This window comes from Oryctolagus cuniculus, chromosome 13 (genome assembly GCF_964237555.1).
Source record: "Oryctolagus cuniculus chromosome 13, mOryCun1.1, whole genome shotgun sequence".
Taxonomy (NCBI): domain Eukaryota; kingdom Metazoa; phylum Chordata; class Mammalia; order Lagomorpha; family Leporidae; genus Oryctolagus; species Oryctolagus cuniculus.
In genome coordinates, this window is record NC_091444.1 from 50,639,885 (window position 1) to 50,880,178 (window position 240,294).

Below are 240,294 nucleotides of genomic sequence, written 5' to 3' on the forward strand. Positions count from 1 at the left end.
GACAGAATCTGATGCCCCAACCGGGATTAGAATCTGGGGTGCCGGTGCCGCAGGCAGAGGATTAGCCTAGTGAGCTGTGGTGCTGGCCAGGTTTCTGATTCAACACTCTAGCACGGTCTTTTTTTTTTTTTATATTTATTTATTTATTTATTAGAAAGCCAGAGTTAGAGAGAGAAGGAGAGAGAGAGAGAGAGAGAGAGAGAGGTCTTCTATCCACTGGCTGACTCCCCAGGTGGTCGCAATGGCCAGAGCTCTAGCATGGTCTTTATGTCAGAAGGAGCCAAAGTCAAAAGAATTGTAAACATTTTCCCTGAGTATTATGTGCTAAATTTTATCCCTCCAAAATTCCTGTTGAAATCCTAACCTCTAGCACTTGGAGATAGGGTCTTTTAAGAAGTAATTGAGGGAGCCAGCACTGTGGTGTAGGGAGGAAAGCTGCCAATGGGAGTGCCAGCATCCCCTGTGGGTACCGGTTTGAGTCCCAGCTGCTCCACTTCCAATCCAGCTCTCTGCTATAGCCTGGGAAAGCAGTGGAAGGTGGCCCCAGTCCTTGGGCCCCTGCACTCATTTGGGAGACCCAGAAGAGGCTCCTGGCTCCGGACTGGCCCAGCTCCAGCTGTTGCGGCCATTTGGGCAGTGAACCAGGGAATGGAAGACCTCTCTCTGCCTCTGCCTCTCTATAACTCTGCTTTTCAAACAAATAAATAAATCTTTAAAAAGCTGAATGAAAATGAGCTCATTAAAGGGCCCTAATTCAGTATGACAAGTGTCCTTCTAAGAGGAGTAGATTCAGACATAGAGAGTTACAAAAGGAAGATCATTAAGACAGAGAGAAGGCAGGACCATCTGCAAACCCAAGACAGAGGAGTCTGGAGAAACCAACCCTTCTGACCCTTTGATCTCCACTTCCAGCTGCCAGAACTCTGCGCTGATTCTCACCATCTGTGTCTGCTGGTTAAGCCACCCCATCTGTGGTACTTTGTTAGGGAAGCCTTGGCAAGCCAATAACTGAATAACCAGGATTCTGTGTCTCTGCATGACTACCGACCAACAAATGGCTGGGTATGAGTGGAGAATTCTAGCCTGCAGTGTTTTCATGGTGTGAGCTGTAAAAGTGGATCCCACTTTAGAAATGGCTACCTTCCATCCTTGTGTGATTACAATAAAGGTAATGCTTCAGTCCAGGATAGAGACAAAGTTGCTTTCAAGGGAAGAAAGGAAGCAGTCACGTGACACTCCATCTGTGCAAAGGCCACAAAGAAAAGCACATGTGTTTGCAGTACACCTTGCCTTCTGCCTGGATCTTTTTTGTTTTTGTTTTTTTTTTTTTTTTGGTCTAAACTTGATAACCTGGCACCTTCCATCTCAGTGTGCCATTGGCAAGCAGTTGCTGGCAGGGAAAGGTGAGTAGGAGTAGGGAGGCAGGAAGATGAATAAGGACCCAAGATACTCACTACCAGCCCTATCCACAGGCCTCTCAAAATAAAAACCTTCTCTCAGCAGTGTTTGCTGAAAGAGAACTCTCTCTTTTGCCATAGTGAATTAAGGCCCTTTCAGAAGTAAGCAGGAAGAAATTTAATTAATTTTCCTTCTCGTTTGAACTCGTTTCCTATGGAATATTCAGTGAGTTGGTTTTATAAAAGATGCATACACTTCTGGCTCTCTGGGTTTGTCATTTTGGACTGCTTCCTTATTCTCATTTTCCTGCTCTTGTCCTTTCTAACTTCCTTCCTCTCTCCCTCCCTTCCTTCTTCTTCTTCTTTTTTTTAAAGCATTTATTTATTTATTTAACAGACAAGAGTTACAGAGAGGCAGAAGCAGAGAGAGAGAGAGAGAGAGAGATCTTCCATCAGCTGGTTCACTCCCCAGATGGCTGCAGCTAGAGCTGGACCGATCCAAAGTCAGGAGCCAGGAGCTTCTTCAGGGTTTCCCATGTGGGTGCAGGGGCCCAAGCACTTGGGCCATTCCCTACTGCCTTCCCAGGCCATAGCAGAGAGCTGGATAGGAAGTGGAGCAGCCGGGTCTCCAAAGGCTTCCATATGGGATGCCAGCACTGTAGGCAACAGCTTTTTCTGCTACCCCACAGCACACAGCCCCGCTTTCTTCTTTCTGATGGGCAATAGCCAGCTAGTAAGTTTAGGTCTGCTGAGCTAGAGGTCACAAGCCCGCATGAAATCTTATCCTACATCTCAATCAAAACACCCCCTTTCCTAGGATGCACCTGCTTCATCCAGGACCTAAAGGGTGGAAGCCAGGAAAATATGGACATTGAGTTCCATGTACAGGTGCCATATAATCCCCAGGTGGCTTCACACCTGGAGAGGGTACTGCCCCATCTCATAAAAATTGTTACTACTTTTGTATTTTATACATGTCTGCACTTAGAATGCTTGTCTAAGTGCAAGGCAAGAGTCTGGAGTGAAAATTAGTTCACCCGTTCTCACGTCACTTTCTCCCTCTCTCCTGCTTCTTGCTCTCTCCCTCCCTTCTTTCTTTCCCCATGTTAGGTAGTAAGGTACACATTAGCTTATGTGTGTGTAGAACCAAAATGAGAGTTTCTGTGTATTTGAATGAGGGAAGAAATGGAGAAGCACCCTTGGAAGCAGACCAGAACTTACTTGGCAAAATTCTTGTTAGGTGGGTCCAGCTCTCCCCTGGGGTCAGCTTCCCCAGGGCTATTAGGTTCAACTGTGCTGATAAAGTCCTGGGAAGAATTTTAGGAATCTCAGGGCCAGAAAGCCCTCTACCCACTAAAATCCCAGACAGGGAAGGGGGAGGAGAAACAGACTACACACACTCATATCTATAAAAACTCCGGCCTGAAGGCAGACTGGGCTCAAAGCTCTTCCTGAAATGCTGGCCTGTGATGTCAGGTGTATTCTCTTCAATTAAACTTTGTCTCCTCACTCACTGCTACTATTCTGTCTCAGGTCTGAAATTTGTTTCTTTGCACCAAGACAAGACCCTCTGGAACAGTATCTCATTCACATTCACACTCCCTCTTGCCCTCCTTCCTTCCTTTGTTGTCAAACAGGGGCTATATTTAACATCCCCATTCAAAAAATGCAAGATAATCCACCCTGCTAAGCATCCAGCTGCATTAGCTGTTAACCCCAATCTTGCCATAGATTGTATCCAGAAGCATGTCCCCTAAAGCAGGGTGGGAGCAAGGCGAGGCCCACCACAGCCACAGAAATCCCTCATCCATGAACTAGGGAAGAGCAGGGGACTCCATAGAGGAAGCTGCCAAGGAATACCTTAAAAATTGTTTAATGCATTTTAATTTTAGTTTATTTAAATATTTATTTGTTTGAAAGGCAAAGTGATACAGAGAGGGAGAGAGAAAGATAAAGATATCTTCCATCTGTTAGTTCACTCCCCAGATGTCTGAAATGGCCTGGGCTGATCCAGGCCAAAGCCACGATCTCATGGCTCCTCTGGGTCTCCTGAGTGATACTCATGTAGTAGGGGTCCAAGTGAAGTAGGCAGGCACACAGGTTAAAATTGATTAGGTTTGTGAGCTGGAAGACCACGCCTTCACCACGCCCCTGTGGGACCTCATGCCCCTACCTGGCCACACCTGGGTGCCCACTGGCCAATCAGGTTAATTAACCACTCCCCTTTGAGAGTGGATTAAAGGCCTGGGACCAGTGTGTCTGCCCTTTCCTCCTTCCTCTTCGCCCTGGCCTCTTGCCAGGAGGGGGCTGGCTGTAGCCCTGCGCTTTCAGGGCACGTGGCCTTTGGGCCACCCACCCTAGGCTTCCTGGCCTAGATGCTCCTCCATGTGGCTGGTTCCTGGTGCTTGGTATGAACCCAGATTTACTCTTCTCTCTTATTTAAAGCTCTCACTCTCCTATGTATCTTTCACACTAAATAAAAGCTTAAAATGTACCATGCTGCCTTGTTCATTTATGCCGGTATTTAGAATTCTCTAAGTATTAGGCAAGAACCTACTTGGGCTTATTAATATTGGGGATTCATTAATAAGCATATGGTGATATCGTATGGCACCCCAAATTCCGATAACATATGTGGCTCCCTAGATGGGACTTTTGGAGAACTTTAAGGGGCCACAGTCTGATACATCTTTAAGGGGTCAAATTCCGATATCACAAGGACGTGGGCCATCGTGCACTGCTTTCTCAGGCACTTTACCAGGGAGCTGGATCAGAAGCAGAGCAGCTGGGACTAGAATAGGGTAAGGCAGAAGCTACATTAGGGCCAGGAGCTGGAAGCCACAGCTCCCTGCCCTGTGTAATCCTATCCACCTACCTGTCAGACTGTTACAGGTAAACCAGAGGAGGAGAAAAGATCACCTTGGTCTTTTGTCTCATGTGGAAGAATTTCCAAGTGGACAATGTTAGTTAGGAAAGTGGCTCAGTTTTATCTATGGCGTGATCTACACCCTGATTTACATACTATGCCCCAGCCCCCGGCTGCCATTGCTGGAAGCCAGGTGGCCACAGGGCCCAACTGAAGTTGTCAAGCTCCACCCCCATCCTAAGGGGATTCGTTGCTCCAGCTTCCCTGCCCGCCCTCGGGCAAAGTTTTAAAAGGACCTGTTCCTGCACACGTGCTCTCTTGGCTCTTCTCTCCTGTTCTCTTGGCCCCTCTTTTCTGCTCTCCTCTCCCTCTCTCGTCTCTCTTCTCTCCTCACTATCTCCTCTCTGTTTCTCTCTTATCCTCTCTTTCTCTCTCTTATCCTTCTTCGTCCCTCCCCTCCAGTCTGCTGGGTTTTCCCCAATAAGCCCTTTCCTTTACTCCGGTGTTTGGTGTGCTTTGTGACGGCTAACAGACAAGGCAGAGAAAAAAGCAAGATTTATTTAAGTCAGAAACCTCCAGCCAGAATGCCTGGAGAGAGGCTCCAAGAGAGACAAAACCCGAAGGGGCTGATGGTATTGGGCTTTTTCCTTTTCTTTTTTTAAGATATATTGTATGTGAAAGGCAGAGTTACAGACAGGTAGAAGCAGAGAGAGAGAGATCTTCCAGCCCTTTCATCCACTGGTTCACTCCCCATATGGTTGCAATGGCCAGAGCTGGGCCAATCTTAAGCCGGGAGCTTCTTCCAGGTTTCCTATGTGGGTACAGGGGCCCAAGCACTTGGATCTTCTTCCACTGCTTTCCCAGGCACATTAGCGGGGATTTGGATCAGAACTGGAGCAGCCGTGACTTGGACTGGCACCCATATGAGATGCTGATGCTGCAGGTGGTGGCTTACCCCACTATGCCCCTGGTAGTGGGGGTTTTAAGCACAATTTAAAAAGAAAAAAAAAAAAAAAACTGACAATCAGCTAAGATCAGTTACAAGGCCAGGACAAAACCCATCAAAAGGCCTGATTTGTAATCTTATTTGCCCTGTCTGGCTTGCTCCTGATAAAACAAAAGAGCCATTCGGGAAGAGGTGGGATAGGTAACTTGTTTTCACAATAAACTGGGAACTCGGAATGGTGGAATCCATTCCCTTGCTATTCTCCTGATAAGACTGGAAGGAGTAGGGCAAGCACTTTTGTTTTGCTAAAAGCAGCTTTTGGAAAGAAATATGCAGTGGGATATGGCACCTTGCTGAAGATAACTTTTGGAGGAAGCAAGCATTTTGCACCCTCTCTTTCTTTCTTTCTTTCTTTCTTCCTTCCTTCCTTCCTTCCTTCCTTTCTTCCTTTCTTCCTTCCTTCCTTCCTTCCTTCCTTCCTTCCTTCCTTCCTTTCTTCCTTCCTTCCTTCCTTCCTTTCTTTCTTCCTTCCTTCCTTCCTTTCTTCCTTTCTTCCTTTCTTTCTTTTCTTTCCTTTCTTTTCTTTCTTCCTTCCTTTCTTTTCTTTCTTTCTTTCTTTCTTTCTTTCTTTCTTTCTTTCTTTCTTTCTTTCTTTCTTTCGACAGGCAGAGTGGACAGTGAGAGAGAGAGAGACAGAGAGAAAGGTCTTCCTTTGCCGTTGGTTCACCCTCCAATGGCCGCCGCGGCCGGTGCGCTATGGCCAGCGCATCATGCTGATCCGAAGGCAGGAGCCAGGTGCTTCTCCTGGTCTCCCATGGGGTGCAGGGCCCAAACACTTGAGCCATCCTCCACTGCACTCCTGGGCCACAGCAGAGAGCTGGCCTGGAAGAAGGGCAACCGGGATAGAATCTGGCACCCCGAAGGGGACTAGAACCCGGTGTGCCGGCGCCGCAAGGTGGAGGATTAGCCTATTGAGCCACGGCGCCGACCTGTACCCTCACTTTCCACTGGGACTCCTCACAAAATAACCCCTATCCTATCTCCCTTCACCTGGGACTTGGGGAGGTACCACATATGCTCCATATAAGTCCCTGTACTTAGAATGTTTATCTAGGTAGAAGGCAAGGACCTAGAATAGGAACCCAGATCCCAGCTCTCCCATGAAAGGACAGAAATGGTGGTGGTCGATAGCGGCTCGGCTCACTGCGCCACCATGCCAGCTCCCACAGTTAAGTTTAATACGTATGCTAATGACACATCGTAATTGTACATGTTTCTGAGGTACAGGAAATACTTGCCAAGTACCTCTTTTCTCCTGCTCTGACCATTTTGTCCAGCTAACATCCTGGGCCATGTTCAGCTCTAACCTAAGCGTTATAACTGTCCTAATTGACTTCTGAGGCGGAATCCTTCTGTTTGGGCGCAGGCCAGCCTTTCCCAGTCTTCCCTGAGCAGGGTCTCTGTTCCTCTGATATTCTGTCCCGTACTAACTAGGCAAAGGGCCAGAGGTGGAGAAAATGCCCCCCAGGGATTGCCCCACCCCAAGCTCCCTGAGGAGTGAAGCTGTTATCGAAGAGAATCCCACCGGAGGTGGAGGGGGGGGCGGGGTGGGAGGAAAGGGCGAGGACCAGTTATTGTGTCTAAGAACAAAGAAAACAGCTGGAGGTGTCGTCACTCCTGCCCTAGGAACAGATTTTTCCCAGAGAAGCTGGTGTGAACAGCGAGTCCTGACAATCAGACCCATCTGGGTCGAGTCCTTGTTCAGCCGCTTGCTGTCAGTGGGGTCCGCGTGGAACGAGCCACAGAGCTGCCAGCTCTCCAGAGCAGACTTTCCTGGGACAAGCAGGGGACTGCAGTGTGGCATCAGGGTCCTCTGCTGGACCACCCACACATCCAAGGGGTTGAGACTCAGTGTGAAACTGTTTTGCTTCTCGATATTTCCAAAATTAATAAATCGTGTGGGTTCTTGCCGTGTATTCAGAAAAAAATTCTGAATACTGGCTCAAATATACCAGGCAGCATGGTAAGTTTTTTAAGCTTTTTATTTAGTGAGAGAAATGCATTGGAGAGTGAGGGCTTAATCTAAGGGACAAAGAGAAGTCTAGAGACTAAGTTGGGATCCATAATGAGCAGAGAGCAGGCCAGGAGCCACGCACAATGAGCATTTGGTTATGAACAGCCACAGCAGCTTAGCAGTGTTACCGGAGAAACAAGGGTTCTTGTCTTTGCCCAAGAAAGAATTCAGGCGTGAGACAGAGAGCAGTGGAAAGCAAAATAGCAAGGTTTATCAGGGTAGGGACATCTGTAAGAATGGATGGGCACCTCTCCAGATAGGACCTGAGAGAGAGCGCCCAGTCGCTAAGACTAGGGGAGAGTGGGGTTGCATGGTTGAGTGGAGAAAATACACCTGGGCAGGCCAGGCGGGCGGCTCAGCAGAGTGGCGGAGGGCTGAGTGCACAGTCTGGTTGAGGCTGGGGGTTTTTTAAGAGGATGGGCCTTGCCTTCCCACCTCTTCTCCTGGAACAAAGGACTTTTTGGATGTAAATACAAAAAATTCCTTTCTGAGTTTTCTCCCTGAAGTTATCAGACAGGGGGAAGCCTGGCTGGCAAAGCCCCAGTTAGAGGAAGGCTGGGCAGGACGTTTGAAGTGCAGATACGGGGCTGCACCTGGAAGGTTATCGGGGTGACTTTGAGATGCGGATGCTGGACCTAGATGTCGATTCCTTAGGCCTTTGTCACACACACATAAGCTCATTTCTGACTTCCTACCTAACAGGAGGACAGCGAAGCAAAGGCGGAGATGCAGGGCAACAAGGGGATCCAGGGCATTGAGGGAAAATAAGGGGCAGGCCCACCATGCTCCAGGCCTTTTATCTACTTCCAAAGGGGCGTGGTTAATTAGTCTGATTGGCAGGTGAGCATACAGGTGTGGTCAGGTAGGGAGGGGAGATCACAAAAAAGTGTATAAGCCCAGAGTACTTTTCAACATCAGCAACCAATTTTCTTATTTTTGTTTATTTACTTGAATGGCAGAGAGACGAGATAAAGAGGGAAGAGGGACAGGCAGAGAGAGAGAGAGAGAGAGAGAGAGAGAGGTCTCCCATCTATTGGTTCACTCTCCAAATGCTCACAAAGGCTGAGACTGGGCCAGGCCAGAGCCAGAAGCCAGGAGCTCTACCTGAGTCTCTCACGTGGTGGCAGGGACCCAGCTGCTTCAGCTACCACCTGCTGCCTCCCAGGATGTACATTAGCAAGGAAAAATTGAAAGCAGACAGGAACTCAAACCCAGGCACTCTGATGTGAGATGCGGGCATTTCAAGTGGCCTCTTAACTGCTGTATCAAATGCCTGCCCTAATTTTCTGATGGTCTGGGCAGTAATTGGGTGTGCTAAAATTGAATTCAATCCTGCCACCAACTGCCCAGAGTTAGCCCAGACCTCACAGCTTAAGGGTCCCGTCCCATAAGACCACTCTCCATCTCAGAGCCATTTCCAAGTCCTAGGCCTTCATCCTTTGACTGGGCAGCTGTATATTAGGGTCTCCCATGATGCATTCTTTGTGTTTGATGATTTGCTAGAATAGCTCATAGAACCCAGGAAGGCATTTACTATTTCTAGTTCATTTTATATTTATCTATTTATTTATTTATTTATTTAATTTATTATTTGAAAGGCAGAGATAGAGACAGAAAGAGATCTTCCATCTACTGGTTCTCTCCCCAAACACCTATAGCAAGCAGGGTTGGGCAAGGCTGAAGCTGGGAGCCCAGAACTCAATCTGAGTGTCCCATGTGCGTGGCAGGGACCCAAGTACTTGAGCCACTACCTGCTGTCTCCCAGGGTGCACATTAGCAGGAAGCTGGAACAGAAGCAGAGGAGCTGGTATTTGAAACAGGCACTCTGATACTGGATGTGAGTATCCTAAGCAGTGTCTTATAACACTGTGTTAAAAGCCCCGCCCTTGGGGCCAACACTGTGGCACAGAGGGTTATGCACCCATCTGCATCACCAGCATCCCATATAGGCACCAGCTTGAGTCCTGGCTGCTCTGCTTCCAATCCAGCTCTCTGCTAATGTGCCTGGGAAAGCAGCGGAAGATGGCCCAAGTGCTTGGGCCCCTGCACCCATGTAGGAGACCCAGAAAAAGCTCCTGGCTCTTGGCTTCAGCCTGGCCCAGCCCCGGCTGCTGCAGTCATTTGGGGAGTGAACCAGTAGATGGAAGATCTCTCTCTCTCTCTCTCTCTAACTCTGAATTTTCAAATAAGTAAATATATTTAAAAAAAAAGACTGCCCTTCTACTTTATTTTAAAGGGTACAATTTAGGAGTAGTGAAATGGGAGAGGTGCGTGGGTCTGGGTGTGTTTGTGTGTGTGTATGTGTGTGCAGAAATCCTCTGTCCTCTCCAGCTGGGCCACACACCCAGCACCTTGTTGTGTTTCCCAATGCAGAGCTTATCAAGACCTGTTTCACTATGATGTAAAAATTGGGTCTTTTCGTTTTTTTAAAAAAAGGATTTATTGGGGCTGGCACCGTGGCGCAGTAGGTTAATCCTCCGCCTGTGACGCCAGCATCCCACATGGGGGCCAGTTCAAGTTCTGACTGTTCCTCTTCCTATCCAGCTCTCTGCTATGGCCTGGGAAAGCAGAAGATGGCCCTTGAACCTGCATGGGAGACCAGGAAGAAGCTCCTGGCTCCTGGCTTCGGATCGGCGTAGCTCCAGCCATTGTGGCCATTTGGGGAGTGAACCAGCGGATGGAAGACCTCTCTGTCTCTCCCTCTCACTGTCTGTAACTCTACTTTTCAAATAAATAAATAAAATCTTTTATTTGAAAGTCAGAGAGAGTTACAGATAGAGAGGGGGATAGAGAGAGAAATGTTCTGTCTACTGGTTCCTTCCCCAGATGGTCACAACAGCCAGGACTGAGCCAGGCCAAAGCTAAGAGCCAGGAGCTTCATCTGGGTCTCCCACATGGGTGCAGGGGCCCCAACACTTGGGCCATCCTCCACTGCCTTCCCAGGCCATTAGCACGGAACTGGATCAGAAGGGGAGCAGCCAGGACACAAAGTAGCGCCCATATGGGATGCCGGCACTGCAGGCAGCAGCTTTACCCTCTATGCCACAGCACTGACCCCCTTGTACATTTTCATAGTTAACTTTATGTTAAATTGTGGGGAGCAATTCGGACTGGACTGAGTTACTGGAATTAAGACTTATTCTATGCATCTGCTCTCCCACAATATGGCGCTGGGAGAGAAGTAAACAGCTTCCGCACAGCTGCCTCCAGTTCAACCAATAAACTGTAGGACTTGCTCCTGATTGGAGAGCAGTGTACTCGGTGTGTGGGCAGCCGAGTTGGGATTGGCGGAGGAGGACTATAAAGGAGGAGAGAGACGGCATGCACCAGGAACGTCTATGGGGAACATCTAAGGGGAACACCTGTGCAGCCCCCGAGAAGAGCCGGCCGGCGGTGTGCTGCTCCCCTGCGGAAGTGGGGAATGCGGCCAGGGGGAACTGCCCTTCCACGGAGGTGGAAGGGATAGTAGCCAACCCGGGAAGAACCAGCAGCAAACCCGGGGAGGGCCGAGCAGAAGAAAGAACAGCGCAGGGTCCTGTGTCATTCCTCCACGAAGAGGGGGAGCGACATAATGGTGCCGTGCCTCGGATAGGAAACCTGACTCGGATAGGAAACTTAGGAGGGAAGAAACGGGAAGAACTGGGAAAATACCGGAGAGAGAGATTAGCAAACAGCCTAGGGAAAAGCCGGACGAAAAGGGTGCTGGAAGAAGCTATTGAAAGCCTAGGCATAGACTCAGATACGGACTACAGGGGGAAGCTGGGAGAAATCTCTAAGGTCGAAAGCGAAAGTGAAAGCTAGAACAAACAGACTCGGATGCGGACTGTGGGGAGAGGCCAGGAGAAATGAGGGAGGAATATTGTTGGAAGAAAGCTTGGGGAAACATACCGGGTAGAGAAAAATGTTAGGGAAATTGAAGCCGCGGGGGGCAGGCCAAGGCTGAAACGAAAGCCACTTTGGGATTCTCAAGTTAGCCCGGGAATGGGGGGCGAAAAGTTGAAACCAGAAGCTGAAACGTAAGCCAGATTGGGATCCGTCTGATTAGCCCGGGGAGCAAAGGACGGGAAGCCAAATCGTGGGGCGGAGACGTATGCTGGGTTGAATTCGCCAGGCTAGCCCGGGGAACTTAGATTGAATGCTAGTGGCGGACACGTAAGCTACGCTGTGTTACTCGCGGAAGCCGCCGCGTGCAGAGAGAGCACGAGGCGTGAATAGATAGGGAACGGGGCTGGCGCGAGGCCGTGGTGCAGATGCGAAGGGCGTGGAGACCGCGGAGCGCGCGAAGCCAAGCCGCGCAAAGCCGGGAAGCTGCGCAGATGAAAGAGGCGCGGGCTGAAGCGGCTCAGCCGGGAAGCCGCCGAGAAGTAGCCTCGGGGCGGGCAGCGGGAAGCTGCGGGGATAAGAGAAACAGAAGTTTGGAAGTGGAGTGAGAGAAATGGGAATGTTGGCAGACAGAAGTAAAATGGGAGAAATAGGAATGCCCGGAGATAGAGAAATAGAGAAATAGAAAGGCCTCCCTACAATACAACAATTAGAAGGCTTGGATTCGGTCTGCCCGATTAGTGAGGCGATGAGCACCTGGGCGGCTAGCAGCTTATGCGCCGCAGGTCACCGAAGACAGGCACGAATTAACATCAGTAAGGCCTCCCCACAAAAAGGCAATGAGAAGGCTTGGATTCGGTTTGCCTGATAGGGCTTGTAAGCCCCTGCAGGCTCGACCAGAGCATGCGCTGCAGGGCACCGAACACAGGCACGCATCAGCGCCTAAAAACCTCCTCACAACATGGCGAAGAGAGGACCCGGATTCGGTTTGCCTAATTGATAGGACGTGTAAGAGCCTGTGGCAACTCTAGCAAGTAGAGCAGAGTGTGTGCCGCGGGACACCGAAGACAGGCGCGTATCAACGCCAAAAATAAAAAGAAAGGGGGATCTGTGGGGAGCAATTCGGACTGGACTGAGTTACTGGAATTAAGACTTATTCTATGCATCTGCTCTCCCACAATATGGCGCTGGGAGAGAAGTAAACAGCTTCCGCACAGCTGCCTCCAGTTCAGCCAATAAACTGTAGGACTTGCTCCTGATTGGAGAGCAGCGTACTCGGCGTGTGGGCAGCCGAGTTGGGATTGGCGGAGGAGGACTATAAAGGAGGAGAGAGACGGCATGCACCAGGAACATCTATGGGGAACATCTAAGGGGAACACCTGTGCAGCCCCCGAGAAGAGCCGGCCGGCGGTGTGCTGCTCCCCTGCGGAAGTGGGGAATGCGGCCAGGGGGAACTGCCCTTCCACGGAGGTGGAAGGGATAGTAGCCAACCCGGGAAGAACCAGCAGCAAACCCGGGGAGGGCCGAGCAGAAGAAAGAACAGCGCAGGGTCCTGTGTCGTTCCTCCACGAAGAGGGGGAGCGACATAATGGTGCCGTGACTCGGATATGAAGCCTAGGCAGGGTTTAGTGTCGTTCCTCCACGAAGAGGGGGAGCGACATTAAATAAACTTTTGTGATAGTCAAAAAGAGAGGGATAGAAGAGGAGAGGGGAGGGGAGGAAGGAGGACAGGAGGGGAGAGGAGAGGAGGGGAGGCAGGAACTCAGGTGTGACCAAAAGGAACTCCTCCAAGTATTAAGAGACACTGCCATCACTCAGGAAATTCCAAGGATTTTAGGAGCTGCAGCCAGGAACTGTGAACAAAGACCATGCATATTTCACACTGTGCCGCAGCGGGCCTCCCATGGCCACAGATGTGGCTGAGGAAGCAGGTGTGCTGCAATCAGGTCGCCCAGAAGTCCTGGCAGGAAGTGTTCTCGGTCTGCGCTGCCGCACCTAAAGAACTCGGGCCTTGCCTCCACCACATCGCTCCACTCCAGAGTCTGGAGCCAGACTGCACACTGCAGAGGGGCCGCCAGGTTACAGGACCCCCTTCAGAGGCTGCTGGGGCACAAAATCTGGGTGTCAAAAATAACAGGTGGGCCGGCACCGCGGCTCAATAGGCTAATCCTCTGCCTGCGGTGCCGGCACACCAGGTTCTAGTCCTTGGCCGGGGCGCCGGATTCTGTCCTGGTTGCCCCTCTTCCAGGCCAGCTCTCTGCTGTGGCCAGGGAGTGCAGTGGAGGATGGCCCAAGTGCTTGGGCCCTGCACCCCATGGGAGACCAGGAAAAGCACCTGGCTCCTGCCTTGGGATCAGCGCGGTGCGCCGGCCACAGTGCACTGGCCACAGCGGCCATTGGAGGGTGAACCAACGGCAAAAGGAAGACCTTTGTCTCTGTCTCTCTCTCTCTCACTGTCCACTCTGCCTGTTAAAAAAAAAAAAAAGTAACAGGTGCCCATCACAAATATTTTGGAAATCACATTGTACTCTCATCCTTACAACTACGAGAGAAAGGTAAAAAAGCAGCCACCTCTCCACTCCTCTGACCCCTTCGAGATGTGGTTGGACAGCTGGCACTGCTGCTGCTTCCTGGTGTTCTAGGGGCCCATGCTAAACCGGACACCCGGACTGACTCTCCCTGGGCTCTTCTAGGCACTTGCTGGAGGGATCCACTGGTTATTTCTGCCATTCCTACTCTGCTTGCACAGACTTCACCTAACCCACTCCCATGCCACGCATTAACACTTGCGAATCTTTCCTGATGCAAGACCAGAGGGAAATGGCCTGGGGCACAGAGAAGACAGTGAGGGGACAGTTACTGCCTGTTGCACAACGAGTCTTTAGGCTATTTCTGCACCTGGAAGTGTGTGCTTCTGGCTCCACTGGAAGTGTATCAACACCTGACGGGGCCAAAAGGACCAGCATTGTGGCACAGAGAGTTAAGCCACTGCTTGAGATGCCAGTGTCTCATAGTGGAGCTCTGGTTCAAGTCCCAGCTGCTCTGCCTTCTACCCAGCTCCCTGCTAGGCAAGGCAGCATATAATGCAATGGCCTAAGTGCCATTGATCAGTGCCACTGATGCAGGAGACCTGGATAGAGTTTGTGGCTCCTGGTTTCAGCCTGACTTCACAGAGCCTGTTTGGGGAGTAAACCAATGGATGGAAGATCTCTCTCTCTCTCTCCCCCACGCCAACTCTCTTTCACTCTACCTTTCAAATAAATAATAAATTGTATTTTTTTTTTCAAAAAGACTCACATTTCTGTTAATACTTCTTGGTAAGTTGTACTGTCTTTATGTCATTTTGTACTGGACTAATATTTTCCCAGCTTACTACTTGAGATTTCAGTAAATATGAAATCTATTTTATGTATACTGCTTGAGGTCACCAGCAGCCTAGTAATAGCAGAACTGACAAAATTCATAGGAGAGGCCGGCGCCATGGCTCACTAGGCTAACCCTCCGCCTTGCGGCGCCGGCACACCGGGTTCGAGTCCCGGTCGGGGCGCTGGATTCTGTCCTTGTTGCCCCTCTTCCAGGCCAGCTCTCTGCTGTGGCCCGGGAGTGCAGTGGAGGATGGCCCAAGTGCTTGGGCCCTGCACCCCATGGGAGACCAGGAAAAGCACCTGGCTCCTGGCTTCGGATCAGAGCGATGCACGGGCCACAGGGCGCCAGCCACAGCGGCCATTGGAGGGTGAACCAACGGCAAAGGAAGACCTTTCTCTCTGTCTCTCTCTCTCTCTTACTGTCCACTCTGCCTGTCAAAAAATAAAAGATTAAAAAAATAAAAAAAATTCATAGGAAAAGTTAGGGATGCATTGATGTCTTTTCTATAGAAAAGCCTTTATTTCAACAATGTTTTGCCTTCTACTGGATAACAAGGATCTGGCATGAAAATTAAAATTTCAAAAAGGGAAGAAGAAATAACTGAGCTAATCTACACTTTATATTTCTTTTTTTTTTTAAAAGACTTAATTATTTGTTTGAAAGGCAGAGTTACAGAGAGGCAGAAGCAGAGAGAGAGAGAGATCCTCTGTCCGCTGGCCCATTCCCCAGATGACCACAATGGCCAGACCTGCTCAGATCCAAAGCCAGGAGCCAGGAGCCTCCTCCGGGTCTCCCACGTGGGTGCAGGTGAAGTAGGCAGGCATACAGGTTAAAATTGATTAGGTTTGTGAGCTGGAAGACCAGCCTTCGCCACACCCCTGTGTGACCTCATCCCCCTACCTGGCCACACCTGGGTGCCAACCAGCCAATCAGGGTAATTAACCACTCCCCTTTGGAAGTGGGTTAAAAGCCTAGGACACAGTGTGTCCGGCCCTTCTCTTTTCCCTGGCCTCTTGCCAGGAGGGCCTTGCTGTAGCCCAGCACTTCCAGGCCTGGATGCTCTGCCATGAGGCTGGTTCCTGGTGCTTGGTATGAACCCCTATTCACCTCTCTCTCTTAAAGCTCTCACTCTCTTATGCATCTCTCTCACGAAATAAAAGCTTAAAACGTACTATGCTGCCTCGTTTATCTGTGCCGGTATTTAGAATTCTCTAAATATTAGGCAAGAACCCTCTCGGGCTTATTAATATTGGGGATTTATTAATAAGCTCATGGCAAAATTGTAAAGCACCCCAAATTCTGGTAGCATATGTGGCACCCCAGATAGCACATCTGGGAAACTTAAGGGGCCACATCTGTGTGTAAATTCTAGGGGGTCTTCTCCAATTTCACAGGGGCCCAAGGACTTAAGCCATCCTCCACTGCTTTCTCAGGCCATAGCAGAGAGCTGGATGGGAAGTGGAGCAGCCGGGACTCCAGCAAGTGCCCATATGGGATGCCGGCACTGCAGGGAAGCTGCTTTACCCACTACGCCAAAGCACCGGCTCCCCGTTTATATTTCTACCAGGAGATGTTGGTAATAGAATGTTTCTTTAGCTTAACCGTGAAAACAGATCATTCAATAAATGTTTCTCTGTATAGAAAAAAAAATAAGACCCAGAACACTGTCCAGAGAAAGCAAGCATTGCAGAAATGCCTGGGACACCAAGGGTGCAGGTGAAGCATGCTCATTGCAAGCCTGAATAGGATGAAGGACTCTCAAACCAAATCCAGAGAAAAGCAAGTGTTTAGGTGACCAGGCTTGTAAGCCTCTCAGCAAAATTTGCCTCATTTGAATGAAATACTAATTTTAATGAAATTATGATAATTTTACGTAAAATAATGAGGAAGACCCAGCATTACCAGCAACCTCTTTATTGTAACTACAATCTCCTTTTCCTTGACTCATAAGTCAAGCTTTACTGAGCCGAACTTCTCAGTAGAAGCCCAGTTACTGACCAGGAGACAGGACTCCTTCGGGAATATGGGGCATGGTCTTGCAGTTCCACTTCGGGTGCTCCCTCATTGGTAGATGCACATAGGCCTCTTGATGGCCCTTTCAGATCCAGGCACATGCGCGCACACACACACACACACACAGAAATAACTCATCCTAGAAGTGGGCCCCAGAAACCAGAACTTAGGCTTGCTGTGGTCTGAATGTTGTGTTCTGCGTGCATATGTGCGTCTGTGTGAGTGCATGTGTCTCCCCAAAACTCATAATGCTGTAATCCTAGCCCCCAAGGTTACAGTGTTAGGAGGTGAGGGTTTGGGGAGGTGATTAGGCTGTGAGGATGGATCCCTTATGACTGGGGTTTAGTGCACTTATTAATGAACCCCTGGAGGCCGGCGCCGCGGCTCACTAGGCTAATCCTCCGCCTTGCGGCGCCGGCACTCCGGGTTCTAGTCCTGGTCGGGGCGCCGGATTCTGTCCCGGTTGCCCCTCTTCCAGGCCAGCTCTCTGCTGTGGCCAGGGAGTGCAGTGGAGGATGGCCCAAGTGCTTGGGCCCTGCACCCCATGGGAGACCAGGAAAAGCACCTGGCTCCTGGCTTCAGATCAGCGCAGTGCACCGGCCGCAGCGCGCCAGCTGTGGCGGCCATTGGAGGGTGAACCAACGGCAAAAGGAAGACCTTTCTCTCTGTCTCTATCTCTCTCACTGTCCACTCTGCCTGTCAAAAAAATAAAAATAAAAAAATAATGAACCCCTGGGCAGCTCCCTCACCCCTTCCACCAAGTGAGGACACAGCCAGAAGATGCCATCTGTGAACCAGGAAGGAGGCCCATAGGGATCTGCTGGTGCTTTGAATTTGGAGTTGACAACTTGAAGAACTGCGAGGAATACATTTCTCTTGTTTATGAGATTTTTTAAAAAATAATTGTGTTTATTATTTAAGGTGGTCCTTTTTTTTCTTTAAGATTTGTTTAAAAGTCAGAGTTACAGACAAAGGGAGACACACACACACACAGAGAAAAGTCTTCCATCTGCTAGTTCACTTCCCAGATGGCCAAAAGAGCTGCAGTTGGGTCAGGCTGAAGCCGGGAGCCAGGAACTTCATCTGGGTCTTCCATGTGGATACGGGGGCCCAAGTATTTGGGCTATCTTCTGCTGCTTTCCCAGGTGTATTAGCAGGAAGTTGGATCAGAAGTGGAGCAGCCAGGACTCTAAGAGATGCCCACATACAGTGCCAGCACTGCAGGTTGCAGCTTAACCTACTGTGCTACAATACCCCCTTATGGAATTTTCAGTGGGAGAATACATCTCTCACAGTGAATGCTTTGGCTTCCTGAGTGATTAGGACATCAGAGGGGAGGCAGGGTCATAACTGATTTGTGCTCTACACTCAAAGATCTGTGGAAGCAAGGCTTGAGCCTGCTGCTCCCCAGCACACCTAGCACAGAGCCAGCACACGACCGGTGCTCACAGAACACCCAAGGAATGGACTCAGAATCACAGTGTTGTATATTCCACACGTGCTGGTCTCATCTCCAGATTTCAGTTTGACTCCCCTGGCCTTAGAAACTGAAAAAGTTCTCCTAAGGGTCATTTGAGTCTATCTGCCTGTAAACCCACCTGATAAAGAACAAGATAGACGGGGTTTAATTGTTTGATTTTCCCAATGAGGCCTTCCTTAAAAGCTTTTTGGAACCTGAAACAAGTCGAACATGTAGGTGCACCTTATGCTCCACAGAGGCACATCAGCTGTAGCTGCTGATAGAGAAGGTTTAAGTACAAAGATGTTATCAAATGGAGGCAAAGCCACTTATTAAACCCCATCTATCAGTGTTACCCAGGAGCCTGTCCTTGTCCAAAGGAGCCTACGTGACATGGGACAGCCTACCCAGATGACTAATCGAAACAGACTAGGAATAGTTCAACTGTTTATCTAGCAGATTCTTGAATTTTCACTAGCTCAAGTTTCACCCAGTTCCAGGAAAGTTTTTTTTTTTTTTTTTTTTTTTGATAGGCAGAGTGGACAGTGAGAGAGAGAGAGATTAGCGAGAGAGGCTGGAAACAGGAGCAGAGCCAGGACTGGAACCCAGGCAGTGTGTTAACTGCTGTGTCAAATACCCACTCCTGTGAACCACTCTGAGGTCCTAGGATCCTGAGAGGCTCCACAATAGTAAACAAATGTGTCTTGTTTGGCTGCTCACCTCAGATCTTCCTTTTCTGCTAGTTCACTCCCCCAATGGCCGCTGCGGCCGGTGCACCGCCCTGATCCGAAGCCAGGAGCCAGGTGCTTCTCCTGGTCTCCCATGGGGTGCAGGGCCCAAGCACTTGGGCCATCCTCCACTGCACTCCCGGGCCACAGCAGAGAGCTGGACAGGAAGAGGAGTGACAGGGACAGAATCTGGCGCCCTGACTGGGACTAGAACCCGGTGTGCTGGTGCCGCAGGTGGAGGATTAGCCTAGTGAGCTGCGGCACCGGCCCAGAAAAGTTTTAAAGCAATGACTGAGAACTAGGAATTGGATTGTAGGGGAAATAATCCTCAGCTGAAATTTGGGACCCTGATTACAGCCCTGTCTGCCATCATTCATCTACTCCATGGCCTTCTGATGCCTCGCCAATGCTGAATTTGCATTTCTTGCTTCAACATGCAGTGATCTGAGGTGAGCAGCCAAACAAGAGGTAGAGTTCAGCTATAATCAGACACATTTGTTTACTATTGTGGAGCCTCTTAGAATCCTAGGCCCTCAGCCGGAGCCACAGCTCACTAGGCTAATCTTCCGCCTTGCGGCGCCGGCACACTGGGTTCTAGTCCGGGTCGGGGCGCCGGATTCTGTCCCGGTTGCCCCTCTTCCAGGCCAGCTCTCTGCTGTGGCCAGGGAGTGCAGTGGAGGATGGCCCAAGTGCTTGGGCCCTGCATCCCATGGGAGACCAGGAGAAGCACCTGGCTCCTGGCTTCGGATCAGCGTGGTGCGCCAGCCGCAGCACACCAGCCGCGGCGGCCATTGGAGGGTGAACCAACGGCAAAAGGAAGACCTTTCTCTCTCTCTCTCTCTCTCTCTCTCTCACTGTCCACTCTGCCTGTCAAAAAAAAAAAAAAAAAAGAGAGAGAGAGAGAATCCTAGGACCTCAGAGTGGTTCACAGGAGTGGGTATTTGACACAGCAGTTAACACACTGCCTGGGTTCCGGTCCTGGCCCTGCTCCTGTTTCCAGCCTCTCACTAATGTGCATTCTGGGAAGCACCACGTGATGGTGCAAGTTCTTGAGTCTCCGGCATCCAGGTGGGAGGCCCATAATGAGTTTCTGGCTCCAGGGTTTGGCCTGATCCAACTCTGGTTGTTGTGGGCATTTGAGGAGTAAATGAGAAATTAGAAGATCTCTATCTCTGTCTCTCTGCCTTTCAAATAGGAAGGGGGGGGTGGAGAAAAAGGAAGTAAGGGAGGGAGGGAGGGACAGTCCATCTTCTGGCTTACTTTCCAAGTGGCTGTGATGGTTGGCGCTGGACCAAGCCAAAGCCAGGAGCCCAGGAACTCCATCTGGGTCTCCCATGTGGCTGGCAGGGGCCCAAGCACTTGGGCCATCTTCTGTTGCTTTCCCAGGTGCATCAGCAGGGAGCTGGATCAGAAGTCAAGCAGCTGGGACTAGAATCGTGCCTATATGGAATGCAGTGTTGCAGGCTGTGGCTTAGATCACTGTGCCACAACGCTGAGCCCCTAGGGTTTCCTCTTGACACTCCAGACATAAACATAAAACCTCATGTTGTGCTTCTTCATTCTTTTTCTGAAAGTTTTTCCATTTTATGTATTAACAATGATCTGGGGACAGGTGTTGTGGCATAATGGGCACAGCCATTACTTGTGATGCTGGGATCCCATATCAGTGCCAATTTGAGTCTCAGCCACTCCAGTTCTGATCCAGCTCTATACTAATGCTCCTGAGAAGGCAGTGGATGATGGCCCAACTAGTTGAGTGCTTGCCACCCATGTGGTAGACCTAGATGGAGTTCTGGGTTCCTGGCTTTGGCCTGACCCAGCACTGGCCATTGCAGCCATCTGGGGACTGACCAGCATATAGATTTATCTGTCTCTCTTTGTTAGTCATTCTGCCTTTCAAATAATTAAACAAATCATTTAAAAATTTTTCATGTAAAATATGTATTATGAAAACATATGCATGGATTTTAAAACTTTTTTGCATCAAAATAAATTTACCTTTTAATTCCAATTTCCATGAACTTTGTGAACTGCCTTCATATACCATCTTTAGGAGTGATGCAATCAGAAGATTTTTTGTGATTCATTTTGTCCCAGCAAACATTTTGAAAACAGCTGCTCCTTTAGAAAGAGTATTTTATGCAAATCACTTTTAATAAATAAAATTTTAAACATTCAGAAGGCATCCAAGTGTTTGCTATTCTAATATTTGCCTCTGTCTAACTCAAATAAGGCTGTGTGACAAGGCTGTGAGAGCCAGAGGGAACTGTCGACCAATGGGCCCCAAGCTACGTCTCCACTCCCAAGTGTGTGCAGCACTCCCCAGTGCTTCTCCATCATCCACTGGATTAACATGAGACTGCGCCAAGATCATGGAGCTCGAAGAAGACCTAAAGTACTTCTGCCCTGCAGGATGCCGCAGTCTAGCCCAGTGAGGGAGCCAAGATGTGAACTAATAATAATGTGTTGCAGCATGGTCTTATGGGCTGAATTGTTCCCCCCACATGTACATGTTGAAGTCCTACACCCTAGTACCTTGGAGAGTGAACATATTTGGAGATAGATGACCATTTAATAGGTGACCGTTAAAGAGACAGTGAAGGCAAAAGGAAATCTGCAGAGTGGCCCCCAATAGAATCTGAGTGGTGTCCTTGTGAGAAGAGAACTCTTGGACAGAGGCACACACAGAGAGAAGACCACGTGAGGACTCAGGAGAAGACAACTGCCAGGCTCTGCTTTCAGACTTCTAGTTTCCAGAACTGCAAGAAACCACCTTTGTCTGTAACAATCTGTCTTAGCAGCTGTAGCAAGCAAGTACAGAGGGTGATGGTGGGGTTTAGTATTTCTGAGTAGGGGGCAATTCAAGGTCTGGGAGGGATCCAGGAGTTGCTTTGTAAACTTCCATTGAAGCCACATTTGTGTGTCTATGTGACTGAAAGACCAAAGTGAGGGTTCTTAACTTCAGCCTCCGTGGAAGCCTTAATCCCCAGATACCCAGACCTCACCCCAAACCCATCAGGTCAGAATCTCTGTGGCTGGGCTCCGGGTACCCACAGAGGCTAGGGGATGAGGTGGGGGCACCTCTGCTGCAGACTGCACAAGGGAAACAGGCTGTGGGGACCACAGCAGGTGGTGGCTTGTTTTTAGAACTCAGTTTGAGATTTTGAGACTTGGGTAGAAAATGAGCAGTGTCTCACTGCAGGAAGATTAGCTGGCATCAGTAAACATGTCATTGCTATTTGCATTCGTTGTCCCCACACCAGCGTGAGCTAATTCTTCTGTAAACATCTCAGCAAGGCAGGAGTATAAAGGGAAACAGAGCATTCACTTTGAATGACAGGGACCTGTGTTAGGATTAGGAAGCTGTGGAAACACGGGGTCTGTTTCGTTGTCTGAGAGCCTTCCTTTTCTAAGCTTTACAGTCTGGGACAACTCCCTCAAAATTTATACCATATGCACATCTGTTTGCCTCAGACCCAATAATTTCTCTCACCATGATACAGAGGATTAATTCTCTAAAGCAGAGTCAGCAACAGAAAACATCTTCCTTTGGTTGTCAAATTGTTCAGTGTCTTTTCTTCTTGGTAGCTCAATATCCTCAACACTTCATTCACTTTAATTACCTATTCCCTTGTCACTCTGGATGAAATGGGTATATCTATTTTTAAAAAGGACAGTCTTTGTCCACCAAAAGCCCATTGGAATGTAAACTCCATTTGGATAGGGTCTGTCTTGCCTCTTGGTCTTAGCTTTGGGCCTTCCAGACATTTTTGCTGCATGAATAACTCAGACCCATACTTTCCTGTGAAGCATATGCTGTCTGGATCGTTTGGCCCAGGACCTTACAAGAGGTTAGATATGACTTCTCTTTGGACTTTATGCCTAATGGAGGGACCTACTCAAGACAAAATTTTGTGTTCATAAGTTTTCACATTAAAAAAACATTAATAATTTTGTGGTTATAAAAGTTAGTACATGGGGCCAATGTTGTGGCATGGCATCCCATATTGGAGTTCCTATTCAAGTCCTGGCTGCTCCCCTCCTGATCTAGCTTCTTGCTAATGTGCCTGGGAAAGCAGTGGATCATAGCCCAAGTATTTGGGCCGCTAGTACCCATGTGGAAGCTTGAATGGAGTTCCTGGATCCCATCTTCATACTGGCCCAGCCCTGGCTGTTGCAGCTATTTGGGGAGTGAACCAGTGGATGGAAGATCTCTCTTTCTCTACTTCTCTCTCTGTCACTGCTTTCCAAATAACTATAACAAAAAGTTAACACATATAAATGACAAAAATATTTTTAAAGGTTTATTTATTTGAAAGGCAGAGTGAGAGAGAGAGGGATGGGGAGAGAGAAAAAGAAAGTGAGAGAGAGAAAGGATATCTTCCATCTGCTGGTTTACTCTCCATATGGCCAAAACTGCCAGAGCTGGGCTGCTCTGAAGCCAGGAGCCAGGAGCTTCTTCCAGGTCTTGCATGTGGGTGCAGGGGCCCAAGCACTTGGGCCATCTTCCATGGCTTTTTCATGTGATTAGCAGGGAGTTGGATTGGACACAGAGCAGCTGGGACTCGAACTGGTACTCATATGGGATGTCAGTGTTTCTGGTGGCTTTACCTGCTTGCCACAACAATGACCTCCAAAAATATTTTTTATAAAAGGTAATTAAATCTATTGTACTCTCACAATCCAGAAGTAACTACTGACATGTTAGTGTATTTTGTTCCAGTCTTTTTTAGAAGTCATGCTGATAATATGAATTTGTGAGCATGCATGCTTACACATATATACATACATATACATGGTGTTTACATAAATGCAAACACCTATTTTTAACCTTGAATAAGAATTGTATCCTATATATAGTGTTTGCTTAATATATTCTTCAAAAAACATCTTTTTTAATGGCTATGTAATATTTAGTTATAAGATGATTCTTTTTTTTTTAAGATTTATTTATTTATTTGAAAGTCAGAGTTACAAAGGGAGAGAAGGAGAGGCAGAGAGAGAGAGAGAGAGAGAGAGAAGTCTTCCATCCACTGGTTCACTCCCCAGATGACCAGAATAGCCAAAGCTGCACTGATCCAAAGCCAGGAGCCAGGAGCTTCTTCTAGGTCTCCCATGCAGGTGCAGGGGCCCAAGGACTTGGGCCATCTTCTACTGCTTTCCCAGGCCATAGCAGAGAGCTGGATAAGAAGTGGAGCAGCTGGGACTCAAACCCGCACCCATATAGGATGCCAGCACTGCAGGTGGCGGCTTTAACCACTATGCCACAGCGCCAGCCCCAAGATGATTAATCTTAATATTTTCTAAGTTTGACTTCTTGGACTAGGACTGAGTATAATACTAAGTCAAGCTCTACGACTTTTGTTTTATTTTATTTATTTGACAGAGTTAGACAGTGAGAGAGACAGAGAGAAAGGTCTTTCTTCCGTTGGTTCACCCCCCAAATGGCCACCATGGCTGGAGCTATGCTGATCTGAAGCCAGGAGCCAGGTGCTTCCTCCTGGTCTCCCATGCGGGTGCAGGGGCCCAAGCACTTGGGCCATCCTCCACTGCATTCCCGGGCCACAGCAGAGAGCTGGACTGGAAGAGGAGCAACTGGGACTAGAACCTGGTGCCCACATGGGATGCTGGCGCTGCAGGTGGAGGATTAACCAAGTGAGCTGCGGCACCGGCCCCAAGCTCTATGAATTTTAATATTTATCTTGAATTAGTACCAGTTTTTAAAATTTTATTTATTTGAAATGCAGAGAGAGAGAGAGAAATAGAAACATATCTCCCATCTGATGGTTCACTCTCCAAATGCTTGCAATCATCTAGGACAAAATTAGGAGCTGGGAACTCAATCAAGGTATTCTCTGTGGGTGGCAGGAGCCCAACTGCTTGAGCCTCTCTGCTGCCTCCCGGGTCTACACTAACAGGAAGCTGGGACTGGGAGCAGAGCCGGGCATCAAACCCAGGTACTCTGACACGGGGCATAGACATCTTAACCACTAGGTTAAATGGCCACCCTCAAGTACCAGTTTTTACCAAATCTGCGTTTCAACTGATGGCAGCACACTGGGCAGGAGAGTGTTCTGCACCTGAGACCTTTGGGTCCTGTCCGTTCCCACGCTCTCAAGAACCTTTCAGTATAACTTCTCCCAGCCCTCTTATATTATTCATTTCCCCCTTTCTTTGGGATCCCTGCCATTTGCCCTTAAACATCTTCAAAGTTGTCCCATCTGACAAACTAATCTTTCTCCACTTTACTTCCTCTGGAAGCTACTGTCCTATTCCGTTTTCCTCTCTCCTTCCCAGCCCAACTTTTTAACAGCTCTGTGTACAACTGACATCTCTCTTTCCTCCCTGCTTGTATGTTCCTCACTCATTCCAACCTGGTTCCTATCCTGCCATGAGTCAACAGGTTTCCCAAGGCTGCCAACGAACTCCACCCACAAAAAGGATATTTGTTCCTTATCTCTGTAGACCACCTGTAGTGACTTCTTCCTTAAGTACTTTCTTCTTTGAGACTACAAGACATCCCACCCTCCGGATTTTCTGTTTTTATGATTGCTGTTTCTTAGCTTGCTAGGTTGCTCTCATTTAATAAATTCAGCATTGCATTTTGAATTCCTTAAGCCTTGACTCTGAGCCTTAATTCCAGTCCCCTCTGTCCTTCTCATTGGGTTTTCCCATCATTCCCACAGCTCACGGTTACACAGAATATCCTGGAGTCTGTGTCTTCCACCCTATCTTTGCTCTGAGGTCCAGATTCACTTACTCCACCACCCACCAGATATCTCTACGTGTGTTTATTAAGGTGCATCAGATCCCAAACCTGGTCCTCCTGGGCTCTTCTTATCTCAGTGAGTAACAGCATTATCAGCTGAGGCTAGATAACAAAGGCAGCTCTAGAACCAAGGTATTATCTTTGGTTGCCTTTTTAAAAAACACATATTTTTTCAGCACCTCCATGTCCCAGTATTCAAATAAATAAAAAATAATAAATAAGGGCAGGCATCTGGCACAGCAGTCAAGTTGCCACTTGGGATGCCTGCATCTTATATCAAAGTGCATAGTTTGAGTCCCAGGTTTTTCCTCTTCTGATCCTGCTTCTGCTAATGTGCACCCTGGGAGGCAGCAGGTGATGGCTCAAGTAAGTGGGTCCCTGCCACCCACATGGAAGACCTGGATGGAGCTATGGTCTCCTGGCTTCAGGGTGGCCCAGCCCCAGCTGTTGCAGACATTCAGGGAGTGAACCAGTAGATGGAAACTCTCTCTCTGTCAGTCTCTTGTCTCTCTGCCTTTCAAATAAAGTGAAAACAAGTAAATGGAAATTTTTAAAATAAATAAAATAAAGACATTTCTATACATCAGTCATAACTGAAAAATGTTTAAAGATTTATTTACTTATTTGAAAGACAGAATTACACAGGGTCAGATGCAGAGAGAAAGAGGGAATCTTCTATCCTCTGGCCCACTTCCCAAATGGCCACAACGGATGGAACTGGGCTGATTCAAAGTCAGGTGCCAGGAGCTTTTTCTGGGTGTCCCATGTGGGTGCAGGGGTCCAAGGACTTGGACCATCTTCTGCTGCTTCCCCAGGTGCATTAGCAAGGAGCTGGATTGGAAGTGGAGCAGCAGGGACTCGAACTGGTACCCATATGGGATGCTGGCACTGCTGGCAGTGGCTTTACCCTCTATGCCACAGCACTGGCCCCCATAATTGAGATTTTAAAAACAGAACTGAACAATAATAAACATAACATATAATCATCTTTGCAATGGAAAAAAAAGCAAACCAGGACTTTTTTTTAGAGACTTATTTATTTATTTGAAAATTATAACTACAGAGCAGGAGAGAGAGACAGAGACAGAGACAGAGAGAGAGAGAGAGAGCAAGCTTCATTCCCCAGATAGCTGCAATGGCCAGGGCTGAGCCAAGCCTAAGCCAGAAGCCAGGAACTTCTTCCAGGTCTCCCACAAGGGTGGCAGGGGCCAAGCATTTGGGCCATCTGCCACTGCTTTTCCCAGGCTATTATCAGAAGTGGAACAGCCGGGACTCCTGTACAGGATGCTGGCTTTGCAGTTAGTGGCTTTACCTGCTACTCCATAACACCAGCTCCAAACCTAGCACTTTAATGGAAATTTACAGTGTTAAATGTTTACCTAAGAAAAGAAAAAAAGCTCAAAATTCATGAACTAAATGTCCAAATTAAAAGTTAAACAAAGAGGCTGGCGCCGTGACTCACTTGGCTAATCCTCCGCCTGCGGTGCCAGCACACCGGGTTCTAGTCCTGGTTGGGGTACTGTATTCTGTCCTGGTTGCTCCTCTTCCAGTCCAGCTCTCTACTGTGGCCCGGGAAGGCAGTGGAGGATGACCTAAGTGCTTGGGCCCTGCACCCACATGGGGAGACCAGGAAGAAGCACCTGGCTCCTGCCTTTGGATCGGCGCAGCAGGCCGGCTGTAGCGGCCATTTGAGGGCTGAACCAACAGAAGGAAGACCTTTCTCTCTGTCTCTCTCTCTCACTGTCTAACTCTGCCTGTCAAAAAAAAAAAAAAAAAAAGATAAATTTGACTCTTTAAAATACTATTAAAAGAGACCAAACTCTGGCAAGACTAATGAAGGAATAAGGAAGTAAGTACAAAGAAATAACACTTGTAATAAAAAGAGGCTATAATTATAAATGCAACAGAGATTTTAAATGCCATGTGAGTAGTTTCATGCTAATAAATTTGAAAGCCAATGAAATGGATACATACCAAGAAAAATACAGCTTATCAAAAGCACCTCAAAAGGGAACAGAAAACCTTAATTATCCTATAATCACTAGGAAATAAAATCTATGGTTAAAAAATCAATCATAGACCCAGATGCCTTATAAGCAAATTTTAATAAGCATTTAAGGGACAGATCATTTCAATCTTACACAGAAAGGGATGGAACACTCCTCAAATCATTTATTTAAATATTTATTTTATTTAGCAAGGGCTGGGCTGGGCGAAAGCCAGGAGCCAGGAGTTTCCTCCAAGTCTCCAGTGTGAGTTCAGGGGCCCACGCACTTGGACCATCTTCCACTGTTTTCCCAGGCCATTAGCAGGGAGCTGGATCAGAAGTGGTGCAGCTGGGACAAAAACCAGCACCCATATCAGATGCTGGCATCAGAGTTGGCAGCTTAACCCACTACACCACAGCAGTAGCCCAAAGAAAATACTATTCAAATGTTCCCCACTCATGAAACTAGCTGCAAAAATAAATAAAAACAAGATTTAGCAATGAATTAAATACATATATTTTCCCAAATAATGCAAAATTATTTTCAAGTTTTGATAAGCCAGTTCCTCACACTGGTAATAATTATTTGACATTGCTTTCTGATAAAGTGGAACTATGCCTCTCTCCTCCAGTTGCTCCCCTCTACCAGCTGAGAAGGGTTCCTTGGAACTGGCATGGCGGAAAATACCAGGGAGATGAGTGAGAACGGTTTCAAAGGTGCATGGGGAGGCCGGGCGGAAATAAGACCTCAGTGGGTGAAAGAGAAGTAGGAGCTGAGGGCTGCTTATGAGGCTGTCAGGAGGCTGAGGCAGTGCAGCCAAGAGGTAGAGCTCCTGTTCCCAGCTTGCTAGGCCCCTGCTGTAACCCCTTCAAGGTTCCCGTGGCAGTTTGTAGTTTTATCTGAGCCAATTCAAATCAATTTCAGCTCTAGTAATATTTGCCTAAGGTAATCACCTTTTTTGCCTAGGAGTTCTCACTGTCTTTAAGACAAAGCTCAAATTCCAGCTTCTGTGACATGTTCCTCAACTCACCCAGACAGATTCATTTGCCGCCTTCTTTGTGATCCTGTAGCACTTTGTATGCCATCTGCCTCTATTCTCTTGTTCCAAATCCATGTGCAATGCAGCACGGATCACATAGTATTATTTGTAAATATGCCGACCCCTTCCAATGCCCTGCACACCGCCCAGTAGACCTGAGGCAGGCATTTGGCACAGCAGTTAAGTTGCCACATCCCATATCAGAGTCCTGGCTGCTCTTCCAGTTCCAGCTTCCTGCTAGTGCCCCTCCTTGGAGGCAGCAGATGATGGCTCAAGTGCTTGGTTCCTGCCAGGAACTCCTGGCTCCTGGCTTTGGCTTGGCCCAGCTCTGGCTGTTCCCAGCATTTGGGGTATGAACTAGCTGATGGAACATTTCTCCTCTCTCTCTCTCTTTCATATTTTATTTTATTTTATTGACAGGCAGAGTTAGTGAGAGAGAGAGACAGAGAGAAAGGTCTTCCTTCTGTTGGTTCACTCCCCAAATGGCTACAATGGCCGGAGCTGTGCTGATTCAAAAGCAAGGAGCCAGGTGCTTCTTCCCAGTCTCCCATGTGGGTGCAGAGGCCCAAGGACTTAGGCCATCTTCCACAGCTTTCCTAGGCCATAGCAAAGAGCTGGACCGGAAGTGGAGCAGCCAGGACTAGAACTGGTGCCCATATGGGATGCCGGTGCCACAGGCAGAGGATTAACCTACTGTGCCACAGCACTGCCCCCCCCCCAATAAATTTGACAAACAGTGGAATCTCAACAACTGTTTGTTGAATAAATCATATCAAGCACTTTTTACCAGGCATTGTGTTTGTTGGTTGGGAACATCATCTCATCCAACCTTTGTAACTGCGAGACAGATACTTTGCTTACCGGTTCAGTAGGTCAGACAGTGAGGAACACAGAGGCTAGGTACTTGCCCCTGGGTCACATAGGTCCGTAAGTAGGACAGCAGCGTTCAAGCAGTCTGCGTCCTGAACCCTAGCTCTTAAGACGCCTCCACTATTGGAGGGGATAAGAACTGCTCGCTAAGGCACATGCTGTCAGTCGTGAGGCTGCAGATGCCCATTTCTTCCTCCCTCTAGGGTGTTTTAATGGTCGCTAGCTACAGAGCACTCACTGATTTCCAGGCGCTGGAAGGTGGGCGTTGCCTGGGAGGAAGGCAGATGCCGCACAAGCAGCGGGAGGTGGAGCCAGGGTCTGACCGTCGGGGCACACTCTGCACAGCCGTCCTCCTTAGCTACAAGCCGCCTGGCAGAGGGGTCCCGGAGTGGGCCTTGGCTGCGCGTCTCTTTTTTTTCCTTTTGCGGATTCACTGGTCTTTGTGTTCCCTGCCTGAAATAGCCAGGCTCAAACGCGCACGCAGACGGTGCTCGTGGCCGCCCCCTGCCGGGACCTCAGAAAACCAGGGAAGGTGCGTGCATCCCTGGGGGTTCCCACCTCGCGGGCAGTTCTGCCGTCACAACACCCAGATCCACGCGGATTCCTCTTCCTGGACAACGAAGGCCAGCCTGCTTTAGGAGTGCTGGAGAGCTGGGTCGGCTGGTCTTTATGTGGGATGATGACAGAGGGAGTTAGGTATGCAGGAAGCCAGATAGGGCCGAAGGACCTTGAGGATTTAGTGGAGGGAGCAGGCCTGGGAGAGGAGGGGGAAATGCCAGGTCGAATCCTGGCTCCATCTTTTCAAGCTCTGTAAGCTGATAAGTTATTAACTTTCTCCTTGTTTCCCCATCTGTAAACGGGACCAGTGATGCTTAGTGCGCGGTTCTGAGAATTAGCTGGAGAGGGGCAGCCGCCGCTGCTCAGCTGTGACTGAGATCACTATCAGGCCATCGAAGGGCGATTTAGAGCCAGATCCACCCAGCTGATTGAGTCCACATGTAGCTCCCAAAACAAGGAAACAACTGAGGGAAAATCGTTTCTCTTTGGTCCGTGTATTTTAAAAAAGAAAAAAAAAAGCGAATTTGAATCACAATGTGTGGATTAAAGCTGAGTGTATCTGAAGCACTGGAAGTATCCGGTCATCTGGTCACCTTGAAAATAAAGACAGTTCCGTGCCCTTCCCCAGGGAGACATTGCTGAGCACTGCCCTGCCCCAGAGAACCTGGGCTGGGGGTGGGTCCACGGCCACGTTCCACGTTCTCACTCCTCAGCTGTCTTGTTCTCTAAGCAGTGCCGTGTAAATACAATCATCAAAAGCATCACATGACTTCCTTTACTCTGTCTCCTGAAATCCTCCTAAGGGGGTCGCTGGACTTAACAGATGGAGGAGAAGGCAACTCAGGGCAGTCATGGGGGCGCACATTTTCTACAGGAGCAGCAGATACCATCACCAGCCTCCTGAGCAACTCTGAAGGTGAGACCAAGGAATGGGACTCATTCTTGAAAAACCAAAAGAAACAAAAACAAAATCCAGGACCTGGCATGGTGGTGCAGTGGGTTAAGCTGCTGCAGCTGGCATCCCAAACCCGCGCACCCAGTGGAGTTTCAGCTGCTCTGCTTCAGCTCCAGCTCGCTGCTAATGAACCTGGGAAAGCACCAGAAGATGGCTCAAGTGCACCCACATGGGAGACCTGGATGGAGTTCCAGGCTCCTGGCTTTGGCCTCAACCAGCCATTGTACCCATTTGGGGAGTGATCCAGTGGATGGAAGTGCCCCCCCCACATTGACTTATGTATTTGAAAGGCAGAGTTACAGAGAGAGGAGAGGCAGAAAAATTAGCAGCGAGCTGGACCAGAAGGGACCTGAACAGATGCCCATGTGGGATGCCAGCGCTGCAGGTGGCGACTAGGCCTCCTATTCCACAGCACTTCCTCAATCAATCTTTCTTTAAAGAAATCCTAGCCCTCACCAAGGACTGCTGGCCTCACAAACCCACACTCCGCTGCTGCCTCCTTCTTTTACAGGCTGCACACACTCCCCAGGCTGCTCCCTCCAGGGGCCCCCCAGGCTGCCACCCTCTGCCCTGGGCCCCCATTCAGGCAGAAACGCCTATCAGACGCCCTGCCCAGAAGACTCCAGGACCCCATTGGCAGGCATTGTGCTGGGCTAAATCGGCCCAGCTGCCCTGTGGCATTTTGATTGATAGAAGTCCGGATGCGACCTTTTAAAGCCCAGTTTCCTCTGAAAAGGCAGCTCAGAAGATCGGGCTGGCTGCATGTGTGCGTTTGTGTAGCCTACACACTCTAAATGATTCTTCAGATACACTGTGGGTTTTTTCTTTTTTCTGTTGAATTTAATTCGGAAGTCTACAAAGGTGAGAAGCGAAACAAATTCCACATCCACGGACTTTTAACAGAAGAAAGATCCAGGCTTTCCAAATCTGAAACACACTGAATCAAGTGAATCAAGCGCTTCTTCCTAATAGCAGCTGGCACAAGTTTCCGCGATGTCCAGGCTGATTCCTACTCCAGAACCTTCCTGCCATGCCCTGGCCTTCCAGATGAGCACAGGAAGTTCAGCTCAGGGCGGCACTGTGGCGTAGCCGGTAAAGCTGCAGCCTGCGATACCAGCATCCCATATGGGCGCCAGTTTGAGTCCCAGCTGCTCCACTTCTGATCCAGTTCCCTACTTATGTGTCTGGGAAAGCAGTGGAAGATGGCCCAAGTGCTTGGGCCCCTGCACCCACATGGGAGACCCAGAAGAAACTCCTGGCTCCTGGCTTTAGATCAGCTCAGCTCTGGCCATTGAGGCCATTTGGGGAGTGAACCAGTGGTTGGAAGATCTCTCTGTCTCTCCCTCTGTGTAACTATGCTTTTCAAATAAATAAAAATAAATCTTAAAAAGTACAGCTCTACCTTACAGGACATCAGATAAAAAAAAAATAAATCCAGTCATGCATTTACCTCTAGCTATGCCAGAAAACACGGTCTGATAATTCTGGAATTCCATGGTCTGAACAACAGTCCGGGTGACAAGGGTCTATGCAAACTGCATATGTGTAATCCAGTTAATATTCAAATCAGTCATCAACCACACATCCACTGGAAATCAGGGCATTGGTTCAGGTGTTTGCCTATTCTATAAAGGGAATCGTCCTGAGCAGGTTTTTTTTTTTTTTTTTTGCACTCAGTTTCGGCATTTCTTTTGGAGTAAGAAAGACATGAGGGGGATGGCAGATGTTTGGCCTAGCAATCAAGATACCTGCATTCCATATTGGAATGTTTGGGTTTAATACCTGCTCCACTCCTGGCTCCAGCTTCCTCCTACTGCAAACCCTGGGAGACAGCCGTGATGGCTCAGGTAACTGGGTTTCTGTCACCCACAGAGGAGATCCAGATTGAGGTCCTGGCTCCTGGCTTTGGCTTGGCCCAACCCTGGTCTTTGCAGGCATTTGGGGAATGAACCAGCATGTGAGAGCTGTCTGTCTCTCTGCCTCTAAAAAAAGTAGAAGGAAAGAAGTAAAAAAGGAAGGAACGTAGAATACAAAGCAAAATTTTCCCAGTGCCTGGCACCTGCAGACTGTAAGTTAACTTTGCTCATCTTTCTCATTGCATTTTTCATAGTTGAGAATATTCATCTAAACTACACAGTTCCTACTCAGTGCGAGATTTCAAAAGACATTCACGGCGAGGGACTGAAGGAAGGGGCACCATTTGAAAAATAAATAAGTGAAAAACTAGCACATCAGTGATGATAAGAGACACCAGCATCCCAACAGGGGTTTTCTTAAAAAATGTTACCTAAGATATTGCATTTAATGCACCCAACTTTACACCACATCCTAGCCTAGCCAACATTAAACATGCTCAGAACACTTAATTAGCCTACATTGGGGTAAAACCATATAACACAAAGCCTACTTTATAATAAAATGTTAAGTATATAAATTATATATGTGCTGAAAGAGAAAAATAGGACAGTTGTATAGGTATGTTTTTGCACCATCCTAATGTGGAAAAAATTTTTTATTTTTATTTATTTATTAATTTTTGCCATGCAGAGTTAGACAGTGGGAGAGAGACAGAGAGAAAGGTCTTCCTTCTGTTGGTCACTCCCCTAATGGCCGCCACGGCCGGCACTACGCCGATCTGAAGCCAGGAGCCAGGTGCTTCCTCCTGGTCTCCCATGGGGTGCAGGGCCCAAGCACTTGGGCCATCCTCCACTGCACTCCTGGGCTACAGCAGAGAGCTAGACTGAAAGAGGAGCAACCAGGACTAGAACCCGGGGTGCCGGCGCTGCAGGCGGAATATTAGCCAAGTGAGCCACGGCGCCGGCCAAGTGGAAAAATTTTAAGTCAAACCCTCCAAAACTGGGGACTGCATTGCATTTCTGGACTTTCAAACCTGCAGCCCAGACTCTGAATCATGGAGTCTGTATAAGGTACTGCTTACCTGAGAGATGCTGTCCAAAGCACCTGTAAGTCATCACGAAACTTAGCCCCTTTGTGAGTTCGAATAATATTGACTTGGTTGGAAGCCATCAATTCAACCTCTACCCAGTTTTACATAGAGATTTTGGTGAATTCAGATTTTACTCTTTTGGCTATTTTTGCGTGGTTGGTTGGTTGGAGAGATAAGATTATGAGCACCTCATTGCATGCCAGCATTTGCTCCAATGGTTATGATTAAAGTGAGTTCAGATAGCCTGAGTTCTACCAGCATTATTCATAGCTGGTGTCACTCCCCGGGGGTCTCAGCTTGGGTTTTCTGAAGGCAGACTCTGGGACAAGAACTTGGAGCCAAGTGGCTCATTTGAATACTGATTCTAGGAAGCACAAGTGAGAATGTGGGGACATGAGGCTGGGGAGGGAGGAAAAGTCAGTGAAGTGTGTGCTGGGTCCCCCAGGGGTCAGTTCTACTTGGAAGAGAAACACTGCAAAGTTGTCCACCCAACGGACAGGGAACAACCTACCAATGCCACCTGCTTTGGCTGAAGTTTGCCCCTGGGAGCACAAAGCCCTTAGCATCATCTTGGCTGCACTGTGCACAGGTTGAGCAAGCTTCAATGTCAAGAAAGCCAGCCCCCGGGGAGTAGAGAAATGAAGCCCTAAGTGGAAGCCATCTGCCATCAGGAACCACTCACCAAAGTTACCAACTAACACAGAGGAGGCCAAGGGAATCAGCAGCAGCTGCTGCAGGGGTCCACAGCTCTGTCAGTGAAATGAGTTGAATTAGAGCATGCTGGCTCCTGCCATCGCTAATAACCACTGCACTGGTCCTTCCCATCACAGACTTGCTCACAAGGTAGGCAAGGCTCTGCTGACCACCTGGGCATTGCTCCCATCTCCATGGGATGCAAAGCTTGCATGTGCTGTGGTCACCTGCTGTGACCACAGGAGCTGTGAGTGGTGGGCACATCTATACATCAACACGCGGCCAGAGGAAGCACTGGAAGAGATTTGAGTTTCCACATACTTAAAAGGTTGCAGGGGAGGCCGGCGCTGCGGCTCACTAGGCTAGTCCTCCGCCTGTGGCGCCAGCACACCGGGTTCTAGTCCCAGTCAGGGTGCTGGATTCTGTCCTGGTTGCCCCTCTTCCAGGCCAGCTCTCTGCTGTGGCCAGGGAGTGCAGTGGAGGATGGCCCAGGTGCTTGGGCCCTGCACCCCATGGGAGACCAGGAGAAGCACCTGGCTCCTGCCGGTGCGTTGGCTGCAGTGCGCCAGCCGCGGCGGCCATTGGAGATGAACCAACGGCAAAGGAAGACCTTTCTCTCTCTCTCTCTCACTGTCCACTCTGCCTGTCAAAAAAAAAAAAAAAAAAAAGAAAGAAAGAAAGAAAGAAAGAAAGAAAGAAAGAAAGAAAGAAAGAAAGAAAGAAAGAAAAGATTGCAGGGGAAATTATTTTGGTTACTGAAAGCTGGAGAAAGCTATTCAATGAAGCAGGTCTCATTTCCATTTTCATTTTAAAGATTTATTTATTTATTTGAAAGGCAGAGTTACAGAGAGAGGGAGAGACAGAAAGAAGTCTTCCATCTGTTGGTTCACTTCCCAAATGACCGCAGCTGGAGCTGGGCCAATCCGAAGCCAGGAGCCAGGAGCTTCTTATGGGTCTCTGACACAGACGCAGGGGCCCAAGCACTTGGGCCATCTTCCACTGCTTTAGCAGAGAGCTGAATTGGAAGAGGAGCAACTGGGACTGGAACTGGTACCCATATTGGATGCCTGCACCTCAAGCGGAGGCTTAGCCTACTACGCCACAGTGTTGACCCCCTCATTTCCATCTTAAAACTAGATTCGGAGGATTCTTTTTCCTTAATGTCCACCCAAAAAGTGAAAAAAATGTGCTATGAAATCAATAATAAATGCCACAATTCAAAGTGCCTTCACACCCATTATTTCATTTAACCCTCCTCCCCCCATAACCTTTGTAAGATAGGCAGGCAATATTTTTCCATTTTAAAGGTAAGGAAATGGAGTCTTCAGAAAGCTAAAAATGACCATGAGTAGTAAGTCATGTAGCCCTTTATCCTACACTGAAGCCACTCTTTGCCTGCATCTTTTCCATCATTCTGATGTTGATCAGTTCCTGACCACAGGGGTGGACAGGCAGCTCCGTCATGGTAGCCCATGGAAGTGGGCACAGGACACACTGGCAGGTGCAGGAGCAAGTCAGCTAGGAATTGTTTTTTCCTTGCTGGAGCTGATGAAGAGAGTCTCTCTATGTCCAGATCCCATTCTTGGAGTGAGATTCTGTGTCCTAACACAGGAATTAAAGGAGAAAATGAATCCAAGTATTGGGAAGCAGAGAGTTCAAGGGAGAGAATTGAGAGAAAGTCCCCACAAATGGCAGGGCCTCGTTTCTAGTCCCTGAGATCTCAGTGTGGTCCTGGGTCTTCTCTGCTCCTCTCGAGCCACCCTGTGTGCCCCCACAAAGTTTCCTCTTGAATTGAGCTTCCATATGTTGGTCGGAGCCTCTTGTCTAAGCGTATACTTTCCAGGCAGCCAGGGCTCCCTGCATCAATTCTGCAGCTGTCAAGTTCACCCGGCAACGTTAGAGACAAACTCCCTATTGTGGCTTAAATATGTTTAGGTGATTAGTTTTAAGAGATGAAAGTTGCAAGGTGATTTTTCACCTCAATTTGAGTTGCTTCTGGATTTAAATTTAATATGGTGAATTTACTCTGATAACAAAGCCAATACGTATTTACAGCAGAAGATGTAAAATTTAGGAGAGTACCAGGAAGCAGTTAATGTTTACTTATAATTCCACCACTAAGATTCCTTCTTTCTTAAAGTTTCCTTCTAGTCATTTTTATGTCACCCTTTTTTATATAACCCATATGCTCACTTCACTGCTAACTTGAGAGGCCAGCAGTGTCACTGCATCACTGTCACACCAATCGACAACTTGAATCTTGCATTTCCTGTTAACAGAAGGGGGCTTCAAAAAATTTTTAGTAGGATATAAATTTGGCCTTATGGTTAAGACACTCCTTGGGATGGCTGTGACCCATAATGACTCCTGGCTCTGCTCCCAGTTCCAGCTTGCTGCTGATGCACACCTTGGGAGGCAGCAGGTGATGGCTCCTGTAGTTGGATCCCTGCTACCCACCTGGGAGACCTGGATGGAATCCCCGCCTCCTGGCTTCCGTCTGGCCCAGCCCTGGCCACCGAGAGCATTTGTAGAGTGAACCAGCAGATGGACTATCTCTGTCTGTCTCTGTCTCTGTTAAAAGAAATGAAAAACAGTCATTATTTCTGTGGCTCAGGAATTCGAAGGTAGCTTAGATGAGTGTGTCTGGCTCAGCCTGTCAAGAGGCTGCAGCCAAGAAAGTTGGGAGGGGCTGCAGTCTTTTGAAGGCTTGACTGAGCCTGCAGGATCTGCTTCCAAAATGACTCGCTCATATGGTTAGCGAGGCTTACTTGGCAGGAGGCCTCCGTTCCTCTCGTAAATCCCCTCCACTGCGGTGCTTGAGTGTCTTGATAGCACGGTAGCTGGCTTCCTCCAATAGAGTAGATCTAAGAGAGACAGCAGTACAGATGCCACTGTCTTGTGATCTATCCTCTGAAGTCACACTCTGCTGTTTCCATAATATCCTTTTGGCTAATATAACCCTATTCAGTGTGGAAGGAAGCTACGCAAGAGTGTGACACTCAAGAGACAGGAATCAATAATACATATACTCACATATGGCTGAACAATTCCAACTTTATAACCAAGCTTATAGTGAAAACTAGAGTTGCCCGCATATGCTGTTAACTTCTTCATTTTATTCTCCCTTCACTAACCTTTGTGTCTAAATAACAATTCAATAACATAAATATCTATTTCTCAGCGTTACTCACTTTCACTATGATTTTCCACCACATGAAGTCAGACCCCTATGTTGTTCTAACCTTAGCCTTTATCATACACTTCCTTCATCTTCCCAGTAGTCTCAGATAACTCTCCTTAAAACAATCCACATGGAAGTTTTAAGATTATTATTTATAGTGACACTGCATATTATGATACATTTCCTCATGTTGTTTATTTTTCCTTGAGTTAGTCGTTGCCTCATATTTTATTTGATTCCATCAGGAAATCCTAAGAATGAGTTCCCCTTCCTCCTGCAGGATTATCTATCTTCTGAGTACCCCATTTGCCTCTTTCTTTATTGACTTGCTTTGATTAATATCATCATCCAGTAGCTTTCTGGGGAGGATCTATAAAATTTAATTTTTTTGAGACCTTATAATACTGGAAAATGCTTTTGGGGTTGATATTGTGGTATAGCAGGTAAAGCTGCTGCCTGCAGTGATGGCATCCCATATGGGCGCTGGTTTGAGTCGCAGTTACTGCACTTCCAATCTAGCTTTTTGCTAATGCACCTGAGATGGTCCAAGTGCTTGGGCCCCTGCATAAAAGTGAGAGACCTGGTCGAAGCTCCTGGCTTCAGCCTGGCCCAGCCCTGGCCATTGCAGCCATTTGGGGAGTGAACCAGCAAATTGAAGACCTCTCTCTCTCTCTCTTTTTCTGTAACTCTTTCAAATAAATAAATATTTTGAAAAAACCTTTATTCTATCTACAGTTTTAATTATGATGTACACATTCCAGTTTGCAGATAATAATGTCTTTAGTATTCAAAAACATCTCTCCATTATCTTTGATCTTGTGGGATTGCTCTTGGGCAGGCCAGTGCCTCCGTCTATCAAGTCATAGGCATTTCTGTGATGTTTGACAGTTCTCAATTGTTTGAGAACCTACAATCTTTGTTTGGAAGCCTTTTGTGTAGATGAGAATTTTTTACTTTTTAGCTTCCCAGTGGAGTGATCAGATGGGAAGCGCTTTATTGGAAAACTCCCAAAGGCCATTAGCTATAGTTCATTTCTTCTGGGCTCATTAGTTTCTCCAGGGAAAAATCCTCCAACCTCCTGCCCAGCTATTAACATTCCCAACACAGGGTGGGGAGAAAATAGGGGGAGGGTGTCGCCATTCTGTAGAGGGACACTTACACCCCCGTGCTCAGTGCCCCACGTTCCAGGGAGAGTCTGCCTCCAGCTTTCTGCTGGGCAGGCTAGGAGGAGCTGCTTAGTTGTGCAATAGAGGAGAGAAGATCCTGAGTATGACCAACCTTGTAATCAGTCCAAAGAATTCTCCCATTTGATTTGGGAGGCAAAGAGACAGAGTTCCCATCTGCTGGTTCACTCCCCAAATGCCCACACAAGCAAAGGTCAGGACGGATCTGAAGCTGGGAACCAGGAAAACAATCCAAATCTCCCACACAGATAGCAGGAACCAGATGACTTGAGTCATTGTTGCTTCCACATTAGCAGGAAGCTGGAGCCTGAAGCTGGAGCCAGGACTCAAACCCAGGTACCCAGAGGTATGATGTAGTGTCTCAACTGCAAGGTGAATGCCTCCTTGTGGGTTCTCCCATTTTTGTTCTTCACCTTACATCTCTCTCCCACTCCCTCTCCCTCCCCCCCCCCCGACCTTTCCCCCCTGAGGTATCTGGAAGTGTTAGCAGACACAACGCACCTGTCATTTGTGGTGTTACCAAGTCATCAGTCTCAAGTGTAAGTTGCTTAGCGGAAGGCTTTACTTACTGGATACAAATAAAGGAGAGAGCGGGAAGGTATAACTTCTGAGAAGAAACTGCCTCCTGCGTTTGCTAAAGCTTCTATAGCAAGGGTCAGGGGAGTGTCCAAGACGCAGGAAAAGAGGAAGGGGAGGGGGCCTCCCCGCTCATGCAGTGTGAGTACGAACATCTTCATATGTGGTATGTTTTGAAACTGATGGCGCTCTCCTCCCCTGGGCAGAGAATTCAGTATGGTAATTTAAGAAGTTCAGCTTAGGGCACAAGATCCGGCTCAGGCTGTTTCCTAACTGGTCCTGGCAGTCTGTGGTCGGATTCTGGGTGAAATGTTACAAGATGAACCTTCTGGAACATTCTCTGCAAAACAAGCTCAGCAGAACATGACTAACAAACTGTTTTAGATTCTTTGCCTGAGTCCCCTTTTTACCTGAATCTTACATTTATGGTTACAAAATCTCCAATAGGTTGCAGTAAGAGTTAGTTTGCTTCTTCTGATTGTGTGTCCATTCTCACTCCCCTCTCTTGTGGTCCCGTGTTCTGCTCTGACTGCTTCCTGGCTTCTAAACTGACATCCACGTTTCTCACCTGCTGTCTTTCCTCTCCTGTTCTGAAGCTGTGACTTTTTCTTCCTTTCTACAACTTTGGTGGGGTGGGGGCAGGGACACAGACAAATATCTATGTTCCATTTGCCTTACTTAAAAGACTTCCCATGTTCATTTGCCATTTTAAAATTTCATTTTTTGGTGACTTATTCATATTCTCATAAGATTACTCATCTTTCTTTACTAACATCTAAAAGCTCCATATATATAAAGGAATACGATTGCTTTAAATATGTTTTCATTCCAATGATAATTTTTTTTTAAAAAAAGTATATTCTAGATTGTCTAGTGAAGTTTAAAAATGAAGACTGGCAAGAATTTTTAGTGCCTGCATTTGCATTTGTGGAGTTTGTGAACAAAAGCCCAAAGGATATCATGGCACACTGTACAAACGGCGGGTTTGTAACAGCTTGAATAAAGTGCTAGAAGATGGAGTCAGCCGCAGCATATGACCGTATAAGCATGCAGAACTCTAAAGAGCCTGCCCTGGCAGTCAGTACCATATTCATATTTAAGAGTGATTGTGGGCCTGGTTGAGCTGTCACTTGAGAGGCTTGCATCCTCTATCAGACTGCTGGTGCAATCCTGGCTCCTCCTCTTCCGACCCAGCTTCCTGCCAATGCATCCTGGGGGCAGCAGATGAAGGGGTAAGAGCTTGGGGCCTGCCACCCATGTGGGAGACCATATGGAGTTCTGGTTTTGGCCTGGTTCAACCCTGGCTGTTGTAGGCATGGGGAGTGAACCATTGGATAGATGAGTCTCTCTCTCTCTCTCCTTTTTAAATAAAAATATATTTTTTAGAAAAACATCTTATTTTAAATAAATAAATATTTTAAAAGAGTGATTGTGTTGAGTGTCCTGTATTTGTGTGCTCCAACTGAAACAGTCTATTAGCAGCGAAGAATGTTTTCTTCCTCATTTCAGCAATAAACAAGTTAGATAATATTTATGTAGTTTTCAGCAATGCTACAATGCTAATTTTATCCTCCAATGAGTAAAAAAGCTTTGTAGAATTATTATTTAAAGACTGCTTATTGGCAAACTTTTAATTAAGTACGTTATAATTTTCCAGGACTTGCAAAAAGAGATTTAAATTATTTATAATATTGTATACAATGCATTTATCCAAACACATTTTTTTGGCATTGAGGTTAAAACATTGAAAATCCCAAGATACCACCTCTCTACTGTGAATCCCAACGTCAGCCACTCTGTAAAACTAACAATATCAACCACATTGCAATAGAATTGTTCATTTCTATTTTACTGGTTTAGCAGTTTTATATATTTAATTTGTAGATTTGTATGTTAGCCAAAGATTTGCAGAGATACCAACCCATAGTGTGTGTGTGTATGCATGTGTGTGTGTGTGAATAAAGAAAGAGACAGGTTTATGTTTTATATTAAGGAATCAGTACACAGGATTATGGAGGTTGGCAAGTCCACAACCCGCAGGGCGGGCTGGCAGGCCGGAGCCCCAGGCAGGAGTGGACGCTGCAGGTAGAGTCTAGAGGTTCCTGCTGGCAGAGCGCCTCTTTCTTGGGGGAAGCAGTTTGTCTTTCCCTTAGAGTCTTCAGCTGATTAGATGAGGCCCACCACATTACGCGGGTATCTACTTTCCTGAAATTATACTGATTTAAGTGCTAATCTTATCTAAAAAACACTCTCACAGAGATAGCCAGGCAGGTGCTTAGCCAGATATCTGGGTGCCATGGCCCAGCTAAGTTGACAGAGAAAAATAAACATTGCTGGGCAGGTGTGTGTTGTGGCACAGCAGCTTAAGCTCCTGCTTAGCATGACTGTGTGCCGTATCAGAGCGCTGGTTCAGGCCCTGGCTGCTCCACTTCCCTCCAGCTTCCTGCTGTGCCTGGCCATGCAGTGGAAGATGGTCCAAGTACCTGGGTCCCTGTCGCCCGCAAGGGGAACCCAGATGAAGTTCCTGGATCCTGACTTTGGCCTCTCCCAGTCCTGGCTGTTGCGGCCATGTGGGGAGTAAACCAGCAGACAGAAGATTCTCTCTCCCTCTCTCTCTGTCTGTGTGTGTGTGTGTGTGTGTGTGTGTGTGTCTCCCTCTCTGTCGCTCCTCCATTCGCGGAGGAACGACACAGGACCCTGCGCTGTTCTTTTGTCTGCTCGGCCCTTCCCAGGTTTGCTGCTGGTCCTTCCCCCGGTTGACTGTCGACCCCTCCACCTTCTGCGGAGGAGCGGCACCCCCTGCCACTTTCCCCACTTCCGCAGAGGAGCGGCACACCGCCGGCCGGCTCTCTCGGGGGCTGCACAGGTGTTCCTTCAGATGTTCCTGGTGCATGTTGTCTCTCTCCTCCTTTATAGTCCTCTTCCACCAATCCCAACTCTGCTACCCACATGCCGAGTACGCTGCTCTCCTCCAATCAGGAGCAGGATCAGCTCCTGCAGGTCATCACTCAAGTTGGCGAGAGGCAGCTGCGTAGAAGTTTACTCCTCCCCAGCACCATATTGTGGGAGAGCAGATGCATAGAATAAGTCTTAATTCCAGTAACTTAGTCTAGTCTCAGTTGCTCCCCACACCTCTCTATATATAAACAAACTTTTAAAAACAAGGCATCTGAACTGTCCTCAAGGTGAATGTCTTTTACTTAACTGAAAGTCTTGTCAAGCACCCCCTCCCCAACTGAGAATCAATCTTCCTTGATGGTTGAACTCTGTGTCTGACCCTGAAGGAGGGAGGGAACTTGCTGACATCTCTGTCCAGGTCCGGGACACCAGGGTTTCAGAAATGTGGGTCTGCTTACTTCCACAATGTACATTTGCTTTTTTCTCTTAACGTTTGATGTAAGCCTCTGCATCTTTTTTATCGAAAGATACATTTTTTTTTCTTATTTGGTTTCTGTGATGCTTTCAATGAAATGTAACAGAGTTATTTCTGAAGATCTCTGAAAACAGCAGCTACACCGTGGCCTGAGAAAGCAGCGTTGTGAATGAGCAGTGGGATATACTGAGCACAGCGGTGTCTCATGCAGTCCATATGTATTTAGCCAAATATTTTCTAATAAGAGATCCTTTTACTTCCCTTTCCCCGGTCTCTGAGTACCAAATAGTCCTGTCAGTGTCATCTCATGCAGCAAAGAAAACTGAACGAACACCTCCATTAAATAGAGAAATCATGTGAATAACCATACCCAGCGCAGAGATGATTTATTAAGCAACCCCATACCCACTGCCTTAAAATCCTAGGTTTGCTGTAATTTCTGTTTCCTGTCAGGGATGCTCATATTTCAGCTATAAATAGAACATGGCAGTGGATAGGGTAAGCTTTGTAATTAGGTCATTCCCGAGCCTGCATGATTCATTTTCTTTTAGTCTTTGCCATTTCATTCTTCAGATTTGGCCTCCTTGTGATACTGATGCAACATGACAGAATCATACCAGACTTTGAAAGAGCCGATTCTCTCTCTCTCTCTCTCTCCCTGCTCCTCTCTGCTTCTCTCAGTCATCATTTTTGTACTTGCTTTATCAAAGTCTCTTGCACAGGGAGGCAGTGAGGGGCTGTCATTACATGTTTAGACCACAGATAGAATTTCATCTCTGGTCACACTCCCATTTAGGACTCAATGTCCCAGCTGGAGCATGGCCTGTGTCTGCCTCTCCCAGAGATATTTACCTTCTTTTCTGCACTTTGTGATGGATCACAGGGAGTGAGGGAGTGTAATAGAAGAACGGAGACAGATGGGAGACCATGCAAGTCAGCCCTCCATATCTTCAGCTTCCCCTGCAAGTCAGCCAAATGTGTATCTAAAATATTCCAAGAAGAAGCTGTGTGCACACTGAGCGTATACAGACTTTCATTGGATCATATTCCCTGAACAATACAGTGTAACAACATACACATAGTGTTTATGTTGCCTTAGTATCATGAGTAACCTAGAGATGATTTAACACATCTGGGAGAATTTATGTAGGTTGTGTGCAAATACTACATCATTTCACATAAAGAATTGTGTGCCTGGTCATTGTGGGGTCTGCAGGGGATCCTGGGATGAACCCTTGCGGACACCACAGGACAGCTGTGAAAAGCAGTCAGGGTGGGTGCTGTGGTGCAGCGAGTCACGCTGCCACCTGTGATGCTGGCGTCCGGCATTGGAGTGCTGGCTCACATCCTGGTTGCCCTCCTGCTGATCCAGCGTCTCGCTGTTGTTCCCGCAAAGGCAGTAGATGATGATGCATGTACTAGGGCCCTTGCCACCCATGAGTGAGACCAGGATGGAGCTCCTGGCTTCTGGCTTCAGCCTAGTCCACACCTTGCTTGTTGTGTCCATTTAGGGAGTGAACTAGGGGATGGAAGATCCCTTTCTCTCTGTCTCCACTGCCCCGACTCTGTTTTTCAAATAAATAAATCAATGTTTAAAAAAAGCAATTGAGTGGAATGAAAGTTTTCCCATCTTCCTTATTAAACCTGACCCTTTAACAGCTCCTGTTAGCTTCCCAGAGAATAATAAAAATGGAAAAGACGCTCTGTAGTCGATATCCTTTCTTTCTTTCTTTCTTTCTTTCTTTCTTTCTTTCTTTCTTTTTTTTTTTTTTCAGGCAGAGTGGACAGTGAGAGAGACAGACAGAGAGAAAGGTCTTCCTTTTGCCATTGGTTCACCCTCCAATGGCCACCACGGCCGGCCGCAGCGCGCTGATCCGAAGGCAGGAGCCAGGTGCTTATCCTGGTCTCCCATGGGGTGCAGGGCCCAAGCACTTGGGCCATCCTCCACTGAACTCCCTGGCCACAGCAGAGAGCTGGCCTGGAAGAGGGGCAACTGGGACAGAATCCGGTGCCCCAACCAGGACTAGAACCCAGTGTGCTGGCGCCGTAAGGCGGAGGATTAGCCTAGTGAGCCACGGCGCCGGCATCAATATCCTTTCACTTGATATGATTTCTGAGATGCTGGCAGGGTTCTCTATCTCCCAATTCCCCATCCTCCTGCCCCTGTCACAGGTGTGTAACAGTCGGGTAGGGGACACCTGACTTCACTCTCAGTGGCTCTGAGGGCTTTACTGTTCTCTGATTCCATCAATACCACTCTGAAGGACACACCAGAAGTCTTTCCATGTCTTCATGTGATCTAAGTTAGAGCTTGGAGAAAACACGGCCTCCCAAGGTCCACTTCTGCACAAGCCCTTGGTTGGCCACTAGCCAGCCCACCTTCTGCCTTCATCCCAGGATCATCTGGCTCCTATTGGCAGCTCTGGGTGTGGGGGCACCACAGGTGTCAAGACCTGCTTCCTGGCCTGGGAGCATGGCTGCTATTTTCACAACTCACTGGGTAGGAGCACCTGATCTGAACCTGAGTCCCCTGGAGAGAAACCTGACCTGGTGTGATGAGAGGTCTTTCAGCTGGGTTTATGGACTGCTGTCTGGTTGGCAGCACCATCTTCCAGGCTGGGAGCTGCTGGAGGAGCCCCAGGATGGCACTCCTTTATTTTTGTGTCTCTAATGCTTAGACAGGACTGGCAAGAAGTACTTTATAAACATCTGACAAGGTTGATTGACTTGATGTCTGAACTCTTAGGAAATAAGCAAGTGATACCATGTTGAACTGTCCTTCAACATAAAAATCATGGATCACTCATGCATTCATTTAATCAATCCTTCATTTAATTAACAAGTATGTATTGAAGGCCAACTAAACCGATGTTTCAGGATTTCTGCCATGTGTCAGGGTTATGAAGATGAGTCAAAGGCAGTCCCTGTCCTTGTTTAGCTCACAGCCCTGTGGAGGAGACAAATATACCAGGACATGCAGTGATAAGAATGCTGATAAAGGTGTCTATACCACCAGGCACAGAAGTTGAGAATCTAACCCCACTATCCAAAAAAGACTGAGGCAGAGAGAATGATGCATTTGTTGTCAAGAACATGCAAGAGGCATGGTGTTTTGTGGACCTGAAAACAGTTTAGAGAGGCTTGAGTGTGGCCACCACTGAGGTTGGTCTTAAGAGAGACATGGAGGAAGCAAGACAGAAATTAATGAGGCCCGATCAACAAGGACATTGTCTACATACTGAGGAGTTTGGGCTCTGTATCAAAGGCACAGGAATTTTTAAATAAAGATATTGAAAAGATCAGAAAGTCCACTTTGAACATGATCTCCATTGCATACTCAAAGGAAATGGTCAGGCATAAGTGACCATTGAAGATGGTCAGTGAAATAGAGAGCAGGCTTGTAGGATCTTTTTCATGGGGTCCTTGGTTCAGAGTAATGGCAATGGCTGAAGGAGACAGCCTTTGGTAGAGAAAACTAGAGCTAAAAGTAACCCGAGTGACAATCAAAGGTGTTATTCTATGGCTATACATTGCTCCCATCTACTGCTACTGAATGGCATCCAGTTCCTAAGGAAGCCCCCAGGACAGCAGATGCCATGTCGCTTCTTTCTATGGGGTGAGAGGCTCTGGTCCATAAGTGCACTTTTCCTCCAGTTCCCTAGGAGGAATTCCACCCCTCTTCTCCATCAAGTGCCAGTAGGAGGAGTTGGGACTCTCATGCTGGTGTTCAACAGTGGCTTACAGGGCTAGTAATGGGTGTCTGAACACTTGGAGGCACAGCTCAAAAAAAAAAAAAAAAAAAAGTGGGAATCAGGATGTGTTTTGCCAGCCCCAGCAGAGATTTTTCACCTCCAGACAAGTTTCCCTTTTCTGTACTCTATACCATTCTAGCACTCTGTACCATTCTAGCACATTCTAGTATTTTTTTAAATATTTATTTATTTATTTGAAAGGCAGAGTCACAGAGAGGCAGAGAGAGAGGGAGAGAGATTGAGAGATTTTCTATCCACTTGTTTACTCCAAAATGGCTGCAATGGCTGGAGCTGGGCTGATCTGAAGCCAGGAGCCACGAGCTTCTTCTGGGTCTCCCACATGAGTGCAGGGGCCCTAGCACTTGGGCCATCTTCTACCGCTTTCCCAGGCCATAGCAGAGAGCTGGATCAGAAGTGGAGCAGCCGGGTCTCAATCCGGCGCTCATGTGGGATGCTGGCACTGCAGATGTCGACTTCACCTGCTACGCCACAGCGCCAGTCCCCTAGCGCAGGCATTATGACAAGGGAGCAATCAGGTGGCTGAAGGACTGTGAGGAAATGGGAGGTGTTGGAGTAGTTCCTGCATAAGGAATGATGTTTTCACTTTTAAAATCCATGATTCTGCTGGCAGTAGCTCAGAGACTCAAAGAAGCCTGTAACAATGACGAATGTGCTTCCCTTAATGTTCCCGCTAACTACAAGTCAAGTCATTTGGTCACAGATCCTGATGCATCACTAGCCAGTTACATGGCCAGCATAAAAAGCAGTTTGTTTTCAGGGGATAAATTCTCCCAGCTGTATCTGAGGAATTGCAGGCATGCGTATAGGAGTCTGCAGCCTCCGGATGGGGGTGAGGGGAGTGCACACATTCCATCAGCCATCAGAGCTGCCACTGGGATGAGCATCCAGTGTCTGCTGATCTCAGCTTCACGGGCACAAGGGCCACCTGGGCTGTGGGAGGCTCGAGGTCTGAGGTCAGTCTGGTCAATACAGCAGGATGTCTGCCACTAAAACAGGTGTAACTGCATGGCCTTGGTACAGAGCCCTACCTTTTTGCCAAGGCAGCAAGTGTGGCACCGGCTAAAAAGTGGCCTCCTCTCTCTTCAGAAAAAAAGTTGGGGGCCGGCCATGTGGCATAGTAAGCTAAGCTTCCGCCTCTGGCACCAGCATCCCATATGGGTGCCTGTTTGAGTCTCAGCTGCTCCTCTCCCATCCAGTTCTCTGCTGTGGCCTGGGAAAGCGGGAGAAGATGGCCCAAGTGCTTGGGAGACTCAGAAGCTCCTGGCTCCTGATCTGGATCAGCCCAGCTGGGGAGTGAACCAGCAGGTGGAAGACCTTTCTCTGTCTCTTCCTCTCTCTCTTTTGCCTCTGCCTCTCTCCATCTCTCTCTCTCTCTGACTCTGCCTTTCAAATAAATAAATAAATCTTTAAAAAAAAAACATACTTTAGAAAAAATTGGAAACCCCAGAACTGAAAAGCACTTCAACTGAAACAAAAACTTTTACTAAACAGGCTCAACAGCAGATTGGAGATGGCACAATAAAAATCAATAAATTTGAAGGAAGGTGAATATAAATGATTAAATTGAAGAGTAGAAAGAAAAACAGGCCGGCACCGCGGCTCACTAGGCTAATCCTCCACCTTGCGGCGCTGGCACACCAGGTTCTAGTCCCGGTCGGGGCACCGGATTCTGTCCCGGTTGCCCCTCTTCTAGGCCAGCTCTCTGATGTGGCCAGGGAGTGCAGTGGAGGATGGCCCAAGTGCTTGGGCCCTGCACCCCATGGGAGACCAGGATAAGTACCTGGCTCCTGCCATCAGATCAGTGCGGTGCACCGGCCGCAGCACGCACTGCACTCTCTGTCCACTCTGCCTGTCCAAAAAAAAAAAAAAAAAAAGAAAGAAAGAAAGAAAGAAAAAAAGAAAAACAAGTGGAAAAACCATAGAACAATGTTAAACAATTTAACATTATGCTTAATTTGAATGTGGGAGGGCAGGAAGATGATTGGTGAAGAAAAAAATGACTGGGGCCAGCATTTGACTTGGCACAGCACTTAAGAGGTCCATATCTCATATGAGAATACTCGGGTTCAAGTCCTGCCAACTGCTTTCGATCCAGCTTCTTGCTGATGCACAACCTGGGAGGCAGCAGGCGACGCCTCAGGTGATTGGGTCTCTGTCCCCCATGAGGGAGACCTGGATTGAGTTCCAGCTTCCTGGCTTTGGCCTGGCCCAGCCATGGATGTTGTGAGCATTTGGGAAGTAAAACCAGTAAGTGGAGGATCTCTCTGTTTCTCTCTTTGTGTCTGTCTTTCAAGTAAAATGAAAGTAAATCATTTTAAAAATAATTTAAAAATCTTTTTTTTTTTTTTTTTTTTTTTTTTTTTTTTTACAGGCGGAGTGGACAGTGAGAGAGACAGGGAGAAAGGTCTTCCTTTGCTGTTGATTCACCCTCCAATGGCCACCGCGGCTGGCGCACTGCGCTGATCCGATGGCAGGAGCCAGGTACTTATCCTGGTCTCCCATGGGGTGCAGGGCCCAAGCACTTGGGCCATCCTCCACTGCCCTCCTGGGCCACAGCAGAGAGCTGGCCTGGAAGAGGGGCAACCGGGACAGAATCCGGCGCCCCGACCGGGACTAGAACCCGGTGTGCCGGCGCCGCAAGGTGGAGGATTAGCCTAGTGAGCCACGGCGCCAGCTAAAAAAATCTTTTAAATGACTGAAAATTCCCCATAATTTCCAAAAACCCCATGTTGGAAAAATGAAAAAAAAAAAGAAAGAAAGAAAGTCACACTGCAAAAAGCCAATGATGAAGAGAAAAATCTTAAAAGCAGCAGAATAAAAGATATTATATACTGCGTAAACAACTTATAGTTCCAGCTCTGACAAGTAAAGAGCTTGGAAGTTAACACTGCCAATGTTACAAGAAGAAAAAGCTAAGCAAACCGAAAATGAATGGCTTTGCTTGCCCCTCCCCCACCCCGGAGACTGAGGCTTCGGAGTGAATGGCCACCCTGAAACCTGGAGAGACCACAGAGTAGAGGGTCACTGTGAGAGCCACCCACCTGCAGCAGAAGCCTGGCAGGCTTTGTCACATGGCACTTTTGAGAAATTGCTGAGTGTGGACTAGGGTGAGAATGAGAAACTCCTGGAGGCTACACTTTAATGGGGTGCATCTCCAGAGTCCCCACCTGGCTCTCAAGATGAAAAGTGAAGAAAGGTCCCCTCACATCTCTAGTAGGGACAGGGAAAGAGCAAACATTGCAAAACATACCCAAGTTTTCCAATAGCCCAAACATGTACTACATAGCAAAAGCAGCTGCCCTGGAGTTTGCAATTTACATTTTTAACAAATCCAAATCTTTCAAACAGCACTATTTTGCATTTGTGTAGTACAGGTGCCTTATGCTAGAGATTACTTTTTTTTTAACTCTGTGCAAATAAATCTTTATTCCTAGATGAAGTGAATTGTTTTCCAGGAAAATGGAAAATGAGAAACTGACTTCAGGCTTGAAAGAAAATCAAAACAGAGACATTACCATAGAATAAACAGAAGAATTTGGCCAAGAGCTACTCATTAACCATCTTTGATGCTTCACCATAGCCCCAGAATAACCAGGGTCAACATTTTACAGGTGAAGTTCACCAAACCTCTATGGAGCAGATGACTCCAGTGCAGTTTCAAATGTCCCAGTGCATACACAAAAAGAGGAAATCTTTTAACTTCTTTATATGATGCTAGCAAATCAAATCTAACAATGGTAGCATAAAAAGAAAACTAGAGATCAAATTTACTCCAACATAGTGACACAAACATCCTAAATAAAATATTAACAAACAGGATCCAGCAAATATTAAAAGAGTAATCTTTTAATCAAGTGGAGTTTAACGTGGGAATATAAAAATATTTGCACGGGGCTGGCGCCGTGGAGTAGCAGGTAAAGCCGCCGCCTGCAGTGCTGCATCCCATTTAGGTGCCAGTTCCAGTCTCAGCCGCTCCACTTCCAATCGAGCTCTCTGCTATGGTCCAGGAAAGTAGTAGAAGATGGCCCAAGTCCTTGGGCCCCTGTACCCATGTGGGAGACCCCAAAGAAACTCCTGGCTCCAGTCTTTGGATCGGCCCAGCTCTGGCTGTTGTGCCCATTTGGGGAGTAAACCAGCAGATGGAAGATTTCTCTCTCTCTGCTTCTGCCTCTCTGTAACTCTGCCTTTCAAATAAATAAATAGGGGCTGGCGCCATGGCTTACTTGGTTAATCCTCCACCTGCAGTGCCGGCATCTCATATGGGCACCAGGTTCTAGTCCAGCTCTCTGCTGTGGCCCAGGAAGGCAGTGGAGGATGGCCCAAGTGTTGGGGCCCCAGCACTTGCATGGGAGACCAGGAGGAAGTACCTGGCTCCTTGTCGCTCCCCCTCTTCATGGAGGAACGACACTAAACCCTGCCTAGCCTTCATATCCGAGTCACGGCACCATTATGTCGCTCCCTGTCTTCGTGGAGGAACGACACAGGACCCTGCGCTGTTCTTTTGTCTGCTCGGCCCTCCCCGGGTTTGCTGCTGGTTCTTCCCGGGTTGGCTACCGACCCTTCCACCTCCGTGGAAGGGTGGTTCCCCCTGCCACTTTCCCCACTTCCTCGGGGGAGCGGCACACCGCCGGCCGGCTCTCTCGGGGGTTGCTCAGGTGTTCCCCTTAGATGTTCCTGGTGCATGTTGTCTCTCTCCTCCTTTATAGTCCTCTTCCACCAATCCCAACTCTGCTACCCACATGCCGAGTACGCTGCTCTCCTCCAATCAGGAGCAGGATCAGCTCCTGCAGGTCATCACTCAAGTTGGCGAGAGGCAGCTGCGTAGAAGTTGTTACTCCCTTCTCAGCGCCATATTGTGGGAGAGTAGATGCGTAGAATAAGTCTTAATTCCAGTAACAGTCTAGTCCGAGTTGCTCCCCACAGCTCCTGGCTTCGGATCAGCGCAACGCGCCGGCTCTAGCAGCCATTTGAACCGTAGAGTTAGACAGTGAGAGAGAGAAAGACAGAGAGAAAGGTCTTCCTTCCGTTGGTTCACCCCCCTAAATGGCTGCTATGGCCAGCAGGCTGCACTGATCCGAAGCCAGGAGCCAGGCGCTTCCTCCTGGTCTCCCATGCGGGTGCAGGGCCCAAGGACCTGGGCCATCCTCCACTGCACTCCTGGGCCACAGCAGAGAGCTGGAATGGAAGAGGAGCAACCGGGACAGAATCCAGTGCCCGATCCGGGACTAGAACCCAGGGCGCAGGTGGAGGATTAGCCAAGTGAGCCATGGCGCCGGCCTCTCTGTCTCTGTCTCTCTGTCTCTCTCTCTCTCACTGTCTATAACTCTACCTGTCAAATAAAAAATAATAAATAAATAAATAAATCTTTAAAAAAATTTTTCAGGGCTTGCACCATGGCATAGAAGATAAAGCTACCACCTGTAGTGCCAGCATCCCATATGGGAGTTGGTTCGAGGCCTGGCTGCTCTACTTCCAATCCAGCTCTCTGCTGTGGCCTGAGAAAACAGTGGAGGATGGCCCAAGTCTTTGGGCCCCTGCACCCATGTGGGAGACCAGGAAGAACTCCTGGCTCCTGGCTTCGGATTGGCACAGCTCTGACCATTGCAGCTAACTGTGGAGTGAACCAGCAGATGGAAAACCTCTCTCTCTTTGCCTCTCCTTCACTCTTTGTGTAACTGACTTTCAAATAAATGAATAAATCTTTAAAAAAAATTTCCACAAGTATACTCAGTATTACAGCAATTCCCCAAAAAGAAAAAACACAATAGTATAATTATTTTCACAGATCATCCATTTGATAAGCATCATCTTTGATAATAATTTTTAATTTATTAATAATTGGCAAGCAATACCTTAGTGTGACACAAAAAATATCTATTTCATTTAACCTATCACAATGGTTATGAAAAGCCCTAAAACAATTCCATGAAAGGCAAGAACACTGTCACTATTATTTGTTTTTTTAAGATTTTATTTATTTGAGAGGTAGAGTTACAGACAGTGAGAAGGAGAGTCAGAGAGAAAGGTCTTCCTTCCATTGGTTCACTCTCCCGATGGCCGCAACAGCTGAGCTGCACTGATCTAAAGCCAGGAGCCAGTTGCTTCTTCCAGGTCTCCCACATGAGTGCAGGGGCCCAAGGACTTGGGCCATCTTCTACTGCTTTCCCAGGCCACAGCAGAGAGTTGGATTGGAAGAGAAGCAGCTGGGATTAGGACCAGCACCCTTATGGGATGCCAGCTCCGCAGGTGGAGAATTAACCTACTGAGCCATTGCACCAGCCCCCACTCTCACTATTATTTAGCAATGTTTGGCAGTACTAGGCAAAACAAAGAGTTGGCAGGAATGAGGTATAAAAGTTAGAGATGAGAAAGTAATAGTATTATTGTGTACCTAATGTAAGAGAAAAGGGATCACAGAACAGAGAGGAGACAGGGTATGAGTTTGCAGCCAGTCGAATTTATTCAGAGAAAATTAACTCACAGAGGTCAACCAACTGCCAGCGTGGACACAGATTGAATACCTGGCAGAGGGCCCAGATCAGGGGCTGGGCTTTTTATATCTTAGGTGGGCTAGGGGTAGGAGTGGGGTAGGGGGCGGCAGGTGGAGTGAATTCCTCCACACAGGTCTTTCAAGTTTGGCCTGCTGGGTTTCCAAACCTGGGGAAGAATGGGGTAGGGTGGGGTGTAAAGACAATAGGATATGAGACTGAATTCAGATTCAGGGGCAAGGGATAAATTCCAATTTTATCTCTCTTTTGGGCATTGAGCTAGAATGGCTGAGGCTTATGTTCTTGTTCCATCACCTAGGAAATCTCAAAAATCATCTAAACATTTGGTACAATTGAAGAAATTAGTAGGGCAAAAACAAAATTATAAAAATAAGTCAACAAACTTCAAATGTAAAAACAATATCCAATTAGAAGATGCAACAGAAGAAGACATTCCATTTACAACAGCAATAAAAAGTCAACTGACTAGAAATAAGCTTAATAGGAAATGAACAAAAATTACAAAAAGCTTGAAAATATCATTGAGTTTCCCTCAAAGGAGACTGGAACATATAGAAGGGTATCCTACATTTTTTTAAGATGTATGTATTTATTTATTTGACTGGCAAAACTAGAAAAAGAGAGAGAGATCTTCCATCTACTGGTTCACTCCCCAAATGGCACAATAGCTGGCATGGGGCCAGGCCAAAGCCAAGAGCTAGAAGCTAGGAACTCCATCTGGGTCTCCTACATGGGTGGGAGGGTCCAAGCACTTGGACCATTTTCTGCTGCTTTCCCAGGTGCATCAGCAGGGACCTGGCTCAGAAGTGGAGCAGCTGGGACTCAAACTGGCACCGACATGGATGCCAACATGACAGACGATGGATTAACTCACTGCACTACAATGCTGGCCCCTGTACCCCATGTTCTTGAAGAGGAAGTCATAAAGATGTTAATTATCCCAAGTTAATTTACCTGTATACTGTGATCCCAGTAAAGATGTCAACGTGATTTTTTAAAAACTGCATAAGCTAAGTGTAATCATATGGAAAAATAGGCAGATGTGGAAAGGCAGGTAAAATCTGAAAAAAAAAAAAAGGTGAAGTTGAAGTAACTTGTCCCATAGATACCAAATGCAAATAAAAGCCACGGATTTAGGACAGTGTGATCTTGGTGATGAACAAGCCCACCTTGATGTCATCGCCAGCTACACTTCTCTTCCATCCTTCCCCACTTCCTTAAAGCATCTCTATCCATCTAGTTGCTCATTCCAGAGACACTGAAGCCATATTTGTTCCTTTCCTCTTCTTCATCCTTTACCTTACATTGTAGTACTAAATTGTACAAATTCTACCTGCAAACAGTGTTGTGTATCCTCAGCAGCCATCACCATCTGGTCAGCATCCTTGCTCCCCTGGACCTCAGCTGGAGTTTCTTCGCTTCCACTCTTGCCCACTTCCACGTCATTCTCCACAGGGTCAAGGAGAGACCGGATCACATTGCTGTCCTGCATTTGCCCTGGGGGCCTGTGGGAGAAAGATGAGGAGGAGACGAGACGTGTGTCCTGGCCTCTTGTTCTGGGCTGACTCCGAGAGTGGGGAAGCATGTCTCCTAGAATGAAGGCAAGCAGCCAGCAGAGGGAAATTGGTCCTGTTTCCCACTCAGGACTCTGAAAGGAGATCTCCTGATGAACCTGGAGCAGAGAAGCAGAGAGAGGGAGCCACTGAGGAGCCAGGTGCTTGGTAACAGGCTCTGAAGTCCCTGCTGTCTCCTGCAACAGGGCTGTGGTGGGTTTTCAGACTATACAGGGAGCTGGTCAGAAAGCAGAACAACACGGAGCCTGCAGCAGAGTGCTTCAGGGGCCAGGGGAGATTGACAGGGCATCGCCGGGCCAACAGGCAGCACTTTCTATGTCATCCTAGCTCAGCCTGCAGCAGCAGCTGCATCAACACCGCCACCAGCCTCACTAGTGACACGGCAGCCAGCAATACTGGACTGGTGCCTGCCTGCCCCCTTCCCTGCATGCTACATGGTCATCCAACCAGACGCCATTTTGGGAAGAAATCAGTAGAAGATGAAGAAGTCTGACGATTGGATTCTTTCAAAGGGAACTGAATTTAAAGTGCTGAGTTGGACCAAGGTTAATAGATTGGAATGAATTTTCACATTTATTCAAGAGGCACAGAAATAGAGAGAGACAGGCAGACAAAGCTGTCATCTGCTAGTTTACTCCTCAAATGCCCACAATAGCCAGGACTGGACTGTTGATGTACAATTTAATACTTTATCCCTTTTAGTATTTTTTTTTTGTTCTAGTTAATACTATTGGTTGAACTCTGTAATTAACACACAATTATTCTTAGGTGTTGAAATTTAACTGAAAAGTGATTCCTGTTAAGTATAAGAGTGGAAATAAGAGAGGGAGGAGATGTACAATTTGGGACATGCTCAATCAGACTTGCCCCAAATGGTGGAGTTAGAAATGTGCCAGGGGATTCCAATACAATCCCATCAAGGTTGCATGTACCAATGCCATCTCACTAGTCCAAGTGATCAATTTCAGTTCACAATTGATCACACTGATAGGTCTAATAGTCAAAGGGATCACACAACCATGACTAGTGTCTATGAATACTAACTGATAGAATAAAAAAGGGAGAGAACAATTCAACATGGGAAGTGGGATTCACAGCAGACTCATAGAATGGCAGATGTCCTAAGCAGCACTCTGGCCTCAGAATCAGCCCTTAAGGCATTTGGATCTTATTGAAGAGCCCATGAAAGTATCTTAGGCATGGAAAGCCAAGACATTCTGACAAAAAAAAAAAAAAAAAAAAAAAAAAAAAACCTAAATGAAAGATCTCCACGAGTGAGATCCCAGTAGAAAGAATGGGGCCATCAGAGAAGGAGGTAACTTTCTCTGAAGGGAGGAGAGAACTTCCACTTTGACTATGACCTTGTCTGAATAAGATCAAAGTCAGTGAACTCAAAAGGCTTCCATAGCCTTGGCAACTCATGACTAGAGCCTAGGGAGATTACTGACGCCATAAACAAGAGTGTCAAATTGTTAAGTCAACAACAGCAGTCACTGTGTACTTATTCCTCATGTGGGATCTCTGTCTTTAATGTGTTGTCCAATGTAAACTAATGCTATAACTAGTACTGAAACAGTATTTTACACTTTATGTTCTGTGTGGGTGCAAACTGATGAAATCTTTACTTAATATAAACTAAATCGATCTTCTGTATATAAAGATAATTGAAAATGAATCTTGATGTGAATGGAATGGGAGAGGGAGCGGGAGATGGGAGGGGTGCGAGTGGGAGGGAAGTTATGGGGGGGAAGCCATTGTAATCCATAAACTGTACTTTGGAAATTTATATTTACTAGATAAAAGTTAAAAAAAAATAGCCAGGACTGGATCAGGCCAAAGTCAGATGCCAGGAACTCAGTCCAGATATCCCACAAGAGTAACAAGGTGACTAGTGTTGTGATGCAGTGGATTAAACCACTGCCTACAAAGCCGGCATCCCTGTGAGGATCGGTTTGCATCCTGGCTGCTTCACTTCTGATCCAGCTCCCTGCTAATGCTCTGGGAAAGCAGCAGAAGATGGCCTATGCTGGGCCCCTGCCATTTTTGTAGGAGACCCAGATAGAGTTCCAGGCTCCTGGCTTTGGCGGCCATTTGGGGAATGAGACTGCGGATGAAAGATCTCTTCTCTTTCTCCCTCTCCCTCTCTCTCTGTAACTCTGCCTTTTTTAAAAGATTTATTTATTTATTTGAAAGTCAGAGTTACACAGAGAGAGAAAGAGGCAGAGAGAGAGAGAGAGAGAGAGAGAGAGAGAGAGAGAAAGAGAGGTCTTCCATCCACTGGTTCACTCCCCAAATGGCCACAATGGCCAGAGCTGTGCCAATCTGAAGCCAGGAGCCAGGAGCTTCTTTCAGGTCTCCCACACAGGTGCAGGGGCCCAAGGACTTGGACCATCCTTCACTGCTTTCACAGACCATAGCAGAGAGCTGGATTGGAAGAGGAGCAGCTGGGACTAGAACCAGCGCCCATATGGGATGCCAGCACTTCAGGCCAGGGATTTAACCCGCTGTGCCACAGTGCGGCCCCTGGAGGCTTTTTTTTTTCTTTCCACATCTGAGCATAGCGTGGGTAAATTCACAATCCTGCCACATAGGTATTTGTTGGTGTGATTATTTGTTTGAAATTTGCCTTTGTCACTAAATTATCAGTTCCACAAGGAGAGGAAATGTTTTGTTGTTTCCCTTGTGAATCTGCAATGCCCAGCATGTGGTAGGCACACAAACATTATTTATTAGCTCTACATTTTATTAACGATCCATCCATATAGCTAAGCAGGTCTGTCACTTAAAGTTCATTGCATATATTCTAGATACTTTAAGTGCCCTGCAAGATAAAAGATTTCAAGGGCAGTACTTGTTATTGTGCTACCCATAAAACGTAAATGGCTATTGACTTTCCCCTAGAGTGGATGACTCTGCCACTCATTCCTTGTATAATATGAATAAGTAATTTAACTTCCTTGGTGGAGGAGGGAGAGGGGGAGGGTCTTATTTTTTTTCCCTTCTCCATAGGGAGAACGAAGGATGACCACTCCCAGCTTCACTGGTAAATGAGGAATAGCTAATAAATATGGTTATGAAACGTGCTTACCATGGAGCATGCCCACCAAACACACACCCTCAAAAGCAAAATGCAGTTACTACTCAGATTGTTCCTACTGCGGAGAGATGTGCTTTCCAAGGTTGCATTGGGATGTCCTGAGCCTGATCTTCTACTGACTTCGGTAAGTCATGCATTGCGTGGGAGAGGCAACTCACAGAGTTTGCGAAGAGGTGTCACCTCACCAGGACAGCTCTGGAGGAACTCAGCAGTGAGAGCGGGTTTGCTTCTTAGCAGGAGCCATATGGACTACAAACTGGCAACTGTGTCAAGCAGCCCTCTCTGCTCCACAGGAAAAATCGCAAACCACCCCCGGGCAATGGAGCTTAGTTACAGAGCCAGGCAAGGCACAGACATTATTTACTACAAGTGTGAAGGTTCCCATCCAAGTTACTGCTGCCCACGCCTCTTGCTCGGTTCCTGTAAATGTGGAGCTGTGCCACGCAGTGGAAGACTTTTATTTTTTGAGTTTGGCAATATGTGTGCTCCCTTGCTGACTACTTCTTCAAGATAAATGATTTCAGTAGCTGTGCTCTATCCAGAAATAAAGGGAGTTTAGATTTTAATTTAATAATCGATCAATTTTTTTAGGTTTTTAAAAATTTATTTATTTGAGAGGTAGAGTTACAGAGAGAAGGAGAGACAGAGAGAAAGGTTTTCCATCCACTGTTTCACTCCGCAGGTGGCTGCAATGGCAGGAGCTAAGCTAATCCAAAGCCAGGAGCCAGGAAGTGCTTCCTGGTCTCCCACACGGGTGCAGGGGTCCAAGCACTTGGGCCATCTTCAGTTGCTTTCCCAGGCCATAAACAGAGAGCTGGATTGGAAGAGGGGCAGCCAGGACTTGAACCAGCACCCATATGGGATTCTGGCACTGCAGGTGGAGGCTTAGCCCACTACGCCACAGCACCAGCCCCAATCAATATATTTTTAAAGCATTTGTAAGCCAGGGACTGTGTCAGTCCATAATCAAAATGAATACTCTTGACTCGCCTCTAGTTTAGTCAGGTAAGGGAAACTCACTCAAATTAACTTAAACAAGAACAAAGGAGCGAAGTGGAATAAGGCTGGAATATCCATGGCACCAAGTACAAGGAGCTGGGCTTCCTGTGGGACTGGAACAAGGCCCTGGAAAGCCAGAGAAAATTCCCATGTCTTTTTGGGAGTGTTTGGTTCCCCATCTCTGCTTCTCTGTGAGCATCTACCGAATTTGTTCTCGCCACAGTCTCAGTTTCTTTGCTTCTAGAAGAAAACGGCCCTTTCAGCCCTCTTAGTGTTCTCTCACTCCCACCAATCACAAGGAAACCCTTTGTACAAATTGCAAATTCCCTGGGGAAGAAAACTGTACTTGGCTCAGCCTCGTTGGTCCATGTGGAATAGGCCAGCTGTCAGTTGGGATTGGATCAGGGAGACAGAAGCCGTTCCGTGTACACAAGGGTGGAGGTCTTTATTAAATGCAACAAGAAGATGGCACATTGGTTGTAAAGAATTACAGAGGGATGGTGGGGCAAGCAATTGTCAATTGTCTCAGCCCACATTGCCAAGCAGGTTATTTGCAACAACTCACCCCAAACCCATTGTGGATTTCAAGGACTTTGGGATTACTCTCCCCACCTATAGCAGCTTACAACAAGGTGACTCTCAAGAAGTTCACCAAGGAGTTGCCGCCAGGATCAAGAACCTCCTGGAAGCTCTCACCTATATTAGCCCACACCCAGAGTTGAGTGATTCTCAGAGTGGCTGCAGCTCTCTCAGCTGCTGCCCGCATCCTTAAAAGGGGTTATTCATAGCAGCTTGCTTAGAAAGAGCTTGATGTCCGCCTGCGGATGCCTCCAGACAGAGATCATGCCTAGTCTGGACTCTCTGCTAAGTCTCTAGAGTGCTTCTTATTGGAAAACTCTAACTTGAAACCTATGTGGAAGGCCATTCTGGGAAATGTTTGAGCTTCTCTTGTATGATATAGAAGGGATGGTAGAAGTCCATCGTAGTGCGCTGAGCTGAAAACATGATCAGCACAGCCATGGAGCCCTAGAAATGCAGGACCAGTGGTTCACATGTGACTACAGGGCCCATGTAAGTGTGTGCACATGTGTGTGTGTGTGTAGTGAGCACAGATGGGTCTCAGGGACTGACACATGATCTGGGCATCACTTAGTACATGAAGAAGGAAGATTTTTCACTTCCTTCCCTCTTTCTGACACAATCTGAGCTGTCCCAGAGGGCTAGTCTGAAGGAAACATTTCCCCCTCTCTCCTCCTGAGCTTTCCTCCTCCTCCACTTCCTCCCCCTCCTTCTTCCTTTTTTTTTCTCAAAAAATATTTATTTATATTTATTTAAATATTTATTTAAAATATTATTTTGTTTATTTAGAAGACAGAGTTACAGAGAGAGGCAGAGAGAGAGGGAGGTCTTCCATCCGCTAGTTCACTTCCTAGATGGCCACAACGGCCAGAGCTGAGCCAATCTGAATGGAGAAGCCAGGAGCTTCTTCTGGTTCTCTCACAAGGATGCAGGGGCCTAACAACTTGGTCCATCCTTTGCTGTTTTCCCAGGCGCATTAGCAGGGAGCTGGATCAGAAGTGGGGTAGCCGGGACTGGAACTAGATCCCATATAGGATGCCAGTGCTGCACGCCGGGGCTTTAACTCACTGTGCCACAGCACCAGCCCCCGACTTCTTCTTCTTGCAGTCATGTGAGGAATTTTCTCAAGTGGGAATGACTTAAGCACTCCTTCTGCATGCATGTGGGTTAGGACCAACCAGCCCACCTGATGGCCCTAGCCTAGCATCTCAGTGAGAGATGGGACCGAGCTCAGCCAGAGTCCTCCCTAATTCTGCATTGTTGGAACACTGCAAAATTAGTGGAATGTGAAGCCTGGATTTATTATCGCTCATAGAGAAGGCCTTTCTCAGAGACGGAGAGAGACACAGAGCCCTGGTGGTCTCTTTTGTGTCCCTAGATTCAGTGATAACTGGAGCCATCTACTTCTGGTCTTTTGAATCAATACAGTTCCTATTTTGCTTAGGTAGATGTGAGTTGCATGTTTTGAGCAAACATTCCAAAGAAGCCTGCTTCTCCACCACCATCTCTGTCTGCTGAAATCTCACTCAACATTTAACACATTTCTCACGTGGTGCAGCCCTCACACCACCTCCCTCCAGAGCTCATTTCATCTTGTAAAACCGAAACTCTGTCCCTGGAAACACTAACTCCCCATTCCTCTCTGCCCCTGTCCCGGCAACCACTATTCTCTTTTTTGTCCCTATGCATTTGACTACTCTAGGTATATGTGACTGGCCTATTTCACTTAACAAGGTTCATTCTTGCTGTGGCATGTGTCAGAATTTCCTGTCTTTTTAAGGCTGAATAATATTTCATGGCCTGCACGCACCACATTATTTTTATCCATTCATCTGCCAGTGGGTAATTGGGTTGTTTTCGCCTTTGGGCTATTATGAATGGTGCTATGAACACTGGTCTGTAAGTATCTGTTGGAGTTCCTGACCTCAATTATTTTGGGGAATATACTCAGCAACAGCATTTCTGGGTCATATGGAAATTCTGTTTAATTTTTTGAGAGACTGCCATTCTGCTCCTTTAGTGGATGCACCATTTTACATTTCCGCAGATAGTGCACCAGAGTTCCAGTTTCTCCACATCCTCATGAAAACTTGTTGTTTTCTGGCGTTTTGTTTTACAGTAGCCATTCTCATATATGCGAGATGGTATTTCATTATAGTTTTGATTTGCATCTCCCTGGTGACTAATGATACAAGCATCTTTTCATGTGCTTACTGCCATTTGTATATCTTCTTTGGAGAAATGTCTATTCAAGTTCATTGCTCAATTTTAAATTGGATTTTTTTTGTTGAGTTGGAGGAGGGCTTTATAGATCCTGGATATTAGCTCCTTATCAGGTATATGAATTGCAAATACTGTCTCCCATTAACATGGTGGCCTTTTCACTATGCTGATTCTGTCCTGTGATGCACAAATGCTTTGCAACGTGATATAATTAATGTTTTGTTGTCTTTGCTCTGGCATCATATCCAAGAAATCATTGACCAATCCAATGTCATTACACTTTTCCCTATATTCTCTTCTTTTATAGTTTTAAGCATATATGTAAGTCTTTAATCCATTTTTAGTTGATCTTTGTGAAAGCAGTAAAGTAAGGATCCAACTTCATTCTTTTACATCCACTTTTTCCGGAACCATTTCTTGAAAAGACTGTCTTTTTCCTTTGTATGTTCTTGGCATCCTTGTTGAAAATCATATGACCACATATGTGAGGGTTTATTCCTAGACTTTAGTCTATTTCATACATCTTTCTTTATGTTGATGCTACTCTGTTAAGACAAATGTAATATTGTTTGTAAAAGTTGTAAAAAAAAAAACTTGTAAAAATTTTGAAATTAGAAAACGTGAGACCTCCAACTTCATACTTTAGATTGTTTTGACTATTTGGGTACCTTCAGATTCCATATACATTTTATCATGAGTTCTTATATATTTTTGCAAAAAATCCTAAGAATTTTATTCTTTTGAATATTTTAAGTTGAGTTATTTTCTTGAATCTTTTTATTTTTATTGAGGAGACAGAGACAGAGACAGAGAGATCTAGAGATCTAGAGAGAGAGAGAGCTCTTCTATCCACTGCTTCACTCCTTAAGTAGACACAAAAACAGATGTGGGCCAGGCCAAGGCCAGGAACCCAGGATTACATCTGGGTTTCCCATGTGAGTGGCAAAGACCCAAGTCATTTGACCATCATCCGCTGCCTTCCCAAGAGCACTAGTGGAAAACTGGATTGGATGAGGTAATATAAGATGGATACATCCCAAGTGACAGCTTCCCCCACTGGGCCACAATGTCTGTCTCTTAAATTGTTTTATTTCTTTCTAAAATATTTACTTATTTATTTGAAATGCAGAGTTTGGGGGGGAAGGAGGGAGAGAGTGAGAGCGAAAGTGAAAGAGAGCGAGCTTCTGTCTGCTGGTTCACTCCCCAAATGGCTGTTACAACCAGGGCTGGGCCAGGACAAAGCCAAGAGCAAGGAACTTCATCTGGGTCTCCCTGGTGGGTGTAGGGGCCCACGCACTTGGGCCATTCTCTACTGTTGTCCCATGCACATTAGCAGGGAGCTGGATCAGAAGTGGAGCAACTGGGACTCGAACTCGTGCCCATATGGGATGCGGGTATCACAGGAAGTGGCTGAGCCAGCTGCACCACAACACTGGCTCCACAACTTATTTTTGTGTGTTGATTTTGTGTCTTGTAACTTTGCTGATTTTATTTATTACTTCTAGTGGGATATTTGATGGAATCTTAAGGGTTTTCTACATAAATGATCATGGACACAATTTTACTTTTTCCTTTCCAATTTTGATGCCTTGTATTTTTTTTCCCTCATTAATTTTTTGGGCTAGGACTTCCAGAATTATGCTAAATGGAAGTGGGAAAAGTGGACATCCTTGTCTTGTTTCTGATCTTTCACATTTGAGTCTGATGGTAGTTTGGGTGTGTCCTAATTGGTGCTGTTCAGTTGATGTGGTTTCTTTTTTCACCTAGCCTGTTGAGTGTGTTTATCATGAGAAGCTGTTCAATTTTGTCAAATACATTTTCTGCATCGTTTAAAACAATCATGTGATTTTTTCCCCCTACCACCTTCTATTTCTGGGAATAAATTCCACTTGGTCATAGTACATACATATTTTAATGTATTGTTGAATTCCCATTTGCTAGTTGTTTTTTTTTTTTTTTAAGATTTATTTATTTGTTTGAAAGGTAGAGTTACAAACAGGCAGAGGCAGAGGCAGGGAGAGGGAGGGATAAGTCTTCCAACCGCTGGTTTACTCCCCATATGGCCACCAATCCTAAGCCAATCTGAAGCCAAGAGCAAGGAGCTTCTTCCAGATCTTCCACATGGATGCAGGGGCCCAAGGACTTGGGCCATCTTCTACTGCTTTCCCAGATCATAGCAGAGAGCTGGATCTGAAGTGGAGCAACTGGGACTAGAACCGGCACCCACGTGGGATGCCAGCACTTGCAGGTGGTGGCTTTACCTTCTACACTACAGTGCTAGCCCCTTTCCTAGGTATTTTTCTCCCTTAAACCCATTCCATTTCATTTTTAAAAAAGATTTTATTTATTTATTTGAGGGTTGAGTACAGACAGAAAGAGGGAGAGACAGAAAGAAAGGTCTTTCATCTTCTGGTTCATCCCCCAAATGGGCGCAACAGCTGGAGCTGGGCCAATCCAAAGCCAGGAGCCAGGAGCTTCTTGTGGGTCTCCCACGTGGATGCAGGGGCCCAAGCACTTGGACCATCTTGTACTGCTTTTCAAGGCCATAGCAGAGAGCTGGATCGGAAGAGGAGCAGCTGGGATATCAACTGGCGCCCATATGGGATTCCAGTGCCGCTGGCGGAGGCTTAGCCCACTATGCCACAGCGCCGGCCCCATAATCCTAGATTTTATAGATGAGCCAAGTGAATCCCAAAGAGGTGAGGCAAATTTCCTAACAGGTGGTTGGAGTGGAGTTTAAATTTAAGCCTATCTGATTTTAGAATCCATGCCATTTTCGATATGTCAGGCTGCCCTCTCCAACCCCACATTAGGATAAGGGACAGGGGTGGAGCTACCAGATACTGGCTCTGACTTTAGAAGAAAAGAAAAATCTAACAATTTTCGAACTTCTGCTTGCTCGTGTGTAAAATAGGGATCACAATGCGAAACACGTTTCCAGAGCTGTTATGAAGTTTGGAGAAGATAAAGAATGCAGCACCTCTGGGACAGCATGTGCTCTCAGTAAATAGTAGCACATGTGCTTTCAGCCCCATGCTGGGCCTCCCAACCTCAAGCTCACTTGCACTGTGACCTTGGCCAGAGGCTTCATTCGCAGCCTTTTGGCCAAATGAGTGGTTCCTTTCCTTTGCTATAAATACTCCTGAACATTAAAGGCTTCAACAAGTCGTCCTGTGAATTTATTTTCCGGCCAACAAGGAGGTTTTCATTTCCTCTATGACTCATCTGTTTCGTTTTGCAGCTCCCTACTAAATATCTCCAGCCATGGGCATATCGAATATCCTTGTCTTCTGGCCCCCGTTCAGTAGCCTCAACCCCACATCTTGAATTCTTTATCTTCCTTTTCTTCTTTTTTTTTTTTTGGGGGGGGGGTGAGTAAATTTATGACAAGAGCTTTGCTGGGGGAGACACGAAGCATTTTTAGGAGCGCCCCAATATTCATCCTAACAACTCCATGCAGATTATTTTTGATCCCACTGTCTGGAGAGGGTCACTGGGATTCACAGTGGTAATGAGGTTTCCCAAAACATCGTAGTAGGTAGGGGAGGAAGCAGCGAATGGCAAATTCACGAATCCTACCCTGGGTTTTGTGGGCTACACAGTCTTCCACTTTGTAAGAACATGTCCCTTCCCTCAGAAGTGAGAAGCACAAAGCAAGAATCCCAAGCAAACCTTCCCAGAGTTGCTGGGGGGAGGAGCTGTACTGGCCACAGGAAGTGAGCTCTCAGCGGCTCTAGAGGGGCTGCTGTCAGAACTGCTAAGCGAACTGCGCTTTGTGTTTATGTACAGAATGTCATAGAGAACTGTGTTCCAAGAGCTGAAGCTGACATACTGTTTCTCACCTAAAAGGCCCAAAGCCCTCACCAAAGCTATAAATACCAGGATCGCTTCATCTTTGAAGGGCAGCCAGTTAGAGGCCTTGCTTAAATAGCCTGGAGCTGGTACATACAATGCATGTGTGTGTGGTGAAAGGAGCCTTTATGAGTTTGCTGCTACTAGAGGCCAAGGAGAAGGGTGAATAGCGTGTACTGGAATGTCTGGCACACAGCACAGGCACATTCTGGGGGCTGAACGTGCAGTAGGCCCTGCGGGGCTGAGTTTTAATCTCTGCCACATGTGTGACTTCACGCTACCTGCTCAACCAGCTTCCGTACCCGTCTCCACAGCCAGAAAAAGTTGGCATGAAAGAGAGAGCTCTCTTTGGCTGGCTGCTGGTCTGACAGAACATTAGAAGGCACATTCTCTGATCCCCTGAAGTTTTAAGCATCCGCAGCACTGGCGCTTGCCCTGACGCCCTCCTGAAGTCGGAGGCTTCTCTTTCTCCCAGAGTTTGTCTCCAGCCTCCCCCTTGTGTTCAATAATGCAAATAGTGTGCATCAGGCCTGATGCTTCAACTTGCTTGTTTATCTATCGCTGATTCCTGCACTCATTCCGTCCGCAACAAATGGTGTTGAGGACCTACTCTGTGACACATACACTCCGCTAGGTTCTGCAGATGGAATCCTGACCAAGACCAACCTGGTCTTTGCCCTCACAACTATACTTGCTGGTGAGCAGAAAAGGAAATAAGCAGAAAGCAAGACAATTGTAGGTTGTGAAAGTTTCTTTCAAGAAGAAAAGCCCGAGGCCAGCTCCATGGTGCAATGGGTTGAGCCACCACTTGATTCTGGCATCCCATCTGGACACTGGTTCAAGTTCCAGCTCCTCTACTTCTGATCCAGCTCCATGCTAATGTGCCTGGGAAAGCAGCAGAAGAAGGCTCAAGTGTTTGGGCCCTTGCCACCCATGTGAGAGACCCAGGTGAAGTTCCATGCTCTTGGCTTCAGCCACCAGTCCCAGTTTACAGATGTGAGACCCAGTCATACGGTTTGCCTAGGGGCCCAAAGCTGGTATGTGGTGGAACCAGGACAGGATCCCAGGTTTTTCTCCCTGGGAACTCTTACCTTCTCCACCATAGCGCCTCACTTTGGTGGAGCTTAGCTCAGGACCAGGCTGAGCTCCTGTGGAGGCTGAGGTACTGGTGCCACTGCTGTGAGTCTTGGGGACAGTGGAGCAGGCAGCAGCAGCACAGCAGGCTTTGTCCAGTTCCTTCTTCTGGGGTGTGCAGCAGTCGGGGAGGATGTCAGTGGCCCTTAGTCCTCCAACTCCTGAAACCCAAGGCGTTCTATGGCTGCATCCTTCTGCGAGACAGAACAGACCCCTACCCCTGAGCCTTTCCTTGGGAGGCATGATTCTGTTCTGCCAGGGACCTGTGTGTTCTTTCCCACTTCTGCAGGCATCTTGATAGCATAATATATATACACATATGTATATATGCTATATATATATATAAGAATATATATATATATCTTTAAATGACATTGGTAGAAGCAGCAGGGACAGACAAAAGAGGCTGGTTCAGTGACACTCTGGGCTGAAAACTCTACCCTACATACCTACATGGCGACCACTTATGGATTCAACACTATCATCTCCCATTTTTTGGTTGGCTTATTCTCCACTTTGCTAAGGACGTAATGCCAGCACGACTCAGCTCTGCATCCTGACAAATACACCTCCAATTCTGCACATTGGAAATCATGTCTAGTCTTCCTTCCCTCTCTACTCCAACCCTCTGCCATTTCCTTTGAATTGCGGGTGCTCTGATGCTTTATATATGTAAAATGTCTAGCATGTGTCTGACACATGGTTGGCATTCAAAACATGCTGGCCGGGTCTCCCTCTGTCCTATCCTAACATATGCAGCAAGGAAATAACTAGATCATATGGCAGCAACATAGCCAGCCCAGATTGTCTGGGACAGTCCCAAAATTAAGTAATTTACTCCTTTGCAAAAGGGCAACATTTTAAATGTACAATTATATGAAGCTTAATTTTTAAAGAAAGATTTATTCAGATACTATGGCAGACAGAATTTAAGGTGGCCCCCAAGAATTCCTGCACCCCAGCCCTGCATATATTCTGCATAATTCCTGGGATTGTATATAGGAGGAAATTGACTCCTAGTTAAGTTTTGTCATATGGCACAGTTAACTTAAAATGGGGGATTCTCAGGATGGGCCTGATCTTATCAGATGAGCCCTTGCAAGCCAGGAGGTTTCTTTGGCTGGTCACAGAAATGTCCGAGAGCTGACACCCAGTGAAGATTCCATGTGCCATTGCTGACTTGAAGCTGGAAGAGAGGAGGCAAAGAAGTACAGGGAGCCTGGGAACTGAGAGCTGACCCCAGCTGACAGCCAGTGGGGTAGCAGGACCTCAGTGCTGCAGCTGCAAGGAACCAAATCCTGTCAACAAGGAGGGGGTTGGAAGCTGCGTCTTCTCCAGAGCATCCAGCCAAACACTCAACCTGGCCCACGCCTTAGCTTCACCTTTGTGATGCCCTGAACCTGGTACCCCAGCACAGCCTACTGGGCTCCCGTTTGGTACAACCATGAGCTCAGTGGGTGCATTAGTCCATTCTTTGTTGCTGTAGTGAAATACTTGAGGCAGGCTAACTTTATAAAGAAGGGGTCAGTGTTGTGGCAGGTTAAGCTGCTAACCCGTGGTGCTGGCATCTCATCTTCTGATCCAGCTCCTGGCAAATGTGCCTGAGAGGCAGCAGAAGATGACCCCAGGACTTAGGTCCCTCCCAACTATGTGGGAAACCTGGATGGAGTTCCTCCCTCCTGGCTTTGGCTTCACCCTGCCTTGGCTGTTGTCATTTGGGGAGTAAACCAGCAGGTAGACGATTTCTCTCTCTCTCTCTCTTGCTCTCTCTCTGTGTTGCTCTGCTTTTCAAATAAATATAAATAAATAAATAAATATTTTTAGAAAGCATCTTAAAAACTTCATAAAGAAAAGAGGGTTATTTAGCTCACAGTTCTGGAGGTCCAAAGGCATGGCCCCCAGCATCGGCCCAGTTCTGACGAGGACCTCATGGTGAATGTGTCACAACAGCACACGTGGGAAAAAGAGATCACATCACCAGACAGAAAGCCACAGAGTGGAGGGTCAGCCTTTATCCTTTATAGCAACCCTCTGGACCAAGAACTCCAATGCAAAATCCCTTAGTTCCTCCCAAGGTGAGCACTCTCAATGACCTAAGGTTCTCTACTGGGCTCCTCCTCTTCAAGGTGCCACCACCTCTCAATACTGCCACCCTGGGGCCAAGCTTCCAGCACAAGAATCCTAAGGGAACAAAGTCAAACCATAGCAATGGATGTTTTAAGCTGCTAGGTCTGTGTGATTTGTTGCACAGTAATAGAAACTAATACACAAATAAAATAAATAACATAAATGTATAAATAATGTTGTATTACATAAAATAAGAGCACCACTTGTACATAGTCAGCTCAATGTATTTTGACAAATTTATGTAGTCATGCAACCACCATCTCAATCAACATATAGAATATTTCTATCACTCCAAAAGTTTCCGTGTGATCCTCCACTGTCAATAATCTCCCTCGGTCCCCAGTTCCTGAACTACTTGTTTTCTGTTCCTATCCATTTTTGCCTTTTCTAGAATATCATAAAAATGGAGCATAGTATGTATAGCCTTTTACGTTTTATTTCTTTCATTTAACATACTGCATTTGGGATTCATCTGTGTTGTTGCATGTAAGTAGTTCATCCTTTTATTGCTAATATTTTATTGTGTGTATCATAACTTATCAATTTACCTGTTATATATATAATATATATTTGGATTGTGTTAAATTATCAGCAATTAAGAGCAAGCGCTTCTCTGAGCATTTGTATAAAATTTTTGGGTACAGATAGATGCTTTTATTTATTTTGAGGAGATATCTAAGTGTATTAGAAATATCTAATATCTAAGTGTTGGATTGTATAAATTTGTGGTTTTTAAAGAAATTTTGTCGGGCCGGCGCCATGGCACAGTAGGTTAATGCTCCAACTACGGTGCCGGCATCTCACATGGGCACCGGTTCTAGTTCCGGCTACCCCTCTTCCAATCCAGCTCTCTGCTATGGCCTGGGAAAGCAGTAGAAGATGGCCCAAGTCCTTGGGCCCCTGTACCTATATGGGAGACCAGAAAGAGAAACCTGACTCCTGGTTTTGGATAAGTGCAGCTCCAGTCACTGTGGCCATCTGGGGAGTGAACCAACAGAAGGAAGACCTTTCTCTCTGTCTTTCCCTCTCACTGCCTGTAACTTTACCTCTCAAATAAATAAATAAAATCTTTAAGAAAAAAGAATTTTTTTTTGTTTTCATTTTATTTGGAAGGCAGATAGAGAGACAAACATACAGTGGCCTTCCATTCGCTGAGCCACACCTCAAATGCCCCCAACAGCTCCTGAAGCCAGAAGCCTGAAAGGTCTTCCACTGGAATGGCAGGAACCCAATTACTTGAGGCTGCACCTGACATCTCCCAGGGTGTCTATTAGCTGGAAGCTGGATCAGAAGTGAAAAGCCAGAGCTGGAACCAGGAATTCCAATATGGGATACAGACATTCCAAGAGGCATTTTAACTGCTGCACAAAATGCACACCTCTAAGTTTGTGTTTAACTTATGAGAAACTGCCAAACTATTTCAAAGTCACTGTTCCATTTTGCATTTCACTCAGAAATGTATGCAGGCTTTTCTACATTATCAACACTTTGTATTATCATTCTTATACATTTTAACCAATTATGAGTATGTGGTAAAATCATATGAGGTTTTATTTTCATTTCCCTAATGACGAATGATGTTGCACATCTTCTCATGTGCCTTATTGTTATCCATGTATTGTCCTTGGGGAAAAGTTTATGCAAATAGTTGGCCCATTTGTATTAGAATGTTCTACATACAAGTCCTCTACCACTATTTCCTAGCTTCAGCCTGGTCCAACCCCAGCTGTTGTGGCCATTTGGGGAGTGAATCAGCAGATGGAAGATGTCTCTCTCGCTTTCCATCTCTCTCTATATATATACATATATGTGTATATATATATAATAAGTAAAATAACTCTTAAAAAATAAGAAAAAAGAAAATTCTTCTTCTAATCCATGACTTTTTTTCCTTTTCTTAACAACGTCTTTTGAAGAGCAGAAGTTTTAATTTTTTTTACACTCTAAGTTGGTCTCATTGTATTTTCTATTCTATATGTATTTTAAAATTTTATTTAAGGTATACTAATTTCATGTATTTCATATATACAGATTTAGAAACATAGTGATGCTAGAAGTTTTAATTTTGATGAAGCCCAACCTGGGAGCCTTTTTAAATTGTTTGTGCTTTTTTGTCATATCTAAAATGCAGTTTTATCAGTTATATTTAGATTTATAGATAATTCAAAGTTAACTTATTGTATACTGTACAAGGTAACAGTAAATGCTTGTGTTTCATAGGAATCACTGGGGAAAAGAGTGTTCTATTTCCACTGAACTGCGTTACAATTTGCAAAAAAAAATAGATCACATACGTGTGAGTATATCGTATCTCATTGATCTATTTATCTATTTAAAGCCATATACTTGGGCTGGCGCCATGGCTCACTTGGTTAATCCTCCACCTTGCGGCACCGACATCCCATATGGGTGCCGGGTTCTAGTCCCGGTTGCTCCTCTTCCAGCCCAGCTCTCTGCTGTGGCCCGGAAAGGCAGTGGAGGATGGCCCAAGTGCTTGGGCCCTGCACCCACATGGGAGACCAGGAGGAAGCACCTGGCTCCTGGCTTTGGATCGGCGCAGTGCTGGCCATAGTGGCCATTTGGGGAGTGGACCAACAGAAGGAAGACCTTTCTCTCTGTCTCTCTCTCTCTCACTATCTATAACTCTGCTTGTCAAAAAAGAAAAAAAGCCATATACTTTTTTAGACAGAGCAAAAGTGGGGGTGGAGTGCGGCAGGAGAGACAGAGAGATACCAAAGCCAGGAGGGAGAAACTCTATCTGAGTTTCCCATGTGAGTGGCAGGTACCTGAGTACCATCATCCAGTGCCTCCCAGATGTAGTAGCAGGAAGCAGGATTGGAAGTGCAGAGTAGCCAGGACTTAATCCAGGCACTCTAATATGGAATGCAAAGTGTCTGAAAGAGCAGCTCAACCTGCTGTGGCATAACACCCACCCCAACATGACACATCTTTCTGCATACTCATAATTTTAAAAGTTTGTGGGAAAATATAATTAAGAAGTAAAGCTGTGGCCAGCGCCGTGGCTCAACAGGCTAATCCTCCGCCTAGCAGCGCCGGCACACCGGGTTCTAGTCCCAGTCGGGGCGCCGGATTCAGTCCTGGTTGCCCCTCTTCCAGGCCAGCTCTCTGCTGTGGCCCGGGAGTGCAGTGGAGGATGGCCCAAGCGCTTGGGCCCTGCGCCCCATGGGAGACCAGGAGAAGCACCTGGCTCCTGCCTTCGGATCAGCGTGGTGTACCGGCCGCAGCGCGGCGGCCATTGGAGGGTGAACCTACAGCAAAGGAAGACCTTTCTCTCTGTCTCTCTCTCACTGTCCACTCTGCCTGTCAAAAAATAAAAATAAAAAAAGAAATAAAGCTTATTTTCGTGCAAAAAATGTTTAAATCCACACATACTTTATTCATAATATGTATTTTCCATGACCTTTATGAAGATGTCTTTAAGTTATCACTGCCTATCCAGTTCTCTTTCTCTTTCCTTTTGGAACTCCAGTTACATGTATGTTTCATCATTCGGTTTTGTTCCACAACTCATGGATCCATATCACATTTCTCTAAACTCTATGGTAAGCTGGGCCACTTATTCCCATGAAGATGGAGTGGAGGAGTGTTGAGCCATATAGCATCAGGATTTTATCCAAGAAACTGTGAAGGGAGATTTCTGAGAGAGCAGAAAGCCAACCAGACTAGCAAGGGCTCAAGTCTTACATAAAAGTATTTTTCTCAGAGTCAGAGAGAGGGAAGACTGGGTATTTTAAAAAAAAAAGATTCATATATATATATATTTGAAAGTTAGACTTACAGAGAGGCAGAGGCAGAGAGAGAGAGAGAGAGAGCAGTCTTCCATCTGCTGGTTCCTTCCCCAGATGGTCACAACCGCTAGAGCTGAGCTGACCCGAAGCCAGGAACCAGGAGCTTCTTCCAGTTCTCTCACGCTGGTACAAGGGCCCAAGGACTTGGGCCATCTTTCACTGCTCTTTCATGGCATAGCAGAGAGCTGGATCAGAAGTGTAGCAGCCAAAACTCGAACCAGCACCCATATGAGATGCTGGCACTGAAAAGTGACGGCTTTACCTGGTATGTTACAGCTCCAGCTCCTCTATTACATTTTAAATTGCTGTTCCATCCACTTGATCTTGGAATCTATATTGATATAAATTATATCAGCCTTTTCACTAGTGGTACTTGACATATAGCAGGTATACAAACATTTCAAATGAATGATGATATGAAATCAGAGGTGTGGATTGAATTCAGTGTCACCACTTAATAGTCAAGCTCATTTGAGCATTCATTTTATCTTTTCCATCCCTTACAGATCAGAAATCCCAATTCAAGGCCAGTGCTGTGGTGTAGTGGGTAAAGTCACCATTATAGGTGCTTGTTCAAGTCCTGGCTGCCCCACCTCCAGTTCAGCTCCCTGCTAATGTGCCTGCAAAAGCAGTGGAGGACGGTCCAAGTGCTTGGGCCCCTGCACCCACGTGGGAGACCTGGAGGAAGCTCCTGGCTCCTGGCTTCAGATCAGCCCAGCTCTACCCATTGCAGCCAGTTTGGGGGTAAATCAGTGGATGGAAGATCTCTCTCTCTCTCTCTCTCTCTCTCTAACTCTATCTCTCAAATAAACAAATAAATCTTTAAAAAAAAGTCCCAAATCACTGGGTGGTTGTGATGATTAAATAGTGGAGTACATGAATCAGATATGAGCTTCATATCACAAACAGGGGAACAAAACGTGCAACTTTTTAGTTGTCTGTATAAGTGAATCGAACATATTTCAGTCACCATTCTGTCGGATCATGGCTATTTATTATTAGTCAATTTATTGTTCTACTGGTGATTTTTCTTTCTTTTCTTTCTTTCTCTCTTTCTCTCTTTCTCTCTTTCTCTCTTTCTTTCTCTCTCTCTCTTTCTCTCTTTCTCTCTTTCTCTCTTTCTCTCTTTCTTTCTTTCTTTCTTTCTTTCTTTCTTTCTTTCTTTCTTTCTTTCTTTCTTTCTTTCTTTACAGGCAGAGTTATAGATAGTGAGAGAGAGAGAGACAGAGAGAAAGGTCTTCCTTCTGTTGGTTCACCCTCCAAATGACCGCTACGGCCAGCGGCGCTGCGCCGATCCGAAGCCAGGAGCCAGGTGCTTCTTCCTGGTCTCCCATGCGGGTGCAGGGCCCAAGCACTTGGGCCATCCTCCACTGCCTTCCCGGGCCACAGCAGAGAGCTGGACTGGAAGAGGAGCAACCGGGACAGAACTTGGCGCACCATCCGGGACTAGAACCCGGGGGGTGCCGGCACCGCAGGAGGAGGATTAGCCTAGTGAGCCGTGGCGCCGGTCTCTACTGGTCATTTAAAGGCAAACTCTCACCCCTCTCTCATCCACCCCGGTGTAAACTACAGTTTTGAAAGGTTCTTGTGGTGACAGTGTGTGCTTGTATGGGTGGACTAGGCTCCTGTCTCTGTCATCCTCACACTCACTGGCACCTGCCGAGAGGGCTGGTTTCCAATCTGGCTTCTGGTCATGTGACTCATGTAGATTCTAACTAAAAGTACTCCTTAGGGTTGTCAATTTTCTGGGCCACGTCTGAGCCACACAAGAAAATATTCTGGTGTTTCTGGTGCCTTTTAGGGGAGTGTAGGTTCCAGTATTTTGGCCTGTCTGTGGATACAACATGCCGTCACTGCAGCTCTGCTTCTGTAAACCCGTCTAGATCCTCCTTGGAGGCTGCGACTTCTCAGGCTCTGATTTCCTCTATTCCAGGTCCCTTGACCTACCTGAGGGGTCTGTCGTCCCTGATCCCTCCCACGGCGCCAGAATGAGGACAGGCATCTGTGAGCCTTTCTCGGTGATGCACCAGGATCTCAGCTCTCTAGTTCTCCTTCTCTGCTCTCTCTTCCCCAGGGAGGTTTTGTTTGCTTGGTTTTTTGCTTTTACTTGAAGCAGGAAGAAAATTGATTCCAACCAATCTCAGGATCTCATAAAACAATGGTATGCCATAAATTATGTGCACCAAGCTTTTTGAGCTTAGCCAGAATTTTTACATACTCAAAATATCCATGTTTTGAAAGCTAATTTTTCTCTTTAAATACTATCTTTACCATGAGCTCAAAACCTGTATTTGGGAGTCCTAAATTGAGGATTTATGCTCTTCTTTCTCTGATTCTACTATGGCAAGCATCTCTTTGTACTGAATACTGAATTTAAACAGACAGGTCTCCAAATGAGGAGAAGATTGAAAGTGAAAAAAAAAAACCCTGAAAATAATTATTGAGATAATTTTGATTAATACATCAAAACATTATACAGTTCCATGTAGATAAAAGATGTCACAGTTGATCATAGTTTCTGTATTTAGCATTCTCTCACTAAGAGATTCAGAATCAGTGTTGTTAACCCTTACTGTATATTTAGTATAACATATGTCTCTCTTTCCTTTGTTTTGCTTTTAATTCTTGCTGTCTGTTTTTTCACTACTTCTAAGTTTTCTTTGCTTTAGATATTCTGTTCCTGGGGAGCAGAGATGTTTTTTCCTAAATAGTACACCCGTTTCCTGATGGTGCTGAGCACTCTCCCATCTTCCCTTCTAAGCCACACGTCACAGGTGGCTCACTTTTCAAACACAGTCCAACACTCCGGCCAAGAGTCCACTTGCAGTCTCTGTAGTCACCAGTGGCCGCTGAGAATCATCCACAGGAGTCATCAGGTCACATGTTGTAGAAGCAGGGGTAGCAGATTAACAGTGTATCCACGCCCAATGCTTATGCCCATGCGGCTATTTTTTTTTAAGATTTTATTTATTTATTTGAAAGTCAGAGTTATAGCACCCATACTGGGTGCTGGCACTGCAGAGGGTGGATTAACCAGTTCTGTTTCAGCCCCAGCCCAGCCATGCATCTATTTTTTCTAAATGGTTTACATATGCTATTTCCTTGAGTTATCCTAAATCTTTGAGATGAGTACTTTTTAAAAAATTTTTAAAGATTTATTTATTTATTTGAAAGGCAGAGTTACAGAGAGGCAAAGGCAGAGAGAGAGAGAGAGAGAGAGAGAGAGAGAGAGAGAGGTCTTCCATCTGCTAGTTCAATCCCCAGATGGCCGCAATGGACAGAGCTGCGCTGATCCGAAGCCAGGAGCCAGGAGCCTCTTCCAGGTCTCCCATGCGAGTGCAGGGGCCCAAGGACTTGGGCCATCTTCTACTGCTTTCCCAGGCCATAGCAGGGAGCTGGATCAGAACTGGAGCAGCCGGGACTCGAACTGGGACCCACATGGGATGCCGGCACTGCAGGTGGCAGCTTTACCTGCTACTCCACAGCACTACATATCTATTTTGTAACTGAGAAATCCAAGTCTTGATGGGTTTTCTCGTTCAGGTTTCTCGTTCAGGTTTTCCCAGCTAGTCCGTGAGAAGAGTCAGGATTCCAATCCATGTGGTTCAGCTCCTGAACCCACAATCTTGACAAATCTGCTGCCTCACATTTGTCACATTTTTACTCAAACCTAACGAATTCATGGGTAGAAATCAGTCAAATGTGGTTTATGTTAGGAAACCACAGTCACTACACTTAATGTGTATTGTATCTTGCTTTTGGAGAACGAGTTGTATGGCCACAGGGCTCTGAGTGGTCTGCAACACTTTCCGATGTTGAAGACATCTTGTCTAGAGGCACCTGTGTTCTCTCCCTCCCTCTCTCACCCTTCTGGTAGACAGAGCTGCTAGGGAGATGGCTGAATACAGCTGTCAGAGTCTGACCCAACTTCCATATTCCACACCTTGTGCTCTGCGGTCTCTTATTCCCACCAAGTAACAAGTAACCTGTTTTCCCTAGTATAGCACTCTTGAGTTTATAACACTCAGGGCTTTGCTCTTCATTTTAATATGGGAGGATGTTGGACTTAGAGGCGCTACCAACTGTGTTCTAACGTCCCATTGATTTCCTGTCAAAGAGAATATTGAGTGGGGAGAACAAGGACATTGTGGAGCCGCTGTTCCTGCTGTGGTCAGGGAGAGGAGGCAGCAGCTCGACAACGGGAAGTAAATGGCCCATTAGAGTTGGTGGTGAGGGTGAAAGCATGGAGGAGAATGCTGCGTAATAGACCAGAAGTGTCAGGCTGTGGGCAGAAAACGAATCAAAGAATGAATGAGGCAAAACAACCAATAGTCAAGGTCAGAATTCAAGGGATTGAGAAGCAGAAACATTTTGACATCCAGATAGAGGTGATGAAAGTATCCACCTAAATAACTGGTTAAATTGACAGATGAATCAACAAATCCTATTTTTCCAAACCACCTTCCACCTCTGCCACTGGTTTTAGAAAACAAAGAAAAATAGGGCAAGAAAGAAACAAAAGAAAGAAGGAAATTATATTTATCGTACAGATGGAGGGGTGTTTTATGGAACCCAGGGTGTGAACGTAGCTGGGTCTCAGACATATGCAGAGCTCCGACATCCTCAGAAGTCCTCCTGTCTTTTCTTTTTTCTGTTTGCTCTTCACTCTTTCTTTTGCTTTCTCCAGGACCATAGCAGCTCCTTAACTTCTGTCTTAGAAGCCCATCCAGGTCATTTTATTCTGGATTCCAATTCTATAATTTAGGAAGAAAACAGTCTTGTTGTCCCAACTAAGTCAGGTGCCCACCCCCAGACTATACCATTGTGCCTAGGTTTGGGGTCAAGTTGTATTGGCATAGCTGGTGAGAGCCTACTTTGTAGGTTAGAACTCATCTTTTAGTTTCATCGTTTCCCAGGCTAGTATATGTTGTTGTGAGCATCAAATTAAACAATATCTATGAAAGAGTGCCATGAAAAAGTGACACTATTACAATTCTTAGGGCTGAGATTGGTAACCAGGGGAAAGAGCATGGAGCCCAAACTGCTTTTGCAGTAATAATAGTTTCCATGTATTATAAACATATCCTGGATATATAGAGTCCTATAAATTGAAATAATCTGCTTCTAAGACCATGTCACCTATTCTGAAGTGAAGGTGGATCTCAGAATTAGAGAGGGGTGGTTATTATTTGGTTTTCCAAAAATTAAAACAGGAGACAGGTAAGACTAATCAAGGATTTTTGAAGGGGAAAGTGGCTAGATTTTAAAATTGCTCAGTAGAATCTGTTTCTGGAAACTAAGCTAATTGTACAGCTGGAAAGAGTGCCTTGTGTTGCTACTGATACTTGTTTCTCACTAACTTTGTCACAAAGATGCTTTGATGCTCTGCACCTAGAGGTAGATATCATCGCTTTCTTTCAGTTGTAAGCAAAGTGCTTAAGATTACGTGGTCCCCTGGCTGTAAATGTCTGTTAACTTCCTTGAATTTTCCTGCACTACAAAGACAAGCAAAAAAAGAAGATGCACACACACACACACACACATACACAATCTACTAAGCTAAAAGAAAAACGCCATAAGCTTTCATTTAAAATTTTTAGAGAATCTTTGCTTGAGATCACAGTATCTATTTTTAGTCAATTAAAGCCTTAAATTCCATTCTACTTCAAAGGGTTCTAGAAGAAGGCAATACAGACTGCTTGTTTTAGTTCTAACTTGCTGTGTTGCTTGGAGTAAATTATTTAACTTACTTCTGGGGTTTTTGGACAAGAAGTAACATGAGTCTGCTTCTTGAGTGTTTCCAGAACACTTAAAAACCATCCTGGAGTACATTATCTAAAGTAACTCATGGCTGAGTCTGTTTTCCCTTGATGGCAGTAGACTGCAGAGTTTTAATTACAAATGTACTTGGCATGATTTTAAGTAACAGTAAGATGCACCATCAGTTTACTAAAAAAATTCAAGATAAAGGTAGAGAGAAAAGAAGTATGACACAATGGTAGTATACCTTTGGATTTCAGTTGCATGAAAACGTAAAATATGAACATCTATAAGTTGAAGAACTGTAGTGATGCCTACCTCCTAGGGTGGTTGTGAGGATTAAATGAGATTGTATATGAGAATATGATTTCATGCTCTTAAGTGTTATAATATAAATATTGATGGTTGATTTACTTTCTGTACAGCCAAGCCTTTAATAATCTCTATCCCTAAATTTTATAGTAGGGGCAAAGTGAGGGTCAGAGAAATAAAATGACTTTTTGTGTACTTATGGTTCGTGGCACAGCTGAGACAGAAAGAGGACTTTCTAAATGGTTGATGTTGACAATGATTAGTAATTGTGGTTATATACAGTGAAGCATCAGAGCTCAAACAAAACAGTGTAACCTCAGCTCAAACAAAGCAGTCGTGAAATGCCAATCCCCTAAATGCACAATGCCTTAGCAATAGTACAGGACAAGGCCAGGCTGATTTAGGTCATGGCGTTAGGGTGGCTGGAATTGAGGGCATATGAGAAATGTACACGTGTAGAATTCTGATGTGTTAAATGAGCTTCCTCCCCATGGAAAACAAAATTGTGCTCAGCCTGAGTGAAGGGTTTGCTGGAATGCCAAGTCCTCTGGAATATCCCTCCAGGAGGCCAACCCCATCCCTAAGCAGTTGGCCTTGATCTGAAAATGACAAAGCAGAATGAATCTCTGGTATATGACTCCTGGCCCTGAACAGACCTGTTTGCAGCAGAACCATACATGGCTGTGACTTAGTCACCAGGAGGCTGGGCTGTAGTCATCAGGAGACTGGGCCGATGACACTGCTGGAGTTACAAGAAATGAATCTTTTTTTTTTTTTTTTAAGATTTATTTATTTATTTGAAAAGCAGAGTTACAGAGAGGCAGAAGGGGAGCGGGAGAGAGAGAGAGAGAGAGAGAGAGAGAAAGGTCTTCCTTCCGTTGGTTCACTCCCCAGATGGCTGCAATGCCGGGAGCTGGGCCAATCTGAAGCTGGGAGCCAGGAGCTTCTGGGTCTCCCACGTGGGTTCAGGGGCCCAAGGACTTGAACCATCTTCTGCTACTTTCCCAGGCGCATTAGCATGGAGCCGAATCAGAAGTGGAGCACCCTGAACCCCAACCGGTGCCCTATATGGGCGTAGGCTCTGCAAGCAGCACCTTGACCGGCTAGGCCACAGCAAAGGCCCCAAAATGAACCTTTCAATCACCTGACTCATTCTGCTGCATCTCTGACGGGACACTAGACCCCACAGCAGCTTTCCTCAAGGCTTATCAAAGCTTTGCAGGCAGGATCCAGCGCACTGTGGCTTTATCTATAGAAGGCAGATTAGGAGGGGGTTGTCACCATCTCCCACCCTCTCCTGGGGCTGTGACGTCTGGTTAAACGATTGCTGTAAGCTCCCTGGCTGAGGGGAAGCAGAACCAGGTCTCTTAACTGTGATGCTCAACCTGGCGTTAGCCTGGCCAGCTCTTCAAACGTAAGCCAGCTGCATAACGCGGTCAAGGATTTGAAAAGTAGGACGTGTCCGTTATTTGGCACACAGCAGTATGCTGGAGGCGGGTCCCCCGGGAGTCCTGGCTTTCCCGGGGCCCTGGGCCTGGAGGAAGGCAGTAAGAGCGCACCGCCACGCCCTGGTCGAGGGGCCTCCTGGCCCGTGGCTCCTGTCTGTCTCTTTAGGTACCCTGCCTCCTGCGGCGGGAACCAGCCAGCGGGCGCCCTGTTCCCCCATGGGCTAGTGGAAGCTAAGGCCCGCACAGCGCGCTGCTGCGCCTTCTTTAGTCTTTGTTTGCGGTGCAGGAGAATCTGGAACCGGGAGCGCGACTACAATGTCCTCTTCGCCTTTTAAAAAACGGTGTCCTAATGTGAGACTGTTTCTTGCCAGCGTGAAACTTCCGCAGGCAGAGCCGGCCGCGCTGCGAGCCCTACCTTCTGCCTCCCGCTCGGCCGGCCTCCCGATCCGAGGTTCCCTGGGCGGCGCGGAGAGAAGAGCCGAGCAGATCGACAGCCGGTCGCGGGTGGGAAGCTGCTCCCGCCGCTGGTGGCTGGCGCAGCAGAAAGGGGAGATTATTCCATTCATAAAACTCACATCGCGGCTTGCTGCTTCGCGTCGGCCCGCCGCCACCCCCGCAGCTGGGCAGGGCCGGGCGTGAGTGCCCAGGGCCGCGGAGCCCGTGGCGGCGCGTGCTCGGGATTCTCCAGGAGGCCCCAGTTTGCAACCCCCGCCACGTGCGCTCACTCGGTCTCTCCAGACCGCTGACCTCTAGCACGGATGAGCACCCTGGGCTGAGACGCAGAGACAAGATGGCTTTGCGGCTCAATTCATAAATGAAACCCCCTCCTTTGAGTTCGGGCTGTCCGACATTTTGTGACATGCCTCTTTTTTTTTTTTTTTTTTTTTTTTTTGGTTTATCATAGATTTCGGAAGCGACTACCCAACCCTACTGCATATCCTTTTCTAAACGACTGGCTTTTTAGGGCCCTGTTTTTACAGTTTTCACGCTGGTGAGTGGGGAGGGAGGGGCATGGAAATGATGGCGGGGGCGGGGCGGGGCAGGTGTCCTAACGAAAGACGCGATCTCCATCCCAATGACGAGTGGTTATTAACAACGGTCCTCCCTGCGAAACCCTTAACACTGCCCCTCGGCTTCCCTAGCAGCAGGAGGCGAGCCCTCATTCGCGGAGCTGGCGCCTCCCCGCCCCCTCCCCACTACTCTTCGCTCTGGAAATTACAACTCCTGCGCGCGCTGCGCGGGCAAGCGGCGACGGCGGCGGCGGCGGCAGCGGCTGGGAGGCTGGGAAGGGATTCCCGAGCCCGCCTGGCCCTCGCCCTCCGCCCGCCCGCCCACCGGCTGCAGCGTCGCGCGGCCAAGGTCAGAGGCGCCGCAGGAACAGCAGCTGCTAACCAGGGAAGTGGGTCAATCCTGGCCGCAGGAAGAAAGCCCCAGGGCGCAGCCGTCCCGCGCTCGCAGCTGAAGGCGAAGAGGGCGGTCTTTGGGCCGGTCGGGCTCCGCTCTGGTGGCCGCGGCCGCAGCGACCCAGCGAGTGGAGGCCCAGCTGTCCACAAGCTGTGAGCTTCCGCCCAAGCTGCTGCTCCGGGCGCTGTCCGCCGCCTCGTGGTGCTGAACCCAACGCACAGCAGAGCCTGCGCACCTGCCGGCTCACCTGCCGATCGCCCGGATAGGGGGCGGGGCGGGAAAAGGTAGTCTCGGGGCAGACGCCCTCCGCATCTGAGGGCTGGAAACCGAGAGCCAGCGGATAGGAGCCCGGCCGCTGGTCCTGGTGTTAAGACGAGGCGCGCCGCAGTCGGCCGCGGCGCCAGTGCTGATTCATCACCTGGAGCGCCTTGCAGGCCACCGCCAGGGCAACCGACAGGCCCCGGACTCCGGCTGCAGGTTGAAGCCGCAGGTGCAGGAGCCTCGCGAACAGGAGGTGAGGACCCCCTCCTTTCTCCTGGCCCCAGTCATCTTAGGGCGGTGGCCACAGGACAGAGGGGCGTGCCCCCGGCAGTGAAGTGTTAGTGCTCGTGTGATGCCCTGGTTCGCGCCTCATCGGTGCTAACCGCGCTTGTCCTCCTCCGCCCATTTCTAGAGCTCCGGCCTGTTTCCCCTGGAGCCCCGAGGAGCTCGGGCTGCCGGCGCCGCCATGGAGGAGGAGCTGAAGTGTCCCGTGTGCGGCTCTCTGTTTCGGGAACCCATCATCCTGCCCTGTTCCCACAACGTCTGCCTGCCTTGCGCTCGCACCATTGCGGTACAGACCCCGGACGGCGAGCAGCACCTGCCCCCGCCGCTCCTGCTTTCCCGGGGCTCAGGGCTGCCTGCAGGCGCCGCTGCCGCCGCTCCGACCCTGGACCAAGATGCGGCTGCAGGGCCGGCCTGCGGCGGTACAGGCGGGGCCGCAGGGGGCGGCCTGGGCGGCGGCGCGGGAGCTGGAGGAGACCACGCAGACAAGCTGAGCTTGTACAGCGAGACAGATAGCGGCTATGGCTCCTACACCCCAAGCCTCAAGTCCCCCAATGGGGTTCGGGTGCTGCCCATGGTGCCGGCGCCACCTGGCTCGTCGGCTGCCGCGGCCCGTGGTGCCGCCTGCTCGTCGCTGTCCTCGTCTTCAAGCTCCATCACGTGCCCGCAGTGCCACCGCAGCGCCTCTTTGGACCACCGCGGTCTGCGCGGCTTCCAGCGCAACCGGCTGCTAGAGGCCATCGTGCAACGGTACCAGCAGGGCCGCGGGGCCGCGCCCGGGGCCTCCGCTCCGGCGCCCGTGGCCATCTGCCAGTTGTGTGACCGCACCCCGCCGGAGCCGGCCGCCACGCTCTGCGAGCAGTGCGACGTGCTGTACTGTGCTGCCTGCCAGCTCAAGTGCCATCCATCCCGGGGACCCTTCGCTAAGCATCGCCTGGTGCAGCCGCCGCCGCCTCCTGCCCCCGCCGAGGCTCCCTCGGCGTCCCCTGGCACGGCCCAGGGCGCCCCCAGCGGAGGCGGTGGCTGCAGGAGCCCCGGGGGCGCAGCGGCAGGGGGCAGTACAACCCGGAAGTTCCCCACGTGTCCCGAACACGAAATGGAGAACTACAGTATGTACTGTGTGAGCTGCCGAACCCCAGTGTGTTACCTGTGCCTGGAAGAGGGCCGGCACGGCAAGCACGAGGTGAAGCCCCTGGGGGCCATGTGGAAACAGCACAAGGTGAGTGAGCGAGCGCGGGGGCCAAGGAAGAAAGTGCGAGGAGAAGGGTTCTTGGCAGAGGGTCGGCCAGAGGGTGAGGCAGCAAGCGCCTCCTCATTCATTCCACCAGTCAGTCATTTGACAGACGCTGGCTTAATGAACTGCAGGTGCTCTGAGCTAGTTTGGGGGATGGGAAGAGTAAGGGCAGACAGTTTAGTAAGTTCCTTCCCACGTCCCATTGTGCGATTCCACAAAGAGCCCCCAAAATGCAGAAGCAGAGCTCTTTTACCCCCAAAGGTACCGTGAAGGCCCCCCTGGTTTGAGCTATGTAAGATCCCCCTTTCTTCTTTGAAAAAACTTTTATTTTTTTTTAAAGTGTCTTATCACCTGGTTGCAGGAAAATGTCTAATGCCTTCTTGTACTCTGCTAATCTGCTTCCAAGACAGGACAGCTTCTCTCCAAGCCCTCGCTAAGGGATACACAATTTCCTGCTACACACACACACACACACACACACACACACACCAGTTCACTTCTGGAGCATAGATTTTCCATCTCTTCCAGTTAGTCTGTGTCACTTTCTACCTCCAGGAAGCCTCCCAGCTTAAAGGGAAGATCTAATTCCTCCTGGGCCTTGTGTGAGCATTTGGTTGTGTGCCCTTTCACAAAGGGAGCCTGTTTTCTCCAGAGCCCTTCTCTTGCCTGGGCCAATGGAGAGTGGTGGAGTCACTGAATAAACTCTTAGAAGACAGCCAGGCACACCTGCATTTGTAGGCTGTCCACAAGCCTTCCTCCCCTGAGCTTTGAGGGGTGGGGGATGGGGGTGCTGCCTCAGCAACTTATGGATGAAATGTGTCTTTGTATCTAGTGCAGGGGGTGGGGGGGCAAGCCACCAAAATCTGGTCAGGCCCTTGATTGGGCCCCAAGGAAAGACTGGGGTCAATTTTTCTAACATTCACCTAGATTTCCTTTCCAAAGGCCCAAACAGAGTGATTGGGCTCATTGCCCAGAGGTCTATGAGCCCTTATTCAAGGGCCCCTGACTGCACCTGCATTTCAGACAACAATGATTCAGTGCACTCTTTCCAGTAAACTTCCGCCCCAGAAGAGGCAGAAGGTCTCCAAACTGCCTGGCTGGAAATACTGTATGTGTTGGAGTGAGGAAAGGCACAGGAAAATAAAGTCAATTGCCAAGGCCACGCTGTGCCATCTAACTGGAAATAGGTTAAATGGGAAGCGCAGAAGAGGAGACTAATTGTTCACATATAGGTTTGTTGTTCATATATATATATATACATGGAATATATATATAGTCTTACTATATATAATTTCATCTGTTACAATGAGCATATGTTGTTATTGTAATTTAACATTTTAAAATAAAAACTAGAATAAAAACAAATTGGAAACTCCTTAGAAATACACCTTGGAAAGGGAGATTTGCATAGCAGATCGGAAAAGAGGAAATGGGAGTCAAATCCTTCATTTATGAGCAATTGGGGCCAATTTGCATTTCCTACCCTAAATGCATCTAGTGGGTAGAAGCCAGGGAGGTGACTTAACACCCTATGGTGCACAGGAAAAGCCCCCCAAACAATTAACTAGCCCCCAATGTCAACGGCGCCTCTGGTGAAACCCTCCCTGCAATTATTCAGACCTGCCCCCATTTCTCAGGATTTACAATGTAGTAGCTGTATGAGTTTCGGCACAAATTTCAACCTACTGAAAATTATCATGGGGATTAAATATATCAAACTACTTGTTTAGCTTCTAGCACAGTACCTGGTCCATGAAATGTTACTAATTATCTTTATGGTCCCAATACTTAAAAAAATCACTGCACTTACAGAAACCTATAGGGCAGCAATGAAGAGTGCTTATTTGGCCTCATTGACTTGGTTACCTGGAGAAAAGGTGAGCTGGTAACTTCTGATGTTAATGCTGAGTCCTAAAATAGCTCTCAGGATGTATGCCCTCAATTAGTTATCATTCACATGACATTCCGTGGCATATTGTTTCACAGTAATGGTAGCTGCCTTACTTAGGTCATCTTTTAAGTAATTAGATATCATTTTGCAAGTTAAAAAAAATCATTTATAAAGAGGCTTTTTTATCAGTTACAAGGCAAGAAGTATAGGTTCTAAATCTCACATTCAGATTTCACAGCTGTTAAATTTTCACAGCCAAGGGGGTCAAAACTGATCTTGGCTGTTACCACTCAAATGTTAAGAATCAGTGAAGAGCAGGAACTGAACAGATTTGAGGTGAGGATCTGTAATCATAAAAGAGTAAATATCTTACATGGAAAAAATGAGTCTGATGATGAGTCGTGCCTTCAATAATCAAGGTTGTTTGGGGATCAATCATTGGTCATCCCTGGCTTGGTGTCAACAGCAGCTTTTTTTTTTTTTTTTTCAAATTTCTATCCTCAACCAACAATGCAAAATTATGAGGAAATACAAGAAGCAGGTACAAGAAGCAGGTGTGCTATCTGCTTCAGGAAGTGGACAGGATAACCTGTGGGGATAGGACTGTGCGGGATCTGTTGTCTCCAGTGCCACTGCTTCAGGGAACTAAGACAGCATCCTACCCTCGGGAGGAGTGCCACTTTGGGGCAAACCTGTTCCTGAGAATGGGTGGAAGCTCTGCTGTTCTCCTTCAGCAGGTGCCATTGTTTTTCTAAAAGAGGACAAATTCTGAGTGCTTATTATGAGCATCTCAAGTAGGAGCTGGAGATCAAGAGAAGAGACAAACAAGGGAGCGCTGGTCAGCCTTTGGTGGGTGGGCATTTAGAACACCATGTGAACTGAGCGTGACTACTTTTGCAAAATACACTAGTATATTCCATTTCAGACTCCCAGTGTGGCAGTTTAAGTTCCTTAGTATACCTCAAGGTCTGTGGGTTTTTTGTTTTGTTTTGTTATGCCTAAAAATCCTGGAACTCATGGAAAGTCTCCTTGGACTAGGAGAACTAGAATTGGGACAGCAACATTTTCCTAACATTCCTGTGATTGGAGAAGCCTTCATCAAAGCCCGGCTTTAACTCCTCTCCGGCATACCTGATTATGTGATTCTTAGGTAAAAAGACATAGAAGTGACACTGAAATCTATTTTAAAACGAGACTGATTGTCACCTTTTAAAAACAGTGTGAAAAACGTTAGTCCTTGGCAAAACACAATTTTATATGATTCTTTTGGAAGAGGGTTAACCGTTTCAAAGAACCTCTGATGTGAAAAAATTCTGTGTTCTGTGAAAAGCAGGACAGGGGAGGGGAGAAAGGAATTCTGGACAAGTGCTCTTTGCTTCTTTCCTGGGACTGAAAGGAAACCTATTCACTGTCTGGATTTCCTTTTGGTTTGTGATGTTGTTCTATAAAGAATCAGAGAGAACATCTTGTCCAGTCCTTCTCCACTTCTGAAGGGCCTGTCCAGGTTGTGGAGAGATTGTGACAGTCATGCCAGAGGGTCTGGGCAGACCTTGGTGAGAGCTTCAGCAGATTCATCCTGTCCTGTTTAGACTTGCCCTCTGCAAAGCTTTTTATGGCAAGAACTGTAGGGGGCTTAGATTTTTTATTTTCTAAGGCTGGCTCTTTCCGAATAGAGGTTATAAACTGTAGCCTCCTTGATTTGCCAATAAGGAAGGTTGGGGTGGCAGTGCTTGCTAAACTGGCATAGCGAGTTGTAAAATAATTTTGTAAAACACGGCCCCTTATTTAAGTCCCTCAGTGGACATTTTGAATAACTATGAAAATACAACAGGATGCTATATATTTTTTAAAGATTTATTTACTTATTTGAAAGGCAGAGTTACAGAGAGGCAGAGAGAGAGAGAGAGAGAGAGAGAGAGAGAGAGAGAGAGAGAGAGAAAGGTCTTCCATCCACTGGTTCACTTCCCAGATGGCCACAACAACTGGAGCTATGCTGATCCGAAGTGAAGCCAGGAGCCAGGAGCTTCTTCTGGGTCTCCCACACGGGGTGTAGGGGCCCAAGGACTTGGGCCATCTTCTACTGCTTTCCTAGGCCATAGCAGAGCGCTGGATCTGAAGTGGAGCAGCTGGGACTCAACCAGTGCCCATGTGGGATGCTGACACTGCAGGTAGCGGCTTTACCCGCTACACCACAGTGCCAGCGCCAGGATGCGATAATTGTACCTAAACAAAAGCAGATGCACATGACATCATCTGAAGAGTAATCATGCACATGACATCATCTGAAGAGTGGTTGCCAGCAAGCTCTTAAAAAATGAGGAAAGGGATGGAGACACGATCCTTCTCTCATTCAGTTGGAGTGGGGCAATGGGAAAAGGGAATCACAAGCAGTGTGAGTGGGGCATGCATCTGGTACAGTGGTAAGCACACCACTTGGGACACCCAGGTCCCATATAAGAGGGCCTGGTTAGAGTCCTGGCTCCTGCAGTGCTGATCCAGCTTTTTGCTAATACACACCCTGGGAGGCACCCACTCGTGGGAGACCCAGGATGAGTTCTGGGCTCCTGCATTCAGACTGGCCAAACCCCAGTTGTTGCAGGCATTTGGGGAGTGAAGCAACAGAAGGAAGATCTTTCTCTCTCTGTTTCCCTGCCTTTCAAATAAAATGAAAATAAATAAATATAATTTTTAAAAATTAGGGTGTGAAGTTGGGGAGCCAAAGTGCTTTGTTCAGAACAAGTAGGAATGAAGAGCTTGTCCTATGAGAGCAACTGCCTCTCCAACTCAGACATGCGACTACAGAGGGGAGAGGAGGTCTGGAGGACACAGAAGGGAAGGGTCTGCAAGGACAGGGCAAGGTGAGGGGTCTAGGGAGCCCAGGAGGGGCGACGTCTAATAACACATAAGTCAGACAGGAATGTGGATGCCTGCCAGTATTCCCTCCAGAAGGGGGAGGTGGGCCTTAGTCACATGTCATCTAAAAAGTCTGTCCAGATGGTGTGTAGTTTAAAAAATTAGGTCAAGGTTTTGTTAGAAAATTTAGGCAAATATTGCGCTTACTCCATCCCTCACTCCTTGTCTGCAGTTTGGGTGATATCTGCCAAAAAACAAAAACCGATGACATATAAATAATTAGAAATGACAGGCTGCCTAAAATGAAGAGTAGGTGCTTACCATCACTCAATAAATTATTTGTCACCACAGAGTGGCTTTGCCTATCTGCTGACTATGTACTCATATAGCTAAAAATCTCTAGCATTTCCAATAACGACTTAAAACTAGGTACCTCTTGACTACCACATCCTTTTCCTGAGCTTATGCCTCTAATGAGTATTTAGTCTTCAATTCACCTATTCACCTAATTTCTTCCTTTTTTTTTTTTTTTTTTTTTTTTTTTTTTTTTTTTTTTACAGGCAGAGTTAGACAGTGAGAGAGAGACAGAGAGAAAGGTCTTCCTTCCGTTGGTTCACCCCCCAAATAGCCGCTACGGCCAACGCGCTGCGCCGGTCCGAAGCCAGGAGCCAGGTGCTTCTTTCTGGTCTCCTGTGCGGGTGCAGGGGCCCAAGCACTTGGGCCATCCTCCACTGCCTTCCCGGACCACAGCAGAGAGCTGGACTGAAAGAGGAGCAACTGGGACAGAATCCAGCGCCCCAAATGGGACTAGAACCCCGGGGTACCGGTGGAGGAATAGCCAAGTGAGCCGCAGCGCTGGCCCATTCACCTAATTTCTTATCCAGTCAATAAGTCTTGGATGCCTGTAGTACACCAGGCACTGTCTTAAGCCCTGAGGCCACAGAAGAAATTATTCTCTTCCTTAAAAAACAGAAATCTAGTCCCAGAGAAAGAAGATGCACAAGAGAACAGATACAAAAATAGGCTAGGTAATTTCTGATGGTGATAAGTGCTAAGATAGACGTAAAATCAACGTGATAAACAAATACTTAGGCAGACTTCTTTGGTGGGGAAGACTGGAAAAACACCTCTAAGGAGGATGTGCCCAAGCTAAGACTTGAAGACCAAACATGACAGAATCAGACAAGCCTGGTTTTGAAGGCAGCACATTCAGGGCCTATGTGTTTGGTGCCTCATGGAAAAGATGAATTAAGAGGCAGATGCAGAGAGTGAGAAGACATCTGGCAGCCACGAGTAACACTGGATTTTATGGTAAATTCACTGGAACCTACTGCAGGACTTTATGCTGAGGAATGGTGTGTATTTTTTTTTTTTGAAGGTGACTCTGATTATTGTTTATAAAATGGTTGGTAGGGAGACAAGAATGGAAGAAGGAAGACCAATTCGAGACTGCTGTGGTAGATTGGGCTATAAATGTGGGAACTTGAATTAGGAGAGAGGCAGCAGAAATGGAGAGACACTTATGTATTTGTTTCCCCTGAGTTTCCTGGACTTATGTCTTCTATAATTTTTGGAAAAGTTGTCCACTCTCTCTTGAGATATGTTTCAGCTCTATTCTCTCTCTGTCTCTCTCTCTCTCTCTCTCACACACACACACACACACACACATATTCTTCTGGGATTTTAGTGTCATGTGTGCTACATTATATGACACTGTCCCACAGTTCTCGATGTTCTGTTTTTTTTTTTTTCCATTCCTATTCTCTTTGTCTCTTCATGTTATAATATAGACAATTTTTATTGACGCTTCAAGTTCACAGATTATTTCTGATTAACCCCTATCCATCTGCCCTCTGCATCTTCCCAATTTTCCTGTCCCTTCTCCAGCAAAAGGGAGTCTCAAATGATAGGCACCCAGGGCAGTTTTCTGTATCTCACCCAGGAAGAGTTTTTTCTTTTACTTTAATTATAAGGGGTCTGCACTCTGCTCAGGGTAGGGCTAGAGAAGTGGTTTTCTTTCTTTTAAGTTATGCTGTATACAATTTTATAGACCCCTACAAGATGTATTAAAGGCATTTTTAAATAAATTGATAAGGGACCTGTGATGTGGCACAGCAGGTTAAAGCTGCTGCCTGCCATGCTGGCATTCCATATGGGCACCTGTTTGAGACACGGCTGCTCCATTTCCGGTCCAGCTCTCTGCTAATGTGCCTAGGAAGGAGGATGGTCCAAGTGCTTAACTCCTGCACCTATATAGGAGACCTGGAATAAGCTATAGTTTCAGCATGGCACAGCCATTGTCATTGGGCCATTTGGGAAGTGAACCAGCAGATAGAAGACCTCTCTCTCCCTCTCTCTCTCCCCCTCCCTCCCCCCCCTCTGTCTTTAACTCTGCCTTTCAAATAAATAATAAATACATCTTTTAAAAATAAATTGATGAATAAAAAAGTAATTAGCTTGAAAAAACCAAGGAGAACTAGAATCCTGTTGCAAACTGCATTAAGATAGTCCCCTACTTCTGAGTGGTGCCCCAATCACTGTTGCAAAAACTAGATGCTGCATGGAAAGAAATAGGAATCTTTCCAGCCATTGGAATTGCGCTACTGCTTCCCATCATTCCCATATGGAAAAGAGACTCCAAAAGGAAGATAGTGGCTGGTATAAACAGCCCAGTCATTCATCTCATTGCACACCTTTCATGGGAACAGCCTTACATCCCAGCTACTTGTTTGGAGGGTATGATTTTTTTTACCTCTCAAATTTGTTCCCCTTACCAAAGTATCTACAGTTATCACTGATGAATGCTTGTCTTCCACTCAACCCTGCCTTCCCAGCATAGTTCTGCACCTGTTGGAGCCTAATGGCAATGTGAAGATATACAAAGGGGGATGTCAGGGCACACTGAAGGCAGGAAGACCTGCTAGGTGGTGTCTAGAACAGTAAGTGATCTGAGATTTTGGCCTACTCACAAGCTAACCAATTAGCTTGCTACCGTTCATGGGTGCAGCCCGAAAACATGAGACTGCTGAGTCAAAGATAAAGAATAGTTTCTTACTCACAGCAATGGAAGTAGTCCAAGTGGGCCAGTTCCAAGAAGATGAAGAGAGCTGATGATGCCTGCACACACAGCAATGGCATTACAAGAGATGATCCCTAAGCCTAGTGAGTCCAGGTGTTTTTGAAAAGGGCAGTAACATGGAGTCCCGTGCTCCAGAAGGAGGTACCGTCTCTCTATTCTAAAGCTGTCCTCTGTACAGACATTCCTGGACACATACTCCGGAACAAGGAGCATTCAGTGCCTCACTTGCAAGACATATAAGTCACCAAGACCCATGAAAAATTATCTGCCACCAAGAGGATTAATTAAATCAACATTTTAATCATCCTCAAATGATTCCTGTCATTTGGGCCTTGTAGGCACCATAGATTACTTCCTGAGGCTTCTCTTGTTCTCGAACCATCTTGTTTCATGGTCTCAGGGCCATCTGGGTAAAGCAGGCAGGATCTGTGCCGACATATGTCAGGTTTCATGTTCCTTTGGGGCTTGCTGGGTGTCACGGTGTGGTTGAATGTCTGTGAGGAGGCCCAGTTAAAGCTGACTGAGAAGAGTGGCTTTCATTTCTGAGTCCATCTGTGTCCCCTGAAGCGTGTGTTTCCATGTTACTCAATCAAAGTAGGACAAGCTCTCTTGGAGCACGACTGTAATCTACTGGCTGAGATAGGGGCTGTGGATCCATGAAGGGGACGATTTTACAACCAACCTAATGTGGGTACATCTAATATAGAGCAATGGGTAAGTGCCTTATCTTTCATGTGACTCAGCTGATGAGAGAACGGAGGGGAGAAGGCAGTTAATTCTGCCTGAAGAGTGGGAAGGGAGGGGAGGGAGGAGTAATGAGGGGGAGACTGAAAAGATGATTCTGTGTGAGTCGGGGTTATGAATGGTGAGTAGTTTTTTTGTTGTTTGTTTGTTTTGTTTTGTTTTGTTTTAGAACTTTTTTTTAAAAGATTTATTTATTTATTTGAAAGGCAGAGTTACAGAGAGGAAGAGGCAGAGAGGGAGAGGAGGGTCTTCCATCTGTTGGTTCACTCCCCCAAATGACCACAATGGTGGAGCAGGGGCGATCTGAAGCCAGGAGCCAGGAGCTTCTTCTGGGTCTCCCACGCGAGTGCAGGGGCCCAAGGCCTTGGGCCATCTTCTACTGCTTTCCCTGGCCATAGCAGAGAGCTGGATCAGAAGTGGAGCAGCTGGACTTGAACAGCGCCCATATGGGATGCCAGCACTGGAGGCGGTGGCTCCACCACTATGCCACAGTGCTGGCTCGAGTAGTTTTTCTCAGTTGGGAAAAAAAGAAGAAATGTAAGTATGCAGTTGTGGGGAGCAACTCGGACTAGACTAAGTTACTGGAATTAAGACTTATTCTATGCATCTGCTCTCCCACAATATGGCGCTGGGAGAGGAGGAAACAGCTTCTACACAGCTGCCTCAGTTCAGCCAATAAACTGTAGGACTTGCTCCTGATTGGAGGAGAGCAGCGTGCTCGGCGTGTGGGTAGCAGAGTTGGTATTGGTGGAAGAAGACTATAAAGGAGGAGAGAGACAACATGTACCGGGAACATCTATCTGAAGGAACACCTGTGCAGCCCCCAAGAGAGCCGGCCGGCGGTGTGCCGCTCCCCCGCGGAAGTGGGGAAAGTGGCTAGGGGGAACCACCCTTCCACGGAGGTGGAAGGGTCGGTAGCCAACCCGGGAAGAACCAGCAGCAAACCCGGGGAGGGCCGAGCAGACAAAAGAACAGCACAGGGTCCTGTGTCGTTCCTCCACGAAGAGGGGGAGCGACATGCAGTGTTAAGAAAAATGTTTAAATCTGATCCCTACTTTCAAACACTTGTTATCTGCTGTGGTAGAGCACTAGAGGTTGACACAAAGCAGAGAGACATTGAGAAAAGTGGTATCATGTCTAATAAAAACAAGGGAACGTGAATCACACATCCTTTTAGCATCTGAGACTTACAGAAAACATCCTGGATCTGGGAACAATGGGAGATAATGATGGCATAAAAGGATTCAGGAAGCCACATTGAAGGGGACATCTTGTTTGATCTTCAAAGAATTAAACTTTAGCTTCATTTAAATTTCATTGAAGAACCAGAATAGCCAAGCTGTTATCCTTTTGAAGATTCTTGTAAATTATCACCATTTTTCCCATTTGCCAATAAAACCTAGCAGAACAAAAACCTTTTGGACATCTCAGTTTGTTTTGCTAAGTTAAGGTGATAGAGGTGAGGAGAGATGGGGAAAAAAAAAAAGGAAGTATGGGAACTGGCTAAGAAAAGAGATTCAGGAGGAAGGTGGCGTGAAAGGGGATTAAAAATAAGGTTGGTTAAGAAGCTGATTTTGGATTGGTCATTAGCTCTAGCCATTTGAAGACAGGAGGACTTATCTCTGCACAAGAAATCTAGGAAGATGGTGTCCAAATTAAAAGGGCAAGGACTCTTTTTTGTACTTTGACCAAGGAGAGGAAACTCTGGGACAAATTCTCAACAAACACAGTTGTCATAGAAACAGTTCTGTTATGGTTGCCAGAGAGTGGAATTGGCCTAATCCTTAATCCTAAATCCTAAATCGCATTCTACTCCAGCATTGGTTCCCAGGTGAGGAGCACCTCACCTGGCTTTGTTCAGCAGATAGCCCAGGTACATTGGAAAGTTAGGATTCTGGTCAATAGGCTCTGCGCACCTGGCAGTCTACCCCAGGCCTGTGCGATCAGAGCATGAGCTGGGTTGCTCTCTGGTCTCTGACCTTTCTTCGTGCGAGTATGACTTGCTGTGCCACATTTTACTTTTCTGCCAGTGGATATTCTTAAGGTCTTTCCAGATACTTATACTCTCGACAGTTTTAAAAATAAAATCCCATCTTGACTAGACTTTCTGTATTTCTACTCATGGTGTCTTACAGCTAACAGAGACTGACAAGATACCTTTCTTTTTAAAAAGCAGCTTTTTACGTGACAAATGTAAATAACCATGTACTTTGAGTGACTGGAGAGCAAGGGCTGGGTCTTACTTATCTTTGTATGTCCAGACCCAACAGAATAGCTAGCACCAGATAGACCACATTGAATAGGACTTAACACTAAAATGTATTCTAATATCAATTCTATAAATTATGATTTCATTGCAGTCCTTTAAAAGCACCTGTTGAATCACAGAACAGGGTGATTGATAAATTAAAGATCATTTCAGGGGATAATATGAAAAATTAGGAATTTTCTGAGCTCGTGTTAAAAAGAAATACCCATATTTAAAAGAACCATTAGTGTGGCTATCTTCTCCTTTTTTTTTTCCTTTTTATTAGTTTATTTAATTTATTTGAGAGAGAGACAGAGAGAGGGACATCTCATCCACTGGTTCACACCCCAAATACCTGAAACAGTTAGGGCTGGGACCAAATCTGGGAGCCAGGAACTTGATCCAGGGACCTAACTACTTGAGCCATCACCTGCTGCCTCCCAAGGTATGCATTAGCAGGAAGCTGGAATCTGGAGTAGAGCTAGAACTTGAACCCAGGCTCTCTCATACAGGACGCAGGTGTCCTAATCACTAGGCTACACACCCACCTGCCTTCCCTCCCTTTATGTGATAGTGGTGTCAGAAGCCAGAAGCTAGCTGGTAAATGTTACGGTGACTTTTCCTAGAAGTTAGTACTACTTCATCATGCCCAGAAAATACACTGTTTAGTTTACTAGACCGACATTACTGAAATTGTTAGTGCTACCAAGGCAGTAGAATGCAGGGAATAAAAAAACTAGCTGCCAGTTTTCAGTACTGAAACTCTACCACTTGCCATGGGATGACCTAGTAGATGAGAATGCAGTTGAAGGACTTAACACAGTGCACAGCCCATATTAAGTGCTCAGTAAAGGAAAATGATGATCAAAATTATTATCGCCAGGTCAAGGCTGGGATTGGTGGGAAAGGAAGGAATTGTTTCCATTCCCTCTTAACCATTGCACCCTCTTGTGTGGGACCGGGAGGCAACGTCTGCCCTAATTAACATACTGGCTGTTGTCAAGGCCACTTGACCACATCACATTGAATGCGTGCCTAGACAGATCTATTCCAGGTTTGCTTGGACCAACTCTGTGGTCTATCACTGACTAATGCGGTAGAAAGAGGACTTGAACTGAAATAAAAAACCTGGGTTCCATTTGGAACTATATGGCTAAGACTGAGTTAGTTGTCATATAACAATGCTGTCAGATGAAGTTAGTGAAGGCACCTTTCGGACATTCAAGGCACTCAGTTCATTGCAGTCCTCCTCAGCTTCTTGCCTGAAGGCATAGGAATTTCACCTGCTTTGCCTCCTCTCTGGTAACTCAGTGCCCATTTTTGGATATGATTCCATCTTATGTATGTATATATTAAAGAATGACTTACTAGAAGAAAAGGTTATACATCCTATGTTAGTCTTCTAAGGTTGCACAACAAATTACCACAAAGGAAGGGGCTTAAAACAACATCAATTTATTCTCTCATAGTTCTGCAGCTTGCACGTCCAAAACTGAGGTATGGCAGGCCTGGGTTCCTGCTGAAAGCACTAGGGAAGGCCTTGTTTCAAGCCTCTCTCCTAGCTTCTGGTGGTTTCTTGGCTTATGTCAGCAAAACACCAATCTTCACATGGATTTCTCCCTGGGTACATGTGTGTCTGTGTTCAAATTTCTCCTTTGTGTAACGACACCAGTTATAATGGATTAGAGCCCATTCTACTCCAGTAAGAGCTCACCCTAATTGATTACATTAGCAAATAAGGCCACATTCTGTGGTAGTAGGGGTAGGATTTTTTTTTTTTTTTTGTCAGGCAGGGTGGACAGTGAGAGAGAGAGAGAGACAGAGAGAAAGGTCTTCCTTTGCCGTTGGTTCACCCTCCAATGGACACCGTGGCCAGCGCGCTGTGGCCGGCACACCGCGCTGATCCGATGGCAGGAGCCAGGTACTTCTCCTGGTCTCCCATGCGGGTGCAGGGCCCAAGCACTTGGGCCATCCTCCACTGCACTCCCTGGCCACAGCAGAGAGCTGGCCTGGAAGAGGGGCAACCGGGACAGAATCCGGCGCCCCGACTGGGACTAGAACCCGGTGTGCCGGCGCCGCAAGGTGGAGGATTAGCCTAGTGAGCCGTGGCGCCGGCCTTAGGATTTCAACATGTGGATATTTGTGGAAGAATTCAAGGTATAACATATAATAATATTAATCATTTGTTAATGTTCCAGTAATGGTTACTTTGGGTGGAGAAATGAAATAAAAGAGCTGGCAATGGAAAGAAAATTAAGTTACTAACCCAGGCAGGTTAAGCCAATTGTTTCTTTATACCCTGTTAAACTATTCGGCCAGATTGCTCTCCCATGGATCTTAGATGCCAGGAGTTAGCTGGAGAGAATGGAGACTTGAACTAGGGGAAGGAGGCGGAGTGTTAGGTGGGTGGTGCTACACAACTGCCAATCTTTCCAAACCTCCTTGATCTTTGCTCAATTTTTAATTCCAAGGAGGTGGTGTATTGGTCTGTTTTCCATTGCTATAACAAAATACCTGAAGCTGGGTAATATATATAAAAATGGGTTTGTTCCATTCACAGTTTTGGAGGCTGAAAGTTCAGATTGGGAGGCCCTATTAGTTTGGCCTCTGGTGGCTGACATCACAGCATATGCATGTGTGAGAGGGGTCTTGTGGTGAGACAGAGAGCCAGTAACTTGGGAGGAAGCAGTCTTGCTCTTTTTTTTTTTTTTTTAATTACATTTTTTTGACAGGCAGAGTTAGACAGTGAGAGAGAGACAGACAGAGAGAAAGGTCTTCCTTTTCCATTGGTTCACCCCCCAAGTGGCCGCCACGGTTGGCGCTGCGCCAATCCGAAGCCAGGAGCCAGGTGCTTCCTCCTGGTCTCCCATGCGGGTGCAGGGCCCAAGCACTTGGGCCATCCTCCACTGCCTTCCCGGGCCACAGCAGAGAGCTGGACCGGAAAAGGAGCAACCAGGATAGAACTGGCGCCCCAACCGGGACTAGAACCCGGGATGCTGGCACCACAGGCAGAGGATTAGCCTAGTGAGCCATGGTGCCGGCCCAGTCTTGCTCTTTCTGTAACAACCCACCCTTGAAAACTAACCAAGGTTAGTTTATTTATTTTTTAAAAGATTTATTTATTTATTTATTTGCAAGTCAGAGGTAAACAGAGGGAAGGAGAGGCAGAGAGAGAGAGAGGTCTTCCATCCGCTGGTTCACTCCCCAATTGGCCACAATGGCCGGAGCTGTGCTGATCCAAACCCAGGAGCCAGGAGCTTCTTCTGGGTCTCCCATGCAGGTGCAGGGGCCCAAGCACTTGGGCCATCTTCCACTGCTTTCCCAGGCCATAGCAGAGAGCTGGATCAGAAGTGGAGCAGCCGGGACTCAACTCGGTGCCCATATGGGACGCCAACACTGCACGTGGCGGCTTTACCCCTATGCCACAGCAGCAGCCCTCAGGACTACTTTAGTTCCTTTTGAGGGCAACACCTCCAATAACCTAGGCACCTCTACTAGTCCCCATCTCTAGAAGATTCCACCACCTCTCACATCATCACACTGGGGATGAAGCTTCCAACACATGACCTATGTGGGATGTGCCACATCCAAGCACTGGCAGGTGGTATCCTGCTGGCCTAGATGGGGTCATGGCCTGTCCCTTGTCTGGGTGCAGGCAATGGTACTGGGGCCCTGATTTCAGCACTACCAGATTGTAGGGGAAAGGCAGTATTTCAAAGAAAATTCTGGATCCTGGTAAGAAGGACCAGTGGATGATTAACAGCAGGGAAACAACAGTCCCCAGTTGTGTCAGGCAGGTTCACCAGAGCCTCATTAAATTCAGTATAGTCCCGAGCCCAGGGCTTTCCATGCATGCTGTCATTCAAACCTGTGGACTGTGTGTCCTGACCCCTATTCACAGGAAGGACAGGAAGAGGGGAAGACACCTGATATTGTAAATTGGGCTTTGAATTCAGGCCCTGACCCCCTGCATCTATGTTTGAACACCCAGGAGGGCTTCTGGACAGGGTCTGGCAGGCCAGGGACCACCAACTTTCTTCTGCTCTCAAGGCTTGGGCTTCACCTGGGCTTCCAGGCAACACAGCACCTTGATCACGTCTGTGTATACTAAGTCCTACTCAGGAGAGAGTGTCTGGGGAATTCTGAGTCCAGCTGGCCAGCTTGTGGTTCCACTGTCTTCATTCCTGGCCATCCTCTGCTCTTCTCAGTAGTTAAGGGTCTTCATCTGAACCCCGCTGTGAGAAGGGAGTCTCCCCCCTCCATCTGGTCACTCCTACGCCATCCTGTTTTGGAGGGGTCTGACCCTATCTTCAAGAATAGTCCTATTGTGAGGTTCTGAGTGTTAGGAATTCAGCATGTGACTTTTGTGTACACAGTCAACCCCAAACACCTGCTGTTAAGGCTGGCCCAGGGGTGGGTTACACTGAGAAGCACCTCTGGATCGTGAACAATGCCACATAGCTTTTCCAGGCTCAGCACTGTGGAGGCCTCTGGTGGAAGTCTGGGTGGTGGTGGTGATGGAGAGGTCTTGCTCAGGCTGCCTAAAAACATAAGAACACTCCCCTCCCTTCTTCCCTCCCTACCCTCCTTTCCTCCCTCCCTCCTCCTTCCTTTCTTTCTTTTTAATTTTTGCAATAACATACTTTGAATTTACTTTATAATCATAGGCATAATAGTCCACCAAATAAAGTGTTTGACAACTGAAAAGTAGAAAAACCGCTGTCCCACAGGAATATAGCCAAGGGCTATAAATGATTAGCAAATCATAAGATGTAAGTTTCACTCTTATATATTCTGGGTGTTTGTTTGTTTGTTTGTTTTTAACTTTTATTTAATTAATATAAATTTTCAAAGTACAGCTTATAGATTACAGTGGCTTCCCCCCCATAACGTCCCTCCCACCCGCAACCCTCCCCTTTCTCACTCCCTCTCCCCTTCCATTCACATCAAGATTCATTTTCGATTCTCTTTATATACAGATCAGTTTAGCATACATTAAGTAAATATTTCAACAGTTTGCTCCCACATAGAAACATAATTTTTGTTTGTTTTATACTCTATATATTAGCTACTGCAAATCAGAGAAACATATTTGTCTTTTTGGGTCTGACTTATTTCACTGAGCGTAATGGTCTCCAGTTTTATCCATTTTCTTGCAATATCAGGATTTCATTCTTTTTTATGAATGAGCATTATTCAAGATGTGTATGTACCACATTTTATTTATCCAGCCATCAGTTGATGGACATCTGGGTTGATTCCATATCTTAGCCATTGTGAATTGAACTGTTATAAACATGGGGGTACAAATAACTCTTTCATTTGCTAATTTCATTTCCTCTAGGTAAATTCTCAAGATTGGGATGGCTTTGTCATATGGTAATTATATTTTCAAACTCTTTAGGAATCTCTATACTGTCTTTCATAGTGGTTGTACTAGTTTACATTCCCACCAACAGTTCATTAAGGTACCTATTTCACCACATACTCACTAGCATTTGTTATTTTGATTTTTTATTATTTATTTTATTTATTTATTTGAAAGTCAGAGTTACACAGAGAGGAGAGGATAGGCAGAGAGAGAGAGAGAGAGAGAGAGAGAGAGGTCTTCCATCCGCTGGTTCACTCCCCAGTTTGCCGCAATGGCTGGAGTTGTATTGATCTGAAGCCAGGAACCAGGAGCCAGGAGCTTCTTCTGGGTCTCCCACGTAGGTACAGGTGCCCAAGGAATTAGGCCATCTTCTACTGCTTTCCCAGACCATAGCAGAGAGCTGGATAGGAAGTGGAGCAGCTGGATCTTGAAGCGGCCCCATATGTGATGCCGGTGCTTCAGGCCAGTGTGTTAACCAGCACAGACCCCTATTTTTGATTTTTGAATGATACCAGTTCTAACAGGTGAGGTGAAACCTCATTGTGGTTTCTATTTGCATTTCCCTGATGGCTAGTGAACCTGAACACTTACATCTTTCTAAGAACCACAGTCTGACTTTGTCCCTCCCACCCTCAGCTGTATAAGGACCCGTGTTCAATGGGGCTACACTGATGTCCAAGGTACTCTTGGTACTCCTTTCTTTTTTTATATATATATATATATATTTTTTTTTGACAGGCAGAGTGGACAGTGAGAGAGAGACAGAGAGAAAGGTCTTCCTTTGCCGTTGGTTCACCCTCCAATGGCCGCCGCGGCCGGCGCGCTGCGGCCGGCGCACCGCGCTGATCCGATGGCAGGAGCCAGGAGCCAGGAGCCAGGTGCTTTTCCTGGTCTCCCATGGGGTGCAGGGCCCAAGCACCTGGGCCATCCTCCACTGCACTCCCTGGCCACAGCAGAGAGCTGGCCTGGAAGAGGGACAGCCGGGACAGAACCTGGCGCCCCGACCGGGACTAGAACCCGGTGTGCCGGCGCCGCTAGGCGGAGGATTAGCCTAGTGAGCCGCGGCGCCGGCCGGTACTCCTTTCTTCCCTCTACACCCTGCTCTGTGTTGGGTAGAGCAGGGAGGAAGTGTTGATCAGTGCAGTGTATCCTTCTCCCATGGCGAGGGCTTCTGGGTTTCACTGCTGCCCAGGCTCATAGCCCAGGATGACAGCAGCATTGCTTTGTCCATGATCGGGAAGTGACTGTGGTAGCAATTCCCTAGGCAGCTGCACATTTGAAATCTTAGAGGGGCAGAGAGTGGAGCCCAGATCTGACAAAGCCCCTGTTGGCACACAGGCAGCCTGCTGAGCGTGCAGAACGCCAGGGACAGGGCTCTGTTGGGAAGCAAAGATGCAGCTAGAAGACGGAGGACTGCCCTGGCCCATCAGCCATAAATCTGAGGGATTTTGATGGAAAAACAGGCCTTGTCCTCCACCCATGTTAGCTGAGTATATACAGGGCAGTGTAACTGAGTGTAAAGAGCATGAGCTTTGGATTCCAGAAAACCTGCGTTTGAGTCTTGGCTCCACCACTTACTAGCTGTGTTACCTTGAGCAGATTATTTCAGTTCTCTAAGCCTGGGTCCCCTCTCCTGTAACATGGGGATGACACAGCATCTCCCTGATAGGTTGTAAAGGATCAACTGAATTAGGCATGGAAAGAGCTTAGTGCTTAGTGATTTGTCAATTGGTAGCGTTGTTGCTATTGATAGGCAATCCCCAGTTGCTGTTGATCTTATCCCAGAGGCCACTAACTCCAGCCTGTGGCTGGGTTCAGGTAGCCAGAGTTTGGCCCTGTGGAATAAGAATGACATCACTTTCAGCAAGATCCACCATCCTGTCCTCTGCAGGTGGAGCTTTGTTGGTAGATGTTGGTGTTGTGGGTGGATCTTTTCTTGATAACTAACTCATAACCCCAGCTGCCAGTCGAAGTAGAAACTGTGGGGAGTTCATTTTCTTCTTCTTTTTTAAAAATTTGTTTGACAGATAGATTTAGACAGTGAGAGAAAGGGAGAAAGGTCTTCTTTCCGTTGGTTCACTCCCCAAATGGCTGCTACGGCCGGAACTACACCTATCCAAAGCCAGGAGCCAGGAGCTTCTTCCTGGTCTCCCATGGGGTACAGGGCCCAAGCACCTGGGCCATCCTCCACTGCCTTCCCGGGCCACAGCAGAGAGCCGGCCTGGAAGAAGAGCAACCGAGACTAGAACCTGGCGCACATATGGGATGCCGGCGCCGCAGGCGGAGGATTAACCAAGTGAGCCATGGTGGTGCCCCTAAATGCATTTTGGACTCATGATATTTTCAACTAATGATGGGTTTATTGGGAGATACATGTTTTAAGTCCAGGATCAGTGTATACCATTAGAATCCATGACAGATGGGTCTGGGGACTTAAGGAAAGGTCGATCCTCTCAGAATATTATCTTCCTTTGCACCAGCCCTGGATGGGGGCAGTGAAAGGTCATGGTGTCTTCAGAGCTAATGGATTCTTCTGTGTTGACAGAGCTATGGCAGTGGCCTCCCTGTAGAGGTTCAGGAGGTTGGAAGCTGCTTTGCTGTGTTGAACAGAATATCAGGTCAGCAAATAACAAGCATCATTCAAATCCATCTCTCGTCTTTATCAGTTCTGTGACTCTAACACAGGGAGCCAGTGGACAGAGGCTCATCTTCTGAGCTGCTTTGCTTCAAGGGATCCCAGCTCTGAGCAGCCACTGAAGAGAGAGGCTGCCTGGGTCAATCCCGGCTCCCAGTTCTGCCAAAGACCCTTTCTTCTGGCAGAGATCCCTGTAGCCTGTAACCCTCAGGCCAGCAAGGCAGGGGCCTACCCTCTTCGATGCGACCCTCAGCAAACACTAAGCTGATCCCTCCCTCTATGGACTCCTGTTCAGGGGCCCACCCTTCTCCACCATACCTCTCAGGACAATCTCTTGTACCACACACAGGGAGCAAAGGCTGTACACCTTAGCCCTTAGAGATGGGAACTGGAACCTGGGAACTAACAGGGAAGGGGGACACCTGTGGGGGTTTGGGAATCCAGGAGGCATGGCTGCCACTACCTCGTGGGGCAGGGGTCTGTTCCAAGTCCCCCTCTCAGGCCCTGCTTGGTCCTATTCTTTCCCTGCCCCCAGGACTTTCATGTAGCTGCCTCATTTTCTGTCCCTGTAGGTTGTCTTCAAGGACTCTGCGGTTTCCTGCTTTGCCTTCCAGGCTCAGGACTGTTGCTACATCTGCTTTAATCGTAAAGGCAATCAAGGCTCAGCCCCACAGCTCCGAGATCCGATTTAGGCTGTCATATTACCAGGCTCTTGGAGCCCAAGGCTGGCAGTTCAGAGAAAACTGAAAAACAAAGTTGGTCTTTGCTGGCTGGAGCAGGGTTCTTGCAACTGTTGGCAGGTTACTCAGCAGGGCCTGTGGGGGGACCCTGCAGTGTTCAGATAGAGACAGGGAGTAGGGGGCTTTAGAAGTTCTATCTTGTGTGACTATACTTGGGCCAGATCAGTGGTAGCAGTTAACTTGGAAATAGTTACATCCCAGGAGTGGTGAAAAGCATGTCAGTGCACAGGGTAGGATCAGACTGCCGGTGCCCAGCACCATGTGGCTCTTTGTGCCCCAGAAACAGCGGGTAGGGAGTGACCACATGGCCATTTCATTTATGCCTGGTGTGTGAGAGGACTGAGAACCGAATAGCTCGAGGGAATTAAACAAAACCTAGAGCTAAATCAATTCTCTGACGCAAGTATTTATGGAACACATTCCGTGTGTCAGGCCCCACGCTGCTTACTGCATGGTATATAGAGTTGCTCAGGGCAGTGCCTGTGGGTGTGGAGTCAGGGCACAGGACAGGGAGCTGATGCAGCTCCCTGGATCAGTTCTCTAAGGACAGCGGGATGTGTCTTGAAGCCAGACCTTGTTCCGGGAGGTCAAAGGACATACTTCATTTGGGGAGAGCAACAAAAGCTTCAAGGGGAGGGGGCATTTGAGATCAATGGGATGATAACAGACAACAATGGGCAAAGCAGTAGAGGGAGACCATCAAAGGCAGAAAGGGCAGCAAAACCAAGGCAGGGAGGAGGACAGAATGGGGTGGTCTGATGGTTCCAGAGTGAAGGGTGGAGACCACATGGAGAGGCTGGGAGGTAATGCTGGAGAGGGCAGGAACAGAAAGAGCTTCGGGTCCTGAGCTAAGTAGCTGGACCTTGGCTCTGTGGGGAGGGCAGGGCATTGTTGAGCGGAGAAATGACATGACCAGGAGATTATTGGGATAGGCAGGATTCACTTCCCTGGAGTAACCTTTAAGCAGTGGTCATCAAGTACTTGGACACTGTCTCCACCAAGGCGTGTGAAAAGCCCTGGTCCCAAGACCTGCCAGTTGTGGGGGCTGTGATTCTGTTGGGAGCCTTGCCTATTCTAGTTTAGCAGTACGGTTTATAGTGCCCAAAAGGAGAATATCACGGATGATAAATGTTTCCTCAAACATTAGTGGGTGGTGTTAACTGCACTCAAATAGCTAGACAATGTATTATCAAGGGCCTTACTTCTCTGTGCCCTTCAAGCAACAGTTTGGGCAGTCATTTGCCACAGTTTCTAGCCCTTTCAGATTTAAAAAAGAATGGCTTTTAGGAGCTATATGATCTTAGACAAGGTCACAGAAACCCTTTAAGTGAAAGGAAAATGTCTACAAACAATTCTAAGTGTTAGCTGTACAGCAGGCATGCTGATATGCACGTTTGTACTTGACTGCTCCTTTACAGGTGAACATTTTAAAAGTGCTTTTCACTTTTTAAAAAATTTATTTAAAATTTTGCCCATCCATTGGAACTTTCCTAGATACACATTTTGCTAGAAACTCAGCTTCCTTGTGTGTAAAATGAGAGAATATGGATATATCATTTTAAGTTTCTTCATCTTTTTTTTTTTTTTTTTTTTTGACAGGCAGAGTTAGACAGTGAGAGAGAGAGACAGAGAGAAAGGTCTTCCTTCCATTGGTTCACCCCCCAAATGGCCGCCTTGGCCGGCCCTGCGCTGATCCAAAGCCAGGAGCCAGGTGATTCCTCCTGGTCTCCCATGAGGGTGCAGGGACCCAAGCACTTGGGCCATCCTCCACTGCCTTCCTGGGCCACAGCAGAGAGCTGGACTGAAAGAGGAACAACCAGGACAGAATCTGGCGCCCCAACCAGGACTGGAACCCCGGGGTGCTGGTGCTGCAGGCAGAGGATTAGCCTAGTGAGCCACGGCGCCAGCCAAGTTTCTTTGTCTTTAACGTTCTGTACTTTCCTGGGTAATCCCAACACTACAGAACAGAGACCATTTCACATGGGTAGGATCTGGGGTGGGCATGAGGGTCATTGTGGACTTGATAGGACAACCCTCAACAGTGCCTGGCCTTCACACTGCCCATCAAGGCCAGCAAATCAGGGCACAGGAGCCCTCAGGCAGCTGAACACATTGTTGGCCCTGGTGCGATCAGTTGTACTCAAAAGACCTCTCCAGATGGGTCTAATGAGGCAGCAGAAGGGAATCCAGGTGGAGAGCCCGGTGGCCTAGAAGCAGTGTCCACCAAGCTATTAGACGTTTCTCCTTTCAACCAGGCATCTGCCTGAGGTCACAGATCTCCTTCAAAACCCCTCTCTTATTGGGTCCTTTGCTAAGCTCCTTGTCTTTTCTCCAAGGAGGAAGCAGGTCAGCAGGCTGTGGGGAGGGTTGGGCTGCCAGAAGGCCAATGTTGGCTGGGCAGAACCACGTTGGCCCCTGGTGTTGGACAGATGGCACGTGCCCCTCACTCACCCAGCCTCTTAAGTAGAGGCAAGATTGTCTACTACTCAGGGAAGATGAAGGCAGTGTGATGGATCTACTGGAATCTATCCCATTCAGCTTGCAGCTCTAGGCAAGTTCTCGTTTTGCTTTTTATTTAGCCAAGGAGTATATTTTTTAGCGCCTCTTTTGTATTGCACTATTGGCTAGGAATAGAGACAAAAGAAAAAGGCCATCAAGACATATAGAAATCAGTGAATTGTACACTCCCTCTTAGGGAGATGCAATGGACCGAATGTTTGTGTGCCCCAAAAACCCTTATGTTGAAGCTCTAATCCTCAACATGCTATTAGGAGGTGAGGTCATTAGGAGGTAATTAGATTTAGATGAGGTCATGAGGGTGGAGGCCCCATGATTAATGCCCTTACAAAAAGAGGAAGAGAGAGCAGAGATCTGTCTTCATGCATGTACCAAGGAAAGGCCATGTGAGTACTTAGCCAGGCATAGGGCCCTCACCAGGAGCTAAACGATGCTGACACACTCAACTCAGACTTCCAGCCTCTAGAAGTGTGAGAAGTAAATGTCCTTGTTTAAGACACTGTGGTATTCCTGTTATAGCAGCAGAACTGACTGACACAGGAAGGACCAGGCCCGGCCTCCGTGGGGATGGGGCTGCTATTCTTTTCCAAACACTGGAAAACTTCACTTTGAAAATCCCTGTGAGTAGGCCGGTGCTGCGGCTCACTAGGCTAATCCTCCGCCTTGTGGCGCCGGCACACCGGGTTCTAGTCCCAGTCGGGGCGCTGGATTCTGTCCCGGTTGCCCCTCTTCCAGGCCAGCTCTCTGCTGTGGCCCGGGAGTACAGTGGAGGATGGCCCAAGTGCTTGGGCCCTGCACCCCATGGGAGACCAGGATAAGTACCTGGCTCCTGCCATCGGATCAGCGCGGTGCGCCGGCTGCAGCGCGCCAGCCGCGGCGGCCATTGGAGGGTGAACCAACAGCAAAGGAAGACCTTTCTCTCTGTCTCTCTCTCATTGTCCACTCTGCCTGTCAAAAAAAAAAAAAAATCTCTGTGATTAAAGATGCTCCTCAGGGCCTGTGAGCAAGCCTGACAGCTCAGTTTCCTTCCAAGCAAAAGTATCTTGGGATGGGTTGAGTTGTCTCACCGCCCTGTACCCCTCAGAGGATGGGTGTAATGGCCTGTGTTCTCTTCTGGTCACATGTGGTAATTGAAACCTAAATTAAGTATCACCCCCTCAGTCACATTAGCCACAATTGCAGTGCTCAGGAGCCGCTAGTGGCTAGTGGCTACCATATTGAACGGAGCAGGACATAGAACTCTGCCGTTGTGGCTTTAAGTCCTATTGGATGTCTTATTGCATGAAACTGGCAATAGATGGAGGTCCACCCTGGGTGAGCTATGGAAGAAAGGAGCCTATGCTAGCTGAGGTAGGGATGGGGATGGCAAAGCCCAAGGAGTAAGGAAAAGCCTCAGTGTGGGGTTCCTAGCTCTCTTTGAGCAGGACAGAGCCCAAACCTTGACCTCACCTTGACTGTTGGTGCTCTTCAGTCCCAAGGGCTCTTGCTTCTCCTTCCACATATCTCCCTGTGTATTCTCATCTACCTCATAGCTTTATTGGCCATCTCTTCCAGAGATTTTCAGCTGAGGCTGCATTGGTACAGTCTGGTGGCTTTCAAACTGCATCAGAACCCCTGTAGGGCTTTGTTAAAACACGGATTCCTGGTCTTCACCCCAGCTTATGTCAGCAGATCTGAAGTAGAGCCAGAGAGGGCTGCTGCTGCTGTTGGTCCTGGGACTACACTTGGAGAGCATCTGGTGTGGTTTAAGAATCACACTCTTGTGGCACCGGCACACCAGGTTCTAGTCCCGGTTGGGGCACCAGATTCTGTCCCGGTTGCCCCTCTTCCAGGCCAGCTCTCTGCTGTGGCCAGGGAGTGCAGTGGAGGATGGCCCAAGTACTTGGGCCCTGCACCCCATGGGAGACCAGGATAAGCATCTGCCTCCTGCCATCGGATCAGTGCGGTGCGCCGGCCGCAGCACGCCAGCCGCGGCGGCCATTGGAGGGTGAACCAATGGCAAAAGGAAGACCTTTCTCTCACTGTCCACTCTGCCTGTCAAAAAAAAAAAAAAAAGAATCACACTCAGCAGCAGGAGTTGCACAGTGGGTCAAGCTGCTGTTTGAGATGCAGGTTCAGTTCAAGTCCCGGCTACTTCCCTTCCAATCCAACGTCCTGCTGATGCATTTGGGAAGGCAGAATATGGTCCAAGTACTTAGGTCCCTGACACTCACGTGGGAAACTGAGGTGGAGATCGGGGCTCCTGGCTTCATCCTGGCCTAGCCCTGGCTGTTGCAGCTTTTTGAAGAGTGTACATCAGGGGCAGGACTGTTGGCGTCAATCAATCAGGGAGTGCTCCTTGCCACTAACCAGTGTTGGCATCCAGATAGAAGAGTATAGGCCAATAAATACTTACCTGCTGCTGCTGGAAACCTCAGCATCTATGGAAGGACCAGGAGTCAGTGGCAGGACTGTTTATGTGTGGGATCAGTTACATCCCCTCCTACAAGCTGTACTGATAAAGTGCAAATTGTGCACCTATAGTGCCTAGTTCCTGTTTCTAATATGTGACATCTCTTTCAGGCACAACTATCTCAGGCCTTAAATGGAGTTTCAGATAAGGCAAAAGAAGCTAAGGAGTTTCTCGTTCAGCTCAAGAACATCCTGCAGCAGATCCAGGTGAGCACAGTTCTGGCATTGGAGGCACATCCAGTGTAGACAGTTTGTGAAATATTTCAAGTAGCAAAAAGAAAGGAAACATCATGTGGCAAGCATTTTACAGTGATGAACATTAGAAGGCTAATGTGTCCTACTGTACGACCTTGGATACTGAAATTTCACATTCAAACACGTGTCTAACATATGTGACATCTGATATGGAAAAAGAGCCTTACCCAAAGACAATTGGAGAGAATCATACAATGGAGACGTAGAAATATGGGATCTACCACTCTACATGACTACTTGGCCATATGGTCCCATGTAGTGTCTGTGTATGGTGCCTTTGTATCTAAATATGCCCATGTATCCAAGGCATCAAAATATAAATGTGTTGTTCACTAAGTAATGTATTGACTAAGCACCTGTGAACCCAACACAGGATCAATGAGGCACAGTCTCTGGCATCAGGGAGCCCTGTCCATAGCAGGGGGAGAGCGCGCATGTGTGCTGCTGTGTGAATGTGCACATGGAGAGGAACTATTTCTGCAGACAAGGGACGCATCCATAAAGTACCGGATGGATAAAAGGAATTGAGGACCTTTAAATTCTTTTTTTTTAAGATTTAAATCTTGGGCCAGCGCCGCAGCTCACTAGGAGAATCCTACGCCTTGCGGCGCCGGCACACCGGGTTCTAGTCCCGGTCGGGGCGCCGGATTCTGTCCCGGTTGCCCCTCTTCCAGGCCAGCTCTCTGCTGTGGCCCAGGAGGGCAGTGGAGGATGACCCAAGTGCTTGGGCCCTGCACTCCATGGGAGACCAGGATAAGTACCTGGCTCCTGTCATCGGATCAGTGCGGTGCGCCAGCCGCAGTATGCTGGCCGCGGCGGCCATTGGAGGGTGAACCAACGGCAAAGGAAGACCTTTCTCTCTGTCTCTCTCTATCTCACTGTCCACTCTGCCTGTCAAAAAAAATTAAAAAAAAAAAAGATTTAAATCTTATGAAAGGCAGAGTTACAGAGGGATATATAGAGGGATATAGAGAGAGAGTTCTTCCACTGGTTCAATCCCCAAATGGCTACATTGGCCAGGGCTGGGCCAGGCCAAAGCTAGGAGCCAGGAGCTTCATCCAGGTCACTTATGTGAGTGCAGGAGCCCAAGTACTTGGCCATCTTCTGCTGCTTTCCCAGGAACATCATCAGGGAGCTGGATTGGAAGTGGAACAGCTGGGACATGAACCGATACCTATATGGGATACCAGCACTACAAGCAGCTGCTTAACCTGCTGTGCTATAGCACTGACCCTCTTGAATTCTTAATCAGCCTATAAAAACCATCTTTCCAAACAAGTTAAAAGTGCAGTCATCAGCCGTGGAGCATTAAAATTTTTTCTTTTTTGTTTTATTTGAGAGTCAGAGAGAGACTGACAGAGAAAGAGCCATCCAATGTTTCATTCCCCAAATGCCCTCAACAGCTATACCTGGGCCAGGCCAAAATCAGGAGCTGGGAATTCAATCCAGGTCTCTCACAAGGGTGGCCGGGACTGAAGTATTTGAGCTCTCACGTGCTGCCTCCCAGGGTGCACATTAGCAGGAAACTGGAATCAGGATTCACATGCAGGCACCCCAAACAGTGGCTTAGGTGCTGTCCCAAACACCCACTCATAGGGCATTTAAATCATGATATTTTCAATGTTTCACAGATATGAGAAGCATTAGTCTACCAGGGCTATCACAATAAAATACCAGGAACTGGTGACTTGAGCAATAAAAAGTTATTGTCGGATGGTTCTGGATTTTTTTTTTTTTTTTTTTTTTTTTGATAGGCAGAGTGGACAGAGAGAGAGAAGAGAGAAAGGTCTTCTTTTGCCATTGGTTCACCCTCCAATCAGCACCGTGCTGATCTGATGGCAGGAGCCAGGTGCTTCTCCTGGTCTCCCATGGGGTGCAGGGCCCAAGCACTCCGGCCATCCTCCACTGCACTCCCTGGCCACAGCAGAGAGCTGGCCTGGAAGGGGGGCAACCGGGACAGAACCTGGCGCCCTGACCGGGACTAGAACCCGGTGTGCTGGCGTCGCAAGCGGAGGATTAGCCTAGTGAGCCGTGGCGCCGGCCTCTGGTTTCTAGAAGTCCAGGATCAAGGTGTCAGCGCGGCTCCTGTGAGGCCTCTCGTGTTGACTCACAGAGGCCACCCCTCTCTGTGTCTTTACAAGGTTTTTTCTCTCTCTGTGTGTGTCCTGATTTCCTCTTCCTTTGAGGGTACCTGTCATACTAGATTAGGGTCCACCCAAATTACCTCATTTAACTTAAGGCCCTGTCTCCGGCAGGGTGTTCTGTCTGGTGGCCGTGGCCATGTCCCACTTAACTCTAGTGACTCTTAACACTAAAGCAGTTCAGGAGAAAGCAACAAGTTTCCTCTACAAAAGGATTTTTCAAGGGGCTTGGCAGGTTCCAAATGATTCTGATCACAAATACCTGAAGGACTGGGCAAGGGAAGAATTCAAAAGAAACAAAAGTGCCACCAAAGAGGATACAGTCTGGATGATGATCACTCAAGGAAATGGGTAGCTCGAGGAATTAGAAAAAACAGGTGCTTTAGCAAAATCTTAACTGTAGCATCGTTCTGAAGGATTTTCAAAGTCTCCATGTGTTTTGTTGAGTTGAGGCTTAACAATGGGCAGCTCAAAGCCAAGTTGAACCATTTGTATGTACAATACTTGAGTAAACTATCAGAAAATGAGCCTGGTGTATTGCAAAGTGCAACAACAACAACAACAACAAAAAAACAATAAAGCTTATCAAAACAATTGCCTTAGCACTGAAAAACATACCCTTTCAGGATAGCAGTTTTGGATGTATCAACAGTTTTTTGTTTTGTTTTTAAATAAAAAACTGCAACAAATGGGCAGCTAGCACATGAAAAGATTCTCAAGTCAGTTAATCACCAAGGAAATACAAATCAAAACCACAATGGTATTGTACATCACTTCCACTACCATGGTTATAATTAGGGAAATATTAAACGTTGGGGAAGATGTGGAGAAATGGAAACCCCGTTACTGATGAGAATGTAAAATGTACGCGAAACAGACTGCCAGTGCCTCAAGAGTTAAACATGGAGTTACTGTATGGGTTAGCAATTCTATTCTTAGACCTATAACCAAGAGAACTGAAAACATGTCTAGGGGCGGCATTATAGTATAGTGGGTAAAGTCGTCGCCTGCGATGCCTTCATCTCATATGGGAGTTGGTTCGACTCCCAGCTGCTCCACTTTTGACCCAGCTCCCTTTTCCCAGACTGGGAAAAGCAGTGGAAGATGGACCAGGTATTTGCGTCCCCACCACCCACATGGGAGGCCTGGATGAAACTTCTGGCTGCTCGCTTCAGCCTAGCCCAGCACTGGCTGTTGCAGCCATCTGGGAAGTGAACTAGCAGATGAAAGATCTCTCTCTCTCTGACTTTCAAAATAAATACATAAATCTTTAAAAAAGAAACATGACTATAAAAAAACTTGTACATGAATATTCATAGCACTATTCATAATGTAGAAATAATCAAAAGATTCATCAACCGATATGTGGACAAATCATGGCATATTAATACAATAAGATTTTATTTGGCAATAAAAAGGGATGCAAACTGATGGATATAGATGAACCTTGATAACATTGTTAAGTCAAAGAAACCAGTCACAAAAGATCTCTTATTAAGTAATTCCATTCATATGAAATATACAGAATGGGTAGAAAGATTAAAGGTTGTCCATGGTTGTGGATGGAATGGAGAGTAACTGCTAATAGATATGGGGTTTCCTTTCAGGGTCATGAAAATATGCTAATTAGATTATGGTGTTGCACAACTCCATGAGTATATTCAAATATGTTGAATTACATTTAAATGAATGGGATATGGATTATATATCAGTAAACCTGGTTTTCTAAAGCATGATTAGATGTAAGCCTGGACATATTCTGACCTCAGGAGATACTCTGGAACTTTCTTGAACAACCCTTCCGCGTTACTCTCATGGTTACTAAGGGATGTCCCTCAGACGTGGCATGGCTTGATCTCCAAAAAGATCCCTGGGAATGTAGATGTAGCTCTTTGTCAGGTAAGAGGGAGAAACTTCATGAACAGACTGAAGCACTTACCAAAAAGAAGAGGGAAGTCTTTAGGCAACTTCTGGATAAAGCTTCGGTGATTACCTTAACATCTACATGGAAAGAAGTAAAAAACAAATGGTTAAGGAAGCTCTTCCATCCATTAGATTCTCTTCCAATGACAGGGTGAAAAAGGAGAGAATTTGAAGACTATATCAGAGACAAATATATCACAACCCAAGCTGACTTCTGAACACTTTTGTAAAATGAAAACTTATAAAGTACAATTAACTTAGTTTTCCCTTGGAGAAGATGCTGGAATTGGCAGTCCTACAAACTGAAGTCCTCTGTTCATCAACAGAAGAGAGCTAAGATGCTAACCCATGAATATGTCCAGCCCCTAAAAGATGACAGAATTTGGCAGAATGAATTCAGTATCTGTGCCAGACTGTGTGTCAGAGAGGTAGATAAGCTGATGACTAGAGTTGGTTCTCATTGCCTCAGAGCCCACAGGACAAAGTAATTCTGAATGCTCTCCCATGGGAATAAGCCACTTAAGCCACTAATATACAGTGCTTGCTTGAACCTATTTTCTGTTTTACATTTCTGCATTAGTCAACCTATTACAGCAATGATCTGACAATCAGTAGAAATATTTATGAGCAGTTCCTGAACAAAGGCTACTTGGGAAACATTTATTTTCTGTGTGTAGCATGATCCACATGTATACTCAAATATAGGCTGTCTAGTAAATCTAAAATCTTAAGAATAAAAAATAACCTTTTATGAGTTGTAGAAGATGGTGGTTTGATATTCTTAGCAGTGATGTACAGAGAAGTCTTAAGCAACATTGTGGTTTGAATCCCCAAGATGCAAATATTAGTCTGCAAGAAAACCTAAGCTGGGGGACAGTGCTCTGGCATAGCAGGTAAAACCACTGCCTGCAGTGCCGGCATCCCATATGGGTGCTGGTTTGAGTTCTGGTTGCTCCTCTTCCAGTCCAGCTCTCTGCTGTGGCCCAGGAAAGCAGTGGAGGATGGCCCAAGTGCTTGGGCCCCTGCACCTGCATGGGAGACCTGGAGGAAGCTCCTGGCTCCTGGCTTTGGACTAGTTCAGCTCTGGCCATTGTGGCCTTTTGGGGAGTGAACCAATGGATGGAAGACCTCTCTCTCTGCCTCTGCCTCTCTGTGATTCTGCCTTTCAAAGAAATAAATCTTAAAAAAAAAATAACCTAAGCTGGAATTTGTTCTGTTTTGAGTTTTAAAATAAATAAAACATTAAAAAATGAATTCTTATTTGCTAGAGGCCAAGATTAATGTAATGTGCTTCATTTTCATGCTCTGATTATTCCCTCTGAACCATAGGCCAGCTTGTTGTTTAGCCAAAGAGAAGATTTTTTTTTAGCAATTTCTTTTCGGGCATGCAACCGAAGTCATTAAGAGCAGCTGAGGCAAGCATTTGGCACAGCACTTGATGCTTGGGTTGCCCACATCCCATATTGGAGCCCCTGGGTTCAAGTCCTGGCTCTGCTTCCAATCCAGCATTCCTGCAGTGCACTCCCTGGAAGGTAGCAGGTAATGGCTCAAGTGCCTGGGCCCCTGCCACCCTCATGGGAGGCCCAGATTGAGTTCTGGGCTCCTGTCTTTGGCCTGGGCCAGCTGTGACTGTTGCGGGCATTTGGGAGTAAACCAGCAGATAAAAGATATCTCTCTCTCTCCCCCTTTCTCTCTCTTTCTCTGCCTTTCAAGTAAATTTTAAAAATCTAACAAGGAAAATAGAACTGATTATGAAACACCTTTTCTTCCTCATGAAGTGGTCTCGATCAGTGTTCTAGTTTAGACAACAGATCACTTTTACAGGTATTTCCTGCAAGCTATACTCCAGTTGGAATGTTAAATTTTTGCTGTTAATTTTAAGATATTTAATGTTTAGGTATTTGAGCTACAATAAGCCCATCACTTAATATTGAAAAGATTTTTTAAGTGTAAAAATTTTGTAGCATAAGTGGCTAAGGCTATTTATTATATAACAATTTTATTGCCCTGTATCATTCTCCCCTTTTTAAAACTGGCCATCATGTTAGAAGTTTTAGACCGTCCTACAGGCATTGCTGTGGGTATGCCTGCAGAGACTGGTGACTTGCTAGAAATCAAGGAAAGCAGGACATAGTCCTTGCTATTTGTATATTTCAATCACTGCAGCAGACACTGTTATGAGAGGCAGAGACTCATGCATGTATGGAATAAGTGAGAAAGATGATGGTAAAAACAAATGGATTCAGGGGCTGGCGTTATGGAGCAATGGTTTAAGCCGCTGCCTGTGACACTGGCATCCCATATGAATCTGGGCTGCTCTACTTTCGATCCCGCTCCCCACCACTACACCTGGAAGAGGAGTAGAGGATGAGTCAAGTACTAGGACCCCTGCCACCCATGTAGGAGTCCTGGATGAAGTTCCAGACTTCTGGATTTGGCCCAACACATCCCCAGCTGTTGTGGCCATTTTGGGGAGTGAACAAACAGATGGAAGATCCCTGCTCCTCCAGCTCCTTGTAACTCTGCCTTTCAGATGAAAATCTTTTTAAAAAATAAACAAAGGGAATCATTCCAAATCTACCTGAAAACAATTGGATTATATAAAATAAGATCTAAAGAGGATTAAAAACATATTCTCACTCTGCCAAACTAGAAATTATCATAGGCCGTTTGCTTGCTTAAGTCAGGCATTTGCATTTGAGATATTATGTCATAATTAAATTAAATTTATTATTTTTGTTTACTGAAAACATTAAAGCACTTTAGCCACTCTTAATTGTATTTTTAGAAAGTGTTATACTGTGTCTTATGGCTTTAAATTAATATATTCATATTAATCCGAGTTAATATTAAAGGAAAGAGTATTGCCCCTTAATACAATTACCAGTAAAAAATCAGGGAGGGGCAGGCATTTGGCACTGCAGTTAGCTTGCTACTTGGGATGCTTGCACCCCGTATCAGAATACCTAGTGAGAGTCCCGGCTCCTCCGCTTCTGATCCAGCTTCCTGCTAATGTGCACTCTGGGGGAAAGCAGAAGATAACTCAAGTACTTGGGTTTCTGCCACCCAACTGGAAGATGTGGGTTGAGTTCCAGCCTCCTCACTTCTTTCTGGCACAGCCCTGGCTGTTGTGGGCATTTGGGGAGTTAGCGAGTCAGTCAGTGGTTAGAAGCCCTCTCTCTGTTTACATGTCTCTCTCTTACTGCCTTTCCAAAACTTAAAAAAAAAAAAAAAAAAAAAAAAAAAAAAAAAAAAAAAAAACAGGAAATAAGTTTTTAAACATGTTTTAAGGCTCTGTCTCCAAATATAATCACATTCTAAGATACTGGAGGTGGGCCGGCGCCGCGGCTCACTAGGCTAATCCTCCGCCTAGCGGCGCCGGCACTCCGGGTTCTAGTCCCGGTCGGGGTGCCGCATTCTGTCCCGGTTGCTCCTCTTCCAGGCCAGCTCTCTGCTGTGGCCAGGGAGTGCAGTGGAGGATGGCCCAGGTGCTTGGGCCCTGCACCCCATGGGAGACCAGGAAAAGCACCTGGCTCCTGGCTCCTGCCATCGGATCAGCGCGGTGCGCCGGCCGCAGCGCGCTGGCCGCGGTGGCCATTGGAGGGTGAACCAACAAAAGGAAAAAAAAAAATTCTTCTGGATCTCTAAGGACAATGTGCATTCAGACCTCACGTTACGGGCTGGAGATTACGTCCCTTGAAATTGCTATGTTGAAGTGTTCACCTCCAGTATCTTTTTTTTTTTTTTTTTTTTTTTTTTTTTGATAGGCAGAGTGGACAGTGAGAGAGAGAGACAGAGAGAAAGGTCTTCCTTTTGCCATTGGTTCACCCTCCAATGGCCGCCACGGCCGGCGCGCTGCGGCCGGTGCACCGCGCTGATCCGATGGCAGGAGCCAGGTGCTTCTCCTGGTCTCCCATGGGGTGCAGGGCCCAAGCACCTGGGCCATCCTCCACTGCACTCCCTGGCCACAGCAGAGGGCTGGCCTGGAAGAGGGGCAACCGGGACAGAATCCAGCGCCCCGACCGGGACTAGAACCCGGTGTGCTGGCGCCGCTAGGCGGAGGATTAGCCTAGTGAGCCGCGGCGCGGGCCAGAAGAATTATTTTTCTAAAACTCAAACAGACCCTACAGCCTGAGCACTTTTCCATTTCTTTTCTTTTCTTTTTTTTTTTTTTCCTGGTCATAAAAAGCAAACGTAACAGTTACAGGAATTTTGTAAAGTAACGAAAAATAGAACGAAGAAAAGGCCCACCGATATCCCACTACCTGAAGTGAACCCTTCCACCATTTTGACATGTGTTGTTCCATTACGTTAGTCACACACACATACACACACACACACTATGTATGGGATTATACTGTGCACATCTTGCTCCCTGCCTGTTTTCCTCCCTAGTGGTCTTTCCTGAGCACTTCCTATGGCATTAGAAGTGCTCAGGTTTGAATGACTACAGGCAGCTCCATGATACAGACACGCTGAAATTCACAGTGCACTCCTCCAATTCACATTTATTTTTATTGCTTTTAAATATTTATTTATTTATTTGAAAGACAGTTACAGAGAGAGGGAGAGACAGACAGACAGACAGGTCTTCTATCCACTGGTTCACTCCCCAAATGACTGCAATGGCCAGAGCTGAGCTGATCCAAAGCCAGGAGCCAGGAGCTTCTTCCAAGTCTCCTATGCGGATGCAGGGGCCCAAGCACTCGTGCCATCTTCTACTGCTTTCCCAGGCCATAGCAGAGAGCTGGATGGGAAGTGGAGCAGCCGGGACTCAAACCAGCACCCATATGGGATGCCAGCGCTGCGGGCTAGGGACTTTAACCTGCTGCACCACAGCCCCAACCCCCAAATCACATTTATATTGCTTCCAACTTAACAACCTTATAGGCAATCCTGGGATGAAATTCTTCATTCTCTGAAATACTTAAAAAATTGTGGGTAGCACTCACCGAATTCTGTCGTCTTCTCCCTAAAGCTCTCTGCTTCTCCCCACCCCTCTACCCCCAGGAAAATGGCCTGGACTATGAAGCCTGCTTGGTGGCTCAGTGCGACGCTCTGGTTGATGCTTTGACCCGGCAGAAAGCCAAGCTTCTCACCAAGGTGACTAAAGAGAGAGAGCACAAAATGAAGGTAGGCACCTGAGTGAGCGGCACAGCTAACCCCTGGTACATCCTCCACATCCAGCGAGGGGTCCACCATGCAACAGGCACTGGGTGAATCCTTATTGAGTGAATCAGTGACTGAGGCAAGGAAGGCTAACCCAGCTGGTTCAGTAACACTCTCGTGACTTGACCGAAGCCAGCCCACAACCTGTACCCTACTGCTTGCAAGTTAGAAGCCCACCTTCTCTAAGCTCTTCTTTCTTTCTAAGGGACTCCTCGTTTTAATATTGTAGGACAGAAGTAATCAATCATATTGAAAAGGCCTGGCTCTGCTCAGGTCTTCTGTTCTTCAGGTTCTCTCTGATGTCTCATGTGTATAATCATATGCACACACACACACACACACACACACCCCATGCACACTGAGAACCTTTCTCGGGCAGAGGCCTATGAACACTATGAAATGATTAAGAACTGTTATTGTCTGAAGAGCTCCATCTATACTAGAGACTTTCCCAACTGCATTAGAAAATATTACTTTGAAAGAAAGAAGAAATGAGAATTGGAGAGGACTCATGGTTTATAAAGGAAGTGGCTAAGGCCATTGAGTTACCATGACCACCAGTTGGTCCAAAGTGACCTGTTGAACTCTCCTCTAGAGAGAAGTTCAGATTTTGTCCTTTCTCTGCATTACTGCTCAAAGGTTAGAAAGTGGACAGTGTTGGGTGTTGTGGCCTTGCATGCCGGGGAGCGTCGTCATTTATTCCCCAGTAAAAAGGACACACGGGGCTTAGGAAGGAGTGGGTGCAAGTTGGTCCAGGTAGCACCATCTCTTCAGCGCTGCCTACACAGTGGATCTGTGACTCTCAGTGCAGCCTGGCTGCTCCTCCTCCGATGGGATGGTTGCTTAGAGGAAACTTTCCATTGCAGATGGTTTGGGACCAGATCAATCACTGCACATTGAAGCTGCGCCAGTCCACAGGGCTGATGGAGTACTGCCTGGAGGTGATCAAGGAGAATGATGCCTCTGGGTTCCTACAGGTGAGCCAGCCCCACCAAGGACACAGGGCTTCCTCCAACTCCACCACCACTCCCTAAGCTAGCTCAAGTCTTAGGAAAGAGTCTTCCTTGCCTTGGAGTTGAGTAGATTCACCTTTGCTCAGTGATTTCAGAAGACCTGGATTTTCACCCTGGCTCTGATTCACTAGCTGTGACCCCAATTTCACATCAACCCTTTAAACATCTTCCCCACAAACAGAAAAGGACAATCTTTGCCAAACAAGCTGGATAGAAGTGAATGGCAGATCCTTCATGGCCCCTTCCCTCACTGGGCAGAATTCTGCAGAGTTGGTCAGTGACCAGTCATCCACAGAGACAGCTTAGCCTTCTGGGAGTCATCTCGCCAGCATTCAGGCTGACTCGGGGTCATGAGTAACTCTCAGAACATGGCAACGATTCAGCTATGTCTATGGGGGAAATGAGAAATCCTCTTGATTATTCCCTAAGCGGGGAGCATGGGATCTGGGCTCTGCAGGGACAAACGCAAGTGTCTGATAAGCAGGACTTTCCAGCAAGAATGTCGTGTAGTCAGAGTTTGGAACGGAAGCTACAGAACAACTTGGAGGACACACACCAGTGGGGAACAGAGTTCCAAACTCTGTAGATGTGATATTACCTTTCTTCAGGCCCTGGGACAAACTCCTAGTACATTTCACTTTGCAAAATACTAGATCTAACAAAAGAGATATAATGAAAGGTACTTCTGTATATTTTAGAAAAGCATCATTTACGTTGGGTTTGGCCCAACGTCTTTAAATAGAAAATGCTGCTTTATATTTAACATGATTGTACATTTCAAATATGATGGAAACAATGAAATGCATTTTTGTACCATCAGTGTTGCAAGGGCGGGGGCCATGTACTCTCTGCCATGACTTGAGAGCACACACAGTGCAGCCCATCCAGGCTCTGAGCCTGGACAAAGCTCCCACCCCTCCCTCACCACTGGCTGCAGAGTTTTCCCTTTGTAGATTGAAACTTTGAACTCTGTGCTTCCCTTTAAGATCTCAGATGCTCTGATCAAGCGTGTGCAGGTGTCTCAGGAACAGTGGGTCAAAGGAGCCCTGGAGCCCAAAGTGTCTGCAGAGTTCGACCTGACCTTGGACAGTGAGCCGCTGCTGCAGGCCATCCACCAGCTGGACTTCATTCAGATGAAATGTAGGGGTGAGCCGTGGTTGGCCCCAGTTCAGTCAGTGCTTCTTTCCAAAGAGGCATCCAGTCTGAGGGGGCAGCTTGGTGCCATTGGAGGCCTGTGACACACGGAGTGTGGCAGAGTGGGAGGGGAGGGATGCTGGAGTTACAGGTCTAGGTTCAAGAGCTGGCTCAGCCATCTCTGACTGTGTGAGCTGGAGTAGAAACACCCCATCTGAGCTTTCTCGTTTGCAAAGCAAGGATCATTTGCTCATTTAGAGACACTTTGAGAGTGTCCACCATGCACCTGGTGCTCTGGAGGCAGCAGGAAACAAGTCTACAAACTCCCACCTGAAAGTAAGCTTCTATCCTAGAAAAGGAAATAATATGCAGACAAATCTATGATATAATATCTGGCAGTGGCAGGTGTTATGAAGAAAAAGAAGAAGTGGGCACCAGCGGATATTGGAGGGTGCATTATAAAGTAGGGTAGAAAAGGAAAAAAGGAGGAAGAGTAGGAGGGATGGGGGAGAAGGAGACATAATCTAGGGGAACAACATTGCAGGCAGCAGAGGGATGGCAAATGGCAAAAGCCCTAAGACAGGAATAAGTTTTCTGCGTTCCAAGAAGAGCCAGGTCATAGGTAAGAGCAGAATGAGGCCGGCGCCATGGCTCAATAGGCTAATCCTCCGCCTGTGGCGCCGGCACCCCGGGTTCTAGTCCCAGTCAGGGCACCAGATTCTGTCCCGGTTGCCCCTCTTCCAGTCCAGCTCTCTGCTGTGGCCTGGGAAGGCAGTGGAGGATGGCCCAAGTGCTTGGGCCCTGCACCCGCATGGGAGACCAGGAGGAAGCACCTGGCTCCTGGCTTTGGATCAGCATGGTGCGCCGGCCGCAACAGCCATTGGGGGGTGAACCAACAGAAAGGGAAGACCTTTCTCTCTGTCTCTCTCACTGTCCACTCTGCCTGTCAAAAAAAAAAAAAGGGGGGGGGGCAGAATGAATGAGATGAGGATAGCAAGAGGTGGCTTCTGGGAGCCAAAGGGGCGCACAGCAAAGGATTATATCAAGTTTGTACAACTTGCCTTGGTTATAACATTTGCAAGTGATGGCCAGAGCAGAGTGCTGTTCTATGTGCTGCCTCTCCAGCGATGCCCAGGAACATTCCAGAGGGGGAATAAAGCTGCTTGGCTTTTTGTGGACTGAGGGCTACACCTGCAGAATCTGTGAATTCAGGAAGTCCTCACCTGCAGAATAGGTGGCCATTTTTAAACAAAAGGAAAAACTAGCCTCTTGCACATCCTCCTGCTTACTCCCATACAGTTTGCACCTTGGGTGAGGTTTGGAAACACCACCTGCCCGGGGCGTGAATGAGACGCAGTCCTGCAGTGTGGTGCCAGTGCCCCGGGCAGAGGGAGCCTGGACTGGTGGGGGAGCTGCAACAGAGTGGGAGGGGTTGCCCTGGGGAGTGGAGGTGTGGTGGAAGAGGCTTGGGGCTGCTCCACACACTCCTGGCAGATAGGATTTCAGGGTTGAGAGAGGGAGCAGGGAGCGGAGCAGCAAAGCCCAGGGAATAGAGATAGGACTCCTAGAATTTGCCAACTGACAGTCAGCCCTGGGACCGAGTCCACGATCAAGTCAGGGGCTTCACCCAGCTAAATCATCCGTTAAACCTGGAAGAAAACATCCTAATTCTCAGAGCCACATTGAAATACGTAGTTTTTACAAAGCTAATGTTGCCATTTTCACCCAAAGATTTAAAAAAAAAGGGTGGAATATATCTATTTCTAAAATCTATTGAGCCTGCATTGAGCTGCAAAAAAAATATTTTTCCTACTCTCACCATAGTAGAGAGATTCCCATCCCTACACGCTTGGGTTGACTGCCCAGTGCTCTGAGGTTGCTTCCCTTGCCCAGATCTGGTTCTTCGACCTTTTCAGTGTTTCCAGCCAAAGGCCCCCATTCCCAGGGCTGGCTCTCACTTGATTGGTGGCCCTGCAGAGAGGGTCTGCACAGGCTGGCTGACACCTGGAACGTGGACCCTGTTGGAACTCATGTGCTTCTCACAGACCGTAGGGTCAAAACCAGTGCTTTTCAGTGGGTGGGTGGGAAACAGGGTGTGTTTCCTTAGGGTCACAGGCTCAGAGGGATAGGCCCATCTGCATGGCCTGCTGGGATTCCAGGACATTCTCTAGACCTGAGAAGTGCACAGAGTGGGAGTGACCACCTCGGTGGCCAGGGGCAGAAATGAGTCTCCTTACCCTGTGCAATGAGGGTGATGGGAATTTGGCTGGGGCCATGGGGGGCACCATGCACTAACCCGAGTGAGTTCGTGTCCCCACAGTGCCGCCCGTCCCCCTGCTGCAGCTCGAGAAGTGCTGCACCCGCAACAACAGTGTCACCCTGGCCTGGAGGATGCCACCCTTCACCCACAGCCCTGTGGATGGCTACATCCTGGAGCTGGATGACGGCGATGGGGGCCAGTTCCGGGTGAGCTTGCTGCTTGTTTGAGGGGTCCAAGTCAGGAGGCCAAAGGTGGAGCTACCTGTGGGGCTGCCCTTAGCCCTGATTCCACCTCGAGAGAGCATTGGCTGCAAGGACAAAGAGGACTGGCCATCCTGGGTTGGTGGGATATGGGGCTTCCCTACCCAGGGCTGGATCTGGCCAGAGCCTGCAGGCAGAGGAGTCCATTGTATAGAATATTCCAGATCACTTTGCTGTGGGACTAGGGAAGAGCTCAGAGAAAGTACCACCTACACACACCTCCTTCCCCAGTTATCCCCAACCCTAGTTGAGTCTTTGATGCTTCCTCACACACTCTCTCCTCACTCAGTGACACATTTCCTTAACAGATTTTGTCACACCTTGGCCTATCTCTTTCACTCATTATTTCACCTGTTTGAAGAGTTACATGCATCTGGAGAAGAGGAAGCCTTCTCTGGCCCTCACGTACCTGGCAAGGCACAGGGTGTGCAGAGCTTGCTTGGTAAATGGCTGTTGAATTGGGTGACAATCGACATCCATGCTTGATGACTGCTGTGGGACAATGAAGTCTCTTAGTGAGCCTGACATGCATCTTCTAGAAACCCTGGAACAGCTCTCCTCTCCAACCCAGACCCTAATAGAGTACTATCTTGAGATTTCACACAGGGGATTCATGGTGGATGTGCATACCACGGAACATAAGCTGTCCCATTTCAGATCAAGAAGACTCGTAAAGACTCATACCAAGAAACCATTGCCATCATAAAAACTCCTGCCTTTCTTCTCCTGAGGAGTTGTACCCATTTACTAAACCTTGCTGCAGGTTAACATTCCTTTAGTTTCTCTCAAAGGGATGTATGTACATGGTGTTTCATTTTTTTGTTTGAAAAATATGAGAATATAAGACTTGGAAAAATAGCTGTATTAGTACTCCCTGTCTGCATATCTGCAAATATAATGCCTGGCACACAGCTACTATTGATATCTTAGGATAATAAGTGAAACAAATGGAGTGCAAAGTAAACACATAGAGAAGAAACTTTGGGGTCCAATGCAGAAATGCCCACCACTCTAGGAAAACAGAAACCCTAGGAGGGCCAAGGAGAAAAAGATACTGATCTCAGGGCAGGAAGAATGGGGAGTGGGTGTCCCCACGGGCTCCAGGGTCTAACTTAGCAGAGATAGGACACTCCTGAGTGGTGCCCCAGTTGACTGCTGATATGTAGTCCCTGCCTCCCTAGGGTCCATCCCCTACAACTGTATACCTCTGAGCTTCATGGCAGAGGAGCTGGGCAGCTGCTAGGAAGGGCTTTGTGCCCAGTTTGGACAATGTTTGTGTCCTGGCCACAACTTACTGGAATTTCTCTTGCTTAGTAACTTCTACTGGGACAATAGCATCTTTAATATCAATGTGTTCCCAGCAACTGTGTGCTAAGAAGAATTTTCCAAATGATATAGCATAATGAGCAGGCTTGCCTGTCTTTCAGGAAGTGTACGTTGGCAAGGAGACCCTGTGTACAATTGATGGTCTTCACTTCAACAGCACCTACAATGCCAGGGTCAAAGCTTTCAACTCCTCTGGCGTTGGGCCTTACAGCAAAACTGTTGTCCTGCAGACATCCGATGGTGAGCACTAGAGTCTTTTAGTAGCCCAGATGGCCATCTACAGCAGCTACGACAACCAGGTGGTAATGGGCATGGCCGTGTTCTCCAAGGCGTGCACTACTGGGACCATGGGTGGGCTCACAAAGTAGCAAAGTGGGCTCCCAGGTCCAACCCACATTTTATCCTTTAGACCAGTGAAAAACTATCAGCTGCTTAAGATGGGGAGGGACTGGAGGCAAAGAGGGGCCAGATAAGGTGCATCCACCTGTTGCCAGCCTTGTCCCTACTCCTTGCCCACATCCTCCTCCCAGCAAGCCACAATAGAAACAAACATCCCCCCCACTTCATTTTGCTAGAAAGGGGGCTAATTGTGGAATGGCTCAGGAGACCCAAACTTCTGTTTCTGAAGGGCTGAGTGGTGAACAGAGAGGAATGCCACCTGGCTGTCAGGGTGGGACACACTGGTCCCTCTACTAGAGCTTTTCGTGTAGTAGGAACACATCCCTCAGATACCCAGCACGGCAATGCAGAACTGATGGTTTATACACTTAACTGCATGCTTATAGATTTTAGATAATGAACGCCCATGACTATTCAGTGGAAATTTAATCATCTAAGTCCTTAGTGAGGAGTGATGATATAAATAAATACCACATTACAAAGACAGGCCTGCTGCATGTGGCATCGCCCCGCAGGGTTACAGGGGCAATGCTTCCTACTCCCTGATGGTTCTAAGGACAGTGCTAACCCTGCATTTCTTGTCATCCTTAAGTCCAGTGTATCTTCTGATTGCCATGAGAAAAACATGACACACCTGTGTGGTCTTCCAGGGGCCAAGAAGAATGAACCAGAGCAGACAAAGGTGTCAAAGGGCGGCTAGGGATGCTTTTCTGAAAATGGTGTGGCCTGCAGACTCATTTTATACACCCTGCAGTGTCCACTAGCTTTCTGCTGCTAGGACTGTCCGGCCTAGAGAAGGGCCATCCTTCCCATGTGTGTTATAGTCATAATGTTGGAGTAAAAGCCCCACTTTCCACAGCCTGCGGGACTTGGTGAGCAGAAAGGGGTGATACCTGATGAGCTGCAGATTGAGCTTGGCCATATCGCTTTACCTCTGAATGGCTTAAGTCTCCCACCCGTGAGGTGAGTCCTGATGTCTACTTCCTCCTTAACTTGTAACAGTGTTTGAGCATTGGGAAGGAAAGGTGTTAGAAACCAAGACTCTGACATGCATCTAGATTTGAGGCTTTGAGGCCTGAATGTCTATGGCCCTCAGCTAGTGTGAGTTCCTGAGGCTGGGAACTCGGGTGAACACAGAGCAGGCAGTGTGCGTGTGAGTACATGCATGCCTGCACAGCTGTGTGGTAATCACACAGGAAGACAATTCAATGCTGGGCGTCTTCTTTCTGAATCGAGTGAGTCTGTGTCTCTGTGCCTGAGACTACGAGTGAATTCTATCACCTGACCCTGCTGCTCTTCCTTCCTTCTTTTCCAGTGGCCTGGTTCACATTTGACCCCAACTCTGGGCACCGGGACATCATTTTATCCAATGACAACCAGACAGCCACCTGTAGCAGCTATGATGATCGAGTGGTGCTAGGCACAGCTGCCTTCTCCAAGGGCGTGCACTACTGGGAGCTGCACGTGGACCGGTATGACAACCACCCCGATCCTGCCTTCGGAGTAGCCAGGGCCAGCGTGGTCAAGGACATGATGCTGGGCAAGGACGACAAGGCCTGGGCCATGTACGTGGACAACAACCGCAGCTGGTTCATGCACTGCAACTCCCACACGAACAGGTGCGCACAGCCCTGCCCTGACCTCTGTGAATGTGGGGTGTTTACGAATGAGGACCCTGTAGGACAGGGTCTCCTCCTGTCATCCCCAGGCCAGACACTGGGAAGGGTGGAGGTGTTTTCAGCCACTTTGGTCTCCAGTTTCCAGGTGGCTTTGATGCTGAACAGGTAGAAGTGATCATTTACCTGTAGCCCAAATGAGAGTATATACTGAAGATTAAAACAGCACCAGCCCAAAGAGGAATTCTGCTGGATACCTTGCTAGTGGCTTTCTTCCTGCTTCGGCTCCACTTTCCTTTACAGCTGTCAACCCAGGCTTGAGTTGCTGCAGAACATTTACAGGTACCCTCCACAGAGGGAGTAGATATATTGCCACTGCAGGTCATTTGCCTAGAGTGATCCCTACCACTGCTTGGTCTCACGTGGGCTTTGAGCCAAGGCAGTGTCCTCAGTAGGATGGGCCTGAGAGGGGAGGGCATGCTGGGCACTCACTGTGAATGAGTCTGCCCACGGTGTCCTCAGCTGCCACTTTACCCTGAAGAGAGGCTGAGCCCAGGAGTGGTGGACACCTGGGTGGACACAGGCGACTCAAGTCCTGGAGGAGACAGACAGGCCCACATCACTACTGGGTCCCCAGGGCAGGAAGGCAGGGGGTAAGGCAACCCAAGAGCTGCTCTGGGCAGACGCCCCCAGGCCTGGGCTTCTCCCAGGGACTTGGCTGGGGTTAGGGGTGTGGGTTGGTCCTTCAGCTCAGACACAGAAGGCGGAGCTCCCCGCCCCCCACCCCTGCACTCCCAACATAGCTTAGTCCTCTTTGTCTTTCCCCTGGGATTCTGTGCTCACACCTGGCCTATGGGGACAGGGGTGAGGGGACAGAGAACCCCCAAGGCCACCACTGGCCAAGGAACCTAGAAATAGAGTGGAAGTCATGGCTGCCTGGGGCTGCCGCCTCCATGCGGAGCCTTTGTTCTGGTATGCTAGGAGCCATCTTCCCAGCCAGAAGGGGTGGGAAACCTCGAGGAGCCAATCTCCCTGGGCCTTAGCTGCAAGCAAAGTCCGTCCTGGAGCCTCTGAGTGACCTGGAGCCACCCGCAGCTCCTAGAAACATCCCCAGGGATACCTTCCCCTGGGTGGGAGGATCCAGATTGTCTGGGAAGAAGCCAGGTCGGCACTGGTGAGGGCCTCAGGACCTGCCTGCCCACCAGCCTTTCCACTGGCAGTGCCTTTCTCTCTGGGGGCCCAGGTGAGGGGCGAGCACTCTGTCCCTCTGCATCCTGTGCCCAGGCCTGCAGGTTGACCAGGTGCTGTATGCTGACTGGATGCTACAGGCTACCCAGGCGCTGCAGGCTGGTTCTACCCCTTCTGCAGCAGCCTCAGTGCCAGATGGGCTGAGTCCAGGTGCACCAGCTCCAACGCTTCTGGCACCTAGATGCATTGTTTGCTACTGTGAGTTATAACTAAATAAAATAAATTTATTGAATCCTTACTTTGTGCCTGAAGCCACAGGAATCACCTGATATATTTTATTTCATTGAATCCTCACAAAACTGCTATTATCATCACCCTTTTACAGATTATGAGACTGAGGCTTAGAAAGTTTAGGCAATGGTCCCCATCACATGGTGAGTTAACTGTGTTGTCAGGGTTTAACTCAGGATTCCAACCCCTGTCTTGTGGGGTGAAAACTCAACCTTCCTGGACGTTGGCCACAGACTCGCATCCTCAGTGGGCTGGAAGGCACTTCTTGGACCTTTGCTGCTCTTGCCTGCTTCTTAGTGCCTTGGTGGGAGGAGCAGGAAGAAAGTGGAGCCGGAAAATCCAGGGGGAGGAATGTGCCCCTATTTGCGTGCCCCTCCCACACCTCATATGCAGAGCGGGGGCAGTGAGCACTGTCCCAGAAGTCCGGGCAGGAGTGTGCAGGGTATTGAGAATCATGGGGCCTTCACTTCCCTGCACTGAGCTAACTATGCTTGAGAGAGAAGCACGTTTCCTTCACGGCCGACTGGTCACTACCGCCCCCTGTGGTCAGGGCCCAGAAAGCATCAACAGCGCGGTGTCAAGAATCTCTCTTACATGGGGCCGGCGCTGTGGTGTAGTGGGTAAAGCCGCTGCCTGCAGTGCCAGCATCCCATATGGGCACCGGTTCTAGTCCTGGCTGCTCCACTTCCAATCCAGTTCTCTGCTAGTGGCCTGGGAGAGCAGCGGAGGATGGGCCAGGTGCTTGGGCCCCTGCATCTGCATGGGAGACCTGGAGGAGGCTCCTGACTCCTGGCTTCAGATCGGTGCAGCTCCAGCTGTTGCGGCCAATTGGGGAGTGAACCGGTGGATGGAAGACCTCTCTCTCTCTCTCTCTCTGCCTCTTTCTCTCTCTGTGTAACTCTGACTTTCAAATAAATAAATAAATTGTTTAAGAAGAGGAGGGGGAGGAGGAAGAGGAGGAGGAGCAGGAGCAGGAGCCGGGACGTGAGCCAGATACTCCAATAAGGAGTGTAGGCCTCCTGACCATTGTGCCCGATGCCTGCCCCATCTTTTGAAAAAAAAAAAAAAAAAGAAAAAAGAAAAAAAGAATCTCTCTTACAGTCAGCCCACCAAGTCCTCCTTGAGACTTCCTGTGGTGACCCTTGTCATCGCTCACCTCTCTCGGCATCCTACCCAACTGCAGCTGCCTCCAGCTGATCAAGGACAAATACGGTTTTGTGACCAGAACTGAGCCCTAAGTCACACTGAGACCTCAGCCCTAAGCCAAGGGAAGCTCAGGGAGGAGGCAAGGTCAGCCAAGGCTCTGCTGGGAGAGTGAAGCTCCTGTAAAGATCTACCTCCATCTAGTGGATAGGAATTCTCACCATCCACGAAATGCAGTAGCACCAGGATTTATCGAGAGCCCCACAATTGACATTCTCAAGGTGACCGTGGGATGGTGGCCCAGAGGCCCTGATTTTCAATTCAACCATGTGCCACCTTCCAGGGGTCCCCGGGCTGTTTCTGGGAAGTGTTGCTGAAGGGGGTGGGGTGGGAGCTTTCAGCATTCCCTGAAGTCCTGGAGGTCTGTATCACTCTCAGGCAAAGCGTCCTCACTGGGCTAAAACCATAAGGGCACCGAGTTAGTTCTTTTCCTTGGCAGGTTAAGACAGCTTCCCTACCATGCTCCATGCTCCATAATTTTTTTTAAGATGTATTTATTTATTTGAAAGTCAGAGTTACACAGAGAGAGGAGGAGAGGCAGAAAGACAGAGAGAGAGAGGTCTTCCATCTGCTGGTTTACTCCCTAGATGGCCACAACAGTCGGAGCTGCGCCAGTCTGAAGCCAGGAGCCAGGAGCTTCTTCCGGGTCTCCCATGTGGGTGCAGGGGCCCAAGGACTTGGGCCATCTTCTACTGCTTTCCCAGGCCACAGCAGAGAGCTTGATCAGAAGTGGAACAGCTGGGACTCAAACTCGCGCCCATATGGGATGCCGGCACTGCAGGTGGTGGCTACACCCGCTACACCGCAGTGCCGGCCCCAGCTCCATAGTTTCAAATGAAACCCACTCATCAAAGCCTGAGTCCCCTGGAGTGCAGGTTTCAGATACCGTCAGACAGAAGGGGTTGATCCACCTGGTTCCTCTAGGGTGAGACTTCATTTGCAGCCAGTTGACAGGGGGTGTGCACTGCGAGCAAAGGCATATCCTCAGAAAACCAGCTCCTTGCCACCACCTGTTGGGCTCTGGTTTTCGGAGAGGGTGTTCCCTGTATTTCTGAATGAATTCTTCTGAGTTGTCCTCTGCATCCTGGCTCAGTGTGGTGACGTGTCTTCCTGGGGCTTCTCTTTGCAGGACAGAAGGTGGTGTGTGCAAGGGGGCCACCGTTGGCGTGCTGCTGGACCTGAATAAGCACACCCTGACCTTCTTTATCAATGGGCAGCAGCAGGGCCCCACAGCCTTCAGCCATGTGGACGGTGTCTTCATGCCAGCCCTCAGCCTCAATCGCAATGTGCAGGTACCATGAGCCGTGGTGGGCCAGAGCGGGCCTGCTGCTCCCTGCTGCTTGCCCATACGGCCTGACAGAGGGGCCACCCATCAGCCCGCCCTGGGCATTCCTGGGGATGGGCTGCTCTGCTGTTGACTTGTTCATCTCGAACAAGCAGGGACCCTAAGGCAGCAGCTGTGGCGAAGCAGAGCTCAGTTTGGGGCCCAGTGCTAGGGAGTTCTGATGGCCCAGAGGCTAGAAACAGAGACAAAGGGAGAGCCCCGAGGGTACAAGAGGGAGAGAAACATGGGGATTCTATCTTTTTCCTCTAGCAGAGTTCCCTCCCTGCTTTCCCCCTAACCCTTGCCAGGGTGGGAGTGAGGTGAGGCAGGGTCCTGCTTTGTGATGCCCATTAGACGCCCATCAATTACTTCTGGATTGTATTTGCCTTCCACCCATTTGCAAACTGGATTTAAGGCAACCTGAAATATGGGCTGTTGGCCCACAGGGTTAATAGAACAGCAATAGGTAAGGGAGGAGGCCCATGGGAGGAGAGCAGACCCAAATCTGTGGCCATGAGACTAGCACCTGCTGCAGCACATGCAGTGACTTTGCCTGGGGTCTCCACGGCCCACACAGTCAGCTGTGTGACTCTCACTATGAGGGAAGAGGCACCAACCAACATGGACCTCAGTGATACTGAACGGCATAGTAACAGCACAGTAATGACATGGAGCAGCCCTCAGGCAAACAGAGGACACTGCATGTGGCTGTGGCTGCCTTCCCACCCACCTTTGGTTATCCTGTTTTCTTTTCCAGGTCACCCTGCACACAGGATTGGAAGTGCCAACAAACCTGGGGCGGCCAAAGCTGTCAGGCAATTAGCCTCCCAGCTCCAGTTCTCCAGCCAGGCTTGTGAGCCCTGCTATCCTCACTAAGCTCAAATCACCCACGAGGGCAGGACGAGTGAGTCCTGGATGCAACCCAGTAGTCACTGAACGTCATAGAAACACATTTTCTTTGGGGCACAGGGAATAGGTTGGCAGGCTGTGCCTGTGGCTGCCACTATCAAGTCCTAACCGTGGGTGTGTGTTTCACCTTCATTCCACCTGGATGTTACAAATACTCATAAAGAAGCACCTTTCTCAAGAAAGTGGGGAATCACTTGGGTTTTAGGTTCATGTTTCCTGCCATCCAAGTTTCTGAAGCTTGTCTTTCTTTGGAGGCAGAAAGGAAGCTAGACTTTGAGATGGGCATCCTGAGAGCAGGAGTCAGGGAGCTGTGTGCAACCCCGCCCCTGAGTGCTAGACCCTTGCAGATATGCCCTTCCTCCTGGAGAGTCCCGCAGTTGCAGGTTCTGCTCTTTGCTAAGAAGAGGTATCTTTTAGTTTTTCTGTCCTGGTGTCTTTAGTAAGATGTGCCTGCCACTTATAGATTTGATTTGGAATTGTTAGAATGGGACATTAATCACTCATGCTTGATTGTTGTTTCTCTCATTGAACTATTGAGAACTTTTTAAAAATGGCTTTCTTAGGGGCTTTTATTAATCAATCAACTGTTCACTGTCTCCCCTCCCTCTTCTCTCTCTCTCTCTCTCTCTCTCTCTCTCACACACACACACACACACACACACACACACACACATATGGGGATGTGTGAAAGTCTGCTAAAATTCATTCATTCAGTTCTTAGTTCCTACACATAAATGAAAGCACTGGTATTCTAATGTTTATGTAATGAGTTTTCCCCTGGTGGCGGTTCTTTTCAGGAGCGGACGCCCCACGAAGTTAACTGAAAATGTGTATGAGTTGCTCTTTTGAGCTGTGCCACAGACCCCTAAGCATGGAAGGTGGGAGGCACCGGGAAAGACTGTGATGGCTTATCTACTCTTTGTTCTGAGATCCACCCTACTGCCATCAAGAACGTACCACAAATGCAAGAGGGGGCCCACGTGGCAGGCAGGGGTGGCTCTGCCATGATGGAGTAGAGTGGGTGTGACCTCTGAAAAAGGCAAGAAACAAATGGGTACTGTCACATCCCTTGCCTCCCAGCTTCCCGCCACGGGCCTGGCTGTGCTGAGTCCTGCGTGCCAGGGTGGGGCTCCGGGGTTGAGACCTCCCCTCCTTCATGGGAACATCAACCCCCTCCCTTGAAATCCGCTTTGAGTCATCCCACCTCTTAGAGACCTTGCTCCAGGGGTCTGCATGGTCTGTTCCCTCCTCTCTTCTCCCCTGTCACCTGTCATCTCCGCTTCCACCTCCAGTAACCTCTCTCTCTCCTTTTTAGAAGAATCTATTTTATCAAGTCTTTTACTTTTGAGGTTGAGGAGTAACTTCCCTGTTGCTGGGTTGGATTTTTATAAAACTCGCCTTCACTGGCGCCAACTGTGCTTCCTCGTTCTGCCTTCGCACCTGCTTTCTGGGTAACCACCACCAGGGCTGCAGACTGTCCCCCTTGGTCAGCACGTTCAACAATCCTACCTCAAAGCTCAGATCCCGCAAGGCTGCCTGGACCACTGTCTCTGCAGATGTAGCCTGCCAGGGCAGCTGTCTGGAGTCACTAGGAGCTGCTCGGTGCTGAGTTCAAGCCTCCACTGCAGGGCCCTGGAGCCACCTGCTTCTTTGAAGTTTAGATCTTGCCTCTTCCTCTTTGTCCCACAAAGCAGGTTCTGGCTCTCCTCCTCCTGTTTGAGATCCAGAATCCACAAGACTTGGGCTGCCGCATCCTTGCTCATACAACAGACTCTCTGCTTCCAGTTTCCTGCAGCTGCGTCCCAAGCCATACCTCCCTGGGGGTGTTGGCTTGGAGTAGAAGGACCATCACTAAAGACTGAGGGACACGGAGGAGTTCCACTTTCCTGAGGCCAAGGAAACCATGGCAACATGGCCAGCAGGTCTAGTTGCCATCAGCTTTGTGAAATATCTTGCTCTCTTTTGAAAAAAAGAGGCCAATGGAAGAACTGTGTAGAGAAGGTGGGCTCCGCAGGGCCACCTGGCAGGAGCAGCTTCAACAGAGGACCCACAAGGGAAAGGTTGTGGAGACCCCAGAATCATCACAGCTGGGTCACCAGTTGGTCCCAGCTCGGCAGGGCAATTACCTACGGACTCAACAGCCACAGGAGAGCCAGCACCTGGGGCAGGAGAGATGTGGAAAACGCAGAAGGGAAACGCCTGCGATTCCAGGTGTCCTCCTTAAGGAGAGAAGTCCTCAAGTTCACAGAGGAGAAGTCAGGCTTCCTGCCACCGCGGCTGCTGCCACTCGCTGGCTGTCTACAACTCTACGGCACCCCCAGCCTCTGCAGCAGTGAGGGTGGGGGCTCCCGTTTCTCACTTGTCCAGGAGCCCAGAGCAGTAGGCTGATTCCAGGGACAGCGCCAAGCTGTCCTTCACGGTCACTTTTCTGTCTGCAGCACGAAACACCTTTCAGGGCCAAGAATGGACTGAAGAGAGAGGGCAGATCTGCACCGCATGCTTGTGTTTTTGAGGGATCAGAAAAACAAAGGGGATTTCTCCACTCCACACAGCCGGGAAGACCCTAGGATTCAGAGCAGCAGCGATGGGTCATGTCTGCCACTGAATTCCCTTATCACTTCACAGTGTGGCAACATTGTTGTACCTAAAAGTGATATCAACGGATACTTTTCTTGGGCTAGCTGAGGAATAACTTGGGATAAATCTCCCAAGCAGGTTCAGTGAGAAAGGAACTCAAAGTAGTTTAAAGAGTTGAGTTCCACTGCATTGTAAATAATGCCTCTGTAATGTATTTCTGCAGTTTGTTCTTTGATAGTGAGCAAGTTTGGTCAAAGTGTATGCCTTTCCTTTCAAAAAGAATCTCTTTTCAAAACACCTAACCAGCACTTCTCTACATAGCGCCCCAGCTCCTAAGTCAAAGCGGGAGAAGACATGACCCATTGGTCTTGTTTTTTTCTCTCCCTCCGTCCTCTATGGGAAAATAATAACTCTAATTAAAGGGAATTCCAGTAATACTGACCTGCAAGGTAACTGACCTAAACACTAGAAAACCGTATCTAGTTCTAGGCTCCTTCTTTTATGGTGTAGTTGTAACAGCACCCTTAGGTGCCCCATGACCCACCAGCATTGGGGAGGGTCTTGCTTTCCAGAGTGAGCCTAGGCAACACCGTGGGGCACCCTGAGAGATGAGGAGGCCATCCTCCTAAGCTCTTTCTTTGCTCTTGCTGCCCCGCCTTCTGCCCCATCAGAGCACTCTCAGGAAATGAGCAGAATGCGGGATCTTTGTGTCCTTCTTCCAGGGATATTTGCATTGAAGCCTTAATTCTAACTGCAAGTGAAAGGCTTGGTCCCCTGTGAAGGCACAGTGCAGTCCCAATGAGCAGATGGCTCACCCACCGATGAAGCACGAGGCGCTGCCAGTCCCATGGTTACCTGCTGGCTGCGTGGTAGTCAAGTGGATCCAATCCTTTGAGAGCTTCAACATGTGAATGCCAACATAGGCTATTACATGGGGATGCTGCCAGGGGTTTTCAACCTGTGCTGGCATTTGGGAGGTATGGCCTGTGTACTGAAGGACACTGAACAACATCCCTGGTCTCTACCTGCTAGTTAGCTGTGACAACCAAAAGAACCTATAGACATTGCCAAATGTCCCCAGGGGGCTGGTCCCAATTGAGGACCAATAGGTTGAGCTAGTGCTTTGTCATGCGCCAGTATACAGAATGACTGTGACTGTGGAGCCCCCACGTCCATGTCACTGGAAAGCCTGCATACAAAGTTGCTGGCCTTCATCTTAATACCCATAGTTCTTTAGTCAGACAGGTAGGGAAATCGGGTGAGCCACAGTCTGCTGGTCTCACACCCCTTGCAGAAAATGCCTTCCCCATTCCTAGAAAGCAAAACTCACTGTCTTCGTTTTCCTTGGCCAAATTTCACTGGAAGCCACAGGGACTTCTTAATAGATTTGTGGCCTTCAACAACACTTAATTGGATATTATTAGAGGATATTCAAGGTCCACCCTGAGCATGGGAAATCAAAGGGCTTTTCTTTTACCAATAAGCCTGTGGGTATTTTCATTGCTGGCCTTCTTTAGCACTCTCCTCCTTGAAGATAAAAAAAATCCTCACATGAAAATGGATTGTAAGAGGCAAAAGGGAAGTGTGAGGCAGGATGTACTGATGAGACATGGGTTCAGCCCTCAGATACTCATATCTTATAACCTGGCTTCAATATCCATTTATAACATGGGTGGGGGCAATTTCTTCATCTTTCTGTGCCTCAGGATCCCCACCTGAAAATGAGACTGGTCATACTAACCTACCTCCTCTGATGTACTGTGAGGATTTGAGAATAACACTTTTTAAAGAAAAGTACAGCCTTTCATCTCTTGAGTCTAGGCTGATGGTTCACAGTCAATGAATCAAACCCGGGTGATTTTCCAGATTGTTCTCTGGCCACAGTGTCTTCCATTCAAGTCTCCATGTGACCGGAGCAAGTATCTGTTATACAACTGCCTGGCCTTGCAGGATTTAAACAAACATTTAAGACAGGTTTCTTGTGACTCCAGAAAAGAACACTCCAAATATCCCCATCGCTGGTGAGGCCTGTTTCAGTGGCACTCTGAGTGCTGAGAGCGGGATCCTTGTCAGTAGTCTCCTTGCTAACCTAAAGGCATCTGTGAACAGCAGCCACATTATACTAAGGCAGACAACCTGCTTCCTGCCCTCTTTATTATCTAGGTTGTGGAATCTAAGGGGTCTCCGAACCCATAGCTTGTCTCCTTTGTTTCCAAAATGAATGTGATGAGGTACAATGGGTGGTTGGCCTACAAGGCAAAGGGGGCTGGCTGATTGTGTTGTGTTCAGATAACTGGTAACTGCTGGGACTTGACTGGCACAAGCCATGAAGTGGCTGAATGGAGAGGCCTGGCTTTTCTGATGACATTGACTTCACTCACAAGCAGTTGGAGTTAAGACTTTTGGGACAGTTGAGAGGCATCGCTTTTCTCTCAAGGGGTGCAGCTCATTGAGTGTGCAGCTGCCTAACCTTGTCCTGGGGAAGGCCCAGGGGTGCCTGGCACTGTATACCACAACAGGCCCTTGAATGAGCCTCCAAGGAGAGGCCAAAACAGGCTTCAGTTTGGCAAGGGAGCCTTTGCTGCTGAGGAAGCAGGACCGCGTCGGGTGCTTGCTCCATGACTCCCATGCAGGAAGGCCTTCCCAACTTCTCCCACCCCCGGAGACTGGACAGCCCAACCCCAGGTTTTCTCAGCACTGAGAGGAAGTGGGGAGCGGGCAAAACAGAAAACGTTAAATGCATGATGTAGAATTGCTCCCTTTGCACTACGCTGTTGTATTAAGCATGAGAGGTGTTTGTTTCACGTTGGCAAAGGAATTTAACAAGAAACAAAAAGCTTTGTGTCCTTATTTTGGCTGTTGACAGAATTTCCACTCTCCTTCTTCATTACCCCTGCCCCCATCCCCTGCCCATTCCCTCAGTGCATCCCCTTTCTGTCACTGGTTGTAGGTATTTGATGGCTGCTGTCGGTCCTTTTGCTGTTCGTGATCCACTGAAGACAAGGAGGGGTGGGGAGTGGTAAGGAAAGTAACTTTTTTCTAATTTTTGTATTGGTATCCACAAGCGTTTGTATTTTTTGAATTGCAAACACTGTGTTTTCTGGTCTTTGGGGGTTGGTTGAACTTTCTGTATTACCTTTTGGAAAACTTGAGTTTTACCACAGTCCTAAGCAGATTTGAAATAAATTCTTTTGACACTGCCAACAACTGAAAGACAAATTGTGGTCTGTAGTTACTGCTCAGTGGCAAGATCTGCCTTTCTCCAAACTGGCTCTGACTGCCCAGTGGGCGGGGCAGAGGCCACAGTAGGGGAAGGCATCGCTGGGTGGCAGGTCAGTGTGGTCCTGCTTGGCAAGCCCAGGAAATCTGGAGGTGATTACACGTGACTAAATTGTCAGGCAACACCTCAGACACTGGGAAGTTATGGGAATAAACATTAACATTAGGTTAAGATAAATTCATGATGAAAAATTGATGATGGGTTCTAAGTAGAGACAGATATTTGGGGGAAACATCCTAACCCACCTTAGGAGCATCAAAGAGCCTAATCAGGGCCGGCGCCGCGGCTCACTAGGCTAATCCTCCGCCTTGCGGCGCCGGCACACCGGGTTCTAGTCCCGGTCGGGGCACTGGATTCTGACCCAGTTGCCCCTCTTCCAGGCCAGCTCTCTGCTGTGGCCAGGGAGTGCAGTGGAGGATGGCCCAGGTGCTTGGGCCCTGCACCCCATGGGAGACCAGGAAAAGCACCTGGCTCCTGGCTCCTGCCATCGGATCTGCGCGGTGCGCTGGCCGCAGCGCGCCGGCCATGGCGGCCATTGGAGGGTGAACCAATGGCAAGGGAAGACCTTTCTGTCTCTCTTTCACTGTCCACTCTGCCTGTCAAAAAAAAAAAAAAAAGAGCCTAATCAGCCCCTTTAGCCACAGACTGAGACCAGACGTTCTATCCTGAAGATTCCGTTCCTTGTTGCCACTCTCCAATCATCAAGAGCAGCTGTTTCACATGTCCTTTGTCTTAAAACCAGCTATCTGCTGGATACTGATTGGGCTCGGCTGGATTAAGGGTGACTACAAGTTGGGGGTCAGGGGAAGCAGACTCTTAAAATGAGGAGTTTCTTGGTGGGGCTGGGTTGTGGTGCTCCATGGATCAATACCCATAAAAGCCAAGAGAAGGAAGCAGGACTGGACAGAGGGAGACACTGACTGAGCTGTGATAAAAACCCAATGAAGGTCTCCGCCAACTTGACTCTGGAGTTCTGCATGGGGATGAGGGGGCTGGGCTTTTATATCTTCACATCCATCATTCATTTTGGATCACCCCAGGAAGCAGTTGAGGCAATCCCTGCAGAGGGCTGACAGCTTATTCTAAAAGGGCTCTATCCTTCATCCCTGAAAGGCAATCTAGTAGGACATCGCAAGGTCCATCATAATCCACTGCCTGTGCCATGCAGGTCTGTGCTGTATAGTGTCGGGAGAGCTATTCTGGAATTCTAGTGAGGCATGTTTGGACAGGAAAGTTGGTGGGTCCCTATCCCTGTAGTTGACCTTGGAGCTACAAATAATGATACTATCTGCCTCCTTTTCATTCTAGATCCTCCTCATCCTCAGGAGTGCCTCTGCTAATTTTTGGTGGCTTACCTGCTGGCATGATCCAGATCCTCATGGGGGGGGGGGGGGCGGGGCTGGGGAGAGGCAGGAATCCAAGCCTCTGTCACCAGGCTCTTCTCAGACCAGGGGTGCTGCCTTTTTCCAGTTCCTACCAAAATTGGGCAAAGGAAGTATTCAGGGACACCCCAGTGAATGACTAGGGTACAAACAGAGCCATACCCACCCCTGCAAGGTGCAAGGCTCTTCTTGCCCACAGGACAATGCTAACTAGTTGTTCAGTGAGATAACTGCTGTGCCCTCTGATCCCTCATTGGGAGAGTGGGACCTCCAAGTTAACAGGGCCACAAGTCGTGGGGATAGGAATCCCAGGAAGTAATGGTAGAATAGATTCCTGGGCAGTAACAGCAGACAGGCTATGCATTCTTTATTCCTGGGACACAGCACTTTATACATGTGTTGCCTGGAGGGTGCTGCCTCCTCCTCACAAATCATGCACACCTTTGACAGATCTTTCCCTCCTTCTATCTGTTAGGACAGCAGTTCAGGATGGTGGACTCCAGAACCGTCTTGCATCTCTTTTGTGTCACATGAGTCCCTTGGTTGTAAGCAATACTGTCTTATGAGACTCCGTTCCAAGGGATAATCACTCTGTGCGCTTTTGGGATAACGGAGCTGGCTGAGATCCTGCAGACAGGAAAGACCCATGACTAGGATAAGGATCTACTTCCATGAAAATGGATCTCTCTTCCTTCCAGGGTGGAAAGAACTCATAGCAAATGTGTCACTTTGTGGTTGCTTGGTCTCCCCAGGTGATGGTCCCCTACTGGGGACTCAGTGTTGGCCTCGGTTATCGGCAGATTCAATGTTTCAGCAGCAGCAGCCGTTGGATGGGCTTGAGTAGGAATAATAGAGCAGCCACCCACTTGGACTTGAGTCCATCCATGATAAAGCACAAGATAAAAGATACTTCCTCCTCTGCCAGCTGGTCCCAGAGTGAGTTCAATGAGGGAGACCACACTGTGGTATGTCTGGATTTTAGCCACACTGCCTGCTTGTGCATGAACCCCAACGGGCAACGGATTGCCACTGGCCCTACCCAACTTCATCAGGTGGCAGGACTGACAGAACTGAGCTCATGATGGGACTTCTGGCCTCATATCATTTGGTATACCAGTGCCCAGCTGCAAAGCTGACTTTTACTGCAGATCCACTATGATCTTTTGGCTCAATATTTGGGCTCCACTCATGGCCTTGCTAGGGGCTTGATGATGCCATTCTCCTGTTGGGGCCCCTCCCTGCCCATCACACAGATTCCCTAAAGTGACTTCAAACACCCTAACAATCTGACATTTCTTTCACCCTGGACTACGTATTTTTTCTTTTCCAAACTTGCTTTGTTCTCTCCCCTCTCATCATACACTGCTCCCTTTGACTGACACATTGTCCCACTACTGGATCAGGATGTCCCTTGCCCTGGTGTGCTGGTGCCCATGACATCACAGCTACATGATGGGTCTGCCCCCACCATCCAGCACCCAGCCCAATGCCTGAGTGTGCGGCACAGATACACAATGGGGAAACCCATGAGTCGGGTTACATTTTCAACACCAAGCTCAGTCACCCTCTCTCAGGACACCTGTTCAGATCCTCATGGTTAAACCTAATCTGCTTCAGGGTAGTTCATGTCTCTTTTGTATATATCCACACACGGCAGCCATGAGCTCCTAGAGGGCCGGGACACTGTGCTTTTGTCATCTCTGTATCTCTCTGCATCTAGCTTTACCTCTGACTTGGTATTGGTGGTATATTGGGTATAAATATATTCATGAAATATTCAAGAAATGCCTGAGTATTCATAAGAGTGCTTGATCCTGGGCTTGTAAGACAAGACAGACTTGGAATATACAATGAAGAGAGAAGGGAAGAAGTTCTCTAGGTGAGAAAAATCAATTGAATGACAGTATAGTTGCAGTACTGGGAGCAGTTCAGGCGACCAGCTGGTAGGAGTGTGGGCAGTGCTAGGAGAGTGGAATCAGTAGTATTACGAGGTAACCTGAGAGGGAGACAACATTCATTTGAAAAGAGATACTAAGATATGAGTTAAAATCAGCTGTTGTCATATATATCATAAAAAGTTATTTTTTAATTTATATAACCTTTTATAAAGTAGATTTCTATACATAGTAGGCTGAAAACTAAAACTGCTTTTCCTTGGGGGCCAGCTCTGTGGTATAGTAGGCTAAGCCTCTGCCTGCAGTGCTGGCATCACATATGGGCACCGGTTTGTGTCCTGGCTGCTCTTCTTCTGATCCAGCTCTCTGCTATGATCTAAGAAAGCAGCAGAGGATGGCCCAAGTTCTTGGGCCCTTGTACCCACGTGGGAGACCTAGAAGAAGCTCCTGGCTTCAGATCAGTTCAGCTCTGGCCATTGTGGCCATTTGGGGAGTGACCCAGTGGATGGAAGACCCTTCTCTCTGTCTCTCCCTCTCTCTGTAACTCTACCTCTCAAATAAATACATAAAAATCTTAAAAAAAAAAAAACAAACAAACCTGTTTTTTCACAAAACTGATATTTTACCACATTCTTAGTTTCTTCATGACAAAATAACAAATCATTAAAAATGTTATAAGGCAATTTAATGTTAATTACTAATGTTTTCAAAACAGTAAAATTATGAAAAATCTTATTACATTCACGTGTATCAAACTTCATTGAACAAGAAACGAAAAGTGAAACTTGCTGGAGAATATTCAAATGTTTTTTCAGTGGGTTTACGTCACACTCCTGCTGCACGTGGTCCAATTGTTCAGTGCCTTAAAACAGACACTTCAGCAACTAGAAGTCTTAGTTCTATTTGACTTTTCCCCCTAGGAGAAAGCACTCGCTGAAACATGAATTAAAAGTAGTCTAGAAGTCTTCCAAGGGTCCAGGCCAGCACAGTGGCTAGTTGCCATTCCTCTTTTTATCTAATAAAATACTTCATTTTGCTACTCTTGAAGAATTTATTTTCTTGATATCACTTGGGCTCAGAATCAATGTTCCATTTTTGAATTTTCCAACTTGTCCAGCCCGTCCACTTGACAAAATACTGGGAGCCGACTTCTTCTTTTTGGATTTCCTGTATGTAAAGCAAGAGAGAGGCACTGTGCACAGGCAAGCTTCTAGTGAGCACTGCAGCACCAACTGGGCTACTGCAGTCTGGGATACAAACTCCAGATTCCCTCCCTGGAGCCCCACTCCACGTGGCACCACTGGCCTGCCTGCAGTCTCCAAAACACGTGCCTTCCTGCCTCAGGAACTCTGTGTGGAACATTCTGCTTCCAGACTGTTCCAGGCTGTCATCTCCTCGTTCAGTTGTCAACCTCCTTCAAGTAACCTCCCAGCTCACTTCCAGCGATTTTCTCACAACTCCTTTTCAACCCTTCCACTGTACTTGTCAGTGCCTGACAGCACCTTACTTTCCGTCTGTATGTTTTGGGTGTTTCCCTCACTATGGTACAAGCTCCTCAAAGGAAGGGATACCCTCGGTGTGATAACGGCTGTATACACAACGTAGGGCAGCTGTGTGCCCGCACACAGTGGGTACTCAACAGACACCTGTGCCAAACAAATGACCACTTCATGGCGTGTACAAGCACAAGCAGTCAAAGAATAAAGGTTAAGACAAAAAGAGTCAATTTTGAAAGAGTAATCCAAATAGAGTAGAACACACACTTGAATGAAGTTAAGAAACAAAATCAGTGTCCATTATGCACAGTTCCAGTGTTCTACATTACCCAGTATATCAAAGAAGAGGTGATACAGACCCCGACTGCACTGTCTTGTCAGCAGACCCTTAAATGTCTGGTCTTTGAAAATGGGAGACAGGAGAAGCTTCCTATTTTCAGTTCTGAGGCAGATTCTTGTCCTTGGGCAATTAACTTAATACTATCTTCCCCTTATAGGGACTGATTGTGATAAGAGACAGTTACACACTCCAACAGACTAGAAATATCACATATATTCAAGGTGTTATTTTCAGAACTAACTAATCAATAGGCTTATCCAGATCATTCAATGCTAGTACCTGATGGCCTCACTCACCTTTCTTCTTGCCCCTTCCTCTTCTTTTTCTTGAAAATATCTGTGTCCTGGACCTGATTTAAAAATTTAAGATAATATATGTGTCAGTAGTAGATAACAGAAATTCCAGAAAAGGCAAGAGATTTGTGACCAAAAGCCACTGGGATACTACTTGTTCTTAATATGTTTTTTTCAGGTGGGACCATAAAACATAGCAGTCTCAAAAGTTTTACCCTAAAGTCCTTTGAAGAATGTGAAATTCAATCTTACACTGAAGTTAAACCTTCCATTTTAGGAGAAAGAAAAGGCATGTAACATCTATTCTGCTTGTGGTTCTTCATAATGAGGGCTTTGTGGTGTATACAACAGAAAATGCAAAGAAAAAAAAAGATTACATATAGGAAGAAGATCAAAGTCACCTGCTATTTGAATAGGCATTTGTTATTTCAAAAGCAAACCTTTCATGTTAATAGGCCAGATGATTTGGTTGGTATTACAAAATGTAGCTGACTGAAAGAAGCGAGGAATTTGATCATTTAGGTCTGGTGTCTTGACTGCTCTCTGAGCACCATTACTAGTGGCAAACTGTGTCCCTTTCTCTTCTAGTTTAACAGAGTAAAGAACAGACTGTCACACATACCATTTTCTTTTCTTTTTCCTTTGCTGCCTGTTTTTCTTTGATTTGTTCCTGCAAAACCTTGTAATTCACATAACTATTTTTGGGAGGCTGAAATCAAAGAACAAGGACATATGTCACCATTTATAATTCTGCAGAAACTTCCCAGTATCCCCTGCCCTGACATGCATGCCCCTGGCCTTCCCCTTTCTGCATCCTTCCTGATGGTAGAAGTTAACAGCAGCCCCTCACTTTAGCACCCAGCATAATGGCACGTTCCTGTTCCAGGACTCTTTCTGTTCCTTTTCCATAGCCCGTGATCCCAAAACGGTGTACTTCCAAACGAGCCTGCAGACACAAAACAGAATCAGACCCAAGCACATTCTAACCTCCGCACAGAAAAAACACATTCCTGACATGCTGTTCTGTTCCAACAGCATGTGGTAATAATCGCATTCTGCTGTGTGTGGCTGAAGGAGCTCTGCGGAAGCACCTGCACCATGTTACCACTATCTCACAACATCTTTCTGCCATCTTTGATTTGGACAATTCACGCAAAGAATTATCTCCACCAAATTATGACAGAGCAGATACAGTGCAGAGCTCTAAAATACTTTAGAATGCTTTCTAAAACAAGACATTACCCATAAAGGCAATAATTCCAACTGAAAAACACCTTTCTAAACATACCTACATAGACTTATAGCAGTTTCAAATACAGATCCATGATTTTAGAAGGAAGAGAAAAAGTCCTAATACTCAATCTTGGATTTCCTCGTCCTTTTTCTTATTCACTAAAAAAAGATTTATTTATTTGAAAGACAGAGTTACAGAGAGAGGTAGAAACAGAGAGAGGTCTTCCACCCGCTGGTTCACTCCCTAAATGAATGGCCAGAGCTGGGCCGACCCGAAGCCAGCAGCCAGGAGTTTCTTCCAGGTCTCCCAAGTGGGTGCAGGGACCCAAGCACTTGGGCCATCTTCCACTATTTCCCAGACCATAGAAGGGAGCTGGATAGGAAGTGGAGCAGCCAGGTCTCGAACAGGCACCCATGTAGGATGCCGGAACTGCAGGCAGTGGCTTTACCTGCCACACCACAGCGTCAGTCCCTTATTCATTTTTAAAACCTGTTACTACCAAATAATACACACATCTCTACTTTTCTTGACATTTTATCATTGCCTTTGTAGTCATACAAACATTACATACTAAAAAGTATATAATATTCATCAAGTGGATGTAGTGACTTGATTAAACATTTTCCTAACCATCTGACATGTAAAATATTAGTTTTTATTATAAAAAGCCGTTAATTTATTATATATTTTAACACATATAATAAATATAATAAAATTAATTTCAATAATTTAATAACCTCAAAGTACTTACCTTTTCTAGATTAAATTCTTGCACATCCACACCTTTCTCAAGGACACTAGTTTTGGCCTGCAAAGAAAAAAAAATTCTTATTAAAATCATCTGTTACTGTAACATTGTAGTATCTATCACCAACAGAATAATCATGTTTTTAAAAGCCTTGAGCTTGGCCGGCGCTGCGGCTCAATAGGCTAATCCTCCACCTAGCGGCGCCGGCACACCAGGTTCTAGTCCCGGTCGGGGTGCCGGATTCTGTCCCGGTTGCCCCTCTTCCAGGCCAGCTCTCTGCTGTGGCCAGGGAGTGCAGTGGAGGATGGCCCAAGTGCTTGGGCCCTGCACCCCATGGGAGACCAGGAGAAGCACCTGGCTCCTGCCTTCAGATCAGTGCGGTGCGCCGGCCGCAGCGCACCAGCCGTGGCAGCCATTGGAGGGCAAACCAACGGCAAAAGGAAGACCTTTCTCTCTGTCTCTCCCACTATCCACTCTGCCTGTCCAAAAAAAAAAAAAAAAAAAAAAAAAAGCCTTGAGCTTAACAGACTCATACTCATTAGACTGGCTACCAATAAAAAATCAGAAAATTTTTTAACATAAGAAAGTAAGTAAAAAATGTTGAGAAATTAGAACCCCTGTGCTCTACTGATCTGTGCTCTACTGATGGGAATGTTAAATGGTGCAGCTGCTATGGAGAACAGTATGACAAAAAGGTGAAACAGGTTATCCAGATGATCCAGCAACTCCATCTCTGGGTATACACTCAAATATGTACACACCTATATTCTTTTTTTTTTTTTTTTCATTTGACAGATAGTTAGACAGTGAGAGAGAGAGAGACAGAGAGAAAAGTCTTCCTTCTGTTGGTTCACCCCCCAAAATGGCCGCTAAGCCGATCTGAAGCCAGGAGCCAGGTGCTTCTTCCTGGTCTCCCATGCGGGTGCAGGGGCCCAAGGACTTGGGTCATCCTCCACTGCACTCCCGGGCCACAGCAGAGAGCTGGACTGGAAGAGGAGCAACCAGGACTAGAACCAGCGCCCATATGGGATGCCGGCGCCACAGGCGGAGGATTAACCAAGTGATCCACGGTGCCAGCCCCACACCTATATTCACAACAGTGTTGTTCACAATTAAAATGCAGAAGCAACTCAAATGTCAATTGACAAATGGATTTTTTTAAAACGTGGTATATTCATACAATGATTATTATTCTGGCTCACTAAAAAAAAAGAAAAAGGGAACTCTGACACATGCTACCACCTGGGAATCTTGAGGCATTATGCTAAGTGGAAAAAAAGCCAGTCACAAAAGGGCAAATACCATATGATTCCACTCAAACGAGGTATCTACAGTAGTCAAATTCACACAGAACACAATGGAGGCTGTCAGGCACTGGGGGTGGGAGAATGAGGAGCTATTGTGCAACGTTCATAGAGTGGCAGTTGAAAAGATGAAAAAGTTCTAGAGCAGGGACCAGTGTTGTGGCACAGTGGGGTAAGCCACTATCTGCAATGCCGCCATCCCATATGAGCAACCAGTTTTAAGTCCTGGATGCTCCACTACCTATCCAGCTCCCTGTTAACACATCTGGGCAGGCAGTGAAAGAGGGCCCAATTGCTTGGGGGCCCCTGTCACACACACAGGGAGACCCAGATGGAGTTCCAGGCTTCTGGCTTCAGCCTGGCCCAGCCATGGCTGCTGCAGCCATTAAGGGAATGGATCGGCTGAATGGATGATCTCTCTCCTTCTGTGTCTCCCTCCACTGCCTCTGTCATTCTGCCTTTCAAATAAATAAATCTTTAAAAGACAAAGTTCTGGGGCTGGTGCTGTGGCGTAAAGCCACCACCTGCAGTGCCGGCATCTCATAAGGGTGCCAGTACGAGTTCTGGCTGCTCTACTTGTGATCCAGCTCTCTGCTATTGCCTGGGAAAGCAGTAGAAGATGGCCCAAGTGCTTGCGCCCCTGCACCCACACGAAGAAGCTCCTGGCTTCAGACTGGTGCAGCTCCAGCCATTGCAGTCATCTGAGGAGTGACCCAGTGGATTGGAAGACCTCTCTCAGCTTCTGCCTCTCTGTAACTCTGCCTTTCAAATAACTAAAATAAATCTTTAAAAAAAAAAAAAAAAGTTCTAGAGACAGATGGCAGTGATGGCTGCACAACATTGATGATGTATATAAATGAACTGCAAACTTTAAAAGGGCGAAGATGGCAATTTTATGCTGTGTATTTAACCACAATAATAATAATAAAAAAAAGCTATGGAGGGGCCAGTGCTGTGGCATAGTAGTAGGTTAAGCCTCCACCTGTGCCACTGGCATCCCATAACGGTGCCAGTTCGAGTCCCGGCTGCTCCATTTTCAATCCAGCTCCCTACTAATGTGCCTAGGAAAGCAGTGGAAGACGGCTCAAGTGTTTGGGCTTCTGCATCCATGTGAGAGACCTGGATGAAGCTCCGAGCTCCTGGCTTTTGACTGACCCAGCCCAGGCCATTGTGGACATGTGGGGAATGAACCAGCAGATGGAAGATTTCTCTCCTCTCTCTCTCTCTCTCTCTCTCTGTCTCTCAGTCTTCTGCTGTAACACTTTCAAATAAATAAATTTTAAAAAATAATTAAGAATTGGCCAGAAGCATGAGATTGTTTTTTAAACATTTATTTTACTTATTTGAAAGGCAGAGTTAGAGAGAGGGGGGGAGAGACAGAAATCTTCCATTTGCTGGTTTATTCCCCAAATGGCCACAATGGCCAAGGCTGGATCCTGCCAAAGCCAGGAGCCTCCTCTGGGTCTCCTTCATGGGTGCAGGGGCCCCAGGACTTGGACCATCTTTCTCAGGCACCTTAGCAGGGAGCTGGATCAGAAGTGGAACAGCTGGGACTTGAACCGGAGCCCATATGGGATATTGGACACTGCAGGTTAACCTGCTACACCACACCAGTCCCAAAGCATGAGATTTAAAGGAATCTGTTTTGTCAATGACATTCTACACTTAGACAACAGTAGCAGTCACTACTCAACTCCAGCTCCAAAATCTGTGCAAACAAGAAGGGGGATGTACCAGTGTGCAGCCTCTAGAAAAGGTGCTGGCTCCCTTGGAGGAAAATGGTAAATGGAGGTGGCCAACCCTGAGCTGCCAGCGGCTGTTTTCCAGGGAAGGTGTCCTGCTGTCCCTGTTCCACAGAGCACAGTCTGTGCTTGGAGGGCTCCACAAGACCCTGGGCCTAGGCCGCAAAGAGGTGCTGAGCACAATGCAGTTCATGTCTCTTGCTTTATCTTTCTCCAAACATGAGTTCTATTTTAGTTTATCCTCATTTTTCCCTATCTGCATTTAAGTGTATTGGTCAGTCACTGAATGTTTTCAGATGTCAGCTTCTGCCTCTATGAAATGACTATTCAGATGAGGGACCTCATATTTATTTCACAGAGGAGTTAATGTAATGAAACAGGTTGAAGTATGGTAAGTAGGCAGCAAGGGCCCAACAAGCAGGAAGACTTAACAAAAGCACTGCTAGTAACTCTCTGCTGACTATATAGTCAGCAGCATCCTGGCACTGGCACAGCACTACACATTAGAGAAGAACTGTCAAGGTCTGGATTTACGGCCTTGCCCTATGCTATTAGTCACAACAGACACATTTCCACCTTACTTTACTGAGCTTCCTGGCTTTCACTATGCTCACAATCTGCTTTGATCACACAGTCCCCACTTGGCTGACAGAATCAAATGCCTTCCACAGGGCCATGGGGATGCCACTGGGGCACTTCCATTTTATTTACCTGGAAAGAGAATTACTTCCTATTCCACGGCTGGAAAATGTTGGTTTACTTTTCCAGTGGAAAATATACCTACTTAGTATGATAAATAGGAATATATACTTTCAAAAAAAGGATTAAATCTTGATGATCTCAGGGTCATATCTAAACCCTCAAATACAAATTTTATTTACACCAACAAAAAACAACCTTAAATACTGCTCAGATCTCCAAAATTCCATGAAATATTTACTTCTTTTTCTAAATAGCTAAATAATTCCTCACTTTTCTTCCCTCCAACCCACCCAACTGAAGCAATGATTAACTAAACTCTCTGAGTTGAACATTTCTTTCAGGTGTTGTGATGCAGCAGGTTAAGCCTCCACTTGCCACGCCAACATGCCATATCAGAATGCCAGTTTGAGTGAGTCCTGGCTGCTCTACTTGTGATCCAGTTTCCTTTTAATGTGTCTGGGAAAGCAGAAGATGGTTCAAGAGCTTGGGCCCCTGCCACCCATGTGGAACATCAGGATGGAGTTCCAGGCTTCTGGCTTCAGCTTGCCCTAGCCCTGGCTGAGGCAGCAGCCATTAAGAGGTGAACCAGTGTATGAAATATACTTCTCTCTCTCTCTGCCTATCAAATAGATAAATCTTAATTAAAAAAAAAAAAAGAGAGAGAACTGAAACACTATAGAAGCCTTCTTGGCCAATTGTGTGATAGCCACTTTGAGGCAAAACCCATGGGCCCTGGTGAGAAATTCTCTGGAAGAGAGGCAGCGTCCAGGCTCTGACTGTCCCTGCTGTCCCCAACAGCAGTCCCACAGGAAAGCAGACTCCCTGTACGTCAGGCCAGTCATTCTGGCTGTGGGAACACCAGGGATCAGGGGCTGGCTAGACCAAGTGTAGGGCTGTGTGCTTGGGTGGCAGTTCTGCCCAGACACAGATACCCTGGTGTCCCTATGCCACCACTAACATTCACCAGAAACATCTTAGTCTTAGAACTGTTGATGTTTCTGAGAAAGGGTTTGAGGTCTGGATCCGTGCATGTAACAAATGCAAACTTTGCTAATTATTTCATGTATGCCAAGTCTCTATTAGCTTGACCTCATCACCATCTAACTTTTGTTTTGATTCATAGCTTTAAAATTACTTTCCTACATCATTCGTAGAACATTCTCTGATTTAGAAATGATTCCTCTCATATTCACTGTGGCGGGAGGCATAATTTCCTACAGGCAATGTTGGGTCCTCCTCTACATCCAGGCTTACAGAACTGTGCTTCCCTGACTACACACATGAGGCGTGCCAATGTGGTTTTCTTTGGCCAAAGAAACCCAAGCAGGGAGTATGTATGCCCCCTTCCATGTGGAACCCTTGAGAGACATTCATCACCCCTTCTCTTCACTAAAGCAAGTGATAACCCTCTGGGAGGTGGTACCCCATCTTTCTGAGTCCTTAGATGAGCATCATGTGGGACAGAAGATCTGCCCTTGCTAATCCTGATGAACATTCAACTTGAGAAAAAATTAACTTTTACATTTTAAGACTCTGAGATGTAGGAATTGTCACCGAGCTACAGCCTAACCTTATACAAGGGACACAGAAAAGTTTGCAGATTATGAGAACTTGTATGCTATACAATGAAGAAAGAGGAAAGCTTTAAAACAGTTTGACAGAAACATGGCAGGTAAGGGATGAAGACAACAAGCCACCAGATTCAGTGAATCTGCCCACAGTGGGCTGATTATGAATATTTTCTCTAGCATGGCTTAGATTTGTTTTATTTTACTGTTACAGAAAATGAGGGCAGTTTCAGGAATATTAAGCAGTTTGTTCTTACTTCACTGAAGGTAAACTACTTCAACTACATTACTTTCGTCTTCACACATATCTGACAATAGATCTACTCAGATCAGGGAGAGTGCTATAAAAAGAAGGGCACAGAGGACTGTGTTGTAGAGCACCGAGGAATGAGCTACATATTTATTGTAGGGTCAGGATCCAGTTTCAAAATCAGGATGTCTTTACAATTTAGAAAAGCAATACTAGGAATAAACTGAGTATTACATACCACAACCCATAAATAAACATTACTTCTGCACACCAAATGGGAAGAACAAAAAAATGACTTTAAAGAAGGCTCAACAAGTTTTTCTGCCAAATAAATTTGTACCAATTGTGAAAGAAAAATAACAACTCAGCTGTGGTTTTCAGAGCGTTGGGTGTTTGGGATTGTGAATATAGGACTGTGGGGTTAAATGTTTAGCTGAAGGCAAGTAAATTAACCTCTCTAGGCATCAAGTTCCTCAGAAGTGAAGACAAGGTCTCAGGAATTGTGAGGAATTGTGAGACAATGAAGGGACTAGTGAATATAGATAATCACTCTCAGTACACAGTGAACTCCAAGTGAAACCAGCCATTTGCTTGCACACTTCGAAGCACCCTACAGGTACACATCCAAGGTCAGAAGAGGCAAGAATCCCTTCTGCTCCAGTTTATGTTCTGTTATTTCTACTAGGTGTTTCTTATCCCCTTTTTATCTAGGTCATGAAGGAAGCTAAGGCTCCTGAGGCAGAGTCAGTGAGTAACAAATGCTCAGGGTAGAGAAATGGCAGTGATAAAGGCTAAGCAATATTTGTTTTGTTTCTTTTAGGCTACAAATGACATTTGAATTGCTTAAGACCATGAGAATTTTCTTCTTTACAGGCAGCCTTGCGCCTATTAAACAGTGAATTCACACTCTCATTCCTCAGATCACTAGGCCACCCCATCTCAAATCTTGATCATTGGAACAAGCCCCTAATTCAGTTCCCTCATGCATCTTGCTCAACTATAATCCAATCACCATCCAGGGGCCAGAGTTCTTTAAAAATATAAAGCAGATCATCTCATGCGTTTGCTTAAAATTCCTTGGCAGTTTTCCATATACTTAAAACTGAAGTCCAAAGGCCCCACTCCTGACTCTGAGAGTCCTGGACAGGGCAAGACTTCTGCTTGGCTCTCTTACATCAGGCTTGCACATTCTCCTGTGTCCTACTTCAGCTGGTCTTCTTCCAGCTCCTTGACCTGTGAGGCCTTGTCACAGCCCAGGGCATTTGCAAGGCTGTTTTCTCTCTGCCTAAATTGCTCTTCTCCACCATTTTACTAATACCATTTAATACAGCATTAGCCTGAATATTATCTCCTCAGAGAGAGACCCTGACCACTCTATCTAGAGTCAATTCTACCTGCTATTCTCAGGACCCTGTTTGTTTTCTTCAGAGTGTTTACTCTTTTTAAATTTATTACTAATTTATCTAGGGTTTCGCCTGACTCTACCAGCAATCAGTAGTATACTCCAGGAGGGCAAAGGATTGTATTTTGTTCACTACTGCATCTCCAGTGTCTGGAAACAGTATGGGCCCAATTATTTGTGGAATGAATGAATGAATGAATGAGTAACCTCTTACTATTTTCCATCAAACTATTTCTATTATCACTGGGATGATAAAAATGACACAAGATCAGGAAGTTCATTTGTAGGTTAGACAATTGGAACAGGTAAAATGTTACATAAATGATGGCCAAGTTCCCAGATCAGCCCATGAAAATCTGTTGCAATGATGTTTCATCATAGAATTTATAACACAAGTTTAGGTTCTGGGAAAAGAAGGTCATTTCCTGGGTTCAGAGAGGGCCAGCTGGATTGTTGTCCAATTCACCACCACCTCTTCCTTTCTCAAGTAGTCTCTAGAGATGGCCAGCTGATTTCATGATTAATCAATGGACGCTATCATTACTTTATTATATATTTTTGCCAATTCCATGTCAGTTTGAATTACCCTAAAATGGCTTATAAACTCTTAGAGAAAAAGGCACAACCACAATTTTCCATGTTACACAACTCTTAGCACAGCATTATGTATGTTAATTTGCCCAAAATTACTGACTACCCTTTTATGGCAAACCTTATATCTAGACTATGCTAAAATAACCAATGTCTGGGCCGACACTATGGCATAGTAGGTAAAGCTACTGCCTGCAACACCTGTATCCCATATGGGTGCCTGTCTGTGCCCTGGCTGCTTCACTTCTGATCAAGCTTCCTTCCAACGGCTTGTGAAAAGCAGCAGCAGATGACCCAAAGCTTGGGCCCCTGTTACACATGTAGGAAACACAGATCAAACTCCTGGTTCTTGGCTTTGGCCTGGGTCAGCTCTAGCCACGCAGCCACTTGGGGAGAGAATCAGTAGTTGGAAGACCTCTCCTCTGTCTCTCACTCTTTCTCTCTCTTTAATTCTGACTTTAAAATCAATGAATAAGTAAACGTCTAAAATAAAATAACCAATGTCATATTAATTTGCATTTATTTACATGCTGTATTGTTAACATTCTAGTTGGGGTATACATGTTTTTAGTATGTCCACATTCTATATCTCCTTATCCAGATATCCTCAAGTTTTCATAGGATAATTTTTTTTTAAAAGAGGAAACTGGAAGCACCAAGGACAACTGACAACACTCATTAATTAAGTTCAGGAAGTTAAAAATGTGGAATGAGTCGAGGTTCCTGAGAAAAGTTAACTGCAGTGACAAACATGGAGGACAATTAACAAGCCTGCCACAGATGTCCTATTAATAACAGACAGTGAGGTGCAGACTCATTCAATGCCAATTTTTTTGTTCTTTCCATTAAAAAGAAAACTTTTCATTTCAAAAAAAAGGAAACCATATATAAGAGGAAACCAAAATCCAAGAGATTTGAGGAAACAAGAGAGGATGCCTAAATGCTGTATGTTAGTACAGTTCTCTAAATGCCAAATTATATTGCACAGGAGTGCATTCCAATCTTTTCTGCAACATGTACACACAAAAAATACCAGTATTAGTATTTGTAAGGTACTCCAATGTAAGAACAACGGTCAGCTTGGGGGCTCTGACTACCCCAAAGGCCAAGGGAAATTCACATTTTGGTTCACCTGTAACAGTTCTCAGTGTCCCAGTGTCTAAAACACAAAAGTTGGGAGAATGACCCAGAATCCTAAAATAAAGGTAGATATTACTACAGAATACCTTAGTAATCTTTGAGTAAGAGATGCTGGTGAGCTTGACATGAAGCAGTACATGAATTCAAAGAAAGATTACATATACGGTTTGTAAAATCATAAAGATGTGGTAAACACTGGGAATTAACATGCCTCTACACACTTTCAGAAAACAATGCTGTCAGACTATCTTCATAGTAGATGGAACTGTAGCTTCCAAAAAGATATGGCCATGTCTTAATCCCCAGAAACTGTGAATGTCAGCTTATCTGACAAAAGGGTCTTCACAGTTTAGTTAAGAATCTCAAGATGAGATCATCCCAGATTTAGGGTGGACCTAAATCCAGTGCAGATGTCCTTCTAAGAAACAGGAGGGGGCCAGCATTGTGGCATAGTGGGTAAAGCTGTTGCCTGCAACACCAGCATCCCGTATTGGCACTGGTTCATATCCTGGCTGCTCCATTTCTGATCCAACTCCCTGTTAATGGCCTGAGAAGACAGCAGAGGATGGCCCAAGCACTTGGGCCCCTACCACCCATGTGGGAGACCAGGATGAAGCTCCTGGCTCAGCCCTGGCTGGTGCAGCCATTTGAGAAATAAACTAGTGGATGGAAGATCTTACTCTCTGTCTCTCCCTTTTTCTGTAACTCTGACTTTCAAATAAATAAATCTTTAAAAAAAAAAAAGAAAAGAAAGAAAAAGCAGGAAATATGAGACTCTGACACTGGAGGGATGACAGCCATGTAAGGACTGAGGTAGACACTAGAGTTATATAGCCACAAGGAAGAGAAAAGGAAAGATTCTGCCATAGAGCCCTCAGAGGGAGCAGGGCATAGCCTTGTCAACAACTAAATTTTGAATTTTGGGCCTACATAACTATCACTGAAAAAATTTCTGTTGTTTCAGGTCACCAAGTTTTTGATAATTTGTTATGGCAGCATTAGACACTAATATAATCCTCATTTCCTTTTTTTTTTTTTTTTTTTTAAGATTTACTTTAAAGATAGAGACAGGGAGAGAGAGAGAGGTTTTCCATCTGCTGGTTCACTCCCTAAATGGCTGCAGTGGCTGGAGCTAGACTGATCCAAAGCCAGGAGCCAGGAGCTTCTTCCAGGTCTCCCATGTGGGTGCAGGAGCCCAAGCACTTGGGCCATCCTCTGCTGCTTTCCCAGATGCATTAACAGGGAGCTGAATCTGAAGTGGAGTGGCCGGAACTCGAACCTGCACTCACATGGGATGCCAGCACTTCAGGACGGGGCTTTAATCTACTACACCACAATGCCAGCCCCCTCATTCCCCCCCCCCCTTTTTTTTATAGACAAAGATTTATGGGACACAGGGAATACAACAGAAATGGGATGTCTGGATTTCAGAGATGAATTTGACAAAATCATTATGATAAACTTGTAGGGGGAAAATAGCTTAGCTAAAGGCATTATAATACCTGACTTCAGACCATACTACAAAGCAATGGTAACCAAAATAGCATGGTACTGGCATAAAAACAGACATATAGACCAATGGAATAGAACAGAAAATCTAGAAAAAAAATCCATGTATGTGATACTTAATTTTAGTGTAAACTTGGCTGCATTAAAGAATACCTAGAAACCTGAAAAAACATTATTTCAGTTGTGTTAATGAGGGTGTTTCCAGAAGAGGTTAACTTAAGAGTCAGAGTGGCTGAAGTGGAAAATCCACCTCAATGTGAGTGGGCACAATCAATTAGTTAAGGGACCTGGAGAGAATAAATCTAGAAGATGTATTGGTCTCTCTCTGAGAGCTGGAATATGGTGATATCCTTGCCTTGGACATCAAATTCCCAGCTTGCTGGTTTTTGGATTCAAAGATTTATACCAGTGGCCTCCTTGCCAGTACTCAGCTTCCACTCTCCAACTAAGAGTTGCACCATCAGCTTCCTTGGTTCTGAGGCCTTTGGACTCCAAAATGAGTCACGCTATTGGCATCTCAAGGTCTCTAGATTGAAGATGACCTCTCATGGGACTTCTCAGCTGCCATATACATGTGAGCAAGTTCCCCCTTTCTCATATTTATATACATTTATCCTATTGATTCTGTCTCTCCATAGAACCATGACTGATATAATATATTTAAAGTCAACTGGTATTTGATAAAAGCAGCAATAACACGCATTGGATTAAGGAAATGCTCTTCAATATATGATGTTGGAGGGGCAGATGCTTGGCCAGTGGTCAAGGCCTTGGTTAAGATGCCCACAGCTCATATGAGCATGCTCAGATTCAAAATCTGGTTCTGCTCCTTACTCTAGTTTCCTGCAAATGCAGACTCTGGGAAGCAGCACTCACGGCTCAAATTAACTGGATTCCTACCACCCACATGGAAATCTAGACTGTGTTCCTGTGCTCCTGGCTCCTGGCCTCGGCCTGGCCCAGCCCTGGTCATTGCAGGCATTGCAGGCATTGCAACACACACAGGAGCTGTCTCTTTCTGTCTCTTCGCCACTCAAATAAAATAAAATAAATAAATAAAATAAAAGGTGTTGGGAAAATTTGATACCCACATGCAAAAGAAACCATACCTTCATCTCTCATTGTATACAAAAATCAACTCAAGATGGATCACAGATTTAAACAGAAGACCTGAAATTATTAGCTTAAAGTGTTTCTCTTTTAAAACATTGGTCTAGGTAAAGTTTTTGGATATTATTCCAAAATCACAACATAAGCTAGAATTGATGAAGTTACATCAAACTAAAAACTGCACAGCAAAAGAAGCAAACAACAGAGTAGAAAAATAACATATAAAATAGGAAAACATATTTGCAAGCTGTATATCTGACAAGGGGTTAATAATCAAAACATACAAGGTACTCCAACAACTTAATAGAATAAATAACCCAATTAAAAATGGGCAAATGAGCTGAATAAACATTTCTCAAAAGAGAATATACAAATGGCCAAGTATATGAAAACATGCTCAATATCACTAATCATAGAAACGTAAATCAAAACCACAAGGAGATAATCAGCTCATCTCAGAATGGTTATAGCCAAAAAGAAAAAAGTAACAAATACTGGTGAGAATGCATGGAAAGGGGAACTCTTCTACAGTGCTGGGAAGAATCTAAATTAGTACAGCCATATGGAAAACAGTATGGAGGCTCTTCAAAAATCTACAAATACTACTACTGTATTATCCAGTAGTTCCACTGTGAGGTGTACAGCCACAGGAAATGAAGGTATGGAAACACTCTAAGTGTTTATCCACAGATGAATGGATAAGCAAAATGAATGATGTATACAATCAAATATTATTTAGCCATGAAATAGAACAAAATTACGTCATTTGCAGCAACATGGATGGAACTGGAGGTCATAACGTTAAGTAAAGTAAGACAGGACCAGAAAAAGAAATACTATATGTTCTCACTTACACGTAGAAGCTAAAAAGTTAATCTTGGAACCAGTGCTGTGGCACAGTGGGTTAAGCTAGTGCCTGCAGCGTCAGCATTCGATATGAGTGCTGGTCCCGGCTGCTCCACTTCCTTTCCAGCTCCCTGTTAATGTGCCTGGGAAAGCAGCAGAGGATGGTGCAAGTACTTGGGCCCCTGCACCCACATGGGAGACCTGGATGAAGCTCTTGGCTCCTGGCTTCTGTGTGGCCAAGGCCTGGCTGTTGCAGTCATTTGGGGAGTGAATCAGCGAATGGAAGACCTCTCTGTCACTTCCTCTCTCTCTATTAACACTACTTTTCAAATAAAAATAAATCTTAAAAAAAATTAACTGAACATCTAAATAGGTACTAGAGAGGATTTTGAATGTTTCCAACACAAAGACATGATAAATGTCAGCAGTGACAGATCAATTACCCTGATCTGTTACACTGCATATGTGCATCAAAATTTCACACTATACCCCACAAATATATACAATTACTATGTATTAACTGAAAATAAAAATATGTTTAAAAAAATTTTGAGGAGTGATCACACCTCCTTCGTGGACAGAATTTTGCAAAGGTCAAATGTACAAGTTTAGTCTGAGACTGCTGCTAAGTAAAAACAAATTGCTTTCCTACCAGAATGTAAGGGCCTTATGAGCAAGGATTTTTGTATATTTTGTTCACTGCTGTGAACAAGGCCTAGAACACTGAATAGTACATAGTAGGAAGGCCAGAAATAGTTGCTGAACCATTTTCTCTAAGCCCTAATGAGCAGAAGGCTTATACTGGAAAAACGTTAACTCAGCAGGTCTGGGTTTAGCAAACCTGCAAATTTCCAGGAAAGTCTTACTTTCATGACTGTCTAGTGGCTGGCTCCTGAGAAGTGAGCAATTTGAATATTCTGTCTGACCAGAATGTTTCTGCATACCTGAGACCTTGAGCCACTGAAGTAGCTCTCAAGTTTCCCCAGATGGTTTATATTAACAATGTGATTTATGGCAAACACCTGCTTTGCTCTGGCAGTCTAGATCTTAAACGACAAGGTTCGTCTCCAGGCCTATACAACTCACAACGACTATATGCTCAGTCCTGAGTCATGTGAGCCCTGTCAGCAAATCCTTGGGCCTGAGGGTGGTCTTAAGGGCCCTTGACCCAGTCTGTAAATGTATGCACCAAACAGCACAGTGCTAGGGCTTCATCACACACATATAAACTAACCAACTCATTACCTTTGTACTCCCATCTTGTGCCTGTTTCAGCTTTCTTTTTTTATGTCTGCTGTGAAATTCTACCACTTCTACTCGATCCCTTGTTTTCTTTGTGGGAGAGGAAGATAGCGCAGCAGCAGGGACTTCTGGTCCTGAGGGTGCATCTGGAGAGGTGACAGCAGGAGCACAGTGCAGCTCCTCTCGGAGTTCCTCGAAAAAGCTAGAGGCATTCTTCTTCTGGCTTCTTAGGAGCGAGCCAGGCAGGGGAGCTCTCTCCACTACCAAGGATGCTACAGAACTCTCGTCTTTTTTCTTGTGTTCCCTTTTCTTTCTGATTTTCTTCTGTTCTGTTTCTTCTGTGTCTCCTGTTTGTTCAAAGACAACAAGGAAAAATAAATATTCCTGGTGATATTTAACTATCACCAATGTCAAATACATGAATGCAGTCGTGCATATACATGGTCATAAGCTCTCAGAAGTACACAAGGCAAAGTGCTTTTCTGCATATAAGGGGTATCTGCACAACTTACAGAATTCAAAATGTAGTCCTCTTTTTCCACATAACTGTCTTTGCCACACCCTAGGCATCACTGTCACCTCTGCAGTGGGCCCCAGTATTCCCATACTGCTCATGCTTTGTACAAAGACTGTCTGCCTCGGCAGTCGGTGTTCTTACTTAACCCTTTCTAGGTGCTTGTAATAGCACTTTATTTCACAGTTATAAATTAACATGAACCTAATACAACTGTCTCAATCTGAACTCCTCTTTTTTTTTTTTTTAATGACAGGCAGAGTAACAGACAGTGAGAGAGACAGAGAGAGAGGTCTTCCTTCTGTTGGTTCACCCACAAATGGCCGCCACGGCCGGCAGTGCGCTGATCCGAAGCCAGGAGCCAGGGGCCTCTTCCTGGTCTCCCATGCCGGTACAGGGGCCCAAGCACTTGGGCCATCCTCCACTGTCCTCCCGGGCCACAGCAGAGAGCTGGACTGGAAGAGGAGCAACCGGGACTAGAACCCGGCACCCATATGGGATGCCGGCGCCACAAAGTGAGCCACCACGCCAGCCCCGAACTCCTTTATTTTCTACTGAAGCATTGTATCTACTCTGTTTCATCTGTTAAAATGCTTTCAGTCACCTGAAAGTTCTGACTAAAATTCTAGGTCTCGTTACTCATTACAGTACAAATGCCACAGCAACCTCCAAATAACAGCTTATTATTTGTGTAGTCTATTCTCAAAAAAAAATTAAGACAACAAAATTTTTGTAATAGAGATATAAAAACGAGTAGACACAGTTTATGCCTGCAGAGCTCTCACTTGGCATGGTTTCCAGGCTGCGTGTACATGAATTAGGACTCTGAATAGTCCTTTCCTCTGGATTTTAAAATTCTTAAGTTCAGAGCCTAAGTCTCCTCTGTCTTCCACTATTTTCAAGGGCACAGAGATGCTCTTTCCATAGTACAAATACGTGGAAGTGCATAGCTGGAGCTAAACTGTGGGAATTAGAATCCAGATTCCAAATTAGTAGCTAAGTAACCTTCATCAAATTTGTTTATTTGGCATAGCAGCCTGCAATGCTGGCATCCCACATAGGTGCTAGTTGTGTCTCAATTGCTCTACTTCCAATTAGCAATGATCAATTAGCAATAATTGGGCCTCGGATAAACCTCATTGGCTACAATACTGCCACTGCGCAAAGCTCAGCTGCTCTGCTTCCAATCCAGCTTCCCGCTAACAGGCCTAGAAAAGCAGCAAAAGATTTTCAAGTGCTTGGACCTCTGCCACCCATGTGGGAGACCTGGACGGAGTTTCAGGTTCCTGGCTTCAGCCTGGCCCAGGCCCCGCTGTGGCATCACCCGGGGAGTGATCCAGCAGATGGAAGATTTCTGTTCTTTCCCTCTCCGTAATTCTTTCAAATAAATAAATAAACAGATCATTTTTTTAAAAAAAGTTTTTCTTTAATCTCTAGTACTTGCTTATATACTTGTAACAATAGAATAAATGACTATTTAATGAGATGAAAATCGAGTAAGTAAATATACAAAAACCATGTAGTATATGGTGAAGTTCTTAACACTTTCAATCTATTATGCTGTTGAGGTGAGCTTACACTCTTTGAGCAACTGCTCAAGAGAATTTTTGCAAGGTCACTGTCAATTTAAGAAACGTGTTTGATTCTAAAAGGCATTACTGTTTAATGACTGATGAACTTCTGAACATGTACAGGGCCCGTCACCTTCCCCACAGCAAGTTCTTCCTTCTGAAATGCCAGGCAGTTGTCCATCTTTAATCATAAGCCTTTCTTTTTCCCCCATTAAGATAAGAGAAGGAGAGGAGAAGGTTGGCCAACTTGTCAAAAAAAAAAAAGGTGGTGAGAGAAGTTTCATGAACTCCTCTGAAGTCCTTGGCAAGGTTACACAGGAAGGAGCAAGTTCTTCAGTCGAAGGACCATCTTTTTTCCGAAGCGCCAGGCGGCTGGCTGCCAATCTTTAATCATAAGCCTTCTTACTTTCCTCTTCCCTCATTAAGATAAAGGAGAGCAAAAGGTCAGCCAACTTGCCAAAGGAAAAAAAAAGTTAAGAAAAGCTTCAAGAAAGTGTTCTCAAAGTCCTTGGCCGAGGGCACACTCCTAAGGCCTGAGGCCTCAGCGTGCCAAGCTGGCACCCACGCACCAGGGTCAGGCATGTTTGGACGCTGCTTTGGGGGGGAATTCCAGAGCTATGGAAAGGTGAAAAAGGGGGCTGTTTCGAGAGCCCTGGGCACATCACCCCAGTTAAGTCTGAAAGCCTTGGCTCTTCCGACTAGCAGTAGGATGGCCTTCACTCGCGGGGCGGGGAAGGGTGTGCTGGACCCAGCGTCGGAACCGGGTAGGACGGAATGAGGGGGTGCCAGCCGTGCCAGAACCTTTAGCCTGCAAGAGGAGGCCGATCCAGTTCGCGCTCCACGTGGGTTTCCGAAGCCCTGCACTCACCAAAGTCGTACAGGTTCTGCAGAAGAGTATCCAGAAGTGTCGGGGAACTCGGAGGCGGAGTAACCCCCTGCTCCTGTGCCATCGTGGGGTGTGCAGTAAACTCACGGCCACCGCGCCATGCCGGGATGCCGCCGTGCGGCGGCCCCCACTTCCGGCTTCCCGTGCCCGCGCGCCTGCGCCGCAGGGCCCCACGCGGCTTCCGTCCTGGTTAAGATGGCGGCGGCCGGGGTCTTGGGGAGCGGTCGTAGAGGGTGCCGCCGCCCTAGGCGAGGTCGGGCCGCCCTGTGCGGAAGAACCGCCCCCTGCAGCCGCACCACCAACGCTTAGCAAAGAAAGCGAGGCCCCGCCCGGGACGGCAGCTGCAGCATGGATTCTTCTAGTTCATCTAATTATTTCTCTGTCGGCTCCACCAATCCCAGCGCTGTCGTTCTCCTCTACTCGGTAGGCGCGCCCAAGGGAACGAGGCCCCGGGGCGGGACCGCGAGAGAGGACCCCCTTGTCCAGGTCTCTTACCCTTTCGGCCCACCACCGCCGCCCCAAGCGAGTGGGTCCTGAGAGCCTTGAAGAGGGGCTGTGTGATTGGGCTTGGTCTCCAAGGCAACGGTCTATCGCCATGAGTCAGTGTAAATATGTATGTGCTTTCCCAAGTTTACCGGTGATGGTTCTTCTAGTTTCTTCCCGCTTCTTCCTCCTCTGTACCTGGATCGGGCTCTGGGCCTCCAGAAAGCCCCGGGACCCAGGAGTAGGGATGACAATTGGAGTCTTCCTGTCCTCTAGCGAGAGCGTGTGAAGCAAACCAGAGAAACCTGCGAGTCTGACCCAGCCTGAAATATCCTGGAGCTCGCCACCCGTCCATTTGGTGTTGTGATATTCCTGGGAGAGAAGCACTCGGCTTTTATGTGGGGATAGTTCGTAATACTAGAGGAAGATTTAGTACTAGTGGAATTTGTATTGCCCTGCTATTGTCTATTCATCATTGTACGTTTTCCACAAGTCATTTTGGAAGACAGCTGTTGCCACCCGGACTCTTACCAACTTGCCTTTTCACCCCCTAACTCCCTGTCCGTTTTCTGGTTTTAGCTGGTCTTTTTTGCCAAAGCGTTACTCAGAATTCTTATGAAGAAATTATGAGGTGGAAGCTTTTAACCCTTGAGGTTGCACAATTGTAGGGCAGGTGGCTTTGGTTTGTTTCTTCTTGTTAACCACTAAATTAATGTCTATTTTAGAAGGAAATAGAATGCGTTTTAAAGGCAATTATTGTGCCCTGGCTGTTAGTGCCAGCTTGTCAAATCTGTACAGGAAAGGCAAAAGGGGAGACACCAAAAAACAAGACAAGAAACCTAGTTTCATGAGAGTATATGTGACTACCTTCAAATGGAGACACAGTATTCTTTGAACTTGGGGATACTTCTGTTGCCTTTCTGTCGAGAACTTTGGGTTTATGATTGCTCTTAGTTGCCTCTTATCTGAAGCTTTTAACCTCTCTCCTTGTTGACCTCCTCACTCTGCGATTTTGTGATAGGAATATTTTGATTTTGTTTTCTAACTTTGCAGGCATATAGGGAGGAGGGCGGCTGTGCAGTTCTGGATCACAGAAGATAGCTTTTTTGGCCCTAAACTGGTTTGTGATTGACTGAAATTTTTCTCAGGTGTATTAATAGAAGAAGTTGGTTATAACTTCCCCCTTCACCAGTCTCCTTAACGGTTAAGACTTTTGTCATCTTGTTCATATGAGGAGTAAGGCAATTGTAGGTGAGCATTTTCTACTGGTTCTGAACAGTAGCCTCTTTGCAGGTAGTTCTCTGTTCTCTTTTGTGACTTTTATAGCTTACTTCCTGATAACCCAAATTTTTTTCTTACTTCAGGCTGTCCTATTTCCTCAGCTGTGTTTATTGTGCAATATTTTCTGTCTAATCTGAAAGTTGTACTTCAAGATGTGGAAGTTACTGGTGATTGCAGTGAACATTAGGAGTACCTTTAGTAGTATCCTAGTCATCATTCTCAATGTGTTAGATACAGAAGTTAGATTCAACCCTTGCCTTTAAAAGACACAAGAAATCATAACAGTAAACAATTACAATTAAATGGGATACGCGCTAGGATTGAAGCATGCACAGTATGTTGTGGGAGTAAAGAGAACCTGACCTACTTGGGGAACTGTAAGGTGGCTTCTAAGACAAGGTAACAGTTTTACTGAGTTTTTTGTGAAAGGCAGAGTTACAGAGAAAGAGGCAGAAACTGAGAGAGAAATCTTCCATCTGCTGATTGACTTCGTAATGCCCCCAGTGGCGAGGGCTGGGCCAGGCCAAAGCCAGGAGCCAAGAACTGCATCTGGGTCTCCCATATGGGTGGCAGGGTCCCAAGTACTCTGCCCATCTTTCACTGCCTTCCCAGGTGCATTAACAGGGAGCTGGATCAGAAGTAGAGTAGCTAGGATGGGAACAAACGCTTTTATGGGCTGCCAGCATTATAGGCAGTGGCCTAACTCACTATGCCACAATGCTGGTCATATGATGACTTTTTGAGGTGTGAGTGGGAAATGAAGGAGAGGAATGCTGTCCCACTAGTGGATATAAATAAACTATTCCCATAAAGTTAACTGAAAATAGATCTTTGTAAAAAATAAGACTGGGAATAGGAGAAAGAGTAGATAAAAGGGTGGGAACATGAGTGGGAGGGTATGCTCCTGAGTCTGCGCATATATGAAATACATGAAATTTGTATACCTTAAATAAAGTTTAAAAAAAAAAAACTACTCCCTTGCATATTTCAGGAACCTGTTAGTTAAGGGTAAAATAAAGGAGACATGAGAAATAAAAATAAGGGAGTCAAATAAAGGAATTTTGCATGTCATGTTGATATACTTTTATGGATAAAAATGGTACTTTTATGGGAAACCATTTATGTTTTTAAAAATCCAAGATGACTGCTAACCTTTTGATGTGGCTATCTGTGTGGGTAACCTCTTTTACTTAAATGGAGTCTGTAGGAGGATATTTAGGTTGGGAAAGGGATCTGATGCATAAACATGGAGATCAATTAGGCTATTGCAGTAATCTGGAAAAGTGATGAAGCCTGAAGTAAGGCAGCGATCGAGTGGGAAGAAGAGAGCTGGATGAATTTGTGTGGTACTTCAGATAGAAAATCATTAGCTAGTGGAACCAGTTGAATGTGGTGGCTGAGGAAAAGGAGGCTCTCTGAAATTAACCATTGGGTTACTGTGATTTGGCACCTGGGTAGATGATGATCCTTGTGCTGACAGGAAGTACTGGAAGAGGGGCAGATTTAGGTAGGGCTATATATCTTCAGTTTGAAATGTGTTCAGTTTAAGATTTAAGAGGCAAAAGTAGTAATTTTTAACATGTAGACTATTGTGTTACAGACCAGACACATTATAAAGTGTTTGGGAGACACATAAGTAGGGTTGGAAATATACCAGAGCAAAAAAGGATGATTTGGCCTAACTATATAGATCTGACAGTCATCAGCAAGTATGTTGTGTATGAAGCTGCAGGTGTGCTTGGGATTCTTCAGTGAGCTCATGCAATGAAAAGAAGATTGGGAATAGATCACAACTGGTGTACCAGAATCCAAATTGTGGCTCCCTGTTAGAGTCTCAGTGGATGATCTGAGTGCCTTACCAGAAGACTGTACATGATCTGGTATCTGCTGTTGTTCTAACCTTAATCATTTTGTTCCCTGGGCTTCAACTACTCTGGTCTTCCTTTTCTCTGACAGTCCCTTGCTCTGTGCTCAGAATGCTCTCACCTCTTGGTGGCATGCTATTTTCGCAGAACTTTGCACTGCTGGCTCTTGGTCACAACTCAAATATTACCTCCTTAGAGAGGTCTTTGGTAACCATTCAGTCTAAAGTAGCTCTCATCAGTAGTTACTTTGGTTTGTATTCTCTTTCCAGTGGTGTGCTACAGTAGTCTTAAAATGGCCTCGAAGAGCTGTTAAATTTTTATGAAGGTTGCAACCCCACTTTATTAAAAAGTAAAGAATTAATTTATAAATTAATGATTAAGTAAATTTTATTGAAAACAAAGCTAATAAAGACTCAGGACTTAGTTTTTTTTTTTTTTTTTTTTTTTTTGACAAGCAGAGAGAGAGAGAGAAAGGTCTTCCTTTGCCGTTGGTTCACCCTCCAATGGCCGCCACGGCCGGCGCGCTGCGGCCGGCGCACCGCACTGATCCGATGGCAGGAGCCAGGTACTTATCCTGGTCTCCCATGGGGTGCAGGGCCCAAGCACTTGGGCCATCCTCCACTACACTCCCTGGCCACAGCAGAGAGCTGGCCTGGAAGAGGGGCAACCGGGACAGAATCCGGCGCCCCGACCGGGACTAGAACCGGGTGTGCCGGTGCCGCAAGGCGGAGGATTAGCCTAGTGAGCCGCGGCGCCAGCCATGGACTTAGTATTCTTTTAAAAATTTTACTGAATTTTTCCTGTTTTCTATCTTGTTGAGGTTATTTATGTCCATCACACTGGAAGGTAGAGATCATATATAGTGATGTGCTATTGTGCATCTCTCCAACTCCATGCTTTGTGAGGCCATTAGTAGCTTGAATTCTGCTGTTTCAAGAGTATATGTGCTGGGGCTGGCGCTGTGGTGTAGCGGGTAAAGCTGCCACCTGCAGTGTCGGCATCCCATATCGGCGCCGGTTCGAGTCCCAGCCTGGGAAAGCAGAAAATGGCAGAAGCTCCTGGCTTCGGATTGGCTCAGCTGCAGCCATTGAAGCCATCTGGGTAGTGAACCAGAAGATGGAAGACTTCTCTTTTTCTCTCTGCCTTTCAAATAAATAAATAAAGCTTACAGGAAAAAAAAAAAAAAAGAATATGTGTACCACAGAAATTAGCCAGTGTTAATAGGCTCTCTCTTGCTGGCTAAATGGTTAAACATTAACCAGCACACTACTGGTGGCGTCCCCTAAGTGTGCACTACCTCACTTTCTGTTGTAGTTGGTCTTTTCTTAAGGGCATGTATGTAAGCTCAGTCCCTTGCCTCCCTTGGCTGAGCTTAGTTGTTAGCCTGAATAATGGTGCCTGGTACATTATGGGTTCTCAATTGCTAGATATTGAATGAATGGATTTTCCAGAGCACTTGGAAACAAGGTACAAGGAGAGGTTTGTTAAGCTATGGTTAGGGAGAGGCCTACTATACAAATTAAGATAGAGGACAAAGACTTTCCCAAATCTTACTTGGGCTCTTTACATTGTGTTCCTGGGTGAGTAGCCATGTAAATATATTTGCTTATTGATGTAAATACTTCTCCAGCATGGCTCAGCAAAGGCCAGTTAATAAGCAGTTAGCAGTCGTAGCTGCATGTTAGAATCATTTAGAGCACTTAAAAACATTCTGATGCCCAGGTACCAGTCAAGACCACATTAATCAACAATCTCTAGAGGTGAGGCTTCAGAATATTTTTATTGAGCAGCCCAACATAAAAACCACCAGAATAGATTAGGTTAGGGCCAGATTGGGGCCATTTTGACCATTTCCTGTGAGTATTGGGGAGCTGTTATCTTAACAGGATTCAAAAAGTAGCTTCATTTAGTAATTTGTATTTCCATTCTACAAACAGTGACTGACTTTCTGCGAAGGATAGGGACTACAAAAATGTGTAAGGCATTACATGTCTGGTCAAGAAATCTATGGTTTTGTTGGGGAAAGTACCAAATTTAAGTTTATTAAAATATTTTAGATATCACCTTGAAAATCTAGTTATTGAGGATTCAGTAAAGATGCAAATGAGAGAATGAACAGTTCAGTCTAGGTAATGTGGAGAACCAGGAAATGGTACGCAGAGGAGGTGGACACCAGCTATGATTGATGGTGAACAGTGAGGAAAGGGCATTTGTAAATGTCTCTCAGTGAATGGTACCACCATGAACCAGGTTACTCATAAAAGAAACTGTGTCTGTGTTGATCACCACCCTGTACCCAACACATAACCACAGTGCCAAGCACATAATAAGTGCTAATACTTGAGAATGAGTGCTGTTGAACAGAGGTCCTGAAATACCATAGCCTGTTTAGGTCTTTGCATAGCTAGACTGTTGGGAGAAGGGGAATGATAGATGTGGGTGGTCAGGACTCATGAAGGGCTTGGGGTCAGATGCTAAGATGAGTAGACTTGATTGTGCAAGGAACAGAAAGCCATGGAAGGAGTGTAGATCATTATATTTGACAAGCTTTTTCAAAATATATATGGCTGCTTCTCTTCCTTGTGGGTTCTTACTTGTCTTGAGGTCTTCCCCCACCCCTCTGATTCTGATCCTTTTCTGCTTCCACTCCCAGTACTACTAAATGGGAAGTTCCTAAGATCCCTTTTAGCCCTAAAATTATGATGATAGTTTCAGGTCTGAGCTGATATAAGCGTATATTACTTTATTAACGAGAAATGTAAAATTTGACTACTCTTACAATGACTACATTTTTACACCAGAATTCCAGCATCGTGGTCAGATGTTGGAATTGCAAAGAAGAAACCAACTGTTGAATACATAGTGTATTAGGTATAGGTAGTAGCAAAGAAGACCTAATGAAGAGGGTGTGAATAATTCCCTCTGGGCAGCTTGGGGAAGAACTTGCACAGAAAACTGATGTCTAAGCAAGTACAAAATGTGTAAAGGTCCAGGGATATGCCAACAATAAAATGTGTTGGGGAAATGCAACTTTTTCAGTCGAGAGGCCTGTGGGCAATGACTCTGGAGTGGGAAGGAAAGACCAGGCTGTGGTAGATCTTAACATGATCCCAGAAGTGACTTAGGTCTTACTCTGAAGGAAGTGTGAGTCCATTTATGTATTTTAGGCAAGGAGTAATTTCGTCAGGATTGTGCTTTGAAAAGAACACAAGGGCAGCGTAGAGTATTGATTCAAAGGGAACAAAACCATAGTCAAGATCAGTGAGGAAAGTGTTGTAATAAAGAGTACAGGCTGCACAGGAAGCCTGAGCTTAAGCAGTGGCCGTGTAGATGAGGAATGGCCATGCTACATTCTTAGAAGCTATGTTAACAAGGCTGGATGGATTATGATTATGTAGCCACTACAATGTTTAAAACACTATTTAGTATAGGGTAATATTTAGAGTTGAAAAGACAGGATAAATGATTTAGCTTGGGGTCTATTTTGAAAAAAAGATGCTATGAAAGGAAAGAGTAAGGAAACTACTTCATATTATGATGATTCATCTCTGGAATGTAAAATTGTGGGCAGTTGATATTTGCTTACATGTTTCTGTCTTTCCAGATTTTCCATAAATAAATGTAGTGAAGAGTGAACAAGGCCTGTGAAACTGATAGGCCCGAGTTTGAGTCATGTCTCTGACCTTTACAAGCTGTGAGACCTTGCACAAATTATTTCACTGCTTTATCTATGTTTTCCCATTATAAAATGGGGGTGGTGATAATAAATACTTCATAGGTTTGTTGGAGGAGTGTTCTTTAATATGTCAAGCTCTTAGAATAGTGGCTGACAACTGTGTTCACTACAATTATTGCTACCATTACCTTCTTTTTTTTAAAGATTTTTTTTTATTTATTTGAAAGTCAGAGTTACACAGAGAGAGGAGAGGCAGAGAGAGAGGGGTCTTCCATCTGCTGGTTCACTCCCCAGATGGCCGCAACAGCTGGAGCTGTGCTTCTTCCAGGAGCCAGAATCTTCTTCCAGGTCTCCCACGTGGGTGCAGGGGCCTAAGGACTTGGGCCATCTTCTACTGCTTTTCCAGGCCATAGCAGAGAGCTGGATCAGAAGAGGAGCAGCTGGGACTAGAACTGGCACCCATATGGGATGCCGATGCCTCAGGCCAGAGCTGTAACACGCTGCACCACAGCGCGGGCCCCTTTTTATTTTTTTAAGATTTTTTAAAATATATTTGAAAGAGTTACAGAGAGAGGTAGAGACGCAGAGAAAGAAGTCTTCAATCTTGTGTGTCACTCCCCAAATGGCTGCAAAAGCAGGAGCTGAGCTGATCCAAAGCCAGGAACTTCTTCGGGGTTCCCCACATGGATGCAGGGGCTCAAGGACTTGGACCATCTTCCATTGCTTTCCCAGGTGCATTGGTAGGGAGCAGGATCAGAAGTGGAGCAGCTGGGACTTGAACTGGAGCCCATATGAGATGCCAGTGCTGCAGGCCAGGGCTTTAACCTGCTGCCCCACAGTGCCAGCCCCACTACCATTAATTTTGTAATCAGAAAAGTACTTTTAGTCAATTAACAATTCAGGATTCCTTGGTAGACTTACAACAAGCAGTTTCAGGGTCTGGTTGGATTGCAGTGGCTTAAACAGCAGGTAAAGAAATATTCACCACAATGCAGACTGCTTATAGGGTAGTACTTTTTTCTTTAGTTTTTATTTGTCATAATTTTAGATATCTGATACATGTTCTGTTGTAATTTTTATTTTTTTTATTTTGACAGGCAGAGTTAGACAGTGAGAGAGAAAGAAAGAAAGGTCTTCCTTTTTCCATTGGTTCACCCTCCAAGTGGCCGCTACGGCCGGGGCGCTGCACCAATCCAAAGCCAGGAGCCAGGTGCTTCCTCCTGGTCTCCCATGGGGGTGCAGGGCCCAAGGGCCTGGGCCATCTTCCTCTGCACTCCCGGGCCACAGCAGAGAGCTGGACTGGAAGAGGAGCAACCGGGACAGAATCCGGCACCCCAACCGGGACTAGAACCCACGGTGCCGGCACCGCAGGCAGAGGATTAGCCTAGTGAGCCATGGCGCCGGCCTGTTGTAATTTTTAAAGCCAAGTTGAGGCAGACAAAAGAAAATTGTCAGTATGGTAAGTGAAACCTTGTAAAATTGGTCAGATTGCTCTAGAGCTGATTCTCATTTTTCCCCAAAGGATTGATGGTTTTGCAAAGAAACCAATTAGAAATATGATAACATTATGATAATTCAGTATTGTTAGATTTCTTTTTCTTAGTATAGGAAAATCTATCAGAACACTCTAGTTCAGATGAATTAAAATGTTTGACAAAAATGAACTTACCAATGTCCTTAAACTGTCCTAATTTATTGTATAATATGTGCTTCTTTCTTTTGCCTGATCCACAGAAAGAGCTCAAAAAGTGGGATGAATTTGAAGATATTTTAGAAGAGAGGAGGCATGTCAGTGACTTGAAATTTGCAATGAAATGCTATACACCTCTTGTCTACAAGGGTATTACCCCTTGCAAGCCAAGTGATATCAAAAACAGTGTTCTCAATTCTGAAGAGATTCATTATGTCATTAAGCAGGTAAGTTTTCAGCCACAGCCAGATTTGTTCATTGTCAACAAATTCTTTCTCTTCTTGATTCTGTGAATTTATTTTGCTATCTTAAATGTGTTCTTTCAGGTATACTTCAAATACATACCATCAAATACATACCATGCCTGTAGTGTAGCTTCTTTGCTAGATGTAACTTGAATACAGTGTATAGTCTAGTAGGGAATGAAGACAGTTGTACAATGACTGAAATGATAAATGTGTTCAGGGGAGCCCAATATGTAGGGGCACTGATTTGTTCTGTGGGCAGCTAATTTGGTGTAGGGTGTTAGGAAAGTGACTTTTTAGATTCATTTATTTATTTGAAATAGAAACATGTACACACAGATAACTTCATTTGTGGTTCACTCCCCAAATGTCCACAATAACCAGGGCTATGCTGGTTCAAAGCCAGGAGACCACATGAAGATTGTCTGAGTCTCCCATGTAGGTGGCAGGAACCCGAGTACTTGGGCCATCATCTGCTGTCTCCCAGGTACATTCTCAGAATGCTGGATCGGAAGTGTGCAATAGTCTGGACTTGAACCAGGCACTCTGATATAGGACATAGACATCCTTGGTTGCAGCTTAACCTTCTATACTATAACATTGCCCTGACTTTTTCTTTATGAAGGCTAAAACATGATAAGAGATTTTCTAGGTGAAGTGGGTGTGACTGGCAGAACAAATAACTTAATCCTGTGGTTTTCAAGCTTCCACATTATAATTTTTCAAGGAATTTTGAAGAATTCCTATGCCTAGGTCTCACCTCCATGCCAGCTAAATTGAAATGTCAGGGAGATGTTGCAAGTTTAGGAATCACCAGCTTATTTTACAGACTGGAGCTAAGAGGGAACGTGTAACACCACCATACTGAAGGTAGTTCAGCATGACCAGACCAAAGAAAGCAAAGAGTAAGGATAAGAAATATGCCTGGCGGCTGGCGCCGCTGCTCACTAGGCTAATCCTCCGCCTAGTGGCGCCGGCACACCAGGTTCTAGTCCCGGTCGGGGCGCTGGATTCTGTCCCGGTTGCCCCTCTTCCAGGCCAGCCCTCTGCTGTGGCCCGGGAGTGCAGTGGAGGATGGCCCAGGTGCTTGGGCCCTGCACCCCATGGGAGACCAGGAAAAGCACCTGGCTCCTGGCTCCTGCCATCGGATCTGCGCGGTGCGCCGGCCGCAGCGCGCCGGCCGCGGCAGCCATTGGAGGGTGAACCAACAGCAAAAGGAAGACCTTTCTCTCTCTCTCTCTCTCTCTCTCTCACTCACTGTCCACTCTGCCTGTCAAAAAAAAAAAAAAAAAAAAAAATATGCCTGGCAAGGTAAGCAGTAGCCATGTTATGAAGGGCTTTGTAAGCCACATAGAGGAATAGGATTTTATCCTGCCTACAGTGCAAAGCTATTTAAAAGTTTCAAGATGGAGTGTGATATGTCAGCTAATGTTTTAGGAACTGCATTATGCTAAAATCAGTGACCATAAGTCTGCTTTTGATGCTCTTGCAGTAATACCCTCATGCCATTATAGTTGCCTGGATTGGGAAGTGGTTACAGAAACAGAGAAATGGGCATATTTAAGAGATTTGACAAGTGCCAAGTAATTTAGTAGCAGGTAGTCAGGGAAGTGTATTATTTAGTGACCAGTTGGGTGTAAGAAGGGAAGGAAGGTGAAGAATTAGGGCAATAGAGCCGGTCACTAAGATAGGAGACTCCCAAGAGGGAACAAGTTTAGGAAGGGTATGAAAGTCTGCTTTGAACATGTGATTTGACAGCATCAAATGAAGGTACTTGATAGAGAGGATTAGGGCTCCCTGATGGCTAGCCTTCATTGTCATATTGCCTAGGTGCTCACATGGCTGTAGGTCTATAGGTGATAAACTGATGCATCATTTGCAGCTGTTGCTGGCCTGTTGCTTCATCCCCCCGCCCCCCTTCTCATGTTCACTGCTATGGCAGGATGACTTGCAATGACTGGCCTCAATTTTATTAGCAGCAGCCTTCTGTTGCTCCATGACTCCTTTTTTTTTTTTAACTAGTTAGGAGAGAATGTATAATGTATTCCTTTCCTAACTAGCTTCATGAAAGAATACTGTGCCTATAGGTACCAACTCTCCCTTTTGATTCTTTGTAAATATCTTTTTATAGGTATTTTTATGTGAATGAGTGTGTCTGTGAGTGAGTGTATATGTGAGCAAGTGTGTGTGTGTGTGTGTGTGTGTGTGTGTATGACCGTAAATGTGAGACTGTGAGAGCGTGTCTGTGTGAGTATATGAAGAGGTGAGCATGTGTATGAGTATGTGTGCCTGTGTGTGAGCATGGGTGTGTGTCTGTGCATGAGTGTGTGTGTGTGAGGTGGGTTATGAAGCATGAAGGAATTTCCTGAATGTTAGGAACTTAAAATTGAATGTAAGTATCTTAAGGGAAAGCACATAGGCCACTAGTTGCATATTTTTATAAAGGAGAGAGGGAACTCATTCACTATTGCAGTATTGCTTGACGCTGGTTACCAAAGATTGCCTCTTTGCTCTTACAGATTGAGGCTCTCTTTTTATCTTCATAGTAGACAGAATGTTTGAGCTTCTCTTTGATCTTACCTGTTACCTCCAGTCCATAGTAGAGAGCTCTTCAGTTTCAACTTAAGGATATTGCCCTAAACTATAGGTTGTGCCATCCTTATTCTGCAGTTTCCTCTGACCTCTTGGAATCTGTTCTGCTTTATTTATAGTTTTGCAGATCTCTGTAATGTTTGGTTTAATAGAGAACAGCTGCGTTATCATAGCTGCTTCTATGTTCAATCTGTTATATGTTGTTTGAGTTGAAATAAACTGAGTTCACACAGATATGTAGTCGGAAAAGGAAGTAGGAAGTTTTTTGTTTTTTTTTTGTTTTGTTTTTTTTGTTTTGTTTGTTTTTTTTTTTTTGCAAGGCAGAGAGAAAGAAGAGGAGAGAGAAAAAAGAAGAGAGAGAGAGAGGAATCTTCTATTTAGTGTTTCACTCTCCAGGTGGCCAGATCTGGGCCAGGCTGAAGCCAGGAATTCCACTGTGGTCTCTCATGTGGGTGGCAGGGGCCCAAACAACTGGGCCATCTTCCTCTGCCCACCCATATGCACCAGGAAGAAGCTGGATTGGAAGCAGAGCAGCCGGGACTTAAACCTGCCCTCCAGTATAGAATGCCAGTGTTGCACGTGGCAGGTTAACCTGCTTCACTACAATGCTGGCCCTGGGATTAGTTTTTAAGCAGGCTTTTCAGGTAACCAGGACTCATTCTTTGATACTACACCAAGATTCTACAAGTGATAGTTTCTTAAAGGTGGTAAAGCTCATGATGGCAGAAAGAGAGGGAGTGACAGAGAAAGATCTTCCACCTGCTGATTCACGCCCCAAATAGTCACAATGACAGATGAGTCAGACGGAAGCCAGGAGCTGGGTGCCAGGAACTTCATCTAGGTCTCCCACATTGGTTCAGGGCCCAAGCGCTTGGGCCATCTTCTGCTGCTTTCCTAAGCACATTAACGGAGTAGCCAGGACTCAAACTGACACCCATATGGGATGCCAATGTTGCAGGTGGTAGCTTAACCCTTTGTGCTACAATTCTGGCTGGTCCCCATTGATTTTCTTTTTTTTAACGTATATATCCCCAGTTGCCATCATGGCTTAATGGTAAAGGAGATAAATTGTTTTTTATTTTATTTATTTGAGAGAGAGAGCGAGTGTGTGTGTTTGTTCCCATTGGCTAGTTCACTACCTAAAAGCCCACAGTGGTCAAGACTAGGTTGATCAAAGCCAGGAGGTAGAGACTTAATCCAAGTCTCCCATATTGGTGGCAAGAACCCAACTACTTGAACCATTACTGCTGCTTCCCAGTGCCTGTGTTAGCAGGAAGCTGGAGTTAAAAACTGGTGCCAGACACAAGTACCAAGTACCAGATATGTCAGTATGAGGAGCAGGTGTCTTTTTTTTTTTTTTAAGATTTATTTTTTTGAAAGGCAGAGTGTTGCTCTAGTCAGCCACTCGAATGGCCCACAGCCTGTCTGTGGTCATGCCATTCCTGATTACCATTGTTCCTCATTCCTACCCCTATTTGAGCAAGCACTCCTGTGGTCTCTTTTTTTTTTTTTGACAGAGTGGACAGTGAGAGAGAGAGAGAGAAAGGTCTTCCTTTGCCATTGGTTCACCCTCCAATGGCTGCCACGGCTGGCGCACTGCGGCCGGCGCACCACGCTGATCCAATGGCAGGAGCCAGGTACTTATCCTGGTCTCCCATGGAGTGCAGGGCCCAAGCACTTGGGCCATCCTCCACTGCACTCCCTGGCCACAGCAGAGAGCTGGCCTGGAAGAGGGGCAACCGGGAAAGAATCCGGCACCCCGACCAAGACTAGAACCCGGTGTGCCGGCGCCGCTAGGTGGAGGATTAGCCTATTGAGCCGCGGCGTCGGCATCTCGTTTTGAGCACTGGTTATCAATGACGGGTAAGATCCCCTGGGGGACAACCTAAGACAGGCACAGCCACGTACAGAGACCACATGGAAATGGGGTCAACAATGGTATGGCCAAGAATCATGCCTCCCGTTGTTCAAAAATAAATGAAAAGGGGGAAATGTGGTGGAATGAGAAGGCCATGCCAAGATGGCTGCTGGCAAGCGAGTGTCAGTTACTCAGGAATGGCTTTGAAACCCACCTGGCAACGGAGCCTGCCTGGCAACAGCCTGTGATTGGATAGCTTTGGATACTGCCTGGCAACGGGCTGTGATTGATTAGGGCATAAACCACCCCTTGACCGGATTGGCTGCCTTGGCTATTTAAGCCGCTGTACCAACTGAAATAAACAAGTCTGTGGGCTGGTCGACTCTGGCCTGCTTTCACCTGACTCCTGGGGTCTGTGTGGTGACTCCGCACCTCTTGCCCCAACCACGCTTCTCCTCTCAGGAACGAATCCACAGCAACATCAGAGTTATAGAGAGGCAGAGAGAGAAAGAGAGAGTGTGTTCTACCTGCTGGTTTACTCCCCAGGTGGCTGCAACGGCTGGAGCTGCACCAATCCGAGCCAGGAGCCAGGAGCTTCTTCCAGGTCTCCCACATGGTTGCGGGGCCCAAGGACTTGGGCCATCTTCTACTGCTTTCCCAGGCCACAGCAGAGAGCTGGATCGGAAATGGAGCAGCCGGGACTCGAACCAGCACCCGTATGGGATGCTAACACTACAGGCGGCAGCTTTACTGTCTACGCCACAGCACTGGCCCAGAAGCAGCTGTCTTAATCAGCATTTTTACTGCTAGGCCAAATGCCTGCCTCTATTTATAAGGGTTTTTAAAGGAAAACAAACCTGTCAGTCTATACAAACCTACATTCAGAAATTAATTCTCTTAAAATTAATTGAATGTCTTAAGTACAAGAATTTGCCCAGCAATTGGGAAGGTAGGACCTATTTTGGATAAGTATTCACAATGGAATTTTTTAAAATTGTGAGTGTAGGGTGAGCATTTGACATACCATTAAAACATTAGGGTGCTCTCGTCCCACACTGGAGTGCCTGGGGGTGAGTTTCAGCTCTACTCTGGATTCTAGCTTCCTGCTAATGTGAACCCTGAGGGCAGGATATAATGGCTCACGAGTTGAGTCCCTGCTACTCACTTGGGAACCTTAGATTGAGTTCCTGGCTGTGCTTCAGAGTGGCTCAGCTTCAGCTATTGCAAGCATTTGGGGAGTGAAGCAGTGAATGGGAGATCCTCCCTATCCCTTTCTCTCTGCCTTTCAAATTAAATAAAGTAATAAAATTCTGCATGGCCTTATAAAATAGGATTTGGGACTCAAGTGGATTATTTCCAGAAAACCTTACAGAGAGGTCTGAGATACAAACCCCCTCCTACATAGAAATGTACCACACATAATATATATGAAAATATGTATATAAATATATGTGTATTGAATGTTTCTAAATATATATTCACCTCCCAAAATTTAACACTGTGTCCTAAAGCAAGCAAAATCTGTGATAACAATGTATTAATATTATGTAACTCTTTACTTAGGACCTTGTGTCAAAGGAGGGAAAAGAGTAAGTGGTTCTGGGGCTGCACACTTTATCCAAGACTGAATAGATGTGAACCTAGTTAGTGAAGGTCCAGGTATTCTCAGGGATTGGGAAAGTGTTAGCACATTTCCTGGGGAACCATGGCTTTCTAGAAGCAAAGTAGTTCTGAGGCCATCACATGATACTGCTTCCAGAAGGCCATCTCCTAATTATGACTGCAAAGTCCAGGAGACAGTTAACATCCTAGGAATTGGTCTGACGCAAGTAGGCTATCAGGGAAAAGGAGGGCTACTACAGATCTGAGTTGGGCTCCTCCTCACATACTTGGATGGCATCATTCCCACAAGCCGTAGCTAGTGTCTCTGATGGAGACATCTTGATGGTCCTAGATTGGAACCCCACAAAGGGCAAGTATGTTTCCAGATGAGGTAAAAGATCTCTGATAGATGCTGGTGCCAGATGTGTTCTATGGAAGTCATCAGCAGAGTGCCAGAAATTGGCCAATGGGGTCAGAGGCCACTGTCCACAGAGTGGATTTGTGGCCCTCAACGGTGGACCAACATATCCAGTGTTCCTTTTCCTCACAGTAAAATTTTACTGTAACATTATAACTAGCAGAGACAGACTGACTTCATTTTCGTCACCCTCAAGAATGGTAACACACTCTAAAGTCAACCTAGTTCTTCTTCCAAATGCAAGAAGTAACATTTCGAGCTGGCAGGGCCAGGTAGTCCTCTCAGGGAGACCAGCCTACCTTCCGTTGGCCTTCAGAGAGGATAGACTTGCAGATCCACCTGTCACCTAAAGTGATAAAACAGGTGAGGCCCTGGAGCAGGGTGCACAAGAAGGTGGTGAAACTATCATTGCCGTTTGACAATGGGGGCTAGTAGCAAAGCCAAGCTAGGGAACAAGGGTAGATCACTGTACTGAAAAATATGCATTTATAAAGCCACAACTGACTATACATCCTCTGGAAGCATCCTTCTAAAACAAGTCTGAATCAACCTAGTGATTGAAAACTATCAGTGGCCCCTAAGTGCCTTCAGGATGAAACTTTTTTTTTTTTTTTTGACAGGCAGAGTGGACAGTGAGAGAGAGAGACAGAGAGAAAGGTCTTCTTTTGCCATTGGTTCACCCTCCAATGGCCGCCGTGGCCGGTGCGCTGCAGCCGGCGCACCGCGCTGATCTGAAGGCAGGAGCCAGGTGCTTTTCCTGGTCTCCCATGGGGTGCAGGGCCCAAGCACTTGGGCCATCCTCCACTGCACTCCCTGGCCACAGCAGAGAGCTGGCCTGGAAGAGGGGCAACCGAGACAGAATCTGGCGCCCCAACCGGGACTAGAACCCGGTGTGCCGGCGCTGCTAGGGTGGAGGATTAGCCTATTGAGCCACGGCGCCGGCTGAAACTTATTTTTTAAGACTTTTTGTTTGTTTATTTGAAAGACAGAGTGCCAGACAGAGAAATCTTTCGTCCATTAGGGGAAGAGATCTTCTGTCCACTGGTTCACTCCCCAAGTGGTCACAACTGCCAAGACTGGGCAAAGCCAGGAGCCTGGAACTCCATCAGGTCTCTCTTTGGGTGGCAATGGCCAAATACTTGGTCCATCATCTGCTGCTTTCCAAGGTGCATTAGCAAGGAGCTGGATCAGAAGTGGAGCAGTTGGGGGCTGGTGCTGTGGTGTAGTAGGTAAAGCCACCTCTTGCAGTGCTGGCATCCCGTATGGGTGTTGGTTCAAGTCCTGACTGGTCCACTTCTGATCCAGCTCTCTGCTGTGGCCTAGGAAAACAGTAGAGGATAACCCAAGTCCCTGGGCCCCTGTACCTGCATGGGAGACTAGGAAGAAGCTCCCAGCCTTGGGTCAGCGTAGCTCTGCCATTGCAGCCATTTGAGGAGTGAGCCAGTGGCAAATGGAAGACCTCTCTTTCTGCCTCTGCTTCTCTGTAACCCTGCATTTCAAATAAATAAATAAATAAATCCTTTAAAAAAAAAAAAAAAAGTGTAGCATCATAGCCAGCAGTTTAATCTGCTATGCTACACTGCTAGCTCTCCTTAGGGTAAAGCCTATAATTCACCATCCTAGTCACAAAGTATTCTGCAGACTACTCCCACCACCTTTCTCTTCCCATTTTCCTGCCTCAGTTCCTGCAATACTGCTAGCCTGTCTGTGTTTTTGCTTCCAATATTTGCTCACTCCTTTGCCTGAAAAACCCTTTTTTTTTTTTAAGAATTATTTTTTATTTCTTTGAAAGACAGAGTTACAGAAGAGGTAGAGCCAGAGAAAGAGAGAGAGGTCTTCCATTCTACTGGTTCACTCCCCAAATGACCACAACAGCCAGAGCTGAGCTGATCAGGAGCCAGGAGCTTCCTCCAGGTCTCCCACAGGACTTGGGCCATCTTCTACTGCTTTCCCAGGTCATAGCAGAGAGCTGGATTGGAAGTGGAGCTGGAGCAGCCAGGACTCGAACCGGCGCCCATATGAGATGCTGATGCAGCAGGCTGGGGCTTTAACCCACTGCGCCACAGTGCCAGCCCCTGAAAAACCCTTCTTGGGGTGGCAAACTCCTGATGAATGTGATCTCTCCCTTGGCCTCTAACCCCATCCAAGGTTGGCCTCCCTAGCAGGCTTGCTGTGATTTTTGGCTGGTGAAGAAGAAAGTCAGTTTTCAGGTTCTAAATTTGATTCCCATACCCTGAGGCTTACCTGGGAAGATCTTGTTTTTCTGACTTTGAATTGGAATTTAATCAGGTCAAGGTCTGAGGAAAATTCTTTTATCTCTTCTGCTGGTTTCTTTTTTGATTTGAATATATGACCTGTGCTCCTAATCCCTTTGTTTTATTTATTTATTTTTTGACAGGCAGAGTGGACAGTGAGAGAGAGAGACAGAGAAAGGTCTTCCTTTACCGTTGGTTCACCCTCCAATGGCTGCTGCAGCTGGCGTGCTGCGGCCGGCGCACCGCGCTGATCCGAAGCCAGGAGCCAGGTACTTCTCCTGGTCTCCCATGTGGGTGCAGCACAATCTGACCTTCCATAATATACAGAATTTTTTAATTTTAAAAATTTGTATATTTTCACTTTATTTGAAAGGCCAACAGACAAAACTGTCCACCAGTTCACTCCCCAAATGCCCACAACAGCCAGAGCTAGGCCAGGCTGAAGTCAGCAGCCAGGAATAGGGACCCAAGTACTTGAGCCATCATATGCTGCCTCACAGGGTATGAATTAGAAAGAAACTGGAATCAGGATCATACCTGGGACTCAGACATAGGCATTCTGACAGGATGCAGGTAGCCCAAGCAGCATCTTAACTGCTATACCAAATTCCCAGCCTGATTAAATAGTGAATTTTATATTTTAACATAACTTTTAAAAAGTGAAATGATAATTTAAAAAATTGGTCTAGGTCTTTTCTATCTTGGGAAAGCAATTTCACTTTAACTGATATTCTCCCTTTTCTCCTCGTTCAGACTTTTTAGTTATTTTTTGGCCACTGTGCTTCTCTACCTCATGTTCACGCAGTCTTCATCTAGTTATACTCAATATGTCTTTTCTTGTGACCATACTGTGAAACCTTTTCTTGCTGTGATCACTAGTTCAGATAACCTTGGAATAAAGGAATGCAGAAAAGAGGAAATAATGTATTCTAGTCCTTCTCTCTTAGGCCTGTTGAATTGAGCCCCAGAAGATATGGAGCTGGATTGAGGAGGAGGTTGTACATTTGTGGATGTAGTAAATAACACTGAATTACTCACTTTATTTTTTTTTAAAAGATTTTATTTATTTGAGAGGTAGAGTTACAGACAGAGAGAGGGAGAGATGGAGAGAAAGGTCTTTTCCATCCGGTGGTTCACTCCACAAACAGCTGCAATGGCCAGAGCTAAGTTGATCCAAAGGCAGGAACTCCTTCCAGGTCTCCCGCATGGGTGCAGAGGCCCAAGCACTTGGGCATCATCCTTCACTGCTTTCCCAGGCCATAAGCAGAGAGCTGGATCGGAAGAGGGGTAGCCAGGATACAAACCAGCACCTATCTGGGATGCCAGTGCTGCAGGCGGAGGCTTAACCTACTATGCCACAGCGCCAGCCCCACTTTATTATTTTTTTTTAAATTTGTTTTATTTCATTTATTTGAAAGTCAGAATGACACAGAGAGGGATACATAAAGAGGATGAGATATTCTGTCCACCAGTTTACTCCCCAAATGGTTACAACAGCCGTGGCTGGGCCAGGCTAAAGCCAGAAACCAGGAACTTCCATCTGGGTCTTCCATGTGGGTGGCAGGGGCTTAAATACTTAGAAGACCATCTTCTGCTCTTCCCAGGCAGTGATCCTGAGAGCTGGATCAATAGCACAGCAACCAGGACTACAGTGTGGTATGCATCATTACAGGTAGCAACCTAACTTGCACCACAGTGCTGGCCCCTGGATTATCCACTTTAAAGATTTATTTTATTTATTTGACAGGCAGAGTTACAGAGAGAGGTAGAGACAGAGAGGTCTTCCATCCACTGGTTCACTCCCCAGATGGCCTCAGCGGCTGAAGCTGCACCGATCAGGAGCCAGGAGCTTCTTCTGGGTCTCCCACATGGGTGCAGGGGCCCAAGGACTTGGGCTATCTTCTACTGCTTTTCTAGGCCATAGCAGAGAGCTGGATCAGAAGAGGAGCAGCCGGGACTAGAACTTGTGCCCATATGGGATGCTGGTGCTTGAGGCCAGGGAGTTAGCCCGCTGGGCCACAGTGCCTGCCCCTGGATTATCCACTTTAAAGTGATTAATTTTATGTGGTGTGAATGTCACCTCAGTGACAAAAGATAAGATTCTCCATCACAGGGTGAACCAACGGCAAAGGAAGACCTTTCTCTCTCTGTCTCTCTCTCTCACTGTCCACTCTGCCTGTAAAAAAAAAAAAAAAAAAAAAAAAGATTCTCCATCACTGCATGTAATTGGGCCTACAGCATCCCATCCTACAGAGCATTCTTTGAATGAATGAGTCTGTCCTAAAGACTTCCTTCCTTTTCAAAGTACTTGTTTAGGAGAAAGTGGAAAGAGTCACATTAGTCTTCATTGAGAACTGAACCTGCGACTTGTTTATCTCCAGACCCTTGACAATTCTAGGCATACAGTAAACATTTTGTTCCCAGTTAAAAAGCTGTGGTAGGTGGGGCTGCACTGCGACGTAGTGGGTAAAGTCTGCCATCTGCTGTGCTGGCATCCCATATGGGTGCCAGTTCAAGACTCGGCTGCTCCACTTCCAATCCAGCTCTCCTATGGCCTAGGAAAGCAGTAGAAGATGGCCCAAGTGCTTGGGCCCCTGCACCTGCATCGGAGACCCAGAAGAAGCTCCTGGCTCCTAGCTTCAGATCAGTTCAGCTCTGGCCGTTGCAGCCATTGGGGAGTGAACCAGTGGATGGGAGACTTCTCTCTCTGGCTCTCCCTCTATCTCTGCCTTTGCCTCTCTGTAACTCTACCGTTCAAATAAATAATAAATCTTAAAAAAAACACAAACAGTTGTGGTGGGGCAGGCATTGTAGTACAGTTACACTGCTCCTTGTGATTCTGAGTGCTGATTCAAATCTCATGTCTGAGTGCTGATTCAAATCCCAGCTACTCAGCTTCTGGTCCAACTTCCTGGTAATGTGCCTGGGGAGGCAGCAGAAGATAGCTCAAGTACATTGGCCTTTGCCACTCATGGAAGATCAGGATGACAGTCCTGGCTTCTGGCTTTGGCCTTGCCTATCACTGGCTATTGTGAGCATTTGGGGAGTGAATTAGCAGATGTAATGATACGTATCTCTCTTTCCTGTTCCTCCAACAGCCCCCCCCCTTTAACATTTTTATTTGAAAGGCAAAGTTGCAGAGAGAGAGGGAAAGACAGACTGAGAGAGAGGTATTCCATCTGCTGTTTTAGTCCCCAAATGGTTGCAATGGCTAGGGCTGGGCCAGGCTGAACCCAGGAGCCAGGAACTTCATCTAAGTCTCCCTCGTGGGTATAGGTGCCCAAGCACTAGAACCTCTTCCATTGCTTTCCCAGAGCATTAGCAGGGAACTGGATTGGAAATGGAGCTGCCAGGACACAAAGTGGTGCCCTTATGGGATTCTGGCATTGCAGATGGTGGCTTTGCCTGCTATACCACAATGCCGGTCCCTCAGCCTTTCAAATAAATAAATCTTAAAAAACAACAAGTTGTGGTATGCTATGTAAATAAAGTTTCATTTTAATAATTACCCTTTTGATAGTTTAGGAATTTTTATACCAATAATTTGTTTCTGGTGAAGTCTGAATTGCTTATTTCAGTGTAATTTGTCACTTTTAGCTTGTGCTCTTATATTACCTTGAAATAGCATGGAGCAAGCAGGTAAAGTGGTGCAGCAATCTACTGAGAGAAACTGCTAAAATCCTTATCATAGGCAACAACTTATTTTAAAGAGTTTGGATGTAAACCTAGTAACCAAATGGAACGATGTTTTCTTTACTCTAAAATGCTAGACTACAAAGCTGATTGTCTCTGAGTTTCTATCCTTTAAACTTGTCTGAATAGGATCATTTGTCTACTGTGTTGGAAAGTAAATTATATCAAATTAAGATAGAAAAAACACCATTTTTGAGTTGTATCACATTGGTCCACTTGGAACTGTTGTCATACTTATTTGAATATAAGAGACATGGCCTCCTCTTTAAAAGACATTTATCCCTGCTTCCCCTTCTATCATAGCTTTCCATGGAATCACTTCAATCTGTTGATGTTCTCCGAGAAGAAGTTTGTGAGATCTTGGATGAAATGAGCCACAAACTGCGTCTGGGAGCCATACGGTTTTTTGCTTTTGCCCTGAGCAAAATATTTAAACAAATTTTCTCAAAGGTGTGTGTAAATGAAGAAGGTATTCAAAAAGTGAGTATTGATTGTTTAAAACCAATATCTTCTTAAACCCCGCATGATTTAGTCGACTCACAAATGTCTGCCTTGGCCAGTAAATGCCAGGGGCCTAGTCATCACGGATCCCCTCTGAACAGATAGGATATGCCTCTCTGAGGGTTGGTTTGTTTTTTCTTTATAAGTTCAGACTTTGCACTAACTTAACTTTATGGCCTAACTTATGTCAGATGCTCACAAAAATTACAAAAGTAATACAGAGAATTTATATGCTTAATTTAGATTCCCCAAAAATATTTCCTTTATCCTTTTCCCAATACTTTTGTATGTTTTCTTATAGATAAGGATATTCTTTTATGCTGCAATAATAAAATAAATTGATATTGCTGCAGTACTAGTAATACAAACTTCATTCATACTTTGGCAGTTGTCCCAATTATATCCTGCATAGATGAGAAAGTCCTCGATCATGCGTTACATTCAGCATCTCTATCTCTTTAAACTCTTAATTTAGAACAATTCCTTAGTCTTTTTGTTTGTGTTTCATTATTTTTTTTTTTAATTTATTTTATTTGTTTGAAAAGTAGGGTTACAGAGAGAGGGAGAGATAGAGATCATCCATCTTCTGGTTTACTCCTCAAATGGCCACAACAGCCAGAGCTGGGCCAGGCCGAAGTTGGTAGCCTCCTCTGGGTCTCCCGTTTGGGTACAGGGGCCCAAGGACTTCTGCTGCTTTCCCAGGTGCACCAGCAGGGAGCTGGATCAGAAGTGGAGCAGCCAGGACTTGAATTGGCACACATATGGGATTCCAGCTTCGCAAGTGGTGACCCAACCTGCTACGCCACAGTGCCAGCCCCATGATACTTGTTTTTTAAAAAACAAGCCAACTATTTCATAGTGTCCCCTGATTTGGATTTATGTTACCTCTGCATTAGATTGTGAATCTAATGTGAAGCAATGTTGTAGTCTTCTCAATGCATCGTATTGAGAGCACATGGTGTCTGTCCTATTACTGAAGGTGCTCATTTCATCATTAATCCATAAAACTTACATTTTTAATATTCTTGCAATATGTGAAAGTGTTTAACTAGAACTCTGAAATAATGTTTTTACCTTCTCAGCCAATTAAGTTTGTGTATGATATGTAAGGTGATAAAGATGATTATTATTCCCTTTGTACATAGAGTTGTTCTGTTTTCTTATTTGAAATGTGATCTTAATAACACAACTGAAATTATTTAAAGTCTAAAATTTATTTTCAAGCTACAACGAGCCATCCAGGAGCATCCTGTTGTCTTGCTGCCTAGTCATCGAAGTTATATTGACTTTCTCATGTTGTCATTTCTTTTATACAACTATGATTTGCCTGTGCCAGTTATAGCAGCGGGAATGGGTACGTAGCTTTTCTACTTTTGTACTATGATAAATGTGTGGGTATTGTATATAAAAATAAAAATAAAATGATTCTACTGATACTGATGTCTGTGAAGATTATGATGATGAAAATAGACTCTCCTTCTTCCTTCCAATCCTAGGGTTTAACAGTTTGAATTATGTGCTTTTGTGTGGTATTTTACTTTGCACAGATATATAAAGGCATATAGGCACCAGGGTTTTTTGGTTTCGGTTTAAAAAATGAAACTTCCTGTATGTGTTACCTACTTTTTTTATTTTATATTACATTGATGAATATCTGTAGATCAATAAATAGATGTAACTATTTTTTTAAATGGTAAAATAAAGAATTTAGCAAATGCACATAATAAAAATTTACATTTTAACTATCTGTGAGTGTGCAGTTCATTGGCATAAAGTACATTCATATTGTTGGACTGTCATTACCACCACCCATTCACAAAACTTATCATCTTGAAAAATTGAAACTCTGGACCATTAAACAGCAACTCCTCATTCTACCTTCCCTGTCCCCAGGCAACCACCTTTCTACTTTCTGTTTGTGGATTTGGCTATTCTATACTTCGTATAAGTGAACTCACAAAATATTTGTCCTTTTGTGACTGGTGTTGACTCAGCATAATGCTCTCAAGTCCGTCCATGCTGCAGCATGTGTCAGGATTTCTTTTTAAAAAGTTGAATAATCCATTACATGAATATGCCACCTTCTTTTTCCATTCATCAGTAGACTGTTGGGTTGCTTTTGCTTTTTGGCTATTGCAAATAACACTGCTTGGAGCATGAAAGTACACGTATCTGTTTAAGATCCTACTTTCAAATATCCTACTTTCAAATGGATACCAAGGGATAGAATTGCTTTATCACATATTTAATTTTTAATTTTTTGAGGAACTACCATACTGTGGTGGTGGTACCATTGTATGTTCCCATCAACAATATATAAGAGTTCCATTTTTATTTTAAAAGTTTCAATTTTACATGTTTGCCAACACTTGCTTTTTGGATTTTTAAAAACAATAACCATTCTAATGGGTATGAAGTGCTATTTTATTGAAGTTTTTATTTTCATTTCCCTGATGATTAGTGTTATTGATTATCTTTTCAGTGAGCTTATTGACCATTTGTATACCTTTTTTAGAGAAAAGTCTGTTCAAGTCCATTGCCCATTTTTTAATTGGGTTATTTGATTTCTTGTTACTGTTGAATTGTAGGAACTCTTTATATACTCCTATTCTGGATATTTACCCCTTATGATATGCAAATATTGTCTCTCATTCCTTTGGTTCCTTTTCAATCTGTTGATTGTGTCCTTTGATACGCAGAAGATTTTAACCATGAGGCAAGCCCAGTTTATTTGTTCTTTTGTTCCTTTTGCTTTTGATATAAAAGCCAAGAAACTCTTGTGAAATAAGTGAAATAAGCCAGATACAGAAAGACAAATATATGTCTTTCTCATTTGTGGAAGGTGACATATATAAACTATGATAAATGTGTGGGTATTGTATTATTTGGTACATAGATAGTCGCAAATATTGTCTTCACTTAATTATATCCTCCACATAATAATATACCCTTCTTTTTTCACTTTATGATTATTGTCATAAATCCCATGTTAAATGATAAAATATTTGTTTTCATGTAAACGTAGTAAGTGAATATGGCAAAATGTGAAAAATTGTTAAATCTTATAAATTAATTAATGAAATGAAAATTAAAAACAATTGTTGCCAAATCCAATGTCAAGAAATTTTTCCCTTTTTTCTTCTAAGCATTTTATAATTGTAGATCTTACATTTAGAATTGCATAATATTTAGCAATCTGAATGTATCATACTTTAGTGGTTTTGCTATTATAAACAGTGTTTTAATGCTTTTATTTCTGTAGGATTGATTCCTACAAGTTGAACTGCTAAGGCAAATAAATTAACAATTCACTTTTAAGGTAGCCAGGAAGGTTAGGATTCAAGTATACATTTTGGTTAATAAATGAAGTAAATAGGAAGGTAAAAAATTGTGGGAGACTTAAGCACTTTCGTCTGAATATACAAGAAAAGAATTTATTTGAAAAGTAAGGAAAAACAGAAGGGCTGTTTTTAAACAGCAATGGTGCTCTTACCTTCATTTCAGACTTGCTTTATATAATCTCTTCCACCAAAAGTAGGTTGATATTTTTATCTGATGTGAGGAAGGTGAGAACTGGTTTGGCCTGCCTCTCAAAGGCGTGAAAGATACACATTGGTCTGTAACGCAGCTCAGCAACAGGGCTAAGAAATTGGCAGCATGACATTGTAAGTTGTCACATTGCCCTACTATTGTCCTTGCTCTCTAGCCAGCTTGGTTGTAAAGGCAATGGTACATGGTGGCACAAGGCAAGCTCCCAATGATCACCTGGCCCACAGAGTCCCTTCTTTTCCATAATTCTGTTAAATGTATCTTCTTATGGATTTTAATATTAGAAAGTATAATATCATAAGGATATATCAGATACATAAATCATAACAGTGTTTGAGTGTAGGTCTTTATAGAAAGTTTCAAGATCTGCAAATAAATGTCAATCCTTCCTTTATTTTCTAGACTTCCTGGGAATGAAAATGATTGGTGAGCTATTGAGGATGTCAGGTGCCTTCTTCATGCGGCGCACCTTTGGTGGCAATAAACTCTACTGGGCTGTATTCTCTGAATATGTAAAAACTATGTTACGGGTAAATGCAAATAACTACCAAGTAAATATTTTCTCTTCGCTGATATTTGCTCTAAGTTCTTAACTTCTGGATAGGCCACTTAGCTATTCCCCTCCTCCTCCCAAAGAATGTTCAGAACCTCAGTGATCTGTTTAGTTTCTGTGACTCTCTTATTTAAGTTTCACTATAAGCAGTGTTTGTTCAGAGGGGTGGGGAGGGAGTTGGGGAAAGGGAGTCAAAAGAAGAATTTATCATTTGGAGAGTAGGCAATGGGTTTTGTGTTTTTTGTTTTGTTTGTTTGTGTTTTCTCTTTAAAGAATGGTTATGCTCCTGTTGAATTTTTCCTCGAAGGGACAAGAAGCCGCTCTGCCAAAACATTGACTCCTAAATTTGGTAGGTCACTGACAGATGAGAAATTACAACCCCAAAGACTTTAGGTGTAGTATAAGTATATCTGCTGAATAGAAATTGACACTGTATGGCTATAGAAATTATTTAATTTCTAAGTGTGTTTAACTGTTTATATTCATGGCTTAGTGTAAATGTACACTTTAGTCCTGTTTGTATACTCTTGTGTACTGTGCTCCTCAATATATATAAAACATTTCTCTCCATGTTTAAAGGTCTTCTGAGTATTGTGATGGAACCATTTTTCAAAAGAGAAGTTTTTGATACCTACCTTGTTCCAATTAGCATCAGTTATGATAAGATATTAGAAGAAACTCTTTATGCATATGAGCTTCTAGGGGTTCCTAAGCCAAAAGAATCTACAACTGTACGTAAAACATAACCAAACTTGATTTTATGTGAATTTAGAAAATGTGCTAACTTACACATCAACTACTTTCTGAATTTACTCTGTTTTTTGTTCTTCTCCCTTATTGTGTTACTATGTTAGGGACTCTTGAAAGCCAGAAGGATTCTGTCTGAGAATTTTGGAAGCATCTATGTGTACTTTGGGGACCCTGTGTCACTTCGATCTCTGGCCTCTGGGAGGATGAGTAGGAGCCCATATAACTTGGTTCCAAGGTACAAGGCCTATGTTTTAATATCTGATGCAGCAGGAAGGACTAAAATCTAAACGTATGAATTGTTATTTTTCCGTTGACCACTTCTAAGACTGAAACTTGGTTTCCTTAGATCATATAGCAAATTATCACGGAAGCATTGTCATTCCATTTTCATCCATGGAAAGCTTCAATTAAAAAAGAATTATGTGTTTGCCAGAAAAAATGGCTAGCTGTGGAGATATGTATGTCAAATGTAGGAAGTGAGACAATGATTGTTCTTTAGGACACTAACTTGAGGGAAGAATAATGCTGTTATTAACAAGTATATGTATGAGTATTGTTGAGCCATATTGCTAGGCCAGCCAAACTATGTACTAAGTATTATTTTTGATCCTAGAAAAGATTACATAACAATGCATGTGAGTCCCTCTTCTCAATAAGATTATGGTTTTATGGACAAGAAAATGTATTAGGTTCTTTCAGAATGTAAGTATAGATACACATTTGGGCTTTCTTAATTTAGAGACGTACTCCTGGAGAAGTAGGGAAAACAAACCATGTACCTAGTTAGGCCTTATTTGACTGTAGCATTGTTCCCTGTAGTATCAGCACAGATCTAAAAGACCTCACCAGGAGGTGTATTTGTCTTCTCAGAAGCAGGTGTTAGCTTTTTGCTCTCATAGGCTTTTTCTCTGTAGATCTCAAATTGGGTTGGCCACTCTTACTGGCTACAACTTTCACGTTAAGCCACCTTATTATGTGGCTGCTTTTAGGTCACATGTGTCTCCCTGCTCCAGCTAACTCTGTGTAGGCCTTGTCAGATACTTCACAGTTTGGTGAACCATGCCTGAAGAAGCTGTTAGAAGAGGAGCACAGTAGTGCTTGACATGTGCTCTGATGCTTTGCAGGGTAGGGCAGCATGATGGCTCAAAGTGTTGGATTCTGGAAAGATGGCAGTTCATCCTACTGGGGAAGTATTAGTTTTCTGAGATGGTTTCTATTATAAAGCAATATAGTTTTTTTTTTTTTTTTTGGTCTGGAACTGGGAATTAATAGGATCCTATTTCCTTGAATAATTTAATATTTCCTCAACAGCATACCCTAGAGATATATGCTTACAGGTGACCTGAAAGAATTCAGTTGTCAGAAAGTATTTGGCTTCTAAAGGCCTGTCTTCTCCTATTGTACTTCTCATTTCCAGTTGTCTAAGAAGCGGATCTGTAATTTGATGTTGTGTGTTCTTCATTTTAGGTATATTCCTCAGAAGCAATCCGAGGACATGCATGCCTTTGTCACTGAAGTTGCCTACAAAATGCAGCTTCTGCAAATTGAAAACCTAGTTCTGAGCCCATGGCCCCTAATAGTTGCTGTTCTGCTTCAGAACCGGCCATCCATGGACTTTGATGCTCTGTTAGAAAAGACTTTATGGCTGAAAGGCTTAACCCAGGCATTTGGAGGATTTCTTATTTGGCCTGGTAAGTTGGTGAGACATACATGTAGAGAATGCCCACTTTTAAAAAAAATGTCTCGATTTTAAAAAAGTTAGCCTATATAGGTTGAGAAACCTATATAGGACTTTAAGCAGAGCCTTGCTCAGAGAAAGAAAAAAACAATTCGTTTTCATCACTTGGGTGGTATATTGAACACACCATGTTGATTGTTGAAAGTAATTGTGCACATGACCAGACCCGCTTTTCAGTTCTAAATAGATGGAAGGTTAGAATGTTGTCTCCTTGGCACCTACCAGAGTGGAGGATGAAGACACAGATCTTTGGCATTCTCATAACTCCTTCCATCCCCACCCACCTCTTTTAAACTGTGCTGATTAGCTCCCTGTTTGCCTCCCTGGATTATAAGTATTAAAAGGTTAGTCTTGTAGAACTTAGTGTAATTCTCAGATATCAACTTGATAGAAACCTCATTGGAATTTAAATACTATACTTTAATGTGGGGCATATATGACAATAGTTAGCTAAAGTTGTTTTCAGTCTCTGATTTAAAATTGTACACATTGGGCCAGCGCCGTGGCTCACTTGGTTAATCCTCTGCCTGCAGTGCCGGCATCCCATATAGGCCGGGTTCTAGTCCTGGTTGCTCCTCTTCCAGTCCAGCTCTCTGCTGTGGCCTGGGAGGGCAGTGGAGGATGGCCCAAGTGCTTGGGCCCTGCACCCGCATGGGAGACCAGGAGAAGCACCTGGCTCCTGGCTTTGGATCAGCATAGCACCAGTCATAGCGGCCATTTTGGGGGGTGAACCAACAGAAGGAAGACCTTTCTCTCTGTCTTTCTCTTTCACTGTCTAACTCTATCTGTCAAATAAATAAAAAATAAAAATTGTACACATTACAGTTGGAAGTGTAATTCTTTTAAGGTAATTATTTATAGTCAGGTTCCTTCTGCTCACTCATCAAGCAGGAATGCCAGGTCAGCGCTTGGTACTTCCAGGGATTCAGAAATGAACAGATGAGAGTCCTGTCCTGGAGGTTCTCCTGGTTTGTAGAGGGCAGTGGCGGGTGGGTAATGTGTAAACCAGTTGTAGGGGCTTAGTGAAATACAAACAAGGGGCTGTGGACACACTGCAGAGGATTCCTGAAATAACTGTGTAATTTCATGCTCGGGAAGATTTCATTGAAATGGTAACTTTTGAACTGATATTAATGGAAAGATAAAAGCTTGTCAGGAAAATGAGAGAGCCTTGCCTTGGTCATATAGGGATTAGGAAATGTGAGATCATAGGGTTTGTAGCCTGTATGTGGCAAGGGCATGATAGAATACTGGCTGTAGGTAAGGGACACAAGATAAGTATGTGGCTGTGGTTAGATTGTGTAGGCCTGCAGACCTTTGGGATCTAAAATCTGTAGTTTATAAGAAGCAATAATGGATTTTTTTAAAGATTTATTTTATTTGAAAGAATTAGGTTGAGACAGAGAGATCTTCCATCTGCTCGTTTATTCCCCAAATGGCCACAACAGCCTTAGCTGAGCCAATCCGAAGCCAGGAGCCAAGAGCTTTTTCCATGTCTCCCACTTGGGTACAGGAGCCTGAGGACTTAGGCCATCCTCTGCTGCTTTCCCAGGCAAAGTAGCAGGGAGCTGGATTAGAAGTGGAGCAGCCAGACTCAAACTAGTGCCCATATGGGATGCCGGTGCTATAGACTGGAACTCTAACCTACTGTGCCACTTCGCACCCCACCGTAATAGATTTTAAGCAGAGAACCATGACACATTGGTTTTTATAAAATAACCATTATCAGTTTTAAAGAGAGAACTCAGTGACTGAATGTGGGACTCAAGGAAGAGATGTTTAGGAGGAACTACTAACAGAAGTGCCAGTGAATCACAAGGCTGTCACCAACAGGGAAAGAAAGAGGAGTCAGACATTTGTCCTCAGTATGGTGCTGGTTGGAATGGAAGCAAAGGACATATTAGTTATGATTCAAGGTGGCAAGCAGCAGATGTTAGGAGAGAAGAGTAGGTAAAGTGCTAAATTCGTAACTGTTTGGCTTAGAAATATACAAAATTCTAGGTGTTTTTGCATTTTTATGATGAGATAAATATATGACTATGCTAAAAGTACAATACCTGCAGTTATTAAAAAGTGAGAGTTGGCTGGTATCTAAGTGACAGTCATAAGGTGGGTGTATATATTCAATTCCAATTTTCTTTTTTAATCAGATAGTCCCACATTCCTAAGCATTCTGCTGTCTAGAGCTTTGTATGGTCATTTCATATAATGTAGCATTAACTTGAGCATGGCAAATTAGAGAGGAGTGAACACAAGAGAGTCCAGGAAGAAAGCTCGCCTCTCATGGGCTCCATGAAGCTTTACTTCCCAGTTGAGCAGTAGGCCTTCTTATGTGCCACCCTCTGCCAGATCTTTGATTCACGTTGATAGTAAAATGATTTCCTTTGCTGAGAATATTGGTTATGTATTACCATCTCTTGATTATGCTTCTGCAGTCTTTCCTGCTTGGTCATCTTCAGGCCAGTGAAGTATCAGGTGACGAGTTACCAGGAATAGTTATGGGTCTGCTTCTTTAGTTATCTTTGATGGGGGGAAATCAGGTCTCCTCAACATTGGCTGTGCGTATGCCAGGACTATGCCACTTTGAGTTGCCCTTTCATCCACCTACAAAGTGATACGCCTTCCATTTTGGCATGGGTCAAAGTAGGCCATATGTGTGAGTGTCTGTGTGGGAGTATGTGTGTGTGGGAAGTGTGTGTTAATGTACTCACACACTGATCTTGGACCTTATTGTCTTAGTATTCTTAAAATCACATGCATGTGATTATCCAGGATGTACTTTCCTAGTATACAATTTTGGATTCCCAAGGGCATTTCAGATTTGAGGTAGCCATGACTGTATATTATGTGTCCTTAGAGATTTGGTTTATGAAATAGTACTTTTATTTATTTATTTTATTTGAAGGAAGGGGTAGAGAAATCTTCCATAAACTCCCTGAATGCCTGCAACAGCTGGGCCTGAACCAGGTCAAACAGGATGCCATAAACTCAGTCTGGGGGGCTGGCACTGTGGCATAGTGAGTAAAGCTACTGCCTGCAGTGCCAGCATCTTGTATGGGTGCCGGTTCGAGTCCCTGCTGCTCCACTTCTAATCTGGCTCTGCTGTGGCCTGGGAAGGCAGTAGAAGATGTCCCAAGTCCTTGGGCCCCTGCACCCGCATTGGGGACTGGTAAGAAGCTCCTGGCTCCTTGCTTTTGGATCAGCGCAGCTCTGGCTGTTGTGGCCAACTAGGGAGTGAACGTGGATGGAAGACACCCCCCCCCCCCCACTTCTTTCTGTGTAGCGCTGACTTTCAAATAAACAAATATTTAAAAAAGAAAAAAAAAGACATTCATTCGGTTTCTCATATGGCTGGCAGAGACCCAAGCACTTGAGTCATCACCTGCCGCCTCCTGGGCCTTTTGCATTAGCTGGAAGCTGGACTCTGATTACATCAGAGTCAGGATTCAAACTCAGGCACTGCTGACTTGGAATGTGGGTGTCTTAGCTGCTACACCAAGCACTTGCCCCTGAAATAGTATTTTTTTAAAGAATTATTTATTTATTTGGTAGGTAGAATTACAGATAGAAGGAGGGAGAGAGAGAGATATCTTCCATCCACCAGTTCACTCTCAAAATGGCCGTGAAGGCCAGGGCTGGGCTAGGCCGAAGCCAGGAACTTTATCCAGGTCTCCCACGTGGGTATAGGTCCCCAGGTACTTGGTTTATTTTTTGCTGCTTTCCCAGGTGCATTATCAGGAAGGCAAATCAGAAGTAGAGCAACAGGGACTTGAAACCAGTACCCATATGTGATGCCAGTATCACAGGCAACAGCTTAACCTGCCATGCCACGATGCTGCCCCCCTGAATTAGTATTTTAAAAATATCTTTAACATATAGTATCATGACCTCATTTGGTAGAGACTGAAACCAGTACCTGGCACTTGAAAATAAGTGTCGTTAAGTTAGTAGCACTCCAGCATCTAAGCCACAGACTCCCCACAGTGACCGCCTCATTTGAATGAGTTGTCTTTGTATGTAGATAATGAGCCTGCTGAAGAAGTTGTCCAGCACCACATCCTTCTGCATTCCAACATTGCCAGCCTTGTCAAAGACCAGGTGATTCTAAAATTGGAATCCGGAGACTCAGAAGTGGTCGACGGACTTATTTTCCAGCACATCACTCTGCTCACGTGCTCCACTTACCGGAATCAGTTGCTCAACATTTTTGTCCGTCCATCCTTAGTTGCTGTAGCACTGCAGATGACGCCTGGCTTCAGGAAAGGTAACTTTCAGGAATACTGAATTTCAGAAGAAACCTGACCTTTCAGTTCCATGTAGGGAGCAGTGTTTGAAGCCTCAGAATGCTCAGCCACTTCTGTGCAGCCCACACAACAACCAGCATTGGGACCTTTATATTCAGAAGTCAGATTTGTTCCCTAAATATGGGGCATCTGCTTTGAATTTTAGAAATGGAAGGATCTTGAAATCTTGTAATTGAAGCCTCTCCTTTTATCCGTAAGAAAAGTTAGGCTTAGAAATTTGTATAATACTCACGGAAGTACCTGGTATTTGAGTACAGTTTTTGAATTTCTCATCTGATGTTCCACACTTGATCTTAGCCAGAAGGCCGAGAAGCGATCATCTGAGGCTCTATATCTGCTGTTAACAGTTCTCATCCAACAGAGCAGACAGGGTGGGTAAACAGTCTGGCAATACAGGGTGTGTACTGGATGCACGGTAGCATTCTGGGTGCATTGAGGGGTGTAAACGTGTGTAAAGCTCAGTTCTTGTTTACGGGAGCACATAGGCAAGGCCAGGGGTTTAAGCTCAAGCTACACATTAGAATTACTAGAAGGTGAGCCTCATCCCAAATGTTCCCATTCGGGTGATCTGAGATTTGGCCAGAGTTAGTGTTTGGTTTTTCAAACTCTGCAGATTATTCTAAGGGAAAGCATTAAAGATAATGATGAACATATTAGAGTGATATAGAGGGATATTAAGAAATTAGTTCCTTTCCTTCTCTAAGGAAACCATGGGATAGGGACAACTGAGATACCCTGGCTTCTAAGATCGTGGTATCTTGCTCGTTATTACACTGTCTGATTAGAGGCCTCCTTGTGATTTAGATTCAGCCGTGAAAAGTATACTAGACTATAATTTGCTCGGCTTTAGCCTCCTTTAGGGGAATTCTTACTCTCCTTGTTGTATGAATAAAAATAGGCTTTTGAAAGACTGCATTTTGGAGTATCATGGTTGTCTTGTGCTCCCTGAAAGTTTCAAAAGCAGTGTTACAATTTTATATCATGACTTTATTTCCAGAGGATGTCTACAGTTCTTTTCGCTTCCTACGTGATGTTTTTTCAGACGAGTTCATCTTCTTTCCAGGAAACACAGTAAAGGTAAAAGGCCTTACAACAATAAACTAGTATGTTTGCAAGTTCTAGGAACATTAGGCATGAATTTGCAGATGTGTCTCAGACAGTATATTATCCTTGTCCTCAAGGCCAAGTGGGACAGATTTAAAGAGAAACTTGGATACCTGCAGGTCAGCTGACTCTAGTTTTGTTCTGGGTCAAATTTAATAACTTAGGGATATTTGGTGAGAAAATGGTTACACTTTGAAACATTATTGCAGCCACTGTAAATAAACCAACTGTTTTAGTAAGCATTTAAAATCAGTATACATTTTCCTGTTAGTAACTTTTTGGGATGGGTCAGCCAAGCAGATACCATTTTTTTTTTTTTAAGAGTTGTGGTCTTGCCTGGTTTTGTAGACAGCTGAGGAGTGGTCAGCCTCCTAAAGTGGACTTCTGGTTTGTAGGGGTAGGGAGTGACAGAATGGGCACAATAGAAGCTCGTTTAGGTTTTTATATCCTGTGCAATGGAGAACAAATTTAATTCTGTAGGGAATGAGGACAGGGATATCAGTTTTTTGCACAAAAACATGATTCTAAGTATTTTTAAGATTTGTTGGGCCGGCGCCGCGGCTCAATAGGCTAATCCTCCGCCTTGCGGCGCCGGCACACCGGGTTCTAGTCCCGGTCAGGGCACCGGATTCTGTCCCGGTTGCCCCTCTCCCAGGCCAGCTCTCTGCTGTGGCCAGGGAGTGCAGTGGAGGATGGCCCAAGTACCTGGGCCCTGCACCCCATGGGAGACCAGGAGAAGTACCTGGCTCCTGCCATCGGATCAGCGCGTGCGCCGGCTGCAGCGCGGCGGCCATTGGAGGGTGAACCAACAGCATAGGAAGACCTTTCTCTGTCTCTCTCTCTCTCTCACTGTCCACTCTGCCTGTCAAAAAAAAAAAAAAAAAAAAAGATTTGTTGTGTGCACTTTCTGTTTACAGTTAAGGAATGTGACTGTGCAAAGTAAAAAACTCCATCAATCAAATCATGATTTCTAAGGCTTAGAATTGTTTTTTATGTATTTGCTGTGTTGAAATTCAACATTTTGCATGTTAGAACAAATGTTCCCCTGACTTTTTTTTTAACCAACTAGGATTTTTTTGGGAGTGGATGTGGAAATTAGCTGGTATTCTCTTGTCTGAGGACATGTGACTGTATATTTTGAGATTGGCAGTGTACCCATGAACCTGAAATAGTGGATGCCTTATGGGAACTCCTTTCCCTTTTCAGGACTTTGAAGAAGGTTGTTACTTGCTTTGTAAAAGTGAGACCATACAAATGACTACACGGGACATTCTAGTTACAGAGAAAGGAAATGCTGTGTTAGAATTTTTAATAGGACTCTTCAGACCTTTTGTGGAATGTTATAAGGTATGTAACTTATTTGTCCTTTAACCCCTCACCCCCACCCCTATAACAAATTGTAGGACTCCCACCCTGTGCTTATTTCTGGTATGAAAGGGGAGTGTCTTCCTCAAGTGAATGGTAGAACAGAGACACTGATTCATAGAATAGATGATTTCACCTCTTAAGGGAGACCTTGCTCCCTGCAAATGGAGGAGATGTGGTCCATTACGGATCCAAGAGAACAGTAGCTTCATGATGTCTGGAGCTCAGTATTCATGTGACCACAGTTACACCTAAGCATTGTGTCACATTGTATGTCTATCGTTCATAGGGAATAGCAAGGTGTTTGATACATAGTAGGCATTCAGTAATTGTAAAACTTGAATAATAACATAAAATCAATTATTTATATTACTGAATGCTAATATTGAAAAGAAAAAGCTCAAATGCAGGTATCTGAAAGTTTGTCAGAGCTCTCAAGAGTGGTTAGGTATAGGGAACAATTCCAGCAGGAATTGGCCCAGAATTCAGAGGGAATGAGGAATTTTGAAATCTAAACCATAGGGGGAGAAGGGGCCCTTATCCATATTGTAGAGAGGCAAATTTGGTGGTTCTCATTTCTTTATCTATGTGCACTTTATGCAACTACTGAACTGATTTCCTGGCAGAGCAGTGATTGTGATTAATGAAATAACCCCTGTCAGCCTCCTTACACAGCCTAGCACTTTTTAAGTGCCAGTTCCACCTTTAAGCACCTTTCTGCAATAGAAATCATCAAGTTTTTAGGGCTTCCCACTTTGTTAGATGTATTTAGAGAAAGACACAAAGTTGCCAGCGCCACGGCTCCTAGGCTAATCCTCCGCCTGTGGCGCCTGCACTCCGGGTTCTAGTCCCGATTGGGGTGCCAGATTCTGTCCCAGTTGCTCCTCTTCCAGTCCAGCTCTCTGCTGTGGCCCAGGAAGACAGTGGAGGATGGCCCAGGTGCTTGGGCCCTGCACCCACATGGGAGACCAGGAAGAAGCACCTGATTGCTGGCTTTGGATCGGCGCAGCACCAGCTGTAGCGGCCATTTGGGGGGTGAACCAATGGAAGGAAGACCTTTCTCTCTGTCTCTCTCTCTCACTGTCTAACTCTGCCTGTCAAAAAAAAAAAAAAAAAAAGAGAGAGAGAGAGAAAGACACAAAGTTGTAAAAACCTGGCCCCTTGCTCTTTCAAGTAGCATATGATATAGTAACATAGCAATGAACTTGCAAAGTATCATAATGAAAAATTAAGTTTTTTAAAGTGTCAGTATTATTCCAATTTTTTCCCTAATTATAAAAACCAATAAAAGCCCAAAAGACTTGTCCTAAAAATTCCTCTGGTTTTCCCTACTCAGACTGTGTATGTGCGTGTTGGGGAGCTAGGAGGTGGTCTTTATTCTGCTCCACTCTGTGTCTTTCTCACGAGGGAGAATGTAAAGGTATTTACTGTTCTGTTGTATTTGGCAATCCTTTTCCCCTTTTACTCCTCTCACCCTCCCTCTTATAATCAGCTACTTTGCATATACCTCTTGAAAGAAGAAGAAGAACACTTCACTGAGAAACAGTACTTGGCTGCTGTTAGAAAATTCACAAGTCAGCTTCTCAATCAAGGTCAGTCACTTCTTTGGGTATTTCTTTTACTAGAGAACAAAAATGCAGTCCACTAAATTCTTCTTCTCCATTTTTTAGGTGCCTCTCAGTGTTACGATGTATTATCTTCTGATGTACAGAAAAATGCCTTAGCAGCTTTTGTGAGGCTTGGGGTAGTAGAGAAGAAGAAAGTGTAAGTACTGTGTGAGATCCCATGGGTGCTTGAAGGGGCAAAGACAACAAATGATGCTTGATTACACACTTCAGGGAGAGGTAGAAATGTATGATCTAGTACATGTTACATTCTGCTTTATTTATCCATCCCCTAATGAGTTAAGCCAATCTGTTACCCTTGGTTCACTCCCCAAATGGCCACAATGGCTGGAGCTGCACCTATCTGAAGCCAGGAGCTTCTTCTGGGTCTCCCATGTGGGTGCAGAAGCCAGAGAAGTTGCGCCATCTTCTTCTGCTTTCCCAGGCCATAGCAGAGAGCTAGATTGGAAGTGGAGCAGCCAGGACTCGAACCAGTGTCCATATGGGATGCTGCCACTACAGACGGCAGCTTTACCCACTATGCCACAGCGCCGGCCCCTATTGTGAAATTTTTATTTTATGGAAAAATTAATCAAAAAAAGAAGTACTTAGGCAAGTAATTTGGCTTTGACCTAATACTCAAATTTGCAGATTAATTACAAGGAAGATTTTTATGGAGTGTAGTGTGTGGGTTTATAGGTGGTTGGATCTTTAGGCAGATGCATAATAGATAGATATTTTAAGTGAATAAAGTTAACAGTGATAAAACTGAGTGCGTAAACTTTCACAGTCATATCTTTTTTTTTTTTTTTTTTAAGATTTTTTATTTTATTTGTTTGTTTGAGACGTAGAGTTAAAGAGTGAGGGAGAGACAGAAAGGTCTTCGTCCGCTGGTTTACTCCCCAGATGGCTACAACAGCTGGAGTTGGGCCGGTCCGAAGCCAGGAGCTTCTTCCAGGTCTCCCATGTGGGTGCACTGGTGCAAGGACTTGGACTGTCTTCTACTCTTTTTCCTGGGCCATAGCAGAGAGCTGGATTGGAAGAAGAGTGGCTGGGATATGAACCAGCGCCCATAGTGGGTTCTGGCGCTGCAGGTGGAGACAGCTCACTGTGCCACGGTGCCTGCCCCACACAGTCGTATCTTTTATGTGGTCAGAAGTTTTTGAAGGACAAAGCCAGAAGGTAGAACAGGAGCAGGAAGCCTTTCAACCACTTGAGAGTAGTCTTGAGGTGGACTATTTAAAAGTGGTCTTTCTGTTTGTATATATGTGTGTCAGGAACAATGTATAATAATGTTATACGTTGTTCATTTGTGCGATAACAAGGTTTGTTTCTTTTCTTCTAGAAATAATGATTATATATTTAGTGTGAATGAACCTGCCACAACCAAATTAGAAGAAATGCTTGGTAAGTACAGTTTAATAAAATGATTTTTCACATTGTATTTAGTAGAATACAGTATATATAGAATATGTATATAGTAGAACAATAAAATATACTGTGGCACAAAATATCTTATTAAAATGAACAACAGTTAAGTTCAAATATAAATAGGGAACTATTTATATAGTCTAGAATTTTTTCAAGGAATCTAAAGAGAAAGGACAAAGGAGATTAACAAAGAAAACACACGTATATATAGGCAGTCTAATACAGCCTAGTCAGTTCCTAACTTGCCTAACTTCAGACAGAGATACATACATTTCACATCTAGTCTTCATGAGAACACCTGTCATTCATCCTTTGATGCATGCCTTTTCCTCTCCATGCTTGGATCCCTTCTTTCCCAGGTGGAGGATTAGGGTCAGAGTATACATTTTTCTGACTTTCTAAACTTTTAAAGGCTGACAGCATATCCTTGAGTGGCTAATCCAACCCTTACTCTGCTCTAGATCCTTTCAAGTTTATAAAGAGGTAGAGCAGCCCAAAAAATGCAAGGCCATATTTTTATATGTCCTGTAAGAGTTAAGAGTGTTGGCATAAACAGAAAGATAAATGACTGGAAGAGATGTAGAACATGTCTTATGGGACTGGTGGGATAATTTTAAGGGGAAGGTATTAACATTTGAATAAAATAGTTGTCTGTAATTCAATACATTTGTCAAATCTGCATAGATAAGTGTTAGATCATTCTGTTGGTATCAGTCGAAAACTAGGGCAGAGCATATGGATAAAGGAGAATGGTTGAAGGAAAAGGGTAGAAAGGCAATAAAATAGTTGATGCAGATTTGGAACTAGACCTTGTAGAAGGAAATATATTGATCAAAATATCAGCCTTCTATTTACATTAACCTCGAAACTCAATTCCAAATATGCTAAGAAATCTAAAAACCCCATTCTGTAAGGATGAGGGAATCCCATTCTTAGTCATGGGAAGCAGTTGTAACATGTCTGGGAACATCCTTCAACACACTAAACTTAGATTTTGAAGAACATGGTAGGTTCAGCTCCTGAGTCTGGCTCCGCCCTGGCCCTGCGGTGCTGCCTCATCATCACCTGGAGCATTGGCCGCTTCTCCGGCTGAGTGGACTAGTGTCCCTGTCGGGCTGCTCAGCCTGTAAAGCTCTGTACAGAGTCTCCTGTCTGGGACAGTAGCATCAGAGACAGTTGTATGAGGAAGAGCAAAGCCAATGTCATTTCACTAGCTATCTTTTTTTTTTTTTATCTTAGGATGTAAGATACCAATAGGAAAACCAGCCACTGCAAAACTTTAATAATAATCACCAATTACGGAAAATTTGGTCACATAATTACTGTCATCAAAGGACTGTTATTACAACAACAGGGAAGTAAAGGAAGAGATTATCTTCTCGTCCTTCGCAAGACTCCGAGAACAGAGAATTCAGTAGAGAGGAAGAAATGATCAGTGTGAGCAATCAGTGTAATCTTCCCCACTACAATGGTTAAAAGGCATTTGTATCCAACAGTGTGTGTTTAAAATAAAACAATCTTTTCAAAACATGTTTGGAAAAGCAAAACTCAACTCTGATTTCATTAACACTTTCAACTTACTACATGTGCTAAACTTTTATGTTGACTTCCGAATGAAAGTACAACATCAACCTAAGGGCTCTGACTATTCAAAGAAAACTGCTGGTGCCGGCGTTGTGATACAGGTTAAGCCACTGCTTGTGAAGCCAGCATTCCGTATTGGAGTGTCACTTGGAGTCCTAGCTGCTCAGCTTCTGATCCAGCTCACCACTGATGCTCCTGGCAAGTCAGTGAAGATGGCCCAAGTATCTGGGCCCTTGCCACCCACGGGGGAGACCAGGATGGAGTCCTGGCTCCTGGCTCTAGCTTGGCCCAGGCCTGATTGTTGCCATTTGGAGAGTGAACCAGCGGATGGAAGAACTCTCTCTCACTCTCTTGCTGTAATTCCCCTTCCAAATAAATTAAAATCTAAAAAATAAATCAATAAAAGAAAACTTTGAAAGAGTTAAGCCATGTGAAAATCTGATATGCTCCAAAATCCCAAACTCTTTGAGCACTGACATGATGCCATGAGTGGAAAATTCCACAGCTGTTCTCCTCTGATAGTTCACAGTAAAAATGCATCATGTACTAAAAATATTATGTAAAGTTACCTTCAGGCTGTGTGTATAAGATGTATATGAAGCATAAATGAGTTTTGTGTGGAGGTTTGCATTCTCTCTCTCATTGTGTATATGAAAATATTCCCAAATCTGATACACTAATGCTCTCAAACATTTGGGTGAGGGATTCTTGCCTGCATCTTGCATTTCTTAAGATTTGCTTTAAATAAAGTTGCCTTAAGGAGGAGTTTGACAGAGGTAAATTTTCTAGCTTTAAGTTTTGCCACCTGAGGACCTTAATAAATAAAAATGAATTAGTTAAAGTATGTACAACAAAGAGATGATATGTGACCTGTCATAAATATACTTACAGGTTCAAGGGAAGAGAAGTTTGAAGTAAGATGGGCGAACACTGAGAGCCTTGGCAGTTTGCTGTCTCTGGATGTGACATTTAAGCTAAGAATGGTTTGATCAAGAGGCAATCCTCAAGGTTTTGGGGTTGGGATTGGAGTGATAGATGAAGAAACAGTGGGGTAGGGTGTTCAGAGGAACATTAATGATCATAATGTCCCGGGGTAAGTTCTGGAGGACCTAAAAGGAGATCAGCGTGGCTGGAACAAGAATTGCCAATAGTGAAACTGATGAGAAGGGAAGGGTATCAGTCGGCTTGGATCAGCACATGAAATGCTATAAGCGGGGCAGTTTAAACACTGATGATGTTTCCCATAGTCCCAGAGGCAGGAAGTCCAAGATCAGGGTGTCTATAAAGTAAATTCATTCTGAGGCCTCTTCTGGACTTGCCATCTCTCTGTGCCCACATGTCCTCTTTGCAAACTCATGGAGAAGAAGCAAGCTCTCTGGTGTCTACTTGTAAGGACACTAAACCCATGGTGAGGGCCCCATCCTCATGACTTCATCTAAACCAATCACCTTCCAACGGCCCTGTCTCCAAGTAGAGACACAACATGGGTTAGGACTTCAACAGAAGAATTTGGGGGTGATGGGACACCCTTCAGTCTATAGCAGGAGTCAACATATACCATGGCTTAGAGACTCTATAAAATCTGAATTGGAGTTGATCATGACATAGGTATTCAATGAAATGTTTCTCAAAATGTAGTTTGGAGCTATCTGTATCAAATTGTCTGGAATGTGTTTTTGTTTCCCAGAGGCCGGGCTGTATTTTGCATATTCAGGTTTAAGACCCATTACTCTAGAGCGTGCATTGATGATGGGGGTGGAGGTGGAGAGGGCTTCTGTGTGGCTTTGCTTGAGGCTGATATTCTGTAAGCCCAAGAAGATTCATGTGTATTGAGTTGATAAGTCAATTGGACAGTGTTCCTGGCTGAGGATTTTACAGCAAGGCTACTAAATTGGTAAAAAGTTGTTGTCCTCCAAGGAGAGCCAGGCTGAGTCTAAGTCAAGTGGGAAGCAGGGACCAGGACCATTTCTTGTTTTGCAGATGTGCCTCAGAAAGAATCCCATGCGTCCAGTGTAGTTATTTATGCTGTGGTTGCACATGTTGAAAACCAAGGTGACCTTTATTTACATAGATGTGTTTGGAACCCTGTCTTGGGAAAAGACTAGTGAGTTTTTGATGCAAATAGCCAGCCTTGTGACCTGGCCAGCTCTGGCATTAGAGGCTGGCAAACAGGTAATGTGTGTATGTTGGGGTGTAGGTGGTGGATGCATGTGGTACAGTAAAAAACAAACAAGGCTTCGCAGCAGAGGCAGCTCTAGGAGATGGTGTGGAGGACTAACTGCTTCTCAGTCTCTAGCAGCCACCCTCCTGAGGTCCTCCAAGTAAAGTTAAAAATCTCAGTCAAAGAATGGCATGCTTACTGGGCTAATGAAGCTTCAAAGTGCATACTTCTGCCCCACACCACACCTGTTCCTGCATAGACCCATACCATTAAACCACCTTACCGACCCTGAGTTCCTCCACTTCCTCCTGTCTATAATTCTGGAGCTGCCACTGCTGCCTTGACGTGAGTAAAAAGACCTACAGCATCTGGGGTTCCAAGGCTTTCTCCAAACACAGTATATAATGTAGTGGCTAGGAAAATAAGGTCTAGAGTTGGACTAGGTTTGAAACCCAACCCTACCATATACAGATGCTCTTTGACTTACGATGGCAAGTTGAAAATACTCTAAGTTGAAAATGCACTTAATGTACCTGTGATCATCACTGCTTAGCAACACAATACCCTGTAGCGTATCCGTTGATTGCCCTCATGAGTGTGTGGCTGACTGGAAGCTACAGCTCACTGTAGCTGCCTGGCATTGCAAGAAAGTATTGTACCACATACTGTTAACCCAGGAAAATAGCAAAATATGGCAGTATTACAAAGTCAAAAATCAAAAATTGAACTATTAAGAGTACCATCTGTACTAGCTGTGTGTGATCCTCTTCTTTACTTTTTAACTTTTTATTAAAGAGACAGACACAGAGCAGTCCCATCTGCCTGTTTGTTACCCACATTCCCTCAACCGCCAAGGCTGGGACACGCGAAAGCAAGAGCTGAGAACTCAGTCCTCATCTCACATGTGCACTCACCTTGAGTTATCACCTGCTGCCTGTGAGGGTGTGCATTAACAGGAAGCTGGAATTGAAAGCAGAGCCAGGACTCAAACCTAGGCACCCTGACGTTTCCCAAATGGTGTCCTAACTGCTATGCCAGACGCCTGCCCCCTGTGTGATTTACTTATCTCTCAGCTTTCTCAACACATGAGTTTTGGGGGACATTCAGATCATAGCTGTAGGTAAAATATTTGAAACATTGCTTGGTGTTAAGTGTAAGCTGTTACTACTGTTTCTTTACTAATTGACTTAGGGACAGTGAGATTGGATGTCTTCAGAGTAACTAGTACAGCCATTAACATTTGCATCCCTGTCCCACCACTTTGAGAACCTGCCCCAGCCAACTACTGGTCTCAGGGCTTTAGGTGTGCTGCCCTGCCTCTGGCTCTTACAAACATCTACCACCTTCCAAGCTCAGCCAAGCCATAGTAGGAGTCCACACAACTCTTTCTCTGCATCATCAGTAGAATGGAGTCATTCACTGTGAGGTAGAAAGTAGATTTTGATGTCACATTTATTATTATTTTTAATTAAAGTTACCAGGCTGACAGAAGTATGAATGTCCCATCAGTGAGTTCTAACACATGTTTTTGGAGCGCATGTAGACTGATTGCTTTCTGACAGTTCTGTATAGAGTCAACTTGGGATTTCTCTTTACTATTATCTTGATCAGTCACCTCTTCCTTGGACAGCATCCCGTCCTGTTTACTCATGTTGGTGAAGCCCATCTTCCAGGTGGATAGAAGATTTTTTTGCAACTGTAAATAAGGATAAGAAGAGTACCTGTTTTGGTGGTGAAGTTGAAGTGTATCTATCAGCAGCCAGCATTCACTAGTGTGTAGAAATATTATACATGAAAATCATGATAATTTTTTTTTTGTTGGCTATTGTCTGTTGTCACACATCTGGGCAGAGATTTGCCCTGCTCAAGTGTGACCTGGGAGTTCCTCCCTTGGTGGAAACCTGCTTTGTAGCTTGCACACTTTTATCAGCAAGGTATTTCACAGCAGAGCAGAGAAAAATTGAACCCTAACAATTTATTGATTCATGCTTCCCTGAACTTTCAGAGAAATCAAATGGGTTTATGGATAGAATCTATACTCTTTAAGTATATATAATTCCTGAAGTAGAATAGAAGGTAATGTTGTGATCAAAAAGCTGAAAGTTACTTTGATGCAGTGTGCTATTGGTTGCAAACAACAGCCTCTGAACTGGAGAAGCTGAAGTCGCCTTGGGACCTGGGCCCCCAAGTGGAAGCCCCCAGTGAGTTGGCTGTGCTCCCTCTCCGAGGCGAAACTCATGACTTCTTGTTCTATTTTGTTAATGCTTATGGAGCACTTTACTATGTGCCAGGTGCTTTCCAGGTATTTAATCCTCCTAGCAACTATGAGGTAGACACCATTAGGATGAGTCCCCCTTTACCAAGAAGGAAAGTGAGATGCATGAAAGAAATATGACGCGGAGAGTGTTTCCCCACTTTCCCACTTTGTTTGCATTTTACTGGTGCTTTCTGTGACAAAGAACCATGGTTCTAACAAGACTATAAAAAACAAGTTTTATTTCTTTAAAAAGTGACAACTCTCAGGCCAGAGGGCTGACTTCTAGAGTCACAGGAGCCCAGTGCCGGCGCCAAGGAGGAAGCCAGGTGTGCAGTGGGAGGGGGGAGCCGCCTGGCCCACGGATAGAGGAGGCCAGCAAAAGTTGCTGGAGCTCCCCCTGGAAACTGCTAGACAGGAAGCAGCCCTGGGGTGGGGTTCTGAGCCCTGAAGCTGCAAGCTGGGACTGCAGTTTTAGCGTTCCTGAGACCCTGTGTGTGCTTCTCTCCATCTCATTCTCCCACTCCTCTTTTCATCATTCTTTGTCTCTCTGTGTGTCTGTTCCTCTATTTAAAGTCATCCTGGTGAGGCCTGGTTTGTGTACCTACTGCATATGTGGATGAGTAACACTTTGACGTTTTTGTTACCTGTCTCCTTACATTTTTCCTTTTCGCAGTTCAAACAAAGCAGCTTCATCTTCCTTGTCTTGGGAAACTGGCAGCAGGTGGAAGGCACAGACGTGGCAGGAAAACATTTTCCTCTCAGGCCTTTGTCTGCAGTGATCTAAAGGCCCGGCGGAACAGCATTTGCAGGAAGAGGCAGAGCATCACGAGAGGAGCAGAGGGAGAAAGGCCTCCTTATCCCCTTACCCTGAACCATAAAGAGAGAAGTTTTTTTAGGGCTGGGAGCCAGCGAGGCCCTTAAAAGTCTCAGTCTTAAAAAAGGTCTTCGAGTCATAAACAGCAGAGAACACACAGAATGGCTGAGTCTGAAGGATCCCCTGGGATGGGCAAAAGGGACAGCTCTGCAGTACCTTCCATGAACCTGAGACTGATACCAGGTGCTCCCCAACCCCGCCCGCACCATCCTCCCTGCAAATGGGTATGTCTAGGCGCAGCATCCGCATCTATGACAGAGGTCATGGTTAGAGTTTGTGCTGCTAATTAACTAGGCCCTGCTCCTTCCTTATGGTACACTAACTGAGAAATAGACACGAGAGTCAAACAGATGGAGATACAAATGGTTTCATTCCTGGTGAAACTGGTTTCCAGACTGTGCCTAGCCAGAAGCAGGTTTGTGTCTTTTCCCATGCCAGTTCTAGGCTATAGGCAGGAACAAGACAGAAAGCATGTACAAGTATCTGTGAGCCCTGTGGACCCCAAAATGGACAGTTGCTCCAGTCTCGTAGATAAAATGGTATAATCTAAATCCTTTAGATTATAGAATACCTAATACAGTGTAAATGCTACCCACATATCCTTTAGATTATAGAATACCTAATACAGTGTAAATGCTACACACATAGTTGTGCTGTGTTGTTTGGGAAGTAATGACAAGGAAAGAATCTACATGTTCACTACAGATGCAGCTCCCCCTAGTATCTTCCATCTGCAGTTGTTGGAGTCAGCACACACTACCTCACTGGCAGGGAGGGCAGGGCTGTATATCCTGCAGGCAGCTAGCCTAGAAATGGAACTAGTAACAATTATTTTGAGTGTAAGTATTTGGGATGCTTATATTTGTCCCAAGTGTCACAATATTTGCAACAGGCATATACTACTGAAAACATCCTTGTTTGTGTAAACAGTGCATTTTATCTGTGGCAGCCAGAAGTCTGCGTTCTTCAAGGAGGGAGAGGGGGTGTGGACTCAGGATATGCCCTGCAGGGAAAGCTGGGAGTCTAAGAAAGAGCAGGGGTGCTGCCTGGGCTGGGGGCTGCTGGCTGGCAGGGCAGAGGGAGCTGGCATAGTAACAAGTCAAACCAGGCAGGGCAAGCCCGGACTCCAGACCAGAGGTCGACGGCTAGGTAAGGGGACATGGGTCGAGGCAGAGAGTGCACTGAGGCCTGCATCCACCATTGTAGCCGCGGGTGCTGCTGCCTGAGCTCCGAGTGCCTGACCCTTCAGGCCTCTGGGTTTTGCAGAGAAGGCCCTACCTTCCTCCTCGTGTGAACGGACTTTCCATTCATCCTTCCGTAGTCTGCTCTTCTGTTCTCCTTGGAACTGTCTCTACCTATCCAGGGAGTCATCAGTTCCTTCTTCTGGGCATCCATATTATTGTACACACCTGTTTAGGATTTTTTTTAAAGATTTATTTATTTATTTGAAAGTCAGAGTTACACAGAGAGAGGAGAGGCGGAGAGAGAGGTCTTCCATCCGATGGTTCACTCCCCAGATGGCCGTAATGGCTGGAGCTGCGCCAATCCGAAGCCAGAAGCCAGGAGCCAGGAGCTTCTTCCAGGTCTCCCACGCGGTGCAGGGGCCCAAGGACTTGGGCCATCTTCTGCTTTCCCGGGCCACAGCAGAGAGCGGGATCGGAAGCGGAGCAGCCGGGACTAGAACTGGTGCCCAAATGGGATGCCCACACTTCAGGCCAGGGCGTTAACCCGCTGCGCCACAGCGCCAGCCCCGCCTGTTTAGGATATTAAAAGCAGTTATGTACATTTCTGTCCCCTGTGCCTGTCCAACTGTGAGTTCTTTAAGGAGCTTGGATCAAAGCTGTTGACAAAGCCATTGGATCCCCAGCTCCTACTCCTCAAAGCCAGCACTGCTGTGTCCTGCCTCAGTAACCCCTGGAGATAAGTTCCTCTGATGAGGGTGAAACAGGTTCCCTGGGCAAAGGGGGCACCAAGTAGAGTTGCGGAGAGGATGGCCCATCTCAGCCTGTTTGCCTCAGCTCCCAGCGCAGTGGGCTGTACCTTATCTCTCCAGGCAAGAGGCTAGGAAATTCTGGGCAATCTGAGTAGCTGGAACTACCTGATGTCAACATTCCCAGATCATCCCACTGTGCACTGTGTGTGCAAAGCCCTGCCTCCATGCTCAGAGCTGATGGTCCTTGCCCAACTTGTAAAAGTGAGCAAGCAACCAAGTAGGAACTCTATCAGAAAAGAGAGGTGTTCTTACTTAAAAAAAAAAAATATATATATATATATATTTAATTATTTCCTTGAAAGAGACAGAGGAACACACACACACACACACACACACACACGTTTCCCATCCACTGGTTCACTCCCCAGATGATCACAGTGGCTGGGGTTGGGCCATTGCTGAAACCAGGAGCTCCACTTGGGTCTCCCATGTCGATGGCAGGGGCCCAAGCACTTGGGCCATCTGCTGCTGCTTTCCTAGGCCATTATCAGGGAGCTGGATTGGAAGTGGAGCAGTTGGGACATGAACCGGCAACCCCATGGGATGGTGTTATTGCAGGCCAACAACATTAGGGAATAAACAAACAAACAAAAAAAAATTGAAGGAAATGATGGTGAATAAGGAAACCAGTGCAAGAATGAGGGGAAGGAAAAACCATCAGATGAGTGGCAGCCAGGACCTGCAGGACCTGGACAGGAAGTGCAGCAGTCCAGGTGAAGACAGCGATGTCATTACCTGATGCCCATGGGGACATTCGTCACGTTGGATTACAAAGACCTACTCTCAAAAGTCACATCCTAAATCAGGACTATCTGTCACAAGAACTTCATCAAAATATGTGCCACAGTAACTTCAACAACTTGTGTCTTAAGAAGAAAGCTGTTGCACTCAGCTTTTCACTACTATGATGAAATATCTGACATAACTAACTCTACGAAGGGAAAAGGATCATTTAGTCACAGTCTGGGATATTCAAGTCCAAGACCGGGTGGCCGCATTAGCATGGCATCCAGTGAGGATGGAGGATGGCAGTGGAGGAGAAAAATCACAGCAAGCCAGAAAGCAATGGCGGGCCCAGACTCAGGCTTTGTAGCAGCGCTCACATGAGAACTCGAGAGGTCACATGAGAACTCCTTTCCTGGGGTGCACTTCCAGTGACCTCAGAACCTCCCACCAGGCCCTACCTCCTAAAGGTTCCAACACTTCCCAGGACCAAGCCTTTAACACATGGGCCTTTGGGGGACACCAAAGTAATTCTCAGACCGCAACACTCTCTACATGGGAATCAAAATCAAAAGAACTTGACTGAATATTTCCTTTATGCAAACAAGCCTACTGGGATTTGGTTAGCAGTGAATCCATAAATCAATTTGGAGAGAACTGACATATAAGCAATGTTGACACTTCCAACCTAAGGTTCATACTAAATCTACTACTCAAATTCATTTAATTACTTTCAGTGATCTCAGAGCTTTCCTGATGAAGACTTTCTGCATCTTTCATTAGACTTCCCCCTAGATATTTGGTATTTTTTATGCTATTATATGTATCATTTTCACTGGCTGCCCTATATGTACAACATGTGCTTACAGGGGCCGGCACCGCGGCTCACTAGGCTAATCCTCCGCCTTGCGGCGCCGGCACACTGGGTTCTAGTCCCGGTCGGGGTGCCGGGTTCTGTCCTGGTTGCCCCTCTTCCAGGCCAGCTCTGCTGTGGCCAGGGAGTGCAGTGGAGGATGGCCCAAGTGCTTGGGCCTGCACCCCCTGGGAGACCCGGATAAGCACCTGGCTCCTGCTGGATCAGTGCGGCGACCATTGGAGGGTGAACCAACAGCAAAAAGGAAGACCTTTCTCTCTGTCTCTCTCTCTCACTATCCACTCTGCCTGTCCAAAAAATAAAAAAATAAAAAAAGTTTTTATCTTCACTTACTCCTTTCCTGACACTCTTCCTTTTTAAAAGGAACATGTTTTAAAAATTCTCAATTGTTAAGTGAATAAAAGCAAGATGTGTTATGATATATATTGTATGACCCAATTTCTGGCTTGTACATGAAACTCTTACTGCTATATCTGGTGATGGGGTTTTGGGGGGATTGGTAGGGCATAAGGACTTTGAATTTTTACTTTCCTTCTGTAAGAATTGAACGTTTCTCTCTCTCTTTTTAAATAGTAGTCCACAGGTTATGTATTTACACATATTATATGGCAACGTCATAGGGTCCAGCAGCTCAGGCTCCTTTCCATGGGTTCTGACAAAGTGGGCTGCTTTGGGTGGAGCAGGCTGGTATTTCAGCTGAACCCACGTAGCTGTCTCTTGGGTTCCTGTATTTCTTGATCATTTTCCTTCACATCTTTCAGGAAGCTAGCTCAGCTGTTAAGAGTGCTTAATATGCTCATTATACACATTAATTCTTTTGGCAAGAAGCTTGCCCTTATTTCTAGCATGCTGGGTAACACCATACACTCTTCCAGGTTTGCCCTGGAAACATTTAAGGGGCCTTCCTTTCTGAACAGTACCCATTCCCTTACTGTCTCAATATCACCTTTCTTGTAGATGTGCATGTGTGCACCAAAGGAAAAACTCCATGTCTTCTAAAAGACCTAGAGAGCATGTATCGGGTACTCCTCTTTCCTTTTGTGTTCATCATGTTGGTGAACTCCTGGAAGATGGCAGTTGAAGGTTTCTTAACAAATGTGTATTACTTAAATACCTTTCCCCACACTATGCAATCCTTTCAAGCGGACCTTTTCACTGACACCCCCATTCCCATATCTGTATCTCTGCTCACAGCATGCTCTACCTTTTTCTTAAACATCTGTCTTGTCTGTTCCTCAAAGAACAGCACAGTTGCTAACAATTCTATAAGAAATTTCCAAGCTACTCAAAATTACATTGCAGTCTTCCTTCTCAATATTCCTACTCTAAACAACTGGGCATTTATTCTCTAATTTGTATTTGTTGACTTTTTCCAAATTTTAAGCATCTAACAGAATAAAGCATGCAGAAATTTATTTTGAACTCTCCAGCCTCATATAACACTCTTTTAAAATAATCACTAAGTATTTAAAATCTGTGACAGTTTCCTCACTATCTATATATTACTTTAAAAAAGCAGAACCATGTCACTTAGGTCCTAGGTGTTACGGCCTATATATATATATATATATATATATTTTTTTTTTTTTTTTGACAGGCAGAGTGGACAGTGAGAGAGAGAGACAGAGAGAAAGGTCTTCCTTTTTTCATTGGTTCACCCTCCAATGGCCACTGCGCGCAGCGGCCAGCGCACCGCACTGATCCGAAGGCAGCAGCCAGATGCTTCTCCTGATCTCCCATGCGGTTGCAGGGCCCAAGCACTTGGGCCATCCTCCACTGCACTCCCTGGCCACAGCAGAGAGCTGGCCTGGAAGAGGGGCAGAATCCGGCGCCCTGACTGGGACTAGAACCCAGTGTGCCAGCGCCACAGGCGCCGGCCTACGGCCTATATTTTCTTTATTTCAGGATGTGCAGATGAATTTACTTTAAATTCACATTTTGTACATGTGAAATTTCCCATTCAAGAAAAGCCTAAGGAATTGAGATCTGATTTAGTCACAGTTGTTACAGTTAGCAGAACACTTACTTAAATCAACTAACAACTCCTGCCTAATCTCTCCACAAACATAAAAGAAATGAAAAACAAACTATGATCTTCAACAGTTCAGTAGCAAGAGCATAAGAATATTATTCCCATATGAAACTTGTATAACAAATAAAATTTAATAAAAGAATACTATTCTGGATTAAAGAGGAAAACACATATTCACTGTAATAATTTTATGTTTAAGAAAAATTTTAATTTATTTTTATAGAACATTTCAGATTCCCTCATGTCGCAGCAAAGCAAAATGTACATATACTAATTTAACCTACACATCAAGTCCCAAATTCCCAATCTTAGATATCAAGTTGCAAAAAGCAAGTGCTGACTTCTATAGGTAGCATTTTTTAAAAAGTCCTCAGCACTTAAGTGAAATGAGACGTTAATCAAAAGAGACTTAATTCCACAGGGCACGCTTTCCCAAACAGCAATTAATTCAGTCAAGTCTGTGATTCCAAGCTCCAGTGACAGTGTTCTGCTTGAAGCAGACAAAACAAAGGCAGTCAATGCCAAAGCTGTATATTTCAATATGTACAGTATTTTTGAACTGTATTCAATTTTTAGTTTGTTTTGGAGTATAATGAAACAAAAGAATTAGAAGGTCTCAGTCCACTTTGAATATTGCAATTATTGTAATTTTTTTTTTCTGGACACAAGGTACATTACAACACTGGTGGTCTTGAGTCAACTTCCCACTAATTGATTCAGCAAAAGCTTACTTCCTTCAGTTATAACTCTGATTAAGAAACACATACATTTTAACATAAGAAAATTCTGTACTTCCAGTTTCAAAAAGTAGACAGTTCTATTTAATATGAGTTTACATACACATTTAAGTTTCTACAGCTTCATGCCTTAAGAGGAATTGTGATTTCAGAAGTATCATTCACAGACCAGCATCATGTATTTATACTTGAGTTTCATACAGTATAATGTTATAAAGTGTAAATGGCAAAAATAATCAAATAACATAATTTTACAAAATTCAAGTTTCCAGTGATCTTAAAAAAGTATAATTTAGTTCACAGAGATATTGTTGTAGTTATCTAGAAAATCCTAAAGTTATATGAAAAAAATTAAAATTGTAATTTTAATAATTTCAACCTTGTAATTAAACAGCCAAAACGAAAATAAAAGGCTGGTCTAGCATAAGTAATCAAGTCAAGGGGTTTTACAACCTTGAGCCACTATTTGGAATCTACTTTAGCTTTTACATAATTTTTACAGTCTTATTAACACCATTTTTTTAAGAAGAAAGAAATGACCTTTTGAAATCATTGGCACCCAAATGGCACTTAAGGACAAGAATCACAACTAGGAAAAAAATGAATCTTGGCAAGCACAATTTCTCTCAAAGAATGAAGAATGTCATATAATTAATACACAATGGAAACAATCATTTAGAAATGTTGGGAAGCTCATATTTCTTTATTTTTATTTGTGCGTTACTAACAATCTACGGTAAGCATTATATTCACTTTCAAAAGCAAAGAAGGAAAGTAAAAAATAAAACAAGAAAAACACAGCATGGAGCATTCCAGGAGTTTGTTTGTTCTTTTTTTTTTTTTTAAGTAAAAGATTCTCTTCTTCCCTTTCCTTTGGGCACACTGTCTCACTTCGGTTCTCCACTTTGTTACAAAAATACAAAACCAAAAACAAATCTCTGCTCAAAGTTGTCATACTCAGTGAAACCACTGAGATTTGCTTATGATTTTTTTTCTACTTTCCCAGCTACTCAGTCCCTAAAATCTAAATAGTTCAGTGAAAAATTTTTTGCATTTGCTTGATGACAGCCCCTAATAACCTACATTGAAAAGGGAGCTAAAATCACTGGCTGCAGTCAGGATTGTCAAGTTTCCTGTTTTATTATTATTATTATTAAATATAAATATAACAGACAAAAGCTCCAGCTGGAAATTCACACAATTCAGAAACGTGTTGAAAAAAATCACAATCTTTAAGATTTCCAAGTAAACGTTCCCAACTCCAGTAGGAAAACTATGGAGCGGCTAATTAACAAGTGAAAATAATTAGCCATTCAAATTCTGTTGGAAATGTTTGAATCTGTATAAAAGCTTCCTCCTATATAGGGACTGGAGTATCTGAGGCCCCAAGCTAGCTAGCTAGATCATGGAGAAAGAATTCTTTTGACTAGAGTTTACTCCGAAACCAACTTTCCCAACTCCTTTCTTTTCCCCAAAAAGTGTCCAATCACACTTCAAGAAGGGGAAGTACTGAGGCAGCGTGTTTTACATGGTACTGCACCCTTTAAGAAACGTAACCAGGAAACTTTTCACACACACGTAAACTGATGTATTTGTAGACATATTTATCTGTGTTGAATAAGATACACTGTGAGAAAGTGTATTTTGGTTCAAAGGAGAAGCTGAAATAACTGTAGTGCTATCATAAACCCATTAGAGAACTAGCATAATTTAAAAGGTCAGTATATGTTTTAACAACTTTGATATTTTTTGTTATTTGGGCTTAATTTTACATTCTTTTCCTTTCTTCTTTTGGTTTTGCATCTCTGAGGGCACTTTTTACTTGTAAGCTGTGTTTGAGACTATACAGAATATGCTAATACAACAATATAAATATAAATAACCTATAAGCACTATCATCTGTACACATATGGACAGACTCCAGCCTCAGACGACTGATGTCGTACTTTCAGGATTCACCCGCATGAGTCTTGATGCGTTCCTCAGGTCTTGGAGTTGCTTGGCAGGTTTCCCCACACCTTCTTCAAACCTTTTTTCCACCACCGGGAGCACCGTTTCATATAGGAAGGACGCATTCTGTCGGATAAAAGCCTTCTTCTCTGGATCCTGCTCGCACCGAAGGCTATAATCCACATGCTGGACGGCAACCAGAATGATTTCCACCAGGCTCTCCAACAGTACCATGTGCAACTCTGGGAAATACAGCTTTAAGGCCTCTTCCAAAAACGCCATGGTCTGTTTGGTGAAAGCGACCACTGTGTAACTTAGGTTCACCCAGCAGTCATCCCCGGTATACTGCTCAAAGTTACTCACCCCGCAACTTCTCATCTCTTCTTTGAGCTTGCCCAGGGCCTCTGGAGTCATCAAGTTCATCCTCCTCCACATCTCCTCCGAGTTGCGATGTTTGGTGGCTTCAATGATGATTTCTTTGTAACTGTGCAAGGCCCCCTGGATGTCTTTCACCAGAAGGGCGTGGATGATGAAGGTGAGGTCTAGTCCAATATCTCCCAGCTGCTGGCAGTGCTCCTTAGCCACCTTGACGCACTCTGCTGCCGTGGACAGGCTCTCCTTGCTATCAAACACCTGCTTGCTGAAAGCATCTACAAACATGCCCATGGCTGATCTCGCCCAGACCACAAAGGCAGAGTAGCAGCCACTGTCGGTGCCGGCGAAATCTGTCTCAAATTCTCTGGCAGTCTCGAGAAGACACGTAAAGAAGACATGGCACAGCTTATGAATATAGAGTAAAGTGGCACCTTCAATGCGAAGCTGACGGATGGCCGTGTGCACAGCTGCCGCTCTGTTTCTCAAAAACAGCTCGCAAGCCTTTGTGCACTGGCCAAGCCGGATTAGCTGAGAAACCGCCCTGCGAGTAGCCTTGGGCCCACCTCGCAAGGAACGACCTGGGGACAGTTCAAAAACCAGCACCTCCGTGAGCTGCCGGACACGCTCATCCACCTTGGCCCTGAGTTCTTTTACAGGAGGTGGGCTGGGCTTGTCTTCTAGGTAATGATTCAATTTATCTAGCAGGTCAACGGCCCCCTCAAAGTCCCTCTGAGCAATGCACACATCCAGGTCTTCAGGTAACTCCTGGATCCACTCCATCGATAGGTCCACCTTCTCTTCCTCCACCTCGGGGACAGCTGGCTCTTCGTCTTCATCATCCTCAAACGGGTTCGTGGCCTTGGAGGTCACTTGGGGAGGCCCTCTAGAGGCCGCTGCTTCCTCCTGTTCCCTTCGTCTTTTTTCACTGAGGGCCCTCTTGGTTTCTTCCAGCACCTCCAGCCACTCTCGTTTTATTTTGGCATTTTCTGCCTGAAAAATGCGACTCTCGGGGAACATCAGCAGCTTGAACATGTCCTTCATGGGTGGGTTGTCCTTGACATTGACCACGGCCAGGCCATCTAGGGGATAGAGAGCATTGTAGCGATACATCCCCCGCCGCTGGGGCAGCCAGGTGGCCACCAGCAAACAGTCGTTCATGAGAAAGCCGTGCACCCGCTGCAGCTGGGCCATGTGATCCGCTTCGTATTCCACCAGGTCCCCGTTGTACACCAGGTACTGCCCCGGGGTCTCCAGCAGGTGCCTGCAGCCTTCCACCTTTTCAAGCAGGGTGGTGAGAGTGCGCTGCTTTCCTTCCTCGCCCGGGCCGGAACTGTCGCGCGAGGCGCCCCCGGGGCTGGGAAAAAAGCCGGCCTGGCCTCGGAGGTGGTCTCGGCCCCCAGCGCCACCTGCCCCCTCCTCCCCGCCCGAGGCAGCGCCGGCCCCCGCGGCGGCGGCGGCGGCCGGCAGCAAGGTGAGCGGGATGCTCTCCAGGCTGCTCTTCTGTTCCGTCAGGAGATGGCTGAGCTGGTACATCTCGCTCTCCAGGTAGGAGATCTCGCGGGCCGTCTCTATGAACTGCCGGTAGTTCTGGTAGACGTTGCGTTTCAGGTTTTGCGCTGTCTCCTCCGCCAAAGCCTGGATGCGCTGCCGGTGCTCCTGGAGGTCCCGGTCCCCGTCCGACTGCTGCGAGAGCTGCTTCACGTACAGCCGTGCCTCAAAGCTCCCTGATTCTAGCTGCCGCCGCAGGCGGCTCGCTCCACTGTCCGACATCGCCATCGCCATTTCCGTCTGGGTCTCAGGCAGTCGCTGTCACTGTCGCCACGGCTGTCGAGACCCACCCAACTCCAGCCGAGCTCCAGGGCTTAGGAAGCAAGATGCGAGCAAGACGAGTACGCCTGCGCCCGGGTCTGAGCTGCTCACACTGCGCCTGCGCAAGCGGCTGAGCGCAGACCGTACGACTGCGCAGGATTGCCCGCGAACTAGAGCGCACGCGCAGGAGGAGTTATTGCGGAAGCGGGGAGAGGGCGAGAGGGCGAGGCTTAAGTACTGCGCATGAGCAGAGCGTGACGTTTGGGTTTGAAGTTCCTGGTGAAGCGTAGACGCGTTAACTAGCTTCCTGTAACCGTCCTCGGGCCGAGCCCGGGGTTCTGCTCCAGTTTCGAGGTGTCACGGCTAGTTTCTTGTTTAAGCCCTAGAATCTTGCCGTCGGAGTTCGGAGCAAACTCGGTTCTGGTTCCTGTTCTCAGTTCCGTTTTCCCCGAGTTCTCGCGAGATTGGCAGAGCGACCCCGAGAGCAGCCCGAGAACCGGTATCCTAGGAGCTTGAAGCCTCTGAAACGTTTCTGCGGCCTGAGTCGGGAGTCAGCCTAACGCCAGTGAGCCCCGACTGGGATCCTGGCAGTGATGGATGAGGACCTGGTTTTGGCACTTCAGCTTCAGGAGGAGTGGAACTTGCAGGTTGCGGAGCGCGATGGCGCCCAGGAGCCCCTGTCGCTGGTAGACGCGTCCTGGGAGTTGGTGGACCCCACGCCGGATTTGCAGGCCCTGTTTGTGCAGTTCAACGACCGGTTCTTCTGGGGCCAGCTGGAGGCCGTGGAGGTGAAGTGGAGCTTGCGCATGACCCTGTGAGTCCCGAGCCCCGCGGGGGGAACCGAGGCGGAGGGGGCCGCACTTCTTGCCTGCCAGTCCCAGGGGAGTTAAACCAGAGCGTTTGGCTTTGGACGCTTGATGTGTTTCTCTCTTCTTATCCAGTTCAAACAGCTAAGAAAGCTATGTAGCTCACGCCACTGTAGTTGGAATTAGAAAGAACATAATGAGGGGGAAAAAGACCAAAAGAAGAAGAAGAAAAAAAAAAAGACAACTCGCCCCACTGTAAAGTCACACGTTTCTAACCTTCCTGTGCTAGTGCTCTAGAAAACAAGAGGGACAAGCACTCAGATCTTTCCAGAAAGGCAGCTGAGGACGCAGAAAAACTGCCGAAGGCTGCGTGATGGCCTAGTTAACAAACCACCACTTGGTGTAGTGAGCCAGTGTTTTGGAATGGGGAGGGAGTTGAGGTCTCCATATTTCTCGACTCGGGAGCTCTTTGGTGATGCTTCTAAAAGGATCCCCTCTCTACACATGAAGTTTGAGAGCTGCTGATTTGAGTTGATAAGCTGCACATTATCAGAGTTAAGTTTCAGTTACCACTTTGCCATGCCTCTTTTTCTGACTGAGAAAGACAGAGATTTTCCATTTGCTGGTTGTCTTCCTAAATATCCACAACAGGGGGTGGAGTGAGGTTGGGGGTGGGGACGGGGTAGGCCAGATTGAATGCAAGAGCTAGGAACTCCATCTTGGTCTCCAACACAGGTGACAGAAACTCAAGTAGTGGGGCCATCATCTGCTGTCTCCCAGGGGCATTAGCAGGCAGCTGGTCACTGAAGCAGGGCTGAACCTGCCGTGTCACAGTGCCTGCCCCCCACGGTTGTTTTTGATTTGATACAAAACAACCTACAGTAGGACAGATTAAGGTGTGATACAAAATCGTGTTTAAAGTACAAATCTCCTTCATATATGCTGCTGGACATCTGCTTGTTAACCACCACAAACTGATGATAGCTTGTGGGGGGAAGAGGCTTAGAGTAGAACAGGATTGTCCTGGGTGAGCTCTTGCATGCAGCCTGCAATGGAGTGGGAAGCCATTGCTCTTCATGAACAGAGATGAAGCACTAGTGTCTGTTCCCAAAGAGGATATACTTTCCAGAAAGCTCTCTCCTAATAGAGTGTATAAGAATCTGTTTTGTTTCTCTTTTGTATATGTCTGCTTGATAACTGTAACCCATTTTTGTGGTGGTTGTTTTCCAGGTGTGCTGGCATATGCAGCTATGAAGGAAGTGGTGGAATGTGTTCCATCCGTCTTAGTGAACCCCTTTTAAAGTTGAGACCAAGAAAGGATCTTGTAGAGGTATTCTTTGAGTAAACCTGATTCTTAGCTCAGTAATTTACAGATTCTTGTCACTGATTTAGATTGCTTTGAACTAACTTCTACATTTAAAAAGAAACATTTTTCTCATAGAATGCACTTGAGTTATGGGGCAAATAATAATGAGTACCTTCTACTTTTACAGTGCTTCAAAGTTAAGAAAGGATTTTAGGTATATTATCTCGTATCTTATTTAATCTTTATGATAGCCCTATGTGTTGTGATCTTCAATATTTAAAAAAGCTTTTTTTTTTTTTTTTTTTGAAAGGCAGAGTTACAGAGAGAGGGAGAGAGAGATTGATTGATTGATTGATCTTCCATCTGCTAGTTCGCTCCCTAAATGACTGCAACAGCCAATGCTGGGCTAGTCCAAAGCCCAAAACTTGGAACTCCATTTGGGTGTCCCACATGGGTGGCAGGGGCCCAGGCATTTGGACCATCTTGCACTGCTTTCCCAGGTACCTTACCAGGGAGCTGGATCAGAAGTGGAACAGTTGAGATTCAGACTGGTGCTGCTGTGGAATGCTGGTGTCACAGGCAGCAAGTTTACCTGCTGTGCCGCAGTGCCGACCCCATCTTCATTTTAAATGAGGAAGTGAAGGTTTAGAGGCGTTAAGTAATTTGTTTAAGTTCCATATTTAGATGCAGAGAACCCCCCAGAATCCAGGTTTTCCCATTGAGACACAAAATTTTTCATTATCCTCTGTTAAGTCACCATGTTGCTGAGTTGGCAGCTGAAGTCAGCCGGAGGGCACACTTCATATCTAGGGCTGTGATCACTCTTGCTAGCAAAACAGAGCAGAAGGACCACTGTGCATACTTTAGGCATCTACTAAACGTAACTTAGTTTGGATTAGGCAGACACCCAGTGTGCTCCCAGTGGGATTTGTCCTGCTGCAGTGATATCCCTTGGGAAATCTACACAAAAGAACCTGCAGTGGTAAATATGTTAGACATAAACGGGCCTGGAAATCCTGAAGGGTGCTATTTTTAAGCATAGTAAAAGGTAATAGGTTTCACAGTATGGAAGTATTTAACACTACTGAATTAGTTACATAAAAAGGTTAATATGGTAAATTGTATATTATGTGTTTCTTTTTTGATCACATTTTGTGAAAAAAAATAAGTAGCTGCTAAATATAAAATGGCACAACAGAAATACTTGGTTAATGAAAAAGGAGGAATAAAGAACAAAGCCCAGATGACAAAGAGGAAAGTAGGCATAAACAATATCCATTATTACATTAAATGTAAGCAAGCTAAACACTTCAGTTAAAGATATGGAATAACAAAAAGGTTGAGGGCTGTTGCTGTGGCATAGTGGGTTAAGTCTCCGCCTGCAGCACCAGCATCCCATAGGGGCTCTGGTTCATGTCCTGGCTGCCCCACTTCTGATCCAGCTTCTTGCTAATGGCCTAGGAAAGCAGTGGAAGATGGCCCAAGTCCTTGGGCCCCTGCACCCACATGGGAGACCTGGGTGAAGGTCTTGGCTCCTGCATTCGGCCTGGCCCAGCCCTGACTACTGTGGCTATTTGGGGAGTGAACTAGCGGATTGAAAATACCCCTCTCTGTAACTCTTGACTTTCAAATAAATAAATAAGTCTTAAAGAATAAAAAAAAGGTTGAACATCTCTAATCTGAAAATCCAAAATGTTCTAAAAATCCAAGACGTTTTTAGTACCAGCATGATGCTACAATGGAAAATTCCACACCTGACTTGATGCCACAGCAGAAACTCAAGTACCCTAAAAACAGCATGCAAAATTACCTTCAAGCTATATGTCATAAGGTATATATGAAACATAAATTAATTTTGTGTTTAGACTTAGCTACTAACCCCATGATGTCTCATTATGTAAGTGAAAATATTTCAAAATCCAAAATAGTTTTGGTCACAAGCATTCCAGATAAGGGATACTCAACCTATATTAGATTAAAAGAGGCGTAATTATAGTAAAGATGTACACATGTTAAGAGAATGGAAAATTATGTCATCCAGACATTTTGCAACAGAAAGCTATTATGGCTATATTAATATCTGACTAAAAAGCGGCTGGTGTTGTGGCATAGCAGGTAAAGCCTCTACCTATGATGCCAGCATCCCATATAAGCGTCGGTTCATGTCCTGTCTGATCCACTTCCAATCCAGCTCCATGCTAGTGGCCTGGGAAAAGCAGGGGAAGGTGGCCCAAATGCTTGAGCCTTTGCCATCCATGTGGGAGAACTGGAGGAAGCTCCTGGCTCCCAGCTTGTGGCCATCTGGGGAGTGAACCAGTGGATGGGAGATTCTCATTCTCTCTCTCTCTCTCTCTCTGTTTCTTCTTCTCTTTCTGTAACTCTGACTTTCAAATAAAATAAATATTAAAAAAAAAAAGACTAAAAAACCTCAAGGACACAAGTTTTAGTAGAAAGGGGACATTTTGTAATGATGAGAGTCTATTAAACAAAAACATGACTGTGAAAGGTAGTATAGTTTTAAATTCTTTGAAACATAAATTTGGAGGTGCAAAAACACAACTATTTTAGTAATTCAATAAGCAGAAAAAATAGTACACATAAAACAAACCAAAAGTTTGAACAGCATTATTAACCAAATAAGCCTTATAAGGTGCCTTAATTAGAAGACTATCTGTGTGATAAATGTGTATTAAATAAATTATTAAACATATGAGCTTTTTTTTTTTTTTTAAACTGCTGAACGGGAGGATTAGAAATGGGTGATAGTCCTGTCAGGGGAGCATTTCCTGTTGGCAGAAAGCCATAGTATCAACCTGGTCAAGAACAGAGGAAGAATGTCTTGCAAATAGTTAATTGAATCATAATGAATGGGATTCAGAAAATGAAAAGAAGTCAAGATTTATAAATATAGATTTTATTAGTACTACCACCACTCTTACCATTCACTTTTCAGCACCTTTTGTGTGCCTGACTTTGAACTAGATTAATTGTAGCCGTTACCCTAGAGCAGGTAGGAACTTTTCCCACATCTCATTCTTAATAAATAATAGATCCTTGGTTTAGGCTCTAGTCCCTGGCTCTAAAGGTCTTATTCTGTCCCCTGTATCACTCAGCCTTATAGCTGTTACTACTGATCATTAAAATCTGGAGAGCTGAGCCTTAAAGGACAGATTGGACTATGGACAAGAAGAGATGGTAGACTACTCATGGCAGAATGTAAGGGAGGTTTTTTTTTCCTTTTTTTTAATATTATTTAATTGAAAGTCAGAGTTACACACACAGTGAGAGAGAGAGAAGTCTTCTATCCAATGGTTCACTCCCCAGTTCGCTGCAACAGCTGAAGCCAGGAGCCAGGAGCTTCTTCCAGGTCTCCCACGTGGGTGCAGGGGCCCAAGGATTCAGGCCATCTTCTGCTGCCTTCCCAGGCCATAGCAGAGAGCTGGATTGAAACTGAAGTAGCCAGGTCTTGAACCAGCGCCCATATGGGATGCCAGAGCTTCAGGCCAGGGCGTTAACTCGCTATGCCACAGTGCTGGCCCCTGTAAGGGAATTTTATGAACAAAAGAGAACTCGTGACATATTTACGACCAGAAATTGTTGCCTTTGACCAGATAGAACATTAATGGGAAACAAGTATGTTGGGACCACGTTATAGAGCTTGACTCTAGCTAAATGTGGAAAGCAGTAGGTATATAAAGCTAGAAATGTTTTGTATGGTGTCATGTATGATTTTCAAAATGTGTTAAATGTTTAACTGAACACAAAATCAGCACCCTAAATTCGTTTCTCCTTTATAAGAAAATTGTCAGTGTTTTAAAAGGTTGGGAAAGTTTTGAAATGTAGAGTGGCCTTTGTTGAGTACGTATCTTTTGAATAGAATGTCATTTACTTGAAAAATAAAGTTCTTTTTAAGAAATACAGTTAGGGCCGGTGCTGTGGCTCAATAGGCTAATCCTCCGCCTGTGGCACCGGCACACCAGGTTCTAGTCCCGGTCAGGGTGCCAGATTCTGTCCCGGTGGCTCCTCTTCCAGTCCAGCTCTCTACTGTGGCCCGGGAAGGCAGTGGCAGATGGCCCAAGTGCTTGGGCCCTGCAGCCACATGGGAGACCAGGAGGAAGCACCTGGCTCCTGGCTTCGGATCAGCAGCCGTGGTGGCCATTGGAGGGTGAACCAACAGTAAAGGAAGACCTTTCCCTCTGTCTCTCTCTCTCTCACTGTCCACTCTGCCTGTCAAAAAAATAATAATAATAATAATAATACAGTTAATAATTTTAAAAGGGACATTTTCATAATGACCATGATAAAATGTGTAATTTTCCCCATTTTTCTGTTCAACCTAATTTTATAAGACTAAAATTCATTATTGCAAGTCTAGTTCTTCTATGAAAATTATGCTTTAAAAATTCTGGAAGATTTTGAAGAAAGTATGCTTTTGAAGATTTTTATGATTTTTAGTTTTTCAAAAAAGCATATTTGTATTTTTTAGAGCAAAAAGGCTTAGTAATCCTGAATGCTTTCTAAAATTTTGCACATAAACTTCTCTATCCTTGAAGTGAAATAAACAGTAGGTTTTATTGTGTGTTTAAAATTTTACATGAATTGAAACCCTAAGACTAGAATCTTGTTCTATGCTTGTCCTTCTCTGTCCTGAGCTCCCTGCCTACCATAGGAACTATCATTAGATCCTTAACTTTTTCTTTCATTTCTCTGTTTTACAAATACTTCCATTCATTTACTATTCCCCTCTACCACACACTATATATATAAAAGATTTATTAATTTATTTGAAAGGCAGAGAGAGAGAGAGAGAGAGAGATCTTCCATCTGCTGGTTCTCTCCTCAGAGAGAAGTTGTTGCCGGGAGTTGTGCTGATCTGAAGCCAGGAGCCAGGAGCTTCATCCGGGTCTCCCACGCAGGTGCAGGATCCTACTGCTTTTCCAGGCCATAGCAGAGAGCTGGATCAGAAGTAGAGCAGCAGCTGGGACTGGAACCAGCACCCTTATGTTATGCTGACACTGCAGATAGTGGCTTTACCTGCTACCCCACAGTACTGGCCCCCACACAATAAATTTTTTAAAGATTTATTTATTTGAAAGGCAGTTACAGAAAAAGAGGACACACACACACACACACACACATCATCCATTTACTGTTTCACTCTCCAAATGGCCACAACAGCTGGAGCTGGGCTGGTCCGAAGCCAGGAGCTTCTTCTGGTCTACCATGTGGGTAAAGGGGCCCTAGCATTTGGGCTATCTTCTGCTTTCCCAGGGACATTGTCAGGGAACTGGATCAAAAGTTGAGCAGCCAGGACACAAACTGGTGTCTGTATAGAATACTGGCATCACAGGCGGTGGCTTTACCCACTACACCACCCACTACACCAAATGCCAGCCCCTGTACTTTATCTTTTTCCTAAACTTTGGAATTTCCTCCAAATAATCTCTTAGAACTTTTCGGTTTTTTTGGCTGCATAGAATTCCATCTTGTAGATGTACTATAGTGCATTCAACCGAGCTTCTGTTGCTAAACACTTGAGTTATTTCTAATCTTTTGCCATTATAAACAGTGCCACAAAAAATATGCTTTGCATATATGACCTTTCATGCTAGTCTGGGTATTGCTGGCTCAAAGGATAAATGAATTTGTAATTTTGCTAGATACCACCGAATTCTCCACAGAGGGTGTACCATTTCACACTTTGCCAGCAAAGTATGGTGAAGTTTATTTTCTCTTAGCTTTACTAACAATGTCAAACTTTAGGAGTTTTGCCAATCTTGATAAGCAAGATATAGTATCCTAATAGACTTTTTTTTTTTTTTTGACAGGCAGAGTTAGACAGTGAGAGAAAGAGAGAAAGGTCTTCCTTTTTCCATTGGTTCACCCCCCAAGTGGCCGCTACGGCCAGCGCGCTGCGCTGATCCGAAGCCAGGAGCCAGGTGCTTCCTCCTGGTCTCCCATGTGGCTGCAGGGCCCAAGCACTTGGGCCATCCTCCACTGCCTTCCCGGGCCACAGCAGAGAGCTGGATTGGAAGAGGAGCAACTGGGACAGAATCTGGTGCCCCAACTGGGACTAAAACCTGGGGTACTGGCGTTACAGGCGGAGGATTAACCAAGTGAGCTGCGGCGCCGGCCCTAATATACTGTTGATTCATATTTCTCTTATAAAAGAAGTTGAGCAGGTTTTCATATGTTTATGGGTCACTTATGCCTCGTGAACTCTGTAACCTTTGTCCATTTTAAAATGGAAGTGTTATTTCTCTTTTCTCATTAGGAACCCTTTATAATATTAGTAATTAATAACCTATGGTATGAATTACATGTATATTTTTCTGAGTTTCTCTTCATATTACTTAATAAATTTTTTCCTATCAGAATTATAAAGTTTTTGTTGTAGAATTCATTTATATTTTCTTCTGTGTTTTGATTAATAGAAGCCTTCCTGGACAAAGGAGTTCTTAACCTGGGAGCTACGAAGCTTCAGATGTTATGTGCAAAAGTTTTGAATGTGTGCTTACATAAGCTTTCTTGAAAGGTGGTTCATGTCTTTTGTCAGTTTGAGCCCGTGATCAAAATGTTCCATAACAAATTGATTGTTTTCTGTTTCAGACCCTCTTGCATGAAATGATACACGCCTATTTATTTGTGACTAATAATGATAAAGACCGGGAAGGACATGGTCCAGAGTTTTGTAAACATATGAATCGCATCAACCACCTGACTGGAGCCAATATAACGGTGTGTAAAGCCCTATGTATTTATGATATTTAGTAGCTATTAATTCAGTAGCTCCTGAGATTTAATTTAAATATAGGAATAGCAAGAAACAAATATTGTGTTTGAGGATTTGCAGCAGTGAATGACAGTCCTAGAGTAGAAGATGCTGATTGTTTTGTCTAAGCTTACGTGGTAGAAGGGCAGCAGAGCAGCAGTGTCCCTGAGACCTCTGACTTCCTATAGGTCAACATTTAAAAAAAAATTAACTTATTTATTTGAAAGGCAGAGAGACAAATAGAGTTGTTGTCATTGTTTCACTCCCTAAATGCCTATAACAGCCAGGGCTGGGCCAAGCCACAGCCTGGAGCCTGGTACTCAATCCAGGTTTCCCACATGGGTAGCAGGAACCCAGTTAAGCTATTACTGTTGTCTCCCAGGCAGCAGAGTCTGCATTAACAGAAAGCTGGCGTTAGGATTGGGATGTGGGAATTGACTCCTAAATACTCTGATATGGAAGGCAGGTGTTCCACCAGAGACTGACCTCTTAGGCCAAACACCTGCCCTGTAGGTCAACATTTTATGCATAGGTAATTCAGGCCTGCAACACCTCTCCTCTGGAATGTTAAAAGGATCTCTGAGGGGGCCGGTGCCGCGGCTCACTAGGCTAATCCTCCGCCCAGCGGCGCCGGCACACCGGGTTCTAGTCCCAGTCGGGGCGCCGGATTCTGTCCTGGTTGCCCCTCTTCCAGGCCAGCTCTCTGCTGTGGCCAGGGAGTGCAGTGGAGGATGGCCCAAGTGCTTGGGCCCTGCACCCCATGGGAGACCAGGAGAAGCACCTGGCTCCTGGCTCCTGCCATCGGATCAGCACGGTGCGCCAGCCGCAGTGCGCCGGCCGCGGCGGCCATTGGAGGGTGAACCAACGGCAAAAGGAAGACCTTTCTCTCTGTCTCTCTCTCTCTCACTGTCCACTCTGCCTGTCAAAAAAAAAAAAAAAAAAGGATCTCTGAGATTATATTTGAGAGATTATAGATTTTTTTTTAAAGATTTTATTTATTTTGGGAGGTAGAGTTACAGACAGAAAGGGAGAGAGAGAGAAAGGTCTTCATTCACTGGTTCACTCCCCAAACAACCTCAATGGCCAGAACTGAGCTGATCTGAAGCCAGGTGCTTCTTCCCAGTCTCCCACTTGGGTGCAGGGCCATCTTCTGCTTTCCCAGGCCATAAAAAGAGCTGGATCGGAAGAGAAGCATGCAGGACACGAACTGATGCCCTTTTGGGGTGCCGGTGCTTCAGGCAGAGGCTTAGCCCACTATGTCACAGCACAGCCTCTGTAGTTTCTTTCAGTCCATCGTATATTCTGGTAGTATTTCATGTGTCACTTCCTTCACCAGAAATCTTTTTCATTCATATCTCTGCATAGTATTGTAGCAGGTGGCAAAGCCTGGGGTCAAAAAAGCATGAGCCGTCAGACTGCTGGGGTTCAAATGCGCCTCCACTAATGATTAACCTTGTGACCTACTTAGCTCTTCTAGGTCTTATTTTACTCACATGGCAGATGGGGGGTGATAACAGTACCTATGTATTGGCGCCTTGTGAGGAGAAAGAATTAGAGGAGAAAACACATGCCAAACATTTTAGCACAATTTCGGCACTAATTAAATAGTCATTTTTATTGTATTGATTTTATTAATTATTAAATAATCATATTTTTCATATCCCCAACCCCAACTCTCCTGCTTGTGTCCTGTGTTTCTGTTTAACTGAATTTTTACCTCCCTGCCCTCCTCATGTGTGTCCCTTCCTTAAAGTGTGCTCTTTCTTCTAATTTGTATCACAGTGTCCTTCATCATTCCAGTGGGATGTAACTTCTCCCTCTTATCTCAACAGAGAAATTAACCTTTCACAATGTTTATTTTACTTTTATAAAAGTAAACATCCTGAACATAGGATAGCTTTTACTCTTTCTTATGTATATCTAGGTAAAGATGTAACGTACCCTTCATGAGATTAGCAAGTATTAAATTGAACTGAGTAGAATATAAATTCCTACATAGATTAAATTCTGTGTGTGTGTGTGTGTGTGTGTGTGTGTTTTACAAAATTTTATTCATTTATTTGAGAGAGAGAGTTCTTGTCTACTGGTTTACTCCCTAAAGGATTACAATGCTTGAGGCAGGATCAGGGCCAAAGCTAGAAGCTGGGAATGCAATCCAGGTGTCCCACAAAGGTGGCAATTACTTGAGCCATTATCACTGTCTCCTAGGGTCTATATTAGCAGGAAGTGGAGCGAGAAGCCAGAGGGGGGAGTCAAGCCAGGCACTCCACTGTGGGATGTGGGCATCTTTGTTAGCCTAAATATCCACTCCCAGGTATTTCCTTTCTTTCAAAGTCAGTAAAGGCAATGTGTTGGAAAATGAAAAGTTCTGGGCATGGCATTGTGGATTGGAGGGTTAAGCTGTCACCTGCAGTGCCAGCATGCCATAAGGGCACCAGTTTGAGTCCTGGCTGCTCCACTTCTGATCCAGCTCCCTGCCTGTATGCCTGGGAAAGCTGTGGAAGCTCGCGGCCATTTGGAGTATCTATCAGTTTTTGCTTTTCTAAAGACCTGGTTAATTATTAGTTACATGTTTCAATTATTTTTACACCAAAATAAACTCAATTCCATATTTTTACATGCACTTTTGGAAGTACTTTTTTTTAAAAGATTTATTTATTTATTTGAAAGAGTTACACAGAGAGAAGAGAGGCAGAGAGAGAGAGAGAGAGGTCTTCCATCCGATGGTTCACTCCTCAATTGGCCTCAATGGCCGTAGCTGCGCTGATCCGAAGCTAGGAGCCAGGAGCTTCTTCCGGGTCTCCCACGTGGGTGCAAGGGCCCAAGGACTTGGGCCATTTTCTGTTGCTTTCCCAGGCCATAGCAGAGAGCTGGATGGGAAGTGGAGCAGCTGGGTCTTGAACCGGCACCCACATGGGATACCGCTGCTGCGCCGGCCCCTGGAAGTACTTTCTTATTTATTTATTTATTTATTTGACAGAGTTAGAAAGTGAGAGAGACAGAGAAAAGCCTTCCGTTGGTTCACCCCCCAAATGGCCGCTACGGCCGGAGCTACGCTGATCCAAAGGCAGAAGCCAGGTGCGTCCTCCTGGTCTCCCATATGGGTGCAGGGCCCAAGCACTTGTGCCATACTCCACTGCCTTCCCCGGGCCACAGGAGAGAGCTGGACTGGAAGAGGAGCAACTGGGACTAGAACCGGTGCCCACATGGGATGCCAGTGCTGCAGGCGGAGGATTAACCAAGTGAGCCACGGCACCAGCCCTGAAAGTACTTTCATAAATGGCTTGGTTAAACCCTGGTGTCTTTCCCATTGTTCAGTTGGAAGAGAATATACTCTTTTTTTTTTTTTTTTTGACAGGCAGAGTGGACAGTGAGAGAGAGACAAAGGTCTTCCTTTTGCCGTTGGTTCACCCTCCAATGGCCTCTGCAGCCTGCGCGCTGCGGCTGGCGCACCGCGCTGATCCGATGGCAGGAGCCAGGTACTTCTTCTGGTCTCCCATGGGGTGCAGGGCCCAAGCACTTGGGCCATCCTCCACTGCACTCCCTGGCCACAGCAGAGAGCTGGCCTAGAAGAGGGCCAACCGGGACAGAATCCAGCGCCCCGACCCGGACTAGAACCCGGTGTGCCGGCGCCGCAAGGTGGAGGATTAGCCTAGTGAGCCACGGCACCGGCAAGAATGTACTCTTTTATCTTGACTGTGTCTTTTTCTTAGGTTTTTACAGAGTGAATACCCGTTGGTTCTACAAGTTACATCCTGTTGGGACAAACTGCACAGGGAATCTACTTTCACGCTGTCAAGCAATGTTTTATTTTAGTGACTACATTGTTAAATAAAAGTCACATTCCTGGCCTGTAGGAGTTAGAAGAGTTGGAAGCAAAACAGATCCAATTCTCTGTCTTTGCTAATGGATTATTAAGTGACAGGTTCTGAACATAATGGAGAGGACAGTCCAACATAATCTCTTTGCCCCAAAACCTATGTCCCAGTACCTTCTGCATCTAAAATAAGGTGCAGTATTTGCATGCTTGTCAAGTAAAGTAATATTCTTGTTTCTGATAGAGAAATAATATACAACTGTCAATGGAGTTATAGAAAACTTAGCATTACCCTTTATTAGAAGGTAAAGGTCTTTGTTAGAAAAATACATACACACAGATACTCCTTATTCTTATACAAATAGTGATGTGCCACCAAGAAGACAGAAGAAAAAGTGTATATAGGCACTTAGGATTGACAGTTGCTTTTTAAGAAATTTGTTTTGTTTTGTTTTGAGTGGCAGAGAGAGTGAGTTCCCATGCATGTGCTGATTTCACTACCCAAGTCCCTGCAATAACCAGGTCTATGCCAGGAGCTGGTAACACAATGCAGGTCTCCCATGTGAGTGGCAGGGACCTAACTTAAACTACTTGAGTGTCACCTGCTGCCTCCCAGGGTGCGCATTAGCAGGAATCTGGAATCAGGGGTGGAGCTGGCCCTCAGACCCGGGCACTCCCATCTGGGATGCAGGTGCAAGTGGCATCTTCCCTACTGATTCAGGTGCCTGCTCCAGGAGTAGCAGTCCGCAGTGCTGACTTTCTGTGTTGGAAGATCAAATCCTCTTTTCAAGTAGAACTGCTTTCTGCTTAGGATCTAAGTTAAGGTTTCATTTATAGGGTGAGTGGAAAGAATCCTGCTGAAGACTGAAAAGAATATTGCAAAGAATCTTTCATTTAACTCAGTGACTTTTCCTTCACTTGGCAAATGCTTACTGAATACCTTCGCTGTGCCGAGCACTACAGTGTGTTATATTAGCACAAGGGCCACAAAAATGAAAACATTCAAATTCTGGAGAATTTTCAGTTTGGTAGGAGAGACACATCTCTGAATAGATAAAATGTTACCCCTAAAGTGTATCACAGAGTAGCCAAGAACTTCGAGAATGTGGAAAGCAAGCTTAGCAGAGGCGTCATTTGTTAGGATGCTTGTATGCTAGGGTCAAGCATTTACAGAAAATAGTTTATTTATTATTTATTTGAAAGGCAGAGTTAGAGGAGGAAAGACAGAGACAGACAGACAGACACTGAGACTCTAATTGATCTGTCTTCCATCCTCTGGTTCACTCCACAAATGGCCGCAATGGCCAGAGCTTCTTCCGAGTCTCCCACGTGGGTGTAGGACACGAGCACTTGGGCCATCTTCCACTGCTTTCCCAGGCACGTTGGTAGGGAGCTGGATCAGAAGTGGAGCAGGGATCTCGAATTGGCACCCATATGGGATGCTGGCATTGCAGGTGGAGGCTTAACCTGCTATACTACAATGCTGGCCCCCAGAACGTTTTGGTATGGTTACTTATAGGGAAAATTTCCATTTATCAGTAACAATGATTCTTGTGGTGTTATATATATCAAATCTTTATTTTAATTGGTGTTAGTTTTAAAACTTCATTTCTGAGACAGTGTCTGTGGAAGGTTTTCATGGATTTTGTTCTCTTTTTTTTTTTTTTTAATTAATTAATTTATTTGAAAGTCAGAGTTAGAGAAGGAGAGGCAGAGAGAGAGGTCTTCCATCTGCTGGTACACTCCCCAGATGACCCAATGGCCGGAGTTGTATCAATGCGAAGCCAGGAATCAGAGCCTCTCCTGGGTCTTCCTACGTGGGTGCAGGGCCCCAAGGACTTGGGCCATCCTCCACTGCTCTCCCAGGCTGCAGCAGAGAGCTGGATCGGAAGTGGAGCAACCGGGACTCGAACTGGCACCCATATGGGATACTGGCATTGCAGGCGGCAATATTTACCTGCTATGCCACAGTGCCGGCCTCTATTTTTTTTTTTTTTTTATTTTTGTTTATTTGAAGGACAGAGTTAGAGAGAGAGGTAGACAGAGAGAGAGGTCTTCCATCCACTGATTCCATCTGACCAGGGACTTAGGCTGTCTTCCATTGCTTTCCCAAATGCATTAGTAGGGAGCTGGATCAGAAGAGGAGCAGCTGGCTCTAGCCCATATGGGATGCTGGCACTTCAGGCCAGGGCTTTAACCCACTGCACCACAGCACCTGCCCCGTAGATTTTGTTTTTAAAAGCATTGTCTTCTAAGCTCATGAGTTTGGTTTGTTTTTTTTTTTTTTTTTTTTTTCACAGCTTAGGAAATATTAAATTAATTGCTGTTATTTTCCATTAAGATGGATTTTTGAGCAATAGCCATTGTTTCTCCCAAATTAAAACTTTTCAGAAAGCTCTGGGAAATGGACAGTTTAATCTTCACCCCTGCCAAGACTGTTTATTTGCAATATTTCCTTAAAATTGTTAACTTGTACATTCATCATGTACTAAAACTCCTCTCTCAACTCAGGTATACCATACTTTTCACGATGAGGTGGATGAGTACCGGCGACATTGGTGGCGCTGCAATGGGCCATGTCAGTATGAAAAACCATATTATGGCTATGTTAAACGTGCTACTAACAGGGCGCCCTCTGCTCATGACTATTGGTGGGCCAAGCACCAGAAAACCTGTGGAGGCACTTATATAAAAATCAAGGAACCAGAGAACTACTCAAAGAAAGGCAGAGGAAAGATGAAACTAGGACAGCACCTGGAATCGGCAGGGGAGAATAAAGGTACTTTAATATTTTTCCAACTTTTCCATGATCATAGCTATAATGTAAAGAATTACTCTCCTTTAGGAAACAGTATTAAGATAAGCTTGGCTGGCGTCACGGCTCACTAGGCTAATCCTCTGCCTATGGCACCGGCACCCCTGGTTCTAGTCCCTGTCGGGGTGCCAGATTCTGTCCTGGTTGCTCCTCTTCCAGTCCAGCTCTCTGCTGTGGCCCTGGAGTGCAGTGGAGGATGGCCCAGGTCCTTGGGCCCTGCACCCGCATGGGAGACCAGAAGTACCTGGCTCCTGGATTTGGATCGTTACAGCGCGCCGGCCGTAGTGGCCACTTGAGGGGTGAACCAACGGAAAAAGGAAGACCTTTCTCTTTCTCTCTTTCTCTCACTAACTCTGCCTGTCCAAAAAAAAAAAAAAAAAAAAAAAGATAAGCTTAAAGATTATTCCTAGTATAGAAGTTTTTTTTTTTTTTTTTTTAAGATTTATTATTTATTTGAAAATCAGAATTACACAGAGGAGAGGCAGAGAGAGAGAAAGAGAGAGGTCTTCCATCCGATTGTTCACTCCCCAATTGGCTGCAATGGCCGAAGCTGCATCGATCCAAAGCCAGGAGCCAGGTGCTTCTTCTGGGTCACCTATGTGGGTGCAGGGGCCCAAGGACTTGGGCCATCTTCTACTGCTTTCCCAGGCTATAGAAGAGAGATGGACTGGAAGTGGAGCAGCCGGGACTCAAACTGGCACTCATGTGGGATGCTGGCACTGCAGGTGGCAGCTTTACCCGCTACACCACAGTGCCGGTCCCCCTTGAAGTTTTCAAGTGTAGACTTAAGAAAAAAAATTCCATTTTCCATGAAATGATAATAGGAAGATATATTTCTCTCTATATAGAAATGAATAAAAGAAATTTTTCCATTGATAATATTTGAGGTAACGTCCCTTCTCCTATCTTAACCCAACTGAGTTATTAGAAAACAGACAGCAAAAGATTGTCAAATTAAAAATAAGTAATTCAAATAACAGTGCCTGAAGAGCAGGTCCTCACCACACCCCTTATCAGCTGGATTCTGAGTGACTTCCACCATTACTGTATGGGTGGAAAAGGGAAATGACATATTGAGAGGGATTCAGAAAGTTCATGGAAAATGGAATTGGAAGACAATGAGAATTTTCTTTTTTACAAAATTTTTAATGAACATTAAAATTATACATATTTTTGGGATATTCTATACATAAACACTGTATAATGTCTAATCAAGGTAAACAATCTATTTCCTCAAATGTTTAACATTAATTTATGGTGAAAATATCGAAAAATCCTTTGTTATGGTCTTTTTTTTTTTAAGAGGACAATTAGAATTTTCCATGAACTTTTTGAAGCTCTCTTTATATGCTGTGTTTTTAAATTAAATATTTTATTGTATTGATTTGAAAGAGTGATAGGGAGAGAGAAAGAGAACTTCACTGTTTCACTGCCTAAATAGCCATAATGGTTGAGTTTGGGCCAGGCTGAAGCCAGGACCCTGGAACTCCATCCACGTCTCCCATGTGGGTGGCAGGGGTCCAAGTACTTGGGCTATTTTCCACTGCTTTCTCAGGCACATTAGTAGAGAGCTGGATCAGAAGTGGAGCAGCTGAGACTTGAATCGGTTGCCCATATGGGATGCTGGCACCACAGACGGCAGCTTAACTCACTACTCCACAGTGCCAACTCCAGGATTCTTTATCTAAATGTGAGATACATTTAAAAAAAAAAAAATGTTTATTTGAAAGGCAGAGTTACAGGGAGGCAGAGGCAGAGAGAGAGGAGAGATGCCTTCTATACACTGGTTCGCTCCCCAGATGGCTACAGTGGCTGGAGCTGCGCCAATCCGAAGCCTGGAGCCAGGAGCTTCTTCTGGGTCTCTCACACAGGTGCAGGGGTCCAAGAACTTGGGCCATCTTCTACTGCTTTCCCAGGCCATAGCAGACTGGATGAGCATCTGGGATTAGAACCGGTGCCCACATAGGATGTAGGCATTGTAGGTGGTGGCTTTACCCACTGTGTTACAGTGCTGGCCCCAAGATACATTTTTTATCTTCTGTGTGTTTTTCAGAGCTTTGCCTTTTTTTTTTCTCTCTCTCTCTTAGAGCTTTGCTTTTGAAGATTGTCATTCTGCTGTTAATTGTTAATTATTCTATGGCTCAAGTTAAATAATATATTTTGGGAAAACTGTCCTTTTCACTTAATATTTACTGTTTCCTTCTGAGTTGAAGAAAATTCTTATTTGCTTCTCTTGCAGATAAAACCAGTAGAGGTGAGGCACAGCGATTAATCCCTTTTAGTGGGAAAGGATATGTTCTAGGCAAAACAAGCAACTCACCTTCATCTGGAAAGTTGATCTCTAATGCCTTCAATAAAACTCAAGGTCGTTTAAGTCAGGATCACTCAGGAAATGCTGTAAGACCAAACTCTAAACTTGAGGTAAAACTTGAACAGAATGGTTCAAATAAAAAATCTCATCTGATTTCCCCTGTTCTTAATGCCAATCACCAAAGTGTTTTAAACAACTACTTTTTTAAAGTATCAGTTGCCAACCCAAAAGCTTTCAGAAAAGTGAATGGATCCCCAATAAAAAGCTTAACAGTTGGTGATGCCACTAAAAACTCAAGCTCTTCTGGTTCTCAAAGAATGGCTACATCTTCTAACATGCCCCTAAGAAATTCTTTAAAAGCCGTGGAGTCAGCATCTGTTACTGCATCCCAGGTTGTGAGTGGACCTGAAGATAAAGTCCCAAATAAACGACCCAGGCTAGAAGACAAGACTGTTTTTGACAATTTTTTTATCAAGAAAAGGAAAATACAAAGCGGTGGAAGCGATCAGAAGTGTAGTTCATCTCCTGCAACCACAACTCAAAATTCCAGTAGTTCGTCCAGTCAGAGCAAAATGGTTAATTGTCCAGTTTGTCATAATGAAGTTTTGAATTCTGAAATTAATGAGCACTTGGACTGGTGCCTTGAAGATGATAGCATGAAAGTCAAAAACTGAAAAATCCTTGAAAGACGAATGGGTCTCATGTACCACCTGTTTTACCTCACTAATGTGCTGTGTCGGCCATTCAGGAAGTTCTGGTTAAGATAAGATTTGTAGGCTATAATTAGTTCACACAACCAGTATAAAATGTTCTATTTTACATATACATATGACAATATAATTAAAAATATTTTATCTCAAGGTGCTATAGTCACATTTGCCTTATGTATACGATAGCCTAGAGTTTGTTCTGTATAATTTTTACATACTTTTGCTCTTTCTTATTCTTAAAAGATTTTGAATCTGTTAAAGGATTTTGAATATCCTAAAAATATTCATGTGAAAAATTCTGTCAGATATTTGGTTAAATTGGATATTTATTAAGACTTTTTCCCTGAACTGATGTTAATCTTAGTGTCAGAATTACCTACTAAAACACAATCTACATTAGAAAATTTTTGTAGTTGTTTTAGGGTACTCAGGTTTTTTGTCTTTCTGCTTTTTGTTTTTATAAAATCTTAGCAGTTAAAGAATTTTATTTCTCTGTTCCACCTTTACTAAAAAGTGGTAGCAGATTTTAGGTTGAAGTAGATAAAGGAATATAGCAAAAATAATTAATGTTTCTTCTAGAATATTACTAGTAACAAGTTGCCACTGTAGTTCTGTGAGGTTGGATTTCATACTGAGTTTAGCAAAGTGAGTGGTTAAAATTCAGGGCTGATAAGTAACTGGTATATATAGTTTCACAAAGTTGCCTCATTTATGTAACAGTGGAAAATTATCTGGAAACAGTATTAACAAACCTTAAGCCAAAAGTTTAGAGCATTACAAGAAAAGGAATGCCATTTGTACACTGAAAAATGTTTTTGTTTTTAAAAATGCCCTTTTCCATGTTACAGCAAAAGGACGGAGATACTTTTATCATTTTGCTTTTTGTCTCATACAGCTCGTTGGCATACTCCCAGAGACCTCAGTTCACAAGTTTTCTGTTTAACTTTGTCACAGTATGATTTGTACATGGTAAGGTGCCCAACTCTGCAGTGACCACCTATGTAACCAATACCCAAATCAAGTTAGAGAACATTTTTGTCACCACAGCTGTACCTGGTCCGTACCCATCACTCTCACCACTCTCAAAGATTACTACTATTTTCACCTATTACCCAAAGGCTCAGCCTGTTTTTGAACTTCATAAGGTAGTATCTGTGGTGCTATATGTAGCAGAAGTTCATTTTCATTACCCTATAATATTTGTCTGAATAGGCCAGAATTTTTTCATTCATTCTAATATTAATGGACATTTGAATTATTTTCAGTTTGGGGCTTCTATGAATAATGCTTCTAAGAACATTCTTACTCATTTCTCTTGGGTGTATACTCAGGAATGGAACCGCTAGCTTCAGTGAGTAACTCTGCACTCCTGCCAGCAATGTGTGTGAGACTTTCAGTTCAGTATTCTTAACAGTTAGCATTTTCATTTTAGCCTCTCTGGTTGGATGTTTATAAGTTTCGATTTCTTAAAGCATGAATTAAAAATATTTAATAAATGTTTATAGTTAAATGGCTTCTAAAATATGTGTATTATGTTGAATAAATGCAGTTATACTTTCTCAAAGAATCGTTTTCTTTGAATCAATTTAACAGATTATATGCAGTTAAATTTCTGGGCCAAAACCACATAAAGGTCTGGGCTGTGAGGTAAATGAGGCAGTCTGTGTTCTCAAGGACTAGTCTTGCTGGGGCACGAGACCAAAGCGGGTCGATCTCAGTGCTGCCTGGTCAGTACTGTGGAGCAGGCCTCTGCCAGGAGCTTTGGGAAGCACCATGAGCACGCCCCCGTACTTCAGGGGAGGTTTCTGAGGAGACAACATCCAAGATGACTGTTCTACCCTGAGTCGTTAGCCTTGCTAAAAGAAGGGTAGAGCAGGCTTTGCAAAGAGGAAGTCAACTAGCACACCCTACTGGAGGAACTAGGAGCTGTTCCAAATGAATAGGATATAAAGGATGAAGGGCAGAAAGGCCCAAGGAGAAAGGCTGCAGATAGGACCTATCTAGCTAAGTAGAATTTTGAAGGCAGGGACCAAACCTACGATGCTTCCCACTTTATGTCCAGCGTGTGTAATGCCAAATATTAAGCATCTGTTGATCAGGTGGGGCTTGAAAAGTCTTGCAAGCAAGCCAGGGGCGTGTTGAGAAGTGGTTTCAGTGGGTTCCTCTTGGATGGAGGCAACAGAGATGGGATGGGAGGGATCTAGAGGGTGAGTTTGGGAAACAGGCTGTACAGTCAGAAGTGAACATAGCAATTAGCTGCAAGACTGCAAATTTGAAATCACATGAACATTTACTTAATCGGTATTGAAAACTTCTGAAAAAATTTGCACCCTAAGGATTGTTAATCAGTTACTTATTTCAAAGAAATCATTTTCTGTTTTGCTTAATTTTTCCTTTTAAAAAAACTTGCTACCTTAATACCAGACTTTGTAGTTATTTCAACCACTGTGGGGAGATGGGGTTGTAAGCTGCACTTTTTTTTTTTTTAAGGTTAAAAAAATTATTTTAAAGGTAGGTAGGAAGAGGAAAGAGAATCTTCCATCTACTGGTTCACTCCCCAAATGGCCAAAATGGCTGGGGCTGGGCCAGCCCAGAGCTGCTTCTGGGTCTGTAACATGGGTGCAGGGGCCCAAGCACCTGGACCACGTCCTACTGCTTTCCTAGGTGTATTAGCAGGGAGCTGGATTGGAAGTGGAACAGCCAGGTCTCAACTGGCGCCCATGTGGGATCAGTGTCATAGGCGGAGGCAAGCCCTGTAAATTACATTGCTATAAAGAGCCTGGTGTTTATGATGTCAGGTTGCATATTATCTAGCAAAATTAAGGAACTTAAAACATTTTCAGTAGAATATAAATTCATATCCTAATTAGAAATTCTAACATGGATAGGAAAACAACTGACAAAAGCCTCATGCAAGACCATTGTTCCAAAGCTGTAAGGCTGTTTTTTTTTTTTTCTTTCCCAGAGTGTACAGGGCTTTGTAAATAAATACAATGGCAAATGAAAGCTGATGTATCTTTCTGCAAATCTAGTAACTATGTGGGGTTGAATGCCTGTGGCACATGTTGGGTCTCAGCTTTTTTTGTGTTTTTTTTTTGTTTTGGGACTTACTGTGGAGCCAATGGCTTTTTTTGTTTGTTTTTATTGGTGTTGTCTTTGAGGTTATTCTTGCATTATTTATTTTTTAAATTAATTTGAGAGGCTGAGAGAGATCTTCCATCCGCTGGTTAACTCCCCAAAGGGCTGCAATGGCTGGAGCTGTGCCAGTTCAAAGCCAGGAGCAAGGAGCTTCTTCTGTGTCTCCCACTCAGGTGCAGGGGCTCAAGCACTTGGACCATCCTCTGTTGCTTTCCCAGGCCATAGCAGAGAGCTGGATCAGAAGTGGAGAAGCCAGGACTCAAACCAGCGCCCATATGGGATGCTGGCACTGCAGGCTGTGGCTTTAAGTATTGCATTTTTAGCAATTTGTTGGAGTTGACTCTGAGCAGATCCACCAAATGAAGTGAAACTCTTACTATGAAAATTGTGATCATAAATTGACTAGAGAGTTAAAATTAGCAGAAAAGGATGCAGTGTGATTAGCTCTGGCTTTTATTCTCTCTCATATTCAAGAGAATGTTAGGCATTGTATTATTACATGCTTCATCATCACATATCCTCTGAAATGCAAAGTGAAAGACAGGAGGCTCTTTGTGACTCCGGAGTCATTATTGAGGTTTACAACATTGTACAAGGAGCACAGAAATAAGTGGCCTTTTGCTTTTTTTTGGTACTGGTATTAAGCCAACCAAAAGATTTATTTACTAAACACTTGATGGTGCTCTTGGTAACTTGAATTTTCATGAAGACCTGAAGGCAAAGCAAAGGCACAGGGGTAAGAGAACCAGAACACTAATTGGCAGTTCTGATTCATAGAAAGGAAAGAACAGGTGATGATCTCAAGTGCTGTGAGGGGACACAGCAGGCCAAGAATGTGTGCTTGTTCAAACAAGGACTGATCAACCGGACACCCTCATGTCCCAAAACTTGTTTTCAATGTTTCACCTTTCACACTGAACACTTAACAGTCTCCTGCAAGAAGCCAATATCCGGCCAGCGCCTTGGCTCACTAGGCTAATCCTCCGCCTTGTGGCGCCGGCACACCGGGTTCTAGTCCTGGTCGGGGCACTGGATTCTGTCCCGGTTGCCCCTCTTCCAGGCCAGCTCTCTGCTGTGGCCAGGGAGTGCAGTGGAGGATGGCCCAAGTGCTTGGGCCCTGCACCCCATGGGAGACCAGGAGAAGTACCTGGCTCCTGTCATGAGATCAGCGCGGTGCGCCGGCTGTGGCGGCCATTGGAGGGTGAACCAACGGCAAAGGAAGACCTTTTCTCTCTCTCTCTCTCACTGTCCACTCTGCCTGTCAAAAAAATAAATAAAAAGCCAATATCCAAGATATGGCAAAACATGATCATACTCAACAGGAAGTATTCCAGACAAAGCAAGACCTGTTCTTTTCCATTCTTCCTTAAATTACAGTTCTTCTCCTTTGCATGCCTAACATTTCTGTGTTCTAGTTCATGTAGATTACTCTGAAAGCTTCCTAGGACACAAATGGCATCCTTTCCCCCTGAGAGGACTAATAGTGACAAGTGCCTTTTAGGTTCTTGATGTTAAGTGAATGAAATGGTGAGGCATGTCACAAGCTTTGTGGTTTAATACCTTTACCAAAAACACTTACTGGACACTAACTCCTCGCCAAACTGTTTTCAAGAACCAAAGTTTAGGTCAATTTCCAAGTTACAATGTTCTTAAGACCCAAATAATTTCCAGGTTGTAAGAATTCTTTGCAAGCTAAATACATGAAAACCTGGATTTACTGAAATTGGGAGGCTATTTTTTATTTTACAAAAGCTTCCTCATAGGATTCTTTTATTTGTATGATAAATTCCACGTGTAACACGTTTACACACACGATATGTAAAGTAAGTCGGACCCACATTACTGGTGTATTGCATTCTTAACACCAAATATCAAACTCCATGGGATCTGCAAGTATAGGAGGGAGTATGGCTTTTCAACATGATGTGAAAGTCAAATTCAGTATCACTCTCTTCAGAACTCCATTGTGTATCACCACGTGTATATGCACGCATATGCCTGTGTTCATTCCACTCTCTGACCCTTTATAATTCTCGTTTTGTTCGCTTGGCTGTTTCTCTACTCCTCCTCCCCAGTTCTCTTCACTGCATTTTCAGTTGAATATATTCTTCCTTGGTCATCTTGTAGCTTTTCAGTCTCTGCTGACTTACATCAACATTTATTTCTTAGCTTCCTGAGGAATTTTTCCTTTCTGCTTTTGTTCTGAGATTTTCCATTTTCAATTTCATTTAGTAATTTTTACTTCTACAAAGCGTTATTTAGTTCAGGTTAGATGTTGTTAATTTTTCCCACCTACCTTATGGTTAAGAATTTTGGTCAGCTGTAGTTGGCTCCCCTATTCTTCCTATAATAGTATTTATGTTTTTCTTTTCCTGCTCATTATTTTCTTTGACTTAGAAAAATAGTTGGTTTTTGGTAGGCAGGGATTACTGGGTTCCTTGATTCAAGTGTGTTCTGTTGGTAAAGTGAAATACAACTTTCATTTCTCCGCGATCACACTGTTTTGGTGAGGTGGGTGGGGTTGGAGTCTTATTCTGACTCCATAATGGTTTTTTTTTTCCATTCTGTAGGAGCCTTGCTTCCTTCACTTTACCATCAAGCCTCTAAGAGACATCTCGACTCTCCCAGAAATGGTACTCTCTCTTAATGTCCACTTAACTTTCAGACTTCTTTTAATGCCCTAGTGGCTAGTGGTTTGACACACCAGTGTTGGTATTCCCATCATTGATGGTGGAGTCCTTGATTTTTCGCCCCATGTTCTGCCACTGTTGGGGGACGTCCCTACTGCCCTCATCTCTGCCACAAACTTTCCATCGACTGTCTGACACTATTTCCAGGTGCTGCTTGTCTGGATTCACGTAAGTTGAAGTATTTTCTATGTCTCAGTTATGCTACAGGTGTGGGCGACAGGGGACTGCTTGCTCTGTATGTTTTGGAAGATTGCTGATAT

The 240,294-nt window shown here is 45.6% G+C and overlaps 5 protein-coding genes and 1 pseudogene across 8 annotated transcripts; 3 read left to right on the plus strand and 3 right to left on the minus strand.

Annotated features, from left to right (window-relative positions):
- The first annotated feature begins 80,923 nt into the window (after positions 1-80,923).
- On the plus strand, positions 80,924-140,381 carry TRIM67 (tripartite motif containing 67). Of its 2 annotated transcripts, none has more exons than XM_008268263.4 (11): positions 80,924-81,918; positions 82,078-83,166; positions 107,822-107,917; positions 117,040-117,162; positions 118,065-118,175; positions 119,198-119,357; positions 121,666-121,811; positions 123,293-123,431; positions 124,906-125,209; positions 129,018-129,180; positions 129,970-140,381. In XM_008268263.4, exons 2-11 carry the CDS (start codon positions 82,132-82,134, stop codon positions 130,033-130,035), a joined length of 2,343 nt encoding a protein of 780 aa, XP_008266485.1. In that variant the 5' UTR covers positions 80,924-81,918; positions 82,078-82,131; the 3' UTR covers positions 130,036-140,381. The 2 variants fall into 2 exon arrangements, with proteins under 2 accessions (XP_008266485.1, XP_002717422.1); XM_002717376.5 differs by having other exon boundaries at positions 80,925-81,918; positions 119,198-119,351.
- Positions 139,919-159,860, minus strand: FSAF1 (40S small subunit processome assembly factor 1). 2 transcript variants are annotated; one of them, XM_002717335.4, is made up of 7 exons: positions 159,726-159,860; positions 156,776-157,119; positions 143,370-143,426; positions 142,235-142,330; positions 142,007-142,093; positions 141,388-141,440; positions 139,919-140,422 (listed from the first exon to the last, which is right to left on the minus strand). In XM_002717335.4, exons 1-7 carry the CDS (start codon positions 159,805-159,807, stop codon positions 140,284-140,286), a joined length of 858 nt encoding a protein of 285 aa, XP_002717381.2. In that variant the 5' UTR covers positions 159,808-159,860; the 3' UTR covers positions 139,919-140,283. The 2 variants fall into 2 exon arrangements, with proteins under 2 accessions (XP_002717381.2, XP_069911626.1); XM_070055525.1 differs by lacking the exon at positions 142,235-142,330.
- On the minus strand, positions 158,390-158,455 carry LOC127483658 (U4 spliceosomal RNA; annotated as a pseudogene).
- Positions 159,861-159,926: 66 nt separating the features above from the next.
- Positions 159,927-200,309, plus strand: GNPAT (glyceronephosphate O-acyltransferase). 2 transcript variants are annotated; one of them, XM_002717374.5, is made up of 16 exons: positions 159,927-160,166; positions 168,783-168,965; positions 181,705-181,881; positions 183,127-183,256; positions 185,854-185,981; positions 186,278-186,353; positions 186,584-186,735; positions 186,859-186,989; positions 188,222-188,445; positions 192,514-192,756; positions 193,794-193,873; positions 195,107-195,247; positions 196,758-196,857; positions 196,936-197,029; positions 198,215-198,276; positions 199,540-200,309. In XM_002717374.5, the coding sequence occupies exons 1-16, from the start codon at positions 160,092-160,094 to the stop codon at positions 199,581-199,583; spliced, it is 2,040 nt and encodes a 679-aa protein (XP_002717420.2). In that variant the 5' UTR covers positions 159,927-160,091; the 3' UTR covers positions 199,584-200,309. The 2 variants fall into 2 exon arrangements, with proteins under 2 accessions (XP_002717420.2, XP_051676669.2); XM_051820709.2 differs by lacking the exon at positions 159,927-160,166 and adding an exon at positions 168,146-168,507.
- Positions 200,310-210,984: 10,675 nt separating this feature from the next.
- EXOC8 (exocyst complex component 8) lies at positions 210,985-215,786 on the minus strand. The gene has a single exon (XM_008268260.4). It carries the CDS (start codon positions 215,640-215,642, stop codon positions 213,462-213,464), a length of 2,181 nt encoding a protein of 726 aa, XP_008266482.3. The 5' UTR covers positions 215,643-215,786; the 3' UTR covers positions 210,985-213,461.
- Positions 215,787-215,869: 83 nt separating this feature from the next.
- SPRTN (SprT-like N-terminal domain) lies at positions 215,870-235,770 on the plus strand. The gene is made up of 5 exons (XM_002717370.5): positions 215,870-216,483; positions 217,706-217,805; positions 224,391-224,519; positions 230,882-231,149; positions 233,425-235,770. The coding sequence occupies exons 1-5, from the start codon at positions 216,263-216,265 to the stop codon at positions 234,168-234,170; spliced, it is 1,464 nt and encodes a 487-aa protein (XP_002717416.1). The 5' UTR covers positions 215,870-216,262; the 3' UTR covers positions 234,171-235,770.
- The last annotated feature ends 4,524 nt before the right edge of the window (positions 235,771-240,294 follow it).

Excerpts from the sequence above, each read along its gene's own strand:
- TRIM67 (XM_008268263.4), top strand. The coding sequence starts at position 82,132 with ATGGAGGAGGAGCTGAAGTGTCCCGTGTGCGGCTCTCTGTTTCGGGAA. Across the intron at positions 123,432-124,905 it reads TGTCCTGCAGACATCCGATG|TGGCCTGGTTCACATTTGAC; the intron begins GTGAGCACTAGA and ends CTTCTTTTCCAG. Across the intron at positions 129,181-129,969 it reads GCCTCAATCGCAATGTGCAG|GTCACCCTGCACACAGGATT; the intron begins GTACCATGAGCC and ends TTTCTTTTCCAG.
- FSAF1 (XM_002717335.4), bottom strand. The coding sequence starts at position 159,807 with ATGGCACAGGAGCAGGGGGTTACTCCGCCTCCGAGTTCCCCGACACTT. Across the intron at positions 143,427-156,775 it reads CACAAGATGGGAGTACAAAG|GCCAAAACTAGTGTCCTTGA; the intron begins GTAATGAGTTGG and ends TTTTCTTTGCAG. Across the intron at positions 142,094-142,234 it reads CCATTATGCTGGGTGCTAAA|CCTCCCAAAAATAGTTATGT; the intron begins GTGAGGGGCTGC and ends CTTTGATTTCAG.
- GNPAT (XM_002717374.5), top strand. The coding sequence starts at position 160,092 with ATGGATTCTTCTAGTTCATCTAATTATTTCTCTGTCGGCTCCACCAAT. Across the intron at positions 160,167-168,782 it reads CTGTCGTTCTCCTCTACTCG|AAAGAGCTCAAAAAGTGGGA; the intron begins GTAGGCGCGCCC and ends CCTGATCCACAG. Across the intron at positions 198,277-199,539 it reads CAAATTAGAAGAAATGCTTG|GATGTAAGATACCAATAGGA; the intron begins GTAAGTACAGTT and ends TTTTTATCTTAG.
- EXOC8 (XM_008268260.4), bottom strand. The coding sequence starts at position 215,642 with ATGGCGATGGCGATGTCGGACAGTGGAGCGAGCCGCCTGCGGCGGCAG.
- SPRTN (XM_002717370.5), top strand. The coding sequence starts at position 216,263 with ATGGATGAGGACCTGGTTTTGGCACTTCAGCTTCAGGAGGAGTGGAAC. Across the intron at positions 216,484-217,705 it reads TGGAGCTTGCGCATGACCCT|GTGTGCTGGCATATGCAGCT; the intron begins GTGAGTCCCGAG and ends GTTGTTTTCCAG. Across the intron at positions 224,520-230,881 it reads TGACTGGAGCCAATATAACG|GTATACCATACTTTTCACGA; the intron begins GTGTGTAAAGCC and ends CTCTCAACTCAG.